A 288,358-nucleotide genomic window follows, 5' to 3' on the forward strand; every position below is an offset into this window, starting at 1 on the left:
GCAGGTTCCTCCGACACAAGTGGGTTCAGCAGCAATCCGCGCTTGGAGGGGTGATGAATTGCCTTGGGGTGACTATGCCCTCTCAGCAGCACACACCCCATGGACAGGGGACAGAGAGGAGGTTGGCACGATGTCAGAAACCCTACTGTGGAATCTGTTTCTGAGTGCATAGTCAGAGCAGAGAGAAGGAGTGGACAAAGGAGGGAGATTAGGAATAAAATGGCTAGGAGATCATAAGATTGATTTTACTCGAGCTGCCGCTGTCAGCCGTTTGGGGCATCTGGGCCAAGGCCTCAGCTAGAGCTGGAGAGAAGTTCAAGAACAATGGCTCATGAGAAAGACAGTTCCCCTCTCCAGACCACTGCTGCTTTCTCTTGCTAGAATAGATTTCACCAAGCAGTTCGGTATTGACACTTATCATTTACATCTTCATTAAATATTCATATCATACCCTGTAATTGTTCCTCACTTTTCAGTGCAGGCTGGATTCTGTGAGGTGCCGTGCTGATCTGCTCTCCTCGTGTTTGGGCTCCTGGTCTCTCTGGGATGTCATCACCAAGGGCTGTTGGGCGCCGGGCTGGGATCCAGGACAGGGTACAAGCTCCGAAGCAAGGGAGTCGCTCATTGCCCACAGTGTGTTTGATGGTTATTACTTGTGTGATGATGGGGAGGAACGTACATTATGCAGCCTCTCAGGGCTCTGCTGGTGAATTACAGATCACTTTGTCCTTTAGCCTGTTAGCACATCCATAAATTACAGCACCGCCTGGGCAGAACTCCTATGGAAAACTACCATTAAAAAAAAATCTTTTCTAGGGTCTCTAATTTGGGAACCACAAATCAGCTAGGTTACCAGTCACCATAAACACTCAACGGGTTGAGAAACAGGAATGGGAACCACCTCCATTTTGTGGATGAAGAAGATTTGAGGACAAGTGGTGGGTGAATGTTAAAATGGACGTGGGGCAGGGAATTGGGGGATCCGCTGTCCCCAGTTACAGCTCATTGCTGGACATTTGTCGGGCACATTGAAGGAAAACTGGGTTTAGCTTCTATTGAGATATGTGAAAAGGAGCTAGCTCCCTCTTTATATTGGCTCTAATGCTTTTGGCTGCGAATAACAAAATAGCAAGTAAAATTGCTTCACCATCAGGATGTTTCTCACTTAATATACGAGAAATCTCGAGGTGCTCAGTACCAGGGTCAGTTTGGTGGTTCCATCGTGTCACTGAGGACCCGGATTCCCTCTATCTTTCTCCTCTGCCCTCCTCAGGGTTTTAGCTAGGGACTTAGACCTGTCCCCACTCCCCATGGTTGCCAAGTGGCTGTCATGGTCCCAGGCACTGAATGGAAACACAACAATATCTAACTGAAGAAGAGAGCTGTTTCTACCCATGAGGCTTCCCCAGGAGCCCCTTCCACGTGACCAGAATCAGGTCACGTGTCCATGCCTTAACTGCGAGAGTGGCCGGAAGCGAGCAGCTGCTATTTTCAGTCTCTGGGATGGGAGGGTCTCTGCATCAAGAAAGGAGGTGGAAATGGCCTTTGTGCTTACGATTGGCAGTATCTTCCACACCCAGATTCCACTTTTACTGAATTCTTAGCACAAGCTTAGCACTCTGCTAGGCACCTTCACGTAAATTGCATTATTCACCCAGTGAAGCTGTCATAAAGTTAGAATGCTCAATTAATCACCTTCTGGGGTCTTTGAAGCCCACTTGCTCATCTGTTTATCTCTGCAGTCCTAGGGCTGTTCGTTGACCCAGACCCTGACCCGAACTGACCCAAGTAACCAAGTGGACTGAAAATGGGTATTAAAAAGAAAGACCGAAAAATCTTATCAACATGGGTTCAGACAATCTGGATCGTTGAGACTTCAATTTTCTTGATTTCTGGCAGAGTGTCAACAACATTCCGAACCCCCAGAATAAAAGCCACATGCTGAAAGGTCTTAATTCCTGTTCTTTCAAGTTATGTAAGAACCAACGCTGGCCATTGATACAGCCTCCCTATAAGGAACGGCTCAGAAATAAAGGGCTCCAGTACCGCTGTGTTCCAGTTTATTAGCTTAGGTCAACCCCATTGGCTGAGCTCATTCCTCTGAGCCCTCTGAGAATACATTGCCGTTCACCTGTGTTTTGCATTGGAGTTTCTGTCAACAAGTAATCAAGTCTCTCCAGATGTTTCACTTGCTGTAACAAAGCTACTGTCACACACAATAATGCCCAGATGTTCCCTTTGAAAAGCAGATTAAAAATGTTTTTGTTAATGCTTTCGAATTATCAAATGAATTGTGAAGAATATGAATGCAAAATTGGTTTTAGGAATATCTACTTGAAACTGGAGTTTTAAAAAAATTAATTATCTATAACCTCTTCGGGTAAGATTAATCGAACTTCAACAAACAAAGTAGAAACATAAACTGAGTGTTTGGGGGGCAGGATTCAAGTGGCTGGCGCTTGTGAAATTTGCTCTTCACAGAAGGATTTTTACTCCCGCTTGTTCCGTTTTCTTCTTCTGTCCTCTGTGAGCCTGTCTGCTCTTGTGTTACTGAGTCTTTGTTTCTGACATGGCTCTTTCTTTATTTGCTCATTCACCCCTAAGTCCCGCAAGCTCTTTGAACAGCCTGCCGCGCTTAGCCAGAGCGTTTCAGAGCTTTGCTGTTTCTGATTTATGCTGTTCTTTGATAGCCTGCTAGTTTCCTTATTTTCTTTTAACCTTATTTTGTGTTATTACACACTAGGTTTCATTGTTTTTCTGCTGCGCCTTCATTATCTGTCGGTGTGTTATTTGATTCATCCCTCTCTTTCCTTATAATACCGGTCGGTTGTAGAGGGTTTGCTTACAACCCGTTTCTCTTGCTTGTGTTTAAATGAGGCCGGGGAAGAGGGGAGGTCCTGCGCTTTTCTGAGAGGGATCCTACCCAGGGAAGGGACAAATGGGAGCCTCTTCCTGCTCCACAGCTCCTTCCCTGCTCTGACTTGGAGGCAAGGCTTGGCACCCCGGTGGCCTGTGTCGCTGCACAGGGTCCTGCTCGGGCTTTCCTGCTCTGCTAGCGCCTCGAGGGGCTTCAGAATTTGTGGACCAGGGGCGCTGCGTGTTCAGGCTGCATTGTGCTGTGCAAATGATGTTGCTGGTCCCACTGAGGAGTATCAAGGACATGGCCTTGATAGAACTGCCCCCTGCACAGTTCTGAAGGTGGCACCCTCTAGACCTCTCCGGGCCACCGTGACACTTGTCTCTCTCCCACTAGACTCTGGTTTGCTCAATTTGGAGGCCATTCCCAACATGATTTCTTTCAGGAAGGGTCTCTGTTCTTCGGGATGGGGGAGGTATTATTGGGTATTCCTGAGGTTCTCGTACTCTTTCCTCCACTCAGGGTGCTGTGACCTTCCTGCAGTCTCCGGGTGGGGCCCTGAGGTCCTTTCTGTGGCTGGCCTGCAAACGGAAGCTACAAAGGCATCAGTCAGGGGTCTTCTCAGATCTGCTTGCGGAACCTTCCTACTCAAGGGGGAACATTTCTTTTGGAAGCATTTGTGGGCAATTTCTGTGTCCTAAGTCTCTTAGGATGATTGGAGTGCCCCCCTATTCAGCCTCTAGTTCCTTGCATAGCTTCTAAACCCATAGCAGTCCTGCTGCTGTCAGGGTTGGGGCCCACGCACACATGTGCTGGAGTTCCTGGGCATGCGATCACTCCCTGTTGTTGAAGACATTGTCCGTGGTTTGTATCTTTTGCTATCCTACTTGTTGCGAGAGGATTTGGAAAGATTTAAAAAAGGGTGTTGCCATCATGATCTTGCCCCAACTCAAGGCCGTTTAAGAACTTCTGGATTTGATGCACTTACTATAGGGCCATTAACCATCAGCTAAGTACTACATGAGATTGGCAAAGCCCACTTTCTATAGCTATTCTTACCCAGGCACGCATTATCTCAGAGGCTGAAGTACAAAATGGAAGAGAAGTGGTGTCATTGTCATCAGCAGGGCACAGGGGGTCTCACTTAAGCACTGAATATGAAAATGATTTTAAAATTTGGCTTAAAAAGTAAAAACCCTCACCAAATGAATAAAGTTCTATTTGTGAGCCTTGTTCGTCTGGAACGTAAATCCGTCCATTACATTCTTCATTATCTCATGAAGTAGTAAACCCTGTGATAACTAGAGCAGGTGAGAGCTGCTGATCAACACCTGGAAAAAGACACACCATTGGTTTTTTGTTGTTGTTTGTTTGTTTGTTTTAATAATCATTTATCTTGTAAATAAAATGAGGCAGTAATATATAATTTTCACTCAGTGTATGCAACATTATTTTGGCAGAATAGGATGCAGTAGCAGAGCATATATCAAGAGCATTTATAATTATGATACATGATCCCCACAAAGTCCTTCTACAGCCCAGGCTCCTCTGTCACTCATTCATTCATCAGGTAGGTGGGAAATCTACCACATGCCAGAGCTGTTCAGATGAGACGACATAGCCCTAATTGGAGGGGAACGAAGCCGGCAGCCTTGTCATGTGTCAGGAAACAGGACGGGTGCTCAAACAAGGACCAGAAGAGGGAAAGTTATGTCCATTTAGGAGGTCAGAGAGGGCTCGGTCCCCCACTCTGACTCTGGCTCCTGCTGTTTTCCAAAGGCAAGGTGTCCTCCTAATGGAACTAACTCACACTTGTCAAGTCTTTGATTCTACTTCTCAGGTGCACCTCGGCTCCTGAAGACCATTTTATAATGACATTTTTCTTTTTTTGAACTCTGAAGTCCATCCCACGCAGTCTCATTTTTGTCTCTACATTATTGTAGGGTCATTCTACAGTGTTTTGTCTTTAAGTGCCTATTTCTATACTGCTTTTCTCTAGCTGAACTTTATGTTTTTCCATGTTAGCAGAGGTATCTTCAATTGCCTTTTATCTTCTGTAAGATCTAATGCAATACTGGGCACACCACGGGCATTTCACAAATGCTTGTTACAGAAGGGAACAAATAGCGAGTAAATGAAGTAAGTTTGGTTTTGTTTGGTTCACTATCAAGTTTCACTGATAAAACTGGTTATATGTTCTTCAAACTGTGGGCAGATGGAGATGCTTTGGAGACCCCAAAGATGAAGCTACACTGGCTTTCTTTTGCAAAGTAGATAAGGATTCTGTTGCTAAAAACACATCGTATCCTCGAGTGACATAAGCTCTTAGTCCAAAGTACAGAGTAGAACATACAGTGGAATCATGTGGTGGGAAGAACAGAAGCTTTGGGATAAGCGACAGCTAGAGTCAAATGCTGACATAGCATTCCCCAGCTGGGCAGCCTTGGACAGGTTAATGGGCATCACCTAATCTGTGTGTCTCTGCACGTATTTTACGTACAATTACAGGTCCCTATTCTTCTTGCTATGCACTCAACTTGGCCCAATAGTATAGGGCTACGATTCTCTACATTGTGTATCCATTGATACTCCAAGCTTTGCATTGATGTTCTAAACTTGGGTAAGTGCCCTCAAAATTGCTAGAGTTAATGGAACAGACTTAAAGAATACATCTTTAGCTTCCTGTCACATAGACAAGATCTTTCCATTCCAAGCCCCCGCCATGTACGATTAGGATATTGTTTGGAAATTATAACATCTGAAACTTAAGAAAAGACAGGCCCAATCCTTAAACTTGTCAGACATAAAAGGCTGTAATAATAGGCTTGAGTATAGTTTTTTGTGCTGGAGCTTGATGAAGAAAGAAAGAAAAACAAAGACATGTTTCTACCATTCAGTGGAGCTTCACAGGCTATAGTTAGAGAAAGAGGTCAGACTCCATTCATTATTTGTTTGCCACCATTCTGCCAGCCCAGGTTCTCTTCTGCTGCCAGGTTCACAGGACTAAGGTCAGGGGAGTTATTAAAAAAGCAATGAGTCTATATTTCAGCTGTTTGCTTGTTAGCATACAAAGCTTGTGAGAATGTTTAAATATGTGGACAAGGCAGAAAAAGAAAGATCTTTTTAAAAACTCTTATTCTGGTACCCTACATTTCATCCTTGCCACCAAATCCTCAAGTTTTGAGCTCTCCAACTGAGAGCTCACAAATTTTGTTCATAGATGTGGGGAACAGACACTGTCAATTACACATTGCCCTTCTGATGGACAGCTCAATAACACAATGAAAAATAGCAACACATGGATGGTGAAATCAGAGGAGATGGAATCTCCAGCAAACAGGACAAATGACCTTTCTTTTTTTTTTAGGAAACCTTCACTCTCCATTTGCTCCCCAAAGATACACTCATCTGGTAAGTTCATACTCATGCGAGGAAACACTTAGTAAGTCAAATGATAGATGATGTAAGGCAATATAATGATTTCTATATCGTCATTTTGGCCTGGTAGTGAGGTATTATTTGACAGGTTTGAGACATTTTTATAATTCAGTATGTAGTCAGTTTATGTATGCACTCCTAGGTGTTGTTGAGTAAAGTAGTTCTTCACAGGTTGTTGGACTCAGTTCTACACATTCTATTAGATCCAGCTTGTGAATCATGTTGTTTGACTCCTTTATGCACTTACTAAGTCTTCTTATCTATGTCTTCCTTAAAGAGATGTGTTTAAATTCCCACGGATTGCGGAGTCTTAAATTTGTCTATGCACTCTTACTGACTTTTTGCCTTATATATTTTAGATCTATTTTTTGGATGCATAGTAGTTTATGACTATTTTATATTCCTGGTCTATTATTTTACTACATAATGACCTACTTAATCTCAATGCCTTTTTGCCTTGAAGATTATTTCATTTGACATAAATATTGCTATGTCTGACTTCCTTTTTGTTATTCTTTGATTGGTCGGTCTTTCTTGTTCATCCCTCTATTTTCAGCCCCTTTCTGTCATCAGATTTAAGGAGTTTTTCTGGATTGAAAAAATCCAAGGCAAGAAACTATTTTTAGGACTTTTGAGTTGAATTCATACATATTCTTGTGGTTATTAATGTATTTTTATTTATTTCTAATAGCTGATTTTGCATTTCCCTTCCACATGACTTGTCTTGGTTTCCTGGGGTTTTTTGTTTTTGTTTTTGTTTTTTTAAATTGAGCTTTTAAAAATGGCTTCCTCAACAAAATTTTAAAAAAAAGGAAATAAAAATTGCTTCCTCTTTTCTTATCTTCTGGTTTGGAAGTTATTATTCCATTTCTATTCTTTTGCAGGTCACCCTTAAATGCTTAACATGCACATTTGACCTAAAAAGATAGTATCTCTACCTTCTTCCTGAACAATGTAAGACCTCCAAACACAAACTCTAAGCATAATCCCCCCATCTGCCATGTTTTTGTTTTCTAGTATTTAGTGGCCCTTTGTTTTTAATTTTCTATCCCATATTATCATTGTTTTCAGTTTTATAGCTGACATTTATTTTGATTTGAATGCATGTTGAACAATGACCACTCACATTGTCTCTTATATCCTACTTCTTCCTCCTCAGTTCTCTCCTTATTAAAGTATCTTCTCTAGAGGCTTTTCAACAAAGGTCCATAAGTGGTCAATTTTCTCCTTATTCTTCTAAAAATATCTCTGTTTTGACTTGATCTGGAATACAAATCTAGCTGAGAATAGAATGAGGTCCACAGTTGAAAATGGTGTTCGATTGTCTTCTGACATTCTTACTGATGAACAGTCTGTTTTCAGTCTAATTTTTTGTTCTTTGGTCTTTTTTCAGTGATTACAACTTCCTCGTTGTTTTTAGTATTTTGCAGTTTCGCTGTGATGATCTTTACCCCATCCTCTCTAATCTCATCTTCTGGAACTCTTGAATTTATTTATTTATTTAATTGTTTATTTATTTTCTTTCTTTTTTTTTTTTTTAAGATTTACTTACCCATTTTAGAGAACGAGCAAGAGTGAGTGGGAGGAAGAGCAGAGAGAGACAGAATCTCAAGCAGACTCCCCTGGAGCATGGGGCTTGATGGGGGTGCCCAATCCCACGACCCTGAGATCATGACCTGAGTTGAACCCAAAAGTCGAATGTTCAACCAGCTGAACCACCCAGGCGCCCCTGGAATTCTTTTTTTTTTTTTTTAAGATTTTATTTATTTATCTGAAAGACAGAGATCGCAAGTAGGCAGAGAGACAGGGAGAGGGAGAGAGAGGGAAGCAGGCTCCCTGCTGAGCGGAGAGCCCGATGCGGGACTCGATCCCAGGACCCTGGGATCATGACCTGAGCTGAAGGCAGAGGGCTTAACCCACTGAGCCACCCAGGCACTCCTGCCCCTGGAATTCTCATTTGATATATGTTGGACTTTCTCATTCTTGCCTTCATGTTTCTTAATCTCTCTGTCCTGTGTTCCACCTCTTCATTTTTCTTTGCTGAATTGTGAATCATTTTCCCAGATTTATTTCTAGCTAGGGATAACATAGCCCCTGAATTTTTAATTTTAATGATTCTGTTTTTCATTTTCTTTTTAAAAAATACTTCTCCTTTTTCATAGTGTCTTTTTCATTCATTATGATTTTGATTCCTCCCTTTACCATTTTCAAGGGTCTTGTTTGAAGTCTCATTTTATTCATAAAGCTTACAACTTAAAACAACACCTTCCTCCCTCAGTAAGGAACTTCATTTATTAGTTTCTTGTGTATCCGCACCATGTTTCTTCATACAAATGTGAGGATTTTGAATATCTATTCAGATTTTCTCCCTTTCTTACTATAAGGTGACATCTTATACTGTATAGACAGTGTCCTGTTTTACTTTTAGCACTGAGAAACATGACCTTGTTCTTGTTTGTGATGGCAGTGCCTTCCCTTGTGTGAGCACACCATGGTTAGTTTAATCAGTACCCTGCACCTGGGTTGTCCAGCCTTTTTACTCTTACCCATAATACTGTAGTGGGTAACTTGTCATTTTGCATGTGCTCAGGCCTATCTCTGGGATCGAGGCTCAGAGTGGGATCACTGGGCCAAAGGGTAACTACATTTGTAATTTTGATCAATGTAACCTAATTGTTCTGCATGAAGTTAGAACATTTTGTGCCCCACCAACAATGTATGAAACTGCCTGATTCTCTACAATCTCACTAACTGTGTATGTCAAACTTTTTAAGTATTTTTTAACACAACTCACACATAATCTCTTTCAGAGTATGTCATTCTTTACAGTTCTCATTATCCCCCTGCATGTTGTCTGTGGACTTCTCCCTCATCAAGCATCATTTCTTCTCACATTCAGGATTTGTATTAGGGAGCATCTCTTCACCAGAGATTTTCTCCCCTCTTTTTCTGATTATCTATTGCCGCAAACAAATTACTCCAAAGCATAATGGCTTAAAGTGACTATTTTATGTTGTTCACGATTCTGCGGGTCAGAAATTCTAGAAGGGCCTGACTGGGAAGTTCTTGCTTGACTTGTTTCGTGTTGTTGCAATTAGATGCCCCCTGGGCCTAGAGTCATCTGAAGGCTTTACTAAGCTAGACATCCAAGATGGCTGACACACGGGGCTGGCATTTGGTTCTGGCTGTCAGCCAACAGCTCCGCTGACATGTAGGTGGGAACACCTACATGCGAACTCTCCGGCATGGCAGGCTCAACATGGTGATTCTTTTTTCTGTGGAGGTTTATGGCTCCAGCATGAATGTTTCAGCAAACAAGCTGGTCATTTCAAGGCCTTGTAAAATCTAGCCTCAGAAGTCATGTAGCATCCCTTGAGCCGTAGTCTGTTGATCAAAGTAGTCACAAGCCTTTCCTGGATGAAGTGAAGAAGCATAGATCCTACCCCTCAGTGGAATATCAAGGATATTTTTTAAACCATCATGTTTTTGAAGTCCTATGTGTCCTGGATTGTAGAAGGATCTCTACAGGATGTGTTTCCATTTCCCTCAGTGAGGTGGCTCAGAGATTTTATTGGTCTAAAACTGGTTTTTATATTGATTTCTCAGCTTAGGGATTCTCACCATATGGGAACTGAAAATTCATGCTCTACAACCACTTGAGGCACAAACCAGTGGCTTAATTTTCTGACAAGAAACTTTTTTTTTAGTGCACCTAGAGTTGTGGGCAGACACATTATTCATGTTAAATCCTTGGGCCAATCAGGAGAGTTTTTCTAGTCTACCTTCACTGAGGGGACAGCTCTTTTTGGAACTCTGGCCTCATGAAATGAAATAAATTCTAACTTGTCTTGCATGGACACAAAGCCACATCTTTTATGGCCATTAAATCCCAATGCTTGACCATAGTGCCCTATATCTGGGCCTGATGCTGCACCTTATCCCCACCCCAACCCCATGGGACCTTGCTTTTGATTTCCTCTTAGTTTTACACTTGTTTGCTTTCCTTTATACTGAATGAAGCTATATACTTAAAAGTTATTGTTGATCCAGTCTATCCAGCATCTCTATGTGTTTGTAGTGGAAGGATCATCTACAATAGCTCAGTCCAAGATCGTCCCAGAAGTCTTCAGTTCTCAAACAACTTTTGAGGGTCAAAGAAAAAAGAATCACTGAATGACTACCTTTGAAGGTACGTTTAAGCGACCATTATTAATGGGCAAGAATAAATGTTTTCCCTTCCCTGGCATGCTTTCCTGTAAGGAAATCCCTTTCACCTTTTCTGAACTAGATCTGTGGGCAGCTGCCATTTTACCAACCTCCAATGGCAGCTGAAGTATGTGTAGTCACTGCCTTTTTGCCATCCCATACAGCTATTCTTCTTGTCGTAGATTTGGCAGGATAATCAATAGGACCCAAATGGCAATCAATTTCATGTGATTGCACTTGGTTTCCCATTGATTTCAATGCTGACTCTATGGCAGAATAATGAGGGAAAGCTGATGCCAATCATTGCCTGTGAATGCCACTGCACATCTTTCTAGGTGACTGAACAGCATCAAAGAGATGGGGGGAGAGAGATGTGCTGGCAGAAAGACAGAGAGAGGACAGAGCAAGCTTCAATGATGGAGATGAAGAAAACGATGTTGATAGAGATGTGAAAAGGAAATCTTGGATTATGACAGTCCTCTGATCCAGAACACCACTGAAAAACCTGGGATTCATACCAGAGAGGATAAAATCAGCCTCAGGGTCATTGAGCTGGAAGAAGATTCCAAGGTATGTTTCCCTAACAATAATGATGTCTAACAGCTTCATCTTAGTGTGTATATCTTGGTTGTAAGTTCACACTTGGAAATGATTAGTCTGTCTAATCATGGCTTGATCATCAGATGTCATTTTCTCAAAGCCAAGAACCACATTTTTATTTACCCACAAAATACTCAACCATCTTCCACCATATGGATCCTCAATGAATAATGGATGGAAATCTAGATTGTACCTCTTATGGATATCTTCTTCTAATCTGTGGACCTAATAATGTATTGTTAGTATTCTCCAGACTTCTCTCGGTGTTGACATCCTAGTTTGACATACAACAGAACCATTGCACCAAGCGAATGATCTCAGCACATGCTAATATGAAGGCAAGGTTAACAATGCAGTAGAACATATTTGACTTTGATTTCTTCTAAAGCATAAGCTCTACCTTACTCTTGGGTTATTTATCTCTGCCTTCAGCAAAAGTTTTCTGCAGAGCATATTTTTAAATTTTATTTCTATTTTTTTGAGAAGGATGTATAGTCACATTAGGCAAAAGTTAGAGTAAGATGGAAAGACATATATTAAAGCATATCCCTCTTAACCTCTGTCTCCATCCAGTTCCATCTGGCCTGTACTTCTTTGGTAATCAGTCATCATAGTTTATTGGGTCCTTCCTTACAAAAATACAAGAAAATATGAATATTTTCATATTTCCCATTTCTTATGCAAAAGGAGGCATAGCACAGATGATATTCTGTCCCCCCCTTTTTCACTGAGTATACCCTAGAGCTTTCCTTTCCATATTGGTACCTAGAGAAGAATACCTCCATTCTACTGTAGCAATCGCGTAGTATCCCATTGTGTGTCTATGGCCAAGTTTCTTTAGTCTGCTAATAATGGACGATTGAGTTGCGCCCAATCGTTTGCAATTACAAACAGTGCTGCAATGAATAATCATGAACATATGTCATTTCTTACATGTGCAGGTGCATCTGTGCAATAGGTTCAAAAGGTAAACACATTTGTAATTCTGACAGATAGCGTCAGTTTGCCCTCCATACAGGTTAGAACATTTGCATTTCCACACGTAATGTACGAGATGGTATCTTCTGCCCCACACTTTACCAAGAGAACATGCTGTGATGTGCTTAGATTTTGGCCAATCTTAGGTGAGACATAATACCTTAGTTTAATTTTAATTTGCATTGCTCTAATTATGACTGAGGTTGGGTGGATTTTTACATGTTTCGGGTGCCATTTACATTGGTGTATGTGCGCGCGCGTGTGTATGTGTGTGAACCGTGTATATTCTTTGCCTGTTCAACCACGTTTCTTGAAATGCTTTTACGGTTTCTTTCTTGCATTTAAATCTCTGATTCATATGGAGCTTGTTCTGGGGTATCATTGTACCCCAGAGTATGACTCCCATTTGGAGGTTTAGAACCCACTTTGCAGTTTCTCAGATCACTACCCCATTGTCCAAAGCGTTCATGAGCCTCCTGACCAGAGAGACCATCTTTATCGTATGTTGACATCATGTATCCAGCTTGATTTCAGGACTTTCTCTTCTCTTCCAGTGATCTCAATCATTATTCAAGCACCTTTTCAACTGCTGAGCCATTCCTGTAAGTTTTCTCTTCTGGTAGGGTCAGTGTCATTGTACTGTTTTCCTTTTTCAGAATTTCACTAACGACTCTTACAGTTTTGTAGCAAGTAGTTCTTAAGAGTTTTGTTTGTAACCATTTGACCTTGGGTGTGTGGACATGAAGGTTATGTTATAAGAACTTCTTCCTATAGATGGCTTTTTCTCTTCTTACAGAAACTGAAACTGAATGCAATCACGAAATTTAGATGGAAGGGTTGCCTGTGAACCTGAGATGAACATTGCTCTAGTCAGCATAACCCAGCAGAATCTTGCTCTGAAGAATGACCTTATCTCACCAAGTAAAAAGAAGTAAGTGAGCCCACGGCTGTCGGAGCCCCACCTTCTCACATTCTAGGATGAATGAAGCCAGTAAGACATAAGCCTCTGGCTTCAGGTCTAACAGTCTTAAGGGAAAGGGTCCAGGAAGCAGCTGTTTGGTTCTGATGAATAAAAGCTGGGAGACATGCCATGACATTTGTGAGTGAAACCTGCACCCAGACGGCAGCAGTTGTTAATATGCATCCCATACCTTCCCTTAAGCAATTCCTTCCTTAGATTGGAAAATGGTGGCCCAAAGAGCTGGGGATGGCCAGGAGCCATTCATAACACATCAGTGGGACCACAGGCATTCATCCCAGGGAAAAGCACTCGTGGGCATAGCTGCCTGGGAGGGACTAGGCTGTGGAGAGGTCAGGAAAGAAATCCATTAGGAAGGTGCACTTGAACTAGATCTTGTAGGAAAGAAGGGAGTTTTCTTATAGATGAGTTTGGAAAGGGCATTTCTGAGAGAGGGAACAGACAGCACAAAAGCCCAGAAGTTCAGGGATGCCTAGTGCATTCTAGGAAGGGCCAGTGATTTGCTGGGGCTGTAACAAAAGCATGCAGGGGCATGAGTGGTGCCTAAGCAGACAGATCTGCAGCATTCCCTAGGTCAGTACCTGAACTCGAACTTGAACTAGTCTCTAGTCTGTGGGAAGTCGCCGATGGATTCCTTTTGTAGCCTGTTTTTTTATTACCAAAATCTTACCATCACATAATGAACATTCAAATAGCACACATAAGTCTTTCTTACCTCCACTTCTCTCTTCCAAAAAGACTACCGTTCTAGTTTCTTATATTTGTTTTCTGCATTTCTCTCCAGAAACATGTCATTATTATGGGTATGTGTCCTTTTTAAAAGGAGATTTTACTATGTTGTACTGACCTGGTTTTTTTTTTTTTCCCCACTTAATTACCCATCTTTTTACAACTGCTCTTGAAAAACCACACCACCAGGGCCTGGAGTGGGGGGGACATCACTTTTTTTTTTTTTTTTTTGGATTGGCATAATGAATTTTCCTCTGTAAAATATACTAAATAGATGCACTAAAATGAGAGTTCTGACACTCTGCTTTCTTGCAAAGACACACTTGCCAATTTCCTTGGTGAGCAGTTTCTAGTCAAAGATTATGATCTAGGGGCACCTGGGTGGCTCAGTGGGTTGATCCTCTGCCTTCGGCTCAGGTCATGATCTCAGGGTCCTGGGATAGAGCCCCACATCGGGCTCTCTGCTCGGCAGGGGGCCTGCTTCCTCCTCTCTGCCTGTGTCTCTGCCTACTTGTGATCCCTGTCTGTCAAATAAATAAATAAAATCTTAAAAAAAAAAGATTATGATCTAGAACTCATCTGAACTGTGCCCCATGTTGCAATGGAGGGCAAGTGTTCTGTTTCATTCACGCAGACCAAGCGAGAGCTATGCAACCCTTCCTTACTTTCAGTGTGTAGTTGACATGTGCTATTTCCACTCAGGGTTTAGCCTTTATGTCACCCCCCAACAATGTTCTTCTCTACTAGAACTTTACTTTCAAGAACTGTTTCAGGGCAAGATGAGCAGGAGCCCACCTAAAAGTGGAGAAAATGGTGCAGAAAAGCAGAATTCACCTCCCAAAGAGCAGCTCTCTGGCACCCCACGCCCCCAGCCACCGGCCGCTCTTCAGTCTCTTCCCCTTTGGGCAAGAACCCCAGACCATCATTATGTGCACACTTGCAAACTGATGCTAATTCCTTGCATCAACTCATTTTCATCACACAGCTGATCTCTCTATCTGCAAAACATTTTGGAGTATTTGATGTTGGATTAGAGCGTGACACAGTTTTCCCAGTGAGATTGATGTACATAGTTTTCATGAAACAGCTCTTCGCTTAGCAGCCAGGCTTTCAGGAACAAATCAGAGTCTGAAAGGAGGATGTAGAGGGTCTCTCAGGGTATAGATCATGGCCAAGGTCACCAGAGCAAACCCAGTCTCAGCCGTTCAGTTTATGACTTCCCAGTGTCTAATGCCTGCAGATACCACAGTGCCTCTAACCAGCCATCTCTTACTAGATGGTCTAGAGTTTGTTCATTTGTTTTTTTTTTTTAAGGGAAAAAGAAAAATCAACAATAAAAATGCTGCAGTGGAGATCCTTTTATACATGTCTTGAAACACTTGTGCAAGCATATCTGTGGGAGACATTTCTAGGAGTGAAATTGCTGCTGAACAGTCCTTCCCAGAAGATCTACCGATTTACACCGCCATTTACTTTGGACAAGTGTCCCTAAAACTCCATCAACAGAGGACCACAATGAACATTATCAAATGTGAAAAGCAGTCATTTGTCTGTTTTTATATGTATTTCTTTAAATGTTAGTGGACTATAAGAGTAAAGGAGAGCATTTTTCATGTACTTATGGCTATTTGCAATTCTTTTTCTTTGAACTGCCTTTTCATGCTCTTTGTCCATTTTTCCATTAACTTGTTACCCTTTCTTTTATTGAATTGTTAGATTTAAGGGTTTTAAGTAAGGGTGACATACACTCACATTTCAGAAAGTTCTTTTGCTATATAGTGCCACATTGATATTATCGTGTATTCACTTGACTAATGTACCCATATTTTCATGATTTCAGAAGAATCTGAACATAGGTGTCTCTGACCCTCTCGGAAGGAACAGAGCTACTACGGAAGTATGAAGTTTCTTGAATCTCATAGGCTAAGTCTCACCGTGTTAGAATTGTACTCTTTTCTAAAGTTGGTGGGTTAGGCAGAAAACGACAGTTGCCAGGAAGTGTGACAACAAAAAGAGAGCAGATAGATTATACCTCCTGAAAAGAAAAGAAACATCAGATTTGTCAGACTATTTCAAAATTCGGAAGTAAGCAGCATGGCATTCATTTCTCTACGACACGGCTTTCATTTCTCTCTGAAGGTCGGAAACATTTCTTCTTAACTCCTCTTTGGAGAATACACACTTGGTTAATGAAGGCAATTCTTTTCCTGCACTGAACTTTCCATTTTCCCTTATACACACTCTGAACTCCCCCAAGTGGGCGTTCATGCCCTTTCAGACCTGGCTTTGAGCTACCTTTCCAGTGAGATTTGTCTGTGTTCTGAAGTGTGAAGTAGCTCCTCCATCCACAGTGGACATCACCTTGTCGTCTTCTTGGGCTTTGTTGTCATCTCCCCATCCCTTGGAGAATTCCCCACCATCTGGCCCCCAAGGTCTGCCATGTCCTGTTTCTCTTTGAAATCTTGGTTCTTCACTCCCACAGAGTCTTATAGACCTCACCTTCCCCACCTATTTGTCTCCTCCTTACGCTCTTATTTAACCTCTTTTATGAGTGAGTTTTGTTTCCCCAACTAGATTAGAAGGCTCTTGACGTCAAGAGTCCTGTGGTAGATTTCTTGTAGCCCCCTCCCCACATAGGGACCATCACAATGCTAAGCACTCCAACATTTACTAACTGAAATGACAATGAGTAGGACTTTGGGATGCTTCCAGCATGTCATGTGGGGTCATTCTCAAAACTTTCTACCACAAGGTACCTGCCTCTGGCCATTCCTTCTCTTTCCCAGCATGGCAATCCACGTCCTCCATCTATCCCTCCAATGCTGGGGTACTCCACCTGCCCAGTCCTTGCCCTTCTGCTCTGGAAAAATCTCTTATGCCCCTTATTGTCTGCCCCCATTGACTTAAGAGTGTAGCTTGAACAACCACTGAATCCAAAGCCAGGCTCACCTGGAGGATACTCATATGCCCTTTAGACATCCGCACCGGCATGTCACTAAGGTACCCAGTCTCAACCTCTCAAAAACCTGACTCATTGTTGTCCCCCAGCCTGCTCCTGTTCATGTGTCCTCCATCTCCATGGTGGGCCCACAACCCTCCCAGTCATCCAAGCTAGAAACCCAAGAGTCCTTGAGACCTCATTTGCCTGCCTTCCGACATCCAGTCAATGACCAGGAGCCACCAAATGTGACCCTTTTCCATGCCAGCTCTCAGTGCCTTAATTAAGGTTTTCATCATCCCTGGATAACTGTAGCCACTTTTTACTTTGTCTCCCTGACCTTAATCTCATGCCCCTCAAATCCTTCCAGAATGATCACTCTCCCCTACTGAAACAGTTCCCCAGGTCTTTGCTGGCCGCAGGATGAGGTTGCTGATTCTCAGCCTGGCAGGTAAGGTCCATGGAGCTGAGTCCCTGTCTCCACTCCTCTTGCTGCGTGTCTCACAACTCTCACTGAGCACAGCAGCAACACAGAAGGGCTCAGGCTCCCCGCACACCCCCAACCCATGCACCATCCTCTTTTTGCCTTCTTGCCTTTTGCTCCAAATGTCTCCCTTGACTCTAACACTCTTCCACCTTCTGATACCCGATCCCTCCATTTGGGATCCCCACTCCCAGCTAAGCAATACTCCATCCAAATCACTGGTTTCACATAGAATGTAATGTTCTATGTATTTATTATATTTTTCCTTTCTTGTGTCGAGCTTCACACTTGATTGAGAGCTCTATGAGGACAGGGTTCATATTTCATGCATCTTTAATCTGACACATTAAACGCCCAGTTTGTTAAATGAAACAACATGAGTGTTTATTTCTCCTCAGTGTAGAGATGACTTCAGGGATATGTGAATGAGATTGCGGAGGGTACTTCCTCATGCATCTTCTAGTGTCTTATGGAAGGTAGGTCTTTGTGCCTTTACAGGGGGTGAAGGTTTCAGAAATCGGCATGAATGCCATGTATTTGATACTTGTTTATTCGTTCCTTTGCAACTTCTCCTGGCTACATGTCCACATGGGGTGACAGACCAGAGAGGCTAACGTATGCCTGGTGTGATGGGACTGGAGGGGCTTGAATACAGTGGCCAGGGCAGCCTGATACCCCCAGACAGAGACCCTAAGCTGCCACGTGACCAGGGGAACTGCGAGCAGCAGCCAGGGTGAGGAAGATGGTAAGACAAGCTGGAGAGGAACAGAAAAGGAGGCTGGATTGCCTTGTGCTCCAGCAGCGGCTACTGTGGGCCCCTGCCCAGGGCAATATTACTCCCCACTTGGTGACCAAAGCAGCACAACAGACACACAAGAGAAAACAAGGCAGTTTTATCCTGGTTTCTGGTTCTTAGTAAGCCAAGATCGTAAATTCAAATTCCAGTGAACCTAGAGGAGGCAATTATCAGCAGTCTATCTCCAGTCACTGGGAGGGTGAGCGGGTTGTCAGAGTAACCCAGTAAGCAGCTGGTGGTCAACCTTCTGCCCCCTAGTGGTTCGCTTGGAACTGTTACACACTTAACCCTGTGCAGCATTTGGCCTTCCTTGCAGGAAAGGGGAGACAGTTTTCCCTAGAAATGAAGAAACTTGAGTATCTTTGTGTCCTGGCCCATGAATTATAAAATTGGAGCTTCTGGAGTGTATTTCCTTCCTTTTGTAATGCCCGGTCACTAGCTAAAGGTTAACCTAGAAAAAACTACATCAACTCTTAACTTTGCTGAAGTCTGGCAGTGGCCCTCTGAAATACTGTGGCTTCTTTATTCTGGTAGAATGATTGATGCATTGATTTTATTACCTTCATCCTGTTTGGAATTATTAATAGTTCGTTGTTCTGCTTGATCTTCCTTCCTTGTTAATCTTTGTGAGATTTGCGGTTTGTAATCGTTTTGTAGGCAGCATTCTCAAATAATGTAGTTTTCGTTTTACATTAATCTGAAATGGAATGTTATTGGGCAAAATACCCCTTAGGAGTATAATGAAAAGGACCTATTAATTTTCAGGGCAAGAGGGCTAATTATTCCCCTCCCCCTTAAGTCTGTATTAATTGCTAATAACTTTTTATAGAATCAAGTACATGAAGCTAATTTTGATTTCTTCTTTCCAATGTATAGCATATCTGAAACACTTGGCCGGCGCAAGAAAAGGAGCTTTAGAAGGTCAGGTGCTTAATAAATAAGCTTTATGATATTGCAGTTTGTAAATGAGTCAAAATTGAAAGAAATCGGGGACTCCAAGAGGGAATGCTCATGTTTTTAATTAAAGGGGACTGCAATTGGGAGACCTGAAGATTTTATGAGCCCACACTCATGCAATACTTTATGGGAGATACTCTACAACATCATTATGGAAAACTCTACAAAAAGAAATATTCAAGAGGTGATTTTTTTTCCCTAAAAATAAACCATGACAACAATCTATTATTTTTTCTAATTCTGTGGATTAAGTATTGAAGTAGGGGTCAGCGGCACGGGTTCTGTCCCTATAAGGGTGGCTGATGTATGTCCGTGTAGCTGTGTTCATCTGGGAACTTGGCTGGGGCTAGCGAAACCAAGCTAGCCTCTCAACCCTCAGAGCTGCTCTTTTTTGGTCTCTAATCATTCCGTTGTCTGTCCTGGGCATTGTCACAGCCTGATAACTGGGATTCAAGGATGCGAAAACAGAAGCCACCAGGATTCCCGTGAGGTTTAGGCTGAAAACTGGGACGATATCATTTGGATCACACTGTATTGGTGGAACCAGTGTAAGATAAGGCTCATTTAAAAAATAGAGTATGTAACAATCACTATAAAGTTATTGAGATAACACAGAAATATGTATCTTTTTTTTAGCCTTTTCTTCCCATCCCCCCCCCCCCCAAAGAGGCAATATAGCACAGTGGTCATGGTGAAGCGTGTGGCACTGGGCCCAGTCTGATCTGGTGAGAATCCCAGCTCCAATGGTATGACCTTGGGAAACTTTCCTGTTTCTGTTTCTTCATCTGTAAAGCAAGGATAATGAGAGTGCTTCCTAACTCATACTGTTGCTGTGAAGATTAAATGAGATCTTGTCCATAGAGCCTTTAGAACAATGCCCGACATTAGTGTCATCAATGTTAGCTATTTTCAGTACTAAAAGAAATTCTCAGGTTTGCACTCCTGTCCTCATAGGAGCCTTATTCACAGTAGCCAAGAGGTGGAGGCAACCTTCAGATGAGGAGAGCCACAAAATGTGACGTATCCATACAGTGGAACGTTATTCAGCCTTCCGTAGGAAGGAAATTTTAACACACGCCCCAACATGGACGAAGCTCGAGAACATTACCCGGAGTGACATAAGGCAGTCCCCAAAAGCCAAATCCTGCAGGATTCCACTTACATGAAGTATCTAAAGTAATCACATTCAGAAAGAAAAATGAAACAGAAAGTAACAAAGTAGAATGGTTATCACGGGCTGTGGGCAGAGAAATAGAGTTGGTTTAATGGGTACAGAGTTTCAGACTTGCAAGAGGGAAAGTTCTGAGGACTGAGTGCCCAGCAACGTGAATATACTTAGCACTACTGAACCATGTACTTACCAACAATTAAGATAATAAATTTTATGTGATTTTCCTTACCATAGTTAGAAGAAAAAAACCGTTCTCTTCTGAACATGAGGGTGTTTCTGGGGCGCTGGGAACATTCTATATCTTGATCTGGGTGCTAGTGATATAAGTATGCTTAGTTTGAGAAAATTCATCAAAAACATGTTCATGATATGGGCACTTTCTGTATGCCTCTTACACTTGTATGAAAAGTTTAAAAACAGAGATTCACCCTTCAGCAACTTGAGCTTGCAATCCTGTTGCCAGCCAAGCACACGCTTGCTTATAGAAACAACATTTTTACGCATTAGCATGTACAGAAATGACTATTTTGTCCAAGAGAAGTGACTCATAAGCAAGCAGGTGTGTTAAGAATTCCGGGAATTCGCTAAGGTCAGGAACACGGCAGGGATGTCCATTATCACCACCGCTATTCAACATAGTACTAGAGGTCCTAGCCTCAGCAATCAGACAACAAAAGGAAATTAAAGGCATCCAAATCGGCAAAGAAGTCAAATTATCACTCTTCGCAGATGATATGATACTATATGTGGAAAACCCAAAAGACTCCACTCCAAAACTGCTAGAACTTATACAGGAATTCAGTAAAGTGTCAGGATATAAAATCAATGCACAGAAATCAGTTGCATTTCTCTACACCAACAGCAAGACAGAAGAAAGGGAAATTAAGGAGTCAATCCCATTTACAATTGCACCCAAAACCATAAGATACCTAGGAATAAACCTAACCAAAGAGACACAGAATCTATACTCAGAAAACTATAAAGTACTCATGAAAGAAACTGAGGAAGACACAAAGAAATGGAAAAATGTTCCATGCTCCTCGATTGGAAGAATAAATATTGTGAAAATGTCTATGTTACCTAAAGCAATCTACACATTTAATGCAATTCCTATCAAAGTACCATCCATCTTTTTCAAAGAAATGGAACAAATAATTCTAAAATTTATATGGAACCAGAAAAGACCTCGAATAGCTAAAGGGATATTGAAAAAGAAAGCCAACGTTGGTGGCATCACAATCCCGGACTTCAAGCTCTATTACAAAGCTGACATCATCAAGACAGCATGGTACTGGCACAAAAACAGACCCATAGATCAATGGAACAGAATAGAGAGCCCAGAAATAGACCCTCAAATCTATGGTCAACTAATCTTCGACAAAGCAGGAAAGAATGTCCAATGGAAAAAAGACAGCCTCTTCGATAAATGGTGCTGGGAAAATTGGACAGCCACATGCAGAAAAATGAAATTGGACCATTTCCTTACACCACACATGAAAATAGACTCAAAATGGATGAAGGACCTCAATGTGCTAAAGGAATCCATCAAAATCCTTGAGGAGAACACAGGCAGCAACCTCTTCGACCTCAGCTGCAGCAACATCTTCCTAGGAACAACGCAAAAGGCAAGGGAAGCAAGGGCAAAAATGAACTATTGGGATTTCATCAAGATCAAAAGCTTTTGCACAGCAAAGGAAACAGTTAACAAAATCAAAAGACAACTGACAGAATGGGAGAAGATATTTGCAAACGACATATCAGATAAAGGACTAGTGTCCAGAATCTATAAAGAACTTAGCAAACTCAACACCCAAAGAACAAGTAATCCAATCAAGAAATGGGCAGAGGACATGAACAGACATTTCTGCAAAGAAGACATCCAGATGGCCAACAGACACATGAAAAATTGCTCCATATCACTCGGCATCAGGGAAATACAAATCAAAACCACAATGAGATAGCACCTCACACCAGTCAGAATGGCTAAAATTAACAAGTCAGGAAATGACAGATGCTGGCGAGGATGCGGAGAAAGGGGAACCCTCCTACACTGTTGGTGGGAATGCAAGCTGGTGCAGCCACTCTGGAAAACAGCATGGAGGTTCCTCAAAATGTTGAAAATAGAACTGCCCTATGACCCAGCAATTGCACTATTGGGTATTTACCCTAAAGATACAAACGTAGTGATCCAAAGGGGCACGTGTACTCGAATGTTTATAGCAGCAATGTCCACAATAGCCAAACTATGGAAAGAACCTAGATGTCCATCAACAGATGAATGGATCAAGAAGATGTGGTATATATACACAATGGAATACTATGCAGCCATCAAAAGAAATGAAATCTTGCCATTTGCGACAACATGGATGGAACTAGAGCATATCATGCTTAGCGAAATAAGTCAAGCGGAGAAAGACAACTATCATATGATCTCCCTGATATGAGGAAGTGGTGATGCAACATGGGGGCTTAAGTGGGTACGAGAAGAATAAATGAAAGAAGATGGGATTGGGAGGGAGACAAACCATAAGTGACTCTTAATCTCACAAAACAAACTGAGGGTTGCTGGGGGGAGGGGGTTTGGGAGAAGGGGGTGGTATTATGGACATTGGGGAGGGTATGTATTTTGGTGAGTGCTGTGAAGTGTGTAAACCTGGTGATTCACAGACCTGTACCCCTGGGGATAAAAATATATGTTTATAAAAAATAAAAAATTATATTAAAAAAAAAAAGAATTCCGGGAATTCAAACAGCCTTCTTACAATGTCTTAACCTGAAGAAACTACTTAGGAAAAATGTGACACAGTTCTCACTAACCCGAACAAGAATTTGATCCACTTTTTAAATCGACCATGCTTAGGGGGAGACTCAGAAGAACTCGGTGACACAAAATAGATGTTTTAAAGAATAATCAATAATGGTTGGCATACAACGTTTTGTAACAGCTTTGTTGAGATATCATCCACTTCATACAATTCCTCCATGTAAATGGACAATTCCATGGTTCTAGTATATTCCCAGAGCTGTGCCACTATCACCACACTCAATTCTAGAACATTTTCATCATCCCCTAAAAGAAAGCCTTTGCTCATTAGTAGTGATGACTTATTTCTCCCCAACATCCACGCATTCCCCCCAATCCGTAGGCAACCACTGATCTACTTTGTGTCTCTATAGATATGGCTCTTTCTTACACTCACGGAAGTAGAATTACACCCATATATGCTCTTTTCTGGCCGGTTTCTTTCACTTGGCACATTTCTCAGGTTCATCCCCATCGTCGCCTGTGCTGGTGCTTTGTTTCTTCTTCAGTAATGTCTGTTGAGTGGACATACCACATTTTCTTTATCCATTCATCACTAGATGGACTTTGGGAGCCATTATGAGTAATGCTGCTGTGAACTTCTGAGTGCAGGTTTTTGTGTGAACAAGCCATTTTCATTTCTACCTGAATGGAACTGCTGGGTCTGTACGTACATATCTGATATACAGTAAATTGCACATATTCAAAGTGCACAACACGATAACTTCTGACATAAGCTATCCCGGTGAAACCATCAGCACCATTGTGATCATCAACAGCTCCCCCCCAAACCCCCAAATTCTGTGTCCCTTTTTCCCTCCCTTCTGCCCCAACCTATCCCCACCCCTGGCCCCAGGCCGACACTGATCTCATTACTGTCACATAGTGGAGCTCATATTTTCCGAAATTCTCTATAAATGGAGCCACGCAGTACATGCTCTTCTTTGGTCTGGATTTTTTTTTTCTCACTCCGCATTTTGAGATTCATCCATGTCGTGTGCATCAATAGTTCATTCCAATTTGTCTATCCATTCTCTTTTGATAGACGTTTGTGTCCTTTATAATTTTTGGCTATTACAAGTAAAGCTGCGGTGACCACTCATGTACAAATATTTGACTGGACCCAGGCTTTCATTTCTCTTGGGTAAATAAATACCTAGGAATTTAATGGATAGATCAAATGATAAACGTTTCTTGAATGTTTTAAGAAGTTGACCAGATATTTGCCAAAGTGGTCGTACCATTGTGCATTCCTGCCTGCAGGAATAATTGGAACGTTCACACACTGTTCCAGTTACTATGAAAATCAATACCTAGCACAGTCGATCACTTTAATCTTAGACTTTCCAACTGGTAAATAGGGGCAGCTCATTCTGGTTTGAATTTCCATTTCCCTAATGACTAATGATTATGGACATATTACCATACACTTTGTCATCTGTATATCTTCTTTGGTGAAATGTCTATTCAAATATTTTGCCCAATTTTTTCTGGGTTGTCTTCTTATTGAGTTTTGTGAGTTTTTTTTAATATATTTGGTATACAAATCCTTTATCAAATTCATGGTTTGTAAGGATTCTCTTCCAATCTATAGCTTGTCATTGCATTTCCTTTCCAATGGCTTACCTGAGAAATAGCCCAGTCTATTTTTTTTTAAGATTTTATTTATTTATCTGATAGAGAGAGATCACAAGTATGCAGAGAGGCAGGCAGAGTGAGAGGGGAGAAGCAGGCTCCCCGCTGAGCAGAGAGCCCAATGTGGGGCTTGATCCCAGGACCTTGGGATCATGACCTAAACTCAAGGCAGAGGCTTTAATCCACTGAGCCACTCAGGTGTCCCTGAGAAATAACCCAGTCTAAAGCAGATATTCTCTCCTATGTTGTTTTTTTCTAGAACTTTTATAGGTTCACATTTTACATTAGGTCTGTGATGAATTTCAAATTAATTTCTGTGTGCAAGATGTGACTAGAAGTTCAGTTTTTTGCATGTGGCTGTCCAAGCATTTCCAGCACCATTTGAGGCAAAGGCTGTCTTTCCTTTACTCTATTGTTTTTGAGCCTTTGTGAAAAATCAGTCATCTGTGTATGCATGGATCTATGTCTGGACTTTCTATTCTACTCTGTTAATCTCTTTAACTACCTGACTCTGATACCACACTGTTTTGATTACTGATGCTTTATAATATTTCTTGAAATCAAATAGTGTTAGCCATCCAACTTTGTTCTTTTTCAGTTGTTTTTTGGCATTTTGATATGAACTTTAGAATCAGTATATCCATTTCTACCAATAAAAAAAAAAAAAAAAAGCCTGTCTGGATTTTGGTCAGGATTGCATTGAACTGATCAGTTTGAGGGGAACCGACATACTGTTGAAGTTTCTGAACCATTAATGAGATCTCTCTTATTTGGCTCTTCCTTAATTTCTCTTAGCAATGTTTTTTATCTTTTTCAGTAGGTGGGTCTGATCCATCTTTGATAACATTTGTCACCGGGTATTTCATGTTTTTTGATGTTGTAAATGATATTTTTAAAAATGTCGATCTCTGATGATTCTTTGCCGGCTCATGGATTCACTTGTCGTTTTTGAAATTCCTTCAGGTTTTTTGCCTTTTTTTTTTTAAACATAGCAAATCTGTGAATAAAGGCATTTTTATTTCTTCCTTTCCAGTCTAAATGCATTTTATTTCTTTGTCTTGTCTGATGATCCTGACTGGAACTTTCAGTACAAGATAGAAGAGAAGGTTTGCTAATTCCTGAGATAAACCCTATGTATTAAAACATATTGGTTTTGTATGTTTTGGGGCTCCATTCACAGCAATCTTGTTTCAAATCACTCTATCCATTCATTCTAGGAATGCATCACAGTTTATCTGTTCTTGCTGCAGCTGGATACTTGAGTCGCTTCTGCTTTCGGGCTATTGTGAATAAAGCTGCTATGGTTATTCCTGCTGGACTTTTTGGAGAACATATGTACTCAGTATTTTCAGGTCTATACTTAGGAAGAGCATATTATGAACCATAGCTAGGCGCTCTTAATTCATCCACTTTAACATTGTTGGTGATTAATTTTTGCCCTTCTAATTCCCAGGGTGTTACCGTAGCTGCCAGTAAGCAGAGGAGGCTTCCTTTTCTTCTCCCCAGGGAACATCCCTTCTCTTCCCAAGGCCAGCAGGAAATAGGCTCACTGGCAGCAGGAGGGCCCTAGCACGTTCCAGAGCTCCCTTGGAGGGTTTCAAAGGCGGCCACGGTGATTTCCCCTGAGTGGGAATGTTTGATTGTCTTCACCTGAATTGGTGATGGAGAAACCCCAAATTGGGCAAAAGGCAGGAAGCCATCAAAGGGATTGCCTTTTTTTTCCCCCTTCTTCTCTAGTGAGAGCACCTTGTCAAGGTAGGTAGAGGGATATAAGGCCCCTTGGCCTCATGGCTATGATTGTTTTTTTATGTGAAGATACAAAACCCCCAGGCTAGGCTCACTTCGCTCTGTACCACACCTTTATACATCCGGGCACTCGGCAGAAGATACCACGGACTTAGGGTAGACGTCCCTGCTATTGCCGATACCTTTCATAATAATCTTACCTTTTTATGAAAAAAGTCGCGGACTCTGCCTACAGGACAACGGATGTGACTGACTAACTGATTCTTGCCTTCTTGCCTGTTCAGATTCATTTTAATATATAGTTGTTTTGAACTTTAAATAATATCTCCCACAAATCTCACGGGACTCTGTGGGAAAGGGCACATTTATCCTCATTGCTGGCCCCTGCCTGCAAAGCAATTAATGACCCTTTCTCTATTTCCCATGAAACTCTGTGGGAGTTAGTCTGTGCGAGGTCGCTGGCTTGAAAGGTAGGGGACAGTCTGCAAGGAGTTCTGCAGGGGATGTGGCGGGCACCCTTGGGCTTTCCTTGGAGAATTGTACTTTCTTTAGAACCTCATTTTAAGGAGACTCTGGAGGTAAGCATGATAAGGTTGTATTGACATTTTTGTGGAAACTGACTCATTCCCAGCCTTTGGGCTGACAGCTCAGACTTCATCCCTGCGTTCCAACTGTTATCTAGAAATCAGGCTGTGGGTGAATAGCAAGCAATCCAGAGAAATGTCCTGGCCCCTAGAATTTTCCTCCCAACATGGCCCAAAGGCATCAACAGCATCCTCGGGGTTGCCAGTGGGACTTGACTTACCTCTGAGTCAGGAGGCAAATCTACTGGTGGTCTGGAACACGAGATCTGAGAGAGTACTATATAAAGGGAATTTTCAAGAGTCCGGTTTTCTCGTTGGTTTATATTATGATTTCTGAGTCATCATGACTTCATTTTTGGAAATTCTCCATTGGCAGTGATGCCCAGGACTTTGGCTCCATGTCTCCTTCTACTCTTACTCACAACCGCCCATTGCAGGAAAATTGTCACATTAAGAAATCCCTGTTTTAAAAGTTTCAAGATTTCTTACAATTCATTTATCTCAGCATTTTTAACTGACAAGTGATTAAAATAGTGTTATATTAGCTTCAGGTATACAATGCAATGTTTCAACAATTTTATACAATACTCAGTGCTCACCACAAAAAGTGTAGTCACCAGTAAGCCTTGCAATTGGTTTTTAAATTTAAAATTTGAACAAGGCTAGAGATTGTCTACCTTGTACCTACATTTGTAGTCAGGTCCCATACCCTCAAAACACCTGGGTCCCTCAAATATTTTCCCAATTCTTATACTCAGAATCCAGAAGTGAACATTTAGAAGATGAATAAGTAATTTTTGCTCCCTAACTTTATGGTTATCATAAAATTATTTGGAGGTGGGGTATTGTGATCAAGTTCATTGATCATCTGAATCCTTGTTTTGGTTGATACAATAGTAATGATGTTACTGTCTCCTCTCCCACCACCATTTTTATTCCTATGGGAGTAAGTCTTCCCTGCAACAGTGAAGGCGTAGAGACACTAGAATTGGGAAGATAAACAGAAATTAGAGAATCCTCAAACCAAATTACGATTTCCTGTATAACAAGGATCTTATGGCATACAGATTTGTTTAAACTCAAAGAAGCTGGAAGTAGGATGGTGTTTTCCAAGGGTTAGGGAGAGGGGGAAATGGGGAGCTGCTGTTCAATGGGTATAAAGTTTCAGTTAAGCATCACAAATAAGTTCTAGAGCTAGCAGTACAACATTATCCTTACAGACAGCAATACCGTATTATTCGCTTAAAATCTGTTCCGAAGGCCAACCTCATAGTATATGTTCTTACCACAGGAAAAAGAGAATGAAAATTGCTGAGAAGATCAAAATTCTTAATTCAGAACAATTTCATGGACTAAGGGTTGTTCTGGGGCAAACAGCCAGGTTTTGGACTTCCTGTCTCTTCCACATAAGAAGGCCTAGCACAGGTCTCTGACAAAGGGCCGGAGTCTCTTTTTAAGTGAAATGCTATTATGTCAAAGGAACTGGGTGGGTATAGAATTACATGTAATAATCTATGTCCAAGTGGATTGGCCACTCTGTGTTCACCCACTAATCATCTGTGCACTGGGAGACAGGCAATGGGTATTTCCATAATTAATTTGCGTGAAACGGTACTCACATATGGAGTTAGGAGTTCCAGGTTTGCAATGTAAGCACATTCTGGTATTTTCAGCTGTCATGGACCCTGCGTTTGGAAGATCACAGCTCTCAGAAGCCTCAGTACCTTCATCTACTCAATGAAAAGAACACCTGCCTTCTGAAAGTACCAGATTAGATTTCTTGCATGTTCTAATAGGCTAGCTTGTGTGTCCCATAACCAGAAGCTCAGAGTAGCTGGCTTCTTGAGCAAGAGAACAGAACTTCACGCAAATCTTCTCTTAGCTCACCTCCAACTGTTCTGCTAAAGCAATTCAGGGACGACAAAGAATTTAACTCACCGAAATTTAAAGACTAGAGCGTGTGCTTGCCTGTTTCCACAATTGAGTTTTCATTTTCAAAAAATCAGTAATGTGTAATGCAGATTGAATTTGTTGAACCGTATTTCTGGGAGACACGGGGTGGGGGGAGGAAGAAGTACCCCCCAAAGGTATCCTCTTCTGAATATTCAGCCACCTTCTCCCCTCCCTCAACAATCCCCTGCTATTTGCTTTATGGCTTAACAAATGCATAAGGCCATATTCTGTTTACTGCCTTCAGCGGTTTGAGCGATCCATGTGGCTTCCTCCCCTGGAGGAATCGCACAGATAAATTATTGCATACAATTACATAAAATAAATTTAAACTGGATAGGGTGAGTAGCAGGCAGGCTAGTCTTTCTGAGTGTTTCTACCAAGTTAATCCCTGGTGAAGAGGGAAAATCGCTGCATATAAATGAGATCTTGCTGCTGTCTAAACCAGCTGATAAATGATACCATCTGCTGGAAAAGAATTCTCAGTGCCCTCGCAACTCCCCCCACCCACTTACAAGAATAGCCATTCTCCATTCATTATGCACCGGCTTCCATATTCGAGGAGGCTGTTGGGTTGGGGTGCAGTGGGAGGCTGTCACCCTACCCCAGTGGTGGAAGGTTCTAGACGATTGACTTAACACTCTAAACCTAGTTCTCCAGGTGGCCAAACAGCCCACATTTTCAGGAAACCGATCATTCTTAGGGTTCAGTCTGTGGCCTCCATCAGTGTTCTCAACCTTGGCTGCACATCAGAATCCTCTGGGGAGCGTTCACTCTCTGGTGATTCCAAAGCATGGCCAAGTTTGGAAACCAGTGGCCTAAATTAGTACTTCTCAAATTTTTGTGACTATGAACCCCCCTGGAGATCCTGTTAAAATGCAGGTCCCGATTCTGATTTGGGGCAGGGCCTAAGATGCTGCAGGGCCAGCACGCTCCCGGCCACCAATGTTACACACTTTCATGGTCTTTCTAAAAGAGATCACTAATTTTCTTCATTCATGCGCTGAGCATCTACCTGCTTCCGTAAAAAATGTAAGCTGCACGAGGGCAAAGGCCTGCTCTGTCTCGTCACCAATACAGCCCCGCTTTCAAAGCTGTACCTGGCACAGCCTAAGGTGCTCAATAAATATCTATGAAATGGTTGCATAAGTAAAGGCCACCAAAAATTCTCTTTCTTCTCAATCCAAACCAGACTGATCTGGACATTCCCTCGATTTGCTGTCCAAGTCAGCCTCACCACTACCACCACACTGGGCTTCTATTCGCTCAGCCCTGAACCGTGCAGATCTGTAGCTCCAAAGAGATATGTGAGCCGGCTGAGGGAAGATGGAAATCACTGGTGTATACGGGGCCACTGAAGCAACAGCGGTGGAGAAAACTGTCCAGCAGGAGAGTATGCAGATGGCCCAGGCTTGAGCTCTCATGGATTCAACCTTTGAAAAAGAAAATTATTGGGGCACCTGGGTGGCTCAGTCAGTGAAGTGTCTGCCCTCAGCTCAGGTCATGGTCTCGGGGTCCTGGATTGAGCCCCGCATCAGGCTCTCTGCTCAGCGGGGAGCCTGCTTCTCCCTCTCCCTCTGTGCTCACCTGCTCTCTCAAATAAGCAATAAAAAAAACTATTCCCCATATTTTTCTGTATCTCCCCAACATGCCCCAGTCCCCCCAACACAAACCTGCACAACTGGACTATCACGGATTCCTTCAACACTAACATGATTTCTAGAGGCTCAGTATTCTGGAGACTTACTTTGGATGTATTCATCTATCAGTTTAACAATGTCCTCTTAAAAATGTATTTTTTTCTACCAAAGAAATTACAAATAGAAGCAGTATCAACCCCACTGTTCCATTTGTTCAACTGTAGCAAGCATCATTTAGAAGAATCCTCATGAAAAAAAAAAAAAGAATCCTTATGAAGTAAAGGTAATGGAAGAAGGGGTTAAAAAATCAAATACCAAGTCATTTACTTTGAATGATTTCTTTTCAAGGTTATTTTGCCAAGAGGTGTGTGGCAGTACAGAAATGAGATAATTACTAGATTTTTTTTCAAAAAAGAGTAGACAGGAACAAATTAGAAAATATTCCAAGATAATGAAAAGTAGTTCTAATATTTGGAAATCTGCAGCATTTAATTTTGCTGACCATCAGAAATTCTAACTCCTAAAGAAAAATATTTGAGGAAGTGGTGCCCAAAAAAGAAAAAAAAAGAAGGCAAGCCTTGGCTAGTCATAAAAAAAAAAAAAATGAGGTGCCTATGAGACATGGGCTAAGCGGAAGTCGGGCCTCTTTTTCGTGGCGCCTCGGAGGCGTTAGGCTGCTTCAGGATGAAGCTGAACATCTCTTTCCCAGCTACTGGCTGCCAGAAACTCATTGAAGTGGACGATGAACGCAAACTTCGAACCTTTTATGAGAAGCGTATGGCCACAGAAGTTGCTGCGGACGCCCTCGGTGAAGAATGGAAGGGTTATGTGGTCCGAATCAGTGGTGGCAATGACAAACAAGGCTTCCCCATGAAGCAGGGTGTCTTGACCCATGGCCGTGTCCGCCTGCTGCTGAGTAAGGGGCATTCCTGCTACAGACCAAGGAGGACGGGAGAGAGAAAGCGCAAATCTGTTCGGGGTTGCATCGTGGATGCTAATCTCAGTGTTCTCAACTTGGTCATTGTAAAGAAAGGAGAGAAGGATATTCCTGGACTCACTGATACTACTGTGCCTCGATGCCTGGGGCCCAAAAGAGCCAGCAGAATCCGCAAACTCTTCAATCTCTCTAAAGAAGATGATGTCCGCCAGTATGTTGTGAGAAAGCCCTTAAACAAAGAAGGTAAGAAACCTAGAACCAAAGCGCCCAAGATACAGCGTCTTGTTACTCCACGTGTCCTCCAACACAAACGTCGGCGTATTGCTCTGAAGAAACAGCGCACTAAGAAAAACAAGGAAGAGGCTGCAGAATATGCTAAACTTTTGGCCAAGAGAATGAAGGAGGCCAAAGAAAAACGCCAGGAACAGATTGCCAAGAGACGGAGGCTGTCCTCTCTGAGAGCTTCTACCTCTAAGTCTGAGTCCAGTCAAAAATGAGATTTTCTAAGAGTGACAAATAAATAAGATCAGACATTAAAAAAAAAATGAATGGCAAACACCAAGATCAATGACAGCAGAGTATAAACTTACTTGTACGAAAGTCCTATTCCTTAATTTAGTTACTATTCTCTGTTAACTGGGTGTGTCATTCAGTAAGTCCCAAAGGGAAGCAAATCTAGTTGCGGCAGGCAGCCTCTAAGATGGTCGCTGATGATCCTAGCCTGCTGCTATTCACGCCTTCGAGTCATCCCTTCCAATTCTGCATGGACTAGACTTATTCACTGACTTCTAGAAAACAGAGTTTTTTAATTTTTTTTAATTAATTTTTAAAATTTTTAAAATTTTTTGTTTCTTTTCAGCGTAACAGTATTCATTGTTTTTGCACCACACCCAGAGCTCCATGCAATCCGTGCCCTCTCCAATACCCACCACCCGGTTCCCCCAACCTCCCCCCACACCCCTTCAAAACCCTCAGATTGTTTTTCAGAGTCCATAGTCTCTCATGGTTCACCTCCCCCTCCAATTTCCCTCAACTCCCTTCTCCTCTCCATCTCCCCTTGTCCTCCATGCTATTTGTTATACGCCACAAATAAGTGAAACCATATGATAATTGACTCTCTCTGCTTGACTTATTTCACTCAGCATAATCCCAAAACATATAATGTATTTTTATCCCCAGAGGTACAGGTCTGTGAATCGCCAGGTTTACACATTTAGTACTCACCATAGCACATATCCTCCCCAATGTCCATAACCCCACCACCCTCTCCCGATGCCCCTCTCCCCAGCAACCCTCAGCCTGTTTTGTGAGATTGAGTCTTTTATGGTTTGTCTCCCTCCTGATCCCATCTTCTTTCATTTTTTCTTTTCCTACCCCCCCAAGCCCCCACGTTGCATCTCCACTCCCTCATATCAGGGAGATCATATGATAGTTGTCTTTCTCCAATTGACTTATTTCGCTAAGCATAATACCCTCTAGTTCTATCCACATCATCGCACATGGCAGGATTTCATTTCTTTTGATGGCTGCATAGTATTCCATTGTGTATATATATACCACATCTTCTTTATCCATTCATCCGTTGATGGACATCTAGGTTCTTTCCATAGTTTGGCTATTGTGGACATTGCTGCTATAAATGTTCGGGTGCATGTGCCCCTTTGGAGCACCACGTTTGTATCTTTAGGGTATATACCCAGTAGTGCAATCGCTGGGTCATACGGTAGCTCTATTTTCAGCTTTTTGAAAGCTGTTTTCCAGAGTGGTTGCACCAGCTTGCATTCCCACCAACAGTGTAGGAGGGTTCCCCTTTCTCTGCATCCTCGCCAGCATCTGTCATTTCCTGACTTGTTAATTCTGACTGGTGTGAGGTGGTACCTCATTGTGGTTTTGATTTGTATTTCCCTGATGCCAATTGATGTGGAGCATTTTTTCATGTGTCTGTTGGCCATCTGGATGTCTTCTTTGCCGAAATGTCTGTTCATGTCCTCTGCCCATTTCTTGATTGGATTATTTGTTCTTTGGGTGTTGAGTTTGCTAAGCTCTTTATAGATTTTGGATACTAGCCCTTTATCTGATATGTCGCAGCTAACAGAGTTTTAAAGAAGTGATGGCATATCACTTCTGAGGTTAGGTTATAAGAAAGTGGCTTTTGTCTTAAACATTCTCTTTCACTCGCTCTCTCATGGATCTCTCATCCTGGCGCAAGCCAGCTGCCAAGCTCCACTATGGAGGGGCAGGGCAACCCTGTGGAAAGGCCCCTTTGGTGAGGGTCCAAGGCCTGTCAACAATCACCTGAACAAGGCCAGAGGTGGATCTTCCTCTCCCAAGCTGGGCCTTTAAAGGAGATCGCAGCCGGGGCCAATGACTTAACTGCAACTTCAAAAGAGACCTTGAGAACTAGAGGCAGCCAGCTAAGCCACACCTGGATTCCTGAGCCACAGAAACTGTGATAATAAGTGTTTGTTATTTTAAATTGCTAAGTGATGGGGTAATTTTTCATAAAGCAATAGGTGACTAATACATCTATGTTCACAGAAGATGTTATATTGACCTTTTCACAATCAACTGTACAAACCTAAATTATTCCAGTAAAAAGATTAGTAGCTTGCATGATCTGTTATATATGTGGAAATTAATCAACACACCTTGAAGACATTTTCTCCACATGCCCCATGGTCTAAATCCAGTAAGTCTTCTATTACTCTTCTTTGAGTTAAATTCTATTACTCCATGGAAACATCACACAATGGATCAAAGGGGTCCAAGAACAGATAAAGGAATTCCTCCTAGCCCTGGTAGCTCTCTGCAGCAAACAGTACTGGGTAATAGGTCAAACTTGCTGTGCATACACAGGGTGTTAGCACATTTATACAGGCTATCTTGAAGGTTCTATTAGGAGACAGAAGCCACCAATTTCCTTCCTCTAAGAAATAAAAATCTCAGGATTCTAACTATAACTCTGAACAGGAATCTGTGTTGGATCCTACCAGTACTACTCAAGACATGGAGAGTTATTTATATTGAGGACAGTGAGAGGAACTATGACAAATCATCAGATAAAAATAGAAATACATTAAATGGAAAACAAGACATGAGGCAAATATAGAATGCCATAGAATTCTAGAGATAAAACAATAAATAGGACTCCAGGAACAACGAAAATAAATGAAGAAAATATGTGTACCTAAAATCAGTTAATCTCCTGGCACATAGTTTAAGGACTTAAAGTTGATTCATTTGTTATTTATGAAGTAATTTGAGAGCCTAAAAAAATTCTTCTTTGCCCATCACTGTGGGGATATAAAGGCAGTATTGACATTGTCCTTGCCCTCAAGAACACTATTAAAAGATCCTAACCAACTGTGAGTGAAATTATTTACACATGAGACAATTAGAGAACAAGGAGGCAATGTGTAATACATTGAAAATATCAGAATATGGGTCCTGGCACCATGAAAAACTGAAAAACAAATGAAGCCATACACACTAGGCAAAACCTCAAAGAGTAGATAAAAGTATGTTTAAGAATTAACTATATATCGGGCGTCTGGGTGGCTCAGTGGGTTAAGCCGCTGCCTTCTGCTTGGGTCATGATCTCAGGGTTGTGGGCTCGAGTCCCCCATTGGGCTCTCTGCTCAGCAGGGAGCCTGCTTCCCTCTCTCTCTCTGCCTCTCTACTTGTGATCTCTCTCTGTCAAATAAATAAATAAATAAAAATTTAAAAAAAACAAGTAACTATATATCTAAAGACAAAAAGATGAATCACCAAGAGAAACAAAGAAACTTAAAGCTAGAGCAACAGGTTTATGGGTTGTGTTCCATCAGTGACCGGGGTAGAGGGTGTGGTGGGAAATTGACCTAGTACACTCTTCAATGCCTTGAGAGTTGAACCCTTACAAAGGGTCAAGAGACATATTCTTGGGTCCACATTGAGCAGTGATATTTATCTCATGACCCTGCATAAATCCAGTGATGGGGAAAGGAGAAAAAAACCTACAGAAGCAACAATCATGTGCAGGTGTGGAATCTAAATCTAAGTGTTATATGTTTTCTCAAGCTGAGAAGCTAATATAAAATCTGGTTCTGGATCAAAAAAACTTCTGGGTGCCTGGCTAAACAAATGTAAAATCTCTCCACAGGGACAATTCTATAACCCAGAAATCATGGTACTATCCCAGAAAAACCAATCCACTCTCTAAAGGTAATGTAGCATCCTGGATTCGATCCTGGAAAAGAAAAAAAGACATTGGAGGAAAAAACTGGGGAAGTCTAAATAAAATTTGGAGCTTGGTTAGTAGTAATGTACCATTGCTGGTTTCTTAGTTTTGTCAAAGGTACAAGGATAATATAAGGTGTTAACATCAAGGGGATTGGCGGGAAATCTCTGTATTGTCATCAAAACTTCTGCATAAATCTAAAATTCATCCAAAATAAGAAGGCATTTTTAAAAATTCTTCTTGAAGTTTACAAAAACTATAAACACAAGAAAACAATCCACCATGAGTGACAGTCAGCAAACGCAATGTCCAAGAGGATTGACACTCACAGACTTTAGATATTAGACTATCTGAAAGGATAAAGACAGTTAAGGATTAGTAGAGACAAAATGAAAAGTCAGTGAAAGATTAGGCCACTAAAGCAAAAGAAGAGAAGGTTTTATTTATTTTTATATTTTATTTATTTGACACAGAGAGAGAGAAAAACAATCACATGCAGGGGGAGGGGCAGAGGGAGAGGGAGAAACAGGTCTTCCACCCAGCAGGGAACTCATTGCGGGGCTCGATCCCAAGACCCTGGGAGCTGAGCTGAAGGCAGATACTTAACAGACTAAGACACAAAGCACCCCAAGAACAGAAGATTTTAAACAAAAAGATGAAAAATAACTTTAAGAATATCACAAATAATTAGATAAAATTGAGAAAACTGGAAGACATAACCGAGGAAGTGATCCAGAATGCTCTTCAAGAAATGAAGACATGAAAAAAAGAAATGAAAGGCTCTATGAGACACAGAAGATAGAAAGCCCATCATATATAGAAGGATCATGAAAGGTAGTCTTAGAGGGCTTTAGTGATTGCTTTTTCATAAAGATTTAGAAAGAAGAAAGTTTACCAATTAGATTTAAAGTATTAAAATACTCAATCCAAGTGCACTGGACTAGCATCACTCTAAGATTCACATTAATTTCTTCCAGGGGCTTTACATGTAATGATGACCAATGCTATCTTGTACTAACCATGATTCAGCTATCCAAAGGAGGTCACCATGCAATTATCTTTTCCAGCATCTATTAAAAGAACAGGACCCAGTCCTGGGAGGTGGAGGAAATGAGGAGATGTTGGTCAAAGAGCACAGACTTTCACTTATAAGTTCTGGGGATGTAACATACAGAATGGTGACTGCTATTAAAAATACCGTATTGTATACTTGAAAGGTGATATGAAGGTAGACCTTTAATCTTCTCACCATGACAGTAACAAAACTGGGAATTACAGGAGGTGAAGGATGTGTTAACCAACTTTATTGTAGTAAACATTTCACAATGTATACATGTATCAGATCATCACATCTTGAACTTACACAGTGTTATAGGTCAATTATATCTCAATAAAGCTGCGTGGGGGGGGAGGGCAGAAGAGACAGTTTTAAAGGCCAACTAGGGAGAAATGACATGACTAGGGAGAAATGATAAATGACCCAAAAATGAACAATTGGACTTAATGTTAATAATAGTAAAAGGCCAGAATTACCTTCAACTACCAAGCTAGAATTTTAGCCCCAGTTAAACTATCATTTAAGAATGCAAATGACATGGAGATTTTTCAGCCTGTGATGATTTAGCACATATAAACCCCTTAATGAAATAACAAAACATGCATTTAAAAAAAAAAAAACCAAAAACGAAAATGAACTCCAAGAGATGTAAGCAACAATGTTTAAAAACCCCAAATGAAACAAAAATTCCTATGCATTTAGGTAAATCTAAATAAACTCTAAAAACAGTGATGGGATCCATTTCAGGAGATGGGAGAAATACAGTGTCAGGGAATAGAAGTGGAGACATTAAGTGAGAGGTGCCTGGAGTTAAAACACTCCAACATCTTTGTGTTATTTTGGAAGAAGATGGAGATTCTGATTATCTTTCCATTTCAAGTATGCACAATCAGAAATTAAGATTAACCACTAAAAGCATAAACACATAATGCATAAATTCAAAATAAAACAAAGAGGCAGGGAAGAAAAATGAGAAAGAAATGAAGAGTAGACAGAAAAAATGTGCTAGAAATAAAACCAAATATATCAGTAATAGCAATATATAACAGATTAAGCTTTTCAGTTAAGACGTTCTCAGACTGAGAAAAATCATAATTAGGGATAAAGAGGGTCAGCCCACAATAACAAAGGAAATAATCAATGAAACATAATCTTGAATTTGCCTGTCCTTAACAATATAGCTTTAAAATAAACAAAGCAAGGGACACCTGGGTGGTTCAGTAGGTTAAGTGTCTGCGTTCAGCTCAGGTCATGATCCCAAGGTCCTAGGATCTAGTCCTGCATAGGGAAACCTGTTTCTCCCTCTGCCTGCTGCCTGCTGCGTTCCCTCTCTGAGGAATAAATAAATGCATTTTTTTTTTAAAGATTTTATTTACTTATTTGACAGAGAGAGACAAAGCAAGAGAGCTAACACAAGGAGGGGGAGTAGGCAAGGGAGAAGCAGACTTCCCACCGAGGAGGGAGCCTGATGCGGGGCTTGATCCCATGACCTGAGCCGAAGGCAGATGCTTAACAACTGAGCCACCCAGGCGCCCCAATAAATGCATTTTTAAAGTATGTATGTATGTATGTATGTATGTATTTATTTGACAGAGAGCGAGAGCGAGAGAGAGAGAGAGAGTGGGTGCGTGCGAGCGCGCACCAGCAGTGGGAGCAGTGGAGGGAGAGGGAGAGGGAGAAGCAGGCAGAGAGCCAGATGTGGAGCTTGATCCCAGGACCCTGGGATTGTGAGCTGAGCCAAAGGCAGATGCTTAACCCACTGGGCCACCCAGGTGCCCCAAATAAGTAAGTATTTAAAAAAAAATACACGAAGCAAAAACTGACAGAATCTACAGCCCCAGCAGGGGATTTTAAGTACGTTTCTCAGAACCTGATAGGTCAAACAGATAAAATATTCCTAAGAACGCACAACTTCAACAATAGTCCTAAAATTGACTATTTGAATACATTTACAACCTTGTTCTAACCCCACACCTATAATTAGAAAATACACAAAGCTTTCAAACACATACAGAACAAACATGGACCATATGCTAGGACACAAAGCAAGCCTCAACAAAAATAAAGAATCTTTATCTTACAAAACAAGTTTGTTGGAACAAAAAGGCAGCCTCAAACTCTACATATTTGGAAATTAAAAATTAAAAAAATTCCTATCTGGTTCAGTGCATAAATCCTAAAGAAAACTGCAAAATGTCTGGAATAAAAGACAACAAAAATTGCAAACCAAAACCGAAATGCAGCTAAAGCAACACCTTTTTTTTTTTAAGGCACAAATTAATGAGCTAACAATGCAACGCAAGAAATTAAAGAAAAACCCATGGAAACTCCAAGAAAGATCTCCTTAATTCTCTAAAAATGTTGACCCTTTGAAGAACTATCTGCTCTACAGTGAAGAGGGAGGTTTTAGATCCACTGTTTTGGGGGGCAGATCAATGTATGCTTTCATTATTTTGTTTTTAAGGTGACTCATTAAGAAGGAAAATACAGGGGCACCTGGGTGGCTCAGTGGGTTAAAGCCTCTGCCTTCAGCTCAGGTCATGATCCCGGGGTCCTGGGATCGAGCCCCACATCGGGCTCTCTGCTCCGCAGGGAGCCTGCTTCCTCCTCTCTCTCTGCCTGCCTCTCTGCCTACTTGTGCTCTCTGTCTTGTCAAATAAATAAATAAAATCTTAAAAAAAAAAGGAAAATACAGATCGCAGATAATCTATACTCCACCTATTGCTAAAATGCTTAAATCAAGCGTATGGATTCCATACTTTAGTACAAACCAGGGCATGAGGACGACTGCATGGTCTGATGTCATCTCTTCTCCAGACCGAGTTTCTTCAATCCAGACAAGAAAGAAGGAAAGGAAGAATGCTCATTTGAAACAAGGAAGGAGAGAATAGGTGTTCATTTCCTCTTTTTTTTTTTCTTGCAAATGATGTTGTTTTGAAGGCTTTGCTGAAATCTTTCTGCCTCTAGCCTGCAATAGTATGAAGCTTCTATTTTCGCAGCCAATGATACATCCTGCTCATGATAAATGATTCAAGCTTCTGAAATGTCCATAAAGAAGTCTGACCCTTTGGCTTTTGCACCGCCCAAGGTTATTTCGGTAGGGTGGGCACATGCATGGAAGGGTGGGCGTGAGCATGGAGGGGTGGGCCCATGCGTGGAGGGCTGTGGCAGCGCGTAAGATGATCCACTCCCAATCCCATGGAGCAAGGCGAAGTGGAAATATGTGCGTAGAAGCTTACACGATAAGCAAAGAACAAAACACAGTAATTTGTAATGATTCTATTTATTAATACATGTATCACAAATGTTCACAATATCAATGCATTCTTGTTGGCATGCTAGACAGAGGCATTGTTTAAGATCTTCTAAAAATATTTTGACTTTAGTTCCCCCTTTACACTCATTTTTAAACTGATTTGCTGAGGTTCTCGATGTCCGTAATGTTGATGCAAAGAAAAAAATACAGAAAGAAGTAAAGGAACACAAGAGCAATTAATTGGGGAAGAACAGAAGTGATACTATTTCCTTCACAGGAGGCGACAATACAGCTTGGTAAAAGGATTATATAGGTTTCATCCAAAAGTCATGGGGGTCACTAAACCGTCCACACGTGCCCAGGCATGTAACAATAATGAGTCAGGAGGCCACCTAACGCTCAACTGTGTCCTTCATGCATGATGCAGGCTTTTTTCTCCTCACGGATGGTTACTGATGTTTCTCTACATATCTTAGGCAGCCTGAAGAAGGTAGGAACAGAGTCTTAGTAAAGGGAAAACCAAACCAAAAGGAGATTAAGCCAAAAGAACAGAGCGCTATCAGCCTATCTACATCAAGGGGTATGGGGTTTCACTCATGATGAAGGGTGAGCGGGAACCTTCCACACTCCATGCAGGGCCCAGCGGGGCCAGGGGTGGTGTGATAACCAGTCACCTACAATGAGCTACAGTCGGACCAAGTACAGATGGAGGAGCTGGCACGCAGGGGGCCTCAGGTGGGGTCCACTAGGACTGGATGCAGGGAACCTGGCTACACTCTGGCACGACGGGGCTTCACAAAATGGAACGCTACACGGGATGCGGGCTGGAAGGCGGAGTGGAGACCGCGTGGGCAGGTCACTGGGGTACTGGCTGGGGGATTAGGGAGCGCGGGGTGGGTGTGTTAGGTGCTGTGCTCTAACATCCTCTGGAAGTCTTTCGGAGAGTGCTGTGGTTCGTTTTTAAGACAGGTCTCTCATTCCATCGTGCTTGAAAGACTGTGGGAGAAATGAAAACAAGTGAGTGACTTAACAGGGACTTGAAGGGAACAAGCTACAGGGAGCATTCAGATGTTTCATACCCCGCCCCCCTCCCCCGCCCCTGAGCCACAGAAGCGAGGTTTCAGCGCTTGCGCAGGTGGTGCCGAGCTCAAGTAGCTAAGTGGCTGGGCGGAACCCTTGCCCCTCTGCAGGGCAGCATGTGCCCCAGAGGGAAAACCCTGAAATTAAACACTTCTGCATGCACTCACCTTCTCCTTACACCATCTCATACTGGTTGGCCGTGATGAACCGGGACAGACAGCAGGCCAGCAGCATGCCAATCAGCTGTTTCCAGGAGAGAAAGGAAGACACAGTCTGAAGTCCCTGAACTGCACACTTCCTTGACCCCCCCAGATTAATTTTTAACAACCAAGGGCTTTTGTATGCAAATAAGGAAAAGGGCACTAACGAGAAAGATCAAACGTGATTTCACTGGTGAGATCCACGACTTACAGAGTCTGACCACTAGGGCAGGACAACTGGAGTTTCCAGAACTGGCCATAAGGTTCCAGTCTAGCATGCTCTGGCTGCTTAAAAACAACTTTTGACACATAAGCAGTATTACGATTGGTCCATATGTAAAAAGAGTAGGAGAAAAAAATGGAAGGACCACAGAATCAGCAAGGTATGCCCCAAAAGGCCAAACACGCTCATTCGGAAGATATCTCAACACAGTGTGATCCCTTAGGCATTCATGGCCAATAGGATCATCACTCTTTCATTGAGGCAATGAGACGCTATTCTTGACTGAGTTTGCCAGTTGAGGTAAGAAAGCCATGGCTTGAGAGCTGTAGGTGTTGGATTAGGGGAAAAGGGACATCAAGGCTTAAACTTCTCTTTGTCTCTAATCATGTAGATATTTTCGGCCTACATCTTGGTTTCCACTAAGACATGCGGACTCTGATGCTCTGGGGGCTGGCGCCCAATGCTGGTGCGTCCACAAGCCTTCCGGGTGAGAGAAACAATTTATCCAGGCCACGTGGTCGCCCTTATTTTACAGGTGGGACACATGCAGCCACAGCAAGTCCCACTGCGGCTCAGGGCAACCCCTGAAACACGGCTACCTCTCTTGCTGAAATCCCAGATTCTTATCTTCATTTTTAAAAGTAAAACTAACCTGTGAAATATAAAAACCGTAAGTTCCATCAGGTGAAGAAAAATCACCACCTTATTGGACTTCCCCTATCTCCTACCAAGGCTTGGGCCACCATCATTTTTGTGCCATAAAACATATAGTATCCTGCCCAAACCACCAAATCACCACAGGAACCATGGCTGTAACCTCCAGAATTCTGGGCCACATGACACAAATTAACTGCCCCCCCCCAACTGACTGTAAGGACTTTGAACCTTATAGTTTCTCCCTTTTCATTAGAACTGCTAATTTCTGGAGCCAACTTACACCAGAACACACTTGATACTTTTTAAGAGGGGAGGGGTGGGGAAGGAGAGAAAGTGCAGGTGGGGAGGGGTAAAGGGAGAGGGAGAGAGAGAATCTCAAGCAGGCTCTACACCCTGCACAGAGCCCCACTTGGGGGTTAATCTCATGACCCTGAGATCATGACCAAAGCCGAAACCGAGTCACACGCTTAACCAACTCAGCCACCCAGGCGCCCCTAACACACTTGATTCTCCTAAAAATCAGATTTGGGCCAAAAAAACAAGCATGAGACATACAGCATTTTCAAGTGTATTAAGCTACTTAACCCTCACCATATCCCCGTACAATATTATCATCCCAACCTTCGAGATAAGAAAACGGGCTCAGGGGACATTAAATGATTTTCCCCCAAACCACACTGGTAGCTCACATAGAGCTTAAGTTTCCACCCTCTTTCCCCTCAGAGGAGAGCCTCTTCCCTTACCGCCCACTTCTATAGCTCAGCCTGGACCTTGCCCTTTCCAGAATCGCTCCTCGGTTTCACGCTGAGGGCTCCCTCCTGCCTTGCCCTGCACACTCTGGATGGAGGGGTTTCAGTGGGCATCTCTTTATTTGATTTCAAGTTCCTAAACTCTTTTTTGTTGTAAAGCTGATCCGTTTCGTGTTTCCCTGTTGAGCTCATGTGTGCTGGAAGCACTTCGGAGAGTTACCACCCCACTAAGAGGCTGGCAGTGCTCCCGTAATTCAATGCTTTCCGATGCTCCTGGCCTCCATGGCAGTGCTTGAGCCACACAGCCAGAAGACTCCTTAGGATGCTTACCTATGTCTTGTATCTAAAATCTCTGCTTTCAGGGAAGGATAGCATGTGCCTCCACCTTCCACCTTCCCCGCCCCGCCCCGCCCCAAACAGGAATAGCATCATTCTTAAGCACTGGACATACTTTGTCAGAGAAACAAGAACTTCTAAAAATATGGCTACAAATGAAAGCGACTTGCTTTTAAACTTACTGTATTTTACCCTGAAACTAATAATATGTGTTAACTAAACTGGATGAAAATAAAAAAATTTTTTTTAAAAAAAGATGTTTTTCAAAAAACAAAAAACCAAACCCTACCAAACCAAACCAAACCAAACCAAAAACCCTACTGTGTTTTCTATTTCTCGGGCAAGAACATACCTTCTGTTTGCCCACAGAAGAAGACAGATTTTTAAAGTTATTTTTTAACATCTGCTAAGAAATTTGTTTTCCTTAAAAAAAAAAAAGCATCCTGAACTGAGGATCATAGAAGCTATTTGAAAACAGTATTTTACACACACTGGCTTTTTTTTTTATTTAATTCTAGTGTAAGAAAAACTAGGATTTGGGGTGTAGTAGGCATTTTGGGATTCTTCACAGGGTTGTGGATTTCAAATTTGCTCTCATGTTTTTACCATATTTGAGAGAAACTTCACCCTCCCACCTCCATAAGTACCAAGTTAATGGAAAGTCAGGAGCTGGGCGGGGAGGGTCCCATACTTCATAGCAGCTGTTACCGGGTGATTTCTGGGTACGTGACAGGAAGCTGTTTAGCCAAAGTCAGGGCCTCTGCCTCAGTGTGAGTCAGGACAAACACCTGCGTGACACTAGACCCAGTTCCTCTCTGTAGCCAGAAAAGCCCAGCCTTATTTTGACAAAACCTTGTTTCACACTAACTGTATGGGAAAAGCCCCTCAAAGAGTCTTGCTGGTGTGTAGCAAGGCTGCAGGAAGCAGGCACTGGGCTAGACTTCCGCTTTAAGCCCCGGATAGAGAGGGAAAAAGGGGGCTGGTCTCTCATGCTGGAACCCCTCAGGATGGGGACCCCAGAGGCACCCCTCGCCATTCCCGTGGCCAGTGAAAGGCCTGCTGTCTGACGGCCTCCAGAGTTTCAGATCAGATTATTTATACTTCGTTGACGAAGACTTTATAATTCATCTTCATCTAGTTTTTTTTGAGGTTACATTTTATTTTTACCACTGTCTGCCTTGTTAGTACTATATTCTGCTTTCTTTTGCGTCATGGGGACCTCTAGGACATTTTGCCGCTTCCAGAACTGAGAAGCCAGAGAGGCGGAAAGAGAAGAAAGGGCCTCTACTTAACAGAAGGCTGACTCCAGACTTTGTAAAGGCCCTCCCACAGAGACAGCCTGCGAGGTCTGAATGCCGTGAAGCTCGAGCGACATGGGTTGCCTCACAGGGGCCCTGCAAGTCACCAGGGACCCGGCAGATGCCAAGAGGTGGGAGAGAGGAGCGCGAGAGAGGTGGGGCCCAGGTCAGCAAAGACTAGAGAGGTAAGGGGCGATGGGCCGAGGGCACTGTCCCTGCCATCGCCATGGGAGGTAAAGGTGGCCCAATTCCTGATTCCTGTCCACAGAGAGGACAGCAGAGTTGTAAAGGCTACTTTCTGAACAAGCAAGCGACAAGCAATAGGTCAAAAGCTTAGATCCTTGTAATGCGGGGGCGGGGGGGGGGTTGTGCGGATGACCGAGGTGGGGGTTCCGTGTCATTGGCATGCGCCAAGGAATCTGGTTTGACATAAAGCTGTATAAATGCTATTCAGGACCATCTCGGGCTCTGAAGAAACTAGGGAAATAAGTAAAGAGCTCCGTTAGCCTTCTTTGGCCACATCTCATCAAGGCTGTGAACAGCTTCATCCAGACCTCTACATGGAAAAGGTCAGCAAGTTCCAGAAGAGAGTTCCTTACTCATAATGAATCATCCCAGTAGCCTGTGCTTCCCGGGGGAGGCCCCGAAGGGGTGCGGGTCAGGCGATGGATGGATAGGAGGAGGATCTGTATTTTTTGATGAGTACCTTTTCCCTTTCAATTTCACAGACTCCCCCATTTTGTTATAAAAGCACAGAACAAGTTCCCTTTAGGTGCTTCCTGAGGCAAAACCAAAGGTGATCTCTGGTGGCAAAAGCAGTCCGGGTGGAGAGGTCAGAATTGTAAGCTTGGATCTTGAGCCCAGACTCAAGCAAGCCACTCAACCGTCCACTTCTGGAAAATAGCTCTACTGTCCCCATTCAGGACTATTCTGGGATGTGGAGGATTAATCCAGCCTAACACGTTCCACGTCCAGCAAGGCTGTGTGTTTGTGCACACTAGATGTGGGAGCGTTGCCACTCCCCATTTGCAACCCACAGTAGAAGCCAACCAAGGTCAAGGGCAGCGTCACAAATGGAGTAAGTGTCAGACACCCTCAGCTTTGGCACTGGGTCATGTTAAGGGCGGGAGATGGGGTGCCCTCCACAAGGGCACATGTGCACACAGTCACACTCTGCCTGTGTGTGTCTCCCTCTCCAAGCTGTCTTGAGTGAGAGTAGCTGCCAAAAATGCAGGGAAGAGGTAGCCTATCCAAACACTCAACTTCCTGCTAGGAATGAATTCAGAGGGAGCAGGACCTGCCCATCGAGTATAGACAAATGGGTTTTCCCTTGATAGGGCGCAGGCCATGGGAGCCTGTAAGAGAAACATGAAATGTCTGCGCAAATCCTGCTGCCCAGAACAGACCTCAAGGGCTTTCAGTTGGCTAAAGGAGCTAACCAGGGACAGAGGTTTTGTGCAGTCTGTGGAAAGGCTCGGCTCGGCTCGTCCGCCTTGTACTCTATAGTACCTTTCCTTTCCGACACAACAGATGAGCAAGGCCAGTTCTTTTCCACAGATGATAGTGTGGCTGTGGATGTCAGCAGAGCAGGCGAGGGGAAGGGCAAGGAGTGGGTGGAGGTGGGTGAGGAAAGGGGAGGAGGAAGGGAGAGGAGAGGCAGAGGGCAGAGAGAGAGCGAGAATGCGTGACAGAGTTCTGTTCTTTCCTACCGACTTTGGCCTCTCCTCAGTAGAACCTCCTTTAGTACAGGTCAGCCAACATGACTGATTCACCTAAATCAGCCAACGTTCGCTAGGTTTTGCTCTGGTACTAGTCCTAAAAATTCTGAGCACAAAATTCTGGCTAAAGCTTTGGTTCTGGGTCATTGACCAGGACCAGTGTGGCTGGTTCTTCCTGAATTGGCAGCTGGTAAGTGGCCGCCGCTGTCCCAGAAAGGCCTTGGATCTACTGGTATCTGGAAGCCAAGCTCAGCTGCCGGGACCCCCAAGGCTCCTAGCACATCCCGCTAGTGAAAGGCAGCTACGGCTCTTCTTTGCCTGCTTCCAGCTGAGCATGGCAGGTCTCAAGTCTCCGCCTCACTGCCCCTGTCTGGTCCTGCGGGTGAATGGGATTGGCTAGGCGATGCCCCTGGGCTTTGTGTTCTGTTGTCTTAACCCAGCAACGATGTGGTACTTTGATGAGCCCTAAAATCTCTGCAGAGTTTCTGTGTGGGGGTTCCCTCAGGGACACTGGCCCCTCTCTCACTACCCCAGAGGGTCACAGAGCAAACTCCACAATCCCCACGTTGGGCATTTCTTCAAGGTTAGGACAGACAGTTTCATGCTCATCAAGCGATTTGTCTAAAGTAGAAATGCCTCCCCTCCCCTTCATAGGGAAGCATGAGAGAGAAGAAGAGAGGTCTTCATCGGATTCTTCATGACCTGGCTCACTTCACTAATGAAAACGGGAGAATCACCCATGCCTCTTATGGCCGGGCAGGAATATTCTTAGATCACATAACTTTTTATCCATGAGATTCCAGGCTCTGTGAGGCTCCCTTCTCCTCATGGAGAGAGTACTGGCATCAGGTCCCTTTGTGGTTCTAGGAGAGCCATTAGGGGAAACTTCACCTGTATTCCTTCCTCTGAGGGGACTGCTGTCCCCGGCCACCAAGCACACGTCTGGCCTGTCAGTGACATCAACATGACCCTGCATATGCATGCACAGATGAATATGCAAGCTCCCCAGTGCACCTTGCACGTCTAGCTCGGACGTGGGTCCCGGATCCCCTGACACATCTCTTGACCTTTACAGATGCCTCCCTGAAACACAATAGCTGTCGGGAAGAAAGTCTGGGGCAGCAACTCTTTGGGAAACATCTCTGGAGACGAAATGGCATGGTTTGTGGTGCCATCTTAGTTTGCATGTTGGCGTGTTGAGGGTGTAATTCCCTTCATGGGCTGCCAACAACGAAGAAGCATGGTAAAAGACCACAAGGAGCACACACTCCCGTGGGATGAGTCCACATGCTCTTGTGAGATGAAATGTCGCCTAGGTTTTCGTCACTGCTGAGGAAGAAGTTTGTCAACTGACCTGCGGTGAAACCCTTTCTTTGCAAAAACTACTAGGGCCATGTTCTAGTCCTTGATCTAAGTGAGGGTGACACACATATGTTCACATTGTGCTGGTTTGTTAAGCTGTGCATTTATAATTTACGTACTTTTCCGTCTATGTGTATTTCAATTAAAACGTTTGAAGAACGAACTTGGCTAGAATGAACGTGCGCCTACACTGCTAGGCAGGAAGGAAGGAGGTGCGGGGGGCAGGGAAAAGGTAAGTATAGTCCGAGAGAGCAAATATGGAATTCAGGCAGGGGAAATTAGAGTGGTGGAAACATTACCGAGAGAACGTTAATTGGGCTTTGTTGGAAAAATGATCTGTTGGTCTGAAAAAATTTGGAGTTAAACATACACCAAGTTTTCATTTGGTTGTTAAGTATACATGCCAATCCTCCCACCCAGAGCTCTGTCGTCGCAGTAATGTGACCATTTGGCCGAGAGATCAGACGCCTGTGGGGTACTGTGCTGCCGGGCTGAGGTGGGCCAAAGTTGAGAGTCAGCTTAATCGTGTTCTATCCATGAGTCTGCGTGGCGCACTTCGCTGGCAGAATGACTTCTCCTGTTATTTTAGAGAGGCTGGATGGAGATAAAGGGCTGCACAATTTCAAAGACAAGAATTCCGCTTCCATCGTAAGGAACCGTAGTCAAACTTAGGATGAAAGTAATGATCGCCAGACAAAGTTCGCTAACTGTAGGCTTGCATAATCAACAGGAACGAAGAACAAAACAGGGACAGGTCAACCAGGAAAAAAGAGCCTCCCCCCAAACCCAGATCAGCCATTTGACGTTTCGAGTTGTTTATGCTCCAATTAAGCCAGCGCTTGGTTCAGTTAACCTCCATTTGACCTACAGAAGCAGCAAGTTGTTTTCTGGAGCTAGTCATTAGTTGAACTGTAACCGATATTCCCTTGATGGCAAAACTTCATTTAAGTTGAAGAAGAAAAATCAATAAACAGATGACCTGAGGACTAATGAGCAAGGAGCTAACCCCATCTATCAGCCTCTCCCAAGGCCCAGGGGGGCCAGGCAGGGAGCCCGGCGAAGGAAGCCAGGGCAGGAGGCTGGGGAAGGCCAGGCCTGACCGCACAATTACACAGCCTACCTGGGAGAACGCAATTCCAAAAGCCACTCCGGCGATGATTCCCATGTTGGTCTCCATGAAACTGGTCACCAGATCATAACAACCCTGCAAACAGAGAGAGAGAGAGAGAGTGTGTGTCAGGGCCTCAGAGACACATTTCACACCCAGGCCAGACTGAGCTGTGTTAACCTGCAACCCTAGCCAATATACACTCCAACCCGCAGTCGGCAAATCCAGCTGCCTCTCACCCTAGGAACTCGCTAGCATTCTGTCCAAACTCAAAAAAGGGAAAATTTCGAACATAAGTAAAGGTACAGAGAGTAGTACTGTGACCTCCCGAGTGACCCTTTCTCTAACCTTACAATGAACATGTAGCCAATCTGGTTTCATTTAAATCTCAGCTCTCCTCCCCTGGCTGGTCTATTTTAAAACAAGTCCCAGATATGTCGTTTCATCCAGAAATGTTTCAGCGGTAGGATGAAGTGTAGCAGGACATCTGTCAGACCTATGAAACAAACCCGCAGACTTCGACCGTACAGAAGCATTCCACATCCTTGCACAGGAAGACTCAGCATAATAAACATGGTTACTAGCATTTTGATAACAAGTGACACAATCTTAGAAAAGTAAGTGAAATCATCAGGTTGTGGGGTGGTGAATGCCTACTACCTTTATTGTGTTTTGGGGTTTTTCCTAAGGAGACGATTAAGCTTTTTTTTTTTTTTTTAAACACGGAAAAACCTATGTTTTATAGTCCTCCTTTCCATAAATTTACTATGGGACCTTGAACAAGTCACATCTCCTTTTTTTTTTTTTTTAAGATTTATTTATTTTGAGAGGGGGAGACAGTGGGGGGAGTGGCAGAGGGAGAGGAGGAGAGAGAGAGAATCTCAAGCAGACTCCCTGAGATCAGGACCTGAGCTGAAACCAAGAGTCGGACGCCTAACTGGCTGAATCACCAAGGCGTTCCCTCACTTCTCCTTTCTAGGTGTCAATAACTTCGTCCATAAAATGAAGTGAATTTTCCTTTCACATACAATGAAATCTCCAACTGCTGTGATTAAAACCAACACCCATTTTTTTTTTAAATTTTAAAGATTTTATTTATTTGTCAGAGAGAGAGAGGGAGCTACAGTGAGCACAGGCAGACAGAATGGCAGGCAGAGACAGAGGGAGAAGCAGGCTCCCTGCCGAGCAAGGAGCCCGATGCGGGACTCGATCCCAGGACGCTGGGATCATGACCTGAGCCGAAGGCAGCTGCTTAACCAACTGAGCCACCCAGGTGTCCCAAAACCAACACCCATTTTATCAATTTCAATGTTAGTGTAATACTGATAAAGTCAATCACCTTTCTTTAAAATAAATGATCTGGCTGGAGTTCAACCAGGTTGCTAAATAAGTTTGTTTGCTGTTGTTATTTGGGATTACATTTTATCAACCTGGTCCAAGTAGGAAACACCAAATTTTGTGTATCGCCCATAATGCAAAGGCACAAGCTGACTCTTCCTGTTAAACGCCCGACAGGTTGAATTCTCTCTCTCTCTCTCTCTCTCTGTGTGTGTGTGTGTGTGTGTGTGTGTGTGTGTGTGTGTTTATATGTATATTTATTTGAAACTGGGCCAAGTCAGCCTAGATTTCTGAACTGACTTATATAGTCTCAGAAGACATGTTTTTTTTTTCTAGTTTTCTGAAAAACGGCTTCTACTTGAATATATAAGTCTGCAGAAACCAAGACATTAATTTTATAAACAGGGTAAAAAGAATTCTTGTTTATCAAGAAAGGCACACTAAATTGCAATGATATCTGAAGACCACACACACACACACACAAAAGAAACCATGTCTCCCACACTGGAATTCAAAATTACCAATTTAACATTTCTCAGAGCTTAGGAAAATTCTACCAGTGCTGTAGCTTCTAATAAGTGATATTTTATGCGTCTGCAGTCTGTCTGCAGAGAAGTGTGTTGACTTAGCAGCAGCGCTCTGACAACGTGCTTTCAGTGCAATGGGCCGACTGTACTCCTTGGTTAGCTGATGCAAATGTGAAGCCTGGAGGCGGGTGGGAAAGGAAATCTGCTTCTACTCACGAGAGATTTTGAAATTTGATTCTCCCTTTGTAGTAGAAGACTGCTTGCTGATTTCATTTTTACTAGTGAAAGTATCTGTCATACTACTTTTCAAAAGGTAGTGGAAGGGAGAGCAGGTTGGGTTAGGAAGAACTCAATGCAAGAAGAGACATGGGTATTGGAACACTTTCCCGGACGGTACTGGCTAGGGCCGTGTTTTGCCCAGGTGGCCATCATGACCTTATCTTCTCCCCCCCACTGATGGTTGGGCTGAGAGATGAAGTTCATTCAGTCCAACGCCAGTGGTAGGTCACCTCAAGATACGGAAACCCAAACCCAACAATAAAGACCAGAGAAAAGCAAGGCAGGTGATTTTCTCACTCTATAATATACATTGGCATAGGTATTTTTCCTATGAACTTCAATTCTGCATGTAAGCGGAATATATTTTTCTGACATATGATTTCTGTTCCGTTTGTAGGAGACTCGGAGCAGAGTCAATCACATTTTTGGTAAGCCCACTCCAACCAGCAAGAGCAACTGGAAACATGCATCTCTGCCATTAGTGCAACTGTGACAAAATCGTTCTCTCTCAACGTTGCTCCTCAAAGTGGAGATCTTCCAGGGGCAGCAGCATCCCCTGAGAATTTGCTAGAAATGCAGAATCTGAGGCCTCCCTCCAGACTTCCTCCATCAGAATCTGCCCAATCCCTGGGTTATTCATTTTTAATGAATTTTAATGAATGTGACCACTATCTCTAGAGTTTCAGCTGCCCATTAAAGCTTGAGGAACACTCTTCTAGAAGAAAAGTTCTCCCATGGCTTTTCATTCTAAAGAAGACAGCAAATTAATGAATCCTATCAGTAGGACGGTTCCTTAAAATGAAGAGATGAAAGTGATTTCGCTTCTTTGCCATTGTGTAAACAGTGTAAGATCAAGGTTGAAATCAATACTTTCCGCCTCTGGATTCCTCTGTTTACGAGGTGGGACCCATGAGCCCATTCTCCAGATCTCAGCTCAGATCTGCAGAGGGCAAGGCCATGTTTACATTCTACCTCATGTTCCCTACTACACTGTGATCTTATCTGCCCACAACAATCTCTTTTCATTTCCTCAAATGAAAGCCTGGTGGTCAGGCATGAGAGAAACCTACAGAGACCTGCTAAGTGTCCTAGGAAACATTCAGAAACAGAACAGGTCCTTGGCTTGCCCTCTCTGCATGTCGAAACCAACACAGTCACGGATGGGAAATATCTCTCTTGCCCTCGCTCTTAAAAAAAATGTCAAGAATTCGAGGGAGCAGGGGCCCAGTTAGTGCTGTCAGCCACGTGAAATGCAGACGTTTCAACATCCTGCTGGCAAAAACAAAATAAATCCTGTCCCCTACACAAAAAAATAAATATCCTGTTTAGCTAGTCTCACCTCCCTCCTGCTTCTCTCCCAGGGACTTGAACAAGGCAGGTTGCACAGGCTGCCAGGTGAGAGCCAAGAGTCATCTTTCAGTGCTATTAAATCGTAGGGTTCAAGACATGAAAGGATCCACAGGGATTAAGAATGTCTGTATTCTAGATAGCACGATTCTGTGGAACGACAGGGGCAGTGCTTAAGCCTCCTGGGGGAGGGAGTCAGGAGAGGGGGGTTAACATTTATGAGTGTTTCCTATTAGGTATTCACCCCTGCCCTATCTCCTGCGTTTTACAGGTGAGGCCTCCGAGACTTAGACCTGGGCCTTCATTTGTCTCAGAGGTCCCCATGGGCATGAAATGAGCCTCAGTAGGCAAATTTCACTCTTTCCTCACTTCTCCACAGAGAAAGCCAGGTTGAAGTTAAACCCCCTTTCCAGGTATCTGAGTTGTCCCGGAAAATGTAAATCAAGCAGGATGGGTGTGTGTGTGTGGGGGAGACAGGGAGTGAGGTCACTTTGCAGGTTATCAATGAATGAAATGGAAAAAAAAAATGGTGCCCTATCTTTCTTTCTGGGAAGAATTCTAAAGATCATAGAGATGCACTATAGGATAGGATTCGAAACATGCCTTTAAAACTAACAAAGATCTTCCCTCTGAGGATATGCTATATCATTCCTGATAAAGGACAGTGTGGTAGAGAGGGAGACAAACCTCACCACCTCCCTGGTGCTGTTTGCACTGTAGCTGACATTGAACATCACACTTAATGTTTCTCTGGTCCTTACTCAGGGCCAGGCCCTGTGTTGTAGCAACTATCTCGTTCTGTCCTCCTACTGATCCTAAGAGGCAGGAATGATCATCCCCTTTTGTAGCTGAGAAAAAATGAGAAAATATGACTGAGAAAGGTCACCCCTAGTAGATGGCTAAGCCGGAATTGAAACTGGAGTTGGACGCCATAGCCCATGCCCCTGAATTTTAGATCCCCAACTTTCACAAAGGGAAAGGAAGTTTGGGGGTAAAAAAAGATGACCCAGTCTGATGGGTGCTGCATCCACAAACAACCTCCTGGGGCTCTGTCATGCTCGGACCTCACTGCCTTGGAGCTGGGTATGGTCGGAGCTTCGTAAAATGGCAGCATGAGGACATCTCTGGGGGCTCAGTGGGGCTGCCCATGAAGAGACCAGAAGTCACCTTACCAATGAGACACAAAGGAAGGCTCAACCTTTGGGTTCATAAGAAAATTCCAAGAGGAAAAGATGTCTTCTTAGCTAAGACAAGAAGCAGTCAGCACGAAACATCTGACCGCATCGCGTCCATAACAGGTCATAAGCCCAGAATGACACAATGAACTTCTAGAACGTCAACAATGCTTTGCAGCATTTATGCTACAAATACCAACATTAAATGGGTAAAATACAGAAGCCATCTCTTAACGTTCTCATCTTGAGAGGATGGCTACTGTCTATGAATTATTCAGCAGTTGGCCCAGATCGCATCAAGAGTTGAAGACCTTGGAAGAATAGAATTTTATCTGAGTCAGAAAAGAAAACTGACCCGATAGCTGCAGAACAGCAGGTGAAGTCAACAGAGGGTTGGTGTTTTCCTCCCTTCTGTTCTACCAAAACATATTTTCTATGTGGCATTTCTCTAAATCTTTCAGACTACGGACACAGCCTTCAAACCTGTCTTATCATGCCTTCACCCTATTCTCTGTGAAGTGGAAGACAGAATTGGTCTTCCTCCTGATGACTGAAATTCTATTTCCCTCATTTTCACTACCGACTACCTTTCCAATGTCTTTTAGCCAGTTCTCTCTCTCTCTCTCTCTGATTTCTTTGGGAGTCAGGATGCTGACAGTGAGTTGAAGCGGAGTTGCTGATTTCTTTTCCTCAAGCAGAGAATACCTTAAAATAAAGGCCACCATCCTGACAGAAGCAGATGTTGTCTGTCAACTCTCATCCCCCTTCGTGCTAAGGACTGGCACCCAGCTGTGAAGAACCCCATGTTTAGAAGGTAGATTGAGCAGGAGAAAGACAGCCAGGAAGAAGAAAGGCCACAGTCCCTGTCTGACATCAGCCCAGGTGAGCAGGAACCGTTGCTCAACCTCCCTCTCGGTGCCTGGTTTCTTTCTGCTGAGTCACAGGAGCTCCTTCAGCAGTGGACGGCCTCGGGTGCCTCGTCCCAGACAGGGAAGGGCCCCAGGGAAAGACTCCGCCCTCTCGCCAAGACTACCATTTCTGATCCATTTGACACAGTTTCACAGAAGCACAGCCACCAAAAGCCCCCCGGCCTCCAGCCCCCTCAGCCTTCACCATGGATCCCGTCAGGGCTGAGAGCAAGCCTACCTTCTGGTTCACTTTGGTGGCAGCCACGGTCAGATTGTGCAGGTCCTGGGGGTTGCAGTCGGTTTCATTCATGCAGCAGCTCGGGGGGATGCCGTGCTCCAGGAAGTAGGGGCTGGTGCTCCAGTTGGTGTAGTTCTGCACGCCGCAGCAGCTCAGCTGTCAAGGGGGCAAGGGCGTGAATCCAAGTGTGCGGATCACAGACATCGTGCTCTCCTGCCCCACCACCCCGCGTGTGCCATTTCGACGAGGAACTTGGGCCAAGACCCTAAGTCAACAGGCACAGCTTTGGTGAGGAAAGGTGAGCTCCACGAACGCTCGTACTCACTGGGAAGCCTGCCTGAACTGAGAGAAGGAAGCCAGCCCCAGACTGCATATGGTGTTGGCTTTCTTACCACGTCCACAAAGTAAAGCCGGGTTCTCTGGCCTGGCTCCGCACGGAAATCACCTGTGTGGACTGGCTGCTATTCCAGGTACGGAGCGACTAAACCAGGCTTCTTGGTGGGGAAGCCAAGATAAGAAAGGCTTTAAAAAGCTCTTTTTAAGGCTTATAGATCATAGGATCTATGCCAATAAGCAAATGGTTAAGGGTGGGGAGGAAGAGAGTGCTGGCGTTGGTAAGCTGTGTGTTGCCATCTGCTCTTACCAGTGAGAATTTTGAGGGACATGGCCATGCTTAGCCCTTCACAGACTACAGCTGCTTGTGTGCCTCCAGAACAGAGCTGTGTAGTCGTGACACAGACTGACGGCATGGCCCTCAAAGCCTAAAACAGTGACCACAGGACCCTTTCCAGAAAAAGTGTGCCAGCCTCTGACGTAGAGAATGTTAGAAGAAATGGGGCAAAAGTAGAAATGAATTACTGAATCTGGGTAAAGTGTATATGGTTTCTTATACTCTGCTGTCAAGTTTTCTGGTAAGTTTGGAAGGTTCTCAAAATGCCAACAACAACAACAACAAACTAAAATAAAAATACTGCTGCTGAAGTAAAAGACAAAGGAAAACACAGAACCCGCACCCCATCCAAAGAGCTCCCTAGGTGATCCAGCTGAAGCGGGAGGATTGGGCACCAGCATCTGTCCCCCTGAGCACCTCCCGGTAGGGGACAGCTACTTCCCTCAGCTCCTCGGCAAAGCACCAGGCAGCCTGGGGCACTCCCACTCCTGCCTTGGCTTCTCCTAGGCCCACCGTTCACCCCCACCACACTGCCCAAGCCAGTAAACACAGCTCACCAGAGCGCTCCACTCAGTCTGAAGAAACCACTTCCAGAATGCCAGCCTTTGGGCGCCAGTGCTAAGCAAGGCTGCTGTACCTTGAGTACCTCCTTTCTAAGGCTTTGGGTGTTAAGGGCAAGCTAGCTTTCCTTGGGAGGCTCCTAATTCATACTGATGAAAGGCCAGCCACAGGCACTGGTTCCCTTGATGCTAATTACCCGGATAACTGGACCCTGGACAAAGACTGGGTGTGAACTCTTGGCAATGGAAGTGGAGGACAGAAGTCAGTAGCAAGTGCCGATGGCCCCGCGCCCCCAGTACCCCCAAGTCTGAGGCCTGACGTCACTTACGCTGCGCTGCACGTGATCCACTGCCCGGCTCCTCTCGTCATTGCCGTTGTAATTCTGCATGGCATCCGTGTAAGTCCTCAGGAAGGTGTCCTTGATCTGCAGAAGGCAGGGAGGAATACGATTCTGGTCCACTGCCACCCAGACGGACTCAGATTTGTACCGAATTCTACCCCAAAATGGCCTCTTCTGAAAAATCTCTGAATCAATGTAGGCCAGGGGGTGGGGGTGGAATGCCCTGTTTTCTGAGACGAAAGATCTCAGGAAATCCGCTGAGGGATTTATTAGCTCGGGAATTAAAAAAAAAAAAAAAAAAAAAAGGTTTTCCTCATCTGTAATCCAAAGAAAGAAGTCTGCCTCGTGGCCAGCTTCTGAAAGAGCCGTGAGAGTGAGTCCCAACCTCAGGCCTGGCTTTTCTCCTGATTTTCTTCAAATTGATTGATGGCCATCGTTCTGTCTGTAACTTTTCCTGCCCTCGCTCAGAAGAATAACAAAGGGCAGGCCACTAGGGGCGGGAAGACTGATGGCGCTGTGACCAGACACGGATCGCTGTTCTAGCATACAGGAGTGGGGCAAAACCAGCCTGCACTTAACCTGTCTTTATCGAGGCCAAAAAGAGAGGCAGAAGGACGTGAACTTTTCTTGTTACGAGGTAGTTCACAAAACCCTCTTCCTCCTCCGGGAGCACATTTGGCTGAGGGTTAACTTTCAAGCTCTCTGTTCCCCTGGAAATCCACTGAAGGGGGCATGTCAGGTGTGTTACCACGCAGCTCCCCACGTCTGGTGAGACTGCCCCCGACTGCCGAAACGACAGTGGGCTGAGTACGGCGCCAGTTGCACAGAGGCAGGCACCTTGTGGAAATACCAGGCGCTCTGCCCGTGGACCAGTGGACACTAGTCCCTTGGAGCTTCTAAGCCAAGGTGGATACCGCACCTGGCTGTGTCCTCATTTCACTGCACCTGCACGGTTTCTGTGGGCTGTGAAGACTTCCGCTGGAGAAACAAGCCCTTTGCCCCTTGTCAAAGGGTGGCACCCCATCCCCACCTCCCACTCCCCTCAGGGTGTCAGAGGCACGGGTGAAAGCTGGATGAGGGTGTCCAGGCCCTGGGTATCCCTCCTCCTGCCCCCCCCCGGGGAGCCCAGTCATGGCAGCATATGGGAGGAGAGCGGGCAGGGGCTCAGCTGTGTCTGGAGTTCACACATGCGTCAGGGGCACCTCTGGGGCCGTGGAGGTCAGGACCTCATCAGGTTTCACCTCGCCTGACAATAAAAATGGGGAGTCTAATTCCAGATGCAGCACCCGTACAAAATGGGTTCTAGAAGTCGGCCTCGACACCCGAGATCTCACCTCTGGTGAGAGGAAAACCAGAGCAATGGGGAAAGGGGTAGAAGGCGCCACGAGCTAGCTCACTGGGAACCGAACTTGGCCAAGCACAGAAACAGGGTCTAGGACAGATCATGCCAGACTTTCAACAGCCTCGGTGCGTTTTCCATCTTTAACTTGCTTCCCCACCGCCCCTTTCTAACACATGCATCCCGACTTCTGGCTTTACTGCTATTTACAGGGCACAATACCAGACCGTGGGGGGGAGTTAGCTTCAGGGTAGCACGTACCCTGTCTGACCTGTCACCACTATACATGTCTGACAGGGGACACCGTGGTGGCTACAGACAGCACGATGGCATCTCGTCTCTGCCTGAGTGTCTACCCATTGTCTCAATAGAGCAGCCCCAGTGACAGTCCATGGGAGGAGGGCCACACAGGATGCAAAACAGCCAGCAATGTCCTTGAAACCACAGTTACGATCACAAAACAGCATTCAGAATTCTTTTTCTCCAGCCTCCGAAGTCTAAACCTATTACATGTCACTTCGAAACAAAGCCACGCAGGGGTGTCAGATCATGATGGTCCTTTCCTCTATTCCCCTCACCACCACAGAGTAGCAGGGCTCCTCACTCCTGGGCTGGCAAGGGGTGGCTGCCAGGACTCTGGGGAGGGAAGAGGGGAGTGTAAGCTGTTTGGGGGAAATCAAGTAGTCACAGAAATCTCGTTATATAGACACCCACTTGGGCCTTTTGCCGAAGCTGCTGAGTTTTTTTTTTTTTTTAAGATTCCATTTATTTATTTGATAGAGATCACAAGTAGGCAGAAAGGCAGGCAGAGAGAGAGGAAGGGAAGCAGGCTCCCTGCTGAGCAGAGAGCCCGATGTGAGGCTCGATCCCAGGACCCTGGGATCATGACCCGAGCCAAAGGCAGAGGCTTTTACCCACTGAGCCACCCAGGTGCCCCCGAAGCTGCTGTTTTTAAGAGTATATATGATCGACAGCGAAGGTCACTGCTTTAAAACAAGGTGGAGAATCACTTCCTGCAGGAGCTCTTTCACAGAATGGAGTGAGGATCCACACCTAAGATTTCGAGTCTGGTGAAATTCCTGCATTTAGATTTTTTATTGGCATTTCACCCCCTATGAAGTGAGACCGTCGGCGACACAGCTAACCTCGCTGTGCCCCTCACACATTATAAGAGGCTTTAAAAGTCCTCGTCCCAGAAGACCCTCTAACTGCGTTCTCTGTTCTGCGTATACTTACCTCATGACGGAACACGAATCCAGAAATGCCGGCAACCAGCTCAGCCAGGAACACCAGCGACAGAAACATGGCATACTGAATGAAAATCAAGCACACGGGGACAAAGGCAGACATGTCAGGATTGGGGTGAGGGCTCCTTTGGGGTTAGGTGACTTCGCCATTTCAGGGAACCGCACAGATCCTCACCTCCCCCAGCCAAAGCGGAGAAAAGGTTTAAAAATACTCTTGTCCAGATTTCCCTACATGAGCCTCAATATAGAAATGTGTCTGTTTAATATGCATAAGTATTGTGGGCCACACACGCTGAGAAGAGCTCATCCGCAGACTCAGCTCAACCAGGAGAAATGTGGAAGGGCTTTTTATAACTCAGGTAGCTACTGTTTTTGATGTTAGAATTAGGGAGCAAGAAGGTACGCTGGGAGGAAAAGATAAGGAGGTCACAGTTCTGCCCTGTCTAGGGGGGTCCTTCCGACCACCTGCCCCATGGCGGTCGGCTGGCGTCCGCAGGCACCCTCCAGCTGCGTTCTGCAAGCTGAGCGTAGTCCCTCCACCCACGGACCCCTAGGAGCCCATTTCGTTTCCCAGCTTTTCCATCGCTGGGAAGATGTCCTTTCTCTCGGCCACAGTACTTGTAACTTCCACTCCCTGATGCTAGCGTGGCTTTCAGGAGATCGGAGAACCAGCCCAGCCTTGCTCCTAGGCAAGGGCCCTTTGGATGTGGGACCACAGCCCTGACGTGAACCTACTGCTTCTCTTCGTTTGGGTGAATCCCTGCAGTTTTCTTCAGCACGTCTCCTAAAATGGCTTCAGACCCCCTTTGTTTGCAACCGTATGGAGCTCCTGCTGACAGAGAGCCCTGAATGCACACAGGTCCACGTTCTTCCTTGATGTGGTAATTGGGCTTGAGTGCAGCACTTAGAGCCAGGGCCAGGGGCCTACTTTCCTCTCCAGCTCTGCACAGCACGTGGGGTTGATAGTGTTTAAAAAGCTAGTAAGCTACATGACTGTAAGTATCTGAAACCCTTAGTGCTTCTTATTCATTTCATGCTTCCCGTACTTTCCAAGTTAATTGTGTGTTTGTGTGTGTGTGTGCGCACGTGTGCGCTTACTTCAGGGATAAATTACAGGGTGCTTATGAGACATTAAGGGTTTCCATTTTTGTGCCTTTGAAAAGCAGATAAAAGGAAAGAGAAGGGATTCTTTTCCTACAAGGCATATGTCTTACAATCTGTTTCTTCTCATCTCAAAATGAAATACAACAGTCCTGAATGTTTGGAATGGTCCTAGGTGATGCTGTAGAATTTGGATAGACTCGACATGGTCACATTACTTACTTTAGAGTGTATATATGTGCACAGGATCATAAATTATTTTTCTCGGCCAGTGGCACATATGTTAAAAGGAGGAAAGACTGGCTTAAAAGGCCAGTTTTGTTCGAAACCTTAACAAAAGTCTCTATACACACTTATAGCACAGCCAGTAAAACAGCAAACATAGTTCTGAGTAGAATGCTCCATGTACATGACCTTGGTCTCTCAACTTAGTACACAATGCAGTGAGAAGCAGATGTGACTCACACCAGGCCTACAACCCACCAGAAAGTCCTGTGGGAAAGTAACCATCAGGAGGCAGGGGGAACAAAGGACAATTGACTACATGGTCAGAAGTTTATGGTTTAGGTCCTAGCTTTGTTGTGGGCTAACTCTTAGGAAAGAGGCAGCCACACTGGGCCTCCATAAAGTGGAAACAGTTATTTTCAGTTGCTTTGCAATTAATGAGGTTAAATGAGGACCATTAAATTCTAGACTGACAGTTAATCAAGTGATCTCTGCTCTTGTCTGCCAGATCAGCAATTTCCTGTCTCTGGGAAGTTCCCTGTTTCCAGAAGCTTCCAGAGAACAGCTGCTTCTCCTTCAGAAGACCTTGGCCAAAAGCCTACTGGTGAAAGCTTGTACTAAAGTACAAGTGGTAGGGGTCGGGTTTTCTCCATGTGAAAATACTATAGTAGACAGAGTTTGGGCTTTGGAAGGTGACATGTATGGGTTCCAGTTCCAGCTGTCCCCACACTAGCTGGGTGAAGCTGGGCAGGTTATGCACTCAGTATGGCATCTAGCAGAGAAAAGGAACTGATTTTTTTTCAAAGGCCAAAGCCAAAAACTAAATGAAACCCCCCAAAACTTTTCCCCAAAGGCTCAGGTTGCTCACGAGTGGTAGGAGAAAAAGGCAGAGTGGTTTGGAATGTCCTTTAGCAGAGTCCAGCGCACTCTTTCATACATAGGGACAGAGGCCCAGAGAGGTTACATCCCTGACATTAAAGACCTAAACCAGGTCTCCTACCTTCTTGTTTGGACAGGTGGATTCTTAGCCATATTTCTTTTCTATGCCTCTGAGGTGAATTCTCCCCCTGCTACGCATTGTACTAAATGGGATGCTCTCCGCCCCTGCTGTAGCATCAAATCACCTGGAGAGCTTTGGAGAATGTGGTGCCAGGCCCCCCCCCCCACAAACATTCTGGTTCAGCTGGCTGGAGGTGGGACCCCTCGCAAAGGTGTTTTTGAAAAGCTGTCCAGGTGATGGAAGAAGGCATGCAGAGTTGAGGACTAGACCAAAAGAGATGCCGGTGCTTGGGAGAAGCTCTAGAAGGTGGACCCAGGAGTGGAATGGCAGGTGACAGCAGCAGAAATGCCTCTGTATGGCCTCACTGTGGTTCTTCCACCAACCTGGAAGAATCCATGCTGGCCGGGCCATTGGCCTCCTGCCTGGTCTGCAGAACGGAAGGGGCCAGAGCAACCACTACCTCCACAGAGTTGTCGAGAGAGACTGCTCAGTGCCACTTGGGAAGGTGGTTCCTTTGCAGTGAGTCACCCTCTCCCCCATATCTGTCACTAGAGGGTATTCAATGTCACCCTAACCTAGAGCTAACCACAGCACTGAGGGGCTCTTCACTCTCCCCTTTCACAAAATGAGGCGTCTGAAAGAAATGTCTTTGAACAAAGTGTTCTTTTGAGAAGAGGCCTTTGCTACCTCTGATCTATAAAATCCTTTAACATTAACACTCATCGATGAAGAGCATTGGATGGTGAGTGGACAATTAGGCAAGGAGTCTACCCCCAAAATTAAGAATCATGGTAACAGCCTTGTGACAGCCTGCCCCTTACCCTTTGGGAAATATCACGCTGTGTGTGTCCTATTGCAGTAAAGGCGCCCAGCCCTGGGCCTGGTAGCCAACAGTTGGCACAGCATCAACCCTCTGTTGAGGGTTGGGGGGAGCTCTGGCTGAGCTGCTCTCATAGCTCTGAGCCGGAGTACACAGGTTGAGAGAAGAACGTGCCCATGCAGCCAAGCATGGCCAAGTTCAAGGAGGCAGAAGGTATTTCTACAGTGGGAACGTAAAGCCGAAAGGCTGTTGATGTTCCAGAGGCTGCCCTGCCCACCAAAGCTGCACGTCACACACCTGAAGAGATTTCTAAGAAGCAGTTCAGAACGAGACCAAGGCATTGTGCCAAGAGGATATAAATGGCTTCTGGAAATCACAGGCCACTGCTTTGTCACTACCTACCTCGAGGCACCAGAACCAGAATTTTTGGTGCCAGGCTGTGTTTGCGGTTGTTTTGTCCTCTACGGGAGTAAAGGGTGGATTAGGTAAGAGTCTGGACTAAAATTAGCGTCCATGCGTATTGGCTCGTGGGTGGCTTTAAGATGGGCCATGTCGCTTTCATGTGATTTAAATTTTTTCACAAAGTTGTTGAAAGAGCAGCATTATGTTGTGACAGACTCACCAGTTTCAGCATCCACGGGCTACCACGGCAGGTCGCGAAGCATCCAAACAGGCCAAAAACCACGATAGTGGTGCCAGTTCCAATGAGCACGTAGGGAGCATTTGTGGAGTTCTCAGCAATCAGGGAGATGTAGGTGCCCAGAGTGAGTTTTCCCCAGACTCCAACAGCCAACAGGATCACCCCAGTGATCTGAAAAGGCAGTGGGGGGAGGGGAGAAAAGGGACTATGAAACTGTGAAGATGACAATCAACGCTGTGATGGGGCCTGGATGTGAAGACTCACATTTCCGTGGGCAAATGGCTTTCCCGCAGGAGCCCCTGAAGCAGTGGGAAGTGTCGCTCAAGCCACCCCAGACTGAAGACACTGGGTTTTGAACAATTAGATCTGGCCCTTACACAAAGCCATATGCGGTTACCACATGGATTGGAAGTCTAGCCGACAACAAGAAACCTTTTTTGAAAGCTGTTTGTGAAAAATGCATGTTCATGCTAATACTGATCTGAGAGCCCTCCCGGGCCTGGTCAGAGGGCCACCACCCAATGCTGAGCTGCACATAAAGGCCAATAAGAATGTGGGCTGCCCTCTTCAACGGCGCATGTGGATATGGTACGTTTTAAGGACATTTTGCATGATGTTTTAAGGAGCAAGATGATTTTCTTGTCCTGTTAGAACAAAGATCTTTACAAAAGCAAAACATCCAAAGTATTTTTGAATCCCTATCAACACACTGCCTTTTTTCCCGTGATTTATTCAACATAAAATAACAGAAAAATCTGAATTGTTCCTGGAATTAGATTTAATGCGATTTGGCAAATCCCACTGATTGGTTCAAAGGAAACTGCCACAGCATGTCTGAACTGCCAGACCTTGCATCAGCCAGGACCTTACTTTCGGGAACAGACTTTGGGCCACGTCACACCTTACCCTCTACCTGTAGCAGGCCACACGACCCAGCGGCTTCAGCTGCTAAAGCCAGAGGTTGACTTTGTGTCTCTATCCCTCAGCGGGTCTCGACTTCAGTTTTCCAATAGCTTAGCCACTCGTTCACACAGATAGTCCTCTAAATGCCACCTCTTCTGACACCTTGTGAGGCTCAAAAGAAGCCTGGGTGTCCAAGGAAGCCCTTTCCCAAGTTCTGTCCCACTCTATCGCCCGATGTCCTATAGCAAATGCCTCAGCTTCCTGTCCAGCCTGGCCGTTCGAGGGAGGAGGCGTGGTGAGAAACAGGAGCAAAGCAGTAGGGTACAAATCAACACCCACTTTGCGAAGGTCTCCCCTGTCCATCAACACACTGTCCCAAGTGTGTGCTACAAAAGGAAGCAAACAGTGGGGTCAGTAAAGATGCCCGTGCCTCTTTCCTGTACACTCCGAAAAGCCCCGCGGTCTGGAGCCACGGAGATTCACTATCAGACTGTTTCTCTTTGCGGCGTGCTCCACCCATTTGGAGGAAGGGATCTGCGGGAAAAACAAGAGCTTGGTGATATTTCCCTATCCCCACCCCAGTCGCCTCTCTACTCTCTAGAACCATCACCATGAAAGAATTAAAAGCTTCCAATCAGCAAAGGATTGAGGGACTGGTGCTAGTTTTATAAGGGAAAGGTGGATGAACGTGGAGAAAGCATTTGACACTAATACTAGGAAGAACGTGGCCCAGCAGAGGTCTACCGCCCTTGAAAAGTTCCAATGGGGGATGCTTCCCTTAGTTAAGAAAACCCAGGATGGAGCCTGCCCCGCGTTTCAAATCCTCTGCTGACACCTGGTGGTTGCTAAAGAAAGTAGCTGGCTTGAACAGCCTCTTCGGCCACAGGGAAGCATAAAATGGAAACGTAAAATGCTTTTAATACACCAGAAGCAAAATTTGAGAATCAACTCTCCGCTCATTAGGAGTGAGAACGCAGTGACCATTAGGGAGAAAGGAGAGTGCCTGGGCTACCTTTTATGTCCCAGTGCCAAACACGGCCATTTCATCTCTCTGAGTCTTAGTACCTCTGCCTCATAAGAGTCTTTCAAATATCACACACTGACAAAACTTCTCCATCAGGTGGATATTGTGAGGGACCTTAAAATAAACCAGAGAAAAACCTACTCCTCTACTTCTCACTTCTACCATTATCTGCCTAGCGCTGTAAATGTCACGGTGCCGAGGTACTAATCAAAACCAAGAATTCAGTTCAGCCGGGCACTGTTTAGGCTGAAGACACACCTCCTCTCCAGACTTGCTCTTTCACGTGACTGGGATTCATCATGCTTCAGACACACGTCGTTGGGATGCGGTGGCTTTAGTAACCAAAGAGAAGTCAGATGGCTTAGATTTCTGTGACCACTTTATACAGTGCACTTGCTACCACAACAAATATTATATGCGGTATATCAAAGTTAATCTAAATCCAGATTTTAAGGGTAATGGTGTTAACATTTTGATCTCTTTTCTCCTTTCAAAAAGTAATTTTTCTGAAGGCCCCCATTGCTTTGTGTAAGACAGTGCTGTCTGGTAAATTACAAAACTTATAACATCAACTTCGTTAAAATGTTCATAAAATGTCAATTATATTAAAATTAAAGAGCTATCTTTGCATACCTCAGAGGTGCCTCTTAAAGATTGCCCATGGGAGCAAAGAAACACAACACTGTGGGCCCCACATTGTGTGGGAGAAAAGCCATCCAGTATCTTGACCTAGACCAAGCCAGTCATCCTCTAAGGAGCTCTTTCTCCTAATGACGTGGAGACTGGCACAGATGGGCCCCATCCGTCACCTGTCTGCTTGGAATCGAAGAACAGCCCAGAGAGAAAAGGCCTTCTCCAGTGTTGCTCTTCTCATATTCAGACATCCCCGATGGCCCAACTCTGTGTTTGGAAAGCCGAACCCCACAAACACACAAGGCCTTATGCACACATCGAAGCCACCTGTGTACCGCATCTCCCTCCCTCCTCCTCAGGCACTCTGTGCTGTCCGGTAAAATGGAGCTGTTCTCTCTGTATTTCCTGTGCTTTACTACTTCTCAACCTTTGCTCATGACGATCCTCTTAGTGAGAATTCTTCCCATTCTTATTACCACCTGTCTACCTCCTTAACTCATACGGCGTACTGTACCCACTCCTCCCGGTCTCCTTACACAGAACTTACTCTGTACTACGCCGCTGTCATGTGCTGCCCTCTCTTTCCCTCCCCCCCATACACATCCAGGACCATGACACGCCCCCACCCCATTTGAGGGCAGGAGATGTGTCTTGCACATGATCAGTAGCCAGTACATGTCTGCTGAATGAACGAATGAATGAATGGACAGGCAATGGTGGATGTGAGAAGGGACAAGAAGTTTCCTGCTAACCATAGACTTGCTATACTCTGAATCTCTCTGAAAGAGAGCCCTCAGAATTGGTACAGGCATTGTCATCTACAAGCATGCGACGAAAATGCCAGGCAGTTGAAGGAAAAAAAGACAAGCCAAGGGCTGAAACACAAACTCGTACTTTCTCTCATTTTGTCTACTATAATAACACTTCTCACCAAGGATAAGAAACCTACAAGGACGAGCCTAAGTCAAAAGTCATTGTTATACAGTGTGTGATTTTCTTTCTGTTCCTGTCAACACACACACACACACACACACACACACACACACACACGCGTGCATGCTCTCTACTACGTGCACCTGTATAAGCACCCATAGGGTGAAAAGCCATGCTCAGGCTCCTCTGACACACCTCTTCCACTTTTGGTCACCATGAATAGGCTCAGGGCTCACCGAAGCAATTTTGGGTTGAGCTCCTCAGAGCCCTGCAATTTCTAAACCCATCAGTGTGTCGCTGATATAGCTTTTTAGGAAGCTTTGCTTTTTTCTCAGAAGACCCCATGAGCAAGCAGCCAACATGGCGCCTCAAGAGGGGACAGATCAGAGCCTATAGGTCAGAGCCTACACGAGTGCCCTGGGGAAGGTGCCGCCCCCACCTCACACACGCCCATGTCAACCACGAGTCAGGAGGGCAGGCCTGGCACCCTGCTCAGGAGTAGTAGCCAGGCTGTGGCACAGGGTCTCCTTTCATTCCTAGCCTGTCATGGCGGCTTGACATTTTGTGTACTTCTGGTGCAGCTCAGACAGAGTATGTGACTACTTGTGACTACCTGTACTTTAGGCTTAGTGAGGAGACCATGAAAGCTACAATGGTAGCACCAGAAAAGGTAGATCAGAACTAGAAAATGTGATGGCTCACATTACCTTGAAATCTCACTGAGAGGATACTATGGGTAGGTTGGCCAATATTGCATGGGGTGTCCAAAATGCTGTGGAAGAGATTTCCCGAGGTCCATTCTCATTTGGAAGTAGATACTGGGGGAGCAATGGCAGAGATCCATGTGGTCCTTTGCCTCCCACCAGGCCAACATGCCCACAGGCATCTCACTGGGGCCCACCGCCTCTCCTGCACACGGACCACAGCCTTCTGACTGAGCAACGGCAGTGGCGCCTCTCACGCCCAAGAAAGGCTGAGCCAGGTTTGGGGCTGATGGATCCAAGTCCCTGCCCTCTTTATTTCCTTAATTGCATGAAATACAAAGGCCCTTGGGTCACTGTTGGCATAATGTGTATCTGTTCTTGTAGGTGCAGCTCATGAACCCATGTATTATGCAATGAAAGAAAAAAAAAAAAGGACCATCAAAAACTGAATTAGAGAAGCACCGGCTCTCTCGAAGACACCCCATCCTAAGAAGCCATCTGGGATAGAAAGCACAGGAACAAAAAAATCAGCCTAAAGAAACACACAGAAGAAATCACAGGCTGAAAGCTCAGCTAGACAACATGGTGGGTGAAGGTCACAGATCCGTCACCCCAGAAGCTTCCCAGTGAATTCGCCCCTGGTGACTCCACGCAAAGGCGCTGTGAAACATTCTGCCCCGACTCCAGAGGATTCTCTAACTTGGAAAAACGACATGACACAGAAACTCCAGCCATATCATAATTAAAAGAAATAATTCAATAACGATTAAACAGTAATTAAATAATTAGAGACAGGGTCCTCAGAAGTTAGATTCTGAAGGAGCAGCCAAGCAAACCGTGCTTTCAGCCCCCTCTTACTTGAAGCACGATGCTGAGAGGAGACGGCGGGGCAGGGCGCTCTGCCCGGTGTTCCAACCTGATTTTGTACATGGGGAGATAAAGCAACCAGAAAGGCAGACAAACCAGCAGTTCCCACCACATCGTGGTTTTCTCTTCAAACTTGAAGAAGTAACAGTATGAGTCTGTCATATTTACAACTTAGGGTTTTATTACAAGTTATTTGTGAAAATCCAGGGCTGGGCTAAGAGGCAGAATTGATCGGAGCTTTCCAGTGGGCTTGAGAACCTTGAGGGATAGAAGGCGAGCCAGTGCATTTATTTAAAAGGTAGGTGAAGGGAAGAGCTCTGGGCTGGGAGTCAAGATCCCAGGTCTTTAGTTGCAGTTTATGACAAATTAGCTGTGTGACTTGGGGCAGATCACCTAAATTTTCTGGGCCTCGGTTCCCTCTTCTGGCAGCTCAGGAGGTGGAAAAAGCTGATTTCCAGTGCTCCCCTGGAGCTCTAACATTGAGACACCAAAACAGGATCTGCAACTCAACATGCTTATTCACTTGCAAATCTATTTAGGGACGTGCCCACTGGGAAAATAAGCACCAGAAAGTTTATTAGGGTTAGCAAACTGTCAGCAGTGGGAGTAGGAAAGTCGGCTCGTCTCTGGACAGAGTGCCCACTGTTCTGCCAGATTTCGGAGGTGACAAGTGGTTTCCGGGAAAGAGAAAGAAAGAAAAATGCCCAGGGGAGCAGCCATTGCAGTTTTACAAGGACCCTCAAACATTCCTAAAGTCATTCGCATGACAACAAGCTTTCCCTTTTATTTGAAGATGACAGGTCCTCTTAAGAGCAAGAAGACCTATGCTTTGGGCTGCTTCTTTCTAGGCAGATATGTTAGCCAACTCAACCCTTTTGCTCCCTCACTTTTAAGGCTGTGGTCTGTGTGGAAGAGAGGGAGATGAGTGTGAGCATTAAAAGGGAAAGCGGGGGGGAGGGCACCTGGGTGGCTCAGTGGGTTAAAGCCTCTGCCTTCAGCTCAGGTCATGGTCCCAGGGTCCTGGGATCGAGCCCCACATCAGGCTCTCTGCTCAGCAGGGAACCTGCTTCCTCCTCTCTCTCTCTCTCTGCCTACCTGTGATCTCTATCTGTCAAACAAATAAATTTGAAAAAAAATAAAAAAAAATAAAAGGGAAAGCGGGAAGTTGAGGAGAGGGAGAGAACTGAGATGATCTTAAACACTGATTGTTTAAACTGAGTTTGAAAACCGTTAGGGAACCCAGAGACAGTCTGGTCCCGACCCTGTTTTTGGTTGGGTTCCATGTGACTGAAGGCCATCCGGGGAGCATTCCGAAGGCCCTCGTGGAGGGGAGACTGCAGTTTGGGAGTGAGTAAAGAGATGCAGGTAGGGCTGAGGCCGGAAGTGACAGCCGAGGGAAAGATGTGTCTCAGGAAACAGAAGCAGAGGATGGTAGGAAGGACGGGCCTGGAGGAAGAGAGTCACTAGAATGTTGGGGAATGATGCCAGAATGGGGGGGAAACAGTGAGGAGACGCCCAAGCGAATGGACAAGTCTGCGAAAATGGCTGCCGACAGAAGTAGAAGACATGGAAGAAAGAGACTTTTTATTTCCCTCAAGACACAAACAAAAGGTCAACGCAGTTCATGAGCTCCAGGGATGCCCACAGGCTGACCCGGTACTCTGCTTTTATACAGCCAGCCACGCCCACTACAATTGTACTTTATATTTAAATATTACTTCATCCTGTAGCCAATTCCTAGAATTCAAATGAAAGGAGCTACAGCATGAGCCCAGAGTGATTTGTCAAAAACTCGAGCTTCTGTTTGGACTTTATCAGTGAGCGCCCAGGGTCTGATGTACACACTGTCGAACAGATCATACATAGATGCTTCTGAAAATATGAAAAGGGCTTTGAACAGCACTAAGAAAAGTCAGGAATTCCGGCTCCTGCTGTGGGCTTACCACAGGCCTTTCTTCACGTGCGTAGAAAGGCAGCAGAGCGTGTCAGGGGCAATGGCTCCAGGAATGCTTTAAGTCTATCAAACATCACTTCTGTCCTTCTCCCGGATGTCTTAAATATGCAACCACCAGCTTGCGCCAGTCATGTTGCAGATCTGTGCCTTAGTTCTCCATCTGTGAAAGGACAGTACTGCTCCCGGTAAACGTCTACAGGAGCCCTTCCGGTGTGTAAGTTTCCTGTGTTGCTTTCAGTTGCTCAGAGGTCATCAAAGGGGCGAGATCTAGCCCACCTGGTCCCTAGGATGCAGACCACAGAGGTCAAGTATGTTCCCCAAGGGCCTCTGCTGGCTGGGGTTCGTACTCAGCCTGGGGGAAGCTAGCTGGGGAGGGGCTCCCACAGGTGACTGGTTGGACATGGAATGATCTCTAATGTCCTAGAGGCCCGGGAAGTGGTGGCAATTGATCAATATGTTGGCGGCACTTCGTGAGTTAAGAACTGGCTTTGAACATGATGGAGACAATGGAAATGGACCTTACACGGCAAAGGCGGGCTACACAGCTGCTAAAATCATACTCAAGACCACTTATTCAAAGAGCCTTTCACTACTTGACTCACTAAACCCCTTCAAGTGAGCCCAACCTGTTCCACTTTCTACTTAATTCTTATCCAACAAAGGGTCATGGGAAATTTCCATACACGTAATTAGGGACTCTGTATATCCTACTAGGAAATGAGAAAGAATGGGCATCCCTGAATTGAGTTTGCATTTCCTGTATATTACCCTAAAAGATTCTGGACTTTAGGTCACCCCCCTCTTAAAAAAAAAAATCCAGGGGTGCCTGGGTGGCTCAGTGGGTTAAAGTCTCTGCCTTCGGCTCAGGTCATGATCCCAGGGTCCTGGGATCGAGCTCCACATCGGGCTCTCTGCTCAGCAGGGAGCCTGTTTCCCCCCCTCTCTCTCTGCCTGCCTCTCTGCCTGCTTGTGATCTCTGTCTGTCAAATAAATGAATAAATTTTTTAAAAATAATCCACAAAGAAAGGGCCCAGAAGCAAAAGAGAATTTCGCTCCATGCTTATGAGCACATTGAGAAATGTTCCATTATATCTGGGAGAAATTTTAAGAGCAGCTTCTCGGTGTTACTCTTCATTTGTAAGTATTGCTGAGTTCTCCCTGCCAATGTTCAAAACAGGAAGTGTGATTTACACCACTGCAGGGTGTCTTACCCCACCCTCCAGCCTCTAAGAGCACGGAAAAGAAACAAGTGCACAAAGCTCATACCTCTGGTGTCTCGGATGGCCCAGGTGTATAAACAGGGCACACAGGTGAACGTCTACAAAGAACTGGGGCAGCAAAGCCCCTTATGGGGAGATCTGTGTACTTAGGAGTCGGGACCGGCTATAGTGGCTAAACTGACAGAAGTTTAATGTCCGGGGGATTCCCTCTATGCCACTCTGCCTCTGTGGAACCCCCAAGTTGCTGTCACTCATGTTTAAACGCTGTTGGCCCCGCGGACACACACGCAGCGGCAGTTGAGAGCAGGAGCACCAATGACCAGCCTTATCAGCAGCATTAGCAGGTGGCTGGCCCAGCAACTGAAGGAAGTGCTGTGGGGAGAAACCCCTTCCTTTGCTTCCCTTCCTTGGGTCCCCGACCTGGGACCAGAGCAGCACTGTGAAAAGATGGATCAAATTCCACACTAATAAGAAGACAGATTTTAAGAGAAGATCATGTCAGCATAAGCTTATAAACAAGAGCTACGCCTGCATTATTAATGCCTGTGGACAGGTAGTTTCTGCTGACTGCACATTTACCCTGTCCTGCATTGCTAATTGTGTATGTGTGTCAAGATCTGCAGAGTCTCGTGGGATGAAGTGAGGTCCGTTATCTCCTCTGTATCCACCAAAGCCTTGCTGACCCACATCCTGTGTCCAATCTCCCAAGACAATGGGTCGTTCAGACATTCCGTCCTAATGCGCATTTAATAGAATCACTGCTTGTCTGAGTGTGATTCCCAATTTTTAATTCGAAAGCCAGCCATTGGGCCCATGATGAGCACAGGGTGGGAGTTCAATAAATGAATCTTAGTGGCAATCTCTCGTCTTCAAATTCAGCTCCCTTCCAGGGGCCGTGTCCTTGGGGGTTACTGGATGGGAACGGACATGGATAAACCAGTCCTATAGGCGAGTCCATACATCTGACAAGCACATGTCTCTCTCGTGATTAGGCTGTTGAACAGGTTGAACTTTCCAGCAGTTCCATTATTTGCAAAAGGGAAAACTTTTTTCGCAGCATTTCTATATATGATTATCATCTTCAAAATACCAAAGACAAACCCACAGTCTTCCATGGATATGTACACCTCCTACATACATGTGGAAAGGCAACAGGAAGATGCTAGATCATAGAGAGGTGATCCCTGAAGGCCAGTGCTCGATCCGGCTATGTGTGGATGGGGACTCGGAGTGGGGTGTCTGGGGGAGCTCAGGCCTCTCTTCAGATGAACTTGGCACAGATGACACACAATGCCAGAAGAGGGTCTATTATGAGATGAATTAAACAACGTGTGGAAGAAACACGTAGGCAGCACTAAAGACCAAGATTCTTACCCAAATAGTAAGGCGGTCTTCTTTCAGTGGTCCTAACTTTCTCCTGAGATGATTTAAGGGAAAAAAAGAAAAGCCACCCTCCTTCTATTCCTGATTTAATGAACTTTCCTCTCAGTATTTGAATATCTATACCACACACCTATGTGAAACCGCAGGGAAAAAAATTAATTTTATGTAACACAGGTTCTTGGCCAAAACAAAACAAAACACCCCCTCCCCCGCAATCAGTTATTTCAGAAAAGCACAAAGAGGATACTTTGCCCTCTCTACCAACACCACTTGGGTCAAGTCGCTGTCCGTGGCATCTGTCCCTGCCTCTACCTTTGCTCCCATGGCTCTGTTCTCAACACCAAAGCCAGGGCGATGGTGCTCAAACAAGAGTCCGAAAATATGAGTCATTTGCTCAAAACCCTTCTCCACATTCCACCTGCACCCCCCTCTGGTTCTTCTGATGTGACCTCCAGGGGCTCCCTCCCTGCTTTGGCTCCAGCCCTCATAGGCTGGCTGCGCCCCAAGTACTCGCAGCCTGGTTCCTGCCACAGGGACTTTGCACTTGCTCTTTTGTCTGGGCTTCCGAGATCCCTCATTTCTTCGAGTCTCTGCTCTTCAGTGAGCCCTTCTCTCATGACCTGGCTTCAAACTAGAACCCTGTCACTCCAGCATGCTTTGCTCCCTTTCCTGTGGTTTTTCTCACTACACTTGTGATCTCCAAACACGACTGGATTTACTTGCTTCATCTGTCTCCCCAGACGAATCTTAAGCTCCTTGAGGTCAGGGGATTTTGCCTGGTTTATTGATGAACCCCCAAAGCCAAGACAAATGACTGCCCCATAGCAGGGGCTCAGTAAATACATGTCATGTGACTGAATACAAGAGGACAGACTGGTGGGCAAGAGCGAGCTTTGGAGGCCAGGACATCAACAGTTACTAGCCCTGCACTAAGGAAGCCAGGTAGGGGACTTGACCCTCACAGGGCCAGGCGCTGGCACTCAGATTAAAAACCTATTCTCTGCATAGCACATACCCTCCCCAATGTGCTATGATGAGTGCTGTGAAATGTATAAACCTGGAGAGTCACAGACCTGTACCCCTGGGGATAAAAACACATTATATGTTTATTAAAAATTTAAAAATAAAACAATAAAAATAAAACAATAAAAACCTATTCTCTGGCCAATTTGCTTCTAATGCAGCACACTGCTTCATGAATGTCTGCCTCTGACCACCAGGGGGACTGCGTGAGCAAGCATGGGAAAGGGCTAGGTCTCATCCACTAATGGAGATGTAATTCGAAACTCCTACATCCTAGAGCTCCGTGAGGTCAGTAATTGAAGGTCAGGAGTTGAGAGAATGAGGAGTGCTTCTATCAGCAAGCTCTCTCCCTTAAAATATGTACAACCGTGTGTGGGAGGGGGCGGGAGGCCTGGACGGGGTGCTTACTGCCAGCAGGGCACTATGCTAAGTGCTTTACTGCTTGGTCTCCTAATAATCCCATCACACTTGTCTGAGGTCATCAGCCCTAAGTGGCAGAACAGATGTTGAAAGGCGGGCCCTCCACCACTGCCTTCCCTTAATGTCTTGCTAGGTAGCCTGCCCAGGAGAAGGTTCTTTCTCCCCAGCCCTCTGCCCCTGCCGCCTCTGTAAGAAAAGCCCAGAAGCCGGAGTCATGCATCCTGGCAATCACGCCAGGTTGATGCTCAACCCTGAGAATTTGGCTGCCACATTAAAAAAAACAAAACAAAACAAAACAAAGCTGTGGGCATAGTCACTAAATGACTTATTTAAAAATGTTGTCCATTTTTTCTCCCCTTTCGAGCAGGCAAATCTATAGAAATGGAAACATGTTCTTCTCCAAGCAATAGCTTGATACTCCAAATGAGCCAAGCTGGGGAGGAGATACTCCGATGAATGTGATGGGATGAGCCAGGAATGTCAAGTGTCACGAACTTCACACACAAGTCGACACGAGGACCGATCTGAAGACTCAGGATAGCTTGGCATGCACACGGAAAACCGCAGCACCTTCTGGGAAAAGTTTAGGAGAATGAAGTACTCTGGGTCTCATCCTGAGGGGAACCCCCCCCACACACAAATTCTGTGGCTGAAATATACACAAGGGGAAGCCGCTCTGAAGCCCGGACTGTCAAAGTAGCTCTGACCCAAAGTGATGGGCTGAGCTGCCAGCCACAGTGGTTGTGACATGTCCGCCGGCCCCATAGCCTGCCAGGGGGAGGTGATCTGTCCTTCACAAACTAAGGACAGAGTCTGCAGTTACCCAGGTATACGCCTGTAGTAAATGGCATTTCCTGAGCAGTACTGCACTCCTTACATGCTTCACCACATTTGTCCTTAATCTCTGCTCTGCGGATGAAAGACGGCCTTTAAAACCTGGGGCTTTGTAGGGCGCCCTGGGTGGCTCAGTCGGTGAAGAGACTGACTCTTGGTGTCGGCTCAGATCGTGATCCCAGGGTCATGAGATTGAGCCCCACGTTGGGCTGTGTACTCAGTGGGGAGTCTGCTTGGGGTTCTCTCTCTCCCTTTCTTGCTGCCCCTCCTTCTGCTTTCTCTAATTGATAAATAAACTAAAATAAAGTAAAATAAGAACCAAGGCTTTGAAAGGTTTACCAATTTGCTCAAAGTCACAAAGCTAATAAGAAAGCATGGGAATAAGGGGTGCAGCCCAGCATTAAATTCACTTCTGTCCAACTCAAAGGCAGCTTCCCCTGCCATCACGAGGGTCTGCATCCCAAGGCAGTGTCAGCAATGCTAGCCACTTCCCAAGGGCTGAGGTCCAGGAAGGGGAGCAACGTAGAGAGAAGCCTGGTTTTCTTTACATGGCCTAGGTGCTTCTGAAGGATGGCTTGTGAGGAAACCAGAATTCTGAACCGATTTCCAGAAACTCTGTATGTACTTTCTAGTTGTCAACATGCAGGAAACATGGGGAAAGGCAGGGGTGTGAAGAGATGGACCCTACAGACGGACCCTGCGAGCACTGGTCTCCTCCCTTTCCCTTTCCCGGCACCTGCCGCCCATGTCCATTACTGGACACGCACCCGCTTATGAATGGGACTGTGCTCCAGAAGATTATTTTTTATACATTACTTGTTTGGAACGGTGAGAGCATTTTCTTTGGAAGCAGTGTTAGACGTGGTGCCCGTGTTTCTAGGTCAGTCCTCAAAAGTCTATATTTAAGCCAGTATTGGGGAAAGTTATAGAGAAACAGATTTCTGTCTCAATACGGGGAAGAACTTTCTAATAATAGGCATTGCCCAAAATGGATTGGGCTGCTTCGGGAACTGTGACAACAGAAGGTAAACAGCTTTCTGGGCACTCCCACAGTGTCTCCAGAGGCAACCGTGGGACAGAAGTCCTATGGATGGGAAGCCAGCAGGAAAGGCAAAATCGCCTCAAAAGTCATTCTGACCCTGACCATTGTCCTGGAAGCTTTGCACGTTTCCCAGCCAATTATCTCCCTGGATGTTCATACGTGAACGAATAGGCTCATTAGCAACACACGGACCAGAGAAACCATTTTCCCAGACTCCGAGTTACGTTTCCTTTGATCTCCAAAAGGAACGGATAGGTCACATAAACTTGCCGCATGAAGAGCAACAGAAATACCAGTTCAGCATAATGAGGTTGCAACTAAGAGGAACTGTGTTTATTTCTTAATTTTCCCGAGGCAAACACACGCTCGACCTTGTCTTGCCTGAGAGTCACAAATACTGGCTGATTTTAAGAATCAGTGAAGCTGGTTAAAGATAAATTTTAAAAAGCTGTAGAGGTGACCTTCATACTTTTCCACATAGAGACAAAAATTCTGTCAAAAACCTGACATACATTGGCAGTAAAAAAGGAAAGTAGCTAAAAAGGTGTTGTTAGGAATGCTACATTGCACTGGCAATCTGTTCCCTAGAAAACAACCACATAGCTCCTTAAAAAAGCTATGTAATTAGCTCTTGGTCATGGTCATGGGGGCAAATACAGCTCCATCTTTTTGCCCTTGAGGTGACAAAGCTGCCACTGGCAAGCACGCTCCTGCGTGGCCCACGCTGGTTCTACCTGCTCCCCTCTGCCCCAGTCCCATGGCCGCCCAGCCGGCTCCTACTTGCCCTTGCAAGTGTAACTAAAATGCCCTTTCCACACCAAAAGGCCTTTCCCGACACCCCAAGACAGGAAGGATTTCATCCTCCTCTGAACATGCTTTAGATTTTCCACATAGCTCTTAGGAGTAGCATTTTACCTTGCATTCTAAGCCTCTGTGGACACCTTATGACATCCCCTAACCCATGCCCCACCAACAGATGAGTCCCGCGTGAGTCTGTGTTATTACCTATGCATGTCCTGGGGCACCTAGCGCTTGGTCTGGATATCTACATGTGCTCAAAGGGAGTCCTTTCAGAGCAAAGAGGTCTCATCTCGGACGCATCACTGGGGACCTGCACTTTGGACGCTGGGGTTGTAGAGACAGCACGGGACGGGAGAGGCACATAGAAATGGAGACAAACCGCCAGTCGAGGGCAGCAGGGACATGACAGGCTATTGCAGTGCTTCCAGTTTGTGCTGAGAAATGAATAGGACTGCTGTGGTCTGAAGCAGATCAACAGCTCAGAAAGTACAAGCTGGGAATTGGTGCCCCCAAACTCAAAGGCCAGAGATAGAACCCCCCCCCCACCGCCGCCTTCCCTAAAAGTTGCCATCAGCAACTTATTTTAGAAAGCTAGGCTCCTCAGCAAAAAGCGCACTCCTTGCCCGCTGGTGGATGGTGTTTGTGTCATGTGACAGGTCTGCTGACCACTCCTTAAGGAACCTATAAAGGGCCAGATCTGCTGAGCCCTCCCTTGCCCACCCACCAGCTACTGACCAAGAACAGTCTTTCCAGGCATGGCAGAAACCACTGGATCTTACCCCACATTTGCACTCCAAGCCAAGAGTCATCCTAAGTCCTGGCATGTGCTGGGAGTGACTGTGGCCACAGGACTGCATGGACCAGCAGGCAGCAAGATATATTCTGGCCCCGGAAATCAATGGGCATGATCATTTTTGCTCAACTATTCCTCCAACTCATTTTGCCTTGGGTTGTTTGATCAGAAAGTATTATAACCATGGGCCCTGTGGCTTCCGGGAAAAGCCATACAAGCCACCTGGAGCAAACAGTGGGGTTTCCTGGAGGGTTGCAGGCATCTTAAGGGATGGCAGGGGTGACTGGTAACTCTGAGGATGGGAGCCAGAACTACCCTCCCACGCCCCCACAGCAAGGGCTCTGGGGTGTGCTTCTCTTGCACCCCGACCATTCCCCTCTCTCTGTTCAGAGTAGCTGTCTCAGTGACAAGAGCCTCCCATCAGCGAACCTCCCAAATCACACACCCAACTGAGAGTGACAGGCTGCCCTGGATACCGGCTGCCGATTCAAGCAGGACAGGACCTGAGGGGCCGACCTCAGGTCAGGTGACCTCTCTGATGCAATCAGTGGTGACGAGGCCCTGACCACATCCCTCTGCCCCATATTGTCAGCAACAGCTAGGAGGAGAGATGCTCAGAAAAAGCTGGGAACAGAGCAATTACCACACCTGCCTCAGAGAGGCTTGGCCTTCCTTTTCCTCCTGGAATAAGGGAGGGACTGTGAAGCCTCAGCTCAACACTCCAGTCTATGCAGCACCAGAAGGTTCTGCTGGAAGACCAAGTCACTGCCTCTGGAGACAGCCCTGTCACCAGCACAACCCTTTGCCCAGGAGGGGCCTTGGAGGGACCCCACTCAAGGAGCCAGAACCGGCTTACGCGACGAAGTCCTAGCCTCCTAATTGGGGTAACCCAGGAGTGGACAGCACTGGGCAACCCCTGGGAGGCCAGATCCTTCCCTCAGCTTCTCCTGGAGACATGGCTCAGGCTCTAGACCACAGGTGAGGCTCGATGCCATGTGACCTCGAGTAAATGAAGACACTCTCCTCAAGCAATCTGCCTGTTGCAGAACTCACTCTACTCTGAGGACCCTTCAAAGCAGTTCTCTCTTCAAATCCGATGCGGTTGCTTGGATCCTTGGAACACCCTCATGCCTACACTGAACATCTGCCAAATCTGGTTTACTACTACCCCTCTTCCGACCTGCCAGCTTGGCCACTGGTGGCTTCTGGTCCTGCCGCTGGGACACCACCAACCTGAGAACGGGGGCTTGGCTGTTGGGAACGAAAGGAGAAAATGTGGACAACACAACAGAGGAAGAGCTGTGACATTGCGTCTGCTTGCCAGTATATTCTTTTGGGGAGGACAAAGAGGGTAAGGATCAAAGGCACGTGAAACAGACCCCTTCCGCAAGGCTAGAGGGTAGTCATAAAACCTTTTTTTAAGTAAATGGAATAGTAAATAAAAAACTGAGTCTGGCATTGCACCAGGGTCCCTCCTTAACACAACGGGGATAATGTAATATTCGCAAGTGTTGCTTCTTCATTCAGTTAAATTACAAAAACCTCAACTAACCAACAATGAGAAAATCACGAGTAACTATCCATGGAGAGGACAAGACTGACAAGAGGGGAACGAGTGGTAACAGGGGTGACTCTTGTCTTTCACCGAGTGTGTTTTCAGAGAGGACCTCAAAACACAAGCAGAAAAGAATGAAGAAATGTTATTACATAACCATTGGAGACAGCAGGAGGAAGAAAATGGTGCCTGAATTTTATGTAACAGGGAAGATTAAAATATCATCACATCTGTAATGTGCTTTACAGCTTTTTTTTTTATAAGTATGTCCATTCATAGACTCCACTGAATATTTGTAAGAACCTCAGTAGGGCCCCATGATCAGCGTGTCCCCTTGCACGATGGAACTTTCCTTAATTCATTTTATTTTGTGTATCCGATTTGGGCCTGACCTGATACTCCAAACTGTGAAGTTCCCCTGAAAACTGATTTTATTAATATCATCCAAATGTAGGGGAATCAGAGCAGACCATCCAATCCGCCACAAACCCCAGGACTCCATGCACGCCTAACACCCAGTGCAAAGAGCTAGAGTTCTTTGGGATTCAAACCCTGAGAGTAAAGAGTGAAAAATCAAAGAGTGGAAATAAAACCAAGCCATCAATACTGTTACACTTGGATCACTTGGCAGGCTGTGGTTTCCATCTGTCTTGTACTCTGCAGGACAAATGTACTGTGATGAGTTGGTGTATTAACTGCATGTGTTCCCTTCTCCTTAATCCAAGTGGGGGAGTAATTCACAGCTTCACTAAAGGACACCAGCTAGCAAAACTGCCCCGCAGCAACTTCTGTTAGACTAGTGCAGCAAGGGTGATTTTTCTAAGTGGTGGCATTTCTAGCTGGGGGTACGTAGAAGAAAATCTGGAAGCCAGCCCTTTCCAAAGTTGGATGTCTATCTTCTTCCCCCAGGGCACCCTTAATTCTCCCCAAAGGCCAAAGAGTTTTGGGGTTATCTTCGAGATACACCTCAGCACTGATCTTGCTTAGTGGAGCACGGGGGCATGTAAGCACCGACCTCAGCAAAGGACCATGAAATGAAACAATCTTCTCTCCCATGGCCACCAGTGATGGGCTATCCAAAGGTACAAATAGTGAAGACAAGAGCCACCAAGTTGCTCTATGGCACATGTGCTTTGGCTCTCTCCCAAAGGCAGAACTTCACAAACCGCATTGACACCCTATCGCTTTACCACAATTTTTAAAAAGTTAGGAACATGTCACTTCACACGCATGCCTATAATGACAGTACAGAGCTCGTGTATTGTGACGCACTACAACAGTCAAGTCCCTGGAGCTCCTTGCTCGTAAACTTGTACCCCTCTCGGTCAGCGCAGGAAAGCTCATGCCCTCCTTTCAGATGATATGGAATTGCAGAAATTCTTTCAAGCCATAGTGGCTGTGAACACGCTTTCTCCAGCTATAGCCACCTCTCTCATCTCGTGTCGGACATCCCCTGTGGAGAACCCCTGTGCCACATGTACCCAACCCTCCCAAGACACCGACCCGATTCCACCGTCACCCTCAGGGACAGAATAGAAGCAAATGCCATCTCTGCAGGTTCCCGTGGCTGGCTGTGTCAATGTGTGGGAGCCAAACTGCCAAACAAAATTTACGACATGAAGCTGTAGCCATGACGCACTGGCTCCCAGACCCTGCAGCTTTTCCTTTCTTTAATGAATGCGTGATACAAATGATCTTAGAGCAAAAGCTTTGCGGTACCATCTGTACTCTTTACAAGAAGACTTTCTAATATCTTTAAAGGCTCCATTAGAAAGTGCACCAACTAGGGGTGCCTGGGTGGCTCAGTGTGTTGAACGTCCGGAATCTTGATTTTGGCTCTGATCATGGTCTCAGGGTCATGAGCTCAAGCCCCAAGTTGGGTTACCTGCTGGGTGGGAAGCCAGCTTAGGATTCTCTTTCTCTCTCTCTCTCTCTTCCCCTCCCTCCACCCTCGCTTGCTTGCTCTCTTTAACGAAAGAAAGAAAGAAAGAAAGAAAGAAAGAAAGAAAGAAAGAAAGAACTATTACTAGATTAAAAACCAGAGTTTTAAGTCTGTTGGACCAATAAAAATCTGGAAGTTGCCAGTGCTTGCCAGTAACTCACTGCCAAGTGATTGACAAGAATTACTCAAAGTTTCACATAGGTTGGGCAGACACCAAGAAAACAAATGTACACGTCCAAGTTCTTCATGTGCACCGTGGCTCTGCTTTCTACTTCATAGGGTTGATGAGTGGTTTAGATAATGTGTCAACGTTCTCAGCAGTCATTCAGGCCTGGGAAGCCGTAAATGTTAAACAAAAACTGTGGTTATCCCATTGCTATTTTATGATTAATACTGTTATTATTAAGCCCTTCCAAATATTTCCACACACATGAATGCTAGCAAGAGTCTGCACTGCCTAGAATCCTTTTATGTTTGGAATTGCCTCTTGGGAGAGTCTTTTGATTCTGTTAAGCATCTAGACAGTTCTGAATCCAGAGGTCTGCTCTGGCTTTTAGAAAAATAAACCATGTTTTGCAGCTAGAGGATACCCATCTGCACAGCCATTTCTGCCTTCTCGAGAAAAAGCTTGTTTTCATCCATGTTCAAATCCATAACAAGTTGTTTTAAATGGAACTCTTGGAAGAGATATGGATTTTCTCGGCTCCTTTCTGGGCAGCTCTGCTTCAGGAGGTGAGACCTAGCGGGTAGCCATGGGCTCAGAGAGCAGCAGGACTAGAAGTTCCTGGGAGCCAAGGAAGGTTCTAGCATGTGCCCTCCCAACTCCCAGCCAACTCAGGACATCCCACATATCACAGGAGCGATGAGAGGCCTGAGTGGGCTCGACCTAGCTATTGTCACAGTATAAGTATAGATCAGTGCGGTGACTTCACTGGAAACTCTGGGGTCCTGACATGGATAAAGTGTCACTGGATAGCACATCAGAAGTCATCACTGTCAGCAGGGAAAGAGTGAGAGGCAGGAGTCAGTGGAGGCCACGAGAACAGGCTTGGGGGCAGTGCTCCTGGGTTAGAATAGTGGTTCCTACACCGCTTGTCACCTGGGAGACCTTTGGCAGGCCACCTGTGTGTGCGCCTTCCCTCAGTTGAAAATGGGCTCAGTGATGACAGTACCCTCCTGACAGGGCTTGTGGGAGGGCTACTGGAGTGAATATGGGTGAAGTACTTGGAAGGCTGCCTGATGCCTGAGAAGCATTCAGTCCATATTAGCTACTCTCATCATCGGCATCGTTACCTGCCTCTAGAACATTCTCTCTTGGAAGTGTTAGAGCTAAGTCAACACCAAGGTTTACCAGGTACTACAGGGGCACCATACATGTTGTTCCCTCAGTCAGGTTGGTTTGCGTTGGTCTCTCAATGAGGAGCTGGTTCGGAGCTAGTGCCTGAGAAATGTTCACTTCTCGGCCACCTCTTTAATCCCAAGGCGTCTACTGCCACCATTTACCCTGGTCTTTAACAACTGGTAAAGCTCTTGCTCCCTTTTACCACCTTTGCCAGTCCCCAGAAATCCCTCCTGCCAATGAAAGCCTTGGATCCCGGCACTGGCCTTTCCACGAGACGAGCTCTGGCCTCTCTCTGCCATCCACAGTCCTCCAGAGACCTCACTCTCTGTAGCCTAGACAACTACCACCACGGGCCTGCCAGCCTTCACCACAGCAAACTGGGCCGGCTGCCTGCTGCTCATGCTGCCTTCGTCCCTCAGGGTTAGGCCAAATGCAGGATCAGCAACCCACAGCGGTGACGCAACCTCTCGCTCCCAGGAGCCAATGCAAAGGGGAAGCAGTTGGTTAGATGCCACTGAGTCCTGTTCTGAGAGCAAATCATGCCCAGACGTATCTTTTGGGTGACCCTCAACTACCTCACTTTGAAGGCCCTAAGAAGCTGATTACTACTCCTAGGGACAAACCCAGGGGGTTCAAGTAAATCTTGCTGATAACTTACGACAAACTCACATTTAGGTTCGCAGGGATAGGTTGGGGTTGTTTTTCTTCTGTTCTGCTTTTAAACTTTCCCCCCATTTTCCATTAGGACAGTCCCTATAAATGAATTTCATTTTGCACTGAGTGCCTACCTTCCTAGGACAGGTAGCCACTGGTTTTGCTCCCCTCCATCGATACCTTCATTATGGTATTAAGTCCTTTCTTTGTAGAATACATTGCACCTGTGTTTTCAGTTTTTCAAATGAATATTTCAACCTGGCAAAAGAAATTTTTCTATATAATTTTACACATGAGAAGACAGAGGCCCAGGGAAGCGGAATATTTGCCCGAGAGCACACAGCCGGTTACAGGCTGAGCTGGCACTACAATCTGAGTCATTCACTCATTGGTCCACACAGACTCCAAGTGTCCCCTTGAAAGGCCTCCAAACAATTTCTATTAGAGGAGGCTGTAAGAGAGTTTCTGGGGGACAAGGATAGGTTTATCAGGACTGTTTATAGTGACAATTTGTCAATTTTTCTGAAATTTGAAAATTATTAAGGAAATGCAAAAGACAAACATCAGAAAGAACACTTGTTAAATTACTAAAAAACCATGCTATGGTTTTATACTGTATAAAGATGTATTTGGGGGGGGGCACCTGGGTGGCTCAGTCAGTAGAGCATGTGATTCTTGATCTCAGGGGATATAAGTTTGAGCTACATGCTGGATGTAGAGATGACTTAAATAATAAAATCATCCAAAAAAAAAAAAGATTTATTTGGATATTTGTGTGCCTTCTCCCCATTCTCAACCACTGTCTGGTCACACAAGGTTGGAATAAAGAGTTAACACCACAGAAGGCCACCAGAACAACAGTGCTGCTGTTTCTTAAACTCAAGGTCAGAAGCATCAGCACTTCTCAGAGAAATGGTCCCCCAAACAGGTGACTCAGAATAATTTTAGCCTATACATCACCCTCTTGAATCAAAATGTCTCTCCTGTGCGTAGTTCACTGAGGTCAGCAGAGTTTGGGAAGGATGGGACTTTGGGCTCCACTAATTTTCTCACACTCACTGGAGCCATCCACCCTATGGTGAGAGCACGGTTCATCCCACAGGAGTCAGGGCAGCACAGAGCATTCGTGGGGTGCCGTGAACTCCAGTGGGTCAGCTAACTGGTTTGTTTGTTTTTGAAAGCAAAGATCCCAGCTTTTCTGCCTGTCCTTATCATCTTGCATTCACTACCAAATGTGAAACTAGCTTCTGTTCACCAGTGTCCCTCCTTAAGATCTGCTTTGCTTTGTCTCCTTGTGACTGATTTCTTTCCTATCTTGCCCCGCTCCAATCCCAGCATTTTCGCTTTCCTTGGTAAAATCGGGGAAACTCCAGTTTTTGAAAGGCTAACGCTCAATTCCATGTTTCAGTATTGGGCCCTTTCTTTCCAAGGCTTAGCCACCAACCCCCATTGCTAAAAATGTCCCCAGCATGACCTTTTTTTTTCTATTCTTTTATATTTATCTGAACAAACATACTTGTCTGAGCAAAGGCATAGCGATAATTCTCTCCAACCTGAAAAAGCACTCCCTCAGAGCTTACACGGGGTCTCTCCATCATCCCTTACTGCCCAACTCAAGTCATCTATTCTCCTGGGAGTGCAATCCCCTTTACCCAAATCTGCTGTGCTCTGACCCCCATGAAGCTGTAGCTCCCTACAGCCCATCATGTTGTGTCTTTCCTGTGGCTCCCTACAGCCCATGTTGTGTCTTTCCTCATCGTCTGTCGGGACATCTTGTGGACATCTTCAAGACCCTGTTGATAACGACCCATTGTCCAGCTTGGCGCTGACCTCGGCCCTGTCCTTTCCCAACAGAGGTTTCCTTCGTGCCCCTTACAGAGCAATGCCAGTGTGCCAGAACTTGCGTGTACATGTGTGTGAACTCAGTTCACCCTTAGAGCCATCTCCCTTCCCATGAGGTAGACACAGTCATTCCTCCCTCTTTGCAGATAAGGAAAAGGAGGTACACAGTGGTACAATAAGCCACCGAAGGTCACAGCATCAGTAAGTGGCGGAGGCAAGATCTGAGTGCAAGAACCATCATTGCAGTCTGTGCTTTTAACCGCTGTTCTCCAGCACCCTACCTCACAAAGGCCACCCTGCCCTGACCCGGTCAGATGCTTACTCTTTTCCTATCCATTTCATGTTTTAGGTCTTAGCCCTCCAAAGAGACCATAGCTGGAAGGTGGAGGAGACCTCCTGGCCTTTTTTCGGTCTGCCAGAGTCCTCAGCACAGCGACAAGCCCAGCGAAGAGTCGTATGCCTGTCCACTAGAAGACGCTTGTACTGTCCACTTGCCCTGCCTTATTCCACATCACGTTGCTGACTTCTTCTATTAGCTGTGGTCACCCTGAAGCCTCAGTTTAGTCCTGAGATGGCCTAGCTACCGCTATCCAACTTAATGGTCCCTTTAACCTTGACATGTTGTTTCTTTAAGCCCCAGGAATCACTGCAGGCAGGGTTGAAGACGAGTTATAAAGTCACTCTTGCAAAACACACACATGTACCAGATCAGGCCCGAGACGGAACAAAAGAAATGGTTCACGGCTTTCAGGGGGAAGAAAAAAAATGTGACAACTATCTACTGTCCCAGGTAGAGGACTCTTCAGACCTAATGGAAATCAGTATTTTCTACTTCGTAAGGAAAATTAAGTGGTACCAGCAGCGATAGATGGTGGCTAACTGGGCCAGACCTTACAAATCCCAGGATAAAAGGGTGAGAGACCAAAAGACCAGAAGGAGATCATCTAGGGAAAAAGGCATTTCTTTTTTGTCTATCCCCTTTTTATTGCCCCCTTTTACAACCTACTTCTGCCACTTTGGGTCTGAGCCTTGATCTTGACCTGAGAAATGGAAGATAGTGTCTATGCTTTGGGGACAAAATGGCAAACACTTTGAAAAAAGTGGGCTGCTGCCTCCCTCAAAGAGGGGTTTCAGCCTCTGTTTCCCCTCACTAACTGCCAACATCACCCTGAAGGTAAAAATCAGCCAGGACCTGGGTCTGGCAAGTTGAGAAGGAATCGCGTGCTTTCACGACATGTGAACACATTTGGGTCCTCTCCCCGAGAGCTTGTGCTCAGTCTCTGAGACCAAGACATCACACATGAATCCTCTAGCACAAAGACGAATACACAGAAGCCAGCTCCCTGGACTGCCTCACCTGGGCTGTGACCTTGGGCAAAGCCTCCCTTATCTCATGTGTCAAATGGGGATAATATACTCACCTCCCGCAGGTATGGTCAGGATTAGACAAAACATCACTAAGGGGGTAGTTTTAGTGCCTCACACTTGGAAAGTGTCCAATAAGTGTATCACTTGCTGCTACTTAATGTCCAAAGCGGGTCCAGCCTCAACTCATGGGCACGTCTCCTGCTTCAAGTAATTGGAGAAGCGTGAGGTGTGATCTGGCTCCCATCTTTCCTTCCCATATAAATGTCAGACTCCCTAAAATTTCACTTTTAAAGGCATATTTTATAGTTAAATTTTTAACATTTTAGGAGAGAAAAATGCCCTTAACAGGCAATAAAACAGCAATTCATCTCAAAGTGTCAGTGATTTAATCAAGTCAGCCTTGGCAAAAGGAGGAGTGAGCTTGTTCAGGAAATGCTAATTGAAAGAGTAGCTCTCTTACCCCACCTAGAAAATTCCAGGGCTTCTCCTTGAACAATAGCTATGGACACATAGCTTTGGGGCATGGTGGGCTGGGTTTTGAGTCGAGCTTTACCAGATAGGAGTGCTGTAACTTCAAGCACCACCTCCCTGAGCCTGTTTCCCTATCTGTAATAATGGTCATGAGCCGCAATCTTGGGAATTGCCCATTTGTTCCCACATTTTGGCATCAGGCTATTTATGAGCTTTCACAGGGGTTGCGGAGGAAATCAGGAGCAGAAACATGTCAAATGTGGAGCCTGGCATAGAGCAGGGGCTTGAGAAATGGCTCTTTCCTTCCCCTGCAAGGAAGATCCCCTAGACATCCAACCCTGATAAAACCAAGTGTTAATTACCTTCAGACTTTTAAAATGCAACCAAAACCCAATTTTGGTACCAGCATATTCTAAACCTACTTCTATTCCTCCTGGTTTCCTCTCTATCCCCTTTCAAAACTCATGAAGGCATGTTATAGCAAAACACGGAACAGATCTTTTGTTTAAAAAAAAAAAGCTGTCATTTTTGCTTGTGTACATATCTTCAAAAAGTCTATGCTGTTCATGGCTGAAAGCTGTTTTTTTTTTAAGATTTTATTTATTTATTCGACAGACAGAGATCACAAGTAGGCAGAGAGGCAGGCAGAGAGAGAGAGGGGGAAGCAGGCTCCCCACTGAGCAGAGAGCCCGATGAGGGGCTCGATCCCAGGACCCTGGGATCATGACCCGAACCCAAGGCAGAGGCTTAACCCACTGAGCCACCCAGGCGCCCCATGGCTGAAAGTTCTGAAAGAGTCCCATTGGCAAATACAGTCACAATCAGAAAATAAGTGACCCACATTTAAGATTACTTCTCAGTGACTACTGAGCGTGAAGGGAAATATTTTCGTCCCTTAAGGACAAGATTCGTTGCTCAGAGAGGAAGGAAAGGTGGAGCCTGAGTTTGAAATTGCCGAAGCAGACCCCACCAATGAAGACAGCAGGTACCCCCTCACCAAACCCAAAGATGGAGCAAGAGAGGGGCGCCTGGGTGGCTTGGTCAGTTGAACATCCAGCTCTGGATTTTGGCTAAGGCTGTGATCTCAGGGTCATGAGATTGAGCCTCACGTTGGGCTCCATGCTCAGTGTGGCGTCTGTTTGATATCTTTCTCTCTGTTAGGCCCATGTCTTACAATCAGTGCCCAATAACCTGAAGATGCAACCATTCTCTGATCATTCCCCTTCTGAAGACTACATGAATATGCCTTTAAGAAGACTTAGTATATGTGGCTTGGAAGAGCTTGCTGGAACAATTCATTTCCCATGCCATAGGTCAGGGGTAAAGAGTGTCATGTAGATAGCCAAATGCATTATCCACGCATATCATGGGACCCCACCTATTAAAGCATGAAAATGCTAGCTACCCAAGCCTGCCCTTTCCCCGTACAAGGCCTCTGCTTGCTGTCCACTCTGAACTCCTGGATCTAGGGAGAAGCATCGAGGAACCAAATGCTTACGAAGGGTCACGCTGGGGTTCAGTGAGTTTTCTTATTAACTGAGAATACAAAACGCATTTGTTTTAACTCATAAGGACATGGTAAGCCCGTGAGTATATCCTTTGCTTCAGAAAGTGCAGTGTGGTCATAATTAAATCCATCTTTGATGATTAAAGACCTATCAGGGCCGCAGGTCCACCATATAATTAAGGAGGGTTCCCCACAACTGAGGCTTGGCAGAGCAGGGGCTGGACCAACGGCAAAAGCAAGTTGAGGGGAGTGGGAGGCGATGTGAGACTAAGATAGAAGACGGGACCCCCTAAGCCAGGGGCTTTGGACTTGAACACAATCCATTTACCCAAGAAATAAGGTTTCTATTGAAACCCCATAGACACAACTGAAACGACTCACCCTCACTACGAGCATACCGGCTGGTAGTTTCTCCTCATGTTAAAACCCTTTTTATAGGTAGCACTGACACTGCACCTAGATAGAGTCTGCTTTCTGCTTCTGGAGAGCACCACACACACAGAGAAGGAGCTAAGTTAATATAAGTTCGATGAAAAAAAAAAAAAAAAGGAAGGCGCTCCTCACACCACATCCCCTCCTTAGAAATAAAAATAATAAATAAAATCAAAAGAAAAAAATGGACAGCAGGTTAAAGGCTACAGCATTTTGTCAGAATCGGGGAGTTAGTGGGGGGTGTATAGCTCCCTAAGGTGCAGCTCTAGAAAGTTGCCTTTTCTCCTTCCCTCTCTGATCCCCTCTCAGAGTTAGCCAGGGACCCATGATATGCCGAGTGAAGTCAGTGCACACAGGGGGAATCCTTAGCACTTCCCTTCAACAAGCCAATCAAGGGTGAGTAGCTCTGAAGGACTCTCTGTGGGCTTCAGGTCTGAGGTAACAGGCAGCCAGCCCTCCCGGGGCTGAGGCAACTCATTACCTCTTGAGAGGCCTTTGCTTCACAATGAGTCAAAACTCCATGCAACATAAAACCATTTTTTTTGCATTACTCAAACACCACAGATGTCTATGGGAACCCCAAGCACACCAGAGGCGCCTCTCCACAAAGAAGCTTCTATCAGTGAGGAACCTGCTATGTCGCAGGCCACCTGGATGGCACAGCAGTGTCACCCAGGGAAAATAAACTCCTTGCAACTACGAAAAACCACTGGCAGCCAGCCATGCTGCAAACTGCTGTGTGCATGTGCACATGGAAAGATTTCCTATGAGCAAGGGCTTGCTCTCCCGTGAGGAAAGATGGCTGCGTTTCAAGAGGTGCCGGGAAGGAAAAACTGAGTTCAGCATCCCCAACAATAACTAAGCAGCACAGGAAGGAAAACAAGCTCTGCTGAACCAGCCCACTCCAGGGACCTAGCATGGAATGAAGCAGTGATTGCCATGACATTTCTACATCTAGGACCAAAGATGCGAGATTCTCTCTCTTTTAGATATGTACATGACCTTGAATGTGTAAAACAGAAGTCAACTGGGGAAGGATTCTTACAGGAAGCAAATAATGGGCCCTGGCACACAAGGCTAAAGCAACATCAGAATAACTGTATTCACAGGAATTCACAGGTCATATGAATTAAAAACAGCGTTTTTGGAATGTTACAGGAAGGAAATCTGCTCATGGGAATACCCAAAGGCCAACTTGCAGGACAGCAAAAGCAGCAGTAAGCTGAGATCCCACGAAGACACAGGAACTTGCAGGGTGGCCAGAGAAGGCAAAGCCCCCCAGAAAGTCAGGATACGATGATAAACCTGGCCCATGAAGTGGCCATTTCTTACAGCCCCCACACTTTGTGACACTTGGCAATTTGCCTTGTGATGTCGCTTCAAGAGGACAATAGTTTTATTAGAGGAAGTACAGGGGAAAAAATCCCTGTCTGCTCCTCATACTGACTGCTAGGAACAAGGGGCAAAGGTCTTCAGTTCGCTGGCTCAGCCCATCCCCCCAGGTGCCTCCGAACTGCCTTCTGTAGTGGGTGTCAACTTTCACTTCTGCCCAACAGGATGGCACTGGGACCGAGATCCAACTTTTTTCTCTGATCTACTTTTTGTGCTGACTCTCCTCCAGAAACTACTTTGGGGACTTGCCTTTTTCCTTGCTGCTCCAGAGTACAAGAAATTTGATTGTAAACAGGGGCAACTGTTTGGAACAGAGGGTAATATGCAATTTTAAATGTTTCTCTAGGAGAAAAGAACGAATAAGGGCCATTTGCCCAAAGTCAGGGTAATGGCTAAGAAGCAATTTGAGCAAAGGGAAAGGAAAATAATAAAAGAAACCACTTGGTCCTATTTCTTAAGTGGTTTGTCTCACTAAAGAGTGGAGAGGGTAGGGATACTTAGCTATTCTAATCATAAGTATCAAGAGGTTTTTGCACTCTTTGGCTCAGTGTGGCCTGTCCTGAAGCTGCGGTACAGCACATTTAAGTTTTGCAAAAATATTTTACCCGAATTAGCAAGTGTATATGAATGAGCAGGGCTGCCAGTAAGGAATTTCAAAAGTTTGGTCTGAAATGGAGTAATTGAATCCTCAACCAGAAATAGGAAGTCTGCAGTGAACTTCATAGGGTACTATTCATAAACCAAGGCCTGCGTGGCACCCCCTGGAGTTTGCAATGGGGGGGCACACTGATTGATCCACAGCCCACCTCCCCTGGAAAGGACCACACAGCTAGGGTAAGTTTTAGAAAATGGGTTAGGGGCACCTGGGTGGCTCAGTGGGTAAAAGCCTCTGCCTTCGGCTCAGGTCAGGATCCCAGGGTCCTGGGATGGAGCCCCGCATCGGGCTCTCTGCTCAGTGGGGAGCCTGCTTCCTCCTCTCTCTCTGCCTGCCTCTCTGCCTACTTGTGATTTCTCTGTGTCTCAAATAAACAAAAATCTTTAAAAAAAGAATATGGGTTAGAGTTTCACTCTGTGATTTCCTGATATGGGACTTTGGGCAACTTACTTTTCCTCTGTGTCAGTTTCCTTATCTGGTAAATGAAGAGAATGTTACTACCTTTTTCCCCAAGGACTAAATGAAGAAGCACACAGTGTGGGCCATATAATAAGTGTCTGATAAGCATTCAAGTATCAGCAGCAGTGTTTTAGATTATTTCAAAGCTTGCTTTCTTTTTCTTCTCTTTCTGGCAAGGACATTTCTAGAAACAAAATACAGTTATACTTCATCAAGAGAGAATGGGAAATGGTGTCTATTTCATAAGGAATTTAACCAAATGCTTCTATCAACTTCCAGAGGAAATGGAAATAGTGTAGAAAACCCTTAGGATACTGCCTCTGCCCCTCAAAGTCTTGGCAAAATATCAGGAAAGAGTCATCCCATAACATATTTCTTCCTTCAGGGGTATCTCAGCCTCTACTAGAAAACCCCTCCACTCAAATTAAAGTAGAAAATTCAAACTAGGTCTTCAGGTGTTTTTCCTTTAAAATTAATTTAAAATTGATTTCATTGACTGAATTAATCACGAGGCCTAGAAGCGCCCCCAGTTGGAAGCATGTCCGCGTCGGGCTGCTGGCAAACAAGGAGAGGGAGGAGGTTCTGAAATGGCAGTAGTAAGAACCTGCGTAGAGTGCAGTCAGCAGATACTGAGGTCCCGGGAGGAGGCAGGGGTCACCGCTTGGAAGTTGACCATGGAGTCAGAACCAGGGCTCACCCCCCTGCTGGTTGGGCCACATGCTGCTTTGCTCACGGCCTTTGCCCTAGATAAGTGTCCTCACGTCTGTTCATGGGGAAGGGCTCATTTCCTGGATCCCTCCTGACCATGGCTTCTTATCAGCTTCCACACGCAGGCAGCAGAGAGGTTTAGCAACACTGGACAGCTGAGGTTCAAATGCTAGTTCTGGCACCTCTGACTCTCAATTGTCTTGTGTCCCTGGCCTTCTAGAGAGAAGTTTTAAAGAGGTCCCTCATGAGGGAAAAGGGGCAGGGAAAGAAATCTGGATGCTGAGAATCAAGTCCTTAAGAAGACGAAAGAATTGGTAGCGTCGCTACCATGGCAGCTCTCGCTTGCCCACTTCTAGAACTCAGCTGATCTTAGAGAGAGAAGGAATAGAGCCTAGGGCTGTGTCACATGAACTGGATAGGGATTTGCTGGGTGAAACACAGAAATGGGGGAGTCAGAGCCCTACCAGGGGAACAAGGTGAGTCCAACTCCCAAAAATACCGCTTTTGTCTTCAATTATCTTCAAGACAGATCTTCAAACTGATATGGACAAATCATTTCCGAGCTCCTACATTTATTCACATATGAATAACTGTATGTGAGTTGAGGGGTCCTTTGATGGTGGTTATTTTCTAAAGCCTTATATGTGTCTGTTGGAGCTTTTGGATTCTAAGGGCATGGGCCAATTTACCTTTTCCTCACCCCCAACTCTTCACAAACCCCAGGAGCCTTTGCTGTCAGCTACCTGGTTTCAAGGAGTTTTCTGTCAGTTACTTCTTTGAATTAAGAACATTTCTATGCATATTTAATAGGCAAATCGATTTGGATTAAAAGTGGGAATGACTGATCCTAAAGATTTTCATTTGTATACTTTCAAGTAGTAACGACGAGGAACTAGGATAATAGCGTGTCTTGCCTCAATCTTTCACTAATACAATGGAGCTAGTTCTGACAAAGGCATATATCAATCACCTCAAATATAATAGAATGTTAAACTTAGTTAACACAATGTTCAAGAAAATTAAATTAGCAAATTAATGGATATCATCCAAGGACCCAATATAAAAGATCATTAATGTGATAAGCATCTTTAAAATAGAACAGTAATACAATCTATAGGTATTAAAAATATTAGACCTTCTATGATCTACTTTATTCAAATTGAGAAAGCATTTAGAAATGTAAACAGAAAGGGGTGCCTGGGTGGTGCAGTCTGTTAATCATCTGACTCTTGGTTTCCACTCAGGTTATGGTCTTGGGGTTGTGAGATCGAGCCCTGCATTGAACCCCACACTCAGCATGGAGTCTGCTTAAGATTCTCTCTTTACTTCTGCCCCCACCCCCCACTGTCTCTCTCGCTAAAATAAATGAAAAGACATGTAAAAGGAAAATAAAAATTAAGAGACCAAATGGCATTAATCTACAAATAAGAAATGTTTGATTAACTCAATAAGTAGTTTACATTGACATGAACATAATATTAACATGTCAAATTTTATAACAAATGGATAAAAGTCAAAGAAAGTGCTTTCTCTGTGAATGCGTGTGTTGAAGAAAATTCTCATGATTAAATTATCCAGTTAGATTTACCTGGAAAAGTAGCTAGAGCTCAGCCTCGATCAACACTGTAAATATTTCTGGTGTAATGATTATTTGGCTGAAAAATAGAGGTGAAATACCTTCAAAAATTAAATTTATTAACATCTGTAAGTGTACTGGTTTTGTGGTCCATCACTTGTAACCATCATTTGTGTACAGAGTTTCTATTACTGGATTACTTCTCTCTGTTTTTTTTTTCAAGATTTTACTTATTTGAGACAGAGACAGAGAACATGAGGAAGGAGAGGGATGGATAGAGGGAGATGGGAGACTCCGTGCTGAGCAAGGAGCCTAATGTGGAACTCTATCCCAGTACTCCAGGATCATGACCTGAGCCAAAGGCTGACACTTAACCCACTGAGCCACCCAGGAGCCCCACTTCTCTTTTTTTTTTTTAATTAGAGAGGGGGGAGGGGCAGAGGGAGAGGGGAAGAAAATCTTTTTTTTAAAAGATTTTATTTATTTGACAGAGATCACAAGTAGGCAGAGAGGCAGGCAGAGGGAGAGGAGGAAGCAGGCTCCCTGCTGAGCAGAGAGCCCAATGTGGGGCTCGATCCCAGGACCCTGGGATCATGACCTGAGCCAATGGCCGAGGCTTTAAACCACTGAACCACTCACGCACCTGGGAAAGAGAATCTTAGGCAGGCTCCATGCCTAGCTGAAAGTCAAACTTGGGGCTTGATCTCACGACCCTGAGATCGTGACCTGAGCTGAAATCCAGAATTGGACACTTAACTGACTGAGCTACATGTCCAAGAGCCCTGGACTACTTCTCTCAAGGCCAAATTCAGGCATTACCTAACTTTACAAGAGCTTATTCAAACTAAACAGTAACTATCTGATGGCTGAATGACTTAGGAAGACCAGCTTCTTAGTTAAAAAAATAAAACAGAAAACAAAAAACAAAACTAGAATCTTCTGCTTGACAAATGGCTTAAATCAAGTTGACTTTCACATCAGGAAAACATGATAAATGCTTTTAAAAATCTTAAGGGTTATCATAAGTAGACTTATTCTGCTTTGTTCCCCAAAGCAAAACCATGACAGTTTCTGCCTCTTCCTCTGCCTGCTACTCCCCGTGCTTATGTGCTTGGGCTCTCTCTCTCTCTATATATAAAAATCTTAAACAAAAAAAGAAGGCATATTTAAGAAAATTCTGCATAAACCTATACCACATTGCCTTAGACTACTTGGTGGGCTCGTACGCTCCCCATTTCTAGAGTTTGGGTACTCCTTATCTGGGGAATGGCAACAGAGGCTTCTGGAGTCAAAAAAAACAAAAAACAAAAACTGGACTAAATGACCTCTAGTCTTCTTTCCCTATACGGCTGCATACCCTCCCAAGGTTTATTCTCCTACGGATCATCTTTCTTCCTCTTTATCAGTTAATGCTCTGGTTTATATTCCTGAGTACTAGAAGAAAAAAACTTTTCTCATTAACAGTGATGATGACAATGAAATCACCATTCAGTATTCAAGCCTTAAAGTGTTCCTCTATGATAAAAGCCATTTGTAGATAGTCACCTATGTAACACTTGAAAGAGGTACCTTCCTGACAGTTATAATGCTGATAAATGATAGTCAATGAATATTACAGCATTAAGTCAAGAAATTCAACTGGACTTCAACTTTTTCCGAGATTAATGAAATGCCAGAAGGCCAACCATTTCCAACCCTCACTTCCATTTATCTGCTGGCAGCCAGAAAGGAACTCCTGATGGTACAGTAGCTCAACAGATTTAGAAGCTGAAATTAACTGGTTCCGTTCATTAACACAATTCTCTTTGCCCCCAGCTCAAACTTACTATTTTAACGATTCTCCTTTTTAGAGTATCTTTACTCAGAAATAAAATTTTCTAAAAAAGTTTAATAGACACTGAATTTGCCAGTGGGTACAAGAGAGTTTTATGCAACCCAAGCAAATAAATACTAACTTGGAATCCTACAACTCTGTCCAGCGGAATTTTTCCAATTAGCATCGCGATTGCTAGAGATACAAGATGAAGCCCAACTATCTGCGGCAACTTCAGAGTGCCACACTGTTAAAACCTTAATGGTATTAGTACAGTTAGAAGGTGAGCAGTTTACACCAATTAAACCAAATGTAATTTTAGAACCAATCCACTAGAGAATGTTCTCTAAGTGGTGTGTCTTTTCTGGAGTTTAACACAGTCACATGACCTACAAATATAAGTGCACAAGATATATCAAAGATTTACCCGATTCAAAAAAGCCTTTGCAAGTTTTATACCTGTTGAAAATACTGTCTGGGAGAAGTAATGTCACAGCATGGAAGCTGAGAATTTAAGTAATTACACTCAGGCTTACACTAAGGTATAATAGATTATAGAGGAAGGAAGCAACTGCTCTTTCTTCAATCTGTATCTCCCAAATTAAGGGAGCAATGATGTCCTGAAACTATAGCAATTACTCCATTTTAAACCTGGGATTCTGGAAACACATCAAAACAGAGTGAGATAATGCTGATTCAAATGGTCCCTGTGCAAATAGGTGAGGAACTGAAATTCCTAAAAGGACTATGGCCTTTCAACGTCATGTCCCTCCCACCAGTTTGTCCTCTGTACTTAGGAGCTGTTTTTGTCTGTTCATTTGTTTTGTTTTTCAGATTCCATGTATAAGTGAAATTGTATGGTATTTGTCTTTCTTTGACTGATTTCACTTAGCATAATACTCTCTAGGTCCACCCATGTTGTCACAAATGGCAAGATCGCATCCTTTTTTTGGGCTGAGTAATATTCCTGTCTGTGTATGTGTGTGACCGTGTGTGTACACACATACATACATGCATCTGTACATACACTACAGGGTTCTGGCATGGGTAAAATAGGCAAAAGAAATTAACAGGTGCAAACTTCCAGTTGTAAAACAAGTCATGGGGTTGTAAGGTACAGCATAAGGAATGTAGTTAATAATACTGGAGTCACTTTGTGTGCTGACAGATGGTAACTATTGTGAACACTGCATAATATATAAGCTTGTTGAATCACCATGTAGTGTACCTGAAACTACTATAACATTGTATATTCACTGCATTTCAATACAAAAACACACATCCACGCCAATCATCACCCATTTTCCTTTAAGTTGCTCCCGAACTCTCTGCCACAAAACGCACGGAGTCCACCACCATTAGGATGCCAGAATAAAAAGAAAATCCATAACTGATGTTTAAAGAATTGGATAGGAAATACTCACTCTTAAGCCTGGTGGATTAAAAAAATTTAAAAATAAGAGCAGTTTGCATTGCAGAACTTACTATACCTCTGAATAATGAAGAATTCTAGCAAACCAGTCATTTATGATCCAACTTAAAGGGAAATTAAAGGGGAAAAAAAAAACTACCCATGGCCCCATTTTGTCCCCAGAGAAATGTGTGAATGGGCAACACAGGCTACAAGAGGAGGATTCGAGATTTAGCCAGTTCTTTTTACCAGATTCCTGCCCTTGCGCTGTGCAGATGTGGGTGTGAGTGAAGCTCGCTTGCCATCCCTGATGGGGCATTTATGGCAGAACTGTGCAGGAGTATTCTCAAGGTCACTGGAGAGTAAAAACAGAGCATCTAGAATCTATGTGAGACCACACCAAAAAGACAGCTGTAAAAGTTGAAAGAAGAGATAAAAGGGACTAAAAAGATATGGGGGAGCCTGTTTGGCTCAGCTGGTTAAGCATCTGCCTTCAGCTCAGGTCAGTCCTGGGATTGAGCCCCACACTGGGCTTCCTGCTTAGCAGGAAGTCTTCTTCTCTCTCTCCCCCTGCTCCTCTTCTGCCAACTTCTTATCTCTCTCAAATAAATATATAATATCTTATACAAAGAGAAAAATATACTGGTGTCCTCCCCCAAAAGTATACCGTACACATAGCATTATCATTACATCAGAATAAGAGAGATACACACAAAAACTGCCCTGTATATGTTTGGTCCCCATTTGTAAACCTGTTTGGATTTTGAATCATAGTATATGGAGGACAGTGCTATATCCATCGACTGTCTTTACCTGGGCATACCAAGATGGCGTGGTCCTGACCATTAGGCCCAACTTTGAGTCTACATGGAAGTAAATCCGGTACTACCATGGGAAATAGAAACTAAAAAACAAAGAACCCCCCAAAACCAAACCCATTTAGCATAATATTTATTAGGAGGCACTGTGTTTTGCCATTCTTGAAATTCTTGGCTTATTTTCAAAAATCATTCATATAAAGACAGCTACAAACCAGAGAGGCATACTCATTGCATATTTTCTCCTCAAAACGAATAGATATTTGGCAATATATCAAAATCATACACAAAATAGTGCATACCAACTCTTTTGAGACTACATAAAGGACACAACCATCTTATAACTGACTCAGACATTTTGGATTGTAAATAATATTTTTTTTTAAAGATTTTATTTATTTGACAGAGAGAGATCACAAGCAGGCAGAGAGGCAGGCAGAGGGAGAGAGGAGGAAGCAGGTTCCCTGCTAAGCAGAGAGCCCGATGTGGGACTCGATCCCAGGACCCTGAGATCATGACCTGAGCCGAAGGCAGCGGCTTAACCCACTGAGCCACCCAGGCGCCCCAAGATTGTAAATAATATTTAAATAATATTTAAATAACTACATGGGAATGGGTGAATGAAAATGATCATTTAGGTGCTCTTTCTTCTTTTGCAGTGCTCTGCATTTTGAAAATGCCCCATTTTTCTTCTCCAGCATGACCACAAGAATCCTAAACCTTCCAAAGTACAATATTGTGAGCTGGAAAGCAAACTCATTCCGGCCACAACTAGACAACCAGGCCAATTCCAGAGTCACTCCTCCCCATCTCCGTGGAAAAAAAAAAAAAAAAAAGCCAATTTTATTTAGATGAGCATGGCCTGGTTTCCGGAGCTTGTAGATAAGGAGGTAAAAACACTCTATCACTGTAGAATGACAAATGCTAAATTGAGTAAGAACCTAAAGATGAAATAAGTCTAGGGGAAACAAGATGGTGAGAAGGCCACCCTTCTCAAAGCCCTATAAACATGTGCCATACTAGCCACACTTTGGGGCACTGGAGGCCCTCAAGTCAGACAGCATTAAGCTGCAACCAAGCTCTAAAGCTCTTCGAGATTTTAGCCCTGAGTATCACACCTCCTGTCCTTTTCCAGGAGGGAAAGAAGGAAGCGGCGAGTTTGAATCGTGCATCTGCTGCCACATGGACACTGTCCTATGTTGCAATCGGGCTGAATTATTTCTGCTCAGCTGTGCTATTTCCAGGTTCTTCCAGAAACAGCAGGGGTTTCCCCAAGTTCTCTTCCAATACTAATCAAAACACAAGGTGCTGAAGGGTGATCAAGTGAATGACATGATCATCGTGGATGCAATTTAAGCCCTTCAAGGGCATTGCCCCCAGTTTAAGCAGAATGCTGCTGTAGGGGTGCCAGGCAGGCTCAGTCGGTTAAGCTTTTGACTTCTGCTCAGGTCATGATCTTGGGTCCTGGGGTCGAGCCCCTCTCCCTCTGCCCCCCCCCCTCCACTTGTGTGCATGCACTCTCTCTCTCTCTCTCTCTCAAATAAATAATAATCTTTAAAAATTTTTTCCAAAAATGTTGCTGTTAACAACAATAATATAGGAACTGTAGTAGAAGATTCTCCACACCATATCATATCACCTCCTTAATGCTATAGGTTTGTGCTCTTTATTACAGTAACCACTAGTCGCAGTGGCCACTGAGCACTTGAACTTGGCTACTGCAAACTGAGCTGTGCTGTTAAGTGTAAAGCGCACACTGGATTTCCAGGACTTGGTGTGAAACATAAAGAAATGCAAAATATTTCATTCCTTTTTACCTCATTTTACTTTTTAATGTGGGTTCTGGAAAATTAAAATGACCTATCAGGCTCACATTATATTTCTATTGAATAAAACTGTTGCCGATGTTCTTTAAAAAAGGAAAAGCATATGAAACATTTGACCTAGTTCTTTGCTAGATCTATGCTACTTTAGCCCAAACCCAAGGACTATCTAAAGCCCTAAAACCTACTGGCCATTAAAAATAGCTGTAAAAATCCAAAACATCCTGCATTGCACTCATTTCCTTAGGTCAAAGGTTCCTGTCTTTAGTTGGTGACAGGCAGGAGGTAGGCTTGATCTCTCTCCGTCTAACTCTCCTCGCCTGCTGCTAGTCCCACATCCCAAGAAAGCCACTAGGCAGGTGGTCTAAAAAGGCTGGCAGAGGCAGCAGTGGGGTACTGTGGTTCCCCAGGAAGGGGAAGAAAGGCTGGGCCTAAGTCAGAGTCAGCCTTCTCAGCAGAGGATGGTGGCGGAGAGAAAGAGAGGGACCAACTCCCTATTTGGAGCTCTGAAAGAGCCCCAACCACAGGAGCCAGGGACAAGGCTTCAGTGTCTCACTAGAGCTCTGATCATTGTTCCCAGCCCCTGGGGACACTGCAATGACAGTCCCCACACTGATTCTGATAAATCCTGCTCCAGGCACCAAAGCTCAGTGGCAGAGGCATTTCCTTAAACAAACAGGAAAAGAACCGACCGGCTAATTTTACTTTTTGAGCTTCTGGAACTGAGAAGTTTCTGTAATGTATCTGTGTTCATGTAAATCTGTAAACAAGTTGGCCTCTGGTCAAAATTTAAAACCTCACAGTAGGAACCTACGTTGTCAGGGCCAGGCAAGTACTAAGCCACATACCAGATTTCTAAAATAAATGGGCAGTAATTTCTCATTACAGATCCTACTTTTTTGACATTTCCCATATGTCAGTTTTACAAAATAAACAAATATACCCTGGGGAAAGGAGCTATCTTTAATGATGGTGCCATCAAATCCAAAAAAAAAAAAGCAAATGAAAATAAAATAATCATAAATGTGAAGTGAGAATCAATTCAATACACTGACAAATAGAAATGCTTGAAATCATCTGGCTTTCCAGATCCACCAAGGAATGATCAAGAGGGCAGAGGTGTTAAAAACAATTGAGAACAGTTAGTTGGCAGCTGAATTTAAAACGAGAAGCTTTGAGGTTCAGCTCTAATACTGATCTGAGCTGAAACACAGAGCAATGTGGCAGATAATAAAACCTTGCATGCCAAGATTTTTATTGTGCTACTGAAGTCAAGATGCAGGACATTCATCTGGAAGCCTCCCCAGGCAGGCATGAAGTACCTGGGCCATACCACATACAGGTAAGGGCTATTTCACTATTGAGTAAAAAACTGAATATTTTTTTAAAAACAGAATTGCCACTGCAAGTGCTCCCAGGATGAAAAGATCATGTTTGGTACGGTCCCTCTGGAGTAACAGATGGGCCCTGTGGATGTGACCAGGATAATGCCAGAGTTATTGGCATACCAGGCTTGGGACCCAAAGGACACTTAACAGCACAGTCCCCCTGACCCATGGTGGGCACCAGGGATGGGCACAGGAAGAAAAGAACTTGGGATTAATGACAATGGACCCATGGTTCTGGACACTGCCCAGGCAATTAGGGTCTAGACCCCCTAATCTGAGAACACTTCCCTAACCAGTCAGAAAGCCAGCCTAGAGCAAGCCACTCTGGGGGTGAGGCAGGCTTGTTTGCCCAGATTCCATCCAGCCCAGAGGACTCTGAGCAGGGACTCTGAAAGAGCTAGAACGTCCTACTGTGGCCCCTAGAGGGCGTAGCAGGGGCTGAGCAGAGGGCACCACCTTCTAGAGGAGCCATGCTTTTTACTGATTCAGGGTCTGTATTCTTCTGTGCCACCTGGTATCAGTCATCCCCACCATCCATCCCAAGGGCAAAGGTACTTGGTGTGATAATCTCCTAATGATAAAGGAAAAAAAAAATGCTTTTTTTTTTTTTTTTAAAGCAGACCTGTGGTTGGAGGCACTGAAGCATTGGTTGGGGGTTGAGACCTTTGTATAGACTTGATGTGGTAATCTGGTCTCGACATTCCTCTGTGGCTTAGATGATCTTGGCTGGGTGTATGCACAGGCTGGGGGTTAACTAGCTTTCAGTTGATCTATACACACTGACCCCCCCCCCCATCTTAAGTTCATCATTTACGAAATGTTTTCAAATGTATTACCTCATTGTAATCTTACTCTGAAAAATATTAACATCCCCATTTATACAAGGCTAAGAGGGTAAGTGGATCAAGCTCTTCCTGAGAGAGCTCCTATTTCCCACCTCAATCCATCAGAGATCTACTGGAACCAATGCTTCTACTAGCCCATACGCCACACCTGCTATACCTACAAGTCATCCCTGCTCACCCCTGGATGTAAACCCTTCTGTCAGGATCTTCAGTTCCTCTCTTTACCCACTTTCCCAAAGTGTGGCAAATTGCAAAAACAGCCCTGGTTTTCTCTCTCTCTCTCCTATCTCTCTTCAAATCCTTACCCTTCACCATATGACTTTATGACTTTCCCTTTTTCTTAGCTCTGTGACTTGCTTGGACCAAAAAGATGTTGGCAAACATGACCCAAGCAGAAACTTGAAAAACACTTTAACAGTTGTGCATGCTCATGTTCGTGTCTGCTGTCATCACAATGATCAAGCTATGCCCAGCTTGTCTACTGGTCCCGGGAAGAAGACAAGAGGTACACAGAACACAGCCAAGTAATCCCAGCATAGATCAGCTGATTAGCTAGCTAACCCCTAGACATACAAATAAGCTCAACCAAGATCATCACAGCCACTTCGGTGATCGCCATCTAACTCTAAAAACATGCATGGTAACTACTTACCACTCATGGCCAACCAGCTCGTTAGAACTTCTCTCATAACCCAATCCCACTTCCAGACCACTGCCCTTCCACTCACAAATGGTCATCCCTTCTCCCCTGCTGCTCAGACTAACTGGCTATGCCATATACTGCACTCTCCCTCTTCCTCTTAAAGCCCCGATCCCTTTGTAGTCTTGAAGATTGACAGCTGGTTGACAGTTTTACTCTACACCATGCCGTATCGTCCAGAATGACTTCCTGCCTTTAGCGTCTCAGTCTTGAGGTTCCCCCAATGTCAGTGAGATCTACCTTCATTCCATGGCTGCCACCTACTCCCCTGGCCACCACATAAAATGTGTCCGTACCTGTAAACACTCTACCTCCAGAAGAGTAAATTAAAAATCCCACTCTCTGCCCATACCCTCTCATTTTTTCCAGCTCTCCCTTCTTTACTGTCACTATATTTATTCTTCAATTATTTAAAACCTGCTAAGTCCCAGGCACAATGCTAAATACTGAAGAAATGGCAGTGAACAAGAAACATAGCGTTTGAAGTGACAAATTTATGTGATTTCCATCCTTAATGAATTCTGGACACTAACTGCTACTACTTCCCTTGTATCTCTTTCCCACTCTCCACAGGGCTTTTTCAAACATTATCTCCTTGAACCACCTACCCTGTCTCATGAAGTTCCCATAGATGATTTATCTCTTATACATCATAAAGAAAACTGAAGCCATCAGGGAAAATAAAATCACCTTAATTTCCCACCATGCCTCGAAATGCACGTGCTCCCCACACTTGCTTATTCCTTTTTCCCAGCTGTCAACATCAAAGATGTGTCTTTTCATTTGTTCAAGCCTAACACTCCCACTGGTGCCCAGGACCCTACGTCCCAGGATCTCTACTCCATTATTTACTCCCCTCTCCACTTAATCTTCAGCCTTTCCCTTTCTACTGAGTCATGAACGCACAGTAGTTTTCTCTGGGTAGGACTGACTAGCTGCTCAAACACACCAGATGTCTCCCTTCATGCCATTTTTCTTGTTCATGTAGAATGATACTGTGGCTGTGTGGCAGGTGGCCTTCTGAAGGTGGTCCTCACCCATAGCAGGACAATGGGGAAAGAATGGAGGATGATCTGAGGAGGCCAGGCATTGAGGTTACTTCTGCTCTCACTGCATGGACTAGAACCCGGTCGTACAGCCACACCTTAACTTTGAGGGAGGCCAGGAAAGGTAGTCTAGCTGTGTGCCTCACAAGAAGATGAAATGGGTTTTGGTGGATTCTAGTAAGCTTTGTCCTTTCTCCTGAAACACAGGAATTTGGGGGCCAGAAAGATCAGAGTTCAAATCTCAGGCCTACAACTTACTGGCTAGGTGGTGATAAGCTGGTCTCAGGGTTTAGACACATTGAGAGACCCTAATGAGTCTCCTACACTGAACAGGGTATAAAATGTATCTGCCCCATGCCCTGTTGACTAGCTACATGTAGCTAGTGCTCCCGATTCTGGAAAAATATAAAGTTTAAAGGTGAAGGGGAACTGCTGTTCATTTTCATGTCTTCCACAAATAAATAAAAGGGAAAATTCCAAAAAGGTTCTTGTCTCTTCCAGAAAACAAAAAAATCAGGAGAGGTGTCTGCAAAGTATTTAAGTCCCTACTATAAGAATTCTCAACCCTTGGCAGCACATTAGAATCGTCTGGGGAGCTTTGCAAAATCCTGATGACTGAGGCACACCCAGAACCAATTAAATTAGAATCTCTGGGGGCGGGGCCAAGCATCAATGTTTTCTAAGTACTCCAGGTGATACCAATGTGCAGCCAAGGTTGAGAACCACTGCCTTAGAAGAATGGGCATTAATATTCTATTTTTTCTTTTTAATTTGAACAAGAAACAGAAATATTAAATACACTGCTTACAGTCAGGCAAGATCATTCTGCCTTGGTCATTTTTGTTTTGTTTTGCTTTGTTTTTTATGTGACATTAGTCACCATACAGTACATCATTAGTTTTTGATGTAGTGTTCCATGGTTCATTGTTTGCGTATGTGCTCCAAGCATTACATGCCCTCCTTAATACCCATCACTGGGCTCACCCATCCCCACCCCCTTCCCCTCCGAAACCTTCAGTTTGCTTCCTGGAGTCCATAGTCTCTCATGGTTCATCTCCCCCTCTGTTTTCTCCACTTCATTTTCCTCTTCCTTCTCCTAATGTCCTCCATGCTTTTCCTTATGTTCCATATATAAGTGAAACCATTTGATAATTGCCTTTCTCTGCTTGACTTATTTCACTCAGCATAATCTCCTCCAGTCCCATCCATGTTGATGCAAATGGTGGGTGTTCATCCTTCCTGAAGGCTGAGTGATCTTCTGTTGTATACATGGACCACATCTTCTTTATCCATTCTTCCGCTGAAGGGCATCTCTGCTTTTTCCAGTCTGGCTATTGTGGACATTGCTGCTATGAACATTGGGGTGTATGTGGCCCTTCTTTTCACTACATCTCTATCTTTGGGGTAAATACCCAGTAGTGCAATTGCTGGGTCATAGGGTAGTTCTATTTTTAATGTTTTGAGGAACTTACACAGTTTTCCAAAGTGGCTGCACTGACTTACATTCCCACCAACAGTTTAAGAGGGTTCCCCTTTCTCCACATCCTCTCCAACATTTGTAGTTTCTTGCTTTGTCAATCTTTGCCATTCTAACTGATGTAAAGTGGTATCTCAATGTGGTTTTGATTTTAATTTCTCTGATGGCTAATGATGTTGAATATTTTTTTCATGTGTCTGTTAGCCATTTGTATGCCTTCTTTGAAGAAGTGCCTGTTCATGTCTTCTGTCCATTTTTTTACTTGGTTGTTTTTTGAGTGCTGAGTGTGAGAATTTCTTTATAGATTTAGATACCAGCCCTTTATCTGTAGTGTCATTTGTGAATATCTTCTCCTATTCCGTGGGTTGCCTCTTTGTTGACTATTTCTTCTGCTGTGCAGAAGCTTTTTATCTTGATGATGTCCCAAAGGTTCATTTTTGCTTTTGTTTCCCTTGCCTTTAGAGACGTGTTTTGAAAGAAGTTACTGTGGCTGAGGTTGAAGAGGTTACTGCCTATGCTCTCGTTTAGGATTTTCATGGATTTCTTTCTCACATTTGGGATCTTTCAACAATTTAGAGTTTATCTTTGTGTATGGTGTAAGAGAATGGTCCAGTTTCATTCTTCTATAGCTGTCCAATTTTCCCAGAACAACTTATTGAAGAGACTGTCCTATTTCTGTTGGATCTTCTGTCCTGCTTTGTCAAGAATGAGTTGACCATAGAGTTGAGGGCTCATACCTGGCCTCTCTACTCTATTCCATTGGTCTGTGTCTTTTTTGGTGCCAGTATCATTCTATCTTGGTGATCACAGCTTTGTAATTTAGCTTGAAATCAGGCAATGTGGTGCCCTGAGCTTTGTTTCTTGCCTTAATCTTATAGGCTCTGGGAAATATTTCTAAACAACATTTCTTAATGTAAAGAATAACTAAAACTGAGACCTATTTCTAAGGACCTGGAGCTTCCTAAGCCCTATTAAGACCCCACTAAGTCAACATTTATCAGTCAAAAAGCAGAGAAGTTACTCCACTACTAGCATAAATAATTTAATAACCTAAAAATAAATACAATAATTTGCCTTTCCATGATGCATTTCATCATGAATCTGACTTTAAGGGTCTCAAGAAATGTGCATGGTCAGAACCAATCTGGCAGCAACATTTCCTCTAGTTGCTGGGTTTCATACAGCCTTATGACTCAACGTTTTTAATAACCACACTCTTGAGGGCTGAGTATTGTGGCTTCCTGGGTAGAAACCAGAAATGCTGAATGGAAAATTATGGCTAATATATTATTTGGTCATATCTCTAGCCTACAGCCAGCTTGGGCTAGCCCATCTTTATAAAGAACTATACTGCAGGGCTCTAAAAAACCAACCAACCAAACAACAACAACAAAACCCAAACCAAACACACCCCAAAACTCATTCACCTGTTTGGCAAGAGAACAAGAATCCATGAAACTTGGCTGTTGTTGATACCTTGGACCTGTACCCTCAGCCTGAAAATAAATCAGGGGGATGATGACATAATGCAGTGCCAATAGATACTTATTGCTCCTCTGTGTAACTCTTCCACAGGCACTTGGTGGGGAGGGGAAAGAGCTTGGAGATGTATCTAGAAGATAATTTGGGAAAGAAAGGAGTGGGTGGGAGCTTAAGGATGAGTATGGCTGTAGGTGGAATTGGTTCTTCGCTTTCTGTGAGGGGAGAAGATTAGTTCACATTGGGGACACACTGATTGGAGATATCTAAGCAGCCAAGACTGTGGGAGAAGAGTCTGGACATCAGGAGAGACTCAGGGAGCTTTTGGGATTTTGGTGGTATTTAAAAAGGCAGGAGATGCGATGAGGTCACTGAGAGAGTGAGAATAGAGAAAGAGGAAGAACTAGTAAAGGGAGCTGAGAAACCCAGCAAGTTGTAAGGAAAACCAAGAGAATGGGGTGCTTGCTCTGGAAGCCAGATCAAGAAAAATCCCCAGAACTTACAGGAAGCTTCAAAATTCTCAGAGACTGAAATTTGATCCTCTTCTTGCTTAACTGGAAGAATGGAAGCCGAGTTCCAGAAAGGGGTTTGATCTTACTTCCCACATGGCATTAGCTTCAGCAGCTTGTCTCCTCACTCCAGGGAAAGCCAAGTTTCTCAGCAATGACAGGGTCTGCCAGTAACACTTATGAGTGGGAATAAATAAAACTGACGATGATCACATTTCCCTGTTTACCAAGTGCGGCCTCACATACGGGCTCTCCTTCCATAGAACCCTATAGCCTCCCCATGACGGGAGGAGGGGGTGGCCTTGACAACTCAGATTCAAAGACCTTACAGCTCAATTGGGACTTGCTGGTGGCCATCGGAGGTTGTGGAGGAGCTAGCTGAGGATTTGGCTCTTTGGACCTCGAATCTTTGCTTCTGTCTTCCATGCCCTATCGCCCTATCGCTTGTTATGATGAATGAGGAGAAAGCCAGCTTCTTACCCTCAGCAGACAAGGGTGTCCTGTCCCAAACACAGAGAAATAGCCATACAACTGAGATCTGCACGCTACTTTGGGGATCACACCATTTCACACTCTTTATTGGGGAAAGAAAGAAAAGAACCCGTTCTGAGCTGAATAAGTTACGGGCCCCCAAATCCCAGGCCAGTGAAACAGGACTGTTTTTCTTCGCCTCACTACTGTGCTACCTTCCCCACTGAAGGCGAACTTGCCAACATGGTTCTCAATTCATCCATCTGTCCAAGGAGCATTGGGACCTGATCTAATGCCAGACACCACATACCAGTCAGAGTCTTAAGCAACATTATAGCTTTTGTTTTAGAACCCAGGAAATGCAGTGACTTGGAGCATTTCGGCCCCAGGCAAATCAAAGGAAGCTTAGATCCTGGATCCTGGATCTAAGCATGAAAATTTTCAACTCTTTTAAAGAATGAATCTTAAGACCAGTCATCAATACATTGAGTTCTTGCCAAGACCTGGCTACCCGAAAATTTTGAGACTTTCTTCAGGGATCCAAAAGCAGGGCACTATGATTAAATTGATTCTTTTTGCCTTTATAAATTACAAATGTGTGGACTATTGGCTATACAGAGCCACAGGGTAGACTGGAAATGTAGAGGTTACTTATTCGCACAGCATAGCCAGGATTAAAATTCTGTATGTGCATCTGTTTGTGAAGCCAGCGTGGTTGGAAAGTAATTACATCAGCAAAATCGAGTGGGATGGGCCAGCAGAGCTGGGCTGCTAGGTTTTGGAAGGCCAAATGATCTAGCAATTATTCCCTTTTCCTCAACAGGAAGCTGCCATGTTTTGTTTTTAACTAATTGATTTCTGAAAGTTCATAAATGAATGTCATACAGAATTTAAAGAATACAAAATTTAAAGAATACAAAAGGATTCTATGGTGAAGAGAATCTGCCTTTTACCCAGAAGCCATCCCTAAGCTCCTTGCTCCCTTTTCTGGAGCTGACCATCATTACTAGCTGGTGCTCAGGGGAACAGTTTGAAGTATGTATACTTTAAAGATTTTGTTTATTTATTTGGTCAGTTCCCTTTTCTGGAACTGACCATCATTACTAGCTGGTGCTCAGGGGAACGGTTTGAAGTATGTATACTTTAAAGATTTTGTTTATTTATTTGAGAAAGAGAGAATGCGGGAGCAGAAGGAGGGCCAGAAACGACTGTCCTTAGCCAGAGATAGGGTTCGATTCAGGACCCTGGGATCATGACCTGAGCTGAAGGCAGTGGCTTAACTGACTGGGCCCCTCAGCACCCGCACCTGTTTGAAATATTTTTATGAGAATTCCTCTGGCCCTCTACTCTTTTCCTTACAGTCTTAGATCTTATTTCTTTGTTCTTTCTGTCCTTTCTCTAGCTGCGTTTCTATTGTGTGGTTCATTTAAGATATACCATTCAAAAAAACCACATGGAAAGCTAGGGTCTACCAATTTTTCCCATATAGCTGTAATGGCAGACAATATCTTGTTCAGAGGCTCAGGTTTGGCTTGCTGGGATGACATCGTAAAACTTAAAAAAGACTACCAGTGACAGAAAAACCAGGTGTATCTGCCGGGATTGTTATAAAAATCCGTTGTCAAATGAAGGTTTAAAGACAAGTGTTATCTTTAAACATGAAGAGTAAAATTCTATAGGATGGGTTGATCTTGCTTTAAAACCAGTGAAGTAGTTTTAAGGGTAAATTAAAACATCTCGATGTCTTTGGAAACCTTTGCCATGCTTGCTGATAGCCAATCCTTTTATCTTAAGCCTTCTGGCAACAGACTTGGCTGTTGCTTAGAATATAGCCAGAAACTCTTTGATGAGGAACTGCCACAGAGTCCAACACCTTTGGTGGCCCATATATCCTGACTCCAAGATCTAGGGGCTGTCCCAGTCTATCCAGAAAGAAAGCCTCCCTCGTGCTGGCAGGCTTTACGTACCTATCTATGGGGCTTCTCTGGGCCAGGCATCATGCTCAGTGTCGGCAAGAGAGTGACGAAAAGCATGTGCCCTGTCCTCTGTGAGTCAGCATGTTCGGGACACCGCAGGGCAGCAGGCAGTCACAAGTTTTCCCACACTCTTCAGTGCTCACCAAATGTCAGGGCAAGACATGCTCAGACCCACCTGAGCCTTGTCTGATGCTCTGCCTGGTGATGGTGGGTGCCCTCTGCCCTGAGAGCTTGTGCATTCCAGACCTGGGGTGGCTCCTTGAAGGGCTGACAAAGGACAGCGAGGAATGGCCCACACGTCAGAGCAAAGTCTCTACACACCACTGGGAGAGCTGGGGTGGGGAGAGGCGTCTGATCCTTTTCATAACTTTTCTGTAGGTCCATGGGGACAACTTCCTTGCTTCACTGGGGACACAGGATTAAGACAAAACTGGTTGTCAAGGCCAAACAAAAAAGGCAAGCAATTTCTAAGCCAAGGACTCCAAGAGGGGCCTCTGAAATGCCACATATTATCCTGTGTTGCAGAGTCGGGGCCTAGCTCCCAGAAAGGGACTCGAAGACTGAAGCAGGACCTTGCTTGGCAACAAAAGACAAGAGCTAGGTCTGGCTGTTCCCATGTGTTTCCATGGAAAGGAGGATTCTTTACTTGGTGGTGCTCAGGGTAGTGAGACCCAGCAAGAGGGTTTTCCTGGTGGCCTGCCATCACTGATGGGCTTGAGTTGCAAGCGAACGGTATGGAGAAAGTCAGAACGGTGTTCTTGCTGAAGTTAGCCTACCCCGCTCAGGATTCCCCTACCTGCCTTTCCTCCCATGTCCCATCCTTTCTCTCCTAAAACATGACTCCCACCCTTTCTACACAGGCAGACAGGTCCATCCACCCCTGCCCTGTCCCTCGGGAACTTCCACATGGGTCTGCAGAACAGTAAATACATCATGCTCATTTGTGTAGCACAGAAGATCACAGCAGTCTCAGAGAAAAGAATGAAAAAACATTATCTTTAAATTAGAAAAGTCTGAATGGCTTCATGTTTGCTTTGGAGAGCTCACTGCTTTAGAGAATTTTCTTTTTCATGTCCTCTCCCAGAGTAGCTTTTTAAAACTTCTGTATTTATGACTATCTACAACGCCCACCGCCCCCCCAAAAATAAAATCATGCATACAATGCAGGAAAGCATGCCAAGCAATCCTAAAATTCCATTCTTCAGTTGTACCGAATTTTGCAGTTGGCAGCCTACGACTACAAAATAGAGCATGACGATACTGTCAAAGTCACAGTGCTGCTGAGCTTTCCAGTCTAAATCAGGAACTCAGGCTTATGAATCTGAAATGACAATATGCTCTGCCTGAAAACAGGCTCCTGCCTGTCATCCAGTTCTCCGTCCCCTGAAGGCCGCTGGGAGTAACCTCTAAAAAAACAAGTGGCAAAGGCTCGTTTCAGAAACAACATGAAGACCTCTTTAGGTAGCGTTCTGAGAGGGACTCGGGCCTGAGGCTCCACCTTAGCTAATTAATGCTGGGGACCTTTCTCATCGCAGGTGCCCTTGAGAGTGCACACGATGTGCGGGCAGGAAGACGGTCTCCTGCAAGAAGAGAGCACTGTTTCTGGGTGATTTGGGGAGGCATCAAGCATTCCAAGCGGAGGGAACACGGCAGGGGCTGGGCTGCAGTGTGAGGTTCTCGTTCGTCTGGGCACTGCCAAGTTCCAGGAGGGCAGACTCCAGTGTTACATTCCTGGCGATGGTGGGACCCCAACAGCTGCCATGGCTGCTGCCACCTCTGCCTCCGGCTCAAGCAGGACACCTGGGAAATCGCAGGGGCAGCACTGGCCGCCATCAGGACCTTCTTATCACTTAAGGCTCTTGGCCCTGGCAGAAAACTGCATTTCTGGGATGGCTAAGATTTCGAAATGAGTGGTAACTTGACCGTGTCAGCCAAACTGGCAAGTTCTGAGATAGAACCTCAGAGCAAAGACGAAATAGAGCAAGACGTCAAGGGAGCAGGACATGCTCGGGACCAATGTTTCAATGCCAGGAAGCGAAGCCCCCTAGCTCCCAGGACACAACTGACTGGTAAAGTCTGAGCCACCAGGCACACCTCCCCACCTACCATCATCCACAGAGAGATGACGAGCTCCCCACTCCCAACTCCACACCAGATCTGTATCCATTGTCTCCCAAGGCCCCTGGACCTAGCAAAGCATCCTGTAGGGAATTATGTGATGGAAACAGGTCTTCCCTTTAAATGGCAGAACTAGCAGAGCAGGGGTAATTTGCAGGAATTGAGAGGACATTCTCCCAGGAGCATGAAATAGTACCATTTCCAAGGAGTTTCTGTGACTAGGGGTATAGTTGGAAAAGCTGGAACTGCTTGAGTGAAAGGCTTGGGGGGACTGTACCCTTCTGAACCTTCACAGGGGACAGCGTCCACTGGATAGCGAGTTAGAGGGAAATTATGTCCCAACCGCCCTGACTTGAAGGTAATTTCCAGAAACCTTGTATCAAGGACACCCACCTATCTGTCCCCTTTATTTTTTCAAAAAGACAGAAAACCTAGTAAAAAGGAAGTCAACTGAATGACAGTCTGGGGCTTTTCTGAACTTCCCCATCCTCCGGAAATGCACAAGCCAGCTTTGCTATTCTGTCCAGGGAGGAAAAGCACTTGATAGAGCAGAGCAGCTGTTGGCAGTTAAAGATCTGCAAAAAAAAAGTCAATCCATAATGGATTGCCAACTTAATGAGTTCGGACTCTCCTAAGGTGCTTACTGGGGTCTCTGTGCTCCTGAGTGTCGGGTTTCCTAGGCCCACCCGACTGGCCCTCCAGGGTTGGCTACATTCTCCCGGTCTCCCTTCTTCCCCCTTCCTGGGACTGCATGGAAAGCTTTCAAAGTTCCTTTATCCTCTGTTGCAGACACCCTTTCCTTAGTCCATGCGCACTACTTTTATGCTCACCATCCCTTTGATCCTCTTCCCCGACATGAGCAAACCTAATGGCAAAACTAGAAGACGGGGATGAGTTTTTCCCAATATGTAAGCTCTCCCTGTCCCCACACCACTCCCGACAACAGAGAGATTCCTTGTCGCCCAGCTGGTGAAATGGATGGGTGAACCTCATGAGGTGAGGGCGGGTTTCCCTAAATCAGGAGAGGAGGGCTGAGCAGAAAGGAGAATCCCAAGAAAAAGAAGACCGCACTGACTAACGGACTTGCATGTGGTGTGCCAAAGCCTTCCTGCTTGACAGAAGCTTTGGAGAGCTGTTCAATATACAGATTTCAGAGTATAACATCAGACCTGGGGAACCGGGGTCCCAGGAGCATATATAATCTGTGTTTCAGAGGAAAACTCTGCCTTGTCTCTATCTCCACAGAGCATAACCCTCCAGATTACCAGCCTCCTGGCTTTCATCGCCTCGGAGCTATGATGCCCCTCTCTGAGTTGTAGATGACTGAGTGACATAAAAACTCTGTCACTTGGGGCGCCTGGGTGGCTCAGTGGGTTAAGTCTCTGCCTTTGGCTCAGGTCATGATCCCAGGGTCCTGGGATCGAGCCCCATGTCAGACTCTCTGCTCAGTGGGGAGCCTGCTTCCTCCTCTCTCTCTGCCTGCCTCTCTGCCTTCTTTCTCTCTGTCAAATAAATAAAATCTTTAAAAAAACAACAACAACAACTCTGTCACTGTCCAAGCTGGATGGATCTCCCTCCTCCCTGCCGAATACAATCAGGTTGGCCCCCATTTGCAATTCAATTCCTTTACTCCAGATAAATTTATGCTTTCTGCCTTTTCCCCTTTGAACTGCTAATAGCATCTGTCGTGTTCCCTCATAGGAGTCACCAAAATCGCTAACGCGTGTTCGTTTTCATAGGTGCATGAAAGAAACGACGTTGCCTTTTTTTGAATATCATCTTTTAACAGGGGTAGCAACCAGGATCTTTATTTAAAAAGGTATGCCCCAGGTGGTTCCTCAGCACTAGGCAAAGTGGGGAAACCAGTGCTCCGGTGCCCGAGTTGACCACTGCCCTCGGGCCCAATGTAGCCAGCCGGCTTCTTTGGGTAAATCGAGTTTTCTTGGAGCCCAGCCACATCCAGCCATTCTTTTCTTGTCTGGGCCTGCTTCTGAGCTACAGTGAAGAAGTTGTGACAGAAACCTTACAGCCGGCCAAATCTGAAATATGTACTATCTGGCCCTTGATGGGAACACCATGCCAACCCCTGCTCTAGAGGAACCGCTTGCAAAGTTCTGTACATGGCAAGCACATTTTTCAGAGGCATTTTGGGGCAGTTGGAGCTAGCTTGGCCACGGATGTCAACCATGCTGTGGAAAGCGCCACAGAAACACTGACAGAGGGTTTGGCGCCAGCAGCCCGAGGTCAGAGGACATGCACTGGGGCTTGGGGGAATGGAGCAGGTTGGCTCTGAAGAACACGCTTCCTGTGGTAAGAGTGGCCCACCCCAGTCAGCTGGGGAAATTCCTTCCTCAGCTCACTCAGCAACCACTGAGGAAGCACCTACTGCTACATATGGCAAGCAATGGGTGTCACAAAGTTGAAAGAGATGACAGATGACCACAGTGACCACCGCGTGGCAGTTAAGATGGGAGGCTCTGCAGTCAGACAGCATAGGTGTGAAGCCTGACTCCACCACTTACTAGCTGTAGACCTCTGAGCATGTTAAAACTCTCCATGCCTCAGTTTTCTCTTCTGTAAAATGGGAATATTAATATGGTGCCTATATTAAGCGTTAATACACATAAAACCCTGAGAACAGAGGCTAGCAGGTAGTAAATGTCAATTTGTGCTATACCATAACTAGGACCCCCAGTGATACACCAGTGGCCACAGTATGCCCCGCCCCCTCCACGTGCACCCTCTCTGAACCTTACAAGAACCAGGAAGTTGGGATTTATCCCCATTTTCCTGAAGCAGAAATAAGCCCAGGGAGGTCAAATGGCTTTTCCAAGAATGCAAAGTATACACAGAACTGAAACCTACATCCAACTCCAAACTCCAGACTTTTTCCAGCATTTCACCCCCCACACACACACAGTCTAAAAGGGGTGATGACCTTGGGAACAGGTCTGTGCTGACAAGGTTTTCTGAACTTATCTTTGGACACAAAATCTGGCTTTGCTATAGCAAGTTTTTCTGATATAAGACCCCTAAATATTTTCCCTTCAGTAATTAGAATGTAAGACAATATTCCCCGGATGAAAACTGTTAAAGATAAAATATAAGGCAAAGCCCTCTATTTCTCTCAAATAAAAGATGCAAGGCGTATGTTACACATCCTTTTCTGTCCTAGGTAAAAGTCCAATTAAATATGAAAGCCGATACTGTAAGCAGTTTCCATAGTGTCCTTAGCATAGTCTTTTCTTTAGAACTGGAGGGAACACAAGAGGGTCCCGAATGTGCATTTTAAAACAGTTGAAATAGCTCCAGCACTTTTTAAATGCCATTAAATGAAAAGGGTTCTCTCTGGAGAGACTAAAAATAATTTGGCTCAAAACACTGTATTCAAATGGAATCCTCGCTAATTTCAAGGGTCTATACACACAGGCAGGTTGCTGCTACTTTGCACTTTTCGAAATCTTATTTTCAGTTATTCATAAGTAGTTTATATTCCATTCTTCTAAGCAAAGGATGAGCTACAGCTATGGGCAAGAACAGAAACAGAACCTTATTCTTAACAAGCCAGCAGCCATGCTTAGAAAGCTCGCTGAAGCTGAAACCTATTATAAGAGTGATAACACTCTGAACATTCAGGAGAAAAGGTCTCCTTGTTTTCCAATATTTCCAGTCCTCAAATATTCAGATCTACCTAGTGCCTACTTAGAGCTACGGGCAACTTTTTAGGTTTGAAGCATAGTTTTTGTTGTTGTTTGTTTGTTTGTTTTTTGGATACTTAAGACGGTCTGAAAAAGGTTTGCAAAAATATCATCATCATCAAATCTGTCAAGACTATAAAGCTCCCATTTATGGCCGTTTTTATTCTGCAACTCAACGGCTTCATATGATTGCAGCAAAAGGCAAAACTGTCAGCAGGAAAATGAAATTCTTATTTTTTGTGGCTACACAGAAAATAAGGCCTTCATTACAGCACCATCTCCCCAGTAAGGCACACATTCTCCTGGGTGGGCTAGAGAACCATGCATGCTTTGTTCTAGGGACAGCCGGCACAAGGGCGTCTGTGAATGACCTTCCGCCACACACCACGCTAGCAGGGAGGCGGGGGGCACTGCAGCTGGGGAAAGCAGGTGCTTCTCACGCTTTGTGGGGACCCCATTCACTTTTCAAAAGCCCAGGCAAGGTTACTCAACCCAATACATGCCAGAAGATTTTTTTCTCCTTCGAAGTCCAATTAACTCAGAGATCCTCATAGAATTCAGAGGCATTAGTTCAAATCAGCGCCTGGTCCAAAGGGAAGCACTGGGTGTGTTAGAAACTTTCACAGGGTTTCAAAACCCAGATCTTGGACTGGATTCAGATGCCAGCGCTGCTGCTTTTGAGCAGTGACCTTGGGTGCACTGCTTAATCTGAGTGTCAGTTTTGTCTTTTGTGCAGGCAAAGGGCTTACCAGCACCTGGCACAAAGGTGTTCCATAAATGGCCAGAAAACTTTGATGTGCGGGACAAAGGCAGAAGAAACGTCCAAAAAATTAACTGTCCTTAAAAACTTTAGCCCATTGACAACTACTTGAGTCAGGCTAAGGAGAACGCTCCTCCCTCCTCCCAGAGTTCCCAATCTTAATGTTAATGCCTTAGTAGAGGAAAAACAAAACAAAACAAAAAACCAAAATCCTTAGCTTGATAATAGCAAGGCCACCAGTATCCCCAGAGTCATCTTTAGTATATGAAAGTCCTTTTGGAAACTTCCCTTGTCTTCACATCCCCCAGCTTGGGGGTGTAATCATCAGTTGCTCCTCACAATCCTGGGGCAGCCGCTCCTTCTGCCCAAGGGTCCTGTCCCTGGGTCCCTGTGCTTTAATAAAAATACCTTTTTGCACCAAAGACACCTCAAGAATTCTTTTCTTGGCCATCAGCTCCGAACCCCAACATTTCCACATCACCTTATTACTGGACTTGGCCTTTGGCTTCAAATCGTAAAAAAAAAAAAAAAAAAAAAGTGCTGGATCCAATAATGTTAAAAAAAAAAAAGAAAGAAAGAAAGAAAAGAAAAAAGAAAAAAAGAAAAGGAAAAATTCCAGCTTCTAGGTTAAGCTGGTAGACTAAACACATGCATCCCATTCCATGGTCTTGTACGCCATGAAGACCACAGAAAGAAGTTGGTTTTGTAAAAGACAAATCCAGGAGAAAAGGAGAGAGGCTAACAGGAAGAACGATTTGGAAGCTGCAAAACAGATGAGAGTGGTAATCAACTCAGTGGGCGGCAGGCGAGGAGGGGGGACCTGATCTCAAACTAGCAAGGAAGAAAGCTGGCAAGGGGCCTCAGGCTTCTCAGCAAGATGGAGCTGGGGTTGGGGACGGATAAGGACGACAGTGGAAAGAAAACAGCCTTAGAATCTGTTCCCACTAGCTGCTTGCTCCATCCCACTGTTTCTTCCCCACTCTGGCAAACATCCAGAGGACTAGTTCCTGAAGACAGGAAAACATAGCATGTGGCTTGGGAGCCATAGGTGGGCCATGCATTCTTTGGGGGCAGGCAGGGACATTAAGTGACCAGATAAAGGGGCGCTGAGCCCTGAAAGCAGAGACAGCCTCCACCCCGGTGCTCTTCCCCCAGGAGTTGCCAGGCTGAACAGCGGACACACTCCTTCCAGCAGGAGACCAAAAGTCTTCTGGGGTGGGGGAACATCTAAGCAACTCAAGGAGAAAGACTTCAAGATATCAGACGTTGGGGTCTTCCCGAAAATGCCCAACCCAGATCTCTACCCATCTAATCAGTACTTCCCGACAGCTTTCTAGTCCATCACGCAACCCAGGATTACCAGACATCTGTACAAAGCCTCTACCAAAGGGGACAGCAATGAAAACAAGGAAGTATAATTTGGTGGGAACAGAGGCTACTGAGTTCACAGGAAACTTAGGCAAATACGTGTCAGTGATATCCTTGGAGAGGTAATACACTATATCTACGAAGAAATCAGAAAAGGCAAAAACCCCTCTCCCAATGAAGAAGCCAAAAGCAACATTCTCAGAATCCAAAACACATGGAGGAGACATGAAGAACAAGAGAAGTGTTAGAAGGTATCATCCCCAAAAGTAAGCTGTGGGAGGAGAAGGGGAAAATGGAAAAATGAAAGGAATATTCAGAAACATTTCCCAAACTGAAGGAGTCGGGATGTCACGTGTCGTGGCACGCTCCACCCGGCACAGGGGAGGAAAACAAATCCATGCCCCAGCCCATTAGTGGCACATTTTAGATCCTCAGGGACAAAAAAAGACTTTATAAGCTTCCAGAGAGAGAGAAAAAAAAAAAATCAGGTCAGAAGCAACCTATCAGGAATCACAATGGCTTCACACTTCTCGATAGCAAGAGTAAAAATTGAGGACAAGGAAGCAAGGTGTTAATTCAGAACTTTGATTTTGAACTTGGCATTTCATGTCCCCACTGCCAATCAAGGGTGACAGGAGAATAGACATTTTCCGGCAGACAAGGCCTTGAACAATTGACTTCCCGTGTAGCCTTTCCTAGAAAGATGCTGGAGGACGACGGGCTTCACCAAAACAGGTCAAGAGGAAGACACAGGAGAGAGGTCAAGAAACAGCCTGGAGGAGGCTAAAAGGCAGCCCTGGGATGAGGGCTGGGCACCAAAAGAAGAGGCTGGAACGAGTGATGGACATGCTGTGGGCTGTCATCATAAGATGCTTGCTGCCCCCGACCTGGCAGACAGAACAAACAGGTGAGCAAGGCCTAAGTCCTTCCCGTGCTGCTTTTCTTGACTGTGGGCCACTGGCAGTTCTCCGTAGCACACTGGGGTCAATGTCTCAGGCATTGGGGTCTTCCTGAAAATGCCCCACCTTAGCACACTCTGCTGCCTACATGGGCAGAGGACCCGCAGTTCACTGCACAGTGGCATTCTGCCTTGACCTATTTCCGAGAGGGGAGGCAGGCCCTGGGGAGCCGAAAAGCTGGAAACGCAGAGCTGCTGTTGCCCCCTGAGGGTCTTCCTGGTGGGCCCCTAATACCCGGCACCACCCTACAGCACCATCCTGTGCCCTGGGAGTGGACAGCCCCGTTTTCCTGTGGCTCCACTCGTGCCCTTGCCCACCCACTTCCCCAGAACAACCTCATGGGACCTACAGCTGTACTGCTCCCAGAGACTGGACTTGGATTACCTTCTCTTGGCACCTTCCTCAAGTAGAAGCCACAGCTTCCCCTTCCTTACGCAGCGAGGTTTGCACTTACTGCTAGATTGTTTGGAAAGCAACATATTGTTTAGGGAGACCCACGTACATGTGGGCATGAAAAAGAAGAGAAAATGGGCAACAGAAGGTAAGGTAGTGGTTGTCCCTGGGGCGGGGGAAGGAGTTCGATGCAGAGGCAGGGGCAGGGGCAAAGGTGGTTCTGGAGCTAATGTCCTATTTCTTAAATTGAAAGGTGGACACTTAGGTGTTTGTTTTAATATCCTTTGTGCTATATTATAGCTACGAAACATTCTTCTGTATTTCGGACACGTTCCGTAGAGAAAAGAATTATTTGGGTCACAGATTACATCACACATTCCATAGACTCTGTACCATTCGTCTGTTGTCCCCCCCCCCCCCCACAAACGGCAGTAGACAGACTCTATTCTAGTCATCACATTCCTTTTTATGTGGCCCAAGACAGCAGTCACAGGAATGCAATTCTACAAGACACTTTACAATAGGGAGAAGCAGAACGGGCCCCTCTATAATTAGCTTTCCTGTATAGCCATGATAAGAAACATCTCATGCTCCTCTACCGGTGGGATTCCCCCCCACTTCCAGGCTTCTGAGACAAACTGAAGGGGCTAGTCGGGAGACATTGTGTTCACCATCTCCCCGGCCTGGTTCACTCTTCTTCAGACAGGCAATCTCAAGATAAGTACCCTCAACAACTGATTCACTTTCCCAGCATGATGCGCAAGAAAACAGGAGAAATGTTTACCATTAGCTGCTGACCCTGTTTGGTAGATTTCCTTAAACGCTATGTATGCTGTGCTCAGGGCGCCGTGGCTGCAAATCGTTTTTCCAGGAAAGGCGTTTTGCTGTTCAGTTTCACAAAGCTGCTCTACCAGAAAAAGTCTCTGGAGGTTCTCCTGTTGCTCTATGTTCCCCTTCTCTGTCCAGCCAAAGAAAGAAAGAGAGCAAGAGTACTGCAGCTCTCACGTAAGACTCAGGACACCAGAGCCCAAGCCTCTGGCCACTACCCAGCCATCTAGCTGAGACACATCCTCACTTCACCTCTTTTGGGGTTCACCTGGAGGGGCAGGTGTTCAGGCTTTGAGCGAGGGTATCTATTCCACTCATCCAAGCAATAAAGTGAAATAGCTGGTGAAATGATATGAACACAAATGGATACACACCCCCGACGTTCCTAAAGCATTGTCAGAACCAGAATCTTCTGAAGGAATCCTTCTTCCTCCCCCACTTCAACTGCTCCCACTTGAGACAAGAGGGCCCCTTTGTAAGTTCACCTCTTAGAAGGCTCAGTGAAGTGAAGCAAGACATGGTCACAGTGCTCTTTTTCATTAATGTTCCTGATCAAGTAACAGCCGTCGGTAATATACTTCTCCTGGACCCAAACTTCTCCACCTTGGCCGCACGCTGGAATCACCTGGGCAGCTGATGCCTGGGGTTCACTGATTTACTGGGCCAGAGGCTACACGAGCTTAAAGATCTTCCCTGGGTGGTTCTGATGTGCAGCCAAGGGTGAGAACTATGGTGTATCAGAGAATAATGGTGACCGGTTCCTTCCTGTCAAAAATAAAAAAGTTAACGTTTCCTAAAACTCATCTCTGCTATAACAAAGTGTATATGCTTCCAGACACCAGGCAGCACAGCTAAGCGATTAAGAGCACAGAATCTCGAGATAGGCTGCCTGACTTTGACCACCAGCTTTGTCACTGGCTGGCTGAGTACTGGACAATTTATATACCTGAGCTGTGCCCCAGCTTGCTCATTTGTGAAAAGGGCTCATATTATTACCCATACCTTACAGGATAGGATGGTGTGGTGGGTATTAAACCAGTTGATATTTATAGGATGCTTACAACAATGTCTATGACATAGAACATGCCTCAGAAATGTTTGTTAAATAAAACATTGAACCAGTTTCTATAAAAGCTCCAAAGAGAAGCTAAAAAAGAAACTGGCAATTGTATGAACTAAAATAATTCAGAATCAGATAAAACTTTCTTTAGGATGCCAGTTGCATATTTTTGGAGACACACATCCCTCAGATTTTCTGTGCTGCCTCTTATTTTTATAACGGAACTTTATCCAGTTCTGGCAAAAGGGGCATTTTGAGGTCCGAGAGAGAAATTTAACATAACACAGCAACATTCTTTCTTGCTGTGTCCACCCTTCTCTCCATCATTTCAGACATCTGTGTCTCTGTTAATAACTTGGTGTGAGTCTGAGAGCTGAATTTGCAGGAATTGGCAAGAACGGCTTTAGAATTTCAAGTTTTTCCTTTCCAAGGGACATGTCCCTGCTTCCACTCAGAGGATAAAGCAGTATTTTTTCAAAGGGTTCTCTGTCCTGTTGTAGGAAACAGAGGCCCCTGAATTTTTTTATAATTAAAAAAAAAAAAAGCTGTATGCCAAGCACCATGCACAGAAATCCATTAATTCTAGAAGATGTTTAAAGCGGGAGATCAAAACTGAATACAGTCTTGAAATATATGTGTGAACAGATATTTGGCTGTGTGAGCTTTTCAAGTGCAAGAATAAACATTAACTAGTATTTGAGGAAAGATATTTTCATACGTGCAACTCCTAAATAGAGTTGTGTCGAGAGAGCTCTAAATAATATTCACCAACAACACTTCAAATATGTTCAGCTTGCTAATGCTTTCATTCAAAAACTCACACTTAAATTCTCTAATGCCATGAAGTAGCCTCTTAAAAAGAATAAAAACTCATTTTGAAACATGCAGATTACTAATCAGACACCGCTGAGAGAGTGTGTACACAGGCCCCACACTTCTCCATGGGGATCAAAAGCATTCACCGAGTATATATCCTCTGACCCAGGATTCCACTTCTAAGGATTTATTCTTGGAAATTAACTGTACACACCGGCAAAAACATGAACACAAGAAAGGTCATCACATTCTTTAAAGGCAGACAAAGGGGAACAAAAGTATCATGGACCACTGGTTAGCTAGAGGATGGTATATTCACGCAATGGAGTCCTATGGCATGTATCAAGTGAAATGGAAAAGTGTCTGCAATAAAGCTAGTGGGGAAAAACGGTCGTTGACTTATTTGGGTAGTGGGACTCCATCAGTATGGAATATAAGGATACTAATATTAGAAAAATGTATGGAAGGCTATATCAAGTTAAAGAAAGTTATCTCTGATTAATGGAATTGTCGGGCTTTTTCTCTGGGGGAGTAATTTCTAATTATTTAATTATGTATGGCTGCTACAATCAAATGAATAAATAAAATATGAAAAAATTCAAAACTAAAATTCAATAAGGACACAGTAAATAATAAAATATATATCATCAAAAAGAGAGTAGATCCCTTTTTAACTTTTCCCCCTTTCCTTGAGAAGCTTCAGGAGTAACACTTAGGAAAGGAAACTATCACACAGCTCTTTATCCCCTAAGAAATGGCCAGAAAACAAGAGCCATAGGACTGAACATTTTAAAATCAAATACTGTCTTCTCAAGTAAGGGCTGCCTGCAATGGATCCTGCTGTCACTGTGGCTGGCAGTCAAGTTATTTTGCAATGGTAAATTCTTGAGACCCTATTTATTCTCTCTAAATGGCATCTCTAGAACTTTCCTGAAAATGTGAATTGCCTGTAAGGAACAAATGTTTAAAGGAACTAAGAGCTTAGTGTCTCCAATTTATTTAACTTCTTTCTTACAACCAACCCTCTAGCCTCTTTGTCTTTCCTCCCTTTGCTTTATTTCTCTAGTTCTCCCAAATTTCCTAAAAGTTGGGATCCTTCCCCACGAGGGACAGGCAGGATAAGTCAGTGAAGATTCAGGGAGTACCAGAGGCTGGTGATGCTTAGGAAGCAAGAAGATGGAACTTTGAAGCCATTCGAGACTCACTTGATGATCTTAGTTCCAATTCAGAATTGGCTTCTCTTCCCCTCCTTTTTCTCTCAAAACTAAAATTAGAGCAAAACCCAATACATTTGTAGACACTAAACACAGCTCTGATATGGTTTCTGCAGAGAGGGTCATGAAGAAAAGGAGTCCCTAAAGCCTTGCAGTTCAAGGATCAGCGAGTGCTCACTTCTGGTCCCAAGCATATGCCTCAGATCCTGGAACATGAAATCACAGAATTGTGGAATATTAGAGTTGAAAGCGCTAAGTGTTAAAGATGAATGCTACTAATGGTGTGGTTGCTCGGTGGTGTCAAAGATGAATGCTACTAATGGTGTGGTTGCTCGGCGGCATTACATGGGTGCTTGCTAGAAATGCAAATTCTCTGGCCCCAGCATGCACTTACTGACCCAGAAGCTCTAGCGGTGAGGTCCAGGTATCTGCACTTTCATGAGCTCTCCAGACACATAAGGCCAACAATCTAAGTGAAAATTACTATTACACAGTAAGAAACGGAAGCACGTGAGAGTCTGTCTGTCTTCACAAAACTAGAGGGGAAAAGCAGTTATTCTAAGTGAGACATCGAAATAAAGCAACCTTATTTTCTCCCTGTTTCAACATCTGCAAAAATGTACCTTCAGGTCTCTGGATTATCTTTCATTCCTAGCTGTCTTTTCCTTTTTACATGGCTACACTTGGAGAAACTGTGGCAACCAATACAGAACAGCCCAACATGGTCTCTGGAGCATGAAGAAGGGTTTAATTCAGACTCTTTTTACAAATCACTGGATTAATGAAATTCATCATACATGAGAGTCATGAGATGTCGACTGCATGCAAATCACATTTAACAAGCTAAAGTGCAGACTTCGACCTTAGCTCCCAGAACACTGGAACGGCAAACACTAGAATAGGAATTTGACTATGCATGAATCTACAAGAAGAGCTGGAGCTCCTTATCTTATTTTCTCAGGCTGTTCTTACCTATATCCACACCAAGACTCAGAGAGGAGCTCTGAACTGTAGGTAGTTCTATCTCACAAAAAAAGCTGGCTTCCCAGAAGATCACTTCCAAATCATTTATTTGAAACCTGGACACATTTCCTCATACAATGTTATAAATGGTCTTAGATGTCTAATCACAATAGATTTGCAATAAAGTTGATAGTATGAAAAACTTAGTAATTTAAAATTTTCACTCATATGTGGAATTTAAGAAACAAAACAGATGAACATAGGGTAAGAGAAGGAAAAATAAAAACAGAGAGGGAGGCAAACCATAAGAGACTCTTAACTATAGGGAACAAACTGAGGGTTGCTGGAAGGGTGGTGATGGAGAGATAGGATAAGTGGGTGATGGACATTAAGTAGGACACTTGAAGTAATGAGCACAGGGTATTGTATGCAACTGATGAATCACTAAATTCTACCCCTTGAAACTAATAATACACTATATGTTAACTCAATTGAACTTCAATAAAATATAAAAAATAAAGGCTTCCATTAGCAAAAAACATATTCCAATCTCCAATTTAGATGCATCTTCATAAAGGGATATTCTCTTGTGACAGAGAAATGTTGGGGGGCAGATGTCTTTTTCTGCATTCATTATCTTTAGATTGTAGACTACCAATATCATGGACTTTGGATTCAAGATTCCTGGTCCAAAAGATCTACCTAAAAATTCTGAACTAATATCTTGCAGAAGGCTGTAACTCTGGCTCTTATAGGTACCAAGACCAAAGTCAATTAATGCTTTATCTTGCACATTTTCCTATTACCCCTCCCCCTCTTCAGCTGAGCTAGATGCTGCCTCTTTGGAATTCTATTTTCCATTTATCACTGATTTTTCTAAAAATCATTCCTATTATTATTAATATTTTAAAAATATTCCTGTTTATGTTTCCTTTTTTTAAGATTTTATTTATTTGACAGAGAGAGAGAGTAGGCAGAGAGGCAGGCAGGGAGAGAGGAGGAAGCAGGCTCCCCACTGAGCAGAGAGCCTGATGTGGGGCTCGATCCCAGGACCCTGGGATCATGACCCAAGCCAAAGGCAGAGGCTTTAACCAATTGAGCCACCCAGGCGCCCCTATGTTTCCTTTTTTAAAAGATTCATTAAATGCATAATAAGATATGAATATTTTTAAAGCAACATTAAAGAACCCCCATGACCTTTAGCTGTTGCTCCCAAATTTCCCCATCCTCCCAACTTTAGGAAACATTCGGTCTCTGTAGATTTGCACATTTGGGACATTTTATATAAATGGAATCATACAATATATGGTCTTTTATGGCTTTCTTCACTTAGCATAATGTTTTCAAGGTTCATATGTGTTGTACCATGAATCAGTACTTCATTCCTTTTAATTGCCAACTAATATTTCATTGTATGCATATATCATATATGATTTATCCATCCATCAGTGGATAAACATTGGGGTTGTTTCCACTATTTGGTTATTATGCATGATGCCACTGTGAATATTCTTACGCAAGTTTTTGTGTGGAGTATGTTTTATTTTTTAAAAAAAAAGATTTATTTTGAGAGAGAGAGAGAGGGGAGGGAACATGAGCAGGGGGAGGGACAGAGGGAGAGAATCTTTCAAGCAGACTCCCTACTGAGAGAGGAGCCCCACATGGGGCTTGATCCCACAGCCCATGAGATCATGACCTCAGCTGAAAACAAGAGTCAGACGCTTAACCAAATGAGGTTCCCAGGTGACTTGGAAGTACATTTTTATTTCTCTTGGGTGTATATATATGAGTGGAATTGCCTGATCACATGGTAACTCCATGTTTAAGTGTTGGAGGAACTGCCAGACTGTTTTCCACAGTGACTGCCCCATTTTACATTTTTACCAGCAATATAGGAGGATTCCAATTTCTCTACATCCTTGCCAACATTTGGTATTTCTATCGTTTTTATTATAGACATTCTAGTGGGTGGAAAATGGTATCTCAGTGTTATTTTGATTTGTATTTTCTTACTGGATAATGATATCAAGCCTTTTTCACAGACATTGACCTTTTGGGTATCTGCTTTGGAGAAATGTCTATTCAGACCATTTGCCCACTTTTTAATTGTATTATTTGCCTTTTTACTATTGACTCCTAAGAGCTATTCATATATTCTTGATACAAGTCTCTTTTCAGATACACGATTTGCAAACATTTCTTCCATTTTGTAGGCTCTGACATTCATTTTTTAAAAATTTATCACACAACGTGTCTGATTGCATCATTATATATCTATATCTATCTATATATGTCAACATATATATCAACATATTCTCTACTACTCCCCCACTCAGATGGCTGAAGCCACATACCAGCTGCCTTTCCCACTGCTTCCTTCCACCTCAAGACCTCATCATTGCCCTTACCTCAGCCTGGAATTCTTCTAGAGCATGTGGTCTGTGGCCTCACTTCATTTGGCTTCTGCTCCAATGGCACCACCCCAGAGAGGCCCTCTCTAGAACTGCAACTCCCTTTGCCTGTCTCTCCATTCCCTTACCCTTCTCTTCTAGAAGTGCTATGAAAATATAGCAGCAGTTGATGTTTGTCAGAAATTTATATTTGTTTGCCTTTTTTTGGTTAACTGGATAAAATGAATGCTTTCTTAAATGTTTACAGGCAGCCACGTGGATATTGATATTTCTTCTTTTGTAAATATCTCCTTTGTGACCTTTGCTGATGTTCCCATTGGCATATTTGTCTTCGTTAATTTTTAGGAATATTTCCCCTTTGTGTATTATCAATAACTTCCCCAGCTGTGTTTTCCTTGTTCATTCACAGTGTTTGCCATGTAAGAGTTCTTCATTTTTATGTAGACTGATCTATTAGTCTTTACATTTATTCACTGCCTTTGGTGCCTTCTCTGCTCGAGGATTCACAAAAGTGAATGGGCTTTAATACTAAAGACACTTTTCATAAAAATCTCTTTGCTGGTCTGTCTTACAAGCTCTCATTCACAAAGCCCATTCATTGCACCACTAGAGAAACTGGGTTTTCCTCCACCCTCCGCTCTCCTCCTTCATCCCAGCAACGAGCAGCTCTACTTCCATTTTACTGAAAGCATCTGGCAACTCAAAAGTCCACTGTGAGAGACTATTACAGTAACAGTCGCAGTAAAGTCACACCTCCTCCCCAAGCCCTTGTGTTGTGTCCTGTCTCACAATGACTCTGGGCTTGGTGATGTCACTGCTTTTGACTAGTGGGACTCTGGCCAACACCTTGTCGGCAGAGGCATGAAGCAGAGGCATGAGGCACGCACTTGTGCCACTCCTGGGAACACTGCTGCTAAGACGTGAAAAACCCAGGCTGGCCTGGAAGATGGGAGACAATGTGGAGGTAATACTTTGTTATTAGAAAGCGCACAAAGCATAATTAGCTTCCCTGCTAATTGGGCAAAAAAAAATATCAACTTTAAGCCCCAAATTCCCCAGATTCATTCAGGTAAGAAGTACCTGACACTTGCTACCTGCAGAAACAAAAGGAACAGGACTGGAGAAACACACAAACATGGTTAAATTGTACTTGGGCCTCCTATATATAGGTCATCAAACAGTAAGATGCGAGGCTGGACAGAAGTGACAGAAACAGCATCGTATCTCTAGATACGATGAGCCACCCACCTGGGTGGCTCAGTCATTAAGCATCTGCCATTGGCTCAGGTCATGACCCAGGACCCTGGGATCCAGCACTACGTGGGGCTCCCTGCTTGGTAGGAAGCCTGTGTCTCCCTCTCCCAGTCCCACTCCCCCTGCTTGTGTTCCCTCTCTTCCTGTCTCTCTGTCAAATAAATAAAATCTTTAAAAAAAAAAAAAAAGAAAAGTTTCTCTTGCTGTTGGAAGAAACAGAAAAAAAGAGCCACAGACCTGGGGGGGGGGGCGGGCTTGAGCCTTAAGCAATGTGCTTTTCACAAGTGGGTCTTCCATTTCTCTGCTTTACAAAACAAGAAAGTAGGGGGTTGGGGAGAAAAAAAAAAACTAGATCAAGGAAGTTTAAGAGCCTTTGTGTACTTAGGCTTTCCAGCTGGATACACAGCTCAACCAAATATCTATCCTTTCCTGCTGTTAATAGAAATACATGGAATTGCTCTTCCAGGAGGAAAATGGTCACACATCACCAAGGAGACCAGGAGACCCTCATGACAGAGGTTTTTTTTTTTTTTTTTTTTTTTTTTTTTTTTTTTTTTAAAGACTTAGGAATCCAAGCAACCCTCGACTCCTTTCTCAGGACTCCACCAAGAGGGTAACTGAAGCTCGTGCCAAAAGAGAGAATTCACATGGAGTTTGGTCTGTTCACATCTGATACTGGGAATCAGCTGAAATCTGAAGTGCCTAGAAACTAGCTCATTGTGAAGGCAGACATTCTGGCATGAAAACTAGAAAAAGCTGCCACCAAAATAAATGCACATTGTCTTGCACCAACTGCTACTAGAAAGTGATCTCAAGGATTCTAGCAGAAAAGGAAGGCGTGATTGACGAGAAATCGAGCATGAGAGTGACTGCTCTTGGGAGAAATGTAAAACAAAATCATTTTCCAACAGAGGGTATTTCTCATAAAACTGGAAGACAAGGGTCTTTTTCTGTGGTGTGCCACAGGGAAGAGATAGGATGCATATTTTTCTCACCGGCCTCGCAGACTTGCTTTTCTTTCAATAATGCCCTGTGCTTTTCTTCCTGCTGCCAAGGGAATGTAGGACAAGCTAATATAAGCACCACAAAATGGGGGACTCCATTAAAGCTGATTGCAATTCATCTCCACATCTTCAGTACTCGATTGACTCAAACAAGATGGACCATTTGTGCATTGTTCCCATTATTTTCTCATTTTCATAATGCCTCTTGTCTTTGAATTTACCATTAATATTGCATTTTATGTTTGGTCATTTTGTTTGCTTTCTTCCCCCTATGGAATACATAAGAATTCTTACATATGTGCTTGGTTCACTTCAAGAAAGGAAAACGAGGTAGAGATTCCCCTAACATTTCTTAATAAAGGATTTTTTTTTAAGTGTAGAACTCAGGTAAAGAGAATTGTGTAAGTCATATTAATCAAAATCTTTGGTTCATGACTACTCTTCACAGCCTTGTTTGTGGAAACACACACACACACACAACTTAACACAGAGACGAGAATATGAACAATCACTCTATGTGATTAATGTGGTTATCCCAATCCCTTTCCCCTGCCTCCTTCCTCCCAAGGTAACTACTATCTGGAATCTTGCACTGAACATTGATATATACCTATCATATAATCTTGAGTGACCCACTTTCATTTGTTATATTAATAAGATTCCCTCAATGTTCTTCATTGCAATAGTTCATTTATTTTGACCACTACATATGACTTCCTGTATGAATCAAGAAAAGGAAGAATTAAAATCTAGGGTATCAATATTGTATTGCATTAATTCATTTTATGTTCTTTATTTCTTAAAAAATGCTGCACTAAGCATCACTAACTTGTTTTAAAAAAACTGACCACAGGGTGCTTGGGTGGCTCAGTGGATTAAGCCACTGCCTTCAGCTCAGGTCGTGATCTCAGGGTCCTGGGATCGAGTCCCACATCGGGCTCTCTGCTCAGTGGGGAGCCTGCTTTCCATCTCTCTCTCTCTGCCTGCCTCTCTGCGTACTTGTGATCTCTGTCAAATAAATAAATAAAGTCTTAAAAAAAAACTGACCACATAAAACAAGTTGCTATTGTGCTTCATAGCTAATCTCCTCACCCTCAATTTTTTTGGTATTTTCCAGGATTAAATGCTCATTATGTATTCTACACTAGATTTTCCTGAAGATTAGTGATTTCAGAACTGGCAAAGATCAGGGCTATTGATACAAAACCAGTCTATTATGACACTAATCAGATCAGACTCAGCCCTAAATTCTCATTTACTCAACACTTCCAGTGACCTCATGGCCACACACTTCTATAAAAGGCACTAGTCACACCGAACTGAACAAAATCATTCCTTTCCATCAAGGTTCTCACTGCCTAATGGAGGGAGGAAAAAAAATTTTTTTTTAAATCTACAGTCCCAATACAAAAGGTAATTTTCAGCATCTTAGACCTAGGGGCAACTGCTTAGTAGATGAAGAAACGGGAGCAGAGGGACTGATCACTCAAAGGCACAGGGGTGGGAGAACTTTAAGAGGTTAGGGATCTGTGCAGGGGCAAGGAAGTCAGAGGTCAGATCTCAGAATATTGGGAACTTTATCCCAAGGTAACTAGGAGCCACTGAGCAATTTCACATAATGGAGGGATAGAATCAGATTTGCTATCCTAGAAGGTGGGCTATATTGGAGGGTGGGGTGGAGGTAAAAACAGTTGGAACATTAGTCTAGGATCCAGGAAATACAGGATGTGGACCTGGACTGACACAGTCACAAGATCTTAGTAAGTGTGGAAAACAATATCTTGATTTAAGACATAAAAAAAAAATTTAAAAACCTGGGGTGCCTAGGTGGCTCAGTCAGTTAACCATCTGCCTTTGGCTTAGGTCATGATCCTGGTGTCCTGGGATTGAGACCAACATGGAGCCCCAAATCGGGCTCCCTGCTCAGCCCTACACCCTGATCTTGCACTTGCTTGCACTCCCTCTCTCTCAAATAAATAAATAAAATCTTTAAAAAAAAAAAAAAGACAAATAAGAACCATACCGAGAACTGTATTCTAGCCAGTCAATGTGTTTCTCACAAGGGCTTGGGTTAGCAATCCTAATTCCACTTTAATGTACACTAAGATTAAAGAAGATAATATATTTACATATATTATAGATAATGAGAGCCAGGTTTCTCACCATTAGGGAAAGAAGACTGGAATGAACCATGTGGTGTTGAATTAGAATCAGAGGTTCAGGAGGAGCTCATGACTTGAAAGATAGATAGATGGCAGAAAGACAGAAAGGGAAAAAGAAAGAAAGAAAGATGAAAGAATGAAAAAAGACAAGATATTGATATATGTGGTTGCATAGTTAGTATACGTTTACACGTATGTCCTAACCACTGGGAAGGCCTAGAAACAATGACATCCCAGGACCCAATGAGCACCCATAAGGCACAGGCCCTAATTTCTAAATGCCATTCTGCAATAAAAGAAATCAAGAAAGGGTGGGGCAGAAAAAAGATTTGTGGAAATATGAGCTTGAATTTCTCAAATTTTGTGCAATCATTAAGCCTACACATTCAAGAAGTTCAATAAACCCCAAGCAAAACATGAATAAAAGTACACCAAAGCATATCATAATTAAATTGCTCAAAATTAAAGCTGTCAGAGAAAACATAAATATTACATATAGAGGAATAAAGATAAGAATGACCTATTTCTCATTAGAAACAATACAAACAAGAAGACAAAGGAGCAACATCTTTAAAATACAGGAATTTAGAAACTATCAACCTAGAATTCTATAGCAGCAAATGTATCTTTCAAAAACAAAGGTGAAATAATTTTTCAGACACACAAAAGCTGGAAGAATTCATTACCAGCAAAATTATACCAAGAAAAATGTAGAAATAAGTACTTTAGAAAGAAATAAAATGATACCAGATGGAAATATGGATCTGCATAAAAGAATGAAGGGTACTAGAAATAAATAGTGGGTAAATATAAGATTTATTCTTTTTTTTTTTAAAGATTTTATTTATTTATTTGACAGACAGAGATCACAAGCAGGCAGAGAGGCAGGCAGAGAGAGAGGGGAGGAAGCAGGCTCCCTGCGGAGCAGAGAGCCCGATGCGGGGCTCGATCCCAGGACCCTGGGATCATGACCTGAGCCGAAGGCAGAGGCTTTAACCCACTGAGCCACCCAGGCGCCCCATAAGATTTATTCTTATTCTTTGAAGCCTTTAAAATAGGACTGTTTAACAAAAGTAACAATGTAGTGTGGTGTTTAAAGCACACAAAAAATAAAAGGTATAAAACAAAAGAAGAAAGGCTAGAAATGGAGAAACAGAAGTACTGTATACTATTATAAGATTCTTAGAACAATAGAGAGGGGGTATATTATCCTGGCCAACCTTGAAATTATTTAAAAATGTATAGTACTGGGGCACCTGGGTGGCTCAGCCATTAAGCATCTGCCTTTGGCTCAGGTCATGATCCCAGAGTCCTGGGATGGAGTCCTGCATCAGGCTCCCTGCTTGGAGGGAAGACTGCTCCTCTGTCTCCCACTCCCCCTGCTTGTGTTCCCTCTCTCACTGTGTCTCTCTCTGTCAAATAAATAAATAAAATCTGAAAAAAATGTATGCTATTAATGCTAAAGCAACCAATAAAATCACAAAACAAAGAATGTATAACTTATAGGCTAACATAAAAATCATAAAAAATAATAAAAAAATAAGGCACAAAAAAGGAATAAAGGAGAGGTGGGACTAGTAGAAAATAATGCAGAACAATAGATTTAAACCTCACCAAATGAACAGTCATATTAAATGTAAGTGGTCTAGGGGCACCTGGGTGGCTCAGTCAGTTAAGCCAGCATCTGGGTCCTGCTTCTCCCTCTGCCTCTCCCCCTGCTCATGCATGTAATGTGCTCTACTCTCTCTCAAATAAATAAATAGAATCTTTAAAAAATAAATAAAAGTGGTCTAAACACCTCACTTAAAAGGCAAAGATTGTCAAATTGAAAAAAATAAAACAGAACCCACCTATATCCTGATTATAAGAAACACACTTTACATATAAAGACACAAATATGTTAAAAAGATAGAAAAAAATATATCACACTAACACTAGTCAAACGAGATCTGGAGTAGCTATACTAACATTAAACAAAGTACATATCAGAGCAATAAGATAATAGGGATAAAGAAGATCATTTCATAATGAAAAAGGTCTCAGTTCATCACAAGGGCACTTAAGAACAGAGCTTCAAAATACATGTAACAAAACTGATAGAACTTCAAGGAGAATTTGACAAGTCTAGAACTATAGCTAAAGATTTCAAAAAGACTCTTTCAATTGATAAAGTAAGTATCAGTATAATTAGTGAAGGATATAGAAATTTTGAACATTATCGGTGTTGATATACATAGAACATTCTACACAACAAGAGCAGAATATATATTCTTTTCCAGCACACATGGAAGATTTGCCAAGACCACATCCTGGCAAGAATTTTGAACTGAATGAAAATGAAATGACAACATACTAAAAATTTAAAGGCAGCTAAAACAGTATTTAGGGGATAATGTATAGCATTGAATGTTTTTATTAGAAAAGAAGAAAGGTCTCAAATCCATGGCTTCAGCTTCTTCTTTAAGAAACTGGAAAAGCAAGAGAAAATTGTACCCAAAGTCGGTAAGAGAAAGGAAATAAGATTAGAGCCAAAATCACTAAGATTAAAAAAAAAAAAAAAGCCGACAGAAAAATCAACAGAACCAAAAATTTGTCCTTGAGAAGATCAATAAATTTGTTGAGCCTCTAGGTGGACTGATCTGGAAAAACAGAGGGAAAACACAAATTACAACAACAAGTTTGAGGGGGGAAAATCACTACAGATTCTACAAATATTGAAAGCATAATCAAGGAATATTACTAAAAACTTTATGCCAATAAATTTGATAACCTAAAAGAAATGGACTAATTCCTTGAATGATACATACTACCACAGCTTACTCAAAAATTCAAAAAGCTGAAATAGATAAATGTCTATTAAAGAAACTAAATTTATAGTTAAAAACCTTTCCACAAAGAAAACTCCAGCTCCAGATGGCTGCACTGGTGAAATCAACTAAATATTTAAGGAAGAATTAATGCTAATTCTATAAATCACTTCCAGAAAATGGAAAAAAGTGGAAGAACAAAGTTGGAGTATTAACACTGCTTGATTTCAAGAATTATTATAAAGCTTCTGCAGTCAAGGCAGTGTGGTACTAAAGTATAAATAGATAGACCAAAACAGAGATTGTAGACACAGATTCACACGAATATAGGCAACTGATTTTCAACAATGGTGCAAGGGCAATTTAGCAGAAAAGCCTTCTTAACAAATGGTGCTGGAACAACTGGATGTCCATGCTGAAAAAATAAACTTTTATCCAAAAATCAAATGAAAATGAATTTTAGATCTGAATGTAGACATAAAACCATAAAACTTTTAGAAGAAAACATAGGAGGAAACACTTGTGACCTTTAGTTAAGCAAAGATTTCTTAGATATGAAACCACAAGCATGATCCTTAGAGAAAGAAATTGCTAAACTGGACTTTATCAAGATTAAAAACATTAGCTCTTTTAAAGACACTGTTAAGAGAATGAAGAGCAAGACACAGACTGGAAGAAAATACTCGTAATTCATGTATCTGATAAAGGACTTATATCCAAAAAACATAAAGACCCCTCAACACAAAATTATAAGAATATAACCCTCTAAAAAATAATGGGCAAAAGATTTGAACAGACACTTTGCCAAAGAACACATGCAGATGCAAATAAGCACATGAAAAAACGTGTTCTATACGTACAATGGAATGTTATTCAGCCTTAAAATAGAAGGAAATCCTGACAAATGCTACAGCATGGATGAACCTTGAGAACACTGTGTTAAGTGAAATGAACAATAGGACAAATACTGTGTGATTCCACTTATATGAGGTTCCTAGAGTAGTCCAATACATGGAGAAAAAGTAAAATGGTGGTCGCCAGGAGTTGGGGAAGAGAGGAAGAGGGAGTTATAATTTAATGGGTAGAGAGTTTCCACCCTGCAACATGGGAAGAGCTCTACAGATAGACAGTGGTGGTGATTATGTGATAATGTGAATGTACTTCATGTCACTAAAAGGAGCCCTTAACAATGATTAAGATGGTAAATTTCATATGATACATATTTTATCACAATAAAATAATGGATAAGAACAAAAAACGCCCAACATCATTAATCTCAAGGAAATACAAATTTAAAACTGCAAGATACTTCTGCACATCTATGAAAATAAGTAAAATTTCAAAAACTTACCATGCCAAGTGTTGGTGAGGATATGAAGAAACTGGAACTGTGGATATGAATGTAAAAACAGTGCAACCATTTTGAAGACCAGTTTGACAGTTTCTAGAAAAGTTAAACAGATACCTACCATATGATTCAGCCACTGCAGGTATTTGTCCAAGAGAAATGAAAGCATATGTCCATAGAAACACTTGTATATAAATATACATAACAGCTTTATTGCTAATTGCCAGAAATTGGAAAAAACATAAATCTCTGTCCATCAGCCAATCAATGGGTAAACACACTGAGATACATCCATTTAATGAAAATCTACTCAGGAATAAAAATGAAGACATTTGAAATGAAAAAAGGAAATGAAATAAATATACATTACAACATGGATGGATCTCAAAATAATGGCGCTGAGCGAAAAAAGCCAGACCAAAAAAGTATGTACTGTATGATTGCATCTCTCTAAAATTTGGAAAATCCAAACCGTGCTGATGGAAAGCAGATCAGTAGTTGTACACTTTAAATAGGTTCAGTTTACGGTATGTCAATGACGCCTCCATAATGTTGTTAAAAATCATCAAGCAAGCAAACAAATATGTGTGGCAAAATACTACCTTTTCTTTCCATGTTCACTGCATGCTCCCCACCACTAGAGAATAAACTCCTTGAGAACAACACCCATCCCAAGTATTGGGAAACTTTGCTCAAAGTTTTAAGTCGCAAAGACTAACAACTTCCTGCAATTAGGAGTGATGACCTTAGTACAATTAAGTAACACACCAACCCAGCCCATGAGGTGTAAGGCAATTAAGAATAAAAAGACAGAGGGATCATAAAAGTGATAGAGAAAAACTGAATCCAGATCAGATGACAAATTCTCAGCCACAAAAATGCCTTTAGGATTATGCCCAGTCAGGTCCTTATAGAAAAGTAAAGAGGCATTAATACCAACTTTTCTATAGCATTACAGCTATATATAAGTTTACATTTTATTTGATCAAATTTGCAATTTATATAGCTCTTACCTCATAAATTACAAGAGGAAGGACATATTAGGTAATGTGCAACACACACACAAAAATGTATAGATTGCTCTCATGTATAAACACTCTTTCAAAACAGCAAAACACTACTAATAGAAAAATGGCCAGAGTAAAAGAAAAGATAATTCATAAAATACAAACAGATTTTTAAATTTCACCTTATAATTCACACACACACAGATGTATTTTACTCATCTTTTAAAACTTTGAATTCCAAAATGTCTTTAAATCTTTGTCAATGGCAGGAGTACGCTCTAATTAACATTTTCTTAGGCAATTAGCAGGAGGATATTGGCAAACATCCTTGCTGAAAGCTTTTTCTGGCAAAAATTTTCAATATCTAAAAACATTCATAGTTAATCCTTCCATAAGTAAGTTAGCTTAAGCAAATAATGAAATGCAAAGCCAAAGATTGCTTTCAAACTACTAATCACAATCTCGTATTAGTGAAAAACTAGAAACAACCTATATATGGTATAGCAGAAAAACTGCTAAATAAATGAACCTCAGGATAGAAAACTACATGACTGTTTAATGTTATTTTTAAAGAAATTTTAAAGACATGGGAAAATTCTCGTTGAATGAAAAGCATCAGGACACAATCTGTTTAGTACAGCAGGGTTCCAAATCTGTTGAACTCCTCCAGATTTTAAAAAAAATAAAAGTTTTACACTGCTCTTTAAGCACTTTCACCAAATTGTTATCTCTTAGTGGCTCAGTGCCAATCATTAAGCTAACCAACTAAAAGGTTTGAGCACCATCAAACAGAAACTCTAAACTCTGAGACTCCAATCCACCCTTCTAATGCTAACCTAGCCTCAGCCTGGGAGTTAAATAACCACACATCCATTAGCAAAACACCCTCCCTGTCAAGAGTGCTACTGAAAGTAGGTGGTAGAGAAGGGTAAGTAAGCAGTGAAGAGAAGCAGAGACAAATGGGGAATTTAAATGCCTGAGATTTTTGTCCCTGTTCTAGCCCATTATCAAAAATAAACTGGGATTGTTCTATGAATGCCTTCTTTCAAAACAAAGATAAGGCTACTCCAAAATATCACTTCTTTTGGACAAGGCACTCACTCTTGGAACTCGATTGCCAGTGAGTAAGATGGCGTCCCAGGGTTAAGAGGCCACGGAAGAAGGGACTGAGGACAAACATCCATATAGAAAAATATTTTCTTAGCATTTGAAATGTTGGGCCAAAAGAGTCCTGATTTTCTTAAGTTGGAAGACTCTATTCATCATGAGTGTTCCGAAATACTCAGGTTACCATGAAGGGTGACACAAATCATCCCAAGATTACATGGTGGAATTGGCAGAATAGTTCAACATGACTTCTTTCTCCAGCAATTCTTGAACAGTGCATAAGGCCAGGAAATGAAAACCAGCAGACACAGCATTTTAAATTTGTGGGTACATTTTTTTTTCCTTTTCACAGAGTATCATTTTGGTACTGTTGATAGCTTGCCTAAATTAAACCCACAAATAAAACCAGCAAGATTTCTATGGTTATTCTGAGCCATAACCTATAGTATTAAAATGTAGTTAAATGCCTCTAAAATGTTGCAATGGTCCAAGACCTACCTCATTTTTTTTGCTATTATGTAAGATTTGTTATATTCTCATTATAACGTAGTAATATGAACACAAATCGAGAGTAACTGCTGACCACCTCCCCACCTAACTTTTCTGGATTTCTCCTTGAGACACACTAACAAACTCCCTATGAGACCCGGAAAATGAATACCACCTTGCCGGGAAAGGGAACTAAAGGGGAAAAGAGAAAGCACCTGCCAAACACTCAGACTCACATATAACTCCAATTCTCCTCTCAAATCGTCTCCCAAGCTCCAAATACAGCAGTTTGTGGTCAAGGCAAAGCTCCCCCTCTAAGAATGTGGTTCAGCAATGTAACCAAGGGTTTCCATTCACTTTACCGCAGACAACTGCTACTACTTACCGAGGTTAAATTTAACCACCAAAGTAGCCAACATTCTGGAAATTATCCTTTAGGACAGTAGTATATATTCTGGGTTTGCTTTCAAACACCCAGTTTTATTTTAACCTGGACCAAAACAAACAAACAAACAAAAACAAAACAAAAAAACAAACCTAGAAAACACAAAAGAATCCAGAAATTCGTGGGCCTTAAACTTGACAGCTTATGACAGAGGTTAGTACAGGTTTCCGACATTACACCGTAGCAACTCTCCCCTAAGCCAATCATTCAGAGGACTAACCGTGACCCTCCAAGTAAAATGAAACACCTACCAGACTCACATTAAAATGGGAGCAGAACTCGAAACTCAGCTCAACGGTAGCATCCTTCATGGATTACCATATATGTTCTACCTATTAGTCACAAGCTACCCATCATCCCTTGAATTACTGTAAAGTTTCCTTCTTCCCCACAATATAGTATTATTTAATGAATACATATTTGGTGCTACAAAATTAAAATTTAAACATATTAAACATGAATACAATGGTGGTTGCACAATGGTATACTTTTATCAAAATTCATCAAATCATACACTTAAAATCGGCAACTTGCACCCATATAAATGAAACATAACTGAGAACGGATGATTCACTCATAAAACATGGAACCAAGAGTGACTGGGGAGGAAACCGAGAAAAAGAAACTTGCTTAGCCTAGAGCAGGGGTTTCTCAGCCTCACCTTCCCTTTTAGTTGTGACAACCAAAAATGTTTACAGACACTGCCAAATGTTCTCCTGGGGGCAAACCTCCCCCTCCCACTGAGAACCTCTGCATTACATCCCTATAACAAGGATCTATTATGTAAGGATTTTTTACGGAAATTCAGTAAAAGCCAGTGGTGAAAGTTAATGGTCCCAGAGAAAGAAAAAAAAAAAGGAGAATGTTAAAGACTTCCCAGTTATTTTGGACACTTTCTTCTTCTTCTTCTTCTTCTTCTTCTTCTTCTTCTTCTTCTTCTTCTTCTTTTAAACAGGTGAACTCTACCAAACATTTATTTGCTTATTTTTAAAGTTTTTCTTTTAATTCCCTTTAGTTAACATACAATGTTCTATTTGTTTTGGGTGCAAAATATAGACATTCAACACTGTTTAGGACACTTTCAAATACAGGCGGTCAATGTTATCAATGACTTCCTCCACAGCTAATAAGCACAGATAAATCTGGAAACATCTCAAGCATATTTTTCTAAGAGTCGTCCTTTACTTATATGTTAGGTTTCATAGCCATAAATCATCCCCACTGACCAACTCAATCACATCACTAATTGGTCATCTGTTCTAGCAGAATATAAAGGAATTAAAGCACTGATCATTTACTCTGAGGACAGAATGCAAATATACATTGGACTTTCAATAAATGATTTGTCAAGGAATCGGCTTTTTAAAAATCAAGTCCCTAAGTTCAGTGTTTAGTCAAATTAAAAGAGAAATCTATACCACGTCTGTTTACCAACTAAACTAACAACATGCATATGAAATAAGACTGTGAGACACACTGTGGGTCAATGGCTAGTGCGATCTGTTTATCTCCTACCGTATGAGACACCAGATTAAACGAAAAAAGATGTTTACTACTAATTCCACATTTGGAAATATATTCCAAGGAAATAACCCCCAAAAGAAATTAGATTAAAAATATTCAAAGGGGGCGCTTGGGTGGCTCAGTAGTTTAAGCCTCTGCCTTTGGCTCAGGTCATGATCTCAGGGTCCTGGGATCAAGCCCCGCATCCTGCTCTCTGATCGGCAGGGAGCCTGCTCCCCCTTCCCCGCCAAACCCCCTCTCACCTCTCTGCCTACTTGTGATCTCTGGCAAATACATAAATACAAAATCTTTAAAAATATTCAAAACATTCTCCATATTAAATATTACACAGCTCCCAAATCTGCAAATGGAGGCAAACAAATGGACATTTGTGCTATATCAGACACACAGATGATGGCTGAAAGAAACCTAAGTTTCCAGTCTAAGGCCTGGTTTCCAGACACTACGGGGAACTGAAGGTAGTAAAAAGGGCCCACTGGGCATTTTCAGAACTTTTTTTAAAAAGTGCCTAGGTCAAGGCTCCAGGTAGTGGTGCTCAGCTACAAGGTTTGGAAAAACAAAGGAACAAGCACAGTCAGATGAATAAATTAACCAATTAATAATTACATATGTTTGTACTGTATATAAATTATTTGTATTCTAAAATCATATACAAATATATTACATTCAAATATAAGCAATTACATTTTAAAAATGCAATTAATCAAAAATCTTTTGAATTAGTGTTTTCATTTTCTTTGGGTAAATACCCAGTAGGAGATTTACTGGATCATATGGAAGTTCTATTTTTAATTTTTGGAGGGATTTCCATACTGTTTTCCACAGTGGCTGCGCCAATTTGCATTCTCATCAACACCGCACGAAGGTTCCCTATTCTTGGCATCGAGGAGGGCTTTGTATGGTGTCCGAAGGTAGCTACACTGTGGAGAGCATAGCGTAACATATAAAGAAGGTGAACCACTATGTTGTACACCTGAGACTAATGTAACATTGTGTGCCAGCTGTACTCAAAAATTGTTTTTTAAAAATTAAATCTTTTAAATCATAGGAGCTAGGGAAAAAAATAAGATGTCTTTTCATGGGACAATGAAATATGACCCCCAAATTGATTATAAGAATGGGCAACAAGTAAATGAAAATATGTACTTCCCTGTAATTAACCAGAGGAACACAAATTAAAAGCACCTTAATACTATTAAACATCCACTGAATCGGAGAAACATTGAGAAGTTTACCAAGACCAAGTGCTGGAGAAGATGTGAAACAACCAGAATTCTCACCAATCCATAACCACTAAAGAAAGGGGTTTATCAGCATCTGTTAAATTAAAGATGCACCTACATCTTCACAGATGTTTAACAGGAAACAAAAGAATATTCGTAGCAGCCTTATTCATAAAAGCAAATGGAGGACCACCCAAATGTCCAATAACAGAATAATTTGTGGTACAGTCATATACTGAAATATTATAAAGCAATGAAAAAGAATAAACCAAGCCCCAGGTAGCAACATAGATGGGTCTTATACGTTAAGTGAAAGAAGTCACAGAACACATGGAATATTATTCAATGTACCTAATGTTCAAAGATAGACAAAAAACAAAAGAGAACAACTAGGCTATTGATGGGTGCATTCATATGTGGTATAACTACCAAAGCAAGGGGATGGATGATAAATAAGTCTGGATAGTTTTCCTACAGAGGAAAATATGATCGAGAAGGTCACCCAGGAGACTATGGAGGGGTACTGACAATATTCTAGTTCTTAACCTTGGGGGTTAACTAGATGAGTATTTGCTTTTTAATTATTCTTTAAGCTATATGTGTTTTTCCACTCCTCTATGGTTTTCTCATACCAGAAAGACTTTTTTTTTTAAGATTTTTATTTATTTATTTGACAGAGATCACAAGTAGGCAGCAAGGCAGGCAGAGAGGGGAGGGGAACCAGGCTCCCCGCTGAGCAGAGAGCCCGATGTGGGGCTTGATCCCAGGACCCTGAGATCATGACCCAAGGCGAAGGCAGAGGCTTTAAACCAGAGACACCCAGGCACCCCAAGACTTAATTTTTCAAACACAGTGTAATACAACCATTTCAACACATGCAGATGCAGTCCACATGTGAATCACATTAACTAGAAAAAGCAGAACTGCATATTTAGGATGATTACAATTGCACAGATGTGAACATACAGTGACAAAGCCCACAGGCTAATTGGAAGTGATGTGCAACAGGGGCTTTTCCTGGTGGCGTGCTCAGGTTCATAACTTCAAAACTATTTGATTGCTGTCACACAACGGATTAAGTTTAGAGCTGGTGGTGTCAAAAAATCAATATGGAAAAACAAGTCCAATTGACAATGAGTTTAGAATAGCAACAGGTCCCTGAATTGATGTTCGATAGGCATCTTCTGTAGGCAAACACCTGGGGCAGATTTAAGAGACTTAAGATTGTGTACACAAGTCTATACATCGGCGGATGGCACAATGGATATTCATCAGCCATGGAAAATGTTGGGTTGACAATTATATTTCACAGCAAAAAAGTTTTTATTGTCATTATAAAGCAGGATACTGTTGTCTTCTTGCCATTCATTGCTGGTATAAATGACTGGTCAGATTATTGCTTGAAAGCAAGTTCAAGGGAGGAAGCAAGTTCACTGCAGCTGACCAACTTTGACTTGGCAATTGTCCCAACGACCTTAACTTGTGGATTAGATAACTGTATTTAAGCTAGTGTCAGCTCCATAGGAAAATGCCTGATGATTCCCACTGCTCTCAGCTTTGTTTCTTTAAAGCAAAGAAAAAAAAAAACTGCATCTCCAGCAGCTTTTCACGACTTGGCTTCTGTCTTATTCGAAGTGGTTGGGAGCTTCCAGCCATAGAGACCAACTCACATCCTTACCATATTTCACAGCAGTGAGACAAATAATACCCATGCAGTTTGGGACAGATATTTAGTATTGTAGGCATATGTTTGTTTGTTTAATGAGAGTAGCAAGACTATCCCCATGAAAGTTTTCAGGATCTCTTATGTCTTGCCCACCGGGGCCATAAACTGAAGAGGGACAAAGACATTTAGAGACTCAGACCTTGGGAAGTGAATGGGCAGCTGCCCAGCTGTTCAGGAAGAGCTCTGTGCCTGACATTAGGATCCCTTAGATGGTCTTGGGCCTCCACCGCTTACCTGTGGACCAGTAGAATGCCCACTTGAGAAAATGGGAGTTTTGAGCTGAGAGGACAGGAGAACATGAGAAAAGATGGCCCTGGCCTCAGTTTTCTAAAAAAGAAACATAGGTGGTAATGACTCCCACTGAAGTTGTAAACATTGACCTTTCTGGAAAACCAAGGCTGCTTCTTTGTGCATGAAGCCATGGCTAGCTTATGGGAGCCAAGGCTGGCGCTGATGAGCACTTGTGCCTCAGAGCAGTGTGGACACTCAGAGCACCCTCTAACCCATCTTCAAAGGTCCACCATGGAGAACTGGGCCCCGCTGCTTGAGCACCAGGCCCAGTGCTGGTGGAGAGGTCCAAACTGAAGCCTCACTTAAACATGACCTTGGGCCAAACTCTGGACCCAAGCTGCATCTTCTCAAAATGAGGAACAGTAATTACTACCTCAACAGGTTGTTATGGGAATTCAATAAGATAATGCACATGAAGTGTTTAGTACTATCCTTGTCTGGTGTGCCTGTGTGGCTCAGTTCGCTAAGCTAATCTGCCTTCGGCTCAGGTCATGATCCCAGGGTCCCAGGATCGAGCCCCACATGGGGCTCCCAGCTCAGCAGGAAACCTGCTTCTCCTTCTCCCTCTGCCTGCCCCTGCCCCCTGCTCTGCTCTCTTCCTCTCTCACTCCATTTCAACTAAATAAAAACAATAAAAAATCTTTTAAAAAATTACTATCCTTGTCCTTCAGTAAATGGTCAGTAATCAAGTAACAGCTCTAAATCATAACATCACTGTGACCTAATAGAGTTAACTGAGTACAGAGGGGACCTCCTTGCTGCTGACAGTACCATTTGTAACTCTCCCTTTGCTCCATATGCATCACTCTACACCTTTCCCTCTTCAGCAAGAAAAATCCATGAAAAAGCAGTTAAGTCAACAATAAAAATATCTTCTCTATCTCAAACCACTAAATAACACACCTATTGGCCAGCAGGGCCATTGTCTGCTTTGGATTTTTTTTTTTTGCGAAGTATGGAAAACAGGACCAAAAAATATAAAAAGCTTAATTGCTTCATGATCAACACACTACACTGGAAATGTTCTCACTCATCCGGTAAGAAGATATGTGTATGTGTATGTACACACACACACACACACACACACACACACACACACCAATGTTCATCAAAGCATCACTTCTTAGAAAGAAACAGTTAAGTGCCCTCACTGGGCAAGAAAACAGATAAATAATGATATATCCACACAAAGAATGAACCAGATCAGAGGTCAGCAAACTTTCTGTAAATAGTAAATATTCACCATTTCCTGTAAAATATTTTCCATAGACAGTAAATATTATGGGCTTTCTGGGCTATCCAGTCTCTGGTGCAACTACTCAACTCTGCTGTTTGGGTGTGAATGCAGCTCTAGTGTAGGCACAAAAAGTGGTGGCTGGCTAGATTAGGCCCATGGACCATACTTCGTCAGCCTCTAAACTTTAGCTGCATTTATCAGTGTGGAAACATGTCAAACAATGATGAGCAAAAAAAAAAAAAAAAAAAAAATGCAAATTTCAAAACAACATACGTAGTGTGGTTCATTTATACAAAATTTAAAAACCTGAAAGTGATACTTTATAATCATTAGAGATAAGCGTGTATTAGTAAATGTACAAAATTTATATTTACTCAACTTATAAACTCTCAATTTATGACAGAGCAATGTAGAGGAATCAATGGTATTTTTTTCATTTTTCTTTAAAAATTAAATATCCAAAGCAAATAAGGCATAATACCAACATCTGATAAACTTGGGTGTCAGATACTAAGATAATTATCATATTATGCCCTGTCTTAATATTATATTTGATGGGCACCTGGTGGCTCAGTGGGTTAAGCCTCTGCCTTCAGCTCAGGTCATGATCTCAGGGTCCTGGGATGGAGCCCTGCATCGGGCTCTCTGTTCAGCAGGGAGCCTGCTTCTCCCTCTCTCTCTGCCTACTTGTGATCTTTCTCTCTGTCAAATAAATAAATAAAATATTTAAATATATATGCATATATAATATTTAAAATACATTGTGAAATTTTTTTATTGTTTAATAGAAGCAGGCATTTTCTTTTATTTTGAAGAGACAAGACTTAAAAATCAAGTTAAATGTGTTTTTGCTCTGCATTAACATAATCCAACAGCTAAAATGGACTGGGTCGAAAACCTGCTGCATTATAAATGACCTGATGATGTAAAAATAGGCACTCTATCCTTGAGAAACAAAGGAAAACCAGACTATAAAATGATCCAGAAAATTTTATATATATGTGTGTGTGTATATATATATGTGTGTGTGTGTGTGTGTATACATATACATATATATACATATATTATTTTAATTAAACTTTACACCACACATGGGGCTTGAACTCACAACCCTAAGATCAAGAGTTGCATGCTGAGCAGGCAGGCCCCTAAATTTTTGTTTTTAAAACAGCATTTAGGGGCATCTGGGTGGCTCAGTGGGTTAAGCCTTGGGCTCAGGTCATGATCCCAGGGTCCTGGGATCGAGTCCCGCATCGGACTCTCTGCTCAGCGGGGAGCCTGCTTTCCCTCTCTCTCTGCCAATCTCTCTGCCTACTTGTGATCTCTCTCTGTCAAAGAAATAAATAAAATCTTTAAAAAAACAGCATTTACTGCTTTCTTAATTGCCAATGTAACTCATGCTATATGTGAGGGCAGGAAAGGAGCCTCAGAAAATAAAGAAAAGCATAGAGAAAAAAAGTAACCCATGATTTATCTTCACACCCAGCTATAACTAATACCATTCTGATATGGGTCCCCCTCCAGGATTTGTAACATGCATTTTTTTCCTTACAAAAATGGTACACCAGGTACACAGATTGTTTTGTAGACAGCTTAAACAGCTTTTCATTAGAATATTTATTGATTTATGCACCTCTCTTTTCCTGGATTTATCTCAAAAGAATTCACATGCTAGACAGAGTTGGCTCCTGACATCTTGGTTTAAAAGACTTTGATCTGAGTTTCCAATGATGTAGAGAAGGGCATTTCACCTCTATGTGTCATCTAGACCAAATCAAAGGCCCCTAAAGCACTCACTGAGCCACCCTTCAGAGCTACCCGTTCTAAGCCATTTACAAAAGCCATAAGGCTAGCTACCTCTGCAGACCAGGACGATCTTATGAGAAATACAACATACAAAGCAGTGACTTGTTTGTTCTCAAAACATCTCTGATGGATATAAACAATGGCCAGCTTCACGTCACAAATAGAGCAGCTGCTGTTATGAAGATTAATAAGTAACTTGCTCCAATAACTTGCTTCTACCCTGCAGCAGAACCTTCATCCCTTAAGCAAGATTTACTGAAACTCAGTCTTCCATTAGTGCTAAGAGCTGGCCTGAACGCTTGGTTCCACCTGTTATATCAACTACCAGCACGCAACTCAGCACTGACCGTATGTAGAACTCGGGGCTTACCATGCAGTTGAAAAGAATCCTGTTTATGATCTCATGCTTCCTACAGGAAAAAAATGAACTTTCATCAATTTTGCATCTCCACACCAACCTCCTCTTTTAATTCTGAACCTGCCTGTTGTACTACTTTAAACATCACCGAATCACCCTTCTTGATAGCCAAGGAGCTTTACTGTTAGGAGAATGGAGAGAATAAGGAGTGTAGGAATGGCAACTGCTCGGCCATACCTCACCACAACCATGAAAAGCCATTGTTCCAGGCTATGGGGAAAAGTGGGGGCTGCTACTGAGCTACTCAGGTGGGAGCCTGCAGAATCTAGTGGCCAGGAGTCCACTGGGCCCACTCTGAAGTTTTTCCTTTCTCTGCTACTTGTTGTTGTGTCTCTTTCTCCTTCTGTCCCTACACCAGCTGTGTCTCTTGTATCTTGAGTTCCGGTACCTCTGAAAGAAGTCTCCATCCATATCTCAGAAGCCAGGTCATCTTAAGTTCCACTGACCAGCCAACTAGTAAGTAGTCAAGGGTCAGAACTGTTCTCCCGCTCAACTCACTGTGCTCATGGTGGACAGTGGGAAGGGCCAGGAAGTACAGAGATGGCCAAATGTAAAGAAGTGCACAGGGCCACTTTTGTCAGCAAAGAACACAAGCGAGCAAGCTTCTGAGAGCTGGCCTCGCTCTTAAATCTGTGGGCATTTCCAACTGAACACGTGCAAAATGGAGCTCATCCTATTAATCTCAAACCAACTTCTAAGGTCTGCATTTTCACGAGGGCATCACCATCATCCAGGTTCTTCAAGCACATTAACTCTGGGGTTCTCCCTCATTCACAAATATCCTTGCCACATCAAAAAATGGCTGTCTACTATCCTCTATTCTTCATTCTCATTGTCACTGTAGAGAAGACCCTATGCTTTCCTGGTTCGCCAGGTTTCATCACTTCTTGCCTTTCTTATTCCAACCCAACCAACTTACTGTTTCTAGACTAGACCTGTAAACAGCTTCCAGAGCTACCACTCCGTGCTTGAAAGTATGGTCTAGTCTTCCTACCCATCCCGAGCAAAAATATGTCCAAAGCCCTAACCCATGCAGACAACCCACCAGAAGGCCTAGGCCTGCTTACCTAGAAGTACCACATTTGATCCCTTATTATAGATAGACCCACTCTGCCCCAAACACAGAAACCATTCTGCTTTCTGTAGACCTGTACTTACGCCACTTCCTCCAACTGAGAGACTTCATGATCCTCCCAGGGCACTACTTGTCAAAATTTTTTCATTCTCCAAGGTGGATTCTGTTCCTTTGACTTGCCCAAATTCCCAGCTAAATGAGCTCTCTCCCTTGGCTTCACAGCACTTCATTTAAACTTCTAATACTTCTCATTCAGTGCTGTCCAATAGAGATCTATTGATGAACTGCATACTTACCTTTAAATTCTCTAGTAGCCACAATGAAATTAAAAAGAAACTGGTGAAATTAATTTTAATAATATTTTATTTAACTTAGTATGTCCAAAATATTAACATTTCAATACATAATATAAAAACAGATATTTGTTCATATTAAATACTCAACATCTATGTATTTTATACTAGGTGTCCATTTGGACTATCTACAACTGAAGTGCTCAAGTGGCTGCTTTATTGGATAGCACATGGCTAGCTCTTTCAAGCCCCAAATTGGGAGGCTTGCTTCACTCCCACTCCTATTTATGCCCGTTTAAACTTTATTTCCTTTAAAATTTTACTTATTTATTTGACAGAGAGAGAGAGTGAGCACAACTAGGGGGAGCAGCAGGCAGAGGGAGAGGGAGAAGCAGGCTCTCCAAGGAGCAGGGAGCCCAGTGCAGGGCTCGATCCCAGGATCCTGAGATCATGATCTGAGCTGAAGGTAAAGGCTTAACCAACTGAGCCACCCAGGCACTCCTCCCATTTAAACTTCAATTCTTGAGGCTAAGGATTATTCCTTATATAGGTATCCCCTAGAGCAGGAGTCCAAAAACAATAGCCCATGGGTCAAATTGGGCTGTCCACCTCTTTTTGTAAATACAGTTGCATTTGAAGATAGCTTCGCTTCTTTATTTACATTTGCCTATGCTGATTTCACATGAAATAGCAAAGCTGAGTAGTTGCACGTGGGACCATAAGGCCCACAAAGCCTAAAATATTTATTATCTGTTCTTTACAGAAATGGTTTGCTGATCCCTTTCCTAGAGCAGTGATTTCCAAAGTGTGGTCAGTGGGCCAGCGCTGGTCAGCAAACTATTATCAGTCCAAGATAAGAAGCTTGCATCAGAATATATATATATATATATTTTGTAACAGGACTTTCTTTATGAAGAAAATAGTATATTAGTTAACAGTCTGGCACTATCCCCTTATCTCACCATGACCATTTTAATTGACTTTGTTGTACCTTTTGCCATACAATTTAAAAACGTTTATAAGCAAAGACAAACTTTTTTTAAATTGCTTCTGAGTCCCCAGCTGGGTTAAGGCAGTCTAATTCATGTCGTGCATATTATCTCTATATTTTCTTACAGGATATGGCTTTGGTTTTGTATTTATGCATTTACACCAACTACAAGTTTTAATATTATTTACGTAAGGGCTCCAGTTTTACTTTCTTCTGTATATCCATCCTCTCACTGCGATGAATGTTCTTTTTCATATAGTAAACCATATGCACTAAAATTTACTTTTGGATTTGCTATTGTTCCACTAACCTATTTGTATATTTCTAAGTCAATATGAGATTGAATCAATTAGTGACTTCCTAGCTGTATTAGTTATGTATTACCACAAATATAGAGGTGTCAAACAGCATACAATTATTACCTCATGGTTTCTGCAGTGTCAGGAGTCTGGGCACAGCTTAACTGGGTCTTCTGTTTCAGAGTCTCACAAAGCTTCCAAGGGGTCAGGTGGCTGCAGTTTCATCCAAGGCCTACATGGGGAAGGATCTGCTTCCAAGATCACTTGATCATTGGCGTCATTCTGTTGCTTGCAGGCTGTCAAACTGGGGGCCTCAGTTTCTTGCAGCCAGAGCTGCCCTCAGTCCCTTGCCATGTGGCCTGCTCCATAGGGCAGATCACAATATGGAAGCTTACTTCTTCGAAGCCAGCCAGGGAAGGAGTCTCTCAGGAAGGCAGACATTACAGTTGTATGTGATGTAATCGTGAACATGTATTCACATGTGTCTGAACATCTTTGTTGTACTCAATTAGAAGCAAGTCATAGGTCATGCTCAGACCCAAGTGGACGAGGTTACATAAGAGCATGAATACCAGGAAGTGGGGGTTATGGCAGCCATTGCATGGTCTGTCTGCCACAAGAGCGCATTCTGATAACTGGTGGGGCACGTACTTCCTTACCCGTCCCCCAATTTCTCTGGATTTTTCAGGCATTTGTTCTTCTATTAAAAACATTATTTTATCAAGTACCACCCCTACCCGTCAGAAAACGTCCTGTCGGGATTCTATATGGAATGGCCCTAAACACATTTTTTAAAAATCTGGTATTTTTATGATATAAAATCTCCCCCACTCAAGTACACAGTGTCCTTTAATCTGGTTGGATCTTATTTTATGACCTTCAGTAAATCTTTCGTTTTCTTCATATAAGAGGCTTACCTTTCTTGTTAACATTTTTCTAAAGTAGTTATGGTATCTGTTGCTACTAAGAATGGAATTTTTCCTCTCCTTTTCTAAGACTTGTGCTAAAATAATGAAAAGCAAGTAATTTTTGTATTTTTATCTTGTATCCAATTGGCCATTTTACCAAATTCTCTTAGTAGATTTTTTGTTTGTTTTGTTTTTATTTTTTGTTTTTTATCTAGAATCTATTGGGTTTCTTAGTACACAACAATTGTATCCATGAAAAGATCCAACATAAAGGGGTTTTTTTCTTTTATTACATAGGCTAGATAAACCAAAATCATAAATAATCATGGTAAAAAAGAATCCTTGCCTAGTCCCCAACTGACTCAAATGTTTTTAATATTTTATTATTTTTAAAATAAATATTTACTGTTGGTTTTAACATTTGTTGAGTGGAAATCATCTCTTCTCATAAAAGAATAATGGTAGATACTCTACGCTCAAGGAAGTGGAGCATAACTCCCCACTCCACAAGTGTGAGCTAGGCATAGTGACTTTCTTCCAAAGAGTATAGTATGGGAAGGTGGAAAGAGACTAATTTTATTATCTCAGCCAGGTAATCAAGGTCAATATCAACAGCAGTAAGTTATCTTGATAGTATGTACCCTTCATATGATGTCATGAAAATGGCACTTAACCTGTGGTCTTCTTTCCCAAAACACATAACCCTAGTAACCATGAGAAAAATAACGGACAAATCCCAAAAGAGGGCCACTGTACAAAGTATATGACCCCTATTCTTCAAAATTGTCAGTCATCAAAAACAAGGAAAGTCTGAGAAAACTGTCACAGCCAAAAGAAGTCTAAATGTAATACTACTAAATGTAATACAGTAGCCTAAATTAGATATTAGGTAAAAACTCAGACAAATCTGAATGAAGTGTGGACTTCAGTTCATCATGTGTCAATCCTGTTTCACTAACTGTAACAAATGTATGATAGTAATGTAAGATGTTAATAATGGGAAAAACTGGTTACATGGTATATGGAAACTATGTACTATCTCCACAATTTTTCTGTAAATTTTAAATTGTTCTAAAATTAAAAGTTTATTGAAATATAATAAGGCAAGTCATCGATACTTCGTTTAATTTTAAGTGACAGATTTATATTTATTTTTATCCTACTTAAGAATACTCTTATTTCAATGACAGAGCTAAACTCAGTGATCAAACTCATTATATCTTTGGTTCTTATTCAAACCCTTTTGCAATCCCAGCTCTCTTTCATAGCAAACTATAAAATCCAAAATGTTAAGCCTTGATTTTCAGAATAGAAAGTATTGTGATCAATTTACTCATTTAACAAATAGACATAGTACCTCCCATGTACAAAATATCAAGAAAAAAAGCAACACTCTACACCATAAGGAATAATGTTGCCAAAACATGCGTGTGTCACACTTTACGAAGCACTTGAATGTCATTTAACTTTCAAACACCTGACTAAGCGGGTAAGCATGGATCTCAATTCTGGAGAGGGAACAGAGGTTCAGAGACACTTAGGTGACTTGCCAAAGGTCACACAGCAAATGGTCCAAATCAAGACTTCACACAGGACTGATTTTGGATCCCCTACAAGAGAAGGCAATAATTAAAAGAATACCAAATGACTGATACAGTTTAGAATGTGAAACAGAAATCAAGTAAAGCGAGAAATCCTCAAAAGTTTCATCAGAAATAGAAAATGAACAGAAGAAGCGATGAGGAGGTGCAAGGAACATGTACCACCCAGATCCCTATTATTGAGCTTTAGGTTCCTTTTCAATGCAATGCGGTCTACCTTTGGGAAGTCCTGGAACAATCCCCAGAAATCAGAAATTCTCAAGTAATTGTTGTGGAATGATTAGAACAATTAACTGACCCCGGAATTCTGTATATCACCACGATGAGGTTTGGAGAATGGGAACTGAAGTGCAGAAGCAACTTCATTTCACGGAGAATCAAGAATTGGTAGTCTCAGGCAAGAATAAATGTCTCTATATTTCTGGGGAAAGGAAAATTGATTATTCAATAGGCATGGTAACTAGTAAACCACCAGCACGCACTTTCAAACCTATTTGATCAATGGCGATTCACCTCAGTCTAATTGTCAATGACAACTCAACTCGCTTCAGGGAACATACTTCAGAAAGCCAATTACAATGACAGCCTCACAAATCCAAGGTCAACCAAGCAGCAGCAGACGCACTGCAGTGAACACACTTTTCAGAGTCAATCAACAACAGTCTCACCCAAATGGCTCTAAGGCCAAGGTCAACCACTCATGCCTCTGTAATCAAAGCAACCCCCAAACATGACCATACCTCCCAAAAAGATCAGAAATCTACTTTACTCATAAATTTCTGTCTCTCCTATTTTGCTTTTTGTTTTATATATCGGATAATAGTTGAATCTTTTGACAGAGGGCAAACCATGACTCTTATTAACTTCTTTTAAGTGAAACCGTGAGCAGAAATAGATGCACCCTAGAGAAAAGAAACTACGCCAAACTCCAAGAGTTCAGTTGGAGACACTTACAAGTAAGAGACCAGTTCAGTGGGTAAGAAAAGCACTAGATGGGCTACATCTTGCTTGTGGAATCTTCTCAAACTAGCTTTATGGTACCACAGATCACATCACAGGAAAGCATTCATATGGTAAGAATTTATTTAAAACAAACTGCAACACAGACCACAGAATCACAGCCCAGGAATCAGAATCACCTTGTGAATGGTTTTTAAAAAAAATATGTACCCAGGCTGTTCTCCAGATCAATTAAAATCAAAACTTCAGGAGATAGGACCACACATTTTTTAAAAGTCCCTTAGTGATTCTGATGAGTATGCCTATAGTTAGAAATGACTAGCAAGGTCTCCCACGAGTGACAAGGACACTTTGATTTACTAAGAGACATTGAAAACCTAGCTTCAGATTTGGAGCAAAGCAGAACAAATCAATAAGCCAACACTAGATACTCAGCAGCTAGATATCTATTCCTTAGCAATCTCCAGACCCAGGAGACTCAAGGTGAACCAGGCCTACTGTGATATATTGAGTTCTTTTGGAATCAATGGTTCTCAGTCTTGCTTGAATAGCTGAAGCCCCTGGGAGATCATTTAAAAGATAGAAATGCTGGTACCCAACTCCAGACCAACTGATTCAGAATCACTTAGAGTGGAGCCTAAACATGTATTTTAGGTCTCCTTAGGCAATCCTGCCGGGCATACAGGGCTGAGAATCACTAGACTCCTCAATTAGTACCTGTACCTGATCCACTCCATCTTCCAGTAAAAGGCACCTGGAGTTTCTCCTAAAAGAGATGGTGAAAACACCCACTATGTCTTACAGAATACACTAAGAAAAATTTTCCACAATAGAACTGTGATTCTCAATTTTACCACCAAACCATATAACCTGCTTTTATGTTCAACTGATCAAATAATGAAAAGGGAAAACAAAGAAAAACCTTCTATCTTTTCCCCTGATGTCTTTTTCTTGATGAATATTGGGGCTCTATATAAAAGAGGCCAAAAATGTTGAGACAAGAATGAAAAGCCATGGGGCACCTGGGTGGCTCAGTGGGTTAAAGCCTCTGCCTTCGGATCATGATCCCAGGGTCCTGGGATCGAGCCCCGCATCGGGCTCTCTGCTCAGTGGGGAGCCTGCTTCCCTCTTTCTCTGCCTGCCTCTCTGCCTGCCTCTGATCTCTGTCTGTCAAATGAATAAATAAAAAATCTTAAAAAAAAAAGAGTGAAAAGCCTTCTGTTGCGGCAAGAGGGAATAACGGCCAAAAAAGGAAAATTTTTAAAAATATTTATTTATTTTAGAGGTGAGGGGAGCATCTTAAGCTGACTCCATGCTGAGCAAGGAGCCTGGGTTGGGGCTCAATCTCAACCCCAAGATTATGACCTGAGCCAAAACCAAGAGTCAAACACTTCAGCGTCTGTGTCACCCAAGCACCCCCGCCCCCGGAAAAGAAATTTAAGAGCAAGAATCCAACGATCTGCTTGCCATGAGGAGAGAGCCCAAATCAGAGGCTGCTGTAATAGGAACAAGGAAGGAAAAGACATATGAATATATTTTAAAATGTGCTTCAGATTGGTTTAGCAGTGCATTAGTCACTCACGTCAAGGGTTTAATACATTTGAACAAAGAAACGCAGTCAGAGATGATTTTCAATTCCCAGCCCCTTCTGAGGTGCTTACTTAAAAGAGTATATAATGCTGAACAGTCAATGAATCATAAGTAATGTAGCTCATGGTAGGGTCAAATCAAGAACTCTAGCTATAATTAAAATTGAGGAAAGTATTTCATTCTAATTGGACAAAAATTCAGCTAGTTTCCAAGCAACTACTAAGTAGAAAAGACTCAATGTTCCCCAAATGCTATAAAAGGTAGTGCAGATATCTTAACTACATATTGCATATGGGAAGTAGAGTTGATTAAGAAAAGACTGTTCAGATTATAATGTACAAGTCCTATAATAAACATGAAGGGTTATCATTGTAGAAACACAAAAAGAGCAGAGCAATAACCCGTTTAACATCCTACTTTGAACTCTGGTGCTTCCACATTAAACTAATACAGCAAGGTCTGAATTAGGTCAGAAGGCACATGGGCCTTCACCTGGTGGGAAGAAATTAGAAGAGCAAAAAAAGCAGCAGCAACCTTCAGAGCTTCATTCTCATTTATCCAACTCTGGTCCCTGATGGCCATGTGGCCTTAAAGAGGCTGTGCCTTAGTTAGACTATTCCAACCTAGAACACTCCCCTTGACATCCAAAAGCTTTTTAAAAATTGAAAAGTATATACCAATATCTATTACAACAACCCAGCTATTGCCATTGTAGGTGCTCTAGTCAATCACTCACAAACAACTATGTATTTAATTAGTAGCATGCAATGAAGAGATACAAATATAAAAGACTTTCAGTTAAAGATGATGGATTGAACACATCCATTTACCTTGGCTATCTCCCAAAACTCCACTGAAATGACACTAAAAGGATCTTTAAAACCCACAATAACAGAATGGAAGAGGAGACAAATGCAGTGACACTTTGGAAGCTGAGCCAGATCTTAAGGCAGCTCTGAGAAAAGCCAAGAATGAAATATTTGCATGCAAACACTCTCAAAATGCAGCTTCGTGCACACCTGGAACTGGGGATGGAAAAAAGACTAAAATAAGGAGGAGCTGGTAAAAAAAAATACTTTTTTTAGACAAGTAATTAGATCCCCTCCATCTTCTGTCTCTGGCCTTTCCCCATTCCAGCATAGGCTTGGATTTATTTTCTAGGGTGGAACTAAGAAACAAAAGCACAGTGGACATAGATTCTATAACTCAAATAGGAGCTTAACAAAGGTTTATATATTGCACGTGAAGACATCCAAATTCCTAAACATTTTCATTCAAAGAGAGGATTAGAAGATGCTTCTGTAGGAAATCTGATCAGACCAAGGGAAAAGACTTAAAAATACTGACCTTGGTTCCAAAACTCAATTGTCAAGCCAAATCACCCAACTTAAATTCAACAAACTCCCACCTCATATACTAGGAGCTTCCAATCAGCCTTTTCATGCTCCACTCTTAAACAAGTACGGAACAAAGACCAAAAGTTGATCAGAAATTGGAAGTAATACTCCAGAAAACAGAGATATTTGAAGGAAACAATACAGAAAAAGCAAACTTAAAAAAATCATTAATATTGCCAGATGGATTATAAAAAGAGATTACATTTTTGAAACAAGAGGCTAGGAAAGGGAATATTCAGATCTCAAGGAGGAGCTCCTAGAAATCAACATATAAACAAATGACGAATGCAAGACCAGGCAAAATCAAGTGCGAGAGATGTCCCATAAAGGAGAGCCAAAAAGATGGAGAGCTTGGGGCGCCTGGCTGGCTCAGTCGGTGAACCACATGATCCCTGATCTTGGGGTTGTGAGTCTGAGCCCCATGGTGGGTATAGAGATTACTTAAAAAATAAAATTTTAAGTAAAAGACGAAGAGGTAAAAAATAGGAAAGAAAATAAGAGAATCTAAGAGGTGAAATATTGAAAGGGAGAATAGGGAAAATGAAAGGAAAGTGTAATAACAAATTTTTCAAGAAAATTTCCCCAAACTGAAAGACCTCAGTTACCAGATTGAAAGGCTCTACAGGAAAGAAATACAAATAAACATATAACAAGACATATTCTGATGCAATTTCAGAGCACCAAAAAACAAGAAAGAGTTTCCAAAAGCTTTCAGAGAAGGAAAAGCAGAATTTAAGTAGAATTAGAATAAGATTTGATTTCACAGAAGTAACAAGAGCAAGAACACTGGGAGGAGGGGAGGAGACAGCAACATTTTGAGGGTAAATAGTTTACAGCTAGAATTCTATACTCAGCCAAACTATAAAATTAAGTACCAGAGCAAGATAAGATTTTCACACCTGCAAGACCTCAAAATATTAACCTACCATGCATCCTTTTCCAGAAAGTTACTAGAAGATTTGCTCCACCAAAATGAAAGAACAAACCAAGAAAGAGAAAAACAGGATATATAGGAAATTGAGGATCCAACATAAAAGGAGACCAGATTCCCTAGGATGATGGTAAAGGGAGATTAAAATGATGTTGGCTCTTTCAAAGGCCCAAGGAACACTAGTCCAAATTGAAGGTCAGAATGCTCTAGAAGAAAATGTCTCCAATGGGAACGGATAGGATTCATGAAGTGTTTGAATATACGAAATGAAGATACACAGCTCTTGGGGAAAGTGGGAGGATAAATTAGGGGCAAACATGGAAAAGGACATAAGCAAAGGATATAAAATGAGGCAGTTTTTAACTCCAGGGAAAACAAAAAGCTGTGCAAGCAATCATAATATACACACTAAGTGGCTCAGCTGTGAGTAGGCTTACCTAGTGAGTAGGCTTATAGTAATGTAACCACTAGTGCTCTAACCAGAATGATATATGATAATAATCAATGATATATTGGGGTCTACCAAAATATGGAAAGGATGTGGGAGAGCTAAATCTTCGTCTTCCTTAGGGGAAGACAATATATAATACCTAATACCAAAAAGCTGAGAAGTAGTAGAATGAGGGTATTACTTAAAAATGAAGCAGCACCTAGCAAAAGTTGGTAAACATTCTATTGAGACACCTGGCATATAAAAACCATTTAATGAATGTTTACTGAGTTACCATAATATGTAAAATAGTTAGCATAAGCTTTAGTATGTGCCAAGATTCAAACACTTGGTAAATGTTGGGGAATGCTCTTTAAGATATTTTTCTTCTCTATTTAACCCAAAGAACTAAACTTTCTGGATAACAAAAAGAAAAAGAAAAACATTTTGACTATTATTCTTTTAAATCCTCCCCAAGAAAGGCTGATGATGCTTACTAAATGAAAAAAAAATCACTCATATTTTTCAATAAGAGAATTTGATAGCACTAGTGATGAGCTAATTAGGTCCTTGGATACTCAAAGAAGAAATCAAATCCAATATATGCTGGAATGAAGCAAAGGATATTTCTCTTCACACATTATTTAGTGGATTTAGATGCAATTAATTTAGAACTCACATGAGTGTCTAAAATGCATTACAAATTACAAATCAAAACAGAATTTACCTAATAAGTGGTATATTTATAAAGTTGTCCTGGTTGTTGTTGAAATAATTATTTGTTGTGAAGAACAGATATTTTGCTTTGTATTAGGATAAAATAGATATATTTTTTATTCAAGTTTAACAAATTAAATTCCAATTCCAGCTTTAGATTTTAGATAACTAAAATGTCTGGCAAACTAGCTGATCATAAAAATATAGTAACCGAACTACCATTAGGATAAGCAATTCTTTATAAAGTCCTCTATCCCATGTTTGTATACACCAATGTCAGGAACACATATATTAGTCACCGCAAATAGACTGAAAAGAACACTGTTTTTAAAAGCCTCCCGATTAAGGTAAATTGAAATAAATAAATGAGCCCAAGAGTAGTCAATAAAATTTCCTTTATTTATTCATTCATTAGTAAATACTTCCTGGGTAAACCTATTAAGTGCCAGGCACTGTTTGCTAGTCTTTGAAGCATAGAGTAACTTACTCCTAGGTGTGGTTTTTTTTTTTCTCCTCTTCTATAAATCTGAAAATGAAACACATAAATCAGGGAAAATAAAGGATCCATTTACCTAGCATTCAGGAGATGTCACGTACTGGAAGACAAATCATCTTATCCATTTAGACACTATTATATAAAGAACTACCCACTTTTCTTCTTCAAAAAAGAATTACAGTATACCACAGAGATTGTTTTTCTTCTCACTTGGGATTGTGTTCAGTATGCTCTGGCATGGTGGTTGCAAACACCAGTAAACATGGTTTTTAAAACACTTAGTTTTGCATAAGGCTCTATTTTTCTTCATAGGATTATGTCAAGTCTGATAGTGTAGACGTTGCTGGCACTGTTGACATATGGAGCCAGAAAATCTTTGCTGTGAGGACCTGTCCTATGCTTTATAGGTCGTTTAGCAGCACCTGGGGCCTCTACCCCAGATGCCAATAGCACTCTATCCCCAGCTGGGACTCAAAAGGTCTCCAGACATCGCCAAATGTCAGGAGATGGGTGGGCAATAAGGTCACCTGTTGAGAACCACTGCTTTAGCGGAACACCTGGGAAGGGGAGAGTGATTGTAGACAGAAGAGGAGACCAGATAAAACAAAGGTCTATTCGCTAACATTAGGCTTCTGCTTTAGCCAACGCTCAGGTACATTCACCTCTTGATGTTACTGGTCTACTACCATTTTTTATTTTATTTTTTTATTTTTAAATGTTTTTGCATTTATTTTTTTTTAATTTTCAGCATAACAGTATTCATTCTTTTTTCACCACACCCAGTGCTCCATGCAATCCGTGCCCTCTATAATACCCACCACCTGGCTCCCCCAACCTCCCATCCCCCCCCTTCAAACCCTCAGATTGTTTTTCAGAGTCCATAGTCTTTCATGGTTCACCTCCCCTTCCAATTTCCCCCAACTCCCTTCCCCTCTCTAACTCCCCTTGTCCTCCATGCTATTTGTTATGCTCCACAAATAAGTGAAATAAGTCAAGCAGAGAGAGTCAATTATCATATGGTCTACTACCATTTTAAGCTCAAATGTCTTCTGGTCCTAAGTCTAAACTGAAGGAAGGGAAGAGAGGTGGTCCTGTTAAAACAATTCAAAAAGAATGCAAAGGAAACAATTCGGTTTAATCTTTTCTACATCTTCCACTTAAAATAACACCAAGGTCATCTTTTTTGTTAGTTACCTAACCTAAGCCCAGAAGTTTTGACAGATATTAGAGTACCTATGTGCCAGACATAGTTCTAGGTGCTAGAAAAAGATAAATTTCTCAATTGTATTTACTGAATTGATAAATCACTCTAATAAATGGCATTTTCTTCATGATCTTGGGTTTGGCAACAGATTCCTAGATATGACACTAAAAACATAAGCAACACAAGAAAAATAGGTAAACTGGACTTTATCAAAATAAACTTTTATACTTCAAAAGACACCATCAAGAAAGTGAAAAGGCAACACACAGGAGAAAATATTTGCAAATGATATATCCAATAAGAGTCTTGAATCAAGAATATATAAAGGACACTTGCAACTCAATAATAAATAACCCAAATAAAAAATGAGCAAAGGCTATCAATAGACATTTCTACAAGAAAGATATACAAATGACCAAGAAGCACATAAAAAGATGCTTAACATCATTAATCACCAGGGAAATTCAACTCAAAACCACAATAAGACACCTATGCGGATGAACAGAATCACAGTCATATACTAACAAATGTTGGCGACAATGTGGGAAAATCAAAACCCCCATACACGGCTGGGTTGGGGGAGGTAATAAAAGATGGTGCAGTCACTATGGAAAACACGATGGCAGGTCTTCAAAAAATTAGACATAGAGTTAATATATGCCCCAGCAATTCCCTGCAAACTGAAAATACACGTTCACACAAGCACTTGTACACAAACATTTATAGTGGCATTATTCACAATATCCAAAAGGTAGGAACAACTCTAATGCCCATCAATGGACAAACAGATGAAGGAATGTGATATAGTCATACAACAGAGTATTATTTGGCAATAAAAAGGAACATGGAGGGGTCTTGAAAATATTACATTAAGTGGAAGAAACACAAAAGACCACATACTACATGACTTATATGAAATGTCCAGAACAGGGAAATCTACAGAGATCCAGAAAGTAGATCAGTGATTGCTTAGGGAGAGGAGAGTGGGGTATGATAGCTAAATGGTATGGAGTTTCCTTTTTAGGTAATGAAAATGTTCTAAAATTGACGAGGGTGATGGTTGCACGTATCTGTGAATATACTAAAAACCACTGAATTGTACATTCCTCAAAGTATGAATTATATGGTATATGAATTATATTTCAGTGAAGTTGTTAAAAAAAAAAAAAGCAACCAGCATTTAAAGTACAATAGAGGGGTGCCTGGGGGGCTCAGGTCATGGTCCCAGGATCCTGGGATGCAGCTCAGCCTCAGCCTTGGGGGGGGGGCACGGTGCTTGGGCTTCCTGCTCAGCAGAAAGCCTGCTTCTCCCTTTCCCAGTCCCCCTACTTGTGTTCCCTCTCTTGCTGTCTCTCTGTTAAATAAATAAATAAAATCTTTTTTTTTAAAGTACAATGGAAAACAGGACATTTGGACAACACTTTATTAATGAGAATATCTTATTTAAAATACCCTCAAATCGGGAGAGATCTCATTCCTTTGGTTATGAATGATTATTGAATGCTAAACTGCTGAAAATGCTCCAGGTCAACATTTTATTTAAATTATAAAAAGCTTAGAACACAGGCATCAAGAACTTCAGAGGACATAAAATGCAGTGCATGTTTAAGATGTATTAGGGGACATTAAGTAATTATATGCACCGGGTGGGGGCGGGAGGTAAGCAAGAAGAGCTAAAGAGATGAAAAGCCTCTGCCTGGAAGACTCCCTTCTTCACCAGCCTGCAGTGATGCTATAAGAACAACACTCCACATATACTGTAAATCTTATTTTCAGGAAGCTAAAAATAATCACCCATATGATTTACTCCAGTAACAAATAGGAAGTCAAGTAAATACTAAAGTGCCACACAGAGATTTAAGGAAATAAACCAAAAAAAAAACCTCAACCAGTTCCCAAGAATGGCTACTGGAAAGTTTCGGCAAAAAATGTTCAACCTGTGTCATTTTCAATCCAAATAAAGTCCGTTTCTGTGTCTGCCTTGGGTGATATACTCAATTAATCTAATCCTATCTCACTGCAGAGCTCTTGGAATATCTGGTCCCCAGAGCCCACAGTCCCCCCCCCCCCCGACCTGAAGAATCACCACCAACACCAGTGACAAGGAAATGCCAGCGAGGGTGGGGGGGGGTGCGTGCATTAGAGATTTTTTTTTTCATCCTTAATAAATCTCAGCTCCTGCTTTGGTCATTACAAACAGCTGGTCATCATTTCAAACAGCCTAGTTCATTCACCATCAACCCAGGTCTGGGTTCCTCGCACAGTACTGTGCTCGGTCTCAAGCCAAAATTAGGCCTAATTGTGGGGGGGGGGGGGTGGCACAGACAAAAACAACCAAAGGAGGGATTCGCTTTTTCTACAGAGCCTCAGGTTTCAAAATGACTGCCTTGAAAGGTGAAATGACCCAAATTATTGTGTGTGTGATGGGGGGGGGGGCGTTGATAACAGACATTCTCCTGCAAGATAGCTGTGGCTTGATGTGGAAATGGGGAACTTGGGTATAGGGTTTTTACATGGAAAGAGAAACAACAGGAAACGGTCTTTAGGTATCACCCATCCCTCGAAGTGAATCACTGCAGTGTCAGCCCTGCACTGATGCCACGAATTGCCAAACAGGATGAGGTAAGGCACAAGCCTTGGCCCCCCCCTCCAGCTACCCCCGCGCGCAGAAGGGCGCATCCCTCCGCGAGGTGCACCACGCAGCCCCCCGAGGCCTCAGCTGAGGGGTTGACGTCACCCTTCTGCATTGAGCTTCAAGGACTGGGAGCAGCACTGGTTAGATGGGGAGTAGAGTTGGGGCGCTATTGCTGTCACCAAGTGGCGGGGGTCTTCCCCCAGGACTCTGCGGATTGGGTTCGTGCAATAACAGAAAGACCAGATGAAGAGTGGAGGGGTGGAAGAGAGTGGGAAAAAGGTCATAAGACGCACCTCCTGGGTCCCCGGAGCAGCTCAAAGATGCCCCTAGTTTATGTAAGACCCTTTCCCTCCAGTGCGTCTCCGCGCGACGGCAGCTCCCTCTCCCCATCAGTGCACTTGGGGGGCTCTGGTCGCCCTTGCCCAGCCAGGCAGGCAGGCACAGGGCTCCTGGCACCTCCCTCTCACAGCCCCGCGGGGTTGGGAATAACCGGGAATCTGGGATCAAACCCAGTGCTCCCGCGCCCTTCTCCCCGCCGGGTTAGCTCCTAGAGGCACCGCGAACAGGCTGGTAAGGGAGGTCGGGGAGGGGTGTCCAGAGAAGGAAACAGAGGAATAAACCCGCAACTTTCCCTAGAGGCTGACCCTATCCCGCGAGCTTAAAAAAATAAATCAGTGTATTAAAACAAATTTGGGAAAGGTCGACATCCTGCAGTCACCGCCACCACGCAGCCCCTTGCAGGCTGCACCGGGTGGGGTCTAGAGTCCGAGCAGCTCCAAGCTTGCACCCCGCCATCCTGCAGCCCCAGCCCAGCCCCCTGAGCCTATCTCCTCAAGGAGGGAACGAGATGAGATTTTTGGTTTGGGTTTTTTGCCCCCTCTTCCTTTCTCCGAGCATCACTACAGGGATTGACGGCCGGAGGCCCGGCCACCCGCCCGGCGTGGCCACTCACCCAGAAGACGAAGGAGTAGATGATGAGGAGGGTTTTGAGACAGGTTATCACAGGTTTGGTCTCCATTCTCCTCGATGCCATACTACAGAGCTCCGGCGGCGGCGGCGGCGGGCGGCGGGCGGGCGCGCGGGAGGGGGGAGGAGGCGGGGCGGGGCGGGGCGGGAGCGCGTGCCGCGAGAGGCCCCGTGCGCGCGCAGATGAGGCGGTGCGCGTGCGTGAGCGCGCACTCCGCAGGGCACCGATTTAAGGAGTCGGGCGGGCAGCGACTGCGCATGCTGAGAAGGCCGCCCGCGCCGGCACGCCCGCGCAGGCTCAGACCCCCAGGCCAAGAGCCGGGCAGGGCCGCGGGGAGGGAGTGGAAGAACCTGGGGCGGGGTCGGAGGTCAGCTCAGCCTCTTCCAGGCGGCCCTTGGCACGTAAGTTTCTGCTTGATGCACAGTAGGGCTTTACATTTGCAGGGCTGTCTGCACCTGGCGACAGGAGATTTATTGGTATCCCCGAAAAGCAGTCACGTTTCTGCATTTAGGCACCCCACCAGCCCTTCTCAGATGGAAGTGGCCCAGTAGTCGTGTCCTTGGAACCAGCTGGCCTTGTCTATGCCAGGAACAGACTGTGACAGGTGGCCGGCGACACAGCTGGAGGGATGGTCAGGAACCTGGGAGCTCAGACACCCCAAACCCAAAGCCACGGGAGGAACGCCATTTTTTAGAGGTCCTCACATTTTGAAATGATGCCGAACGACCTGTTTCTGTATGAAGGTACCGTTCTTTCTGCACATAAAATGTTTAGCAGATAACAGAAAAAAATGTTTAGAGTGCCTGAGACCCATTTCTCCCAACCTAACAAATGCAAACCACCTCACAGCCAGGAAAGAGCGAGCTGTATCGAGGCCAAAAAATAATGTTCAAAAACATTTCGGAAGTTCCTCAAGAAGCCAAACAGAGAGATACCATATGACCCAGCAATTCTCCTACACGTACACCCAAGAGATTTGAAAACATGTTCACACAAGAGCTTGTACAGAAATGTTCATAGCATTATTTATCGTAGCCCAAAACTTTAATGTTCATCAGTTATGCATGAATAAACCTAATGTAGTAAATCCCTACAATGGAAAATTATTTGGCCACAGAAAGGAATGAAGTATTTATACATGCTGCACGTATGAACCTTGAAAATCTGCTGAGTGAATGAAGTGACCTAGACACAAAAGACCAGTGTTGAATGATCCATTTATAAGCAATGCCCAGAATAGAGAGATCCACAGAGACAGAAATAGAGGTTACAGGGGAAGGGGTGGCAGGAATGACTGTTAGGAGTGACTGTTAATGAGTAGGGGGTTTCTTTTTAAAGTGACAAAAATATTCTGGAAAATGATGTGGTAATGGTTGCACAGTTTTGTGAACCTACTAAAAACCACTGAATTGGACACTTTAGAAGGGCGGCTCTTATGACATGTGAATTATATCCCAATAAAAGAATAATGTACACTCCACCCAGATTTCCTGTGGCTGGTTTGTAGAGGAACACACAGTACAGATTCTCTGGGAGATTTAGCTTGATTCCTAAGAGTTTCTGCTGTCAAAATAGCAACACTATCACAGGCTAACTCTATCGTGGATGATGTTAAGGACACCTTTTGTGAAAGAGTAAAAAAAAACAAAAACAAAAACAGCCAGTAGGCTTGAGGAAAGCCTGCCAAGGGCAGTTGTTGCAGGAGTAATTATTACCTCCAGTAAGTTGTATGTGGTCCCAGGTCAGTGAGGTCATTGTATAAACAGGACACAAACAGGAGGAAGAGGAGAACTTGCTTAAGGAAATTATCAGCCATAACAAAAGGTTATGTGGGCATAGAGGGGAGTGGAGAGGAATATGGGTACAGGTGAAAAAAAGGTTAGGAATGGATTGGCAAGATTTCTGTTTTAAAGGAAGTTCCCACACAATTATTCTTAACTCTGGTTATTCATTTGGATCACCTGGAGAGCATATTAAAAAAAGCAAAAAACTATGACTGCCTGTGGCCAGTCTCAAGTAGCCTGAATCATTTGGTCTCAGCAGTTTCTAAGTTCTTTAGGTGGTCCAATAAGAATCAAGAGTTGAAGGATACTGTCCCTATTGCAATGGGCTTAAACCCAACTTCAGAAAGGACCTTTCTCCTATATTTTTCCAGTCCCCAGGAAGCAGCGGGAAAAGTATACTGAGCACTTCAAATCCTGTGGCTACGCTTAGCCTCAAGGTCTTGCCCATGCATAATTACCCCGTAAAGGAGTCAGAAATCTCCATTTTCAAACTAACAAGGACACTGCTGAGTGTCATAGATAATTTTACGAGTTAACACAGATGGTGCCATCAGCTCAACTATTTCACAGTTTGGAGCTTTCTTGGGGATAAGTTTTAGGTCCAGATTCTTGAAAACTTGGCCTGTTCTAGCAAAATAGATTATTTAAATGTAAAGATAAATATGAATATTCAATAATGTAATTAATGGGTAAATTTACATAGCCCATTAAATCTTTGCTACTCAAATTGTGATCTGGTAATTCCACGGGGTGACAAACCGTCCCAATTTTCCCAGGGATGAGGGGTTTCCTTGCACTCTGGATTTTCATTGCTAAAGCCAAACCAAGTCTGTGCCAAACCAGAACAAGTCCTTGAACCTGGCATCTACTGGGAGAGCTTGTTGAAAATGCAGAACCTCGGGCTCCTCTCCAAGCCCATGTTAACAAGATCCTTATGGGATTCAGATGCAGTGATGTCTGTCAGTTTGTCATGGATTGAATTATGTCCCCTCAAAAGATCTGTTGAAATCCTACCTTCAGTACCTCAGAATGTGATCCCACTTGGAAATAGGGTTGTCGCAGATGCAATTATTTAAGCTGAGATGAGGCCATACTGGAGGAGGTTGGGCCCTTAATCCAGTATGACTGATGTCCTTAAAAGAAGAAGAGACAGGATCCATGGGAAGACACAGAGACAGGGGAAGGGCATGTGGCCAATTGGAATGACACAGCTGCAAGCAAGCTGAGGAACACCAAGGACAGGAAGAGGCAAGAAACAATTCTCCCCAGTCTCAGAGGCACGATGGCCCTGCTGACGCTTTGATTTCAGACTTCTGGCCTCTGAACTGTAAGAGAATAAATTTCTGTCATGCAAGCCAGCCATTTTGTGGTACTTTGTTAGAGCGGCCACAGGCGACTAATAATATGCCTAAGAATCACTGATGTCCGGTTGCTCAAAATATAACCACAGCGACCATATCACCCAGCAATCCCACAGCCAGGTAGATACCCAAATGAATTGCAAACCCGTATACAAACAAAAGCTTGTACATGAATGTCCACAGCAGCACTAGTCACAGAAGCTGAATGGTGGAAACAACCTCAGTATCTACCAGCTGATGAAACGTGGTCCCTCCGTACAATGGAATATTACCCAGTCATAAAAAGGAATATAGTGCCAACACATGCTACAACATGGGTGAATCTTGAACACATACTAAGGGAAAGAAGACAGACACACAGCCCACATACTGTATTACTACCTTTGTATGAACCATCCAGAACAGGCAAGTCCATAGAGACTGGAAGCAGATTAGTGGTTTCCTAGGGTAGCAGAGAGGGGTAATGAGAAATGACTGCTTGAGAATTCCCAGGGATTTCCCTCAAGGTGGTGAAAAGTTTCTGGAGCTGGACAGTGGTGATGGTTGTACAACATTGTGAATGTACTTAATGCCACTAAATCGTACACTTGAAAATGGTTGAAATAGGAAACTTCATATTTTTTTAGAAGATTTTATTTATTTATTTGACAGAGATCACAAGTAGGCAGAGAGAGAGGAGGAAGCAGACTTCCTGCTGAGCAGAGAGCCTGATGTGGAGCTTGATCCCAGGACTCTGGGATCATGACCTGAGCCGAAAGCAGAGGCTTTAACCCACTGAGCCACCCAGGTGCCCCGGAAACTTTGTATTTTATCATACAAATAACCACAGCAAATCCAGAGGCTCTGAGGCCTGAAGGAATGCTGCATTGGGGGAGTTGACAAAGTCAGCAAGGCTCGATAGCCGGGGCAAAGATGGTATACAGGAGGCTAGAGGGAGGTCGGCCCATCCAGGTCCTATTAGAGAATAATATGAATTTTGGTATTTTGCCTAAAATAAGGGGAGCTTTTGATTTTTATTTGCCTTAAGTTCAGTACTTCAAGGAGAACTGGAGTGCCACCAAAGCACCTAGCTGGTCCCTGCTACCATCAACCCTCAATCTGTTGTTCACACAGCCACCAGAGTGATCTTGTTCAAACACAAACCATGGCATGGCTCTCTCTTGCCTAAAACCCTCTCGTGGCTTCCCATCATTGCACGAAGAATCAAATTTCAACCCTCTGCCCTGACTTAGCAAGCATCCAGGAGCTGGCTCCTGTGTCCTCTCCCACTATGCTCCCTTCACCCCTGTGCTTCAGCTGCTCTGGCCTTCTCTCTTTTCTTCAATCAGACTTTGTTCCACCTGAAAGCCTTCATGCTGGCTGGTCCTATCATTAGAATGCTTGCTCCCTTCCTTCCTGCCATTCGGATCTCAATATAGTCATCACCACCTCAGAAAGACCATTTCAGACGAAAATAGCCATCTAGTCCAAAACAGCCAATATAGTCACTACATGCTCTAATTCCCTACGTTGCTCTTACCTACCATTTTCTTATTCATGTTTTTGTTTTGCTGTCTACCTCTCCCACCAGGCTCCACATGATAGGTGTTTTTGTCTACTGTATTCACTGTTCTATCCCCCACCTAGATGCAATAGCAAATCAGAAAATGTTGACCCAATGGATGGTACATACTAGTCACTCAGTAGATAATTATTGACTGATTGAAGAAGGGTGGGATATTTGAAATGGACCATGAAGTACGAATAAGGTAATGGTGTAGTTTGGAGAACGGAGAAGGGCATTGTTATAGGCTAGGGTGCAGCCTGAACAAAAGCAGAATGCTTCCTCAGAAGAGTGGTGAGGTGCACCAGAGGCCCTAGAGTGGGAAAGGATGCAGAAATGTGGGGCTGTGATGGCCCTCTTTGCTCAGGCCAGGTAACACTCTCTTGTTTGGCCGTAGAGAACAGTGAAGGGTTTTTCAGTAGGGGTGACATGATCTGACTTGTGTTTCCTGGGAGGTAATTTTGGAGTTAGGAGGTAACTGCAATCACCTGCCTGGGCATTGATGAGGGCCGGACCTCGGAAGTGGCAGTGAGGCTGGAGGAGTGGTGCATCTCAACTCCAGCTACATAAAAATCCACTAGAGAGCTCGTACGCTCACAGATGCCTGGACTCCTTCCCCCAGAGATCCTGGTTGACTCAGTCTGTGGTGAGGCCATAGGAATCAGTATTTTTTTAAAAGCTTCCAGATGCCCTAGCTGGATCAAAAACCCCAGGGTCAGATAAAATAAATGGTTTTTAAATACAATAGACAAAATGGACCCGGGTGTCTCAGTCGGTGAAGTATCCAACTCTTAATTTCAGCTCAAGTCATGATCTCAGGGTCCTGAGATTGGGCCCTATGTCAGACTCCGAGCTGCGTGTGGAGCCTGCCTAAGATTCTCTCCTTCTCTCTCTGCCCCTCCCCTGCCTAAAAAAAATAGATCAGCCCTCAGGACTGCGTGGATTTGGGTAAGGAAGGAAAAGGAGGAAATGAATATGACTTTTAGTTTGAGTAAACTTGGAGGGCAGCTTTGAAAATGCATAATCCCAAAATATGGTACATCCAAGCAAGGGACTGGCTTATAGTTATTACAAAGCATGTGTAGGAAGAACTTCTTGCTCACAAAAGGAAATTTTTATCTTTTTTTAAAGATTTTATTTATTTGTGAGAGAGAGAGAGTGTGCATGAGCACGAGCAGGGTAAGGGGCAGGGGGAGAGGGAGAAGCAGATTCCCTGCTGAGTGGGGAGCTAGTTGGGGGGCTCTACTGCAGGACCCTGGGATCATGACCTGAGCTGAAAGAAGATGCTTAACCAACTGAGCCAACCAGGCACCCTGGGAAATTTTTGTTCTAATAAGAAAAAAGTCATAGGAAAATATACAATATAACCTCAACTATGTAAGAACATATAGAAAAGAAATGAGAAGAAAATGTATATAAAATTGGGGCACCTAGCTGGCTCAGTAGGTAGGTAGAGCACGTGACCCTTGATCTCAGCTTGTGAGCTCAAGCCCCGTATTGGGCATAGAGATAACATTTTAAAAATATGTATAACATTTTCACACCAGTAGCTCAGGGTGGTGGGGTTATAAATGATTTTGTTTCCTCTTTTATTTTTTTTGTATTTACTCTCTTTCTTAGAATTTTGAAATGAGCATATATAACATTTATAACCAAAAAAAAGAGACTGTTTATAAAGGAAGTCCTCCCAAAAGATTAAAACACTAAAGTTTGTAGGACTTAATGGAGGAGGAAGGATCTTGAACTCTTCAAAAACTTACCAAGATGAAATTTGAGTGTACGTGCATTCATCTCAATTTCTCTGTGCGTTTCCAGGGTCCCTCCCTACCTAAACACAAAGATGACTTTTACCCTGGGTATCAGAAACATCTGCAAGACTGACTCCGCACCCGCTAAAGGTATGTTTGCAAAAGCCACCCGGGAAAGCACGCAGCCAAAGAGGGGAGAGAACTGAAGTTTGCAAATTTGGTTTAAGGAGCCTTCATAAGCATCAGAGGGTTAGGTTTGTTCTGAGGACAACTCCACAGGACTGTACTAATTTGCTTTCCTACCAAGAGTGCACAAGCATTCTTTTTTCTCCATATCCTTGTTCAAACTTGTTATATCTTGTCTTTTTGATATTAGCCATTTAGACTGGTGTGAGATGATAGCTCATTGTAGTTTTGATTTGCATTTCCCTGATGATGAGTGATGTTGGGCATTTTTTCACATGTCTGTTGACCATCTGCATGTCTTTTTTGTAAAAATGTCTATTTAGGTCTTCTGCTAATTTTTTTAACTGGATTGTTTGGGGGTTTTTGGTGTTGAGTTGTAGAAGTTCTTTATGTATTTTGGATATTAAACACTTACCAGATTTATCATTTGCAGATATCTTCTCCCATTTAGTAGGTTGCCTTTTCATTTTGTTGGTGGTTTCCTTCATGTACAAAACATTTTATTCTGCTGTAGTTCTAGTAGTCTATTTTTCTTTTTGTTTCCCTTGCCTGAGGTGATATATCTAGAAAAATGTTACTAAAGCCAATGTTAAAGACATTACTATCTATGTTTTCTTTTATGAGTTTTATGATTTTAGATCTCACATTTAGGGGTTTAGTGCATTTTTATTTATTTATTTTTTATTTATTTTCAGCATAACAGTTTTCATTATTTTTGCATCACACCCAGTGCTCCACGCAATCCGTGCCCTCTATAATACCCCCCACCTGGTACCCCGACCTCCCACCCCCCGCCCCTTCAAAACCCTCGGATTGTTTTTCAGAGTCCATAGTCTCTCATGGTTCACCTCCCCTTCCAATTTCCCCCAACTCCCTTCTCCTCTCTAACCCCCCTTGTCCTCCATGCTATTTGTTATGCTCCACAAATAAGTGAAACCATATGATAATTGACTCTCTCTGCTTGACTTATTTCACTCAGCATAATCTCTTCCAGTCCCGTCCATGTTGCTACAAAAGTTGGGTATTCGTCCTTTCTGATGGAGGCATAATACTCCATAGTGTATATGGACCACTTTTAATATTAGATACATTTAACTGTATTAAAACAAAGGTCCTTCAAGATATAATGGGTTTTTTGTGCGTGTCTGGTGTAAGGAATTGATCCAGTTTCATTGATCTTCATGTCGCTGTCCAGTTTTCCCAGCACAATTATTGAGAAGAATGTCTTTTTCCCATTGTATATTTTTGTCTCCTTCATTGTAGATGAGTATAACATAGAGATGTGGGTTTCCTTTGGGATCTTTATGTTGTTCTATGGATCTATGTGTCTATTTTTGTGCCAGTACAATATTGTTTTACTATAACTTTGTAATATATTTTAAAATCTAGAATGGTGATACCTTCAGATTTGTTCTTCTTCCTCAAGATTGGCTTGGCTATTTAGGTTTGGGCTTTTGTGTGTGTGTGTGTGTGTGTGTGTGTGTGTGTGGTTCTATACAAATTTGGGGGTTATTCTATTTCCGTGGAAAAATGCTATATGTATTTTAATAGGGGTTGCATTGAATCTGTAGATTGCTTTGGGTAGTATGGACAATTTAACAATATTAATTCTTCCAATCCATGAGTATGATTTGGTTTTCCATTTGTTTGTACAACCTCAATTTCTTTCATCAGTGTTTTACAGTTTTTAGAGCACAGGCCTTTCACTACCTTGGTTAAGCTTATTCATGGTTATTTTATTCTTTTTGGTAAAATTGTAAATGGAATTATTTTCTTAATTTCTCTTTCTGCTGCTTCATTATTAGTGTATAGAAATGCAACAGATTTCTGTATATTAATTTTGTATACTGAATCCTTACTGAATTATTCTAATGGTTTTTTGGTGGAGTCTTTAGGGTTTTCTTTGTCATCTGCAAATAGTGATAATTTTATTTCTTTCTTACCAATTTGGATGCCTTTTATTTATTTTTTCTCACCTGAATGCTGTGACTAGGAACTCTAGTACTATAAGTGGTGAGCGTGGACATCCTTGTTTTGTTCCTGATATTAGAGGAAAAGCTCCCAGTTTTTTCATCATTGTACATGATGCTACCTGTGGGTGTCTCATATATGGCCTTCAGAAAGCTGAGGTATATTCCTTGTAAACCCATGTTGTTGAGGGTTTTTATCATGAATGGATGTTGAATTTTATCAAATGTATTCTCTGCATCTATTAAGATGATCATATAATTTTTATTCTTCATTTAGTTAATGTGGTATTCACATTGATTGATTTGCAGATATCCAACCATCCTTGCATCCCTGGAATAAATTCCACTTGATTGTAGTAAATGATCCTTTTAATGTATTGTTGAATACAGTGTACTAATATTTTGTTGAGGATATTTGTATCTGTGTTCATCAGGAATATTGTCCTGTAGTTTTCTTTTTTTGTATTGTCTTTGGTTTTGGTATCAAGATAATGCTGGCCTTGTAGAATGTATTTGGAAGCTTCTTTCCTCTTCTATTTTGTGGAGTAGTTTGAGGAAAATAGGTAGTGTCTCTTTTTTAAATGTTTTATAGAATTCACCTGTGAATCCTTCTGCCTCAGAATTCTATTGGGAGTTTTAGATTACTGATTCAATTTTGCTATTAGACATTGATCTCTTCAGATTTTCTATTTCTTTCTGATTCAGTTTTCAAAGACTGTATGGTTCTAGGAATTTATCCCTTCTTTCTAGTTTGTCCAATTTATTGGCATATTGATTTTTCATAGTAGTTTCTTATAATCCTTTGTATTTTTGTGGTATGGTATCGGTCATTAGTTCTCTTTCATTTCTGATTTTATTTGGGTCCTCTCTTTTTGCTTGACAAATCAGCGTTAAGGTTTATCAGTTTTGTTTATTCAGAGAACTAGCTCTTTGTTTCATTGATCATTTTTATTTTTAAAGTCTCTATTTCATTTTCTGGTCTTTATTCCTGTCTTCCTTCTGTTAAATTTGGGCTTTATTCTCCTTTTTCTAGCTCCTTTTAGTGTAAGGTTACATTGTTTGAAATTTTTCTTGTTTCTTGAGTTAAGCCTGTATTGTTTATAAATTTTTTTGCTATAAATTTCCCTCTTAGAACAGCTTTCACTGCATGCCAAAGATTTTTGACTATTGTGTTCTCATTTTCATTTGTTTCCATGTGTTTATTAATTTCCTCTTTGATTTTTTCATTGACCCATTGGTTGCTTAGCATCATGTTGTTGGCCTCCATGTGTTTGTGTTTCTTCCAGCATTTTTTTCCCTTGTAATTGATTTCTAGTTTCATATTGTGGTTGGAAAAAAATGTGTGATGTGATTTCAGTCTTCCTAAATTTATTGAGACTTGTTCTGTGGCCTCACATGTGATCCATCCTGGGGAATGTTTCATGTGGTCTTTTAATGGCACTAGTAAGGTTATGGACTTCTGGGTTTCTATTCAGTGGTAGCAGAACCTCCAAAAGTGGTAGCAGTTAATTCCTCACTCAGGAAGCATCAGGTTTGAGCTTGTGGCCTCCAACTGAAGTGTGGTAGCAGGTTTCTGGTTCCTAGGTAAGACATACTGTGATCGTTTGTTTATAAAACTGGACAGAATTCTTTCTCTTCCTATTTCCATGCCCTTTTGTCATGCGATTTTGAAGCTCTTCCCATAAAAAGTGAAATCTTTTTCTCCACTCTTTGAATCTGGGCTGGCCTTGTTCCTTACTTTGAACAATAGAATGCCAAGGAAATAGCATTATGATGGTCCCAAGCCTGGGCCTCCGGGGAGCACATCCTTCTGATCACTCTCTTGAGCCTCATGACTGCTAATGGAATAAGCCCATGCTAGAAACCATGTGTATCAGTTTAGCCAGACCTCCTGTCCCAGCTGAGGTCTCAAATCTGTAAGAGAGCCCAGCCAAGATCAGCAAAGCCAATCCACAACCAACCACAAATGTGTTAGGGACCCCAAGTGAGACCAGAGAACTGCATAGAGGAGACCAACCTAAATGGGTGAGCACAGAACTTTTTCTTAAATAACTGGTTTTACACCTGTATATTTGCAATGGTTACACAGCAATAGCACCTTTTCCCTTTTGTCAACACTTTTTGTAACTTTGTGGCAAATCATTAGCAATAAGTTGTTTCTGCATTGAATGTATAGAGTAATTTCTGTTTGCTTGACTGAATACTGTTACAAACGCTACATGTCTATAGAATAGAATTCTATTCAGCCATCAAATTAATGTTGTAGTAGACTACGTGGATACAGGGAAATTATCACAGTATGTTTTCAGTGAAAAAAGAAGAAATTATCAAAAAATGTATAGTATGATGCCAAATTGGAGACACACACACACACACACACAGTGATAATTTTTACCTCATGAACTGATATCTTTACATTTTGTGATTTTTTAAAAGATTTTATTTATTTATTTGATAGACAGAGATCACAAGTAGGCAGAGAGGCAGGCAGAGAGAAGGGGGAAGCAGGCTCCCTGGTGAACAGAGAGCCCGATGTGGGGCTCGATCCAAGGACTCTGGGGTCATGACCTGAGCCAAAGGCAGAGTCTTCAACCTACTGAGCCACCCAGGCACCCCTACATTTTGTGATTTTTAAAAAATTTTCTGCATTTACTAAATGTTCTATGAAAGCATGTATTTCTTTTGTAATTAGAAAAAAAATTCACATTGTTAATTTTTCAGGACATCTACATAGATATTTGGCTTGGGGAAGCCATGATACCTTCTGTAACTACCTCTTTAGCAATATATTGTAAATGAATTTTTTTTAAATAGGTCACAAGAAACCAGTGTCTTACCTCTGAGAGCAGTATTCCAAGATAGGTTGCATTACTCCTGTTGCCCCATAATCCATAATCCTACAGCAGCTTCTGAAGTGGGACATAAACCATTTTTTTCCTTCTGTCCTCTTCCTAAATATTCTGTCACCTCACCACATAGCAGCTCCTGAAACATCCTCTTGACATGTATCCCCTAGAGGTGTCCAGCTCTAGATAATTTACTCAGCAGATATACGAATCTTTGGTTACTGATAATCTTTTATTAAAAGGATTGCATGCTCCTACACTGACCCCAATAACTGTGATAAATACTGTGTTCCTATAACATAAAAGATATAACTGATGGACACTTGGCTCAGAAGAATGCAGCCAAAAAGATGATCGTCGCAGGTATCCAGGTTCTGTGCAGTTGTTTACCATTTTTATTCATTTATATCATAATGTTTATTGGATGCTATTTTTGAATCCAAAGATTAGTGTTCATTGACTCCTGTAGGACTATTTTCTACACAGTGGTGATTAATCTACTTTAATGTAGGTACATTTATTAGAGAATTATCTTTGATTGCACCTTAATAAACCAATACATAAAAATGAGTCCTTTGGAATTCCTTCTATCTAGTTATCGTGAAATATACTTTATTTTTTATTTTATTAAAGATTTATTTATTTGACAGAGTGAGACAGAAAGAGAACACAAGCAGGGAGAGCAGCAGAGGAGAGGGAGAAGCAGGCTTTCTGCTGAGCAGGGAGCCCAATGGGGGGCTTGATCCCAGGATCCTGGGATCATGATCTGAGTTAAAGGCAGAGGCTTAATGACTGAGCCACCCAGGCGCCCAGATCTGTACTTTAGATAGTCAAGTGTGCTGATGTTGTATAGCCCAGGCCAGAGCCCTATCTTATTTAAATGTACAAATGGCAATGTTTAAGGTGAAGACTTGGGCCATCATGGCCAAAGCAGAGCAGAACACTGAGCTGGTTATCAAGGAGTTAACCTCTGAATTCAGTTGACATGCATAACCATGGCTCTGAACATTTTTTGTTAGAATCATTCCCATCAGTAATCTGCTGACTTCTTATAACTGACTTATTTCATGATCATTATTAGAAACATTTACTAATCAACTGTTGGCATCAGGACTTGAACCCAAGCAGTCTGGTGTAGGAGCCCAAACTTGTGAACTCAGGCTGCCTGGGTTTCCCTTTGGCCTCTGTGATTTACCAGTCTTCACATCTGTAAAATGGGGGTATTAATAGTACCTCTCTTGCTGTCTTATATGAAGCAGTGTATGGGAAGTGTCTTAAATAGTTGTGGCGTGGTGGGTGCTCAATAAATGTTCATCGTCATTGTGAGAACATTGCGGTGCCTTCTATTTATGAAAGTTTAGATCTAAAAGAGACCTCAAAGATGATTAAGTTCACTGTTTTTCAATGGCAATTCACAGCCTCTTAGTGGATTTTGAAATCAGTTTAAGGGCTTACTTCTGTCATTTAATAAAGCACATAAGAATATAATAAAATAGAGATTATCAAAGTACATTACTTGTAATAAGGATAAGTGTTGTCTCATGAAACATTTGTTTTAGAGTGATAGCAGACTTGACTGATGCTCTGCCCACATCCCCTCAGGTCTCTTTTGCTGGTTCTGCCCATTCTTCAGTGTCTTTGTGCCTTTCTCTTAAAGAATTTTCCCTGTGCTTCTTTTTTTTTTTTTTTTTTTTTTTTTTTTTTTAGGTATAATGCAAATCTTCTTTTATTTATTTTTTTTTTGCCTATTTATTTATTTATTTATTTATTTTTAATTTATTTTTTATTTTCAGCATAACAGTATTCATTATTTTTCACCACACCCAGTGCTCCATGCAATTCGTGCCCTTTATAATACCCACCACCTAGTACCCCAACCTCCCACCCCCCACCCCTTCAAAACCCTCAGATTGTTTTTCAGAGTCCATAGTCTCTCATGGTTCACCTCCCCTTCCAATTTCCCCCAACTCCCTTCTCCTCTCTAACTCCCCATGTCCTCCATGCTATTTGTTATGCTCCACAAATAAGTGAAACCATATGATAATTGACTCTCTCTGCTTGACTTATTTCACTCAGCATAATAATCTCTTCCAGTCCCGTCCATGTTGCTACAAAAGTTGGGTATTGGTCCTTTCTTTTTTTTTTTTTTTTTTTTTTTTTTTATAAACATATATTTTTATCCCCAGGGGTACAGGTCTGTGAATCACCAGGTTTACACACTTCACAGCACTCACCAAAGCACATACCCTCCGCAATGTCCATAATCCCACCCCCTTCTCCCAAACCCCCTCCCCCCAGCAACCCTCAGTTTGTTTTGTGAGATTAAGAGTCACTTATGGTTTGTCTCCCTCCCAATCCCATCTTGTTTCATTTATTCTTCTCCTACCCACTTAAGCCTCCATGTTGCATCACCACTTCCTCATATCAGGGAGATCATATGATAGTTGTCTTTCTCTGCTTGACTTATTTCGCTAAGCATGATACGCTCTAGTTCCATCCATGTTGTCGCAAATGGCAAGATTTCATTTCTTTTGATGGCTGCATAGTATTCCATTGTGTATATATACCACATCTTCTTGATCCATTCATCTGTGGATGGACATCTAGGTTCTTTCCATAGTTTGGCTATTGTGGACATTGCTGCTATAAACATTCGGGTGCATGTGCCCCTTTGGATCACTACATTTGTATCTTTAGGGTAAATACCCAATAGTGCAATTGCTGGGTCATAGGGCAGTTCTATTTTCAACATTCTGAGGAACCTCCATGCTGTTTTCCAGAGTGGCTGCACCAGCTTGCATTCCCACCAACAGTGTAGGAGGGTTCCCCTTTCTCCACATCCTCGCCAGCATCTGTCATTTCCTGACTTGTTGATTTTAGCCATTCTGACTGGTGTGAGGTGATATCTCATTGTGGTTTTGATTTGTATTTCCCTGATGCCGAGTGATATGGAGCACTTTTTCATGTGTCTGTTGGCCATCTGGATGTCTTCTTTGCAGAAATGTCTGTTCATGTCCTCTGCCCATTTCTTGATTGGATTATTTGTTCTTTGGGTGTTGAGTTTGCTAAGTTCTTTATAGATTCTGGACACTAGTCCTTTATCTGATATGTCGTTTGCAAATATCTTCTCCCATTCTGTCAGTTGTCTTTTGATTTTGTTAACTGTTTCCTTTGCTGTGCAAAAGCTTTTGATCTTGATGAAATCCCAATAGTTCATTTTTGCCCTTGCTTCCCTTGCCTTTTGCGTTGTTCCTAGGAAGATGTTGCTGCGGCAGAGGTCGAAGAGGTTGCTGCCTGTGTTCTCCTCAAGGATTTTGATGGATTCCTTTCGCACATTGAGGTCCTTCATCCATTTTGAGTCTATTTTTGTGTGTGGTGTAAGGAAATGGTCCAATTTCATTTTTCTGCATGTGGCTGTCCAATTTTCCCAGCACCATTTATTGAAGAGGCTGTCTTTTTTCCATTGGACATTCTTTCCTGCTTTGTCGAAGATGAGTTGACCATAGATTTGAGGGTCTATTTCTGGGCTCTCTATTCTGTTCCATTGATCTATGTGTCTGTTTTTGTGCCAGTACCATGCTGTCTTGATGATGACAGCTTTGTAATAGAGCTTGAAGTCCGGAATTGTGATGCCACCAACGTTGGCTTTCTTTTTCAATATCCCTTTGGCTATTCGAGGTCTTTTCTGGTTCCATATAAATTTTAGCATTATTTGTTCCATTTCTTTGAAAAAGATGGATGGTACTTTGATAGGAATTGCATTAAATGTGTAGATTGCTTTAGGTAGCATAGACATTTTCACAATATTTATTCTTCCAATCCAGGAGCATGGAACATTTTTCCATTTCTTTGTGTCTTCCTCAATTTCTTTCATGAGTACTTTATAGTTTTCTGAGTATAGATTCTGTGTCTCTTTGGTTAGGTTTATTCCTAGGTATCTTATGGTTTTGGATGCAATTGTAAATGGGATTGACTCCTTAATATCTCTTTCTTCTGTCTTGCTGTTGGTGTAGAGAAATGCAACTGATTTCTGTGCATTGATTTTGTATCCTGACACTTTACTGAATTCCTGTATAAGTTCTAGCAGTTTTGGAGTGGAGTCTTTTGGGTTTTCCACATATAGTATCATATCATCTGCGAAGAGTGATAATTTGACTTCTTCTTTGCCGATTTGGATGCCTTTAATTTCCTTTTGTTGTCTGATTGCTGAGGCTAGGACCTCTAGTACTATGTTGAATAGCAGTGGTGATAATGGACATCCCTGCCGTGTTCCTGACCTTAGTGGAAAAGCTTTCAGTTTTTCTCCATTGAGAATGATATTTGCGGTGGGTTTTTCATAGATGGCTTTGATGATATTGAGGTATGTGCCCTCTATCCCTACACTTTGAAGAGTTTTGATCAGGAAGGGATGCTGTACTTTGTCAAATGCTTTTTCAGCATCTATTGAAAGTATCATATGGTTCTTGTTCTTTCTTTTATTGATGTGTTGTATCACATTGACTGATTTGCGGATGTTGAACCAACCTTGCAGCCCTGGAATAAATCCCACTTGGTCGTGGTGAATAATCTTTTTAATGTACTGTTGAATCCTATTGGCTAGTATTTTGTTGAGTATTTTCGCATCTGTGTTCATCAAGGATATCGGTCTATAGCTCTCTTTTTTGGTGGGATCCTTGTCTGGTTTTGGGATCAAGGTGATGCTGGCCTCATAAAATGAGTTTGGAAGTTTTCCTTCCATTTCTATTTTTTGGAACAGTTTCAGGAGAATAGGAATTAGTTCTTCTTTAAATGTTTGGTAGAATTCCCCCGGGAAGCCATCTGGCCCTGGGCTTTTGTTTGTTTGGAGATTTTTAATGACTGTTTCAATCTCCTTACTGGTTATGGGTCTGTTCAGGCTTTCTATTTCTTCCTGGTTCAGTTGTCGTAGTTTATATGTTTCTAGGAATGCATCCATTTCTTCCAGATTGTCAAATTTGTTGGTGTAGAGTTGCTCATAGTATGTTCTTATAATAGTTTGTATTTCTTTGGTGTTAGTTGTGATCTCTCCTCTTTCATTCATGATTTTATTTATTTGGGTCCTTTCTCTTTTCTTTTTGATAAGTCGGGCCAGGGGTTTATCAATTTTATTAACTCTTTCAAAGAACCAGCTCCTACTTTCGTTGATTTTTTCTATTGTTTTTTTGGTTTCTATTTCATTGATTTCTGCTCTGATCTTTATGATTTCTCTTCTTTTGCTGGGCTTAGGGTTTCTTTCTTGTTCTTTCTCCAGCTCCTTTAGGTGTAGGGTTAGGTTGTGTACCTGAGACCTTTCTTGTTTCTTGAGAAAGGCTTGTACCGCTATATATTTTCCTCTCAGGACTGCCTTTATTGTGTCCCACAGATTTTGAACTGTTGTATTTTCATTATCATTTGTTTCCATGATTTTTTTCAATTCTTCTTTAATTTCCCGGTTGACCCATTCATTCTTTAGATGGATACTGTTTAGTCTCCATGTATTTGGGTTCTTTCCAAACTTCCTTTTGTGGTTGAGTTCTAGCTTTAGAGCATTGTGGTCTGAAAATATGCAGGGAATGATCCCAATCTTTTGATACCGGTTGAGTCCTGATTTAGGACCAAGGATGTGATCTATTCTGGAGAATGTTCCATGTGCACTAGAGAAGAATGTGTATTCTGTTGCTTTGGGATGAAATATTCTGAATATATCTGTGATGTCCATCTGGTCCAGTGTGTCGTTTAAGGCCTTTATTTCCTTGCTGATCTTTTGCTTGGATGACCTGTCCATTTCAGTGAGGGGAGTGTTAAAGTCCCCTACTATTATTGTATTGTTGTTGATGTGTTTCTTTGATTTTGTTATTAATTGGTTTATATAGTTGGCTGCTCCCACGTTGGGGGCATAGATATTTAAAATTGTTAAATCTTCTTGTTGGACAGACCCTTTGAGTATGATATAGTGTCCTTCCTCATCTCTTATTATAGTCTTTGGCTTAAAATCTAATTGATCTGATATAAGGATTGCCACTCCTGCTTTCTTCTGATGTCCATTAGCATGGTAAATTCTTTTCCACCCCCTCACTTTAAATCTGGAGGTGTCTTCGGGCTTAAAATGAGTTTCTTGGAGGCAACATATAGATGGGTTTTGTTTTTTTATCCATTCTGATACCCTGTGTCTTTTGACAGGGGCATTTAGCCCATTCACATTCAGGGTAACTATTGAGAGATATGAATTTAGTGCCATTGTATTGCCTGTAAGGTGACTGTTATTGTATATGGTCTCTGTTCCTTTCTGATCTACCACTTGTAGGCTCTCTCTTTGCTTAGAGGACCCCTTTCAATATTTCCTGTAGAGCTGGTTTGGTATTTGCAAATTCTTTCAGTTGTTGTTTGTCCTGGAAGCTTTTAATCTCTCCTTCTATTTTCAATGATAGCCTAGCTGGATATAGTATTCTGGGCTGCATGTTTTTCTCGTTTAGTGCTCTAAAAATATCATGCCAGCTCTTTCTGGCCTGCCAGGTCTCTGTGGATAAGTCAGCTGCCAATCTAATATTTTTACCATTGTATGTTACAGACTTCTTTTCCCGGGCTGCTTTCAGGATTTTCTCTTTGTCACTGAGACTTGTAAATTTTACTATTAGGTGACGGGGTGTGGGCCTATTCTTATTGATTTTGAGGGGCGTTCTCTGAACCTCCTGAATTTTGATGCTCGTTCCCTTTGCCATATTGGGGAAATTCTCCCCAATAATTCTCTCCAGTATACCTTCTGCTCCCCTCTCTCTTTCTTCTTCTTCTGGAATCCCAATTATTCTAATGTTGTTTCGTCTTATGGTGTCACTTAATTCTCGAATTCTCCCCTCGTGGTCCAGTAGCTGTTTGTCCCTCTTTTGCTCAGCTTCTTTATTCTCTGTCATTTGGTCTTCTATATCACTAATTCTTTCTTCTGCCTCATTTATCCTAGCAGTGAGAGCCTCCATTTTTGATTGCACCTCATTAATAGCTTTTTTGATTTCAAATGGCTTTTTTTCTGTGATTTTTTTTTAGTCTTGCAGTTAATTTAATTTTTTCTTTTTCATTTTTTTTTTCTTTTTTTCTTTTTCTTCTCGCCTTCGGGTAAAATTTTTTTTTTTTTAACTGTTACCTTTTTCTTTTTTAACGATTTTTTACTAGTTTATCTAATATATATATTTTTTCTTTTTTACATTTTTCTCAGGTGTTTTCTTTTTTAAAAAAAATTTTTTTTTCTTTTCTTTTTTTTTCTTTCTTCCTTTTTGAACCTCTTTTTATCCCCTTTCTCCCCACTCACGATTTTGGATCTCTTCTAATTTAGTTAAAGCATATTTTCCTGGGGTTGTTGCCACCCTTTTAGTATTTTACTTGCCCCTTCATTTACTCTTATCTGGCCAAAATGACAAGACGTAAAAATTCAACGCAAAAAAAAGAACAAGAGGCAGTACCAAAGGCTAGGGACCTAATCAATACAGACATCGGTAATATGTCAGATCTAGAGTTCAGAATGACAATTCTCAAGGTTCTAGCCGGGCTCGAAAAAGGCATGGAAGATATTAGAGAAACCCTCTCGAGAGATATAAAAGCCCTTTCTGGAGAAATAAAAGAACTAAAATCTAACCAAGTTGAAATCAAAAAAGCTATTAATGAGGTGCAACCCTGTGCTTCTTTAGAAAACTACTTTTCAGCTACTAGAGATACATTAGTCTAATATATCTCTATTATTTATCTGTTGCTGCATAACAAATTTTTCAAAAACTTGGTGGCTTAAATGCAAACATTTACTTACTATTTTTTTTAAGATTTTGTTTATTTATTTGAGAGAGAGAGCCAGAGAGAAAGAGCATGAGCAGGGGGGGAGGGGCAGAGGGACAAGCAGATCCCCTGCTGAGCAAGGAGCCCAAGGCGGGGCTTGATTGTAGGACCTGAAGACAAGGTCCTGAGCTGATACAGATGTGTACCTGAGTAAGCCACCCAGGAGCCCCAAAATGGCAAGCATTTATTATCCTACATAATTTCTGAGGGTCAGGAATCCCAAGAGCAAAATAGCTAGGTGGTTCTGGCCCAGGGTGTCTCATGAGAGTACAGTAAAACTATTCAGCTGGGGCTGCAGTCCTCTCAAGCCTTGAGTGGGGTGGAGACTCTGCCTTCAAATTTACTCATGCAGCTGCCTGTGGGCTGGAGGCCTTAGTTCCTCGTCATGAAAATCTGTGTCATGGGCTTCTTCGTAGGACTGCTCGTAAAATGAGATCTTGCTTCCTCCAGAGGCAGTGATCCAAGAAAAAGAGAATCCAGGATGGAAGCCCCAGTCTTTTATACCTTAATCTCAGAAGTGACATATACTTCTGCTGTATTTTATTGGCGACAACAGACCAACCGTGAAACAGTATTAGGAGGGTACTACACAAAAGTGTGAATACCACAAGACAGGAATCACCGGGGGCCACCTTTGGGGACAGGCTACAACAGGTACCGTGGGCAGAAAGGCCTGGAGGTTACAACTTCCTGGTGACCTGTAACCAGTGACTGACTAGGAATGAAATGCCAAAGCCCAGCTCTCTTGCTTCAAGGCAAGTCAAACTCCTCAGTGTATTTTGTGCTCCAGAGGTCCCCTTGGGATCAGGATGAGGCTGAGACTTCACCCGAAATCTTACCCTTCATTGATTTCTGTCTTTTTCCTCCTGTGCCTCTTCTACTCCCATACCAGTTACCAGTTGCTCCTGGAAGCACATCATTGATAAATCACTTGCACTCAGATGCTTATCTCAAGGTCTGCTTCTGGGAAATCCAGCCTAGGGTAATGTGGGGTATGTATGTGTGCACATGCACATGTGCACGTGTACACATTTCTTGCTGTAAGTTGTGGTCAAAAGCCTTGAATTAAAAAAAGAAACCCAACTCTGATCTATATAAATACTTTTATTTTACAACCGCATGAACTGCTGCCCAAACAGGTAAAATGATTAACTCAAGATTGCCCAATCCTGAGTGGTTAGATGAGCCCTTGATTTTATTTTGACTTCCTGTGCTTAACGTCTAGTTGTAAAATTATTTCCATTGGACTGAATTCCAACTCAGACACTTGCTAGTTATGTGACTTAAGTGAATTCAGTCCTTCTGGGCCTCAGTCCCTTGATCTATAACATGGGAATAACAATTGCTCTGAATTGAAAGAAGAAGGTAGACAGAAATGAAATCGGGGTGCCTGGGTGGCTCACTTGGTTAAATGTCTGACTTTTGATTTTGGCTCAGGTCATGATCTCAGGGTCATGTGCTCTCTGCTCCGCAGGGAGTCTGCTGGAGATTGTCTCCCGTTCTCTTGCTCTCTCTAAAATAAGTAAATAAATCTTTTAAAACAAAAAGAAATGCAATGAAATGCAAGCTTCCTATTCATTGCCCCCCCCCCATTTTTTAAATTGTAGCAAAATACACATAACAGGGGCACCTGGGTGGCTCAGTCGGTTAGCTGTCTGCCTTTGGCTCAGGTCATGATGCCAGGGTCCTGAGATTGAGCCCCACATCAGGCTTCCTGCTCAGCGGGAAGTGTGTTTCTCCCTTTGCCCCTCCCTCTTCTCATCCTTGCTTTCTCTCTCTCTCTCTCTCTTCCCCATAAATAAAGATTATTGGGACGCCTGGGTGGCTCAATCAGTTAAGCCACTGCTTTCCACTCTGGTCATGATCCCAGGATCCTGGGATCAAGTCCCACACTGGGCTCCTTGCTCAGTGGGGAGCCTGCTTCTCTCTCTGCCTCTGCCTACCACTCTGCCTGCTTCTGCTCTCTCTTTCTCTCTGACAAATAATTAAAACCTTTAAAGAAAAATAATAAAGATTATTAAAATACACATAACATAAAATTTACCAGCATAGCCATTTTTTAGTATATAGTTCAGTGAATCTTGAGTAATCATCACCACCAATGTATCCAGAACTCTTTCATCTGGCATAACTAAAACTCTCTACCCATTAAATGCTAACTCCCCATTCCCCCCTCCCTAGCCCCTAGCAACTACCATTTTACTTCTTGTAAAATATAATTCATTGGCTTTTTGACCTTAAACAAATAATGCATTTTCATTCTCTTTATCTTGGGTAAAAATAGACTAATACTTTCTAGTGTACAGCTTATCAAAATACCTGGTATATAAGATCAATGGTAGCTATCATGTACTATCATGTACATGGAAGAGCTTTGTAAATTATAAAGCACCATACGAATGTGTATTATGGTTATTATTATAACACTACACCTAAATAGGAGGCCAAATTCTACTTATTCATCTGGGGTTATGTATCAAAGCATTACATTTTTGATCAACCTCATGTCATTACTTAAACTCAAACTATATTAATAGTATCACCAAGCTTGTTTTCCTATTTTTCTTTGGGAAAATAAGCAAATCAATTTTTCTTTATGGGAAAACTATTTGAAAAAACTTTTTCTAAATGAGTGATTTTATATTTTAAGTAATTTTTAGATACGCAGCAAGCACAAAAAGATAAATTATAAATGTTTGAGGGCTATAAGTTCTTTGTATTTCACAAACTGGTATGATTTCTGAAAATAATGTAGAATTTGATAATGTTCAGCCTCAAGGGATCTTTCTTCTTTTTTCCCCCATTTTATTTATTTTTATTTTTTTAATTTTTAAAATTTTATCATTTTTTAATTTTTTATAAACATATAATGTATTTTTATCCCCAGGGGTACAGGTCTGTGAATCGCCAGGTTTACACACTTCACAGCACTCACCATAGCACATACCCTCCCCAATGTCCATAACCCCACATCCCTCTCCCAAACCCCCTCCCCCCAGCAACCCTCAGTTTGTTTTGTGAGATTAAGAGTCACTTATGGTTTGTCTCCCTCCCAATCCCATCTTGTTTCATTCATTCTTCTCCTACCCCCTTAACCCCCCATGTTGCATCTCCACTTCCTCATATCAGGGAGATAATATGATAGTTGTCTTTCTCTGGCTGACTTACTTCGCTAAGCATGATATCCTCTAGTTCCATCATCGTCGCAAATGGCAGGATTTCATTTCTTTTGATGGTTGCATAGTATTCCAATGTGTATATATACCACATCTTCTTTATCCATTCATCTGTTGATGGACATCTAGGTTCTTTCCATAGTTTGGCTATTGTAGTCATTGCTGCTATAAACATTCGGGTGCACATGCCCCTTCGGATCACTACGTTTGTGTTTTCAACATTTTGAGGAACCTCCAAGCTGTTTTCCAGAGTGGTTGCACCAGCTTGCATTCCCACCAACAGTGTAGGAGGGTTCCCCTTTCTCCACATTATCACCACTGCTATTCAACAAAGTACTAGAAGTCCTAGCCTCAGCAATCAGACAACAAAAGGAAATTAAAGGCATCCAAATCGTCAAAGAGGAAGTCAAACTATCACTCTTTGCAGATGATATGATACTATATGTGGAAAACCCAAAAGACTCCACTCCAAAGCTGCTAGAATTTATACAGGAATTCAGTAAAGTGTCAGAATATAAAATCAAGGCACAGAGATCTTTCTGCTTTGAGTAAAGAAGTGGAATGGTTCTATAGTATGTATTAATATGAGCTTATCTCTCCATTTAGAGCTACCATCACCCTGTCCTGGTGGGTCAAATGTTTCATATTTTTAAGAAGAAATAATTAAAAGGAAATGTGCAGTGTAACATAAATTATAGCAGAAACTGGAAGAAAAGATGCTTGGAAATGTAATAACTTGAGGCCTGTGTTTAGAAAGAACCTATTTGCACTTGGGTTAGACTGTCTGCAAATTAGAAGAATGAACTTGCCTACATAGGGATAGAAATAAAGCATGATTCTGGCTAAGGGACTATAAAACTAGTTTTGTTTCTTTGTGTTTTTGTTTTTAATTAAAAATCTGAGATCATTGAAAGCTATGTAATGAAACAAGCACCCATGTACATTTCTGGGAGAAAAGAGTGTATATCTCTTATGAAAGGCAATTTGGCAATATTCATCAAAATGACACAGGCAGTTTTGGGCCCAGGAATTACACTTCTGAATGTGTACATGTGTGCATGCACTTGTCACTTATAATGTCAAGGGTTTCCTTCATGGATAAATAGATTATATAGGTACCATAGGCTCTCTATGCAGTTGGGGAGACTGGGACACCTTTCACAGGCATCAAAATGCACATTCATCTATTACACGTGCACACATACACATGTATCTGAGGGTGGGTATGCAAGGTTGTTCATTGTTGCTTTTTTATTTTGGTAATACTTAAAAGTTTGGAAGCCATCCAATATCCATTAAGTTAGAATTGGTTTAAGAAATTATGATATATCCTTACAACAAAATGCTATGCATATATGAAAAAATTGAGGATGCTTTTATGTGTTGGCATGTTACAAATTCTAAAATATGTTATTTCTTTTAAAAGATTTTGTTTATTGTGAGAGAGAGAGCATGAGCAGGGAGGGGAGAGGGGGGAGAAGAGGGAATAGCAGACTGAGTGGGGAGTCCAAGGTGGGGCTCCATTACAGGACCCTGAGATCATGACCTGAGCCAAAGGCAGACGCTTAATGGACTAATCCACACAGGCACCCCCCCTAAAATATATTATTAGGTAAAACTGGCAAGATTCAGTACAGTGCATATGCCAACTTTGGTGTGAAGAAGGAGGAAATACACATATTTTTGTTTAAATACTGGTAGGAAAAACAAACAAGCAATCAAACAAAATATCCATTTTATCGAAACCGGAGGTAAAACAATAAAATGCACATCTTCAGTTCACCCCTTTGTATAAGGAAATATATGAATAATTGAAAAAAAAAACTGCTTCCTAACTTTTGGATTTGTCTCTGAGAGTGTCAGACATCAGTCTCCCAAACCCAGAGGCACTTGCAAAGCTGTGTGGCCCCCTTGAAGCCAATTATGTGTCTTCAAGATAGAGGATGTGCTAAGGATCGAAAAACATTACTTTTATTCCATTCTTTTCGCAAGTCCTCAGGCACATGAACATATTTAGAATTTCCTGGTTTTTCTCCTCCTTTGGGGACTCAGCCAAAGTGAGGCAGAAAGACTTTCACTCTTATATCCCCTTATACAATTTTACTTTTCACTAGCAGAATACAGGATTAAGCATATCATAAAATTGTCCTGCACATCTTACCACTTCGGTTAGAGGTTACCTCATTTAGTAAACCACAATTAAGCAATTATTCTTGTCCCGATATTCCCTGCCGCACCTAGCACAGGGCCTCATTTAACAGATGCTCAAAATGTTTGCTGAATTGAGCCACCTGCTTTATTTTACATTGACAGAACCAGCCAGATGCAGATAAAATGTTAAAATGATTTACATTTCAATTGTGAAATTAAAATCCAGAACTACCATTTTCCTTTTGAAATAAGAAATGCTTATTTCAAAAGACCCCTTAGTTTATCATTTTAGAAAATATGCTCTTATGCTTTGATTCTCAACCCCTACATAAAAGGCAAAACAATTTGCAATGCTACTAGAATGTAAACCAGTGTCAGGAACATGTATTAAATGTATTGATCTGGGGGAAGCCTGGGTGGCTCAGTCCATTAAGCCTCTGAGTTTAGTTCAGGTCATGTTCTCAGGGCCCTGGGATCGAGCCCCACCTCTGGCTCTCTGTTCAGCAGGGAGCCTGCTTCTCCCTCTCCCTCCCCCCCCACACTTGTGCCTGCTCACTCATTCTTTCAAATAAATAAATCTTCAAAAACAAATAAGAGTATTGGTTTGGTTTTTCAGGAAATATTTAGTCATCTTGTGTGTTTTTTCCTTATTTTTTTCTCCCAATCCAAGTTGGTAGTCAAGATATAATTGTGCAAGCTTTCAAAGTGACTAAATTATTGCTTGCTACTAGACAACTGTGATTGCCTTTTCATTTTCAAAACTTAGAAACAGAGCTTTTCCAGAGCACGCCTTCTCATTAACTCAATTTGTTTCAAATTTGGTGTGTTCCATGATGAGAATCAAATAATTGGTGATGTTTATACTATTGAAAGTATAAAATCTAGGTTCCTGACTGGGAGAATGTTTACATACTAGAAGGAAGTATTTGCAAATTACATAGCTGTGAAAGTCTTATATCTCAACTGTATAAAGAACTTTTACAACTCAATAATAAGACAAATAATTAAAAAGGAAAAGATTAGGATATTTTTACCAAAGAGGACATATAACTGGCTTATAAGTATATGAAAATGTGCTCAATACCATCAGTCATTAGGGTAGTGTAAATAAGAAGCAAAATGAGACATCACCCTGCATCTACAAGAATGGCTACAGTCAGCATAGGCATTAAAAAACATTAGGGCTGATATAGAGAAATGATAACCTAATACAGAGGAGCAGATTAAATGGTACAGCAATTTTGGAAGAAGTTTGGCAGTATCTTAAAATGTGAACATGTATTTTCCATATGATGCTGCAATTCCCCTGGGTATCTACTCAAGAAAAATGAAAAGACTTATACGTGAATGTTAATAGCAGAATTGTTTATAACAGTTAAAAACTAGAAACAATCCAAATGCCCTTCACCTGCAGAACAAATGAACAGATTGTGGCATAGTCATACAATGCAATTTTATTCAGAAATAAAAAGGAACAAAAGACTGATAGATGCTACAACGTTAATGAACCTCAAAAACACTTTGCAAAGGGAAAGAAGCCAGACAGAGAAGACTACACATTGTCCAAGAAAATTGGCAAATCTGTAGAGACCTAGGAGTAGGGATGGAGATTGACTAAAAGTGGGATTACCTGAAAGGAGCTGTCACTTTGGGGTGGTGGGAACTTCCTAAAGTTGGATTTTGTTGATGGTTACACACTGTACGTTTACTAAAAAACATTTAATTGCATACCTAAAAGAAGTGAATTTATGATATAAAATCATCTCTCAATGAAGCTGTTAAAAATGTTTTAGAAATTTAGGTTATAGGTGTTCTTTCTGATATTTTATCCTGAACTTTTTTCTTCCTTAATTTTCAAATTAAATTTGAGTGTGTGTTTGCGTATCTTATTTTTATTTATTTTTATTTTTTAGAAGATTTTATTTGCTCATTTGCCAAAGAGAGAGCGAGAGCGAGAGAGCACCCAAACAGGAGGAGCTGCAGGCAGAGAGAGAAGCAGACTCCCCGCTGAGCAGGGAGCCTGATGCAGGACTCAATCCCGGGACCTTGAGATCATGACCTGAGCCAAAGGCAGATGTTTAACTGACTGAGCTGCCCAGCCACATTGCATATCTTATTTTTAAATTAAGGAATATGTGTGTGTTAATGAAAATTCAGAAAACATATACAGAAAATGTATAATTCTATTCCCTAACCTAAACACTGCTCATATTTTGGTGGATACCTTTTGTAGAGGGTATCCATCATAGTCCGCATATTCATAGCTTCCCATTAGCTTTTGGATAGTTTTTCCATAGTTGGGGAATATGATGGTTTACAAGCTATCAGGGGCACCTGAGTGGCTGTCAGTTGAGCATCTGTCTCTTGATTTCTGCTCCGGTCATGATCTCAGGGTTGTGAGATTGAGCCTCGAGCCAGGCTGCATGCTGGACATAGAGCCTACTTAAGATTCTTTCTGCTTCTTCTGCTGCAGCTCCCCCTAAACCCCCTCAAAAAAACAAGACAAAACAAAAATAACCCAATTAAATTATTATCTTTGCTTACTAGGAATTACATGCTCATTTTGGGTAAGGTTCTGAGGTATATAAGGGAAGTCAGAAAAATACAAAAGGCCTAAGGAATTCCAAATGTATAGTGTAAGTTTCTTCTAGCTGAACTTGACAGTTCATTTTATTTTTTTAAGATTATTTATTTATTTATTTATTTGACAGACAGAGATCACAAGTAGGCAGAGAGGCAGGCAGAGACAGAGGAGGATGCAGGTTCCCTGCGGAGCAGAGAACCTGATGTGGGGCTCGATCCCAGAACCCTGGGATCATGACCTGAGCCAAAGGCAGAGGCTTTAACCCACTGAGCCACCCAGGTGCCCCAAGAACTTGACAGTTTAAAGAAAGAGAAGAGCCTGTATCAAGGCAAAAGCAGAAATGTGTGGAATTTTTATGATTTTATGCAAAGAATCTTATCACTTGCTGGTACTAAGCTGAGATAGCTAAAACAAAATTCAAACTTTGATTCTTAGGCTAATATATAAAAAACACTGGTTTACCAGATATTTTACATAAAAGTTATTTTTGGCTTGGGTGGGAGTAGGATCCCCAGAATTAGAACGGAGTCATGTAGGATACAGATAACTCAGCCCCCCAAACCCCGCAGAGCCTTCCTTCCTCTCCTGGTTGATGAAGCTGTTCATTCCTTGAAGACTCTGTGACAATCTTACTGAGAGTGTTAACTTTAAAAGGAGAGAAAGTTCCTTTTGGCTTCTTAGCTAACTGCCTCTGATTGTTGCCACACCTCAACTAGAATTAGGTCATGGCAGGCTCCAGTTGGCCAGTTGTGAATTTACTAATGTATGTCGGCAATTTATCACAATAGATTCAGTGAGTGCTATACCAAGGAAAGCAGAACAAAACACTAGATCAGTCCGAAATCATTACTGAGGAAGAACTTACAAGGAGGCTCTGAATTCATTGTGCTAGCTTAAGATACTAGAAGTGATTCCAATGCTTTGTTCAGCTGAACTCAGTAAGGGGGCCAGGGTAAAAGAGGTTGAGATGCTAAATTTCTTGGTATGATACAGGTGAAGGAGTAAAAAAGAAGATAGAAATTTTGTAGCAGGTTTGTTATGCATTACCCATTCTTTCATTCAGTTCACGGTTTGATACTAAGAGCCTGTGCCATAATCTCTCGTAGTGTGTGAGATATACAGGCTGTGAACCAAGTGCTTAGTTTAACATGTATTCAAAGCCGAAAATGATTAGTAATGATCCAGTGCTCATTTCCTGACCCTTTCCAGACACAAAATAACTGACACACTCTTTCCAAAGACAGAATGCAGGTTGCTCAATGATTTGATGAAGTGTGCTTCATCTGTGACTAGAGACAGCTTAATGCCCACTGGCCTTGGAAGGTGCTGGAAAAAGTATCTGACACTACTTTGCCCTTGCTGGCCACGTGAAGTACCAGCCAGTTGTGGCTGCGTATTAAGCCACAGACTGCAGGATGCACAAAATTGTCAAGTCCCAGTTGGTGTTATCAAAGGGAAATTAGAGCATAAGTCAGAGATTTTCGGTGGGGGATGATTTTGCCCACCAGAGGATACTTGGCAAAGCCTTATAGACCTTTCTGGTTGTTGCAAATGGGAGGGTGCTACTGGCACCTAGAGATTGAAGACCAAGGATGCTGCTTAACATCCTGCAATGCCCAGAATAGCCTCCTCTTCCCCCACAAAGAATTATCCAGCTCCAGAGCAGACATTGGCAAATATTTTCTTTAAAAGGCCAGAGAGCAAATACTTTAGGCTTTGTGGATCATCTGGTGTCTGGTTTAACCATAGACAACACTCATAAATGAAAGAGTCTCTGTTCCAATAAAACTTCATTTACCCAAGCAGATCATGAGCTGGATTTGGCCCACAGGTAGTAGTTTGCCAACCCCTGATAGATTAGCTGGAATATTACACAGTACTTTTGTCGTTTATTGTATGATGCTAATAAACAACTATTTTACTGTTTAATAATACTTTTTTATTTTGCAATAAACCCTTTTAGTTCCGCTGAGCTTAAAAACATGAAACACATGATTATTAATGACAAACAAACACTGAATATGCATTTGTCAAGAAAGTTGATCATGGGCATATAATTTGCACAAAATTTCTGGAGACATTTATCATTCACCTTGGAAGACAAAAATAATATAATTGACTGTATAAAATCCAGGGACATAAATCTGTGGGATACATAAATATCTGTTTTGAATCTTAGTACTTTAAGAAGCCTGGGTCTGAGGATATCAGTTTAACATGTGGATCTTCAGAAGATGTATTTATATATCACTCTGTAAGACATGAATTTTCATTTAGATCAAATAACCATTTTACTAAATTCGTGTCATTTTTAATCTAAGTTTTCATGTACACATATTAAAAATGAAATGATACATGTTATTGTGTTAGTTCCATTAGTAGAAGAACTGCAAAAGGAATTAAGTGAGGTTAGTTTTACACCAGTGATAGTGGAATCTTCAAATGGAAAACCTGTTCATAACAATGATGGTTTAATTTTATTTTCACAAAATTCATGGAATCAAAGTAAAGTTTTTAGAAGTTCATTCTATCACAAGGATAAATATGAGGTTATTACTAATTAAATTGAATATTCAGTGAAAAAGTTCAACTTTGAAGATATAGTTGTCTTATGATACAATATGGAAATAATATTTTGTGAAGTTCTGCATCATAGTAAAAACAAGGTTTTACTACTTGAAGATTCCTAGGGAACAGAAGTGTACTTGGAATTGGTTGACATGCACACATGATTCCAAACTAAGTCAAAAAGCTATGCTATTATAACAAACAAAATTAAAAAGTCAATTGTCAAGATACAAAGACTATAACACATATATATGTTGGGGCACCTGGGTAGCTCAGTGGGTTAAGCTTCTGCCTTTGACTCAGGTCATGATCTCAGGGTCCTGGGGATTGAACCCTGTATCAGGCTCCATGCTCATTGTGGAGTCTGGTTGTCTTTCTCCTTTGCTCCTCCCCCCAACTCCTGCATGCTCTCTGTCTCTCAAATTTATAAAATCTTTAAAACACACACAGGCACCTGGGTGGCTCAGTGAGTTAAGCCTCTGCCTTCAGCTCAGGTCATGATCTCAGGGTTCTGGGATCGAGCCCCGTATCAGGCTCTCTGCTCAGCGGGGAGCCTGTTTCTCCCCCCCCCCCCGCTGTCTCTCTGCCTACTTGTGATCTGTGTCTGTCAAATAAATAAAATCTTACAACACACACACACTAACTGAATTTAAAAACTTTGGTGATTGGGGCACCTGGGTGGCTCAGTAGGTTAAAGCCTCTGCCTTCGGCTCAGGTCATGATCCCAGGGTCCTGGGATCGAGCCCCACATTGGGCTCTCTGCTCAGCAGAGAGTCTGCTTCCTCCTCTCTCTCTGCCTGCCTCTCCACGTACTTGTGATCTCTGCCTGTCAAATAAATAAATAAAATCTTTTTAAAAAAATAAAATAATAAAATAAAAACTTTGGTAATAAAGTTTTTCAACAAAATATTTTAGCGTGGCAGTACATGGTTTCTCTCAAACTGAGGAAAATGCATATAGGAAAGACTGAGAAAATAATTTTTAAATTAAAATAAGATTTAGTTATATTACTATTTTCAAATTTATATTTTGGCCTTCTCCACTAGAAGGCCATAGTGAGCAATACCAAAATAATATTTCTGTGAGAGTGAAACATCTTTTACTCTCCTTTCTAGTCAATTCCTCCCCCCATAGAGACAACCAATTTTCAAATTACCATCAGTTTTCTTGTTCTTGAATGCCATATAGCATCATATATCTAGTGTTTTATGTAAGGCTCCTTGCACTCAACCTAATGTGTTTTTTTTTCTTTTCAGCATAACAGTATTCATTATTTTTCACCACCCCCAGTGCTCCATGCAATCTGTGCCCTCTATAATACCTACCACCTGGTACCCCAACCTCCCACCCCCCTGCCACTTCAAACCCCTCAGATTGTTTTTCAGAGTCCATAGTCTCTCATGATTCACCTCCCCTTCCAATTTACCCCAACCTCCTTCTCTCTAACTCTCCATGTCCTCCATGCTATTTGTTATGCTCCACAAATAAGTGAGACCATATGATAACTGACTCTCTCTGCTTGACTTATTTCACTCAGCATAATCTCTTCCAGTCCCGTCCATGTTGCTACAAAAGTTGGGTATTCATCCTTTCTGATGGAGGCATAATACTCCATAGTGTATATGGACCACATTTTCCTTATCCATTCGTCTATTGAAGGGCATCTTGGTTCTTTCCACAGTTTGGTGACCGTGGCCATTGCTGCTATAAACATTGGGGTACAGATGGCCCTTCTTTTCACTACATCTGTATCTTTGGGGTAAATACCCAGTAGTGCAATTGCAAGGTCATAGGGAAGCTCTATTTTTAATTTCTTGAGGAATCTCCACACCATTCTCCAAAGAGGCTGCACCAACTTGCATTCCCACCAACAGTGTAAGAGGGTTCCCCTTTCTCCACATCCCCTCCAACACATGATGTTTCCTGTCTTGCTAATTTTGGCCATTCTAACTGGTGTAAGGTGATATCTCAATGTGGTTTTAATTTGAATCTCCCTGAGGGCTAGTGATGATGAACATTTTTTCATGTGTCTGATAGCCGTTTGTATGTCTTCATTGGAGAAGTGTCTGTTCATATCTTCTGCCCATTTTTTGATATGCCCATTTATTGTCTGTGTTGTGTGTGTTGAGTTTGAGGAGTTCTTTATAGATCCTAGATATCAACCTTTCATCTGTACTGTCATTTGCAAATATCTTCTCCCATTCTGTGGGTTACCTCTTTGTTTTCTTGACTGTTTCCTTTGCTGTGCAGAAGCTTTTGATTTTGATGAAGTCTCAAAAGTTTATTTTGGCTTTTGTTTCCTTTGCCTTTGGAGACATATCTTGAAAGAAGTTGCTGTGGCTGATATTGAAGAGATTACTGCCTATGTTCTCCTCTAGGATTCTGATGGATCCCTGTCTCACGTTGAGGTCTTTTATCCATTTTGAGTTTATCTTTGTGTACGGTGTAAGAGAATGGTTGAGTTTCATTCTTCTACATAGAGCTTTCCCATCACCATTTATTGAAGAGACTGTCTTTTTTCCACTGTATATTTTTTCCTGCTTTGTCGAAGATTAATTGACCATAGAGTTGAGGGGCCATATCTGGGCTCTCTACTCTGTTCCACTGGTTTATGTGTCTGTTTTTATTCCAGTACCATGCTGTCTTGGTGATCATAGCTTTGTAATAAAGCTTGAAATCAGGTAACGTGATGCCCCCAGTTTTATTTTTGTTTTTCAACATTTCCTTAGCTATTCGGGGTCTCTTCTGATTCCATACAAATTTTTGGATTATTTGCTCCAGCTCTTTGAAGAATACCGGTGGAATTTTCATCGGAATGGCATTAAAAGTATAGATTTCTCTAGGCAGTATAGACATTTTAACAATGTTTATTCTTCCAATCCAAGAGCATGGAATGGTCTTCCATCTTTTTGTGTCTTCTTCAGTTTCTTTCATGAGTGTTCTGTAGTTCCTCGAGTACAGATCCTTTACCTCTTTGGTTAGGTTTATTCCCAGGTATCTTATGGTTCTTGGTGCTATAGTAAATGGAATCGATTCTCTAATTTCCCTTTCTGTATTTTCATTGTTAGTGTATAAGAAAGCCACTGATTTCTGTACATTGACTTTGTATCCTGCCATGTTGCTGAATTGCTGTATGAGTTCTAGTAGTTTGGGTTTTCCATATAAAGAATCATGTCATCTGCGAAGAGAGAGAGTTTGAATTCTTCATTGCCAATTTGGATACCTTTTATTTCTCTTTGTTGTCTGATTGCTGTTGCTAGGACTTCTAATACTATGTTGAACAAGAGTGGTGAGAGTGGGCATCCTAGTCGTGTTCCTGATCTCAACAGGAAGGCTGCAAGCTTTTTCCCATTGAGGATGATAATTGTTGTGGGTCTTTCATAGATAGATTTTATGAAGTTCAGGAATGTTCCCTCTATCCCTATACTTTGAAGCGTTTTAATCAGGAACAGATGCTGGGTTTTGTCAAATGCTTTTTCTGCATCAATTGAGAGGACCATGTGGTTCTTCTCTCTTCTCATATTAATTTGTTCTATCACATTGATTGATTAAGTCTATATGTATATTAGAAAATAAAAATACAAAAGAATAAGACTAAACTAAACTAAAATTAAAAAAAAGAAATTCAAAAAATAGAAATGCAAAAGAAAAACATAGGTGTATGTATCAAAAAGTTCAGGTTAGAAGGTTATTATGGAATTTGATGTACTGGACAGCTCACTGTGATGGTAAATAGGTTAAAAAATTATCTATATAAAAAAAAATGAACCAAAATAGTGGGAACGAGTAAAAAATAAAAGTTTTCCTATGAAGTTGTGGTGGTTGTTCTCTTGTCATCCTTTTTTTTTTTTCTTTCCTGGTTGGTTTTCTGGGGGAGGGGCCTGCCACGTGGGTTTTCAGTCAGTGATGTTCTCTGAGTTAAGTCATCCTGCCCCACTCAAGGGGGTGGGCTCTGAGGAAACTGTTTTTTTTCAGGCTTTTGTTCTCTGGCGGATTTTGTTTATTCACTTTTTTTTTTCTCTCACCTTGACCGCTTTTGATGGTTTTTGTAGTTTTAGAGGAAAACAAACCACACCCTGATCTCCCTCTCAGAGAGAAGCCTCAGTCTGCGGAGCCCAAATAAGTTCCCCCTTGGCCGCTGGCAGAGCAGGTTCTGAGTCGCGGTCCCTGGGGATGCAGGATCTTTTGCTTGTACCCAAAGCCACGACAGTGGCGGCTTTCTGGGCAGCTCCAGACCGCCAGAGAGGTTCCAAGCAGCGATCGCACACTGAGATTTTCCCGCTGGCCCCGGCTGGGAGCGCCTGGTCTTTCTGGGTGTAAGAGCACCCGGCTTGTGCGCACCTCTCTCAGGGGAGGCTGTAGGTCACGCGAGGGTCTCAGGCTCTGAGAACGGGGCGCAGGTCCGAAATCACCAGGCTGGGCCTTCGCGCACCTCTCTGAGGGGACAGTTTGGTGCATGCGACTTAGGCTCTGAAACAATGGCGCGTATCAAAGGGCGCAGGCTGGGCCTTTGTACCTCTCTCAGGGGAGGATGAGGGACACCCGTATCTCAGACTTTGTAGCAGGGCTCGCGCGTTCTGCAATCCCCTCACAGGAGCCAGAACCCACGCGTTCTAGGGTGCGCTGGCGGCTTAGGGACCAAGACCTGGTTTCTCCACCGCACTCTCTCTGGCTCAGCGCCAGGGGAGGCTGTCCTGGGACCAGGGACTTAAGCCCCTGTCCCTAGCTGCCCTGATTCCCACAATTCCCCCCCCCCCCCCCGCGATCCTTTGCTCTTTTGGAGTGCTTTCAACCAGTCTCCAAGTTAATGCTGGTCCCCAGATGCAGTGCACTCTCCCTCGTATTGGGAGGGTCACCTCTGGTGCCCCCCCTTTTTATTTATCTTCCTATATCAGTCCGCCATTCCCACACCGCTTTACCTGCCCACTGACATCTTCTGCCCCTGTAGAGATCCAGAAGTGTATAATTCTGATCTCAGGCTGATTTCATGGGTGATAGGAGTTCTTTAGTACGTGATCAGCTCACTTTAGGGTACAGGTTGAAAAGGCGCCTCCTCCTACTTCCCTGCCATCTTGTCCTCCCTAATGTGGTTTTTAAAGATCAATCCATATTGTTAGATGCATTTTTTTAAAGATTTTATTTATTTATTTGACAGACAGAGATCACAAGTAGGCAGAGAGGCAGGCAGAGAGAGAGAGAGGAGGAAGCAGGCTCCCTGCTGAGCAGAGAGCCCAATGCGGGACTCGATCCCAGGACCCTGAGATCATGACCTGAGCCGAAGGCAGCGGCTTAACCCACTGAGCCACCCAGGCGCCCCTGTTAGATGCATCTTAATGAGTTCCTTTCATTGCTCAGAAGTTGTATGAATGTACCATGGAGTTTTTTGTTTATTCATTTGCCTGTTGATGGACATTTGTGATATTTTCAGTGGATGGTTAATCTGAATAAAGCTGCTCTGACTGTTCTTGTATAAGTCTTTCTATGAATTTATGCATTTATGTCTTTTAGCTAATATAGATTCAGAAATGGAATCACTGATCATGAAAAAGGACTAAAATACATTTCAAAAGAAACAAACAGGATGTAAAATTCTGCATTCCTATCAGCAATGTTACAGAGTTTCAGTTGCTCCACATCTTTACCCACACTCCGTGTTTTTGATATTTTTTTTCTGATGGTTATATAGTTGTATTTCATTGTGGTTTCAATTTCTATTTCCCTAATGGCTAATGATGTTGAGCACCTTTTACTGTGCTTACTGGCAATTTGGATATCTTTTGTGAAATGCCCGTTCAAGTCTTTGGTTACATTTTTTTTTATTATTGCTAATCAACCACAAAAGCATATGACCCCACACTTAACCAAAACCACAGACAATCTGTATTTTGTACACATGTCAGCATAACTATCAACTCAGTGATGTTCAATATTTACACAAAGCTAAGTTGAGAGAGGTCCTATTTATAAGGATTGCCTTGCATAAGATGTACCTGTCTACTTTTCCAGGCCAGAGGTTTCCAACTGGCAGTGGTAGGCCAACTCTGGCTTACAAAAGTATTTTGTTCAGCTAGTACTTTAACTGATATAGTTGTTAATATATTAAAAATCAGGAGATAACTCCCTACAAGCCCAACATTGTAGCCTCTTAAAAAATTGGAAAATCTGGAAACACTGGGTGTACTTTTTCCTCTTGGCAGCATCAGCTAAAGCTGAGTAGTGGTTATCTTCTTAGACCATGCATGCGAATCTCAGTTTAGCATGGCTTCAACCCCGCACTCCTTGTTGACTTATTCCCAATCTGCTTCCCTTGCAACTCTTGAGTATTTCCTAATAAGTGTTATAAATTAGATAACTCACTACATGGCCCTCTTAACTCTATAAATGCACAGATTTATGACTCAATGGCAAGAGACCTTATGCATTTTAGATATTTAATTTTATTCCAGATTTAATCTTTTCCCTATCCTTATCTTTATTTATCTTGAATTCATCATTCCTCATTAAGGTATCTTGTAGAAAATTTATTTAATTTATTTTTTTGGAGCAAAGCAATGTATTTTGCATCTGCATATCTATTAGGAATGATTTCTAAGGAAGTAAAGCCAGCCACTAGCTGTAGACCTTAAGTAACTCGTTCTCTTCTTCATTTCAAAGGATATGGTCAAGGGGATAGAGGAGGTAGTATAAAAAAAAAAAAAAAAAGGTCTTCTTAACATTTGACATGGGTGAGAAGTTGCTCTTCAGGCCCTAGGCCTAGAGACCCTAAAGAAAATAAGACCCTTGGGGTAAGCAAGAGTTTAGATGTGCACAGAATTTATGCACATCTGGTCTAATCATATTACAAAATATACCCTTCTATCACTATACACATATCAGAATGGCTGAAATTCAAAATAGTGATATCACCAAATGCTAGTGAGGATACAGAGGAAACTGGGTCACCTACACATTGCTGATGGAAATGTATGGTACAGCTGCTTCAGAAAAACTATGACAGTTTCTTACAAAACTAAACATTGTGCTTACCGTACAGCCCACCAATTTCACTTTTGTATGTTTATCCCAGAGAAATAAGAATTCATTTTCACTCAGACACTACACATGAATGTTCATCTGGCTTTATTCATAATATCTCTAAGCAGAAAGCAACCCAATTGTTCCTTATTGAGTGGATGCTTAAACAGCTCTGGGACATCATCCATATCATGAAATACCACTCAGCTATAAAAAGGGCTGAGCTACTGATATGCACAACAACTTGGATGGATTTCCAGGGAATTATGCTGAGTAAAAAAAAAAAATGGTAGTCTCAAAAGTTTACATACTGTATGATTTCATTTATATAACATTCTTGAAATGCAAAAGTCATAGAGACAGAAAACAGATTAATGGTTGCCAGGAATTGGGGGTGGTGGTAGTGATGGGAGGGAAATGACTCTAGCTGTGAAGGGATCTCCAGAGATCCTTGTGATGGAATTTTTTTGGATCTTGTCTGTGATGGTCATCACATGACACTACATGTGATAAAATTGCCTAGAACTAAACACACAGACAACTGTGTATAAAACTGGTGAGACCTAAATAAAATTGATAAATTGTATCAGTGTCAATTTCCTGGTTGTAATATTTTTACTTGTTATATAAGATGTCACCACCACTAAGGGAAACTAGATGAAGAGTATATATGATCTTTCTGTATTATTTCTTACAATTTCATGCAAATCTGTAATTACTTCAGAATAAAAAGTTAAAATATACCATTATTTATACACAATCACTCATTAAAAACTTAGCTTCAAGCCAGTGCATTTAATCCTATAGAAAAAAGGATTTAGGTAATTATGTATGATTCCATATACCTATATATCAATCATTATACCCCCTATCAGTATGACAAAGAACCTGTTTCAGTTATTGTGGCTGTGTAATAAATTACCCCCCAAACTGGGTGTCTTGAAATAATGACATTTATTTTGCTCACAAATCTGTAGTTTGAGCAAGACTCAGTGGGGACAGCTCATCTTCCTCATTTTGACATCAGTTTTGAGGGTAACGAAGACTGGGGGCAGGAATCATTTGAAAACTCACTCATATTTTTAGTGATTGATGCTAGTTGACTGGTGTTGAGATTATAGCTGGAAGTTTCAACTAGAACATCTACATGTGACCTGTCCATGTCAGTTGGGCTTCCTCGTCATGGAGACTGAGTTGATGATAAGAATCTCCAGAGAGGTGGCTCTGTTGGGTAGCTCAGTTGGTTAAGCATCTGACTCTTCATTTTGGCTCAGGTCATGATCTCAGGGTCCTGGGATCAAGCCCTGTTCAGTGGGGAGTCTACTTGAGGATTCTCTCTTGCTCTCTCCCTCTGCCCCTCCCCCTGCTCATGCTCTCTTTTTCTAAAATAGATAAATAAATCTTTCAAAAAAAGAAAGAGAGAGAGATAGAGAGAGAGAGAGAGAATCTCCAGAGAGATGGAGAGCTTGGTGGAAATTCAAAAACCTTTACGATCTAGCTTCAGAAGCTATGCAGTATCACTTCTGCCATAGTCACAGTCCTGCCCAGATTTAAGGGGAGTGAATGTAAATCACACCTCATGATAGAGGAGCTTCAGTATCACAGTATAAGATGAACATGACGGAAGGGGTGTATTGGTGTGGCCATATTTGAAAAATGCAATTTAATATGGGGCCTGACACAGAGTAAATGCTCAGTATACATTTCTAATGAATGAGAGGGAGGGTGACTAACCAAATATACACTGTCTTTTCCGTCCCTGCAGTACCTTTGCCCTCTTCTCTGCCAGAGACCTTCATTTCTATTTGTTAGAGACTCAGAAATCTATTAACCCTTATGCCTTCTCCCCGAGTATAGCCACTAGTAGGATGGCTTCGCACTGTCGACTTTGCCAGGCTGTACTACACATTTCAGAAATCCCTTTCCTATATGTTCCTGGTTATGGTGGGCCAAAAGAGAGATTCATCTATGAGATGTGGAGGGAAGAAGGGAACAGCAGCCACCCTGGAGCCCACGCATATTGTCACGGATCTGCTGCGTGAGACAGTGGCTGGGCTCTCAGCAGCTCCCCCCTCCCCTAATGCTTCCTTCAGCTGCTTCTATTCCTGGGCTAGCTGTGTGGGCTGAGTTCTGGGATGAAGGATCCCCAGCTTCTACAGAACAACCATTCCATTAAGGTTAGACACACGAACTGACAGTTTTTCAGCCCCTCCTTGTGGTCTTTAGCTTGCGTTTGTGGGTTTCAGCTCATTCTAGCTTTCCCTCACTGTATATCCATCTTCCCTTCCCCCACTGCCTGCTCTGTGGACTTTAAGCTCCAGCATCAGAAGCAAAGACAACACTCTGACAGAGACTGCTTAACTAGCTTCCACAATTGTGTAAGGTCAAATCCCTGTAACAAATCTCTTTTGTGCATACACTCGAATGTGCGTGCGTGCGTGTATGCGTGTGTCTGTGTGTGTATGTAGCATGTAGTGGTTTTGTTTCTCTGACTGAGCTCTATAGGATACAAAATTTGGCATCAGAAGTCCTCAGTTCCAATATGCAAGTTCCTGTGAGTTAACCTGTAAATCATGTTCTGAGGTATAATTGACATCCATATTGATTAATTTTTCATTCAACAGCCATCACATTTTTGTTGAGTCTCTTCCATACCTCTATTCATCTAGTCCTTTATTTTCAATACAGACCATTTCTTTAAAAGTATGATTAAGTATGATTAACTTTTGGTATTTTTGAAACCTGTTAAGTACATAGATGAGAAAATAAATTTGGAGGAAAACCTAGACCTCATTTTTCCGCGGGGGAAAATGTTACCAGAGATATAAGCATCTATGGCTTATCAGGAATAAGTTTGTTTATTTGGCCACTCTTCAAGAAATATGTTGGGATTTCAAGCTATGGAAGAGATGTTAGGGGTGGGGGGTCTTAGGCAGGTTCCTTAGCAGGAATATTTTGGTATGTCCTATTGTTTAGCTTTCTTGGATGCTGTCTTACATTGTTCATAGCTCCTAAGGAGCTAGAGAGAGGAAAAGAGAACAAGAGAACAAAGAGCCTCTTCATGCACATACCCCCACCCATTCCTGGGGCTGGTATTCGGTGTTCTTCTGCTCAGAGGACGGGGAATTGAATTGATTAGGTAATTTGTACAAAGTGGTCACCATCAAACAATCTTGCGATAGTCTTACTGACAAGGGCTACTCAGCTGCTTTTAAACTGCATAAATCACAGTTCAAAATCTGTTGCACAGAGGGAAACATTACTGTGACTCATTTTTCCTTGAAGACAGATAAGCTTCAGCTCATACATTTTTAGAGAGCTCGCATTTCTGTGTAGATGTGTCTGTTTTGCAATTTAAATGTCTCATCTTTGAGTGACACTGAAAGGCTGCAGGATTCTGATGCCACTGGATGTGTGAGACCCCTAGGTTTTGGTTAATTACGTGTAATGTTCGGAGTGCCTAGAAGTTGCTTTTTTGATGCCTATGTTTTGAAAGATTTACAGCATATCACTTTGCAGAGACTCTTTCTGAGTTTTTACACATCAAAGCATTGCAATTAAGAGAAACATATACCTAAGTTTTACCTAAACTAGATCAACGAACTATATAGACACAAATGCTACACAACTGAGACACACTTGGATTACTGTTTCAGTTAATATATTGAAATACTTCTTTATAGGTGGGTGAAGAAGTGTTGCTGTGAGCTCCATGATCCCCCCCTCCCACCGCCAGTAATCTCTGTCCATCCTCTCAGAATGGACACCCCATTTCTTGATCCAGCAAATGAAAAGCTATTGTCCTCCACAGCAGGGTGTCTTCAGGACCCTAACCCAGGCACTCAGGAGGGTCTGAGGTCTGGTGCCTTAGGTGTATACTGTTATTAAATATTTCTAATATCTCTTCTGTACACAGATGATACAGAGAGAGGGCTGGCATGGTAAGTTGGGAAATTTAAGTTGGAGTCCTTGCTTAACTTTCCTGGGCCTCAGTTTCCCCCACTTATAAAGTGGGAGGTTTGGACAAGATTAAATCTAATGACCTTTTGAGTTCTATTCTGGGATTTTATGATTTAGAAACATCTGAACTTTTTCCATTTTCACCTTGGAGGTTTGATATCTTGCAGAGGGAAAAGAATGGCTAAAAGGAGTTGGAAGAGCTTGTTCCAAAAGGCTGGCTGTGAAGTCCAGTTGCCAGGAAAGAAGGCAGTAGAAACAAAACAGGGAACATTGCATGAACTCCCTGCACAACTATGCTGAGAAAACCATTTGCAATTCTGATTCTGAAACTTCTCCAAAAAATTCATATCAGAGCTGAACAGTGCCCAGAGAAGGGGAGCTAAAATGACTGGGAAAGCAGAGGGTCCCTCTACTGAAGGCAGATTAAAAGATTTCTTATTCTTCCGCCAGAAAGGCAAGGTTGCATAAGAGGTAGAGTCAAAGACTATACATTTGTAAAAGACATGGAGGGACAAACATCAACTTATTCATCAAACCTTATAAACAGCTCTTGAAGATTGAAAGGACTAAATTTAGAGGCCTCTCCCCTCTGTACCCCTGATCAGGGTGTGAAATAGGGCTGATAAGTTTATGAAACTCGTTATCCCCAAGAAGTACTATGAGCAGTGTACACTGATTCTAATAAGATAGGTGTTATTTCATGCTGGCAAATCTATAACCTATGCAGGAACACCGATACTCAGGGCACATCAGGGAAGGCGATTCTGGCCTTTCTCTAGTCTAGTATGGCTGCTATCAAAGAAAGAATGTAGGCCCAAATGATACCTAGGTATGCTTCCAAAAGGACAATTCACTTTCATCATTTTGCCCTTTTTATTTTTCCTTGTTATTAATATTTTATAAATGTCATGAATGGACACTTCCAATAAGAAAATTCAGACAGTTCAGAAGACTATGAAATGGAAAGTAAAACTTTCCCCTGACAACACACTTCTCCTCAGAGGTAACCAAACGAATAGGTGCCTGTCTATTTCTCCTTGTGAAAAATATACGGATGATTGTATGCATTACAGTTTACTTCATGGAGTATCTTGGGCAACTTTCTGTATCAGTACATTTGAATTTACTTAATTCTTTTTAGTGGTTGTGTTATCATTCCATTGTGTGAATAAGCCATAATTCATTTAACCTACTGACAAATATTTACATTTTCCCATCATTTGCCACATTTGCAATGTTACAATGAGTATCTTGGTATCTCCCATATATCTTACACCTTGGTTCACTTGTTTATTGGGGTGCTCCTATGCCAGAACTTTCTGCAAAAAGTACTGATATATTAAATTATGTCACATGATACATTTTGATAAAGTGACCAGGTTTATCCTCCAAATTCTACTCTAACCAATTGTTTATGAGTGTTTTACATTCCCTACACTATCACAGTAGGACAGTTCTTACAATTCCATGCTTTTATGCATCTTTTCCCAGCTAAATAGAAAAGTATTCAGTGAAATATATTCCTACTCTCCTAAGAGCACAGATGTTATGAGGATAGCAAAGTGATATAAATAAGCTTGGGGACTTGGAGAAATGCCATGTAACGATATCTCTACCGGCCAAATAGATTAAATTATGAAGAGTTTTCTGATGAATTTCATTTTCACATTCCCAAACAGGGTATTTAATATGAATCTTATTTTAAAAAGTACTTTATTATGTATTTCATTCACAGAAAATTATACCTTAGCAAGTATAAAGAGTAAACACCTGTGTAGAATCTTCTTTCTTTGTGACAATGAGAGGTTGGATTGAACAGAATAATGGCAGCTTTCATTTCCATTGACCTCATCATTATAGAGATCACACAGTCTCCCCCTTTATTTAATCCTTCTTTGCCTAATCCTTTCCCTACCTGTATTCAGTGAAGTATAAGTGATTAATAGAGCTTATTCATTTTAATTTTCTGTTTTCAGGGAGTTAATTTCAACGAATGTGATAGGTTTGTTTAAATTCAGAAGCTAAGGGGTTAGGGTGTTATATATGCCAGGATTAGGTGCACATTACTAAGAAACAAGGAATTATATCCAAGGAATAAATCCCTAGTTGTGAATCTTTCAGCATTCAAAAGCAGATGGGAGTGTATATGATACAGTGGCCCTGGAGGGAGACCTAGGTGAAGGTATGTGTGCGTTGGGGAGGTGGGGCAGTGATCCATATGCTTCCGAAAGACACCTGCTGCTTCTGGGTATGCAAATTGATGAAAACATGCCAGAGCTGTGATGCTGGCTGATGGTAAGAAATAGCTCCTCCTCAGCCTGCAGCATACAGACCCAGAGACCTGTACAAGCAGGGAGATAACCTGGATGCTGCATACCTGAGCCAGTTCCCTCCCTACTCTACCCTAGCTGCATCCTCCTACACCACAGAAACATAGGTCTTTCTGCATCTGATCAAGAAGGAGGTGTTTTTCCAGCAGAATGCAGGGTCTAGGGTAGAAATTTCAGCTAGCTTATGGCTCTGGGCACTGGTGTGCTACTCCCTGGCACTTTGGCTTTTATTACCATAGCCACACTTCCCACACTCTGTGACCATGGGCATTCACTGGCTTCATGTTGCTTTCTCATTTGAACACCATACAGCATTTTTTAAGCCCCAGTAGTCAGAGGCATTTGTTTGCAGAACCTAATTCCCATACAAAATAAATAAATAAATAAAAATCACTTCCTCTTTTGCAAGGCTGCCAATTTGTTTTCTTCAAGGGGCAATTATGTCACTGCCAAAACCACACTGATAAATAATCTCCCTGTATTTGAATTTTAAAATGAAGCCCTCCAGAGGGTTAGGCTCAGAAAGGACCAGTAGTAGCTTACTTTGCTGGACTGAAGCTCAATTTAAAATTCACATCTTAATAAAGAGAACTTCTTTCTTTCTATTTTGGACTAAAAGAGAGAACATAATGATGAAAGGGAATTAAGACCTACCTCAGTAATTAGGGAGTCCCAGTGGATTAGACTTACTAATGGAAACCCAATTAAAACACATTTTTGAAGGGTTTTGTTAGAACTGGTAAACACCCCAGAGCTAGTTCTAGAATGTCAGCTTTTTTTTCTTTTACGTTTACAATTATATTTGTGTTGTATGTTGCATACCAATTAGGAGTAGAGGAAACCAATGTCTGTTAATCAATTTTTAGGCAATGCACAGGTCCTAGCACTTCAGAGCCAGATATGGTTTCATAATCTGCTTGTAGTTCATATGTCATATGTCATGGCCATCCTTTCATTAGAGAAGCCTGTCATTAATAAAAGAATCTACATTGCTTCATTTGTGTCTGCAGATCTGAAAATTCTGTACTTAGTAAGTTCACAGCCTCATTGCCAACAGGCAGGCACCTGCCAGGTTGAGAGGGTATAGCCATCTGGAACAGCATGGAACAGGGTGAGGAAAGCTTTTTCAATTTGCAAAGAAAGAAATTACTACATAAAAGGAGCAATATGGGACCAAAAAAATGAATGCCCCATCTATCCCCCTGCTATCCTTAATTTGAAAATAATTCAGTCCTTTGGTTATTTTCAAGGAGTTTTGGGAAGGAGACCCATTTCCTAAGTCCCCAAGGCTACAGAGATTGCTGCAGTGATTATCATACCTCCTAAGGCCCTTGGATTCCTAGGGGCTGTCGTGTGGCTCAGCTACCTCTGACTCACAGACACATGCTGCTGAGAAGCACCTTGATGTCCTCACTGCTGAGAAGCCCAGCATGAGGGTTTGAGAGCCATGGACGCAAGATGAAATGCTGTCTTGGGCTCATGGCAGGTGTTCACATTCTCAGTTTTATCTCAGGGACAAGTCAGAAGACTGGAATGGTAAAGGCTATGCATTTTTAATGCTGTCAGTCTGAAAATGAAACGAAAGGAGGCTTTTATTAAATCTACTCATGGGCAGGAGTCTTTCTGAGGGTCTCCATGGTGCCAAAGCAATGAAGGCTGAATTCAGTGATATAATCAGCCAAGCTGGTTGTCTTAGTTGTGTCTCGCCCAGAAGCAGACCTGGAGACAAGTATCCAAGTGCGAGCAGCTTTTTTGAGAGGTGATTCCTGAGAATACTGTTAGGTAACCCAGGGATCAAGACAGGGAAAATAAGGAAAGCAATAAAGGGTGAATTTTCCAGCAAGATACCACTGTGGAATCCCACGGGAAACTTCAAAAGATAATGTAGAACAGGAATTCACACACTACAGCCTGTGGGCCAAATCCAGCCCCTGGTTTTATACGACCCACAAGCTGAGAATGGCTTGTATGTTTATTAATAGTCACAAAAATCAGAAGGCTAATATTTCATGCCATGTAAAAATCGTGCGAAACCCAAATTTCTGTGTCCATAAATAAAATTGTATCGGAACATCACCACACGCGCTTATTTGTGAATTGTTTATGGGTGCTTTCACTCCACAACAGCACAATTGAAGAGCTGCGACACAGATCCCGTGGCTGCAGAGTCTAGAATATTTACTCTCCAGCCCTCTGCAGAAGTAGTGTGCTACCTGTGATGTAGACACACACTTCAGGGTTATCCCACCGGGGAGGTTTGCGAGCTGGTGTCCTCATCCAGTTCCCATCCATCAGCACACGAGTGTTCCTCGAGGGCTTTCATTTCCCAGTGCTCATATAGCCTGCCCTACAGAACATCCAAGAATTCTGAATTCTCAACTCCAGATGGCATAATTTCATATTTTCCCTAATTAAACATGAAAATAGACATTTTGTAAATTCCCAGTCTTCTCAATTCCCAAGAAAACTCAGTCCTATTCTGATCCCAACAGCACAGAATGAATTAAATGTTCTTTCCTGCATTCCAGTCATGGATTGAATTAAGCAGTCTAACAAGTTACACAGAAGGGCATTAGATTCAAAACATGCTAACTCTGAGGAGCAGGGCTGGTGGTGTGAAGTATGTTTTTCCATTGACAGCAGTCCATGATAATGAGTAAGTCAAGGCTGAGCATGTCCTCTTCCATATAACTTCACCAAGTAGCCACTTAGCATAGTATGAAAACCCAAGTGGAGGTTAAGTTACATATTTAATTTCATAAATAACAATATTTTGCCTGTAAATAGCTGAAATTGAAACAAAAGACAGAAGCATTGACCAAGTAATTATGAAATTGGCTTTTGCCGAGGCAAAACTTGTTCTGGTACCAGATTATAAATACCACTTTTTTTCAAAACTGTATATCCTCTGCATAGGTGGTTTTAAATGAAGCCAGTACATAGCCAATTTCATAGAGCCTTAGGCACTAATTTACTTAGATGGCCAAATACCACCAAACTCTTTATTTCTTTAAAAGTGACAATAGCAACATAGCTTAGAATCCAAAATGAACAATTCAGGAAAGATTAAACTGAAAACAAAATCAGCTTCTTATTCAGAAATGATTTTAGGTTCATCTCTAGTCACTAAAACTAAGCACAGTTGTGTCCTCAAATAAAGTTGTTAAAGTCTCTGGATTTTTGATATTGTTATCTCCTAACATACCAGTATATTGTTAAAGAGAAAAGAGTCTATTGGTCAAAGCCCAGGTTCAAAGGTAGAATACAGTGTATACTTCAGTGATCTTGTACGTTACCTTCTTATTTCATTCTGTACATGCTAGAAAACTCCCAGATTAAGTGTTGCCAAATTTCATGTCTGTATAAATTTCCCCCTGCGAGGTGCCTGGGTGGCTCAGTGGGTTAAGCCTCTGCCTTTGGTTCAGATCATGATCCCAGAGACCTGGGATCGAGTCCCACATCAGGCTCCCAGCTGCATGGAGAGCCTGCTACTCCCTCTCACCTTCTCCTCTCTCATGCTCTCTCTCACTGTCTCTATCTCAAATAAATAAATAAATAAACAACAACAGCAACAACAACAAAAAACACTTTCCCCTGCTAACTTGAGGGTTAACCTGTCTGTCTTGGGATTCTCCCATTGACAGATAAGTCTCCTGTGCAAAGCTATCTCAGTTTTCCAGTCTTAGGTGGAGGATGGTTGGTGATAGTAAGACAGGAAAGTACTGATATAATCTACAGTGGCCTGGTTTTATTTTTCTGGCTTGCTATATATATCTATTTTTCTAATGCTAGAAGACACTTTTCCTCCCATTATTTAAGGTGGTTCCTCAGATTCCATTAATTAATTAATTAATTCATTCAACTATTCATTTGATAAATCTTTGAGTTCCAACAATATGTCAAGCAATATCCCCTCATTTCTTCCTTCTACCTCACCCTCAACTCCCACAGACACCCCTTTGCCCTTTGATTCATCTCAGGTAAAGCAGGTAGGAGGATGGAGGAATGTAAGCCCTATGCTGTGCTGGAATGGTCCATGGGACCACAGCCACCAGAACCACATGCAATTTCCACAATGTTAGGTGGTACAGAGGGAATCTGGAGCTTAACTCCAGGATTGAGGAATTCGGAGTTGAATCTGCTGGAAGAGCTCTTCAGGAAACCAAAATGATTTTACCAACAGGACTTACCTTCTGGACCCTGAAGGCCAGTAGGCGGCTGAGTAGGGCTGGCTGTCTAAAGAAATAAAAATTATTAAGCATTTCAGGGGGTTGGAGTTTCAGCTGAGATCTAGGCAGTATAGTTTTCTGGTTAACAAGACGGCTTTGGAAATGGATGACAGTTGCAGTTCAGCTCTATGCCTATAAAATCAGTTTTGTGATCAATATTAGGAGAATATTATCTGTGTCCTCCGTTAGGCCAAACTGTGTGGTATATGGCCATAAAAATATCAGTTTCTGTTTCCTCTCTTCTTTAAATCATACCTAAATGTTTTTCTTAGGGTTCCAACCTTAGGCTAGTGGATTTGTAAAAAAGTTTATCTATTCTTAGTGTGCCAGTATTATGCCTTTTCTTCCTTTATTGGATCTTTTTCTTTTGAACAATAATTAGCCCCTTATTTCCATATATTTGGAAGGACTCCATTATATGTTGCATCAAATCTCGTTGATACCTGTGAGATTATATATGCTTCAGAACATTAAAATATTAGATTATCTTTTTATTGCTTTTAGTTATAAATACTCCTCACGTTGTTATATCGCAGGAGTAGCAAACACCTGCTAAGCACACTGTAATCCCTCCTTCCTGCAGGGCGACATTGCTACTCAGGCACAGCCCTCTGAATGCAGCTTCAAAATACTTCTCAACACAAAGTTCAGGAAACCTCTATCAAGATGAAGCCTGTTTGCCATTCTTGGTATTTTAGGCTATGAATCCTGTTCTTAGGGGTTAATATCAAGAAAATTACTTTGGAGATAGGTTTGAGCCAGTTTTTAATTTGAAAGGGATGAAAAGAAAGAAATAGAAGAGCAAATAGAGCATTGCACATATGAAGCAATGTTTTTCCGAGGAGAATGCTTATTGGATTTAATTTCCATTACAGCAGATGGATTCTAACGTTTAAACAGAATCTCTTGGGTTTGAAGAGACCTCTCGTGGGTCATTTAGCTCATATCTCAGCACTACCACAAGATAGATCTCATTATTTTTCTTAAATCCTGTCTTAAAAATGAATGGGTGTCTAATGAGTCTTTAAATTGTGATTTTACTATCTCCTCTGAATGCATGTGTGTAACCTCTGTATTCTAATAGCTTCATAGCTTCTGTATTTTAATAGCTACCAATTACTCTCTAATATTTATTTAAAAATTTCCCATAGCATCACAAGTCCTTTGCTGCATCCTTTATGCTCACTCTGCCTTTAACCTTTCAAACTAATCCAGTGGGCAGTCACAGCTGGCAGTCGCTGAGTAAGAAACATGAGCCATGGATGCTATGGATAGACTTGTCACTGTAACCCCCTTGGACTTAACAGCTATTCCTGACTAGTTCTTTTTAGAACCCCACCTTCCCTAACTCCAAAAGAAAGGAGGACGCTTGTTAATCAGACATCTGTCCCTTTGGATTTAATACTATCACTCTGGTCTTGGCTTTTCTCACTTTCTTGCTCCTCCATTTCTTTGTACCATGGGCTGGTTCAGCCAGGAATCCCTGTAGTGTTTCTTCCGACTATTCAACACTGACACTCATATGGGGGTGATTCAGACAAATTCTTCTAGAGCCTCATTTAGAATGTTGATATTAAGGCATGATTATGTCTCGACTGTGCATACCCCGGTCTACTAATTAGGTCCTTATCACCCATAGATGGAGTGGGAAGTTATCTTTGTGGTGTGATTTGAGTGGGTATCCTCTATAATCAGAAATATCTTCCCTACTCAGGAGAAGTGCTGGAAATTCAATCACTGGAGAGCTTTTCTCTTGATTAATCACAAGGCATTCCAAGATTCTCTTTTAAAATGCTGATGAAGTAGAAGGGTTAACTCATTAGGTCAAAAACTCTTTAGTATGAATTAGATATTTTTAGCTCATTTCCTTCCCAAGTAGGTGGTAGTTGAGCACAAGTAGTATAATGGAGTCCTTGGGAGAAGTGATGCTGAAAGGGAAGAAAAGACAGCACAGTCATTTTGGAAAAACACTGAACGAAGATTTTCTGTACTTCACCATGTGGTCATGGGCTAACCTGAATCAACTCTCAGACCCATACAAGTAAAACTTTTTCATTGTGTTTTCTTAAGGCTAGGTTAAAAAAATCAATATCTCTTCTACTTAGCAAGTGTTCTTTATTCATTAGTCCTACCTTTGGCTTCCTGAGACTTCAAAGGTTATCTTCATGCCATCTTATTACCAGGACCTAGGAGGCCTTTCTTCTTTTTCATTGTCCATCAAATCTCAGCTTCCCCTCAAGGTCAAGATCATTACATACACTCCATAAAGACTTCCATGAGACTTCAAAGCTAATATATCTCTTTACTCTCAATGTCTTTAGCAAAAATTACTCTAGAGAATGAAAATGAAGAGGAAGCTAACTATGTTCATTGAGTACCCACTATGTGCCAGGCACTATGCTAAGCACATTTCAGAAGGTATCTCATCTTAACACTCACAACAATCCTACCATACAAGTGTGATTATCTCCATTATATAGCAGAAAACAAAAAATGATAAAGGATCTGTAACATTCCAGAATTTAGGAAACCAGTTCCAAATCCCTATCCTTTCTCTGCCTATCGTTTCTGTGGGAAGTTAGCATACATAGCTTTGTACTGATTTTTTTTTTTTTAATGTGTGAGGAAACCACTGTATAACATGATTTAATCCTCTCTTTTACTTAAAAATTTTTGAAGTATTTAAAAAGTGAAAGAGATTAAGTACAATTAAGCTGAGGATTATGGAAACTCAAAAGGGAAATCCACAGGGATCGCTATAGCACAATCCTATATTTCATGCTAAAATAGTGCCCATCCTTCCGACTGCAGCTCCCACAAATGGATGACAGGTGTGCCAGTGTATCATTCCTTACAGCCTTCAGGACAGGCCAGTGCAGCTTAGAGGAGCTCAGTGCCCTGAGCCGATTGCTGGCCATGGCACTCTCCTCCGACTTGTCCCAGAATGTCACAAATATTATTATCACTTTTGATGTGTGATATAATATAGAAATGGTAGAAAATTATCCTTCTAAACAACTATTCTTATAAAGAAAGATTTCAGAGTGGTATCTCCTTACTTGTGGTCATGCATAGCTTTCTTAGCTGACAAATGAGACACAAGGCAAATAATGTTAGTTATTTGGCCACCTAGTTTTCTTGAAGCACAAGGCTTTGTACTACCGAGGAGGTAAGATGAAAATGGAAAACAAAAAGATCTATTCAGTTTAAAGGAAACAGAGATCTGTCTGGAAAATTGCCCTTTGCCTAATGGGGAAAGTAAAGGAAAAAGATGTTATGTCTTGTGTTCTTAAAGGAAGCCATCAGATTAGGGGAATCTGCAAGAGTCTAATTCTAGACCAGCCAGAGCTCAATAGTTTTTTTAGTATCTAGAGGCTTGGAAGGTCTGTGGGTGAGATGAAGTAAATTTTCCTGAGAAAAGAATGGAAATAATTTATTAAGGAATTATTGGTGCCAAGTAGCTTTGGTTCAGCATTGTGCCACTTTGCCAAAGTGTCTATTATATTTTTTCACTAGTTACTCCAACTTTCCTTTTATTAGTATTTGCGTATTTGCATAAAAGTATATATATTTTACTTTTAATATACTTATATCATTCTATTTGAAGTGAATCTCTTGTTGATAACATATAGTTATATCTTGTTATTTTTTAATCCATTCTGACAATCTCTTTTATATTTAAATTTAATATAATTATTGATGTTTGGATTTAGGCTATTTTATTATTTTGTGGTTGTGCCCTCAGTGTTTTTATTTCTGTTTCCCTTTTTCTGCTTCCTTTTCAATTATTTGAACATGTTTTAATATTCCATTTAATTTTTTTCTATTGTATTTTTTACTGTCTATGTAGTATTTTTAATATTTGTTCTATAGGTTATAATATACATACTCAACTTTTCACAGTCTGCTCAGAATCAATATTTTACTATTTTAAGTGGAAAAATATTAGCACTGTTAGGTCCCCCAATAATGGGTCTGTGATTAAAGGAGCGAGACTGATAAAAAGTGAAGGTCAAGCAAAGCTTTATTTCGTGCCAAGCATCTAGAATCAGACTGAACTTTTGGGGCCACACCTCTTACAAGAGAGGGCGACCTCTCTCTGTTTCACAGACTAGCTTTTAAGGGCAAAGGCCATGCGGCTGGGCCTGGCCACGCACAGGTGGCCAATGAAATTGTAACACACAGAGAAAGCTGGACAGTGACTAATTGAATTACAATTTACCCTAGTAGATATTTGAAACAGCCTATCACCTTGGTCAGAATTGGCGCCCAAAAGGTGTCTAAAGGGTGGGGCCCATACTCCTTGGTAACTAGGGAGACAGTATGCATCTGCCCACTGACCTGATGTCTCCACCTGGCCTGACCCACCCTTGTATTTGGGCTTTGTTACCTGGGGCTGGTTTCCGGGACTTGTTTTTGAGTAAGCCCCTTGGAGGAAGGGGGGCAGGGACAGTTTAAGGGTTAAACAACAAGGTTATTGTTTAACCTGGATGGAAGCCTCTGGCTAAATAGATCCTTACATGCACCATACAGGTCCTTTTACCATTTATATTGTGGTTGCCTTTTTTGTAGTATATCTACATATATCAAAAACTTCATCCAAAAAATCAGAAAACTTTCATCAAAAACACATCAGAAAATGTGATAAATTTTGCTTTCAGTTATTGAACATGTTTTAAAGAACTCAACAGGAGAAGATATTCTGTTTACACAGATATTTACCATTTTGTTGCTCTTCTTTCATTTCTAATGTTCCAAGTTTCTTTCGGTCTGAAGAACTTCTTTGAGCAATTCTTTCAGAAAAGTTCTGCTGGCAAGGGACTTCCAGTTTCCAGTTCCACATGTAAGGAGCTTAGAAGTTGCTACTCTATTTTAACAAGTGAAAAGCTGAACAGACTGAAAAAAACAGAGCTGAACAGCTCTTCTTAGATCCATAAGAAAAGGAAGGACACAGGGCAAGCCACTGCCCCCAAGATTGGAGACAGAAAGGCAAATAAAGGAATTTGTAGCTTATTGGAGCAGAGACTCACTAGCAGAAGCCACAGTGGTAACCAATGCTGGGGTAAGGAAATCTGAGTTGTAACTGACAAATTGCTAGAAGATGAGTATTGAAAACTCTGAGAGTTAAAAACCCTAGGGGATCCACTCATAGGGAACCCCTACAGTATTGCAAGATTTACCTCCAGAAGCTCAGCCAACTTCCCACATAAATACCAGAGAAAAATCCTCTCAAGCTTCCAGCAGGGGATGGAGAAAAAGGAACCATTTTGAAATATGCTAGAACACTGTTCTTAACAAGGCCTGTTCTCAAAGGAAACTAATTAACCATAGTCTAACATGATAGGGTATTTTCAGACCCTAAATGATTGAGAGAAGTGGAATACCGAATCCCAACACACTCTAGCCATCCTGTCCCACCCAAGAGGGAAGAGGACAAAAAAATTAAGAAACACTTGTGAAGTTTATAGTTCAGAGCCATACGTTCACTAAAAGACTGACCCAATCATAGGATTACAGAATGCTTTCCCTTTCCCTGCACCTCACCACTACATTACTAAAGGCCTATTTACAGCAATTCTTTTTACCTGGTACATCATATCTGGCTATCAAACACACACACATGATGAAAACTTTCATCAAAAATGCATCAGAAAATGTGATAAATTTTGCTTTCAGTTATTGAACATATTTTAAAGAACTCAACAGGAGAAGATATTCTGTTTACCTAGGTATTTACCATTTTGTTGCTCTTCTTTCATTTCTAATGTTCCAAGTTTCTTTCTAAAGAAAGAACACACACACACCCCTTACAAGGCACACCAAAAGACTACAAGAAATTCAAAGAGACATAGCAAGATTCAGAACCAGACATGACAGAGATTTTGGAATTATCAGACTGAGAATTTAAAACAACTCTGATTAATATGCTAAGGGCCCTAGTGGATAAGGTAGATGGCATGTAAGAACAGATGAGCATTGTAAGTAGAGAAATGAAAATCCTAAAAAAGAACCAAGAAGAAATGCAAGAGATAAAAGATACTGTAACAGAAACGAAGAATGCCTTTGATGGGCCTATTAGTCGACTGGACCCAACTGAGGAAAAAAATCTGTGAGCCAGGTGATAGATCAATAGAATGCTTGAAGACTAAAAATCAAAGAGAAAAAGACTAAAAACAGAACAGAATATCCAGAGAATGTGGGACAACTACAAAAAAAAGTAACATACCAGTAATGGTAATGCCAGAAAAAGAAGAAAAAAGAGCAGATAAAATTATTTGAAACAATTTGATCTAGAACTTTTCCAAATTAATGTCAGACATCAAACCATAGATCTGGGAAGCTGAAAGAACATCAAGCAGGAAAAAAAAAACCACCCTACAACTTGGCATATCATTTTCAAATTGCAAAAAATATAAAAGATAAAGTCCTGGAGAAGCCGGAGGTACAAAACACCTCACCTAAAGAGGAACAAAGTTAAGAATTACATACAACTTCTCAGAAGGCGTGCAAGCAAGAAGAGAGTACAGTAAAATATTTAAAGTGTTGAGAGAAGAGAAAAACACTGATCCAGGGTTTTATACCATGTAAATTTATCTTTCAAACGTGAAGGAGAAAGAAAGCCTTTCTCAGACAAACAAAAATTGAAGGAATTTGTTGCCAGTAGACCTGCCTTGCAAGAAATGTTAAAGAAGTTCTTTGAAATAAGGAAAATATCATGGGAAAGAAACTCAGATCTATGTAAAGATAGGAAGAGCGTCAAAGAAGGAATAAGTGAAGGTAAAATAATTTGTTTTTAATTTTTCTTATTCTTAATTCATCTAACAGATAACAGTTTGTTCAATATAACAAATTCAGTGTATGTTTGTGTATGTTTAAGTACATGTATGCATATATACAACTCTTTCTCTCTATGTATATGCTTATGTATGCTTAAATGTAAGTGAAATTAATGACAGCAGTACTACAAGATATGGGAGGAAGGAATTAGGATTCTTTTGTTATTATAAGGTACTCACACTACCCGTGTATTGGTACAGTGTTATTTGAAAGAGGAATTGGATTAGATGTAAACTCTAGAACAACTACTAAAAAAAAGATTTTTTAAAAAAGAGGCATAACCTGTGCTAAGAAAGGAGAGAAAATGGAATCATATGAAATGCTCAGTTAAAACCATATACCACAGAAAAAGAGTGGAAAACAATCAGAGGAACAGTGGCAACAAATAGAAAACAGTAGTGCATGTAATTAACATTAATCCAACTATATTAATAATCATTTTAAATTCAGTGGTCTTAATGTACCAATTAACAGAGACTTAAGAGAGGATCAAAAAACATGATGACTTTATGTTTTCTACAATATACCCACTTTAAATATAAAGACTTATCTAGGTTAAAAAGTATAGAGAATCTTTTCTTAATTTTTTTGCTACTCCATTGTTAGTATATAGAAATGCAACAGATTTCTATATATAAATTTTGTATTCTGCAATTTTACCCAATTCATTTATTAGGTCTGATAAAACAATCCCATTTATAATTGTACCAAAAAGAATAAAATACCTAGAGATAAATTTAACCAAGGGAGTGAAATTTAACCAAGGGAGTGAAAGACCTGTGCTCTGGAAACTATAAAACATTAAAGAAATTGAAGATGATGCAACAAATGGAAAGATATTCCATCTATACCAATAGTATTTTTTACAGATATAGGACAGATAATCCTAAAATGTATATGGAACCACAAAAAAAAACCACAAACAAACCCTCAATAACCAAAGCTATAATAAGAAATAAGAACAAAGCTAGAGGCATCACAGTCTCAAATTTTGAGATACGTTACAAAGCTATAGTAAGAAAAATATGGTACTGGCACAAAATAGACACATAGATCAATGGAACAGAATAGAGAGGCCAGAAATAAACCCACACTTTTTTGGGCAATTAATCAATGATGAAGGATGCAAGAATATACAATGGGAAAAAGACATTCTCTTCAGAGAATGGTATTGATAAATGGTATTGATAAAACTGGACACCTACATGCAAAAGAATGAAATAGGGCCACTTTCTTACACCACACACAACTCAAAATGGATTAAAGACCTAAATGTGATGAACTGAATCCACAAAACTCCTAAAAGAAAATATAGGCAATAAAAAAAATAAAAATAAAAAAATTTTTAAAAAGAAAATATAGACAATAATCTCTTTGACACTGACCTTAACAACTTATTTATGGATATGTCTCCTCAGGCAAGGGAAACAAAAACAAAAACTATTGGGAATACACATGAAAATAAAAAGCTTCTGCACTTTGAAGAAAGCCATCAACATAACAAAAAGGAAAATTACTGAATGGGAGAAAATATTTGCAAATGACACATCTGTTAAGGAGTTAATATCCAAAATATACGAAGAACTTATACAACTCAACCTACACACAAAAAGAATAATCCAATTAAAACATGGGCAGAGGACCTAAATAGACATTATTCCAAAGAAGATATACAGATGGCCAACAAACTTATGAAAATGTGCTCAAAATCACTAATCATCATGGAAATGCACATGGAAATGCAAAGCAAGACCACAATGAGATACCACCTCACACTTGTTAGAATGTCTAGAATCAAAAAGACAAAAAATAACAAATGTTGGTGAGGATATGAAGTAAAGGGAAACTCCTACACTGTTGATGGGAATATAAATTGGTGCAGCTACTGTGGAAAACACTATGGAGGTTCCTCAGAAAATTAAAAATAGAATTACCATATGATCCAGTAATTCCACTACTGGGTATTTACCCAAATAAAATGAAAACACTAATTTGGAAAAGATATATGCACCCCTACTCTTACTGTAGCACTATGTACTATAGTCAAGTTATGGAAGCAGCCTAAGTGTCCATCAATAGATGAATGGATGTTTTATAAAACTTTTCATATATATAAATTTTATATATATATATATAAACATTTCAGATATATAAATGTGTGTGTACTTGTATGTATACACACAATGAAATACTACTTAGCTATAAAAAAAGATCTCGCCATTTGTGACAATGTGGATGGACTTCAGAGGTCTTGTGTTAAGTGAAACAAGTCAGATAAAGACAAACACCAGATGATTTCACTTATATATGGAATCTAAAAGGCAAAACAAACAAACCAGAAACAAAACTCATAAATACAGAGAGAACAAATTGTTGGTTGCCAGAAGAGAGATGGTTAGGGGGAATGGATGAAATAAGTGAAGGGGATTAAGAGGTACAAAGTTCTACTTATAAATAATTCACAGAGGTGACAAGTACAGCATAGGGAGTATAGTCAACAATATGCAACAGCATTATGGTGACAGATGGTAACTACATTTATTGTGGAGAGCATAAAATAATGTATAGAATTGTCAAATCACTATGTTATACATCTGAAACTAATGTAACACTGTATAACAAATATACTTCAATGAGAAAAAATGTAAATGGTGGAGAAAAATATACCATACTAACATTAATCAAAAGAAAGCAGGAGTAGTTATATTAATTTCAGACAGAGCAAACTACTAAGTAATGAAAATTGTCAGGAGTAAAGTAGACGTTATATAAATGATAAGGTGGTCAATTCTCCAAGAAGACATAGCAGTTCTTAACATGTATGTGCTTAACAATAGAGCATCAAACTATGCTGTGAAGTGCAGTTTTTTTTTACCATGAAGCAAAATCTGACAGAACTGCAATGAGAAATAGATGAATCCACTATCATGTTGTAGACTTCAACACCTCCCTAATCAGAAATGTACAGATCCAGCAGGCAGAAAAGCAGTAAGGACATAGTTGAACTTAACGACACAAGCAATAAACTGGATATTACTGGTATTTATAGATCACTTCATCCAACAATATTAGAATACACATTTTTGTCAAGCTCACATGGAACAGTCACCAAAATATACCACATTCTGGGCCATAAAACATACCTTAACAAATTATGAAGAATAGAAACCATACAGTGTCTGTTTTTAGACCACAATGGAATTAAACTAGAAATCAATAACAGATAATTAGAAAATCCCCAAATATATAGATATTAAACAACACACTTCGAAATAACACATGCACCATGGTAGAAATCTCAAAAGAAATGAACAAATATTTTAAACTAAATGAAATGAAAACACAATTTATCAAAGATTGTGAGCTGCATTGAGAGCAGTGCTTATAGGGAAATTTATAACATTGAATACATAAATTAGAAAAAAAGAAATATCTAGGGGCACCTGGGTGGCTCAGTTGGTTAAGGGGCTTCCTTTCGCTCAGGTCATGATCCCAGATTTCTGGGATCAAGCCCTGTATCGCTCAGTCTCTCTCTCCAATAAATAAATAAATATCTTTTTAAAAAAAGGATCTAAAATCAGTTTTCTATATTTCTACCTTAGGAAACTAGAAAGAGAAGAAAAATTAAATACAAAGTAAGCAGAATAAAATAAATATTAATAATTAAAGCAGAAATCAAGGAAATTGAAAATAGGAAATCAACAGAGAAAAATCAGCAAAAGCCAAAGCTGGATCTCTGACAAGATCAATAAAATCAATAAGCCCCTAGCCAGGCTGACTAAGGGAAAAAGGGAGAAGATACAAATGATTAATATCAGAAATGAAAACACAGACATTACTACATATCCCATTACACAATCTACCAAAACTCACACAAAAAAGAAATAGATGATCTGAATAGGCCTATATCTATTAAAGAAATTGTGTCAGTTATTAATAACCTTTCAAGACAGAAAACACCAGACCCAGATGGGATTACCAGTGAATTATACCAAACACTTAAAGAAGAAATTATACCAATGCTTTGTAATCTATTTCACAGGATAGAAGCAGAGGGAATATTTCCTAACTCATTCTATGAGGCCAGAACTACCCTGATATTCAAATTAGACAAAGAAGTTATAAGAAAACTACAATATCTCTCATTAATATAGATTCAGAGTCACTCAAAAAATATTAGTAAATCAAATCCCAAAAAGTATAAAAAGGTTATACACTAGGACTAAGTGAAATTTATTTCAGTTATACAAGGTTGGTTCAGCATACAAAAATCAATGTGACCGACTATATGACCAAACTAGTAAAAGGAAAATCACATGATTGTGTCAGTAGATATAGAAAAAAAATTTGACAAAGTCCAGTACCAATTTATGATAAAACTGTCAGTAAATTAAGAAGAGAGGGGAGCTTTCTCAACTTGATAAAGACTATATACAAAAAATTTACAGATAACATAATAGTGAGAAACTTGAATGTTTCTAAGATCAGGTACAAGGCAAGCATATCCCCCTCTTACCATCCCTTTTCAACATTGTGTCTGAAGTTCTAGCTAATGCAATAAGACAAGAAAGTGAAATAAAAAGTACACAGATTAAGAAGAAAAAATAATATTGTGTCTCTTTATAGATGACATGATCATCTATGTAGAAAATCCAAAAGAATCAACAAAAAACTCCTAGGAGTTATAATAAATTATAGGAAGGTTGCAGGACACAGGTAAATATAGAAAAGTTACTCACTTTTCTATATACCAGCAATGAACAAGTGGAATTTGAAATTAAAAACACAATACCATTTACATTAGCACACCTAAAATGAAATAGTCATGTATAAATGTATATAAGATCTTTCTGGGGAGAACTACAAAACTCTGATGAATGAAATTGAAGAATTAAATAAATGGAGATTTAGTCCATGTTCATGATAAGAAGACTCAATAATGTCATGATATCAGTTGTTTCCAAGTTGATCCATAGATTCAACACAGTAGCCATCAAAATTGCAGTAAGTTATTTCATGGATATTCACAAGCTGATTCTAAGTATTTATATGGAGAGGTAAAAGACCCAGAATAGCCAACATAAATACTGAAGGAGAACAAATTTGGAGGACTGATGCTGCCTGACTTAAAGACTTACTCTAAAGCTACAGTAATCAAGACAGTTTGGTTTTGTTGAAAAAGGAGACAGATCAATTGAACAGAATAAAGAGCTCAGAAATAGACCCCATGAATATAGACCACTAATCTTTGGTAAAAGAACAGAGGTGACACAATGGAGCAAAGATAGTCTATTTATCAAATGGTGCTAGAACAACTGGACATCTGCATGTGGGGGGAAAAAAAGACATAGATCTTATACTCATCACAAAAATCATTTCCTCAGGATGCTCTCCACACTTTTTCTTTGTATTTATTTTTTAGCAGTTTGATCATGATGTGTCTGGCCATGAATTTCTTTGGGTTTATACTATTTGAGATTCATTGAAACTCTTAAATCTGTAGGTTTATGTCTTTTGCCGCAGTTGGGAAGGTTTTAACCACTATTTCCTCAAGGAATTTTTCTATGGTATACTCTCTCATTTCCTTTTGGGATCCTAATGACACAACGTTAAACATTTAGTATTGTCCTACAGGTCCCTGAGGCTATGTTCATTTTTTTTTTTAGTACTTTTCTCCCTGTTGTTTAGGTTGGATTATTCCTGTTAATATACCAATAAATTCAGTTTTCTTTATTATCTTTATTTTCCTTTTTATTTTGGTTATTGCATTTTTCAATTCAAAGTCTTCATTTGATACCTCTTTATATATTCTGTTTTTCTGCTGAGACTCTCTACATTTCCATTTATTTCAAGAGTGTTCTCCTTAAATTCTTGGAATATGTTAATAATAGCATCTTTAAAGCTTTTGTCTGATATATCCAGCACATGTCATCTTGACATTGGTGTCTGTTGGTTGTGTTTTCCCATGTGAGTTGAGATTGTTCCTGGTTCCTTGTATGGTCAGTAATTTTAGATTTTATCCTGGATATTTTGGGAGACTCTGTGTTGTGAGTTTCTGGGTCTTATTTAAATCCTGTGGGGAATGTAGATATTATTAACAGGCAATTGGTTTGAGTTCAGACCACACATTCCAATGAGCATTCTATGGATTGTGTTTCCAGTGTCAGTTCAGTTAAAAGCCTTTGTAGCACTAGTCAACTCTATCTCATGTGTGTGCCACCCAGTGGCCAATCTGGGACCTGGGTAGTATTCTATCCCATAAATCAGTTCTCAAAATAATTGTTATATTGTTTAGCGTCAGATTCACCTATGCACAGCTAAAGATGGAGCTTATTCATTCATAAACAATTTTATGGGGTTGTTTTCCCAAGCTTTACCCTCTTTAACATTTCCCCATTCCTTTTCTTCCCTGGGGCTCACTTTTCAGTCTCTGACCCCAGAAAGATGGACTTTTGGCTACAATGTTGTGCTGTGTGCTTCCCACAATTGTACCTATGTCTGAAACCAAGCAGTAGGAGGGAAGAGAGAGAAAAACAGCAATGGGGATTCGCCACATCCTCTTGGGACCAAGCTCTTCTGATCAGACATAATGGTTCTCCTCCCTTAGAATTTTGGACACCTGTAGGCCCCCATTGCTGGTGCTGTCTTTGTTGTTGCTGCTGCTGCTGCTACTTCAGGATTTCCTGGAGTGCAAGAGAACAGAGAAAAGGAAAAAAAAAGTCTGGGAGATTTCTCCCACTCTCTATAAGCATCAAGAGATCTTTTTCCTCCCCTTCCAGACAAACAAGAATGCTTCTCCTGGAGCTCTCTTTATCCATGCCCTTGTTCCCACTTCCAGGTTTTGGGTTGCCTTGCATCTAAGCCAGGGATAGCAGAAGAAAAATAAATAACAAACTCATCACTAGTTAGTACTTTGGATTCTGGTCTGTTTTCTTTTTTTTCTTCTTTTCTCCCAATCTGCATGTTACTGTGTAATTTTCAGCGTCCTCAGACAGCTGCCTTATGCATTCTATCCAGGTTTTATAGCTGCATTGAGTTGGATAAACAGGGTGTAGTTAACCCATTTTACTTAGAACCAGAACCTCTTGTTTCTTTTATATCTTTCTACAAATAAGTGTATTTATTCACAGAATTTCTTTTGTTATTTTTATAACACTTTCTCACTTCGAAAAGCCTCCTCAACTTGTGAATAACAGTGTTACCTTAGGTGGCATAGCCTAAAAGCAAAGACTGATACAGGGATGCTACTGAGGGAGTGTTCTCAGGGGAAACCTCCAAAGAAGGACATGAAGAAAGCAGGAAAGGCAGGAGAAGGACCTAAGCGAATTGGTGGATTCAACAGAAGTTGAATTTATCAGCCTGATTTTATGGAGAGCTCTAGAGCAAAGATGGCACCACAGAGCTGTCTCTATTGAGGCAAAGGAGTTCTTTTGCTCCTTCATATTCGTGATTTGCTGTGTTGATGGGTATATAACCCCCACCTCATCTCTAGATGAGGTGGCTTCCGTGAGTTTAGAACATCTCTCCAGAGAAGGTGCACCTGTGAGTTGTTAGCAGCTAACACAGCTGCTAAAGAGCAAAAAAATAGAGCCAGTCTTGGTTCTGGGTAAGATGGAGGCAGTAGCTGAGGCTGGGTGCACTTGACTAGTAAAGGGCCTCTAGGTGGGGCATCAGTGTCATCATTTTGGTGATTAATTGCATATTTCGGTGGTGATCATCACTGAATGCTGCCATTTCCTGCCAAAACACAGAGAGTCACTAACTAGTGGCAGTGCAGGAAACGTGCTTAGGCTGAAATCCGTCTCTGGGGCAATGGTTCTTAACATTAAGTGTGCATGAGAATCACTTGGGGAACTTGTTAAAGACGCAGATATCAATGCCAATCCCCAGATTCTTATTCGGTAGCTCTGTGATAGGAGCTGCATGTTTAACAAGGACCCCCATGATTCACTTTCCGGTTGTGTGAGTAATCATTCAACTCAACCCATTTCAATGATGGCAAACATCACTCTGTTTTCATTTTGGCTCTCCCAAAGAATCTGAAGCTCCTATGGGAAGATGTTAAATTGTACATGGTTTTTAAAATACCAAATATTTTTTAAAAGATTATATTTGAGAGAAAGAGCAGAGAAAGAGAGAGAGAGACCATGCGCACAAGTCGGGGGCCAGGAGGAGGGGCAGAGGAAGAGGGAGAAGCAGGTTTCCTGATTGAGAAAGCAACCTGACCCCCCGGGGTGCAGACAGGACCCTGAGATCATGACCTGAACCGAAGGGCAGACAACGCTTAACTGAGGGAGCCCCCAGGTGCCCCAAAATACCAAATATTTTTAAAAAATCTTTATTAATTCACTGTTCCAGTGATCCAAGTAACTACTTTATGGGAGGCCTGAAATAAGGTGGTTGTAAGTATCTGGGGCAGAAAAGCAAAATCTCAGAGCATGACCCATAGGATTAGAAACCTAGGAAACAACAGAGGCAGCTAGCCCCACCAGCAGTGAGTCATAACTTTAAAAATAATCTTCAGATAGTCCAGGGGTATCAGAGTCTGACTTACACAAAATACCCATCTCTGCCAAGTGCCCAGAACTATGAATCAAAGCATATGGCTGGGATGGGCCTAGGAGAGTAGCATCTGTTTTTACAGCTGTAATTGTCCATATGGATTGAGGTCAGCATCAATCATATCATCGTTCACTATAAAGGACAGAATATTGATCAGTGTCCATGCCTAACAATACCAGCTCCATCTTGGATAGCTAGACATAGTAAGATCAAAAATGAAACCGTATTTCCAAAGGGACATAATAAAACAAAATCTAACATGAGAAACCAATGGACTCTCAAGTATTCTTTTAATTCCCTTTTAAGAATTAGGCTGCATGTTACAGGAGCAAAGGATTTACTGAGGAAAACCTGCTTAATGAGATGAATTATCTTCCCACAGAAAATCTTTAAAAAATGCATTTATCCTCTGCTGCATTTTTATACTTTATGAAACTTACCAAACACACAGTGCTGCACACTTAAATAGAGCAGTTATTTTATCTAGAAGATCAAATGCAACCTATGAGGGTCATCCAGTTGTGTAGGAAATCTGATGTAGGGAAGCATGTTAAGATTTTATGGGCCATTAAAAGTACAGATATTTTAATGATTACTCAGATCAAAATGTCATTTATAGTCATAACAAATAAGTGGTTTGGGATTTGTTACTCCCCAAGGGGCTATCATTGAGGCTGACCCTTGCCCAAGGGCATGTTTATAAATATATCAGCTTTACAGAATGGGTAAAGCACCTAGTTGTTTATATTCCCTTAATGACTGACTCTTTCTCTGCTTCTGACTTATAGTTAAATGAGCTTGTTTGCTGATAAATCCTCCTAAGACTCATGAGGTCAAAGTAAAGAATCAGTGTTGTGTGGCAACATACGATCATCTGTCTCATTTCCTTGAGGAAAGAGAGCCCTGAGCTGAGGCGATGAACAGTAGGCAAAAAATTGATTAATAGGCATCAGGCAAGATCATTTTTCTGGCTTCACTTATATGCTTGTGTAAGCAGGCAGGCTAGACTAGACATACCTCTGAGAAAAAGTAAAAAAATGGTTGGGGATGAGGTGGGGAATTGGCCAGCGAGCTGTAATCCTGGGAGGCCATTTTGCCTGCTGTTTTATAGTTTCTGGAAGAATGCAGAGACCATGACAATGAGTATGAGTGAATTGAACTAGTCTTGTGATACAGGCTGGGCTTTCTGGGAAGCCAACTCTGAGACAGAGCATCGGAGGCAGGATGCTTATTAGGGCATGCCCTCGAGATCAACACGTGGGCAAAGGAGGAGAAGGAAGCAGGAGTGGGCACAGGGTGAAGCTGAGCTGTGATGCAGGCCCAGCAGCAGCCTCGGCTGACCCACAAGTCGCTCTGGAGCTAGAAGGGCCCTTCAGAGTTGTCTTCAGAATGGTAGGAATTTCTCTTCCTGCATTGATTTGTTATTGGATATGGACAACCTCCAAAGGTCATCAAGGAAACTGCCTTTTGGTCCAGGTGGCTCTCTGGAGCTGAAGCCACCCTTGAGGGGGCTGAGAGCTGACAGTCGTCTGTCTACCACTAGGACTCCTAACAGCTGTGACAACAAGGACTTCACTGAAGGGGGATCCGGGCAGGGCATGAAAGTGACCACCACACCTAGTCGAATTTGGGCCATGGCTTATCTGAGTGATCATACTAGGTAGTGGGAACCCAAAAGAACTCTAAGGCTAGTTGTCAAAGGCAGGTTATTTTGAATTGAATTGAAATTGAATTGAATTGAATTGAATTTGAATTGAATTTTGCTGCTTCTGCCTCTAAGGATCGCTTTATTCTGAGATCCCACGAGGAAGGGTGTAAGCGAAGTGTTCTGGATGTGGCCCTACATCTGTCTGTGCGGGTGAGGCAAGCCAGGCTGGAGGCAAACCGCGGACCTGCAGGGAGGGTGCACTAGGCTGGGGCTATCCATGGAGCATCAGAATGGTGAGTGGCTGTATAACATCCAAGGCCTTCAGCAAGGGCCATGCAGTCAATATAGGGTGTCCAGAATGAAACACAAGTCAGATGGGGGTGAGACTTGGAAGTTCATGCAGTCTGTTGGGACGCAGGGGGAAAATAATGACAACTATCCTTTATTAAATACGTATGTGGATCAGGGACCTCGCTGTATACTCTACACACATCATCTCATTTCTGGCTTTTAATTCCTTGTGGCAGGCATTATTATCTCCATTTTCACGGGCAAACAAACCAATTCAGAGAGGAACTTACTCAAAATTATACAGTTGGTAAGTGGCAGACATTCTGAAGACAGGCTTTCTGGGCTCAAATTCTGACTGTTACTAGATGTGTGACCTGGGGCAAATCCTTAACCTCTTTATTGCTCAGGCTGTTCCTTTTTAAAAAGGCGATATTAAGAGGCACCTGGCTCAGTCAGCTGAGGATCCAATTCTTGTTTTTGGCTCAGGTCATGATCTCAGGGTCATGAGATCAAGCCCCGTGTCAGGCTTCATTATCAGCTGGAAGTCGGCTTGTGATTCTCTCTGTCCCTCTGCCCCTTGCACCCTTTTATACCTCTCTTTCAAATAAATAAATCTTTTTTTAAAAGGGAATAATAATAATAATGCCTACTCCTTATAGCTATTATGAGCATTAAGTGCATTTATACTAAAGTGTCAAGAGTTGGGTGCCTGGGTGGCTCAAAGGTTGGGCATCTGACTTTGGCTCTGCTCATGGTCCCAGGGTCCTGGGTTTGAGCACTGTGTCAGGCTCCCTGCTCAGCGGGGAGTCTGCTTCTCCTTCTATCTCTGCTCCTGCCCCCACTCATGTTCTCTCTCTCAAATAAATAAATAAATAAATATCCTAAAATAATAAAGTGCCAAGAGCAATGCCTGACACCGCTTAAGAGCTATGTAATTGTGCATAAACTAAGTGAGTCATTCAGCCTAACTCCAAAGCCTATGTTCTTGACTATTACGCTGCCCTGGCAGGACTCTGATTCTCAGGATGTGAAGGGTGAGAGCTAGGCAGTGTAAATACTAACAAGTAGTTAAGATATTAGGAGAGCAATCATTCATCCATTGATTCATAAATATTTACCAAACAAAAAAAAATACAAATATTTACCCTTTCTATAAGTGCTAGACATTTTTTCTAGGTAGTAGGGAATTTAAAAAAATGAACCAAACAGCCAAAGTCCCAGCCATCATTCTATTCTAGTGGGGAGACAGGTGATAAGCAAAATAATAAATAAATACCTAAATAATGTCAGGTAGTGGTAAGAGTTATGAAGAAAACAAAAGCATGACAAGGGCACAGGAAGCAATGAAGAAGGCTCTAGAGGGAAGGGGGGAGTGTGCACTACTTCAGGAAATATGGTCAGGAGAAGACTTTCTGATGAAGTGACATTTGAGCAGAGACCTGAATGAAGTGGGAGGAGTCAGGCAACTATCAGGAAGATGGGGGCACCTGGGGGGCTCAGTCGGTGTAGCGTCCAACTTTTGATTTCGGCTCAGGTCATGATCTCGGGGTCCTGGGATGGAGCCCCATGTTGGACTCCCTGGCTCAGTGAGGGTCTGCTTCTCCCTCTCCCTCTGCCCTCCCCCTGCTTGTGCGCGTGCCCTTTCTCTCAAATAAATAAAATCATTAATAAAAATATATATATAATCTGGAAAACAAGCCTGAACAGAGAAAAGAGAGGACAAAGCAGGCTTGTCAGAGTTGTCCTCCATCGGGATACGTGGGCTACCCTCAGAATGAGATGAGATCTTGGGTGAGGCAGTTTTCTTCAACAGAAGCCATCTCCAAAGTGGGCTGACAGCTGAGGACCACCGTCCGGCAGCCCTCCAGGCGACTGGGGGAATGAGTGTTTCATTCCTGAAGGGCCCTCTGGATGGTGGTACATGCTGGCTTCTACCACCTTGTATGTGCTTCATTTGCTTGTTCCGTTTGGCTTAAACATAGGGAAACAGATCCTTGCCACCAAAGAATGGATACTAAACAGCTTGAAAATGTCATTAAACTTCTTTTGCTGAAGGAGAAAGGTTGAAGTGAGACTTTAGGTGTCAGTAGGTAAAAAGACAATATAAATATTGGAACCTTGATTCCTGCATAACATGGGGCGGGGTGGGAGGAAGAGCAGAAGTTGAAATCTGAAAGTTCTTTGGAAGGGAGTACTTGGCAGATGGGGGATTTTAAAATGTGATACCATGGTTTCTTCTGCAACTGGATAACACATCAGCACTGCCCACATGCTCTAGAAACCACGTGAATGAAGAAGGCTGTCATTAGAGCTGGAAATTGCTTTGTGATTTTGGCAGTGGTTTGTGCTTAGGCCAGGCTCAGATGCCCCATTTCTGAATTCTAACCAGTAGTGGCCATTACAGTGTGTTTTGGGAGATGGTTGCTGGAGATTGTGGGGAGAAGATAGAATTCCCTGCCTTCTCAGGCATCTTAATCACGATTTTGGCAACCTAGGAGCCTTCAACTTAGTAAACTGAGCACCCATTTCCATAGCAGAGAAGTAAGCTACTGTTTGACCCAGAGAGGGAGTTTTCAGCTGTTGTTTGTTGACCGAAGCCAAGGGAAACAAGATGACAGATTGGACAACCAGCACACCATGCAATTTATGCCCTTCACGGACTGTCAAACATTAATTTAATTTCATTTTAATCATTACCATCTGGTGCTTATATAGAGAGTCAGGCCCAGATAGATATTTCGTTATCTCGAACTGGTGAGCAGTGCTGTGTTTTGGCCTGCAGCCATGGGCATCCACCCTGAGGAGGGGGCGGGGGGACCATGGGAGGGGAGGCTTGTACTGATGCCAAACATGCAGCCATCACGGGTTCCAGAAGCTGTAAATGGGACCTGTTGTTGGTGTGGCTCCCACCACGGGTCAGAGGCCCCTTCTCCTGTCGCACTCACGGAGGCATAAATGCCCAGTCGTGTCTCTGTATTCCTGGAACACTGGCAGAGGGGACTTGCCGGGGATGGTGTCTGAGTGAACAGGGACATCTGACTCTGTGGCTCAAATCTCTTGAACAACTAAAGTGACCAGTAGCCACATTTCATTTGTTCATCAGGTAATTATTAAGCACTATAAGGCTAAGGACTGGGATCAAATGACCTTTGTCATTTCATCATCCCTGAGAATCTGTGATTCTTTCTGTCAGTCGTATTGCCAGGCCCAGCAGGGAATAAGGAAGAAATAAAAGGCAGCATCCCTGCCCTATGTGCGAACTCAGTCCCAGGAGGGATTTTGCTTTCTTCCCAGTCCTCAGGCTGCACCTCGAATTATTGGTGGCCAGTAGGGGGTGGAAGGATTGCTCATGAAGTCCCAAGAAAGTAGTGGAGGGGGCATGGACAGAGAAGCCATTCATTCTCTTGAATTTTAGTTTCTCGCTTGTAAAATACCATGGTGCCCAGCAGGCTGGAGGTTGCTACTCATCAAGCCAGCTCTGGCTTCACAGACAACACTGAGTCCCGTTCATTGCTTTGTGGACCAAGATCATATGATATATACTTGAGACAGGAGAGCAAGTTTTTCCTTTTCTTTGAATATAGAAATGCCTTTTTTTTTTTAACTTTTCTGCAGTGATTTTAAGTATATGCTCAGTGCCCCCCAAATCAGATGATATAGAAAATTGCAAAGTAAATTGGTCACCCAAACATACAGACCACTGTTAACATGTTGGTATGTGTCTTTACACACACACGTACACATGCACACATATATTTACAAAAATGAGATCGTGTTATAGGTAATGAAAAGCAAAATCTCTTGCTGGGTGACTCCGTTCTCCAGCCAGATGTCAGCAGGACCAGAAGGAACATTGAGGGGCTTCAAGCAGGGAAAGGGAGGGTAGCATTGCAAAAGTTGCCACTTCAGATTTCAAGGCTGGATGTTCTTTCCAGCTCAAGCTGGGTCTGTCCAACCCACCTCTTGGCAACCACTAAGGGCAGATTTGCCAGCCCTCCTGAAATATGACACCACCTCCATTTGGAATGTGAATCTTGTTTCTTTCTATGAAACATTACAATTTCACTTTTAAAAAGTAACAAAAAGTACTTTTCTTTAGGGAGGGCTAAAGGACAAGTAAAGGTTAGAGGAAGTGTTCACAAGAGTTAAAATGGAGCATGATAAGTAAAGGCAAAATCATTTCCTGCCTCACTTTCCTGACTAGACATATTTTGTTCTTTATGTTAAAAGAGAACACTATTCCATAAAGAACTCATTTTGATCCACATGCATCAAAATTAAAAGGATGTGTTCTTCAAGTATATTTCATTCCAGGTAAGGATGTGGTTGAAGTTGTCTCCTGGGGGAACTCTACTTCCTTTTGGAAAGTGACCAGGGAGTAGAGCCCCATGGAGTCAGGCCATAAGGAGAAGTGGAAGAAGCCAGGCCCATTTTGGTGGAGAAGGGGAGTCTTAGGTTAGTGGAAAGGTGGAATGAACTAATCTTATATTCTTTCAGAAGTTATAACCTGAATGAAAGGATCAGACTTCTGGTGAGACAGAGAGCTGACATAAAAGATTTGAGAGGATGGAGAGGGAAAAGGAGTAAAGGCAGCTAATGTTTATTTAGCAGCTACCTATGTGTCAGAGGTGGTATTAAATTCCTTGTATTCTCTTATGTAATCTTTAGAGTAATCTTAAGAGGTAGATGATATTACTGTTATTTTATAGTTAAAGGGATTAAGACTCAGAGAGGTTAAATAATTTGCCCAAAGTTACACAGCCATTATTAAGTAGAAGAGGCTCCTCCCTCTACTTATGACAATCAAAATGTCTCCAGACATTGTCTTCAGACATGTCTTCTGGGGAACCAAAATCATCCCTCGTTGAGAATCAGTGCTTGTTTGAGGTTCCCATGGGAAGCACAGGGAGGGTAGGTTTTGCACGGTGGACCTGCGGGACCAGGCTGTAGACAAGCTTCTCAGTGTGCTTCAGAGTTTCCTGGGGTTGCAAGTGGAATGAGAAGGAGGCTGTGTGTGTGTGTGTGTGTGTGTGTGTGTGTGTGTGTGTGTGTGTTGTGGAAGAGAAAAATGATGAACTCTTTCTGTTTTACTACTGTGCCTCGTGTCAAGCTGTCCCTTGTCTACAGTAGATGAACAGCCCAGAACTAAATTGTACCCCTTACTGGTCCTTTTTTAAAAAAAATGACAAGCACACAGAGACCATTTTGCTGTTTGTATAACATCAGTTTTCCGGTGAGTTCAGTTTGGATGACAGGTTCTTAAGCAGCCATTTCACAGCCTGTCAGTTTCTGGGTTGTTAGGGACATTTTCACTTGTAAGTACTTCTGTGCAGCTATTAAACAAATCAATATGTGGTTCCAATAGAAGGAGTGCTGTCAGTTACAGCAGAGGATCTGATAAAACATGCAAATACTTTCTTAGCTGGAGTTTTGGGTCTGCTTTGGCCTTGAATATGTGGGCCCTGGAGGGGAAATGAGACCCCTGAAAAGAGTTCCAGATTTTTAGTGATGGCAGAAGAGATTTCAGATGTAGACTCCAAAACCCCTGTATTCCCTATAAATAGAAGTAGCAAAGAGATATACGTATAGGTTAATACCTATGGTCATCTCTTCATTTCATTAGTTGGATTCATCATAAAAATTTATTAATTGAGATTTCTCATTTCCACTGTCCCTTCCAAAGTCAAGTAGGGGAGCTGGCTGGTGTGGATACTATACAGACCCTGCCAGAACCCTGTCTGATCGCTTTAACTAGTTTGGTGTGCTCAGCACCCAGTTCCGGTGTGCTTTTCTGTTAATGACTACCACCTGGACAGAGCTTTGACCATTGGCGTTCCCTTGGGCTACTGGAGTTTCCTCACCTGTATAAAGACCATGGGAATTTATATTTCCCTGGGGATACCCATAGCCAATGGACAGGACTATGGAAATCCAGTTCCCTTGAAATAAACACTGGTTGTAATTTACACTCCAAAGCTAAACCTGAAGATTATTAGGAAGCTCAGACTTTTCCTGAAATTGCAGCCTTGCTCCTTGGCTATCCTTTCTTTCTCTGTGCTACTCTTCCCACTCTCTTTTGGTTTCCCCCAGGAGCACTTTCCCAATAAACCACTTGCATAGAAATCTTCATTTCAAGGTCTGCTTCTGGGGAATCTGACCCAAGACATAAGCATTCCAAAGTCTACATTTAAGTGGGAGAGGAGATGAATTTATTATTCACATGGGATGTTCCATAATCTTACCGTCACCTATAAAGTAGGTGTTCACTAGATGTTTCTTGCTGTAGTGGATGGTAACCTTGGGCTGGAGAAATGAGAAAACAAACAGACCTCTGCTGCCTAGGCACTGCTCCCCTTGCCTCCACAGCCGAGAAAGCCACAGAGGACCTCAGGAGCTGTTGTCGAATCTAAGTCAGGCAAGGGAAAGAAGAGAAGCTTCTTTTCCTCAAGTTTTAAATGAATTAAATCGTTGGCACCCAAGGTTATGCCTCGGTGCTTTCATACTTGAAAGGACATTGCCGTTGAGAATAGTAATTCAACCAAACAAGTTGGTGGTGAGGAAACTTGGATCAAAAACCTATTAGGGTATGTTGGCTAATTGAATTTATTTAAAAAAAAAAACAAACCTGTTGGGATGAATCTGATACTGGGGTTTGAGACGATTCCCACAATTTTATTGCAAAATTCATTGACGATACAGCACTATTTTTGAATGCTTTCTACTTGTTTGACAGTGTTTTCTCCTGTGTATCATTTAATCCTTGTGGTATACTTATGAGATAGTAAGAGTCCCATTTTACAGGCAAGAAAGCTGAGGCTCGAAGAGCTTATGCTACCTACCTTAGGTAAGACTCACAGGAAGTGGCAAAGCTGGGATTTGAGCCCACATTGGTCTGATTCTGACAGTTACGTGCTTAACCACACATCAGAGTACATTGACTCTCTTCTCTCTAAAGCGATGAGGGAAGGGTTTGTTAACATTTTCACAAGGCAGAAAACTATCTCATCTGAGAAGGTGTATATAGACATTTTTCACTTCCTAGAAAAATAAATAAATATATAGGAAATTGAAATATATTCAATGACCCCGACATACTATAATACAGATAATATGTTATATGGTGAAGTTTTCTCTAAGCTTAGCATTTTCTTATTACAAGGTCAGTATGATGATTAATGGTTTATGCACAAGGTAGAAAATGAACATTCTCTTTGCAATCATTTGGAGGATATTCCTTCTTGTATAATGTATTTCCTATGTGAGTAGGTGCGAGGATTGTTCTTGGGTTTGAGTTTTTGTTTTTCCCCCTAATCTTCACTCCCAGCCTCTTTTTTGCCCTAGAACCAAGGCCAGAAAGGCTGCAGAACTACTGCTGCTTTACCCAGTTCCCTCCAGGATTGAAAAATGTGATATTCCAGAATTCTAACAGTTTTTGCAAACTTCAAATGCAACATGAGAACATTTTTGGACAACAACCCTCCATGAAGAAAATTTACAATGTATCCTGTATGTAGATACAGGATATGTGCTCATATTTTAGCTTAAGCAGTGAACAGGGACTGCAGAACTCTTTTTGAAATTTTAAAATCTTAGTTTCCGGCAACATAGAAAATAAAATTTGAAAGTAACTTCAAAAGAATGAATTTTTATTTTCATTTAGAAGTGGGTCCAAGATTTAGAGCAAAACTCTCCTCTCTGGGTTCAAATATTGTTTACTCTGAGCAGAATATGCCTTCCTGTTTGATAGAAAACACATGAAAGTGTTCTAATAGTGAAACAGCCTTAGGCAAGTGGTATTTAGGAAAATAAAATGCTAAGCATGAAATCACAAAACTGGAAGAGACCCTATGAGAACATCTAGTTCTGCCTTCATCTTCTGACTGAGAATAGCTAACTCTTTCTATATGGGTTATTTTCTATTCCGGTAGGATTCATAAGTCTACATTTTCACCTTTAGTGCTCTTTCACATGACATGTTTCAGTTAATGGTGGAATATCTGGGTAATCACAAGAAGCCCCAGTACCCAACAAGACACCCGGCACATAAATAGTATTCAGCTGAACTTCTATTCAAAGGAACAAATGCATCAACACATGAAAAATAATGAAGGCTGAATAGTAGAAAATTTAATGGGATTCTTAGTGTGTGATCAATTAATAGAATAGAAATGAATTATGTCCCAACTCAATGTCTTGCAAGCTCTCTCCATTTCTCATTCTACAGTGTGGATCTTGAACTTCTTAATAAGTAAGATGACCATGTAATGTATATTCCAAACAGGGACGCTTTTGAGTGTGAAAGGGGGCACTATTTATTTTTTTATTAGGTAACACTTCTAATTCCACAAGGACAAGACTGCTCAGGGCAAACTGGAACTAACAGTCACCCTCTCAATGAGGGATTAGTAACAGGAAACAATATATTCTTTTAGATTCTAAAATAAGAAAGGAGTTTCAAATCACAAATGAAGAAATGAATTTTGGAGGCGCTTCACTATCAATATTTAATGTTCTTACCATGGACCTTCTTACCTCATCTTGGAATTATGGGAAGAACTGGGACAAAATGAGAGATAAAGACTTGTTTCTCATAATTAGGAAAGAAATAAGAATTCAATTCTTATCAAAAGCTAAACTCAGAGTGCACACAGCGGCCCCCTAGAACTGTGTCTTAGATTGAACAGACTTGGGTGCTCCCGCCCCTTCTCCACCTCCTCGTATCCCTGCCGACTTCTCACCACCCTTAAGCCCCTCCCCTTCCATGAGCAACTTCTGGTGGAATCATCTTGTTGGCTATCCCAGACTTCGATTTCTGGGACCAGCAAACATCAGGTTCTGTGCTTAGCTCCTCACTGCACACCAACCATGAGCGACCGTATCTGCCAGAATTTTTCTGCCAAGGTGGAGGCCGCACTCCAGCACCTCATCAACCTGCATCTGCAGGCCTCCTCCACCTACTTCTATCTGCGCTTTTATTTTGAAGGTAACGATGTAGCTCTGAACGGCATGGGCCGCTTCTTCCAAGAGTTGGCTGAGGAGAAGCAGAAAGGTGCCCGGTGTTTCTTGAAGATGCAAAGCCAGTGGAGCGACTTCCCCGTTCTCCCGGATGAGCAGAAGCTGTCCGAAGATGAGTGGCTTAGCAGCGTGGATGCTATGGAAGCTGCGATGGTCTTGGAGAAGAGCCTGAACCAGGCCCTTCTGGATCTGCATGCCCTGGGTGCTGCCAAAGCAGATCCTCATCTCTGTGATTTTCTGGAGAGCCACTTCCTGGAAGAGGAGATGAAGATCATCAAGAGGATGGGTGACCACCTAACTAACCTCCGCAGGCTGGCCAACCCCCAAGGGGGGCTGAGTGAGTATCTCTTCAGAAAGCTCACCCTGAAGTCTGATGAGGAGACTCCTGCGCCCAGCAGTCTTTGAGCAACCCATCTGCCTGCCTTCCCTGGTGTGGAGATTTCTGCTGGAGCCTCTTTCTCCAGCCAGGAGGCAACTTTTTAACCATGATGAAACCCTTGTCCAAGTTGTGAGATCAAATAGAAACAAAAAAGGTTCTTTGGGCTGAGGGGGAAAAAAAGCTAGGCTGCAGGGGGTGGGAGGGATATGCAGAATAGGATGGAGGATTTGTAGTATGTTTAATTCTCTAGATTTTCAAAAGAAAATGTACCTAACTTTTGTGAATTTTCTGTATATGTTGAGGATCTATGTTTTCTGTGTCAAGAAAAATGAACTTACCTATTCATAAGATGCATACAATTTTAGAGGTTTTAGAATTTCTCTGAAACCATTCTCGGTACTAGACTAAGCTTCATTGTTTTAAAATTTACCTTTGATTCTGCCTAGCAGAGGAGATAGCTGAGTACCTTGACCATATCATCTTGTGCCCTCCCCCAACCTTCAAACTCATGATAAAATCAATTTTCCTGGTTTTTAAGTTGCTGTGATGCCATCTGGTATATTGAATATAATAAGAAAAAGCCCTGCGAAATTCATCTTTGTGTCTCCAATTAGGTTGCTACTAAGAACACTGATTACTACATCATGCACTGACCTCTTTAGGAAGCCTCTCAGGAGAAATTTCTTTCTGGTCTTAGTATTAGGAATAAGAGTTCTTCGCTTGGGTAATTGGTTTGTTTTTGTTTTATGGACACTGTAAATGATGTAACTAATTAAGTTTCCTTTTCTGACTGCCTGTGAGAAAGCTTAGAGCGAAATTTGTGGTCCACCCAGAATAAAAAAGTAGGATTGTATAAGCATTTTTACACAGGCTTCATTTCTGATTCTGCTGTTACTAATTTTTTGGTGTATGTTATGGATCCTTTTAAGCCATCTTAAGCCCTTTCTAGAACAAGGTTGTGTATAAATAGATAAATAAACTTTAAATATGCTGATTTAAAAATGGCTCTGCAGTTCATTTCAGAGAAAAGAGAAGATAACTTTCAGGAAGCACTAACAGAGCCCAAGTGATTAGAATGGAGGTGGGTCAGATGGAGGTTAAATTCCAGAAGCCAAGAGAAAGAGAAGCAATAAAATGTGGCATTCTTTTAAAAACGTTCTTCATTTTTCTGGTGAGTTCTTTTCTGTGAAATGCACACATTTGTGTCCCACAGATACCAATATAATAATTGTGTATTATTTTCTTTGCACTTTGCAAACCTGGAATTATAACTTGTTCTCAAACCACAGAAGTGAAAAAAAAAATCAATTCTTTTCCTACAGCACCTTTCCTTCCTGGAGCAGGAAGACCAAAGGCATACTATCATTTCTTTTATCTTACAAGGGTCAGAGGCATATGAAGAATATTTTACAGAGATTGGGACAATTTTTCTGCTCAGTTAAGGAGAAAACCTTAACTTCCTGTTTTCATGCAAAGTTTTTTGATAATAAAAAAGAATATACTGGAAAAGTTATTCCTGAAGAAAAGAATTTTGCCCATTTGCTTGTAGTTGGCAGTAAGAGATATAAGGAAGCAGTTAACAATTTTCAGATTTGAATTAAGCTTGGATCTCTGTATTTAAAATATGCACTTAAAATTATTTTCAAATTAGTGATCAAACTAAACACATTAATCAGAATGAAAAAAACCACCTAATATTGTGAAATCAATTGAAAGACTGTAATCTGAGGTAGATTATTTAGGTAGAAAGATACATTTATTTCCAAATAATCACATCATATTTGTCATTACTTATTAGTGTCCTTCAATGTCAAGAATGAGACCGTTAAGAGGAAGCTTTATGAAGTCTCCCAAATAGGCTGAAATTATCTTTGGTCATCACATAATTCTTGGAAAATAGCAACTTGCAGGGAAGACAATAAATGATTCAAAGACATATGGACAACATATTAGTTTTGCTTTTAAAAATGACAAGGTTCTTGGCAAGTTTATTTGTGGAAAAATGTGGAGTTGATAACATTAAAACTCTAGAGATTAATTTGGAAACAGGTCCCACAGTGATTTCCTTTATGGCTAACCACACAGTGTGTTTGTGTGTGTGTGTGTGTGTGTGTGTGTGTGTGCACATGCACACACATGCAGACTTGCACAGAGTTATAATAAATGATTCCTATAGGCTATGACAAAATTCCTTATATTAGGGGAGTGTGGGTGGCTCAGTTTGTTAAGCGTCTGCCTTTGGCTCAGGTCATGATTCCAGGGGAGAGTTTGCTTCTCCTTCTCCCTCTGCCTCTTCTCCCCCCCACCCCACTTATGCCCCCCCCCAAATAAATAAATAAAATCTTTAAGAAGAAGAAGAAGAAGTATGAGGCCTAGGAGATAAAGGTCTTCTGAGAATGGCTGCAGGCACACTCTGCCAGATCTAAAGTGTTCAGTTTCTTGTCTCAGTACTTATAGTTTTCATGTAGCTCCCCTTCCCTGGTAGGCCCTTCATAACCCTCTTCACCAAATCAAACTCAGTCTACCTTTCAGCCTTGTTTAAATTTGCCTTCTGTGAAATCTTTCCTGATGAACCTGATCCACTCCTTTGGCAAGGATTCATCTTCTCTTAGTTGTGTTATGATACCCACTAGATTATAGGCAAGTTGGCGTCTGAAATACAGGTAGCATGGTGGTTGACCAGTGGGCTCTGGGCCAGACTGCTGGTGTTCAGATCCTGCCTCTACTCTGACTCATCATAGTCTAGTCTCTTCACCTTTCTTGGTCCCAGCTTCCTCATCTGACAAACTGGACAGGATTATGATAAAGACAGTACTACCCAACTCATAGATTTTAGGGAAGATTAAGAAACAGAATAAAAACTCTATGATGTGGCCTAGCACATTCTAAATACACAATAATCATTAGCTATCCTTATCCGCTGACTTTGTAAACCAACAAGCTTCATAAAGAGCTGTGATAGCAACATCTCAAGTTTGCTTCTCAGTTTTAGAAAGATAGACAACTGTAGATTCTAGAATCTTCCTTAATGTCATTCCTCTCTCTAAGTAGGCCCTATGTGTAGAAGTAAAATGTAGGAACTTTCTCATTTCTTGGATGTGATGTTCAGTGAGTAGGAAGGGGGAAAAAATGAAGGATGACCATTCTCTCTTCAGCCCGATAAGCGAAGCCACCTTATTGAGGACCTGGGATTCATTGTTTTAATTACCATGCTGCTAAAAACAGGCATGACAGCATTTGAACCTTTCTCTCAGGAAGGACAAGCCACACAAAGGGGTCATTTCAGAGCTGAAGCTAATTAGCTGCTGGCTGCTACACTTTGCATAGTTTCCAATTCTTAGGAGTCTTCTCTGCCCACTCTTCACCCACACATCCTCCTCCTTCCACTTCTTGGTCGCCTTGGATATTCAGCATGAGGGAGCAGAGACTGAAAAGGCACAGTCAAAACCGCAGGCATCGCTGAGGCCTTGAACTTCTTTATTCTAGGGCCTGTTGAAAACTCTAATTTTGGGGGAAACTGTGCAGTTGACTGTTTCTCTCCACAGAGATGTATACTCTTAAAGGGTTGGGCTAAAAATGCTACTTCTTTTGAAGAGGAAAACATGTTTACTACATTCGTGTCATGTCATTTATCTCCCTAAGCCATTTATCCACCTTGATGAATAATTTAATCCTCACAGTAATAATGAAGCAGGCACTAATACATGGGGAATTTGATGGGGGCAGGGGGCAACACATTAGGAAAGAGTTTGAATTAATAAAAGGTTTCAGCTAAGTGTAAATTCTTTAGGAAGCAGACATCTTCCTCAGGATCTTAGCAATTCTGATGGTCAAATTAGGGATCATAAGAAGCAACAGAGATAAGTCTACATTTCACCAGGAGACCTCAGAGACTGCCACCTGCACAAGGTGTCCAGTTGAAGTGTGGGAGATGTGGGTAGAGGTGATTATGCTGGGATTTAGAATCAAGCACAGACACCTGCTAAAAATTCATACCTTGAGTCTAATAATGAGAGAACATCAGACAGATCCGAATGGAGGGGTGTTCTACAAAACAACTTATCTGTAATCTCAAAAGCGTGAAGGTCAAGAAAGGCAGAGAAAGACTGAGGAATTGTCCCCAGTTAAAGAACTACAAAGCATTAACAACGAAATGCATGAGCCTGGGCTGGATCTGTGTAGGCGAGAAAAAAAAAAAACAATGAATAATATTTTCACTTAATATGGTATTATACCAACATTAAATTTCCCAATTTGAGTAATTGCATGGTAGTTAAGAGGCAGAATGTTTTTCCTTGTAGAAAATGCACACTATAAAGTATTTAGGGGTGGCTGGGTCCACTTTATCCATGTTGCATATAGTTAAGAAAGAAATCTGGGACTCTGTATGAAGGGTAAACTGATGTTACAATGTTTCTATAAGTTTGAAATTGTATCTAATTAAATTGTCCCACAAAAGTCAATCACAGATAAATTAGTCCTTTAACTACTGCATATGGCATAGTACCTAACTTATACTAAGTGCTCAAAAGTAATTTGTTGAATAAATCTGTAATAGCTTTCAGATGACCCTGGTGAACTTAAATTTCTAGTCACAGGGCTTCATAAACAATTTAACTACCAGAACATTCCATTCATTTTTCTTCCTGAATATAAATTATATACTTACATATTTCTTATCTCTCATCCCCAAAAAGGATGTCAACAACTATTTTTTTTTTAAAGAGTGGCCAGAACAGAGAGACGAGGAAAAGGAAATCTTATCATTTTATCACTACACAAATGATAGTGCTGCTGGATTGAGTATTTTAATTTTTTCAGACCTTATAGTTTTTTTTTTTTTTATCTTCCAAGGAGAATCTGGGCTACTTGCTTTTCCAGTGAAAAAAATTCTTTCTTGCTGCTATTATATGCCTTTAGTACTACGCAGAACTTCAGGATTTAAAACTCCCATCAATCTGAAATATCATAGAACAGGATGGAAGATTCAGTTTGATTTTCTTTTTTATTCCCTTCTTTTCAATTCTCATTCCACACTTGTGAATATTAACAACACCTGTACTTAGAAACTTTCTTTTGGGCCTTCCTTTCCACTCATTACAAAGAGCATTCTCTGATGTTCTAAACTTACCAGAGGTTTATAACTAGTCCCCAGTATTATTATAAGCCTGTCAAATGATGTTCATAGCCAGGCCATTTTGTTCTGTGAAACATCAACAATCTCACAGAATACTGAACTCAGATACAATTACTCTGCAATCATGATAAAATGAAACAATACGAGGAGGTCATTTCATAATTTTGTCTAAGCACAGACAAAATCAGTGACCATACCTTCACAAAATACCCAGTCATAGCATTGCCCATGCTTTCTGACAGCATCTAATCTAGAGAAAATCTCTGCTTCCTTTGTCCCTCCCAAAATCATCTATCAAAAGCCCAAATCTTATCATAGTCTCTTTCAAACATACCCTTGTTGAGATACCCCAAAGTCCCTCATGATGTGTGTTCTCTTTCTGCAATGAGTAAAATTCTGCTTTGTTTAATTATGGGTGTGTTTTTTGATTTTTTAACATTTATTTTTAAATTATAGTTGATATACAATGTCGTATTTGATTCAGGTGCACTAGTGATTCAATAATTCTGTAAGTTATGAAGTGCTCACCACAATAGGTATAGTCACCATCCGTCATGATACAACACTGTTATTAAATTATTGACTATATCCCCTATGCTGTACTTTTCACTCCTGTGACTTACTTATTTTATAACTGGAAGTTTGTACCTCTTAATCCCCTTGACCTATTTTGCCCATCCCTCTCCTCCTTCTCCTTTGGCAACCCTCAGTTTCTTCTCTATTTATGGGTCTGTTTCTGTTTTTGTTTTGTTTTTTAAGTTCAACAGTGAAATCCTATGGTATTTGTCTTCTCTGTCTGACTTATTTCACTTAGGATAATGCCCTCTAGGTTCACCTATTGTTCTAAATGGCAAGATCTTGTTCTTTTTATGAATAAGATTTCAGTGTGTGGGGGAAGGTATACACCACATCTTTTTCCATCCATCTGTAGGTGGGCTCTTAGGTTGTTTCCATATCTTGGTAATTGTAAACAGTGCTGCAATGAACCTAACAGTGCATATAGCTTTTCAAACTAGTGTTTCCGTGGTCTTTCTATTCTTAATGTTTTGAGGAACTTCCATACTGTCTTCCCCAATGGTTGTACCAACTTGCATTGTGCATGGGGGTTCACAACAGTCAACAGGGGTTCCTATCTTTCCACATCCTTGCCAACACTTACATCCTGTCTTTTTGAGTTTCATCATTCTGACAGGTGTAAAGTGATATTTTATTGTATTTCTGATTTATAGTCGTTTCCCTGATGACTAGTGATGTGAGCAACTTTTCATGTGTCTGTTGGCCATCTGGATGTCTTCTCTGGAAAAATGTCCATTCAGGTCTTCTGCACATTTTTAAGCTCGATTATTTTCTTTTTTTGGTGTTGAATTGTTTAAGTTCTTTATATATTTTCAATTTTAACCCATTAGCAGATTTATCATTTGCAGTCACCTTCCCTCATTCAGTAGACTGACTTGTCGTTTTGCTGATAGTTTCCTTTGCTGTGCAAAAGCCTTTTATTTTGGTGTCGTCCCAGTAGTTTATTTTTGCTTTTGTTCTCTCTTGTCTCAGGAGACATATCCACGAATATGTTGCCAAGGCCAACATCAAAGAGACTACTGTTTATATTTTCTTTCAGGAGTTTTAAGTTTCAGGTCTCACATTTAGGTCTTCAGTTCATTTTGAATTTATTTTTGTGTATGGTTTAAAAAAGTGGCCCAGTTTCATTCTTTTACATGTAGCTATCCAGTTTTCCCAGCACCATTTACTGAAGAGACTGTCTTTTCCCTGTTGCATATTCTTGCCTCCTGTCATAGATTAATTGACCATGTAAGTGTCAGTTTATTTCTGGGTTCTCTATGCTGTTCCACTGACCTATGTGTCTATTTTTGTGCAAGCACTATAGATATGTTTTTGGTCATCTTTGCCTGAAGGACAATGACACCCTATTCTGGGGGAATATGCTCTACTCAAACTATAAGTATTTGAGCGGTATTATCAGAAGTGTCCAAAGCAGGTATGTCCAACCTCTTGTTTCACATAATCAGGAAGTATTTATTGGTCATGATCATTTACTCATTCAAAAAATATCTGTTAAGCATTTGCTCTATACCAGGCACTGAACTAAGTGCGGCAGATAAAGAAATGTATGATATGGTTTATTTTCTCAGTGAGCTCACATTCTGGTAGTCAAGACTAACACATAAAAATATAGCTTCAGTACAATGTGATAAATTGTGTAGTAGAGGTGAGAGTCAGGTAGTGGTTTGCAAAAGAGGACAAGATTACTCTACTTGGGTGGAACATGGAACACTTTTATGAAAGAAGAGTTACTTAGCTCATCTTGAAAGATGATAGGTGTTGACAAGGGAATAAAAGATATTCTAGGCACTTGAGGTAAATGGAATAACTGAAGTGCCTGAAATGAAAAAGTGGGCCACGAAGAGAAGTCTGGAGAGAACATCTGGGCAAGGCCTAGGTCATCATGGTGGACTTAGTGGATTTAATCTTGCAGTAGCAAGGAGCTGGCCAGAATTTATGGAGGAAGCAATACAAATATAAGCTTTGTCCCGTGCATTCAGAGTTTCTGTTCCTGTTAGTGAATGAAACTGACACATAAAAAACAATCACAAGCAATATAGAATAAGAGCACCCACGTCCTCTTCATGTACCCTGGAAATTGTTTGTAAATCGTTCCCATACAACCCCTTGCCAAAGGGCACTCTGGCCGTGGGAGTACACTTGGCCTGTATGTGGGAGAGTGGAGAAGTGTCCAGTGTTAACTCTCATCCCTTTCCTCACAGTGACCTTGAACTGATAAGGGATGGAAGTTAGCATATAAATATCTCAGTGTCCTCAGCTCTCAGTAGGACAATTCTGAAGCATGTTTTACAAAGTATCTCAGGAAGTACTCAGTGAGATGGAGACTGGGTTGCCCACAGCAGTGACCCCTTCCTTCCTTCCTTCCTTCCTTCCTTCCTTCCTTCCTTCCTTCCTTCCTTCCTTCACTTTGCTTCCAGAGATCACACTTCTTCTCCCAATAAACTACTTGTACCCAAACCTTTGCTCAGGGTCTGCATTTTCACAACCACAAACTAAGACAAAAATGAAGGAATAACTCATGTGTTATAGTCTCTATTGGCTCTAGGAAGTTCTGGAAAACCCCATTATTTTCTACTTTTACCCTCTAACCAGTATGCCTCCCTCTTCTGCCCATCCCCCACCTTGCCCCTAGATAACAGTCTACCCTTATGGTATTGATGGCTCTGGGGGAAAGCTCTGACTCCCATGCAAAACTGCTTCTTTTACTCTGCTCTCAGCCAGGCAAGTGAGTTGGCTGCCTTTCAACTTTCAAATAAATTGTCACATTTAGGGTGGCCACTGAGACCATTACCAGCCTCTGTAACTTCTAAATATTCATAAGTACAACAGCTGGGGCTTGGTAAACACATTTTTCCAGACGGTGGTCACTTGGAATTCTCTGAGTAATGACAGCCTTATATTGGAATCAACTACGGATTTATTCATCTAAACATCCAGGTCATGGATACACTGAGACTTGAGAAAAACATTTGCGCCTATTTCTCTGAAGCAAATATTAATGAACCGGATTTCTATTCTTGAGTCAGCTCACATTCTAATTATTATTAGCTGCTTACATCAGTAAACTTGTATTTAGCATGACACCTGTTGCAAAGAGGACCATGTTTCTTTATGCCTATAAAAACAATTTAAATCTCCATGAGCAGTCAAAATTTGACATTAAATCTGTTCCTATAACAGCATTGACTGGAAAATCTTTTGTGGCATGATGAGATAGAGTGTGAAGTAAAACCAAAAAAACAAATTGGAATATGATGCCTTTTGAAATGACTGGCCAAAAACTAGTAAGAACTTTTAAAGTATTTATTAAAAAAGCAATTTAGTAAATTAGCAGATTATAAAATCATATTAAAAATCAATATTTTGATTGGTGGTAAATGGGAACATACTCTTCTTTAAATGGGTATATATTTTATTAAAACTCATTGAACTATACACTTAAAATCTGTGCATTTTGTTGCATATAAGTTATACCTTAATAAAGTTGATTAAAATTAATAAACTTGAAATATACCAATGATAGTGTGTTAGAAAATATAATGGAAGTGGAGACCCATTTAAAACAGCAAAGAATAACTGGAAGCCTACATCACCTGAAATTAATGTAATGTGTATTAACTACTCAAATAGAAAAAGAGAAATAAATTAAAAGAGCAGAGAATAATCCAAAATAAATAAAATATAATTCCTAGGTGAAAACTTATTTTTAAAAGTCTAAAACCTATATGGAAAAAATTATAAGACACTTCTGAAATACACAAAAACACATATGAAAAAATAAAAAGACATACTATGTTCTGCATTAGGAAAACTTATTGTCACTAAGGTATCAATTCCTCTTAAGTTAACTTCTAAGTTAACTTGACTATACTGACTGAATATTTAATAGTATTCAAAAATTATTGTTAATTTTTAGTGATATTGCAATTATATTAAAAAGAATTCTTACTTTTTAGAGATCCATTTTGAGATATTTATGAATAAAATAATATGATTATCTGAGATTTGCTTAAAAAAAAAAAACTCGGGCGCCTGGGTGGCTCAGTGGGTTAAAGCCTCTGCCTTCAGCTCAGGTCATGATCTCAAGGTCCTGGGATCGAGCCCCACATTGGGCTCTCTGCTCAGCAGGGTGCCTGCTTCCTCCTCTCTCTCTGCCTGCCTCTCTGCCTACTTGTGATCTCTGTCTGTCAAATAAATAAATAAAATCTTAAAAAAAAAAAAAACTCTGGTGGTGGAGAGAGGGGAGAAGTGGTTTGGAATATACGTGAATCACGATGGCCATGTGTTGATAACTGTTGAAACGTTGTAATGGTGTAAGGAAGTTCATTATACTACTGTTCTTACTTTCCTGTATGTTTTTAAATTTTCATATTAAAGAGTTAAATAACATGTAATATAATCTGTTTTTAAATAAATCAATTTCTATTTACAGATATTATAATTTTCCATTTTCTCCTTTTAGAATAATTGATCAAACAAAACCTCAAAATATAAACTAGTGTTTCCCAAGACCAAAAGGAAAAGAAAGAGAGAAAGGAAAAAGAAAGGGAGGGAGGGGGAGAAGGAGGGACAGAAGGAGGCAGAGAGAGGTAAGAAAGAACATAGGTATATAACTGTGTGTGTGAGTGTGTGTGTGTGTGTGTGTGTGTGTGTGTGTGTGTGTGTGATTAAATAAAGGTGGAATATAGTGCAGATTTTGTTCTGTTTTTATTTATTGTCATTTTTATTTTCATTGAAGTATAGTTGACACACAGTGTTACATTAGTTTCAGGTGTACAATATAGTGGTTCAACAACTCTGTATGTTACGCTATGCTCTCCGTCAGTGTAGTTACATCTGTCACCATTACTGTCACTATTACTTATGCTGTACCCTTTATCCCCATGACTTTCTTATTCCGTAACTGGAAGCCTATTCCCCCCACTCCTCTTTACCTATTTTGTTTATCTCCCTACCCCCCACCCCTCTGGCAACCAGCAGTCTGTTCTCTATATTTAAGAGTCTATTTCTGCTTTTTTGTTTGTTCATTTGTTTTTTAGATTCCACATATAAGTGAAATCATATGAGATCTTTCTCTAACTTATTTCACTTAGCATAGTACTCTAGCTTCATCTGTGTTGTTCTAAATGGCAAGATCTCTTCCTTTTTTATGGCCAAGTAATATTTAATTATATGTTAATATATATGTATAATTTATATATATTATATATATAGATATATTATATATATGTGTGTATATATATATATCACATTTTCTGTATTCATTCATCTATCAATGGACATTTGCATTAATTCCATATCTTCTTAATTATGAACAGTACTATAATAAACAGAGGTTCATAAAGCTTTTCAAATTAGTGTTTTTGTTTTCTTTGGATACATGCCCAGTAGTAGAATTACTGCATCACATGGTATTTCTATTTTTAATTTTTAGAAGAACCTCCATACTGTTTTCTATGATGGCTGCACCAATTTACATTCCTACCAACAGTGCACGAGGGTTCCCTTTTCTCCACATCCTTGCCAGCACTTGATATTTCTTGTCTTTTTGATTCTAGCAATTCTGACAGGTGTAAGGTGAGATCTCATTATGGTTTTGATTTGCATTTCCCTGATAATGAGTGATATTGAGCAGTTTTCTTGTGTCTGTTAGCCATCTGTATGTCTTCTTTGGAAAAATGTCTATTCAGGTCCTCTCCCCATTTTTAATCAGATTATTTGTTTTTCTTGGTGTTGAACTATAAGTTCTTTATATATTTTTGATATTAATCTCTTATCATAAATATCATTTTCAAATATCTTCTTCCAGTCAGTAGATTTCCTTTTCCTTTTGTTGGTGGTTTCCTCTGCTGCGCAAAAGCTTTTTATTTTGGTATAGTGCCAATAGTCTATTTTTGCTTTTGTTTCCCTTGCCTGAGGAGATGTGGCTAGAAAACTGTTGTGACAGCCGATATTGCACATATTTTCTTACTCTTGTAGATGCACAGTATGCATTAGCCACTGATTCTTAATCAGGCGAACATCAGAACTATCCAGAGAGTGATTTTTTTTTATTCTCTACGTCTGGATGGGACCCAATCATCTGTGGTTTTTAAAAGTTCCCCAGGTGATTCTAATGTGTGTGTGTGTGTGTGTGTGTGTAGTGCCTAGAAAACTTCTGCCGTCAAGAAACTTGTTTGATATTGCTTACCTTGATATTTCCTTAAGTTACATGACCAAGGAACCCTTTGATCATATAACACCTGTTTAGATCTACCCAAACCAGTGTTAGTAACAGACTGTCCGATGCAAGTTGAGGCTTCCCTGAAGGCTATCTAAATGGTCGCATTTTGAATTGCACTATTTCTGAAACATCTTCTGACTGTAAAATTTGCCGTTTGTAAGGCACAGGTTTCTAGGGATGAAAAGTGATTGCCAACTTAATTAAGTTGTGCCTTTGTATCCATGCAAATGATTCCATCAATTAGTAATATACTGATAATTTAAATGTGTTCTTAGTCCATATTTTTGGCAGTTTTCTCTCTCCCAAACCCACTCCCCTATCTCACCCCCACCTTTCAGCTCCAATACTTCACCTGAGTGAGATCAGTAAAATCTTTCCATCATCTTTATCACTCTTTAGTGGAAGACATAGATTTTGTGGAACCACCTTAAAAAATAGGCCCTGCCAATAGAATATTTATAGGTTTTACAGAGAAAGTTGAAGAAAATTGCTTTATATTGACCCCCCTCCCAATTAAAAGGCAAATGTCAATGGGAACAGAGCCCTTTGGGAATTAATGGTTGTTGCTACGGGTGACCAGCCATTCTGGCTTGCCAGTAACTGAGCTGTTTCCTGGGACACAGGACATTCAGTGCTAAAATGAGAACAATCTCAGACAAATCAGGACAGTTGTTGTCAGCCACTTAAAGGATAAAGAAAAAGATGGAAAAGGTGCGTATTTTTCCCCGTGGGTCATTATGCAATTGCCTTTATGTTCTGGACTATTTCTACTGCTACTATCATTGTGGCTGGCTGTGTCTAAATGTTGTCCGTTCCATTGTATTACCTCTTCTTGCTGTGAAGGTTGGAGGGCTGCATTTTTTTAAAGATTCTGTTTATTTATTTGACAGAGAAATAGAGATCACAAGTAGGCAGAGAGACAGCGGGGGGGGGGGGAGAAGGCTCCCTGCTGAGCAGAGAGCCCGATGTGGGGCTCCATCCCAGGGCCCTAAGATCATGACCTGAGCTGAAAGCAGAGGCTTAACCCACTGAGCCATCCAGGCGCCCCGAGGGCTGCATATTTTTAAATTTTACTTCTATCTTTTCTGCATTTTAATCTGTCATCCCATGGCAACAAGAGGAATAACGAGTTGGAGAAAGCATCCTTGGCTAATATCCATTTCCATGACAGCTGTGCTATATGTGGGTGGAGATGCAGGGGCAGAGACAGGCACATGTTGGGAAACATGATGTTGACTGGGAGACGCTGAACATATCTTTGCTTATCATTGTGCAATAAGCCAGCTGGTGCCTGATTTGCATTGCCCCTTATTGATGGATTAGTTGATCGAAGCAAGCACCAAACCACTTATTGTGGATGCGTTAAAAAATTCTTTACCCAATCCTCAGTCATAATTTATTTGCTGTTCACTTGGTTCTAAGGATACCAAGTACCAATCACCCTGGAAATGTAATGCTTTTCAGGCAGTTTATTGCCACTGCCCTAAGCTTTGCCCCATAGCTAAGTTTATTGGACTATCAAATCACCTGACATGATAGATTATTGGTTAGCATTTCCTTCGGTGAGTTGCTGAGTGGGGAGTTGCAAATGTTACACAGAATAGTAAGACTGACTCCTTTTCTGCTTTCCGGGCATCAGGTTTTTAAAACATTTTTCCCAGTTTCTGGGAGTCACAAATCCAGGCACAGCTTAGCTGAGTCCTCTAGCTCAGGATCTCTCATCAACTGCAATCAAGATGTAGACTGCCGGGGCGCCTGGGTGGCTCAGTCCTTAAGTGTCTGCCTTTGGCTCAGGTCATGATCCCAGGGCCCTGGGATCGAGTCCTGCATCAGGCTCCCTGCTTGGCAGGAAGCCTGCTTCTCCCTCTCCCACTCCCTCTGCTTGTGTTCCCTCTCTCGCTGTGTCTCTCTCTGTCAAATAAATAAAATCTTTAAAAAAAAAAAAAAGATGTAGACTGTCGCTGTAGTCTCACTGGAAAACGATTCACTTCCAAGCTCACTCTTGTGCTTGTCAGCAAGATGCAGTTTCTTACAGGGGTTTGGACAGAAGGCCTCAGTTCTTGCTGGCTCTTGATGGAGGCCATCCTGAATTCCTTGCCACACGGGCCTCCCCAGCATGAAAGCATGCTTCATCAAAGCCAGGAAGAAGTTCTGTTAGCAAGTGGGAAGTCATAGTCTAAAATAACTAATCACGGAAGTATCATCTCATCACTTATGCCATATTGTATTTATTAAAGGTAAATCACTAGGTCCTGTGCACACTGAAGGAGAAGGGACTGATATGTGTGTGAATACTAGGAGGGAGGAATCATGGGGATCCACTTTAGATATATACCTTCTATTTAGCAGTTTTGGAAGGAGCATAGCAAAATGATTGAGCTGCTTCTGAATCCTTATTTGTATTTCTGATACTGTCACGGGCTAGCCATATAGCCTTGAAAAAGTAACTTCTTGAACTTTAGTTTCCTCACCTGTTAATTCAGAAGAATAATAGTACTTAAGTCTCGGAGTGGTTGTGAGGGTTAAATTGAAATGAAATTATTTACAGGCACATTTAGCATGGTTCCTGGCATGTGGTAGGTACTCGAAAATGTTACTTGTCTTAGCCAGGGCTTCCTGGAAGCACCCTAAAAGATGGGCCAATGGGTTAGGGAGCAGGGAAGGAAAAGAAGGCAGCAAGCAAGATAGGATCTCAGCAAAGATCACACAAGGACCACCTTCAGCCTGATCCTGCAGGGGATTCTTAGTGTGAGCTAGCTTTCTAAGTTGTATCATTTTGAGGTCTGGCAGCTGTAATTTCATGATCCTAGAATCTATATACACTGGTTAACAAGTACCCACCTCAGGGTAGAGGGGGAGGATGGCGACTCTCAGCACTAGCTGTCTGACCTGGTGGGCAAAGCAGCTCTAAGAGCCAGAAGGCAACTCTCTGACAAAGAGAGTTGGAATTGCCAGGTGCTGGCCTGGCAATTCCAAAAACACTGATGTTGGTGGAAGAAGGGCACATAATAGTAAAAAGGCCAAAAATGTTATCTGTGGAGCATAAATATATTGTCCAATATATTACCCAAGTTAAAAATGGAGGTTCCAAAAAAAAAAAAAGGAGGTTCCAGTCTGAGTAGGGAGATAAAACAAGTTCATAGAAAACTGTAATTAGATGCAAGATATAACAATTGACATAATTGAATTTTCAGATTGGGTCTTGGAAAAAGTTTCAAACCAAGTCTTTATAAGAGAAGCTAGAAGAGAAGGCATCCTAAATGATATTGAATATTGGTTAGGATTTTACAAGTAGAGGTGAGGGAAGTGGTATGAGCAAAGGCATAGAGAATCTAAGGACAAGTATAGGGAGCAACAAGTATTTCAGTTTTCTTGCTTATAGTAGGAGTAGAGGGGGGGGGAAGCCAAGCATAGATAGGTTAGGAATGTATCACAAAGATGCTTGAATGTAGGGATAATAAATTTGCATTTAATTGAGAAGGAACTAGGGAGCTATTGGAGGCTTATGAACAAGCAAATGACCATTGCTCTAGTTTTAGAAATTAACTTGACCTTGCTGAATATGATGGATTGGAATAAGAAAAGAAGGATAGGGGAAGAGAAATTAAAAGCATATTACAAAAGACAACATGAGTGATTGTGAGGATTGGGAGTAAGGACAGTAGTGTTAAGAATGGAGTCTAGGGTGTTAGAAAGTAGTCCAATTTCATTCTTTTATATATAACTGTCCAGTTTTCCTACCACCACTTACTGAAAAGGCTGTCTTTTCCCCCATTGTATATACTTTGTCCAGGTTAATTGACCTTATAAGTGTAAGTTTATTTTGAGGCTCTCTGTTCTCTTATGTTGATCTATGTGAGGTTTTGTTTTGTTTTGTTTTGTTTTTGTGCCTGGATTATACTGTTTTGAATACTACAGCTTTGGAACCTAAAAAATAAATAAATAAATAAAGGAAAAGCAGAATCAGAATCAGACCTATAAATACAGAGAACACACTGATGTTGCCAGAGGGGAGTGGGTGGGGAGTTGGGTGGAGGGGAGTGGGAGATACAGGCCTCCAGTTATGGAATGAATAAGTCATGGGAAAAAAGGCACAGCATGAGGAATACAGTCAATGATGTTGTAATAGCGATGTAATGGGACAGATGGTAGCTACACTTGTGAGCATAGCATAATATATAAACTTGTCAAATTACTAATATGTACACATGAAATTAATGTAACTTTGTGTGTCAGCTATACTCAAATTTTTAAAAAAGCAAATGGAGAAGAAGTAAAAAAAAAAAAAAAGGAATATTAGGGATGGATGCAAATGTGGCAAAACAGAAAGCCACAGATTTCCTGATTGATTGGATATGGTGAGGAACAAAGATCAGGCTTCCAGCCTTTGGGAAAGTAGATAATTCATGAGAGAACATAATGAATTTACCTTTGGATCTGTTGAGTTTGAGATGTTGTTGAATTATCCCAGGAGTGAGGTCCATCCGGAAGTTGTGAACAGAGGAATAGAGCTTCAGGAAATAAATGAATTGAGGCTTAGGCTTGGTAAGATGAAACCACAGACATTGATGAACTGATCAAGGTGCAGGAGTGCGAATGACAAGTCTTAGAAAGTCTTTAAGAGCAAAAAGAGGAATAAAATCAGTGCAGAAGAGAGAGAAGGGGCATCCAGAAGTGGAACAAAGAGGCTCTGTATCATACAAGTCAGGGGAAGAGAGAGACCGAAAGAAAACAAGATGAAAATATAGAGAAAGAAGCAGGAGCATGGGGAAAGGAGACAGCAGTGAGATTGACAATTAGCAAGTCGTCTGTGACTTTGGTGAGTAGTTTGTGTGGGGCTGCAAAACGGGAATCCACCATGTGAAGGGGATAAACAATGAGCAGGTTATAAGAATAGCTTTTTTCAAGAAGTTTGATTGTAATGATTTTGGCAGCTTATGGGAGGTAGGATATAAATATTTTTAATACCGGGTAGAACTAAAAATGTAAGCAAAGGGAAGGAAGAGTAAAACGGAAGTAATTAAAAACTTAAACTGATGGGGCTAGATCTAAAGTGTCACCAGAAGAGATTGAGGTCAAGAGAACGTAAGTATTCTTCCTGTCTTCGCAGGCACTGATCAGGTAAATAAACTCATTCATTACAGCTTTCTGTGGTTGATGTAGAGATCATCCTCCCCCACTCTCTTTAAGCCTAGAATCTTTCAGTTTGTTACTTAAATAATGTCTCTAGTAAACTGTCTAATTGCAGATGAAGCTTGCCATTTGGAAGAGCAATTTGCAAAAGATGACTATATCAGGGTGAGGAATAGCGGTGCCTGACTAGCAGTGAGAGCTCACGGGTCCACCCACCACACTCATCATTCCGCAGGAGAGCAATCATCCTAAAACAAAATGCAATTTCCACATCTAATTTTTGGTTTCTGTGCTAACTAAAGGTTATACTCCACACAGATAAAATATCTTTCAACGAACTTTACGTGCTAGTCACTCCAGAAACTTTTTTTTTTTTAAAGATTTTATTTATTTGACAGAGATCACAAGCAGGTAGAGAGAGAGAGGAAGGGAAGCAGATTCCCCGCAGAGCAGAGAGCCTGATGCGGGGCTCGATCCCAGAACCCCAGGACCATGACCTGAGCCAAAGGCAGAGGCCTTAACCCACTGAGCCACCCAGGCACCCCACTCCAGAAATTTTTAAAGGTAAGGATTTGGAGAAAGTTTTTTAGTCAAAAGCTGTAAATAGAACAAGAAAGGAAAGACTCTTAAAACTAGTCACTATATGATTTTTTACCTTTACTATATTTTGGGTTTTATTGTTTGGATTTCTTTTCTCAGACCCCAGGAGAAGGGATTCGTGGTTCTAAAATGGGCTGGGAATGAGGAAAGTAAGACTATGTCTGTGACATTATGAGAATTTTCCCAGAGTGTCATCCTGGATTACAAACAAGAAATTCAGCTTCTTCGAAGCAGCAAGGCCCTATGCTGTGCAGATAGTGACAGTGGCACCTGTGTTTCCCTGTTAAGGGCTTAGCATTTGTGGTGGCGGTGGTGGTGACCTCAAAAGGTGTGCAAAGCCATGGTGCACTGTGTAGCCACTTTGCATATCCTGCTAGATTTACACATGCTATGCATAGCAAACTGGGAATTAATTTAGCCATACAGTATGTGCATGACGTGGTTTCTTTGCACCAATCTGTAGCCCACAAGAAGAAAACCTAAGGAACAAATAGTGGAATGGGAAAAAAAAGATCACAAATACAAATTAAGAAAACATTGCTGAAACAAAAGGAGCTTTGTATGTACAGAGGGGAATGGCATACTGTATCCCTGGAAAATTGACATGTAACGAGCATGCCGGTTATTAGTCCCTCCTCTCCAAACATTCCCTTCTCTATTCCACTTCGGTGATGCTGGGCCTGAGACTCTGCAAATTACATTTTTCATTTGCCAGCTTGTTCCTTCTTAGACTCTGTCAATAGGGGCCAGGACTAGGGAACATCTTTCCTTTTGTTTGCGTAATACTCCCCATTCGCACAGACCCAACAAAGGTACTTTGCTGGTTCGTGTTTCCAGATTCTTTTGGCATTCCCATAACTGATGGATCTAGCTCCTTCAAGATAACAGCAGCAGTCAGAAGTGCATAATCTTCAGAGGTCTGAGTTTCAGCTCTGCCTGATCTCTTCAAACTTTTTAAGTGACAGAACCAGCCAGGCAGCTGCCTTTCCTTGGGGATTGGAGTCCCCTTCTCTAAGCTTCTAGGTTCAGATCATCACTTCCCTTTGTTTTCCTAGTCTTCCAAAGGATAGCTATTTCCTGCAGATATTATCTCTGGGTCACCCCTCCTCGTGGTTCTCCTTTTGCTCTTCCAGTTCACTCACATCTGTGAAGATTTTCCTGTATTAAATTCCCTCTGTTGAAATACTTAGCATGAAGTCTCTTTTAATGACTGGACCTTAGCTGATAGAGTGAGCAAGAACAAAATCTATCTCAGCAAATATTTTTAGACCTCAGAAATAAAGAGGGTATCCTTTTGGCCTTAAAACAGTCGGTTGGGCCTCTGACTCTTGATTTCAGCTCAGGTCATGATCTTAGGGTCATGGGATCAAGTCCCACATTGTGCTCTGTGCTCTGCAGGGAGTCTGCATGAGATTCTTTCTCTCTCTCCGCCCCTTCCCCTGCTCACCTGTGTTACCTCTCTCTGTCCTAAATAAATCTTTTTTAAAAAAAAAGATAAACCCATCTACAAGGGGAAAATTCAGGTTGACTTCTGATTCTTACACAATAATATTCAACCCTAGAAAACAGTAAGTACAGTAATGCTTATAAACTTCTAAGGAAAAAAGAATCCTATGACTATTACAAACATCTAAAATGTTGTTCAAATATAGGACCAACAGATTAATATTTTCAGATACACACAAGAATTCAGGACATACATTCCTTTGAAATCTTCCTGATGAAACTAAAATCTATTTTCTCAAAAGTGAATGGAGACTCCATGGCAAGTGAACGTGTAGTAGGCAGTAACTTCACACTAAAGTAAACGGTAGACTGCAAATCTAAAATATGGAAATGAAGCAATAAAATTACTAATAAAACTCAAGCAGAGGAGATACGTTTTCTAACAGATTGCTGATTGTTTGTAAAAGTGCAATTGACTCATACTTTTTTATTAAATTCAGGAAACCTGCTAAATCTTCTTAACTCTAATAAGTTATAAATTCTGTCAGATTTTCTTTTTTTTTTTAATTTTTATTTTTTATAAACATATATTTTTATCCCCAGGGGTACAGGTCTGTGAATCACCAGGTTTACACACTTCACAGCACTCACCAAAGCACATACCCTCCCCAATGTCCATAATCCCACCCTCTTCTCCCAAACCCCCTCCCCCCAGCAACCCTCAGTTTGTTTTGTGAGATTAAGAGTCACTTATGGTTTGTCTCCCTCCCAATCCCATCTTGTTTCTTTTATTCTTCTCCTACCCACTTAAGCCTCCATGTTGCCAGATTTTCTATACAGATAATCACATCAGCTATCATAATAACAGCTTTTCCTTTTTACTTCTTATACATTAAATTTTTTTCTTGTTTTTCTTGCACTACGATGTCCCATACAATGTTGACTAGAAGTGGTAATAGAAGTCTTCCTTATCTTTTTTTCTGATCTTAATGGTAATCCTTTCATTTTGTCACCATTAAGTATAATGATTGCTATCAATATTCATAGATGTCCTTTATCAGGTTAGAGAAGGTCCCTTTTATCTTTAGTTTTCTGTTATGATCATGATCATGACTGTATGTTGACTACATCTGTGGCACCAAACGAACTCCTCTTTCTCAGTTTCCTTATGTGCTTAAGTATTAAATATTATTATCTGTATATTCACTTGTTATATTATTTCATATACTTAATTGGATTTTATTCATTATCTTTCCTTCTTGCATTTTAGATCTTACATTTGAGATTATTTTTTGCTCAAATGACAATCCTTTAGAATTTACTTTAATAAGGATTTATTGATAAAGACCTTGTAATTTTTTTCTAAAAAAAGTTTTCTACTTTATTTTCAACCTTGAAGTATAGTTTCTGTGGGCACAAAATTCTAAGTTGACAGTTATGTAATCTCAGAATATTAAATATATTGTTCTACCATCTTCTGGCTTCAGTTGCGGCTAATGATCTAATAGCCATTTTTTATTAGTTATTATTAGTCTTTTCTCTTTTCAGTAGTCTGATTTTGATATTTTCTTTTTGTTAATCCATAGTTTCATTAAGATATATGAAGATGTGAATTTTTTCTTGTTTATCCTGTTTGGAATTTATTAAGATTTCATAATGAGATTTAGTGTCTGTCAACAATTTCGGAAAAATCTCGTCTATGGGGTGACTGAGGGGCTCAATGGGTTAAAGCCTCTGCCTTTGGCTCAGGTCATGATCTCAGGGTCCTGGGATCGAGTCCCGCATTGGGCTCTCTGCTCAGCAGGGAGCCTGCTTCCTCCTCTCTCTCTCTCTCTCTCTGCCTGCCTCTCTGCCTACTTGTGATCTGTCTGTCAAATAAATAAATAAAATCTTAAAAAAAATCTCATCCATGATCTCTTTAAATGGTTATTTTCCCCCTTGTCTTTTAATCTTTCTTTTATAGATTTTATCTCTTGTCTCTGGGCTACATTCTAGATAGTTCTTAGATCTTCAAGTTGGTACTGCCACAACACATTCTTCTGATGGCTAAGCCTCTCTCCTCCCATGCTGTAGTTGTAGAGCAGGATTAGAATTCCCAGTTGCATCTTCTTTCCATCCATGAGGAATGCATCTTTTATACCTCTCAGGAAACATGAACATAAATGGGGTTTTCTCCTTCTTGATAGTCTCTATTTGGTAGTCCTCCCCCTTGCCATCTCCCGATTCTTGTTTCCCTCCCCCCATAGTACAGGGACAGTTTAACAAGTCTTCTGACTAGAGAGACATCCAAGGAGAGAGTGAAAACATCCATAACTTTATGAGTCTCTTAAAGCCTCCATCTTTGAAAAATGAATGCTGGAAGCATGCTCCCCCAACCCAGAGAAAGGGTGTATGGTAATGGTGAAGGGTCAAAACAGCTTACTTTACTAAAAGCCCATGGGCTCTTCCTCCAGTTTTCTTTTTATATTGCCTAGGAAAGGGATGAGATAGAGTGGGTAATATAGTGTCTGGTTTTTTTTTTTTAATCTCTGGTTTATATTTCTTGCAGGGGTGTGGCTAGCCCCAACCACAGATGGCTTAATGAACTTAGACTGAGGGTACTAAATAGTCTTCTGTCATCAAACTTGGGCCTTAGCTGTAATGCAAGTGTAGCAGGAAAATCCCACTCAACATCTGGTTACACATCAAAGCATTATTTTTGAGAAGGGTTGATCAAGCATTGGGTTACTCAACTATTACTTTCAATTGTATTCCCAACTGTTCTCAGTGTACTGGGCTTAACTCAAATAACTAAACAAACATGTGTTTAGAAGAGTCACAAAATATTTTCAATATCTTAGTTCTGATGTAGCAATTTATCTTTTAATTTCTAAAATTACACATGCTTTGAAAAATACTTTGTTAAACACTTTAGGATCTATAAAATTTACACAACTCAATATACCCTAGCCTCATACTGGGTAGTCCCCAACACAAGAGCAAACAAAGAAAAACATCAACTTCTGGTTAGCTTTCCAAATTAGAGTGAGTACAAGCACGATCTATTGATTGTCTGGGATGAACACACACTGGCATCATCCATTAACAACTCTAATTAGGGGACCCATCAATTAAAGTAAAGCAGGCCTTGGGCTGAGAATAAACATGACAGAAAACAGTCACGATCTTCTAATTATCTAATCACTAATGGACGTTAGTAAGTTAAGGGACATTACAACTCTCATAAAAATAGTGAAATTTTAGAATAAGAGGAAATATGGTTATTATAAAACAAGTTGAACAAGACAGAACATAAAAATCTCCACAGTTCCTTCCACCTCAACATAAATGCTATTCATATTTTGGTAAACATCCTTGTAGACATATAGGTAATGTTCTTCCAAAAGAATCACCTTTACCTACTTTTCCGCTATCTGTAATGTACATTACTATTTTAAATGTTTCTCAATATTCTCCATATTCCCTTCATATTATTTTATTTTATAGAAAATAAATAATTAGCTAGTGCCCGTTTATAGATGAGGGGTGGTGATAGCAGCAATCTTCAGAAAACTGGAAAGTGAAGGAGTTAATGAAGAATATTGAGAAGCATCCAGAAAACTCAAGAGTTGTCATAATTTTAGGGAAACTCTCCGACTTTGATAAGGAAGATTATATTTAAAGGCACAATATTAGCAAATTTGTTGTGCCCTCTTGATCCCATGCTGGTGTTACATCATAACTTCTTTTGAGTTTTCTTCTGTGTGGAGCTTTGTAATTGTCTTAATGGCGTCTCCTTTAATTGCCTAAGCAGGACTGCCACCTAGCTTCAGTCGCTAAACTTTCAGAATGTTAGAGCTTCCATCAAATAATGAGTGGCCAACTTGAAGGTCCCTTCAAATGATTTTGTGACTTATTATTTCAAGAGGCTTTATCTCAGGGCAAAACAGCTCTTCACTTGGGCTTATACAATTCAAGCTTTGTTGTATTGTCACTATGGGCATTGAAAATTTCAGAGGAAAAAGTGGAATGATTTATTCTTGTGTTCACAGAGAATAACAAGAATGAGCAGGACCTTTGGCTGCCCAGAATACGGAGCCAAGGGGAGTAAGCTATGGTCCTTGATTAAGGGTGGTAGGCAGGGTTATCCTTCTTCCCCAAGGAGACAGTAAGTTTCAAACATCACTCAGATTACGAGGTGCCTTATTGTATAACAATACAAATAATTGCTTGATATCTGTTAGGATTAGTGGTTCTCAACCCTGGTTGCACATTAGAATTATCCGGGAAGCTTTGAGATGGTATCAGTGACTAGGCCCAACCTCTAGCAACACTGATTTAGTTGTATTGAGATGTTTCTAAGGCATCAGTATTTTGAATAATTCTAACAAGCCCACAGGGCTGCAAATCAATGGCAGAAATGAATAAGAGGAGCGGAAGTCTCATTGTATCTGTAATTTAGGTCATGCAAGATGTTAGTTTGAGCATCTTTTGGGGAAGGAGAAATAGAAAACATGTAGGAAATGCCCCCACTTTTGGTCATTTGTGCTTAGCACCATTTTTTTAATGGATAGGATAACTACAGAATTTATTATCCAAATCAGGACACTTGTGAAAGTGAAAGAGGGTGCTAGAAACAGTTATGCCAGGGCAATGGTTGATGGTTGTTAACTGTAACTATCCAATCAAAGTGGAATCAATTGTTAGTCTGCTCTCCTATGGCCTGCCTCTTCTCTTGGTCGCAGTAATGGCCCAAAGTTAAGCCATGCTCTTGTTGATCTTTTCATATTTGCCCATTGAAAGACTTCAAAGTCACTTTTTAAAAATATGTCTTTATCATGTCAAGTTTTGGCAATTGGTTTTTGGAAAGTCATTTTTGAGGGTTTAAAAATTTCTGCTTTCCCAAGATTCTTATTTCATTTCTCCACCATCACACTCCTATGGGAGATACAGGAAATGAAACCCACACACATTGCCTTTTTTTTTTTGAGGAGGGGGTGGATACTGTGGATACTTTTTAGGACTTCCAGGCAAGTTTAATGAGAAAGAAGTTAGAAACTACTTGTTCTAATTAAGTTTTTAGTTTGTGTGTGGATTTTGCATGCACATACAGGGTTCATTTCTTATTAACAAGGATAATTAAATGTTAACTGGACTTAACACATTTGTGAATGTGTACTCTTAATTGATTGCCTTTATTGATTAACTTTGTTCTTCTAGCCAAATGCAATGTGTGTGAGAAGTCTTTAAAGAAGTAGAAGTATCATATAAGTGGAAGGCATTATTATATTACTGAAAGTTTGTATTTTAAAATAGAATACTCATTTTCTTAGGATGATTTGGTTTCAGTGGGTTTTTACTTTTTTTTAACCTGAGAATCATTTTAGCAAATGAAATCTTACATAGAAATTCAATAGATAAAACAAGTTAAAGGCCAGCTTGAAGTTAGAAGAGGTGGTTGGGTGGAGGATGAGGGGAAGGGAGCCATGCCTTACCTTTTCAGTCTGCTCCTCCATCCTTTTCAGGATAATGTACCAGGTGAAATAAAATGGAGTCACTTATGTCAACAGTGTTTTAAAATAAAGCCAGGAGGCCATTAAGGTGGTGGGCCTTCTGCTCATTCTCACTAGGTGGAACCATGAACTTCAGCACTGGGCCAAACTGCAGCTATTCCAAGGACTCTGCATAAACATCAGCAACTTGCTATAGTAACAGATATTTGCTTAGTGATAGCCTTAGCAACCAATTATGTTTAGCTGAGATTAGTTTAGTGCCACCAACACCATTCACAATTCTTTGTAAGCAGCATATACAAGCATTTCCTTTTGTCTTTAAAAACTGACTTTGGGGGCTCCTGGGTGGCTCAGTCAGTCAAGTGTCTGCCTTGGGCTCAGGTCATGATCCCGGGGTCCTGGGATTGAGCCTCGTATCGGGCTCCCTGCTTGGTGGGAAGCCTGCTCCACCCTCTCCCACTCCCCCTGCCTGTGATTCTTCTCTTGCTGTCTCTCTCTCCCTCTCTCTCTGTCAAATAAGCAAATAAAATCTTTAAAAACAACTGATTTTGTTCCCTAGTGGGACACAATTTAGGGTGCCATGCAAATCTGTGCTCCTGATTACAATTATGAGAACCCAAATAAATGTTTTTGTTTCATTTCCATCTGCCTCTTTTCTCAGCTGACATTTCAGGTGTGGGAAGAGAGTAGTAGAGTAATTTGGGGCTTGAGAACTTGGTATTTTGTTCCTGGTTTTGATCCCAAGTTTCTGCCACAGTCCCAAATATTTACTTCCAGAAGGCTCCTTTTCAATAGAGGGAGGATCATAGATTCTGCCATCTGCCTGCCATTCAGGGATGGTATGTGAGCCAAAGTTGATCAATATGGCATGCTTTGATTTCTACCAATGACAATTTACATAAGTCTAAAGTATTTTAGGTTTGTACAATAACATTATTACTAATTATTAGAAAAGCAACCAGCCCAGAGAAAGAAAAGGAGGCAGAAGTTTAGCTGTTGAGTTAAAGAATATTTTAGCAAGAATCCTACTTTCTTTGTATCTTCTGTTATTCATAAAGCCAAAGTGACAGGTCTATGGTCTTGTTTTGCTTGTTTATTTCATATTAGTCCATTAGTCCATCAACCAGTGAATTATTAAACAAATTGTATATCCACACAACAGAACATTACTCAGTAATAAAAAGAAATAGACTTTTGATAACACACAAGTCTGGCTGAATCTCAGTAATACTATGCTGAAGGAAAGAAGCCCAACATAAAAGAACATATATTCTATGATTTAGTTTATATGACATTTTAGAAAAGAAAAATCTAATCCATACTAACAGAAAGCAGATTAATAGTTGCCCAGGGCTGGAGGTGGGGAGGCTCTCTAGAAAGGGGTACATGGGAACATTGTTTAGGGGTTTTAGAAATGTTTGCATATTACTCGTGGTAGTATTTATACGTTTGTAAATTTGTCAAATCTCATCAAAATATACACTTAAAATAGGTACATTTTAGTGTATGTAAACAACATGTCAATTTAGTTGATTGAAAGTTTCATTTTCTTAGGACTGATGCCAGTAGCAAAAGATGAAATATTACATGGAACTAGTATCATGCAAGATATAGATCAGTTGGCTTGCTTTTATCTCTTGGACATTATTGTATCCGATTTTAGAAACTTAAACTCTAGATGTGAATATTAGTATGGTATCTACTTCTGCATTTATTCCCAGTTTCACTTTATCCTCTGATTTTTTTTTCACCTCATTTTTAAGGCCTGCTATTTTTTTATGTTGAGATGTGTGAAATAATTTCTAGTACAAGGTAGAGTATTAAAATTTTTCAAATTAAAAGTAAATTAAGTTAATTTATTTGGACTTTTTAAAATTATAGACAAGGTTAATACATACTTTTCACTTTACTATACTTACACACATATTAGTTCATATGCACACAAAATTACTAACCATTAATAGATTTAGAAGTCCAATAAAGTTGGTGGATTTGAGAGGATAACTTTTAGCTGTGATAAGACTAATAAATGAAATGTTTGCTGTTTTCTATGTATCCTCTTCTAAAATAGAAACTTTACCAAATGTGACTAATGTGGATAAATGTGGATACCCTGTAATTGAGAAAACTGGCAAAAAATAATACTAGACGGGGCGCCTGGGTGGCTTGGTGGGTTAAAGCCTCTGCCTTCGGCTCAGGTCATGATCCCAGGGTCCTGGGATTGAGCCCTGCATCGGGCTCTCTGCTCAGCAGGGAGCCTGCTTCCTCCTCTCTCTCTGCCTGCCTCTCTGCCAACTTGTGATCTCTGTCTGTCAAATAAATAAATAAAATCTTTAAAAAAATAATGCTAGACAACTCATTGGAGAAGTATGGTGTGGGTTTTGATATTGTTTATCATGTTAATGACAGCAATGGAGTTTAATAACAAGAAACCCTGCTGCTATGGTATTTAGGAATTCTCAAATTCAGCTTTTATTTCCTGGAATCAAAGCTGTTTCATGGCATTGATGAAGTGTATTGTACAAAGCTGATTTGCCATTGGGAAGTGTACCCAAAGAAAAGTAAATCAATGAAGTTTTTTAGGTAGAAAGTTGAAGAAATAAGTCTAGGAGTAATCCTAATTAAACACTTTCCTGTCTTATATGTGAAATATATAAGATTTATAAAGAAATATGTCCATGTAAAGTAAGAATAAGGAAATAAGTTTAAAAACACACAACTCCAGTAGAAGGTACATATGCTGCCTGAATGTGGTTGTGATGGGAATGGGCAATACAGAATTGTTAATGAAATTAAAATTATCTAAAAATACCATGTTCAAAATTTTTTTAAAATCCAAAAAAAGAACTAAATAGAAGGTGACTATTGTAATACAAAAAGTAGAGTAACAACCATCATCTATAATTTTCTTATCAATTAAAATTTGCTTAGTTATAAGTTGAATACCCTTCCTTTAAACTGTTTTTCATAAACCCACTGTACTATGGGCAAGTAAATTAATTTCTTTCTCTTTACTACAAATACTCATAAAGAAATAATATTATCACATGAAGACTTTTCTTTCATTTAGTTAAAAGCAGAGATGAACTAATATTAAATTTCAAATGTTGGAGATTTGTAGCAAGACCTTAGCATCAGTATTATGCTTGCCCTTGACCCTAGCCTCAGTGTGGTCCATGGGTAGACCAGTAGCATCAGCATCACCTGGGAACTAGAAATGCAGGCTTATAAACCCCACCCCAGACATCTTGAATCAGAATCAGTGTGTTAACAAGATCCAGAGAATTTGGATGCACTTTAGTTTGAGAAGCCCAGTCCTACACCATTAATGTAACCAAAATTATTCAAGAAATTGCTAGGATAACCAAGTATCCCAGTCTGCCCTGTACTAAGGGATTACTCTGGATTTAGAACTTTCAGTGCTAGAACAAGACAGTCCAGGAAAATTGAGACAAATTGGCTCACCCTAAAATTTGCTTATGTTCAACTTTAGAGCTGAGGAGGAAAAAATGTGAATATGGGGAAATTACGCTCTGGGTCAATGTCTATGTTTCCACTCACTAATTTTAAGCTTTAAGAAAATAGTTGAAATTAGGAACTGCTCTCTGCTCTCCAGCTCTTTAGATCCTCTTGTGAATCAAAACATGGAGTCCAGGGTCAAAGGCCTAACAGGTAAAATCTGTTGCTTTTCCAGTAAAATTCTTGCCACAGGTTAATACACTAGATAGTGTCAAGCAAGGCATTTTGTTTTATTCCTTTCCTGGTTGCTCATTCAGGATTGTTGAACCGTACCTCTGGCCTGCATGTGATTATCTTACAGTTGCAAAACCTCTAAGGAAGGCCACCTGGGATAGAGCTGTTTGTTCTCATTAGCTGGGAAAACAAGGTTCTGTTTATTTCTCATGCTAGTGTCAGGGGGACCCTGGTTTAATTCCAACACACGTCTAAGTGTTGATTTCACACAAAGGGATTAGCTTAGGTGTCTGTGGAAGTTCTAAGGCAGCCTCACAGGAGCCATCTGACTCAACATTGTGTGACTTGGGAAAACTGGATGTACAAAATACACCATATATTTCTTTTAACACATGTTATTAGCAAACATTATGGAATCAAATCAAGTACATAAAATGCCAATGGTGCTTTCTCATTTATCATAGACAGCAGTGTTGATTTTGAAATCATGTCTGATAAATGTCTTTTTTTTAATTTTTTATTTTTTATAAACATGTATTTTTATCCCCAGGGGTACAGGTCTGTGAATCACCAGGTTTACACACTTCACAGCACTCACCAAAGCACATACCCTCCCCAATGTCCATAACCCCACCCCCCTTCGCCCAACCCCCCTCCCCCCAGCAACCCTCAGTTTGCTTTGAGAGATTAAGAGTCACTTATGGTTTGTCTCCCTCCCAATCCCATCTTGTTTCATTGATTCTTCCTACCCACTTAAGGCCCCATGTTGCATCACCACTTCCTCATATCAGGGAGAACATATGATAGTTGTCTTTCTCTGCTTGACTTATTTCGCTAAGCATGATACGCTCTAGTTCCATCCATGTTGTTGCAAATGGCAAGATTTCATTTCTTTTGATGGCTGCATAGTATTCCATTGTGTATATATACCACATCTTCTTTATCCATTCATCTGTTGATGGACATCTAGGTTCTTTCCATAGTTTGGCTATTGTGGACATTGCTGCTATAAATATTCGGGTGCACGTGCCCCTTTGGATCACTACGTTTGTATCTTTAGGGTAAATACCCAATAGTGCAATTGCTGGGTCATAGGGCAGTTCTATTTTCAACATTTTGAGGAACCTCCATGCTGTTTTCCAGAGTGGTTGCACCAGCTTGCATTCCCACCAACAGTGTAGGAGGGTTCCCCTTTCTCCGCATCCTCGCCAGCATCTGTCATTTCCTGACTTGTTGATTTTAGCCATTCTGACTGGTGTGAGGTGATATCGCATTGTGGTTTTGATTTGTATTTCCCTGATGCCGAGTGATATGGAGAACTTTTTCATGTGTCTGTTGGCCATCTGGAGTCTTCTTTGCAGAAATGTCTGTTCATGTCCTCTGCCCATTTCTTGATTGGATTATTTGTTTTTTGGGTGTTGAGTTTGCTAAGTTCTTTATAGATTTTGGACACTAGTCCTTTATCTGATATGTCGTTTGCAAATATCTTCTCCCATTCTGTCAGTTGTCTTTTGATTTTGTTAACTGTTTCCTTTGCTGTGCAAAAGCTTTTGATCTTGATGAAATCCCAATAGTTCATTTTTGCCCTTGCTTCCCTTGCCTTTGGCGATGTTCCTAGAAAGATGTTGCTACGGCTGAGGTCGAAGAGGTTGCTGCCTGTGTTCTCCTCAAGGATTTTGATGGATTCCTTCGCACATTGAGGTCCTTCATCCATTTTGAGTCTATTTTTGTGTGTGGTGTAAGGAAATGGTCCAATTTCATTTTTCTGCATGTGGCTGTCCAGTTTTCCCAGAACCATTTATTGAAGAGGCTGTCTTTTTTCCATTGGACATTCTTTCCTGCTTTGTCGAAGATTAGTTGACCCTAGAGTTGAGGGTCTATTTCTGGGCTCTCTATTCTGTTCCATTGATCTATGTGTCTGTTTTTGTGCCAGTACCATGCTGTCTTGATGATGACAGCTTTGTAATAGAGCTTGAAGTCCGGAATTGTGATGCCACCAACTTTGGCTTTCTTTTTCAATATCCCTTTGGCTATTCGAGGTCTTTTCTGGTTCCATATAAATTTTAGCATTATTTGTTCCATTTCTTTGAAAAAGATGGATGGTACTTTGATAGGAATTGCATTAAATGTGTAGATTGCTTTAGGTAGCATAGACATTTTCACAATATTTATTCTTCCAATCCAGGAGCATGGAACATTTTTCCATTTCTTTGTGTCTTCCTCAATTTCTTTCATGAGTACTTTATAGTTTTCTGAGTATAGATTCTGTGCCTCTTTGGTTAGGTTTATTTCTAGGTATCTTATGGTTTGGGGTGCAATTGTAAATGGGATGGACTCCTTAATTTCTCTTTCTTCTGTCTTGTTGTTGGTGTAGAGAAATGCAACTGCTTTCTGTGCATTGATTTTATATCCTGACACTTTACTGAATTCCTGTACAAATTCTAGCAGTTTTGGAGTGGAGTCTTTTGGGTTTTCCACATATAGTATCATATCATCTGCGAAGAGTGATAATTTGACTTCTTCTTTGCCGATTTGGATGCCTTTAATTTCCTTTTGTTGTCTGATTGCTGAGGCTAGGACTTCTAGTACTTTGTTGAATAGCAGTGGTGATAATGGACATCCCTGCTGTGTTCCTGACCTTACCAGAAAAGCTTTCAGTTTTTCTCCATTGAGAATGATATTTGTGGTGAGTTTTTCATAGATGGCTTTGATGATATTGAGGTATGTGCCCTCTATCCCTACACTTTGAAGAGTTTTGATCAGGAAGGGATGCTGTACTTTGTCAAATGCTTTTTCAGCATCTATTGAGAGTACCATATGGTTCTTGTTCTTTCTTTTATTGATGTGTTGTATCACATTGACTGATTTGCGGATGTTGAACCAACCTTGTAGCCCTGGAATAAATCCCACTTGGTCGTGGTGAATAATCCTTTTAATGTACTGTTGAATCCTATTGGCTAGTATTTTGGTGAGAATTTTCGCATCTGTGTTCATCAAGGATATTGGTCTATAGCTCTCTTTTTTGATGGGATCCTTGTCTGGTTTTGGGATCAAGGTGATGCTGGCCTCATAAAATGAGTTTGGAAGTTTTCCTTCCATTTCTATTTTTTGGAACAGTTTCAGGAGAATAGGAATTAGTTCTTCTTTAAATGTTTGGTAGAATTCCCCCGGGAAGCCGTCTGGCCCTGGGCTTTTGTTTGTTTGGAGATTTTTAATGACTGTTTCAATCTCCTTACTGGTTATGGGTCTGTTCAGGCTTTCTATTTCTTCCTGGTTCAGTTGTGGTAGTTTATATGTTTCTAGAAATGCATCCATTTCTTCCAGATTTTCAAATTTGTTGGCGTAGGGTTGCTCATAGTATGTTCTTATAATAGTTTGTATTTCTTTGGTGTTAGTTGTGATCTCTCCTCTTTCATTCATGATTTTATTTATTTGGGTCCTTTCTCTTTTCTTTTTGATAAGTCTGGCCAGGGGCTTATCAATTTTATTATTTCTTTCAAAGAACCAGCTCCTAGTTTCGTTGATTTGCTCTATTGTTTTTTTGGTTTCTATTTCATTGATTTCTGCTCTGATCTTTGTGATTTCTCTTCTCCTTCTGGGCTTAGGATTTCTTTCTTGTTCTTTCTCTAGCTCCTTTAGGTGTAGGGTTAGGTTGTGTACCTGAGACCTTTCTTGTTTCTTGAGAAAGGCTTGTACCGCTATATATTTTCCTCTCAGGACTGCCTTTGTTGTGTCCCACAGATTTTGAACCATTGTATTTTCATTATCATTTGTTTCCATGATTTTTTTCAATTCTTCTTTAATTTCCCGGTTGACCCATTCATTCTTTAGAAGGATGCTGTTTAGTCTCCATGTATTTGGGTTCTTTCCAAACTTCCTCTTGTGGTTGAGTTCTAGCTTCAGAGCATTGTGGTCTGAAAATATGCAGGGAATGATCCTAATCTTTTGATACCGGTTGAGTCCTGATTTAGGACCGAGGATGTGATCTATTCTGGAGAATGTTCCATGTGCACTAGAGAAGATTGTGTATTCTGTTGCTTTGGAATGAAATGTTCTGAATATATCTGTGATGTCCATCTGGTCCAGTGTGTCGTTTAAGGTTTTTATTTCCTTGCTGATCTTTTGCTTGGATGATCTCTCCATTTCAGTGAGGGGAGTGTTAAAGTCCCCTACTATTATTGTGTTATTTTTGATGTGTTTCTTTGATTTTGTTATTAATTGGTTCATATAGTTGGCTGCCCCCATGTTGGGGGCATAGATATTTAAAATTGTTAGATCTTCTTGTTGGACAGACCCTTTGAGTGTGATATAGTGTCCTTCCTCATCTCTTATTATAGTCTTTGGCTTAAAATCTAATTGATCTGATATAAGGATTGCCACTCCTGCTTTCTTCTGATGTCCATTAGCATGGTAAATTCTTTTCCACCCCCTCACTTTAAATCTGGAGGTGTCTTCGGGCTTAAAATGAGTTTCTTGGAGGCAACATATAGATGGGTTTTGTTTTTTTATCCATTCTGATACCCTGTGTCTTTTGATTGGGGCATTTAGCCCATTAACATTCAGGGTAACTATTGGGAGATATGAATTTAGTGCCATTGTATTGCCTGTAAGATGACTGTTACTGTATATTGTCTCTGTTCCTTACTGATCTACCACTTCTAGGCTCTCTCTTTGCTTAGAGGACCCCTTTCAAGATTTCCTGTAGAGCTGGTTTGGTGTTTGCAAATTCTTTCAGTTTTTGTTTGTCCTGGAAGCTTTTAATCTCTCCTTCTATTTTCAGTGATAGCCTAGCTGGATATAGTATTCTTGGCTGCATATTTTTCTCATTTAGTGCTCTGAAAATATCATGCCAGCTCTTTCTGGCCTTCCAGGTCTCTGTGGATAAGTCAGCTGCCAATCTAATATTTTTACCATTGTATGTTACAGACTTCTTTTCCCAGGCTGCTTTCAGGATTTTCTCTTTGTCACTGAGACTTGTAAATTTTACTATTAGGTGACGGGATGTGGGCCTATTCTTATTGATTTTGAGGGACGTCCTCTGAACCTCCTGAATTTTGATGCTCGTTCCCTTTGCCATATTGGGGAAATTTTCCCCAATAATTCTCTCCAGTATACCTTCTGCTCCCCTCTCTCTTTCTTCTTCTTCTGGAATCCCAATTATTCTAATGGTGTTTCGTCTTATGGTGTCACTTATCTCTCGAATTCTCCCCTCGTGGTGCAGTAGCTGTTTGTCCCTCTTTTGCTCAGCTTCTTTATTCTCTGTCATTTGGTCTTCTATGTCACTAATTCTTTCTTCTGCCTCATTTATCCTAGCAGTGAGAGCCTCCATTTTTTATTGTACCTCATTAATAGCTTTTTTGATTTCAACTTGGTTAGATTTTATTTCTTTTATTTCTCCAGAAAGGGCTTTTATATCTCCTGAGAGGGTTTCTCTAATATCTTCCATGCCTTTTTCGAGCCTGGCTAGAACCTTGAGAATTGTCATTCTGAACTCAAGATCTGACATATTACCAAGGTCTGTATTGATTAGGTCCCTAGCCTTCGGTAGTGCCTCTTGTTCTTTTTTTTGTGGTGAATTTTTCTGCCTTGTAATTTTGTCCTGATAAGAGTATATGAAGGAGCAAGTAAAATACTAAAAGGGTGGGTGCCTGGGTGGCTCAGTGGGTTAAGCTGCTGCCTTCAACTCAGGTCATGATCTCAGGGTCCTGGGATCGAGTCCCGCATTGGGCTCTCTGCTCAGCAGGGAGCCTGCTTCCTCCTCTCTCTCTCTCTCTCTGCCTGCCTCTCTGCCTACTTGTGATCTCTCTCTGTCAAATAAATAAATTAAATCTTTTAAAAAAATAAAATACTAAAAGGGTGGCAACAACCCCAGGAAAATATGCTTTAACCAAATCAGAAGAGATCCCAAATCATGAGGGGGGAGAAAGGGGGTAAAAAGAGGTTCAAAAAGAAAGAAATAAAAAAAAAGAAAAAAGAAAAGAATTTTAAAAATAAGAAAACGAATAAAGAAAAATATAAAAAAGAAAAAAAATTAGATAAACTAGTTAAAAAACGTTAAAAAAGAAAAGGGTAAAAGTTAAAAAAATTTTAGCAGAAGAAGAGAAAAAAAATGAAAATGAAAAAAATTAAATTAACTGCAAGACTAAAAAAATCACAGGGAGAACGCCACGAGTTCTGTGCTTTGCGTTCTCCTCCTCTGGAATTCTGCTGCTCTCCTTGGTATTGAAACCACACTCCTTGGTAGGTGAACTTGGTCTTGGCTGGGTTTTTTGTTGATCTTCTGGGGGAGGGGCCTGATGTAGTGATGCTCAAGTGTCTTTGCCCCAGGCGGAATTGCACTGCCCTTACCAAGGGCTGAGTAATCCGCTTGGGTTTGCTTTAAGGAGCTTTTGTTCCCTGAGCGCTTTCCGTAGAGTTCTGGAGGCCGGGAATACAAATGGCGGCCTTCTTGTCTCCGGCCCGGAAGAGCCAAGAGCCCGGAGCCCCACTCCTTAGTGCGCCCTCAAATAACAGCACCCAGTTACTCTCCTCTGCCTGACCTCTGGCCATGCTCCGAGCTCACCGAGCCTGTGACCAGTTCAAGGTAACCCCGAGTTGTGAGCTTACTGTCGGCTCTGTCTCTGTAGCTGGCTTTCCTGTTCCAATACCCGCAAGCTCTGCAACACTCAGACACCCCCGATCCTTCTGTGACCCTGCGGGACCTGAGGCCACGCTGATCCCATGTGGGCTTCGCCCTGGTTTAGCCTCTGGAGCAATGTCCCTCAGTGGAACAGACTTTTAAAAGTCCTGATTTAGTGCTCCGTTGCTCCGCCGCTTGCCGGGAGCTGGCCCCTCCTCCCGGGGTCTATCTTCATGTCGCTTTGGATTCATGTCTCTGCCAGTCCTACCTTTCAGAAAGTGGTTGTTTTTTTGTTTCCAGAATTGCTGTTCTTCTTCTCTTCCATCTGCTGATCGATTTGCAGGTGTTTGCAATCTTTAGATAAGCTATCTAGCTGATCTCCTGCTAGCTGAAGTAGTCTCAGCCTGCTATTTCTCTGCCATCTTGACTCCTCCCCTCTGATAAATGTCTCTTGTACAGTGCTCACCTCTCATGATTATGGGATGGGTAGTTATTCATTGAAGCAGATGCTGCCATGCTCTACCCTGACTCCTCCAATCCCTTTATGTTCTCATGCTTTCTGTCCTGATTCAGGCTTTCACTCCCAGTAGTCAGCACCTAAATCTCTTAGCTGGCTGACTACCTTCAGGCAACTGAACCTTGATATGCCTGGAGACATGGAAGCCTGGAAGTACCTGGGAATTGATATTCCCTAAGAACAACACCTAAACAGTGATGGACAGTGAAGAGAATTAATATTATAGCCCCCTTTCCCTCTAATGAGGACAATTCTTAGATGTGTTTTACATTATCTCTGTAACACCCATATGACACTGACCCAAAGTAAGATTCCTTGAATTTTGCTTGCTATTCCACCCCAGCTTGGCCTCTTTTCCTTCCTTGTCCTATTTATCCATTTGCCTAATGGAAATACCTCCTAATAATTCACTGACATATGAATCCTTGTCTCAAGGTCTGCTTCTTAGCAACCTAACAGAACACATTCATATTACATAATTTGAAGAGTATCCAAATCTCTCCTCTCGCAAAAAGACAGAGGTACATACAAATAGATATGCAAATGCTCTCAAGTGTATACAAAGATAAATCAAATTATTAATTATTTTAACTTAATTAGGAGCAAAGAGTTTCACTGTCAGAGAAAAGGGATACAAAAATAAAAGCAAATAAGAATACTCTAACTTTAAATTTGACTTGGAAATATCAGTATAAACTCGTGATTTGTTTTTTACTTTCTAAAAATGCATATGTTTCCTAATTCTGATTTTATGATTTTTGAAAATAAATGAATTTGTTTGGGAGTTACTAGAGCATCAAGTCACTGTTTTAAAAATTGATTAATAAAGGGGTGTCTGGGTGGCTCAGATGATTAAGCATCTGCCTTCAGCTCAGGTCATGATCTCCAGGTCCTGGGATTGAGCCCTGTGTCAGGCCCCCCACTCAGCAGGGAATCTACTTCTCTCTCTGCCTCTCCTGCTGCTCACCATTGTGTGCTCTCTCTCTCAAATGAATAAATAAAAAGTTTTAAATAAAAATTGATTAATAAAGAGAAAGAATCAAATACTTATTCTGTTTCTTGTACAAGCTATATTTTAGACTAACTATATAGTTGAAGAATCCTAGCAGCAATCATCAAAAGTTGTAAAAATCATTAGATGGACATCAGTAGGGAACTTTATAATGGAAGGATCGGGCTGACAGCACTTGAACCCACTGTCATCAGTTGAGTCACAGAAGGAAACATTATGACCCTATTGTCATACAAGCCAAAAAAGATAATAAGGCAGTTTAGTGAAAAGACTATTTACCAAAGTGTAGGCATGGTTAAGGAAAATCAACACGGAAACATGAAGTACTCCAGAATTCATATGGGAAGGGACCATTAACCCTAGGCTTGGAGGGGTAGAGAGAGCACTCCTGGAATCTAAAAAGAGAGCTGTAGCTGCAAGAGAAGGCCACCCAATGGCAGCCATGTCGTATGGTAAAGAGATGTAACCACTACCCACTTGGGCAACCCAGCAGGAAAGCAATCAGAGGAATGAATACCTTGACTTTACTCTCTTACCATTCTATGATTTATGGATGTCTATCATTGGATAACTAGGATCCAGAGAACAAAGAAGTTTATTGATACAGTCTATAAAAGCTGGCTCCTAGGGCAGGTAGCAAGATGGAGAAAAATGGAGAGTAAAACCAGAGGCATAAATAGGGAATATCTAACGCACAAGTGATAAACACTTTCAGCACAAGTATAATTCTTTAATAGACCTGAACACAAGATCAGACTTCATAAGGATGCTCCCCAAATTCTGGATTTCTCAATTTGTCCCTCATTTTGAAAACCAATAAGAAGCAGACTGGTATTGCAATAAATTCCAATAAAGTCCTCAGGATGAAGGTAGTGACCCTGTTGTTCATCCCATTTGCCAACTAGCAAACTAAAACATCTATAGTAAGAGTCTAGATTTTATTAGAATTCTGATCTCCTGGGGCTCTCGAAAATGATAAAGCCTGTAACAAATCTAATTTGTCTGGCCTCTTGCAATTTCTTTAAGTTGATTTTTAAACAATCTTCTTCAACAACATCTTACCCAGATTCCAAATCTTTTCTCCTCTCCAAATAACACTTCCAGCACTCCTATTCTTTCTATCCGTGAAAAGACTTAATTATTTTTGTCACTTCATAATTAGGGTGACCATAATAGATAGTTGATCTTCATGATTCACAAATGGATTCATGATTCTTTATTTATGAATCTGCCTACTAACTAAAATTTATTTGTAACACCCAAATGAATGCTAGTGGTACTTTTGCTGTCATTCACAGACATGTGCAGAGCAGTGAAAATTTTGAGTTGCTTCCTCAGTGTGCATGTTCCTAGCCGAGATTGAACATGGCAGTGCTCTGCCTTCTTGCTTCAGATCTCATGCTATAAATAAGTGTCCTTATTGCAGCCTATGTAGTGCCATGTTTCCCCCATTTCCATGCTTCTGCTAGTGATTTTGCTGTTTAAAATGGCAGCCAAGCAAAGTGCTGAAGTTCTGGCCAGTGTTCCTAAGTGCAAGAAGGCTGTGATGTGCTTTATAAGGAAAATATGTGTGTTGGATGTTTCATTCAGACATAATATTTTGGCTACTAGTTCAGTGTTAATGAACTAACAATGTGTACGAAATCAGGTACCATTAAATAGAAACACAGATAAAACAAAGTTTTGTGCTGATCAGTTGATGAAAATGTTGTGACTAAAGACTTTCAGGAACCTAACCCTGTATTTTCCTTAGGAGCACTGGCTCAGTATTTGCTAATTCAATGTTTGCAGTGACTTTGTAGAACATTACTATGAATAACAAGAATAATAAAATATTTGGGGAAGTGAAAGATGGAATGCCTAGACAGTGAGTGAAAACTGGGACTAGGACCACTATACCTAGTGTGTTGTAGCCAGCTCCCACTAGCCTACAGACCTGATCATGTGCCTCTCTTCCCAACTCCACCATTTATTGATTCCACAATAAAATTGGCCATTGTGGCATAGTATTTACACCATGGAAATGGACACACCCTACAAATAAGACAGGCAGGTGTTAAACATTTGCCAGCATACCCCTGACTAATAACTCCTCCTTTGCATAATTTTCCCCTCAAATTCCTTTTGTTGAAGTACAGGGAGCACAGCAAAGCCGCCACCAATTATTTTAGCTGCCTGTAGCCCTGGAGAGAACAACTCTCAGGTGGATGACTCTCTCACAACTCTCAGTGTGGCAAAACACTACGCTTACTGCTTGCATCCATTGATCCCCCTGTACCTGCCAGTAGGGAATAATAGCTCTTTCTTCCTTCTGCCACAGCAAAATCTTACTGGAACCTTGATGACAAAGGAATCTGGAAAATACAGTTTCCAGGCTTTCAGTCCTTGTGGTACAAGGGAGAACATGAAAGATGCAAATAATACCCAATATCAGTAAGCCCTATATGACATGGAAGGAAAATAACTCGGTATGAGTAAACATCAGTGAACTGTTCAATAAATGTTTTCTATGTGCCATCTTTGTGCCAGGCACATGCTACAGGATTTCAAGCAGTGATTTTTTAAATTATGGCTAAAAATCTATGATAGGTTGTAATTTTGATTTATTATGTATGTCCAGTGTTTTTTAAATAAAATAGAGCAGAGTAGAATACAAATATGAGTGCATTGAATGTAGAGTGAGTAAATATTGTTTGTAAAACTTTTGTCTCAGACACATAGATATATCTGTGTCTACTTGTTTCTAGAGTAAAATGTACTTCTCACTATGGATTACAGTCAAATATAGTCCAAAAAAATCCACATAGCTTTAGAGCAAGGATCAGTAAAACTTTTCTTTAGAGGATCCTGTAGTAAATATGTTGAGCTTTGAGGGCCATGTGTCTGTGCTACAACTACTCAACTCTGTCTCTGTAGGGTGGAAGCAGCATAGATAATAAGAAAATGAATGGACAAGGCTTGTTCCACTAAAACTTATACAAAACCAGATAGCTGACCAGTAGCTTTAGTCTCACAGACTGTAGTTTGACAACTACATTTTTAGAGCAGTGCTTCTCAAAATCTCTATGGTAAAAACAAACAAACAAACAAACAAACAAAAAACCCCAGCTTTTGTTTTTATTACTGTCCAGCACAAGTACACAGCTCCTACTACATACAACTCATCTGAGCAAGCTTAACACTCAATCCAGTCTATGCCTTGCTTAGCAAGATGACCACAATGATCATTCACTTAAACAATATGGAAATCTTAAATTTCTAGAAAAGATTGTGAATACATACCCTCAGTTTGTGTACTTGTTGCAGACGGGTAACAAAGAGTTCATAGGCCAGGGACCAGTTCTCATCCATAAACCATATTTTGAGTAGCACTTCTCTCTCTCTCTCTCTCTATATATATATACACACACACACACACACACACACACACAATATTGGTATTTTTGATCCATGAACATGGGACATCTTTCCTTTTGTTTGTGTCATCTTCAATTTCTTTCATCAGTGCTTTTTAATTTTCAGAGTACAAGTCCTTCACCTCCTTGATTAAGTTTAATCCTACATATTTTACTCTTTTTGGTAAAATTGTAAATGAAATTGTTTTCCTAAATTCTCTTTCTGCTACTTTATTATTCATGCATAGAAATGAAAGAGATTTCTATATATTAATTTTGTATCCTGAAATTTTACTGAACTCATTTATCAGTTCTAGTAGTTTTTGGTGTGGTGTTTAAGATTTTCTAAATATAATATCATGTCATCTGCAAATAGTGAAAATTCTATTTCTTCCTTACCAATTTAGATGCCTTTTATTTCTTTTTTGTTGTCTGACTTCTGTGGCTAGGACTTCCAGTACTATGTTGAATAAAGGGGTGAGAGAGTGGACACACCTGTCTTGTTTCTGATCTTAGAAGAAAAGCTCTTCTTTTTCCATCATTGAGTATGATGTTAGCTGTGGGTTTTTCATATATGGCCTTTATTATGTTGAGGTATGTGTCCTCTGAACCTGACTTGTTCAGAGGTTTTTTTTTTTTTTATCATGAATGGATGTTTTACTTTGTCAAATGCTTTTTCAGCATCTATTGAAGTGATCATGTGGTTTTTATCCTTTTTCTTGTTGATGTGTTGGGTCATGGTGATTGATTTGTAAATACTGAAACTCGCTTGTATCCCAGAAATAAATCCCACTTGATCATGGTGAATGATTTTTTTAATGTATTATTTGATTTGGTTTGCTAATATTTTGTTAAGGATTTTCGCATCTATGTTCATCAGGAATATTGGCCTGTAGTTCTCTTTTTAGTGGTTTCTTTATCAGGTTTTGGTATCAGAGTAATCCTGCCCTCACTGAATTTGGAACTTTTTTTTCCTCTCTCTTATTTTTTGAAATATTTTGAGAAGAACATGTATTTACTCTTCTTTAAATGTTTGATAGGATTAACCTGTGACACCATCTGATTTTATTTGAGTCTCTATCTCTCTCTCTTTCTCTTATAGTCTGGCTAATGGATTATCAGTTGTGTTTGTTAAGAGTTTTTTTTTTAAAGTACTGATTCAATATCATTGCTTCTAATTGGTCTGTTCAGATTTTCTGTTTCTTCTTGATTCAGTTTTGGAAGGTTGTATGTCTCTAGGAATTTATCCATTTTCTAGGTTGTCCAATTTATTGGCATATAATTTTTTTATAATATTCTCTTTGTAGAGAGATTGCAGATCTCTCTCAGTGATTATAAATAATTATAGATTTTTATTTCACAATAATCCTTTGTATTTCTGTAGTGTTGTTTGTTATTTCTCCTCTTTAATTTCTGGTTTTATTTGAGTCTCTGTCTCTCTTTTTCTTTTCTTATGAGTCTGACTAGTGAATTACCAATTTTATTATTCTTTCAAAGAACCAGCTCTTGGTTTCATTGATCTATTCTATTTTTAAAGTCTTTATTTCATCTATTTCTGCTCTGATTTTTATTTTCCTCCTTCTATTGGCTTTGGGCTTTGAGTGTTCTTTTTCAAGCTTCTTTAGGTGTAAGGTTAGGCTTTGGGCTTTGAGTGTTCTTTTTCAAGCTTCTTTAGGTGTAAGGTTAGGCTGTTATTTCTTCTTCCTTCCTGAGGTAGGTCTGTATTGCTATAATCTTTCCTCTTAGAATAGCTTTTGTTGTATCACAAAGATTTAGGACATTTGTGTTTTCATTTTTATTTGTCTCCATGTATTTTTTGATTTTTCTCTTTGATTTCTTGGTTGGCCTATTCATTGTTTATTTAACCTCCATGCATTTATGTTCTTTTCAGATTCTTTTCTTATAATTGACTTCTAGTTTTATCCATTGTAGTTGAAAAAGATAAATGATAATGACTTCAGTCTTCTTTAATTTGTTGAGACTTGTTTTGTGGCTGAACATGTTATCTGTTCTGGACAATGTTCCATGTGTACTTTGGAAGACTGTGTATTCTACTGTTCTTGGATGTAATGTTCTGAATATACCTATTAGATCCATCTAGTCCAATGTATCATTAATTCCACTGGTTTCTTTTTTTTTTTTGTCAATTTTCTGTCTGGAATATCTACCCATTGATACAAGTGTTGTATTAAAGTCCCATAGTATTATTGAATTACTATCAATTTCTTCCTTTATTTCTGTTAGTAGTTGCTTAATGTATTTGAGTGTGCCCATGTTTGGTGCATATATATTTATAATTATTACATCTTTTTATTGGATTGTTCCCTTTATCATTTGTGTAACACTGTTCTAGAGAATACAAAGAAAAGGTTCTGCTCTTGTATTTATGAGATTTATGGGCAAATGGAGACACATCTGTTAACAACAATAATACAAGGTAGAATACAATACGTGCTCTAATATAAGATCTAGTTATTAGCACATGAACATATTTTCCCCAAACTTGACCTACCTATCTGAAATGGCCAATTATCATACACACACACACACACACACACACACACACGCCATATCCAAAGAAATTATTTAATTTATACCATCTATTATTAAATTTTTTTCTTTGATAATAATCACCTCTCTAGATAGATAGATAGATACAAAATTTCTCTCTCTCTCTCTCTCTCTCTTTGTTTTCAAAGGGGTTGTGAAATTTAGAAGAAATTCCTTTCCTGGACATCATTATGAACGATTCTTAGTGAATGAAGCCTTGGAAAACATTCAACTCAATTACTAGTGTAGCTGCAGCTGGCCAACTAGAGACAGAGGCTATTGTTATTTCCATGTCAAATGGCTCATTTCTCCCTCTAGTGAGAAGCATTACTCTTTATATGCTAGTAGCAAAAACCATTCAGGAAATATTTTAATATTTTTAAATATGTAATGTGGTAGGTGCAAGCCCGATTATAGTGCAATAGAATAAAAATTCCTGACATTTGAGAGTTTATGGCCATCACCCTCCCAGTGTCTTTTAAAATGAATTCTTTTCTTGTTCACTCCTTTTTCTGCCTTCCAACGAAGGACTTCTAATGACAAATAGGTTTGAGAGTTTCTGTGCTGCAGTAAGAAAGAAATGGTGAAGCAGAGTATATAGATAAGGGTTTTGTGGAATCATGAGTTGCTAGACTTGGACCATCATCCATGTAGACATTGGTTGCTAATGTCGAAATGTTGGTTGGAAAGAGAGAGATAAGGGAGCACCTGTGATGTGTGATGGGAGTGTATGGGAAAGGAATACAAAAAGGAATTTTAAGACATTGCTGAGAACTATGTGTTTCTCTTCATGGAGTTGCTGAAATATAAGCAAAAATATTTTAAGCCATTTAAAATTTACCTTCAGTTGCATGAAATATGCTCTTTTGAGAACAGCACCATGTGGGGAATAGTTTTATAACACTAACATTGTTGTCTTTAAACTAGTAATAATTAGAAGCACCTGGGTGGCTCAGTCGTTAAATGTCTACCTTCCGCTCAGGTCATGATCCCAGGGTCCTGGGATCCAGCCCGGTGAGCCCTGCATCTGGCTCACTGCTCAGCGGGAATCCTGCTTCTCCCTCTCCCACACCCCCTACTTGTATTCCATCTTCTGCTGTGTCTCTCTCTGTCAAATAAATAAATAAAATATTTTAAAAAAACTAGTAATAACTAAGTAGTAACATCTTATTTTGTCCCTTTCCCTGCTCAAGGTTCTCAAAGAACGTTTCAAGCTACATCTTTTAAGTCTGTCAGAGCTACCAATTCTTTTGATTATTTATTTTATAACTGGAAATTTGCACCTCTTAGTCCCCTTTACCTATTTCACCCATCCCCCTACCCTGTTCCCCTCTGGCAACCACCAGTTTGTTCTCTGTATTTATGAGTCTATTTCTGTTCGTGTTTTGTTTGTTTGTTTTCTTAGATTCCACATATAAGTAAAGTCATATGGTATTTGTCTCTATCTGTCTGACTTAATTCATTTAGCAGAATACCTTCTGGGTCCATTCATGTTGTCACAAATGGCAAGATTTCATTCTCTTTTATGACTGAGTGATATGTGTGTACAAATTTGCTTTATTAATTTATCTATCAGTAGACACTTAGCTTACTTCTGTATCTTGACTATTATAAATAGCGCTGCAGTGAACATAGGGGTACAGATATCTTTTTGAATTAGTGTGAATTAGTGGAATTACTGGATAATATGTCATTTCTATTTCTCAGTTTTGGGCGAACCTCTATACGGTTTTCCTTAGTGGCTGCACCAATTTACATTCCCACCAGCAGTGTACAAGGTTCCCTATTTTCCATATCCTTGCCAACAGTTGTTATTTTTTGTCTTTTGGTACTAGTCATTCTGACAGGTGTGAGGTCGTAGCTCATTGTGGTTCTGATTTGCGTTTCCCTGATGATTAGTGATGCTGAGCATCTTTTCATGTGTCTGTCGACCATCTGTATGTCTTTGGAAAAATATCTTTTCAGGTCCCCTGCCCATGTTGAAGTTAGATTATTAGGGTTTTTTGGTGTTGAGTTGCATTAGCTCTTTATATATTTTGGATGTTAATGCCTTATCAGATGTATCATTTGCAAATGTCTTCTCCCGTTCAGTAGGTTGCCTCTTTGTTTTGTTGAATGTTTCCTTTGCTGTGCCAAAGCTTTTTACTTTGGTGTAGTCCCAGTAGTTTATTTTTGCTTTTGTTCCCCTTGCTTGAAGAGACATAACAAAAAAACGGTTGCTAAGGCTGATATCAAAAAGACTACTGCCTACATTTTCTTTTAGGAGTCTTATGGTTTCAGGTTTCACGTTTAGATCTTTAATTCATTTTGAGTTTATTTTTGTGTATGTTGTAAGAGAATGGTCCAGTTTTCTTCTTTTGCAGGTAGCTGCCCAGTTTTCCCAACACTGTTTATTGAGGAGACTGTCTTTCCCCCTGTTGTACATTCTAACCTCCTCTGTCACAGATTAATTGACATTATAAGTGTGAGATTGTTTCTGGGTTCTCTATCCTGTTCCATTGATCTATGCACCTATTTTAGTGCCAATATCATGCTATTTTGATTACTGTAGCCTTGTAATCTAGTTTTAAATCTGAGATTGTATTACCTCCCGTTTTATTCCTCTTTCTTAAGATTGCTTTTGCTATTTGGGGTCTTTTGTGATTTCGTACAAATTTTAGGAGTATTCTAATTCTGTGACAAAAACTATTGGCATTTTGATGAGGGTACTAAGTTTTCTTTTGGTAAAAACAAAACCAACGTGGTTAACATTGAAAGATTCCTGTGAATCATATTTGATACTTTATTTTGGTCATTATAACGTGATTAAATTAAAATCAAGGTATCTTTCCCCGTCTTAAGAACCTATGGAGTAAGGAAGAGATAAGTAACGTTACCTCAGTTCCACAAATGGAGAAGTTTAGGTGCAAGAAATTAAATGCTCCCACTAGGGTCACTTGGTGAATTGGGTCTCCTGGTTAATTAAATTGCAGAGCTGGCATGTACCTCCAGCATTTGTGTGTGTGGGTCCCTAAGAGAATGCCCAGATGGTTTTGACAACTAGATCAGCTATGGATGTAAAAATGAGGAAAAGATCCAATCATCCAATCAATCTACAGTTTTGTCATTCTGATATCCTGCTGTTTACACCAGGATGCTCCCCCAGAGACATCACTTTGGAGGAAAGGTCATTTGGGACTTTTTGTGCTTTGAAAAAGTCTTCACTCCACCTATATCCTGGACCCCAACTTCAGCCTCTCCTCTCCCCTCACATTACCCTAGATGTGTCATACCCTCAGCTACTTTAAGTTGGGCTGACATCTTGAGGAGATTTCAGACACTAAAATTCTTAGAAAAAAAAAAAAGAAAAGTTTTTATTTTGCTCTTTTGAGGAGGAAAGACCCAGGAAATTTTACCAGAATAAGAGTAGGACAGAAAGCAGACAGAGTACGAATTTTACTTGAGTCCATTTGTTTTGCATTATGCTGTGAAAGAGAAAGCTTAAGATTATTCTTGATAACATACCCATGAATAAATGGGTCGAGGAAGAGTACTCTGAATCAGTCTTGTCATTAATAAGAGGAGGATGTTGCCAGCCTCTGAGACTCTCCCCTGTGGGTAATAGAGCTATTAGGTAGATATTGTCCCCCTCCCTGACAGCAAAACACAATGTCATAGAGAAAGCTCAAGTGTGGTTGGGGAGTGCACATTTTATAAAAAAGCTAACTGTCTAAAACCTAAAATGTATGTATTTAATTTTCTCCAGAAGTGGTTTGCAATCATCTTCCATTATCACTGCATTTTTCAGGATGGAGAAAGCCATTGTGTTTGTGGTATACTTCAAGTTCTTGGAGTGACAGATAGCATTGCAACTTGGATGATTTGGGAAGGATTTTTATTCTCTTTAATATATTATTTTAATAAAAATTTAAAACAGACAATTTCTCTAGCTTAATTGCTTTTGTGACATTCCACTGAATTCCCATAATTTATAAAATAAGGCTGACTCTATTGGAAGGGTGACCTGTCTGGCCAGAGAGAAGAGAAATCACTGTTGGCCTAAACTTATTCCCAGTGTTGACTCATCTTCCCAGATGCATCAGCACAATCTTATTCACCTTGACATAGCAAGAATGAGACCATTGATCTGAGTCAGGGACTCTTCAAATTTCTGTTCCTTGTTCTTCCAAGACAAGAATGCAAACTCAGCATCTGGCATCTGGGTCGTAACCTGTTTTAGGTCACAGAACTTTTGAGTATCTGATGAAAGCTGTGTTGAGTCAAGTCCTCTAAAATGGGATTAGTTGTGCAAGAGATTTGAGAGAAAGGCTTCTGAGGGAATATGAGGGAGGAGGGCAGAACAGGAAAGGCTAGGAGAGCTGTCAGACTGCGGATATCTGATCTGACCCCTGTAGAGGAGAAAGGAAGGGAAGGAAGGTTAGATGGAAGTGTCTTAGATTTCACTGAAGATTTCAGAGAGTTCAACAACGTCCTTCAGGAGTCCTTGAGCCAAAGTTGGCCTGGCTTAGGAATCCTTCATCTGCCAGGAGCCTGCCTTAGTGTTCCTACTATACTCACTCACTGTCTGGGAGCCAACGGGCGATGTATCACTTCTACTCCCTATAGTCAGAGATTTAAAAAGGGGATTCTTATTCTATTTCTTGTGCTGCACAGAACTACCTCACACAAATTCAGAGAACAGTCCTCCACCATGGGCCTCTTTTCCTGAGGGGGAATCTCAGAAAAGGAGGGCTAGTGGGGCAAATTGTAACCCCTGTTGCTACAGTTGGTCTTAGAGCTACAGTTAGAATTCATCATCTCTTTCCTCTACTATCCATTCTAAAGTTCTCTCACCTTCACGTATCATCTCTGTAGGTCTTACTGGTTTTACCTGATGGTATAACCAAAAATTTCACTCCTGAGATATCTAAGCCTTTGGGAATCATACTCTTCTGAAGCTAGAATTGCTACAGTTGCCCATTCATAGTCATAATTGGGTAAAAGCATGCCAAGAGGTACCCAGTTGTATCACCCAGTTAACACACATATTCCTCCCTACTGTCATTATGTAAAAGCAGCCCTACTTCCTCCTGATAATCGGTGTCACTTACTCTTGCCATGACTGTGACTCCTCTTCTTGCCTTCTGCTCTTTGGACACAAGAAGTCCAAAATGTCCTGGGAGTAGCCATAGCTTAGAGTTCAGTGGGACCCTTTCTGTATCCTCTGGCAAGACTGTACCCTTGCTAAAGACCATGACCACCAATCCTGTCATGCCCAAAGTCCATGGGACTGAAAGCAGAGTTCTTCAGTGGTAAGCAGAGCCCCTCATACTTCCACCCCTTAGTCCCTGGATCCATGTATTCTTTTTAAAAATTATTAATTTTTTTTTATTTTTAGAGAGTGGGGGAGGGGCAGAGGGAGAATAGAGGAACTCTAAGTAGATTCTGTGCGCTGAGGTTGGAACCTGACACAGGGCTTGATCTCACCATCCTGAGATCACAGACTGAGCCAAAACCAAGTCAGTTGCTTAACCAAATACACAGCTCAAATGCCATTGGATCCATGTATTCTTCCTACTGGGGACATAGTGCCAGATAGAGGTCTCTGATTTAATGTGCACAATATGATCTGAAGGTCTCCCTTCTTTTAGAGTGTTGCCTCAAAACTGGTACTTTAGTTACTCCTTTCCAAATCCATTTCAGTGTTCTTTGAGGCTGGCTGTTTTTGGATAACATGGTGCATGATATGAGCAGTGGATCCCATGGTCATGGTCTCACTTCAACCCCACCTTCACTGTAAAATGAGTCCCCTGGTCAGATGCTATGTTGCATGCTCGTGGATCAGGCCTTCCAAAATCCCCTGAATAGTGCTAGTGGCTGAGGCTCTATAGGCAGGAATGATGAACCCATACTGACCCTTCCAGGATGGGTTGACTTAACACCAAATGACCAAGAGAAGTGCCATATTTGGGAGTTCAGTATGGGTTTCTGTTGCCAACAGGTTGAACATTCAGAGGCAGCAGTAACTAGATCAACTTTGATAAGTTGGAATCCATGTTACTGGCCTATATCTTGGTCACGATGACCACTTCATGAATATGAATATGCCTATCATGCCATTTCTGAAGTGGCTGATGATAGAGGCTAGCTGATGTCAACTAGCTGAGTCATTTTGCCTCCTTGGTTGTTTGGTGTCTCTTTTGTGGTATATGCTTTCTGGTGGACATTTACATGTGATACAGATATCTTCACATTTTGTATCCACTCCTATGTTTTCATCCACATTGCTCTACCCCAGAACTTCTTGTATCTGATCTTTGAGTCTTTCTTCCCAGGCCATTGGTCACTGCCCTTGTATCTAAATATTCTCATCTCAGACCATCATTCCTTCCACACAAAGTGGATGACCAGATGCACCATTTATTTTCCACTCATTGGGAAGATTTTTCCTCTTATTTTTCTTCAGGGATACTCCTAAATGTAGTGTAATATAGCTAACATCCCTTTTCAGCTTTCACTCACACACTGAAACAAACTACAAACCAAGCAAGAGCTTTATTCTCTTTCTTCAGCAGGTCATATGAGAACTCTCCCTCATATAATTATAGGTTCAAGCCTTAGTGGGGCTTGAACTCCTTTGAGTGACATGGGCATCTGGGGTGTCTGCTCATGCAGTCTAGTTGTTTCCTCTCATCTTGCCCAGGTCCCATTCAGGATGCATCATTTCCATATTATTATGGATGAATACTAGGCCTTTATAATTTGTAAGTTATTTGGTTATAAGTTAGGTCTTTATAATATGTAACTTATTTTCTTATAAAGTCTATCTTTATAATTTGACAGCTCAGAAAAACTCAACTCAATGGGTAGCTCCAGCTGCATGGTCACTCAGTGCCTGTAATCAAACATTTTCTCTCTCCTGGGGCCCAGTAGCATATCAGAACTCATTTCTCAAAAGGCATATCATTTTCTGCTGTGGATGGCCCTTTCTTCTGATTCCCAGGGCCTGCATTGCTTTTCTCCTGCTGGAGTTTGCCATAATAAGTTCCATACCGTATCATTTTCCACTGCTGATATTTGTAATACCATAAAGTCTTTCCACTTGGGATGTACAATCCAGCAGACTATATGGTGTTACAAACCCTGGACCTGTTGCAGAACCTTTTCCTGCTCTGGAACCTACTGAAAGGTGGCATCTTTCTTTGTTGGAGGAATATTCCTAAAAGTGTAATGTGCTACCTCCAGAACCCAAAGAGGCCTCCCAGATGCTGTGCTTTTCTGTGATAGGAGATATAAGATACAGCACTATTTTATACTTTGAGAAAAGTATTCCAGCATGCCTGTGACCACTGGACTCCTCTGCTGGGATAACCACCTGTGAAATCTTTAACAATTAAGTCACAACTTTGTGCCATGGACAGTCTGTGCCCCACCTACCAAGCAGGACAATGTGATGTTCACCTGCAGGGCAGTGAATGACCATGTTTTAATTGTATATCTTAGTGCCTATATTCTCAGACCCCTGGTACTATTTATGTAGTCCAGGCCTCATGAGAAGAAGATGCCATTATGGAACTAGCCATATGAGACTTATTGGGGTCTGTGACTATGAGAGGAAATAGCAAGCAAACCCATAGGGGCTGGAGCCCTCAAAGTAGATCTGACTCTGGGTGAAAGAGATAGAAGGAGAAAGGAAAGTAGGAAGGTTGGGTCTAAGGCTGTAATGCAGTTCTGAAGGCATTCTGCAAAGCTGTCAGGGATTCCTTGAACTAGAGGTGCCACCAGAAAAGTCCCACATTATTGGCTTGGAGCAGGCTGTGGGAATCAGGGCCTTGGCATCAACACAGTGACGGATTTTGGAGTGCAGCAGGTGGGATCATTAGTCCCTTATGGTCCTTGCAGTGGATTTGAAACGTCCATTTTCATGGCTACCACAAAAGCTTTTTTACCTTCATAGAAAAATACTAATATACACATGGAAAAATGTGTGTAATTTCATGGGATTCATGGACCCCTTCAAGTCCATTCATGGGACCATATGGATGGTTAACAACACCAGTTAACAGAATTTATTGCTGATCTCATTTAACGAGAGACTTCTGTGGGCTTTTATCTGAAAGGTAAGCAACACATCTTCTAAAGACACTAACTTTCTTAAGGATGTATTATAGCCTCTTCATTAAAAAGGGAGGAGCCTATATCCTCTTAATATAAGATACAGTACCAAATACATTATAGATAGTACAAATATGTTGGATGGGTAACCAATAAGATCCCAACCAAAATAGTCCCATTCTGGGGATAGTTTCAGCACTAGGATTGGGAAACAGTAGTGGCTTTTCAATCTTGACGCCCTCTCTTGTTTCATAGTTTGGAAGAGCAGAAAGTTGGCCAATCTACCAATTGCAGAAGGTTCAGACTTTCATTCTAATAAAGAAGATGCCCAGTTTTGATAATCAAATGAAATGTTTTCAAAATGTAATTTCACTTTTGTAAGCAGTATAGTCAAAGCAATGCTGTGGAATACATATCCAAATCCAGACAAAGGATCATCTTGGGCAACTCATTTAACTCCTGTGCTTTGGATCCCCCTACCTTTTTTAATGTTCAACAATATAAATACATTTTTTATTAATTTATAATTATAATTGAGATAAAGTTTATATGCTTCAAAGTGCACAAATGTTAAAAGAATGGTTCAATGAAATTTTGCATACACCTATGGAACCACCAATCAGATTAAAATATAGATCACTTCAAAAAACCCCAAGACTCCCTCATGCTCCTTTCCAGTCAGTACCCATTCATGTAAAAGTAACCACTCTTCTGACTTCTATAACCATGTATTAACTTTGCCTGTCTTTTAGTTTCATGAGCTCCTTTGTGCCCGGGTTGACTCTGCATTATGTTCATGAGTTTCATTTATTTTCATTGCTGTTTAGTATTACATTGCATGAATATACTATCATTTACTGACCCATTTTATTATTGATGTGTATTAGGGTTGTTGCCAGTTTGGGGTTATTATGAAAAAAGCTGCTAAGGATTCTTGAACATGTCTTTTGATAGACATGAACACTCATTTCTCTTGAGTGCATATCCAGAAGTGAAATTCCTGGGTCATGGGATGTACATATGTTTGGCTTTGCTAGATATTGTCAAATAGTTCTGTAATGTGGTTGCATCAGTTCACCCTCCCATCAGCAAGAGGTGAGAGTTTCAGCTATTTCTTATTCCTTATGCTATTCTAGCCTTAAGGACAATAGGTATTGTAATTCCTTTAAATTTTAGCCATTCTGGTGGAAATTCTCCACTTTCAAGTAAGACTAACTGGGCTATTATCTGGCAAGAAGAAGCCATGTCCATGCTCTCAGAACTTCTTAGAGAGCTTGGCATGGTTTTGCCATGCTAGATAAACAGGGTTTTGATGTGGGCTTATTTTATTGACTACTTATTAGAGTATTCTTGGTTCTTTGGAAGCAGACCTCTAGAAGTAACAGATTTACAATTCCAAAGGCCCTTAGAAAAGCCACTGAAAAGTATTCCTGGAAACTGAAAGACAAGTCTCTGGCCCAAATTGTAGTGAGATGAAGGGGGAAATGGTCACCTTAGGGGTCAGAGAAGGAGTCATCTTCAGGGAATGGACTCTGTATTTTATTGCTGAGAATAACTGTCCACTTTTACTTAAATATGTATAACTTCTTCTCAATGGCAATTAAAGGATTAATAATTTAATTATGAAAGAGCTTGGACTTTGTTAGATCAGAGAAACAGATGTTTACATCTATGAGGTTCCACTGTTCCAAGCTTTTACTTATGAAAGACAAAGATGGGGAAACAATTAATAATTATAACTAAGTAGTTTCCCTGCTTTATTTTAATCCTAGGCCCATGAGCAGGAAATATGTTTGTTTAATCTATTAATGTGTAAATCAGGATTTGAAGTCAAGAAATATAGATCCAGAACCTCCTTTAATCCTTTCCCTGATCTAGTGTTTTTGATTTGAATGTGAGGCTCTATTTCCAAGGTATCAAAATAATTAAAAATTAACAAGTGTTTATTCATTGCTTTCCCCGTGCTTGGTAAGGGGCTAGGGGTCCTTGCATGTATTATCATAGTCATGCTTCACACTGAGTATCTTGTTTATGTTCTTTTCATCCCTGTGTAGCTGAGAGATTATATGTTATTAACACTGCTTTAAAGATAGAATTACAGAGGCAAAGAGGCAAAGTGACCTGCTTTTATATGTGTTGTAATGATTTCAAGTTCAAAGTGTTTATTCTTCTCCTTAACTTTTAGATTCAATTGTCAAATCCCATCCGATTTCTCCTGGATCAAATCTTCTGTTTCCCCCAACCGCTACCCCATTCCAGCAGTAATATAGTAATATATACTATATATATAGTAATATAAAAA

The 288,358-nt window shown here is 41.4% G+C and overlaps 2 protein-coding genes and 1 pseudogene across 4 annotated transcripts; 2 read left to right on the top strand and 1 right to left on the bottom strand.

Moving 5' to 3' along the window:
• The first annotated feature begins 31,103 nt into the window (after positions 1–31,103).
• On the top strand, positions 31,104–31,973 carry LOC309856553 (small ribosomal subunit protein eS6 pseudogene; annotated as a pseudogene). Its single transcript has one exon. The product of its transcript is annotated as a small ribosomal subunit protein eS6 pseudogene (transcript).
• A 7,998-nt stretch (positions 31,974–39,971) lies between these two features.
• On the bottom strand, positions 39,972–161,701 carry TSPAN7 (tetraspanin 7). The gene is made up of 8 exons (XM_082717909.1): positions 161,555–161,701; positions 62,429–62,617; positions 58,650–58,724; positions 56,063–56,158; positions 54,504–54,659; positions 48,704–48,787; positions 41,208–41,283; positions 39,972–40,956 (listed from the first exon to the last, which is right to left on the bottom strand). The coding sequence occupies exons 1-7, from the start codon at positions 161,633–161,635 to the stop codon at positions 41,215–41,217; spliced, it is 750 nt and encodes a 249-aa protein (XP_082574035.1). The 5' UTR covers positions 161,636–161,701; the 3' UTR covers positions 39,972–40,956; positions 41,208–41,214.
• Positions 161,702–161,835: 134 nt separating this feature from the next.
• LOC309856554 (ferritin light chain-like) lies at positions 161,836–236,568 on the top strand. 2 transcript variants are annotated; one of them, XM_082717911.1, is made up of 3 exons: positions 161,836–161,970; positions 168,073–168,155; positions 235,156–236,568. In XM_082717911.1, exons 2-3 carry the CDS (start codon positions 168,098–168,100, stop codon positions 235,590–235,592), a joined length of 495 nt encoding a protein of 164 aa, XP_082574037.1. In that variant the 5' UTR covers positions 161,836–161,970; positions 168,073–168,097; the 3' UTR covers positions 235,593–236,568. The 2 variants fall into 2 exon arrangements, with proteins under 2 accessions (XP_082574037.1, XP_082574036.1); XM_082717910.1 differs by lacking the exon at positions 161,836–161,970 and adding an exon at positions 230,403–230,486 and having other exon boundaries at positions 233,514–236,568.
• The last annotated feature ends 51,790 nt before the right edge of the window (positions 236,569–288,358 follow it).

This window comes from Mustela nivalis (assembly GCF_964662115.1).
Source record: "Mustela nivalis genome assembly, chromosome: X".
Taxonomy (NCBI): Eukaryota; Metazoa; Chordata; class Mammalia; order Carnivora; family Mustelidae; genus Mustela; species Mustela nivalis.

What these genes read in the sequence shown, in the direction of transcription:
- TSPAN7 (XM_082717909.1), bottom strand. Translation starts at nt 161,635, where the DNA reads ATGGCATCGAGGAGAATGGAGACCAAACCTGTGATAACCTGTCTCAAA. An exon ending in GATTCGTGTTCCGTCATGAG is followed by an intron (nt 56,159 to 58,649) that starts GTAAGTATACGC and finishes TGCCTTCTGCAG; the next exon opens with ATCAAGGACACCTTCCTGAG. An exon ending in CCACCAAAGTGAACCAGAAG is followed by an intron (nt 48,788 to 54,503) that starts GTAGGCTTGCTC and finishes CTCTGTTTGCAG; the next exon opens with GGTTGTTATGATCTGGTGAC.
- LOC309856554 (XM_082717910.1), top strand. Translation starts at nt 235,038, where the DNA reads ATGAGCGACCGTATCTGCCAGAATTTTTCTGCCAAGGTGGAGGCCGCA.